The 288,358-nt window shown below is 42.8% G+C and overlaps 10 protein-coding genes and 1 pseudogene across 19 annotated transcripts; 6 read left to right on the forward strand and 5 right to left on the reverse strand.

The window, feature by feature from the left end:
- Positions 1 to 1,240: 1,240 nt before the first annotated feature.
- Positions 1,241 to 6,570, reverse strand: CCIN (calicin). 2 transcript variants are annotated; one of them, XM_025359484.1, is made up of 2 exons: positions 6,488 to 6,570; positions 1,241 to 3,136 (listed from the first exon to the last, which is right to left on the reverse strand). In XM_025359484.1, the coding sequence occupies exon 2, from the start codon at positions 3,073 to 3,075 to the stop codon at positions 1,309 to 1,311; it is 1,767 nt and encodes a 588-aa protein (XP_025215269.1). In that variant the 5' UTR covers positions 3,076 to 3,136; positions 6,488 to 6,570; the 3' UTR covers positions 1,241 to 1,308. The 2 variants fall into 2 exon arrangements, with proteins under 2 accessions (XP_025215269.1, XP_025215268.1); XM_025359483.1 differs by lacking the exon at positions 6,488 to 6,570 and adding an exon at positions 5,730 to 6,337.
- Positions 6,571 to 8,649: 2,079 nt separating this feature from the next.
- Positions 8,650 to 45,460, reverse strand: GLIPR2 (GLI pathogenesis related 2). 9 transcript variants are annotated; one of them, XM_025359114.1, is made up of 7 exons: positions 45,451 to 45,460; positions 43,928 to 43,935; positions 35,789 to 35,843; positions 24,742 to 24,850; positions 23,948 to 24,051; positions 21,630 to 21,707; positions 8,653 to 10,192 (listed from the first exon to the last, which is right to left on the reverse strand). In XM_025359114.1, exons 3-7 carry the CDS (start codon positions 35,799 to 35,801, stop codon positions 10,032 to 10,034), a joined length of 465 nt encoding a protein of 154 aa, XP_025214899.1. In that variant the 5' UTR covers positions 35,802 to 35,843; positions 43,928 to 43,935; positions 45,451 to 45,460; the 3' UTR covers positions 8,653 to 10,031. The 9 variants fall into 9 exon arrangements, 8 of the variants coding, with proteins under 8 accessions (XP_025214896.1, XP_025214902.1, XP_025214899.1 ...); XR_003115915.1 differs by lacking the exons at positions 43,928 to 43,935; positions 45,451 to 45,460 and adding an exon at positions 11,955 to 12,094 and having other exon boundaries at positions 35,789 to 36,038; XM_025359111.1 differs by lacking the exons at positions 43,928 to 43,935; positions 45,451 to 45,460 and having other exon boundaries at positions 8,650 to 10,192; positions 35,703 to 35,795.
- A 2,140-nt stretch (positions 45,461 to 47,600) lies between these two features.
- On the reverse strand, positions 47,601 to 135,357 carry RECK (reversion inducing cysteine rich protein with kazal motifs). The gene is made up of 21 exons (XM_025359110.1): positions 135,184 to 135,357; positions 119,694 to 119,752; positions 113,811 to 113,885; positions 112,557 to 112,593; positions 107,728 to 107,813; positions 105,992 to 106,039; positions 90,618 to 90,651; positions 87,991 to 88,188; positions 83,659 to 83,926; positions 80,266 to 80,445; positions 69,979 to 70,191; positions 68,287 to 68,423; positions 64,959 to 65,099; positions 62,660 to 62,848; positions 60,701 to 60,823; positions 58,488 to 58,659; positions 54,075 to 54,267; positions 52,292 to 52,502; positions 50,535 to 50,608; positions 49,273 to 49,428; positions 47,601 to 48,143 (listed from the first exon to the last, which is right to left on the reverse strand). The coding sequence occupies exons 1-21, from the start codon at positions 135,281 to 135,283 to the stop codon at positions 47,922 to 47,924; spliced, it is 2,916 nt and encodes a 971-aa protein (XP_025214895.1). The 5' UTR covers positions 135,284 to 135,357; the 3' UTR covers positions 47,601 to 47,921.
- A 22,979-nt stretch (positions 135,358 to 158,336) lies between these two features.
- On the reverse strand, positions 158,337 to 159,296 carry LOC112608320 (olfactory receptor 13C7-like). The gene has a single exon (XM_025360141.1). The coding sequence runs from the start codon at positions 159,294 to 159,296 to the stop codon at positions 158,337 to 158,339; it is 960 nt and encodes a 319-aa protein (XP_025215926.1).
- Positions 159,297 to 185,064: 25,768 nt separating this feature from the next.
- LOC112608319 (olfactory receptor 13C7-like) lies at positions 185,065 to 186,020 on the forward strand. Its single transcript, XM_025360138.1, is given in 2 exon segments — positions 185,065 to 185,878; positions 185,881 to 186,020. Coding segments are annotated over 2 exon segments (954 nt in total).
- Positions 186,021 to 204,091: 18,071 nt separating this feature from the next.
- LOC112607707 (olfactory receptor 13C7-like) lies at positions 204,092 to 205,050 on the forward strand. Its single transcript, XM_025358869.1, is given in 2 exon segments — positions 204,092 to 204,494; positions 204,497 to 205,050. Coding segments are annotated over 2 exon segments (957 nt in total).
- An 843-nt stretch (positions 205,051 to 205,893) lies between these two features.
- LOC112607708 lies at positions 205,894 to 214,265 on the reverse strand (annotated as a pseudogene).
- A 12,647-nt stretch (positions 214,266 to 226,912) lies between these two features.
- LOC112608323 (olfactory receptor 13C7) lies at positions 226,913 to 227,872 on the forward strand. The gene has a single exon (XM_025360143.1). The coding sequence runs from the start codon at positions 226,913 to 226,915 to the stop codon at positions 227,870 to 227,872; it is 960 nt and encodes a 319-aa protein (XP_025215928.1).
- Positions 227,873 to 238,363: 10,491 nt separating this feature from the next.
- On the forward strand, positions 238,364 to 239,323 carry LOC112608339 (olfactory receptor 13C7-like). The gene has a single exon (XM_025360176.1). The coding sequence runs from the start codon at positions 238,364 to 238,366 to the stop codon at positions 239,321 to 239,323; it is 960 nt and encodes a 319-aa protein (XP_025215961.1).
- A 25,651-nt stretch (positions 239,324 to 264,974) lies between these two features.
- Positions 264,975 to 266,007, forward strand: LOC112608308 (olfactory receptor 2S2). Its single transcript, XM_025360125.1, has one exon. It carries the CDS (start codon positions 265,023 to 265,025, stop codon positions 265,980 to 265,982), a length of 960 nt encoding a protein of 319 aa, XP_025215910.1. The 5' UTR covers positions 264,975 to 265,022; the 3' UTR covers positions 265,983 to 266,007.
- Positions 266,008 to 278,002: 11,995 nt separating this feature from the next.
- Positions 278,003 to 278,728, forward strand: LOC112608399 (phosphoglycerate mutase 1-like). Its single transcript, XM_025360285.1, has one exon. It carries the CDS (start codon positions 278,003 to 278,005, stop codon positions 278,726 to 278,728), a length of 726 nt encoding a protein of 241 aa, XP_025216070.1.
- The last annotated feature ends 9,630 nt before the right edge of the window (positions 278,729 to 288,358 follow it).

A 288,358-nucleotide genomic window follows, 5' to 3' on the forward strand; every position in this document is an offset into this window, starting at 1 on the left:
ATATGTAATTGGGAAGCCCCAGAAAAGTGATTTTTGTTGGGATCCTAAAGGGCTACACACTAAGAATAAAGGTGGAAATAGACTAAAGCCTAACTTTGAATCATATAATGCCTCAATTGAATTAAAGCAATCCAGGCTTTCTAGTGCCCTTAGTCTAGCTGCTTGCCAAACGCAAAAGTAGATTCTTTTTTTTTTTTTTTTTTGAGACAGAGTTTCACTCTTGTCACCTAGAATGGAGTACAGTGGCGTGATCTTGGCTCACTGCAACCTCTGCCTCCCGTGTTCAAGCGATTTTCCTGCCTCTCAGCCTCCCAAGTAGCTGGGATTACAGGCATGTGCCACCATGCCCAGCTAATTTTGTATTTTTAGTAGAGACGGGGTTTCACCATGTTGGTCAGGCTGGCTGGTCTCAAACTCCTGACCTCGGGTGATCCACCTGCTTCAGCCTCCCAAAATGCTGGGATTACAGGCGTGAGCCACCACCCCTGGCCTTATTACTATTTTTTACATTAGAAACGGGGTCTCACTTTATTGCCTAGACTGGCCTCAAACTCCTGGGCTCAGGTGGTCCTTCTGCCTCAGTCTTCTGAAGTGTTGGGATTACAGGCACGAGCCACTGTGCCCGGCCAGGATATGTTTCTTTCTTCTCACTTTACTGGCCTCTCTTTTAACCCCAGTCCCTCAGACTCATATTCCTGGAGAAAGTTCTCAATGTAGTTGGCTTACTAGAAATAATTGTAAGGAACCTCCAACTTTCCCACAAATGAGACACAAACTACTGTAGCTGCATGGGCAAATACAGTAGCCAAGTAACCTTGCTTCCCCTGTTCCTTCTGCCTTCTTTTCTGAGCCTTGCCCAGATCACCTTTTCCTTCCTGGCCATGAGGTTCCTCTCTTAGACCTGGGACGGGTCCTCACCTGCTTTTGCGGAAGACCTGAGGGAAGCGGGTGCTGGAGGAGCTTGATGCTTCACAGCTCTGAGCAGATGTTTACCTGCTGATCTAGCAGATGCCTGAGAGGTGACCACAGGGGTACAGAATAGGGGACAGACATCGCCTTGGTCGGTGCCTGGGAGGGGCCTCAATTCCACCCACCAGGGGTTCCTTTCCAGCCCCTGTTGGATACCTCCAATGACATAGTGGCCCTGAGTTTCCACCCACTGGGAGCAGCCCTACCCTAGGATCTCCACCTTCAGGGCCAAGCATGGACTGGAACACTAAGAAGGAAACAACAGGCCATCTTCCTCTCTTTCTCTCATTATATTGTGAATAATAATGCATTTACTTATTCTCCCACTTAAAATGTTGTTTAAATCCTTTGAAGAATCTTGCAAGGTAGCTTGGCTAGACAGCAGGCAGGACAGTCCAGTGCCTCTGGTGGGGGAGCCAGGGTCTTCCACTCGCCTGTCTTTTGGTCCAGCAAGAAGGCATTTGGATTGATGGTGTAGTCCTTTGTCTGGACATCGCTGGCAGTGGTGACACCCCCACATACAAACACCTTGCTGTCTCCAATGGAGCATATAGCATGGGACACATCCAAGGGGCAGTTGTTGGGCAAGAGAGGCACTGAGGTGGTCGTCTTGCTGGCCTTCACTTTCTGCAGATTGATTTCCACGCTCTGCCGGTGGCTGTGCACACAGAGGATGTTGTCCTGTTGGAAAGAGAGCAGGGGCCGGTGGTTGAACTCAATGGGGAAGGTGATACATTGGACGACGTCCCCAGTGCTAGTGTCAAAGCAGTCCACCACCCCGACCCGGGAGATATAACCTTTCACCAAGCACCGTCCAGTGACAATGTACAGATGCCGGTCACCTTTGGTGATCACGGCGGTGCCATCCATGGGGATGCTCATCTTTCCTGCCAGGCACCAGACTTCCTTCCGCTCATCATAGCGATAGATGTTGGAGACATACCGCCTTGGGGCAATGCTCCCGCCCACTGAGTACACCGTCCCCCCACAGGTCACCATGGTGTGGAAGACAAGCCCGATGGGCAGGTCGGGCAACTTGGTCCAGGAGTTGTCATCCATGTCATACCGCCAGGCTGTCTTCAGCCCTGAAATCTGCTCAGTGGTGCCACCAGAAATGTAGATGTAGCGACCAGCAGAGGTGGCACTAAGTGCTGCTGCCCGATAGGGCATGTCTGAGAGCTTCATCCACAGGTTCTCCTGGATGATATAGGCAAACACTCCATCATTGAACTGGCCGTGGGCCTTCTGGCCACCGAGGATGACCACTGAATCAAGCAGGGCCCCTTTCCGCTGGTAGACCAGCAGGCTGCATGGCCGCTCCTGCTTGCGGTCCATCAGGACATTCTCAATCAGGGTTGCATGGGATGAGCTGTTCTCCATGCCCACCAGCTTGTTGCTGGCAAACACCAGTGTCTTGTTGGAGACGGCATTGAGATTGATGTAATTGAAGAACTTCTTGAAATACTTCTCCCGCTCCTCCTTCCGGAAGTACACCCAATTGATGAGTGCGCTGAGAGCCTGGTCTTCATTGAGCACGTGAAGGTTTTCATCACGGAGCAGGCGGCCGAAGATAACAGGGGGACAGCGCATGAAGTGCATGGAGCCCTCAGGACTGGCCCAGTAGTGGAAGTTGTCGCGAATGCCTGAGTAAGCTAAGTCTGATACCTCTTTGAGCTCAAACAGCTCGGCCAAGAAGAGGTAGCGCAAGCAGTTGGCACGGCGGATGGACTTAATAAGGAAGTCGTTGCAGTGAACTCGAAGGCGTGGTGTGTTGAAATACTGAGCCCCACGAAGCAGCTCCTCCACGTTTTGCTCGGAGATCACCACCTTGCCGCTATAGAAGTAGTCCAGAAGCTGGTCCACTGTGACCGGGCTCAGATAACTGGAGTCAATGGTGATGAAAAGCTCATCGGTGGTCTTCATGTCATTGCTGGAGATGAGGCTCCTCACCAGCGGGGAGACAGCAGCCAGCACGTTGCGATGTGCAAAGAAGACGTGGTGGTCCACGCTCAGGGCCATGTCCCAGTACTCTTTGCGTTTCCTCTGTCTGTTCAGGTTCTGCAGCACGAAGCTGTTGTAGTTTTTCTCGGTGAATTCCAATTTCATGGTGCTTCTTGTTGGTTGAAACAGATCAGCAGCAGGTACTGGAGAACAGACTTTCTCAGGCCTTTGGGATTCAGATTGATGGTTGTTTGCAGAGCGGTTGACCAGGGAGAAGAGAGGGTGGGTGAGAGGATGATGTCATAGAATGAATGAGGTCATCACAATGCAGGCCTCCCTGAGGCCTGTCTCAGAGGCACTGGGCCTTCCTCCCCTCTGATCTCTCCAACCTGCCAAGACCACATACCTTAGCAGGACCTAAAGCCCTGGGCCCAGAGCTCAGGAGGAACCTCAGGGATGGGCAGCAACTTGCAGCTGGGACTTTCAAACCACAGTTCAAGGCTTCTGGAATGTTAGAGCCAGTCTGGGTGGGACAGTGGGGAGCAGTTTGTGTAGGAGAGATAAGGGGAGGTGGGGAAAGGGAAGAGATATCAGACCTTCTGGAAGAATCCTCCCATTTTGAGGGAAACTGAGACCCAGAGAAGAGACGGCACTTGTCCAAAATCACATAGCCAGTTGGAAGCAGAGCAGGGCTCAGAACTTGAGTAACCTGGCATTTTTCCTACCCTTCCGGAAGCTCCTGACTACCCAGATTTCCCCAATCTCTGACTCTCAAGTCTCCAAGCACTCTTCCTGCCAAGGCTCCTGGGCATCAGAGAAAAGCTCTGTTCTTTGGCCTCTGACCTTGGTGGCCATGGACATCATTCTCCTTCAAAATAGAGAGGTGGAGGCCGCTCCCTGGAGCAGGGACGCAGGAGTTAACCACAAATGGGGGCATGGGAGGGTCTTTAAAGCCCGGATGATTTCAGCTCCATGGCAAACTAGAATATTCCCCCCACATTTCCAGGTGTCCAGTTGGAAATTGTTGGGGGCTTCAGTGGGTCAGCTTTCTCCATCAAGGGAGGACTTGAGCGAGTTGCTCAGACTTTCTAAACCTCAGTTTCCTCCTCTGTGAGATGGAACTAATATTTGATAGTAGTACCCGCTTCAAAGATTATTATGAGTTTATTTCTATTTTTATTTTTTTGAGACAGTGTCTCGCTCTGTCACCCAGGTTGGAGGGCAGTGGTGCGATCTCAGCTTGAAACTGCCTTTGCAAAATTATGACCGAGACAGTGAAAGAGATCGAACTTAACTGACTCCATCTTGCTTCTAACCTCCAAGCTGTCCTTGTTAATTCCTTGGCAAAGGCTGAACTAACTTTGGGAGAAACCTCTATATATAGTTTATAGTTTAAACAAAGACAGCCCTTTCCCAAAGCAGACCTCCTTCTTGCCTGGGGACTAGATTGCCTTTGTAGGACTAACATTAGCCACAAGATTAGAAATTATGGTTTAGGAGTCATGTAGCTGGAGGCTACAAGATTCTAACCTTCCCTAAACTAAGATCAGTGCTTGAGATTCTTTTTTCTTTCTTTCTTTTTTTTTTTCTAGACAGAGTTTTGCTCTTGTTGCCCAGGCTAGAGTGCAATGGTGTGATCTCAGCTTACCACAACCTCCAACTCCCAGGTTCAAGTGTTTCTTTTGCCTCAGCCTCCTGAGTAGCTGAGATTACAGGCATGCACCACCACACCCGGCTAATTTTGTATTTTTAGTAGAGATGGGGTTTCTCCATATTGGTCGTGCTGGTGTCGAACTCCTGACCTCAGGTGATCCACCTGCCTTGGCCTCCCAAAGTGCTGGGATTACAGGCGTGCGCCACCATGCCCGGCCAGTGCTTGAGATATTTTGCAGATCCTGCACTTGATGGATCAGCTGGCACCACTCAGATCGATAAACTGGCTCATCTGATCTTGTGGCCCCTGGACCCAAGAACTGATTCAGCCCAAAAAAACAGCTCCGACTCCCTATGATTTCATCTCTGACCAATCAGCAGCACTCCTGGCTCACTGGCTTCCCCTTACCCACCAAGTTATCCTTAAAAACTCTGCTCCCCCAATGCTCCTGGAGACTGATTTGAGTAATAATAAAACTCCAGGCCAGGCGCGGTGGCTCATGCCTGTAATCCTCTCACTTTGGGAAGCCAAGGCAGGCGGATCACCTGAGGTTAGGGGTTCGAGACCAGCCTGGCCAACATGGTGAAACCCCGCCTCTACTAAAAATACAAAAATTAGCCGGGAGTGGTGGTGCATGCCTGCAATGCCTATAATCCCAGCTACTCAGGAGACTGAGGCAGCAGAATCGCTTGAACCCAGGAGTTGGAGGTTGCAGTGCGCAGAGATCGCACCATTGCACTCCAACCTGTGGGCGACAGAGTGAGACTCCGTCTCAAAAAGAAAAAAAAAACCAAAAAACAAAAAATAAAACCCTCCAGTCTCACGTACAGCCGGCTCTGTGTGAATTATTCTTTCTCTATTGCAATTCTCCTGTCTTTTATTACCCACCCACCCCCCACACCCCCCTGTAGCTGAGATTACAAGCGCCTGTCACCATGCCCAGCTAAGTTTTGTAATTTTAGTAGAGACGGGGTTTCACCATGTTGGCCAAGCTGGTCTCGAACCCCTGACCTCAGGTGATCCGCCCGCCTCGGCCTCTCAAAGTGTTGGGATTATAGGCGTGAACCACCGCGCCCGGCCTATTATTAGAGTTTAAATGAGAAAAGGACTGGAGAGTAATGGGCTCGTCATAAAGCTCAATGAATACTAGCTGCCGTTTTCTTACTCATATTACACCAGTTCGCCCAGCTCCGGCGTTCGTGGCTGCTACCTTCACAAAAACTTGTGGTCGTCGTGGTTCTGGTTTTGCGGTAGCTGGTGAGGCTGTGGCTCCCTCGCGTCTCTTCTGGGCCGGCCGCCCGAGTCCAGTCCAGCCACGCGGTGGCGCTGGAGGGCCGTCCCCGCCCCCGAGCGCACGGCCTCTGCGCCAGGCACCACCCCAACTCCTTTCCAGGATGGAAAAGAGGCGCGGGGCGTCCCCTTTTTCGCTTTGCCTCTACGCGCCACCGTACAGAGGCGGCAGCGCCGTGCAGTCCACCGCGACCCTGGAATTCAAACGGCAGGATCGGGGGCCGCAGCCTGGCAGGATTCATTAAATCTCCCCAGACACACACCTGTCCCCACTTTGCAGATGGGGACGCTGAGCCCCCAACGGAGGCGCGCCCTCCAGAGGCCAGCAGACTGTCTCCGAATCCCAGCAACAGCTAGGGGGATTCCTGATCCCTGCGAGTCCTTTGCGGGGAGAGAGGAGGGTGCCCGCAGACTCGGACAGATTCCTGGCCGGCATGGGGCTCCCGGAGTCCTGTGGGGCGTCTGTGGCACTGCTATTCGTGCAAGGAGGAGATAAGGGCCAGCTGGAGAGCCGCGGGCGGGAGGGAGGCGGCGGCAAAAGAGCCCATTGCCCCACCCGCACCAGTCTTTGGGAAGAGACCCTAGAGAAGGGCCTGGACTTGCATCTCGCCCAGGCATTCAGGAAGGAGTTGCCTCTCTGATCTCCCCCAGTCTGGGTCCAAGCCCCACTCTAGACCCTCGGGCCATTCTCAGCGCCCCTCCCAGGAAATTTCGGTGTCAGCCTTGGGAATCTGAGCCGTTCCAGCTCTTTCCCTCCCTGGCTTAGTCATATTCTCATTCTCATTGTCTGCCTCCCTCGTCCTTTCATTCCAGACTAGCCTTTTCCTTATTATTAGATTTGGTGACTTGAAAATTATTTGAAAATACCCCCACACAATTATTATTATTATTATTATTTTTTGAGATGGTCTGGCTCTGTTCCCCAGGCTGGAGTGTAGTGGCCCGATCTCGGCTCACTGGAACCTCCACCTCCCGAGTTCAAGCAATTTCTTGCCTCAGCCTCCCGAGTAGCTGGGATTACAGGCGCACGCCACCACGCCCGTCTAACTTTTGTATTTTTAGTAGAGATGGAGTTTCACCATCTTGGCCAGGCTGGTCTTGAACTCCTGACCTCGTGATCCACCCACCTTGGCCTCCCAAAGTGCTGGGATTACAGGCGTGAGCCACCATGTCTGGCCAAAAATACCCTTTCAAACGCTCACACCTGGCCAAAAATACCCTTTTAAACTGAATTTGTCCACCTTCCCACCCGAATGGGATAGAGAGGATATGATACATGCACAAGGTGAAGAACTTGTTTTCCCCATTGGAAGAAGACTTCAATTTCAGCCTCCTCCTCTGGAGACCAGTCTCCCTGGGAGAATAATTAAGCTTGTAATGCCTCTTCAGCCCTTACCTTCTGCGAAGCAGCAGCAACTTGGGTGAAGGATGAGGCCTCTTGGTGCTGCGCCAGACACCTTCTGGCTCCCATGGACATGCAGGCTGGCAGACCTCGCCTCCTGGGGCATCTTCACCCAGGAGCAGGGGGTGGGTGGGTCAGACCCTGCTGCTTCATACCTCCTTTGCCCTCTACCCTGCCCTCCCGCCTGCAAGCTTCAGCCTTGGGAGCATTTCAGTGGAGGAGGTGGCCATGCCTGTTTGTTTTTGTTTCGGGTTCCAGAGCACCAAGGCAGGAATGAGCTCTCTCATCAGACACTTCCAGCATTAAGTTGGGTCTGGAGGTGTCATGGGGACCTGAGAGAACTGATAGACCTAACTCCATGTGACAGACCTCGTACAGGTGGGTAAATTGAGTCCCAGGGAGAGGAAGAGGCTTGCACCCAGAGATCTTCTTCCTCTGCCCTCTGGCTACAAAGGAGAGCCGCAGTTTGGTTTGTCCTTGTTCTTTTTGGATTGTGAGGCTTGCCGTCTTCAAGAAATCCTTAAAAGTGAGATTAGTGACCACCTGCTCAGCCAGCTTCAGTGTCTGGCATTTCTTTGGCCCAGGAAAGCTCGCCGGTTCAGCTTTTTCCTTAATCCCGCCAACTGTGGGAACAAACTCCAGCCCACAGAGGCGGGCTGCATTCTGGCTTCCATCACCTGGGGGGGTGTGTGTGTGTATTGGGGTGGGGGGCTGACCCGAGGAGCCACCAAGACGTTCATTGGCTGGCAGCTTGCCAGGTGGGGCCAGAAAAGGATCTCAGCAGGGTCTCTTCACCCACGGTCAGCTTCCTGCCAGGATCCACATTTTCTGTTCAGTGTCTCCCGTTAGGACGAGACGATATGATTCTAATCTTTGGGTACCATCAGCTGGTATATCAGTTTATTTGGAAGCCCTGAAGAAAATGAGGGGCATATTTTAAAGATATACAGATTTGGGCTGGAGCTAGAAAACTCAGGAACATTCAAGAATATTCTCAGCATCTCCTCCTCTTTTGTACCTCCAATAACTGGCTTCTTTGCTTCTATGTATTTCCCATTCATAACTTGGCTTGCAAGTAGCTTGGTTTGCCATGGCCCTAATTTCAACTCATGGCATCCTTATTTTTTTCAGTTCCACTGGTAAATTCTCTCCACAATTCTTAGCTGAAATTCCCAGTCCATGGCCAGCCTGGTGATTGGCTGCCGTTGGATCCAGTGTCCACTCTAGTCTAATCAGTTCTGTGCTGGTGGGTCACATGGCTTAAAACTTGGCCACTTAAGCAACACAGTCCACAGGGAATGGATTGCAGGTATTCTGGGATTAATCAAGAGAGGGATTCAGAGTCATGGATAGTCTCAGCCACCGAGAATCAGGTATAAATCACATTGGAGGAGGATATTACACAAAGAAAAAGATTTTATTGTCTTCCTAGCCAATATCCCCGGCGAAATTAGAGGCATAGCTTGAGACTGGTCACAGTGCAATACAGACCCTCAGGAGCTGCTTTGAGGACTGGCCTGCCCAGATGCCTGCGGTTAAGCCAGCAGCCCCCTCACTCCCGCCCCTGCCATCTTGACAGACGGAGCTACCATGGTTTCAGGGACACTTGGCAGGGCATCTGGGTTGGTCCCTCCCACATGGACCTTGTAAAGTTGCTATTCAGGGGAACCTGGTATCGTTTCAGGCAAAACACAGAACCATATTAGCATTTCTAAGCCCCCTACCCCGGCCATCTCCCTGGAACATTTGGGCTTGTCGCACATTCCAGGAGGGAGCAGCAGCACAGCTGCAGCCACAGCTGCCAGGAACAGGCCTGGGCTCCCGCCCTGTGTTGGGGGAGGGCAGAGGGTGGAGGGCTTCCTCTGGGGGCTCTGAGTAAACTCACCCTCACTCCACCTCTCTGACTTCATCCATCCAAGGCTGCTTGGCCAAGAGCCCAGGCAGGGTGAGGGGCTGTCTCCCAGCCCAGGCCTGGGCTGCCTAGCAGAGGTGGGGGAGGGAGAGCTTCAGGCCTAGCCCAACTCTCCAGAAACCAGGGGTAGCCTGCTGAGCTCTGAAATGCCAGAAGTTTAAGAAAAGAGGGAAGGGGGCAAGAGGTGGTGGTAGTGGTACTTTGCTATTTAAAGGTAGAAGAATGCAAGGAAGTAAAGCTTTTTTTCTCCATTTGTTCTTTGGCGACCCCATTGGAGAATTCCAGAAGGCACGCAGGATGACATCATGTTTTACAACTGAGAAATCTCAGTAATTCTGTAAAATGGAGCCCCTGCCTGCTCCATGTTCCTGATGGAAGCTGCTTTATATTTATGTGCTTAAAGCTGTATTTTATGTCACATTTAAATGAGGGTTTAATAATCTTAATTATCTACCAAAAGTAGATTACGGCGCATGAAGATCACATAAAATGAACTTCACTTCTCAGCATCACAAACATTTGGAATACAGAAAGTCCAGGGATGGATATTAGAAGTAAGAAAAGTACAAAAGAAGTTTGCTTAAAAATAAAAAAAATTTAAAAAACGGATTCCCCCCTCCCCCCAATCCAAATAATCGTGGTCTAGGTAACGATTGGGATAAACGCTTCCTTTGCTCACTCCTGTAGTAAGAATGAGCTCACGCAGAACTGTATGCCCAAGTGTGTGTACCAGAAACACTCACATGCATCACACACACAAGCACATACACCCACAGGGACGGACGCACAGCCGGGTTTTGGTTGTTCTAGGCACTTCATATCCACGTTCTTAAGTCTGCCACCTTCCCATTACATTTAACAAGCTACTTCTTTGGTGGCAGGACGTTTTCTTCGAAGAAGCCCTCGTTGACAACATTCCCTGCTGGGAAGTATCTGGCCACCACAAAGGAGGATCCGTCACTTGCGGACGCCTTCCCCACGCCCATCTTCTTTGTGTTCTTCCATACCATGGCCGTGAAGTGTCCTGCAGGGGAACGGGCAGAGAGAGAGGGACACGGCTGAATTAGCAAAGCCTGAAGAAGGATGTGGCAAGGGATTCCTGAACCCCTGTACCATCTTGCCAGGCTCAGGTTAGCATGGTCTTCACAGACCCCCTGCAGGGAAAGGAGAGACAAAACGCTCTGACTGCCTGACTTCTTTTTTTTTCTTTCCCAAGATGGAGTCTTACTCTGTCGCCCAGGCCACAGTGCAGTGGCGTGATCTTGGCTCACTACAATCGCCACCTCCTGGGTTCGAGTGATTCTCCTGCCTCAGCCTCCCAGGTAGCTGGGACTACAGGTGCATGCCACCACGCCCAGCTAATTTTTTTGTATTTTTAGTAGAGATAAGGATTCACCATGGTCTCGAACTCCTGACCTCAGGTGATTCACCTGCCTCAGTCTCCCAGTGCTGGGATTACAGGCGTGAGCCACCGTGCCTGGCCAGACTGCCTGACTTCTAAAGCAGGTCCTTTCCATCAGCCACACTGACCTTACCCACCTCACCACCTTCCAACAGTCTCCCAGAGATCACGACAAAGCCCAGTGGCCCCAACAATTAGGATGCCACTTTACCTAGTGCCTGTGTCTAACTCTGTCCCCAAGCTGCAATCTCGAAGCTCTCCGGTGATCCCCTTTTGTTTTCATCTTACTGGACACCTGATGAACACTTCCTACTCTTCTCCTTTTCAAGGCACCCCTCCCCCTTTTGGTTTCTAGGATGCCACAGTTTCTTGCCATTCCTCCTGTCTCACTGCCTCCTCTTCCTCCTCCTCGCCCTCACTTATAGATATTGAAGGACCTGCACTTCCCAGGGCTTAATCCTGGGCTTTTTTCTTTTCCCTTTAAGCTCTCTTTAGGGAATTTCGTCTTTCCCTGGCTCCCAAATTTATTTCTCCAGCTCAAATCTCTGCTCTGTGTTCCAGACATAACTAATTACTGGACATTTCCACATGGATGACTCATAGGCATCTCAGATTTAACCTTTCCAAACCTCACTCCCAGTTTTTGTCCCCCTAGATTTATTCCTCTCCCAGTCCTCCCATCTCCATCAGCGGTACCTCTGTGCACACACTGCCACGGGGAGTCTGCATTCCTCCCTCTCCTTCCTTTCCCCCACAACAACCTAGCATTCAGTCTTGAAGAATCCAACTCTAAAATGCATCTCAGGTCCACCCACTCCCAAACCCTTGGTCCCAACTGCAAACTTCTCTCACATGGACCATTGCAATAGCCTCCTGACTGGTTCTATGGCATCCACCTTGGCCCCTCAAATTCATTTTCTTTTTTTTTTTTTTTGAGACGGAGTCTTACTCTGTCACCCAGGCTGGAGTGCAGTGTCATGATCTCAGCTCACTGCAACCTCTGCCTCCTGGGTTTAAGTGATCCTCCCACCTCAGCTTCCTGAGTAGCTGGGACTACAGGTATGCGCCACCACGCCCAGCTATTTTATTTTATTTTTTTTGTATTTTTAGTAGAGACAAGGTTTTACCATATTGTCCAGGCTGGTGTTGAACTCCTGACCTCAGGTGCTCTGCCCACCTCGGCCTCCCAAACTGCTGGGATTACAGGTGTGAGCCTCATTTTCTACTTAGTATTCAGAGTGACCATTTTGAGATATAAATCATATCTGTTTACTTCCCTGCTTAACAGTCCTTCACTCACGCCCCAATCCACCTAGAATGAAAGTGAACCCTTTGGTGCAGTGGCCTCCTCTCCATTCCTTGAACACACCAGGGTGTGTCCCACCACAGAGCCCTTGCACATTTTTTTTCTTCTCTTTTCCTTCTTTCTTCTTCTCTTTTTTCTCTCCCTCCTTCCCTCCTTCCCTTCCTCTTCTCTTTTTCTCTTATCTTCTCTTCTTTCTGACAGGATCTCTGTCACCTAGGCTGGATGGAGTTCAGTGGCGCGATCATAGCTTACTGCAGCTTCTACCTCCAGGGCTCAGGAGACCCTCCCACCTCAGCTTCCTGAGTAGCTGGGACCACAGGCACATGCTGCCACTGCCAGATCATTTTTCAAAAATTATTTGTAAAGCCAGGCACCATGACTCATGCCTGTAATCCCAGCACTTTGGGAGGCCAAGATGGGTGGACCATCTGAGGTTGGGAGTTCGAGACCAGCCTGACCAACACGGAGAAACCCATCTCTACTAAAAATACAAAATTAGCCAGGCGCGGTGGCATGTGCCTGTAATCCCAGCAACTCAGGAAGGCTGAGGCAGGAGAATCACTTGAACCCAGGAGGCCGAGGTTATGGTGAGCCGAGATGGTGCCACTACACTCCAGCCTGGGCAACAAGAGCAAAACTAGGTCTCAAAAAAAAATATATATATATAATATATATATACACACACACACACACACACACACACACATATTATATATATTTGTAGAGACAGGGTTTCCCTATGTTGCCTAGGCCGATCTTGAACTCCTGGGCTCAAGTGATCCTCCTGCCTTGGTTTCCCAAAGTGCTGAGATTACAGGTATGATCCATCACGCCTGGCCAAAACACTCTTCTGATGACCAACAACTTCTTGTCCCTTGGTCTTAGCCTAAATATCACTTGTTCAAAGAAGTCATTTGCAAACACCCTTTTATTTATTTATTTTTGAGACGGAGTCTCACTGTTGCCCAGATTGGAGTGCAGTGGTGTGGTCTCAGCTCACTGCAACCTCTGCCTCCTGCGTTCAAGCAATTCTCCTGCCTCAGCCTCCCAAGTAGCTGGGATTATAGGTGCACACCACCATGCCCGGCTAATTTTTGTATTTTTAGTAGAGACAGGTTTTACCATATTGGTCAGGCTGGTCTTGAACTCCTGACCTCAGGTGATTCACCTGCCTTGGCCCAGCCAAGTTTTGGTATTACAGGTGTGAACCACCATGCCCAGCCTGTAAACACCCTTTAATTTACTGAACATCTCCCTCCCAAGACATTCTTACCACACTGTTTTTTTCCCCTACGTACCATTCTTCCCATTTGTGTGATGCATTTGCTTGATTATTTGTTTACTGTTTGGCTCCTTCACCAGACTATGAGTCCATATGGGCAGAGGCCAAGTTTGTTTTAGTCACCAAAATACACCCAGTACCTTGGCATAACCTGGCACATGGAAAGTGTAAAATAAACGTTTGAAAGAATGAGTGGAATCGATGAATAAAAGTAATATAGAAGATCCATCTCGGACTCCAGTTCTGCCTTCACTGGAAGTACAGCCTTCTATGTTTTGAGCTTTTTGAGATTTCGACACATTGCAGCCTCGTTCAAATCCTTCTGCTCTGAGCCAAACATCTCAGTTCCTTTTCAAGCTGCTTGCTCCAGCTCCAGACACCACCAGGTCTTGCTGAGGCCTATTAGCATCAGTCTCTCATTTCTCAGACTGCCTGTCCTTTCCTCTCTGGTCTTTTCAAGCTACGAATATAGCTTAGCTTCCAAATCTCCTCCCATTTGGGAGTCAAAGAGTTGATGCTGTAATGCATTCCTTGCTCAATGATCATAAATTTTTTTTTTTTTTTGAGACAGAGTCTCACTCTATTGTCTCAGCTGAAGTGCAGTGGCACGATCTCAGCTCACTGCAACTTCTGCCTCCTGTGTTCAAGTGATTCTCGTTACTCAGCCTCCTGAGTAGCTGGGACTACAGGTGAGTACCACCACGCCCAGCTAATTTTTGTATCTTTAGTAGAGATGGGGTTTTGCCATGTTGGCCAGGCTGGTCTCAAACTCCTGATCTCAAGTGATCTGCCTGCCTCAGCCTCCCAAAGTGTTGGGATTACGGGCATGAGCCACCGTGCCTGGCATAAATTCTTATTTGTTGGGGAATAGAGGCAGGGTGTTCATCTCTTCCATCTTTATGGTTTAGCATTTACAGAGATCAATGAGACATTTGTTTTCTGTGTCACAGGATAACATTCATTTGCTAAAGCAACACTGAAGAGATTGCTCTCTCCTAAATATCTGGCTTATGATTGAGCAAGCTATATGAGGGCAGGTGCCACATCTGTTTTACTGATCACCATACACCTAGTGTTTAGCACTGGGCCTGGCACATAGTAGATGCTCAATAAATATTTGATGAAGAAAGGAAGAAACAGAGGGAGGGAAGGAGGAGGAAAATCATGATCAGAGTAGCTAAGATTCCCATAGGGTGGTTAAGAAAGAAAAAGGGCAACCACTTCACACCCAGTAGGATGGTTATTATAAAAAACAGAAACAAAAATAATAGACTATAACAAGTTTTGGCAAGGAAGTGGAGAAACTGGAACTGTTGTGCACTGCTGATGGGAGTGTAAAATGGCACAGCTGCTCTGGAAGACAGTACGGCAGTTCCTCAAAAAATTAAACATAGAATTGCAATGTGACTTAGCGATTCCACTTCTAGGTATATACCCAAAAGTACTGAAAGCAGGGATTCAGATATTTATACACCCATGCTCCCAGCAGAGAGGTTAAATGATTGGCCCAAAGTCACACAGCCCGGCCGGGCGCAGTGGCTCACACCTGTTTTCCCAGCACTGTGGGAGGTTGAGGTGGGTGGATCACTTGAGGTCAGGAGTTCGAGACCACCCTGGCCAACGTGATGAAACCCCATCTCTACTAAAAATAGAAAAATTAGCCAGGTATGGTGGCGCACGCCTGTAATCCTAGCTCCTGGGGAGGCTGAGGCAGGAGAATTGCTTGAACCTGGGAGGCGGAGGTTGCAATGAGCCAAGACTGCGCCATTGCACTCCAGCCTGGGTAACAGAGTGAGACACCATCTCAAAAAAAAAAAAAAAAAAAAACAACCCATAAAGTCACACAGCCCAAGTATCCATCAACAAATGAAAGGATAAGCAAAATGTGGGATATATATATATATATGTATATATGTGTGTATATATATGTATATATGTGTGTGTGTGTATAATAGAATATTATTCAGCTTTAAAAAGGAATTCTGAGGCCGGGCATAGTGGCTCATGCCTGTAATCCTAGCACTTTGGGAAACTAAGGGGGGTGGATCACCTGGGGTCAGGAGTTTGAGACTAGCTGGGTCAATGTGGTAAAACCACGTCTCTACTAAAAATACAAAAATTAGCTGGGTGTGGTGGTGGGTGCTTGTAACCCCAGCTACTTGGGAGGCTGAGGCAGGAGAGTCGCTTGAACCTGGGAAGCGGAGGTTGCAGTGGGCCAAGACTATACCACTACACTCCAGCCTGGGCGACAGAGTGAGGCTCCATCTCAAAATAATAAAAAATAAAAAAATAAAAAGGAGGCTGAGTGTGGTGGATCACGTCTGTAATCCCAGCACTTTGAGAGGCCAAGGTGGGCAGATCAAGAGGTCAGGAGTTTGAGACCAGACTGGCCAACATAGTGAAACCCCATCTCTACCAAAAAAAAAAAAAAAATTAGCTGGGCATGATGGCGGGTGCCTGTAATCCCAGCTACTTGGGAGGCTGAGGCAGGATAATCTCTTTTTTTTTTTTTTTTTTTTTTTTTTTGAGACGGAGTCTTGCTCTGTGCCCCAGGCTGGAGTGCAGTGGCGCGATCTCGGCTCACTGCAAGCTCCGCCCCCCCCCGGGTTCACGCCATTCTCCTGCCTCAGCCTCCCAAGTAGCTGGGACTACAGGCGCCCACCACCTCGCCCGGCTAATTTTCTTGTATTTTTAGTTGAGACGGGGTTTCACCGTGTTAGCCAGGATGGTCTCGATCTCCTGACCTCGTGATCCGCCCGTCTCGGCCTCCCAAAGTGCTGGGATTACAGGCTTGAGCCACCGCGCCCGGCCCAGGATAATCTCTTGAACCCGGGAGGCAGAGGTTGCAGTGAGCCAAGATGAGGCCATTACACTCCAGCCCGGGCAACAGTGTGAGACTCCTTCTCAAATAAAATAAAATAAAAAGGAATTCTGACACGTGCTCTAATATGGGTAAACCTTGAAAACATGATGCTAAGTGAAATAAGCCAGACACAAATGGACAAATACTGTATGGTTCCATTTATATGAGGTAGCTAGAATAGTTAAAACCAAAAGCAGAACAATGGTTGGGGTGGGGTGGGTGGGGATGGTTTCCGGATGAAACTTATTCTCATAAGGAGTGCGCAACCTAGATCCCTTGCATGAGGAATTCATAATAGGGTTTGTGCTCCTATGAGAATCTAATGCCACTGCTGATCTGACAGGAGGCGGAGCTCAAGCAGTAATCTCACTCGCCCACTGCTCACCTCCTGCTGTGCGGCCCAGTTCTTAACAGGCCATGGGCCCATACAGGTCCACCGCCCAGGAGTTGGGGACCCCTGGTCTAAGGGGTACTGAGTTTTAATCTGTGAAGATGAAAATAATTCTAGAGATGGATGGTGGTGATGATTGCGTAACAGTGTAAATGTATTTAATGCCACTGAATCGTACACCTAAAATGGTTAAAATGGTAAATTTTCAGTTATATATGCTTTACCACAATTTCTTTTTTTTTTTCTTTTTGTTTTTTTTAATACATGGCTTCACTCTGTTGCCCAGGCTGGAGTGCAGTGGTGCAATCGTGGTTCACTGCAACCTCAACCTCCTTGGCTCAAGCAATCCTCCTACCTCCTACCTCAGCCGCCTGAGTAACCAGGACCACAGGCACATGCCACTGCACCCAGCTAGTTTTTTAATTTTTTAATTTTTTTTTTTTTTTTTTGAGATGGAGTCTCGCTCTGTCACCCAGGCTGGTCTTGAACTCCCAACCTCAGGTGATCCGCCCACCTCAGCCTCCCAAAGTGCTGGGATTACAGGCATGAGCCACGGTACCCCGCCTAGTTTTTAAATTTTTTTGTAGAGACGGGATCTTGCCATATTGTCCAGGCTGGTCTTGAGCTCCTGGACTGAAGGGATCCTCTTGCCTTGGCCTCCCAAAGTACTGGAGTTACAGGCATAAGTCACCACATCTAGCCTATTTTACTAAAAAATTAAAAAACGAAAGTGGGAGAGAGAGGAAGAGACTGGCGTCTACACTCTTCTAATTCTTTAGGGAAGAGACAAAGTCGGTGCTTCCCATTGCATCCTGTATATGGTAAGGACTGAAATAAATGTTTGTGGATTAAATTCTATTTTTTCCCCTATAGTTAAACTTCTTTTAAAACTTTTTTTTTTTTTTTTGAGACAGAATCTCACTCTGTTGCCCAGGCTGGAGTGCGGTGGCATGATCTCATCTCACTGCAACCTCCACCTCCTGGGTTCAAGTGATTCTCCTGCCTCAGCCTCCTGAGTAGCTGGGATTACAGGTGCACACCACCACACCCAGCTAATTTTTGTATTTTTGGTAGAGATGGGGTTTCGCCATATTGGCCAGGGTGGTCTTGAACTCCTGACCTCAAGTGATCCACCTGCCTTGGCCTCCCAAAGCACTAGGATTACAGGCATGAGCCACCATGCCTGGCCATTTAAAACATTAAAAAATTTAGCTATAATTTATTTGTCTGCATTCACAGAGGACTGAAAGTTACTAAATTGTTTATGAAAATAATCAAATGTAAACACGAATCTAGTTGACATGATACAATTGAAGAATGAAAAGAAAACAAACCCTAAGTACAATTATGCATATTTGCCACTATCTTTAAACTTGTATTAACTGCTGTTTAATAAGCTCTGGTTTCCACCCAGAATAGAGGATAAAGATTGCTTGCCTATTTGCCCTTGGCTCTTCATACATTTGGGTCACAGCTCCAGGCTCTCGGCAGCCTGGTGTCCCTACTTCTACAGGCCATTTCCAAAGGCTCAAGTCCTTTCTTACACTAGCCTGCTCTCACAGGAGACCACATGCTTGGGCCATTGACCCTCCCACTCTCTCTGTCTCCCAGAAAAGGAAGAAGCTGCCATTTATCCACTGGTTGCCAAGAAAATAATTAGACACAAAGTGCACATCAGCAGCACAAGTGCCTGTGGCAGCCTTTTCCAAGCTGATGAGGCTAAGCAATCTTTTTTCTCGCGGGGGTGGTTTCTGTCTGCACAGAGGGAATTAAGCTATGGGTATTCAGAGATGAAGTAAATGACACAACTTCCTTAGCAACCATCAAATACACACTGGTTGCTAACTCTAGTCCACTAACGAAGGTTCCTTTTTGTTTTTCCTAAAGGGATGACATCTTCTTTCCTGCTGTGAATCAAACTTCCTAGAATATATCTTTGAAAAACACACTAAATATGTCACAGTATATCCTCGCAAGGGAATAATGTGCAGAGGTAAGAAAGAATGAACGAGCACTTTTTGTATGATATGGCACACTCTCTGACAAGCATAAAACAGGTCATATACTCTGACACCAGAGTGCAGAAAAGGGAAGAGAACATTTATACACACACGCTGGCGTAAGCACAGGATAACTCCGGAATGATTCACAGGAAACTGGTATCTCTGGTTGTCTCTTGGGAGTGAAAGTGCTAGGGGTCAGGGCTGGAAAGAAAACTTTTCACCTTCGATAGCTCCCAATGTTCATATCATATAAAAATATTATTCATCAGGAGGCTAAGGTGGGAAAATTGCGTGAACCTGGAAGGTGGAGGTTGCAGTGAGCCGAGATTGCGCCACTGCACTCCAGCCTGGGCAATGGAGTGAGACTCTGTCTCAAAGGAAAAAAAAAAAAAAAAAAAAAATATATATATATATATATATATATATATAAAAAATTCATTCAGAATAAGCATACATAATAAAACATAAATAAACATAATATAATTTAAACAGAATATATCAAAGTAATGATAAGATATTATTTCTCTTCACTCAGCACACTGCAGTGACTGACCAGCATCCTTCATCACAAGATGCTGGCCTGGGTGGGGTTGGATTATAGGGTATTTCTTTTTTTTTTTTTTTTTTTTTGGAGACAGTCTCACTCTGTCACCCAGACAGGAGTGCAGTGGTGGGATCTTGGCTCACCACAACCTCCACCTCCAGGATTCAAGCAGTTCTCGTGTCTTAGCATCCCGAGTAGCTGAGATTACAGGCATGCATCACCACACTCGGCTAATTTTTGTATTTTTAGTAGAGATGGGGTTTCACCATGTTGGCCAGGCTGATCTTGAACTCCTGACCTCAAATGATCTGCTTGCCTCGGCCTCCCGAAGTGTAGGGATTACAGGTGTGAACCACTGCACCTGGCCAAAGGGTATTTCAAAGGCTCTTTCACCTACAACAAGGACTCAGGTCAGGGAATCCATGAACAGAGATGCAGCAAGGAGGAGTTGCAGACAGGGTCTGGGGGAGGCTGAGGCAGGATGGGCATGAAGATCTTTAAGGGTCTTGCAAGACCCCAGTATGACACCACCCAAAATCTCATTCCTGTCTTAGGATCAGGCTCTGTCTGCCCCCAGGCACTGCCTGTTGGTACCTGGAACAGCACAAGGGCTGGCTGCTCTGGGATTTTCCTCTTTAGGGATGGGAGGTGTAGGGCAATGAGTGAAATGAGTAGTCAGTGATCATGGAAAGTTGGGCTCTGACTCTTGTGAGAGTCCTGTCTTGGAGTGGGAGTGGTGGAAAAAGCATCATATCAGAGACAGAAGGCATGAGAAAGGCTGCTTCCCTTTTCTAGGCCTCAGTTTCTTCCTCTCCAAAATGGGTAGAATAAAGCCCTACTTTTTTTTTTTTTTTTTTTGAGACAGAGTCTCGTCCTTGTTGCCCAGGCTGGAGTGGGCAATCTCCACTCACGGCAACCTCTGCCTCCCAGGTTCAAGTGATTCTCCTGCCTCAGCCTCCTGAGTAGCTGGGATTACAGACACCTGCCACCACACCTGGCTTTTTTTTTTTTTTTTTTTTTTTTGCATTTTCAGTAGAGACAGGGTTTCACCATGTTGGCCAGGCTAGTCTTGAACTTCTGACCTCAGGTGATCCACCCGCCTTGGCCTCCCAAAGTGTTAGGATTACAGGTGTGAGCCACCGCGCCCGGCCTGTGGAGGCACTTTCTAATTACCACGTGGTGCGCACACACACACACACAGTGCTAGTTAATAACTTGCTCGGACACGTGTCCGATTGCTCAAGAATCTTGCTCATGGGAAAAGCAAACCCAGAAGCTATGAAATAAGACGTCTTCTGGACATCATCTCTATTAAAAGAAGACAAGGTCCTGCCTACACATCCTTAATCAATAGCAGGAACTTGTTACTGGTCCCTCCCCACACTCTTAGATATCCTTGCCCTAGAATCACCTGTTCACACTCAAAGCCCTGCCAGCCCGGCCTGGAGTCCTGCAGGGGTTAATGGAGGGGAGGAATGCCTCAGCAGATGCTTCTGCCTCTGCCCCAGAGTCCCAGGAACAACGCAACACAACATGGTTGCAGAAACCCCCACCCTGAAGGGCAGGCAGCAAACCACAGGAAACGGTGACTGGCGCTGAGAACCTGTCACTTCCTGCTTCTGGAGCACCCCTCTAGAGGGTGGAAGGCCTCAAGGCTCTCCTTGTGGGTGGGACAGATGGGGTAGGAGGAACGAGGTGAGCAGAGTCCCTTTCTCTGTTTTCCTGGTGCCTTCTGGTCAGAGAAACTCCCGCCCCCTTCTAACACCATCCTGGGCCCCAGGCGGCTCTGAGTCGGTTTTGAGGAAAGACAAGGAGACTGGTGAGCCCAGCAAAAGGCAGAGGGAGCCCAGGGCACAGGGCAGCTGCCCAGAGGGACCGTGGGGCACAGAGCGGCTGCCCGGAGCTTTTGTCAGGGGAGGCCTATGGGAAGGGAACATGGACGCACGGAAGGTTCCTCCCTACACTTGAATCACCAGCTCTCAGGATATCCCTTAGAAGCCACCTTCTCCCTCTCCCCTGGGAAGAGGGGACAGGAATTGACTCAAGTCCACACAGCAAAGGGTGCCAGAGCTGAGACTAGATCCAGGTTCTCTGCACCCCAAGCTCCTCAACTGCAAACTAGAGCAGAAAGGGGAAGGGAGAAAGCCAGGGAGACCGCGAGGGTGGGGGAAGGGTGTGGGGTGTGGAGGGAGGAGTGCCAGCAGATTGAGCCTTCTCCTGATGGCCCCAGGGAGCCATGACAATTGAATCAGGAGAGCATCAGGGGCAGAGACAATTTTAGAAGTATTGAGGCTGCTGGAGAGCAGGATGGATGGCAGAAAACAAGACTAGACACAAGGTGACCAGTTCAGGAATGAAGCTCCAAGCAGCTTTGGAAATCCAGTCTCCTATGACACACTCCAGGAATGGGAAGAGCTCTGAGCTGATGGGGCAGGATTCAGCAGCTGGGGGATCACAGAGGGAGCAGAGCACGTAGCAGGGGGAAGCTGGAGATGTAATGGGAAAAGGAGAGCTTTGGTCTGTGGTCAAGGTCAATCCAGAGAAACATGGAAGAGGTTAAACAGGAAGGAAAGGGTTGATTTTTTTAGAGGGCTGGTTCGTCTCTGAAGTCAGACACCCAACCTGCATTGCTGCCCAGGGCCAGGCCCCTGGTGAGACCCTGCCACTCACCAGTCCCCGAGGTGAAGCCAGGCTGCTGGAAGTTATAGTTCTTGATTTCACTGTACCATCTATCAGCCACCTCCTTTCCTGTGTGGAAATGACATTGTTCTAAAACTCAGCCACAAAATCCACCCACTCCCTATTGCCTGCATCTCCTCCCATTAGCCCCAAGCCACCTATCCAGCAATTAGACATCTGAGAAAGCCCCAGTCAGCTGATGCATCCTGGATGCTGCTTTGCAGACTCCTAGGGACTCCCGCCCATGAGCATGGCCAGGCTGAAGAGTGGGCCTTCTGCGGGGCTGGGAAGAGCACTGGCCTGGGGTCAGGGAACCTGCACCTATCCCCCCCAACCCACACACACTGACTTGCTGTGTAATCCTGGGCAAAGCCTTCCCTCTCTGGGTCTCAGTACAATGAAAAGTTTGAAGGCAATATACTGCAAGGGCCTTCTGATGATGCTCCGAGTTTCTAGGAGACTATACTGTTATCTCACCCCATGTGCAGCTCTTGAAACATCCATAGTTGGAAAGACAATCAGGCTGGTAAGCCAAGGATCTCCACTGTGGGCAGGAGGGCCCTCACCTGGGGCATCCACCGTTCCCACAGGTGTTCATATGGGCAGGCGTTTCCCTGGGAGCTGATGCTCTCCCGGCCAGAGCCAGGAGTGGGGACCTCAGAGCAGTCAGTCTCAAATGTGTGCAAGAATCTTGTTTACGGGCAGATTCCGATTCAGTAGGTCTAGGGAGGGACCTAGGATTCTGCATTTCTGCTCCCAGATGCTACTGCTGATCCATGTTCCACACATCACCCTCACCTGGAGAGCCTTTAACAAATACTAATGCCTGGGTCCTTCCTCAGACCAACTGTGTCTGTCTCTGGAGGACAGACTCAGGCATTTTTTGTTGTTGTTGTTTGTTTGTTTGTTTTTTCTGAGACAGAGTTTTGCTCTTGTTGCCCAGGCCAGAGTGCAACGGCACGATCTCAGCTCACAGCAACCTCCGCCTCCCAGGTTCAAGCGATTCTCCTGCCTCAGCCTCCTGAGTAGCTGGGATTACAGGCATGCGCCACCACACCCGGCTAATTTTTGTATTTTTAGTACAGATGGGGTTTCTCCATGTTGGTCATGCTGGTCTCGAACCCCTGACCTCAGGTGATCAACCTGCCTCGGCCTCCCAAAGTGCTGGGATTGCAGGCATGAGCTACTGTGCCTGGCCTGGTATTTTTTTTAAAGTTTCACAAAAGATTCCAATGTGCGGCCAGAGTAGGGAACCACTGGCTCAGAGACCACCTACCCAACCCCCTCTCTGTAGAGACAGGAAACTGGGGGCAGAGGAGGGAGGGACCTGCTTAAGGCTCCCAAGGGAGCCCGTGCAAGGCTGGGATGGACCGTGTCTCCTGAATGCCCACCTTCCTGTCCTATGCCCTTCTCCCGGGGCCCATCAAGGGCCACAGCCTGGGCTTGGGAAGGAGCCTGCAGGCTGAGGGCGCGGCTTCGGAGGGAGGGGTGAGTAGGGGGTTCCCCAGGAGCTCACACACGCCTCCCAGTGGGGGTGCCAAGGACCATGCTGCACAGGAGCCCTGGCTTAGGCTGCCCTAGGGAAACCAAGAGCACTCGGGGGAACTCCCAGGAATGTGAGGCCGGGGAGGGAGTGAGTCATTCTCCCACTGGTGTTTGGAGAAAGCTTCAGAGATCCAGATAGCTCTCCAATATTCTTCCTAAAAAGCCACATCAGGGCTGTCAGGGTCAGAGGGTCAGAAAGCTCAAGAATGTCCGGGCGGCGCGGTGGGATCATTCCAGATTGAGACCTTGCATGGAGACGTTGTCTTTTCCATTATTATTTTTTTTTCCAAAATGGAAAAAGCTCTATTGCTTTTCTTCTATTACAAAAGTAATACACCAGCACTACTGGTAGTGTATCACCAGTACAGTAGGAAAGTAAAATTTCTCGGGAAGAAAATAACATTTCTCGGTAGCTGGGGATGCTCTGGTGCCCACAGAATCAGGCTGAGATTCTGTACAAAAGCGGTCTGTCTCCCCAGCCCCCACTCCTTGGCCGGGGAGCTTCTCCGAAAGTGGGGGCCTGGTCAGTCTGACTCATCTCTGTGTCCCTGGCACCCGGCACAGGCCTGGCACTGAGCCAGCCATCAGAGACCTTGTGGTGAACTGAAGTCAGCCTGGGAGCAGATTCAGAGAGCTCTGGTTTTCCTTTCCTTTCCTAGGCCTGTGGCTACACCGCGAGGGTGCTGGAGCCAGGAGGCATTTGAGGAGGACTTGTCCTTCTTCCAACTCCCACAGAGAGGAGAGAAGCTGACAATGTGACCCACCTGTCTGATCGTAGGATGCCCATGCGAGGTTCTCCCCACACTGGCCGCGGCTGGACTCTGGGCTGTGCTTGAGGATCCTCGTGCTGGCCAGGGCTTCAGAATACCTGCAGAGTCCACAGTGCCTCCTCAGAGCAGGTGCAGTTCAGAGAACCCCCAAAGTATGTGCCCCAAGCTAGTGTGGCTGAGTTTCCTTCCCTGCCCAGGGCTCGCAGAGGAGCTAGAGGAACACCACTCCTGCATGACTGCTGAGCCTCCCAGCAGTCCCATTCCACAGAGGAGCAAGTCAAGGCTCAGAGGAACAAAGGGACCTGCCCAGGAGAGTGACAGAGTGGTTATTCAAGTGTGGTTGTATCTGATCCCAAAACCTGGTCCCCGAAACCATGTGGGGCCCCCCTAACCTTTTTTTTTTTTTTTTTTTTTTTTTGAGATCTTGTCTCACTCTGTCACCCAGGCTGGAGTGCAGTGGCATGATCTTGGTTTACTTGGTTCACTTGGTTCACTGCAACCTCCACCTCCCGGGTTCAAGCGATTCTCCTGCCTCAGCCTCCCGAGTACCTGGGACTACAGGCACCCACCACCACACCTGGCTAATTTTTGTATTTTTAGTAGAGACAGTTTCACCATGTTGGCCAGGCTGGTCTTGAACTCCTGACCTCAGGTGATCCGCCCGCTTTGGCCTCTCAAAGTGCTGAAATTACAGGTGTGAGCCACTGTGCCTGGCCACAGGGCCCCTTTGTGACTGCAACAGTGGCACATGAAGGGCCCAAGTCACCCGGATGTGCTAGGGGACTCACTGTTGAGCCTCCCGGTTGAGCTTCTTGCAGAGCTTCAGTGGGGGGACGCCATGCTTCTGCCGATACTCATTGTGGGCCTTCAGGACCTCATTATGAAACTGTTTGGAAGCTGGAATGATTGCAAAATGGAGAATGGCTCAGTGCAGAGAAAACACTCATCAAAAGTGTAATGGCATGCTGAAAGCAACACCCAGCTCAAACCTCAGGCCATGTGGACGGGCTGCTGCTCCCCTCCAACACCTGGCACCCCAGCCAAGTGGCCCTGCTCCACGCCACTGCTCACCTTACCTGGCATTGTGCTCCATATCTCTGCACATCTAAAGCCCATGGATTATGTGGGGCCTTATGGGCCATGTTAGGGATTTGGGTCTTTATCCAAGGCAATGGGGAAGCCACTGAAAGGGAGCAGGGCAGTGAGCTCCATGTGTTTCTCAGAGACCCTGCTGGCTGCTAAGTGGAGGATGCACAGAAACACAGAGCAGATTTGGGGACCTGGACAGTCAGCAATAGGACTTCGGAAGTAAAATATCTGAAGGAGACCGGGTATCTCAGGCTGGATCTAGGGAGAGCAGAGGGGACTGGAATGGGCCAGAGCTGGGAGTCCAGAAAGAGGCCTCCTGGCTGGGGAGGAAGGCACCTCTGCTGGGTGGGTGAAGCCAAGGAGACAGAGGGACAGACAAAGAGACAAGGGAAGGACAGCCCTGGGGAAGCAGAGTGTGAGGGTGAGTTTTAGGTGCCGACTTGACTGAATTAAGGAATACCTCGAGAATTGGTAAAGCATTATTTTGGGGTGTGTTTGTAGGGGTGTTTCCAGAGGAGACTGGTGTGTGAGTCTGAGTGGGGAAGATCCACTCTCAACGTGGGTGGGTGTCATCCAATCAGACAACCTGGGGACCCACACAGAAACCTACTGCAGCGGCAGAGCCACCGCAGAGTCCCCACTAGGACAGTGCCTAATGGAGCTGCAGAAGTGCAGCCACCCCAAGACCCCAGAACTGTGGAGCTACCAGCATGCAACATGGGCCTGGGAAGGCTGAAAGCATGAGGCTTCGACCTGAGAGAGCTGAAGCCGGACAGCCCTAAGCCTTGGGGGTGGGGCTGCCTGAGGCCCTGGGGCCCAACTCCCACCCAGTGTGCCCAGGAGGCAGGAGATGGAATCAGAGGGGATTATTCTCCAGCCTTAAGATTGAATGTTTTCCCTACTGTGTTGTGGACTTACTTGGGACCAGTTACCTTCTTTCCTATTTCTCCCTTTTGGAATGAGAACGTCTATCCTATGCCTGTCCCACCACTGTATTTTGGAGTAGATAAGTTATTTTGATTTCACAGGCTCACAGCTGGAAGGAATATGTCTCTGGGTGAATTGTGCCTTAAATCTCACCTGTATCTAATTTAGATGAGACTTTGGACTTTGAGTTGGTGCCAGAACAAGTTAAGACTTGGGGCTATTGGGATGGAATGAATATATTTTGTATGTGGGGAGGACATGAGTTTTGGGGAGCCACAGGCAGAATGCTTTGGTTTGAACGTCCCCTCCAAAACTCATGCTAAAATTTAATTGTCAATGTAACAGTGTTGAGGAGTGAGATCTTTAAGAGGTGATTAGAGGGCATTATCACAGGACTGGGCTCCTGGTAAAAGAATGAGTTTGGCCCGGCCTTCTCCCTGTCTTGACTGCTTACTTGCCCTTCTGCTTTTCCACGGGATAATGCAGCATGAGGGCTTCATCAGATGCCAGTGTCATGCTCTTGGACTTCCCAGCCTCCAGAACTGTGAGCCAAATAAATGGTTTTTTAATAAATTACCCAGTGTGTGGTATTCTTTTATAGCAGCAGAAAATGGACTAAGACACAGAATAGGAGAAGAGTGTAGCAAAGAAAGTGGAGGTGGTGGGAGGGTGAGTGGTATGATCAGCAGGCCCAGGGCTGCAGTGGGGAAGAGGTGAAGCCCATGCCCAATTAGGTCATGATCTCAGAAAGGGCAAAGTCAAGGAGGCTGTGGTTAGGGAGAGAATAAGTAGGTGAAGCCAAAAGCAAGCCAGATCAATAGTGAACAGAAGCCATACCAATTTGGATCTGAAATGATCCCCATCCATCCATCCATCCACCATCCTCCATCCATCCATCCAATATCTTCCATTCATCTGTCCATCCACCATTCATCCAACATCCTCCATCCATCCACCCATCCACCTAATATCTTCCATACATCTATCCATGCAACATTGTCATCCATCTAACATTACCCATCCATCCAGCATCATTCATCCATACATCTACCATTCATCCAAGGCCCATTCATCTATCCTCCATTTACCTGTTCATCTGCTCTCTGAGTGCTTCCCCTATGCCATGTCCCATATCGTTTGCTAAGGGTCCAGAGACAAGTCAGTCACATGTTGCTCTCAAAGAGCTCACATATGGAAGGCAGGCAGCCTTGTAAACAGACACTAGCCATGTGATAGGTGTCAAGATGCAGGTAAGCATAGATGCAAAAGGAACTTGGAGATTAACCTAACATGGGATCAGGAAGGAGGCAACTCCCAATATGAGGCCCCAGAAATGTCTGAACAGGGGCCAGCCAGCCAGGCTATGATGAAGACACCGAGCACCTTACTCAGGAATCTGAGAGTTCCCTTCTGTGGAAATGGGGGTGAGTTGGATGGGTTCTGAGTGAGGGCCACAGAAGGCCCTTCTGCTGAACTGGTCCCATCAGGCCACAGCCTGTCCCTCAAAGACTGGCTGTGGGTAGTGGCAGGAAGGGTGTGAACCATAAAGGAAGTGCCACGCTCTTCCTCTACCCCAGGTCACCTTCACCAGTGCCTTTCTCCTACTCTGCTGCCTTTCACCCAAGGCTGAGGAGATGATGCAACAGGGAGTCCTCGTCCCTTTTCTCATAGCCAGATCTCCCATGTCTCCTGGGCCCTCAAGTCAAATCCCATGGAATTTCTGAGGGGACGTAAAGGAAAGAAGACCCAGGGCTTGCCTTCAGGGGGTTTGGGGGCTGCAGACCCAGGAGCTACAGACCCAGGAGGGGAAGGTAACCGCAGGTCACACCTGCATGGTGGAGCTGTCCACGGGCCTTCTGAGAAAGAGGAAGTAGACTGTTAGATAAAGAGTACGTGGACCAAGCTCTAGAACTTGGGCTCATTAAGGCTGTCCAGTGAGGTCCAGTCACAGTAATGTGGGCAGGGCAGGGATATGGGGGCTCTGAACCCCGGGATTGTGAGGTTTTGGTTACCAGGCAGAGGTGGGGAGACCTGGAGGTGGAAACTGATCATGGGGACAGGCGTTAAGGCAGAGGGCGGAGCTACAACCTGAAGTATCAGGACTTCCTGGCCAACAGGCGGACCAAGCCCTTGTCAATAGGAAAAACAAAGATTTCAGGTCTACGGTGGAGAGGAGAAAAGCCAGAGGTGTTGTTTAACGTGTATAGAGTTTCAGTTTGGCAATATGAAAAAGCTGTGGAGCTCTGGTGCATAGCAATGTAAATATACTTAACTCTACAGAACTGCACACTTAAAAATGGTTAAGATGATACATTTTATATTATGCATTTTTACCATGATAAAAAGATTTCAGGGTTAGCATGTTAATGTGGTATTTGGGATAAGGAGTCAGAGAGGCTTTTAAAGAATATCTCACAGGGAAATGCCAGGGGCGATGGCAACTCATGGGACCCCGATGGGGGTCTCATTGACCAGTTTAAGAAGAGTTAGCTGGGTAGCATGGCCTCCGGGAACCCAAGGGTTCTTGGGCCATGGGCTGCTTCCCCGGCCTGGTCCCTGCTTTGTGCAAGAGACAGTGGTGATTTGAGGTGTGTTGAGGCTGGAAAGGGGGTTTAATGAGGAATTGGTACAAGGATGGGGAATGTTCAGCCTGGAGAGGATCAGCCTCTGGAGGACACACTGGAGGCCCCTGATGAATTCTGGGGCCCTGAGGGAAAGCTGGGGCCAGTGGGTAGAAAGGCAGGATGACAGATTTCAGCTCAGTCTAAGAAAGATCTTTCCTAGTTAAAGCTTCTGACGACCTAAAGGAGCTACCTCACAAGGTAGTGAGCTCTCTGCCACTGAAGGAATTCAAGCAGGTGAGCCCCTCTTGGAGGGTCTCAGGCCCTGAGTCAGAGGACCTTCAAGTGCCTTCCAATCCTGAGATCCTATAACATCCCGCTGGGGTAGGAGTGAGAGGAGACAAGATGAACAATTGACCCAAGACGTGCAGGAGTTTCCCAAACAAGCTTCTCTCAGGAGACACTGATCAGAACGAGTGCGTGTGCAGGCAAGGGCCCATATGGGTGACACCGCCAAGGTGACGGGGGTCCCCAACCGAGTGGCAGGGTTGTCCAGGCCCATCCTAAAGTCCCTTCTAGCTCCCATGTCCCAGACAGGCCACGGTGGGTCTCGTGGGACACCACGGGAGATGCATGAGGCTGAGTGGCACGTGCAGTGGTGACCACAGATGCGTCAGGGAAAGGAGGGCTCCCTGGAGGAGGTGTTCCTGGCTCAGGAAGCATGAATGGAGGAGGCAAACAGCAGAGAAAGAGCCAGGGTGAAGGGACCACGTGTATCCTGGGGCTCTGAAGAGGAGGGGGAGACAGGGGAGTGGGTGGCTCGCTAAGGGGAAGCCAGTTGAAAGGCAGCCTGAGTGCTGGGGTCAGTTTGCACTGGATCCCATAGTGCTGGAGGCCCTTAAGTTTCCTTGGCAGAGAGGGACATATAAGGCTGCTAAAAACTAGGTCACTGCACTCCCAGAATGTGGGAAGTAAAAAGAAACAAAAGTGAAAGTTCCTGTGTCCAAGCAAAGCTCAGTGCCCAGAAGCTGCAGCTAGGCACTGTGTCCGCCAGTGCCAGGCCCCTGAGCCAGGGTTCTCTGGAAGCGGCCAGGAGGCCTTTCTGGTAATCAGTGGCGGGGAGCCCTCTCTCACCACTCCTGGCAACCACACCTTGGGCAGCCCCAGGAGTCCCCTCCCACCGAGGCAACCAGTCCTAGCCCAGGTGGCTCCTCTGAGAGGGCTGCTGCCCCAGGGAGGCAAAGTTATCAGTGGCAGCCACACCTAGCAAGAAGCACACCCCACCCCCACTGAGAAAAACCCAAGAATACAGATAAACATAAGGAGAAAAAAGTTAGAGAAAAGCTGTCCACCTCCCAGTTAGGCAGGGAGAGCCCTCCCAGCCACCCTACGATGGGGGATGGGCAGGGATGACGTCCTCATTGTGTAGGAGGGTAAACTGAGGCTGGAAAGTCCACACGGCCTCAGAGTGCCAACCCTGAGGTTGGAGGAAGTTGCAGGCCCACCCATCCCAGGCCTGCTTTCTCCCACTCTCTGGGCATGTGCTGGGCCTACGCATGATCTTATTTCTCGCTATCTTCTGTGGGAGCTGCCATGGCCTTACCCATGTTTTTTTCTTTCTAATTAGGAAACTGAGGCTTGAGAAGGGAAGTTACCTGCCCAAATTGCCACAACTAGTCCAGATCCTATGCAAAGCCCTGTCCTAAGCCCCCATCCCTCCTCAGGGTCACGGGAGACAAAGGGAATGACGGAAAGAGACAGGGGGTGACTGAGGTGGCCTGGGAGGGGGATCAGACTCGAGGACAGCTGAGGAAAGCAGTAGAAGAAAATAGACAGGGGTGGCAGCTGCCTTCAGATCTCTGAATTGAGCAAAGGAGAGGAAGGAAGAGAAGAGAGGAACGAAGACTTCTCAAGAGCCTCCTCTGTGCCAAGCCCTTTTCCAGCACACCTGGCTGAGGGGCCTGGGGGAAACCAGGGACTGTGGAGTGCAGGTTACCAGGGTGCCAGACTTGGGGCTTAAAAGAAAGGTCAGAGCTGCTAAAAGGAGGCAGGAGCTGCCTGGGCCCGGCTCCCCAGGGCTGAGGGAAGGGGCTGGGCTGTCTCTGCTGGGGTGGAGGGTATAGATGTCCTAGGTGGGACTGCACTGGGTTCTGGAAGGTCCTTCTGGAGGCCAAGCCTCTACTGCTGGAGGCTCTGTAAAGATTCTGAGGACAAAACAAAAAGCCATGCGTGGTGACTCACGCCTGTGGTCCCAGACTGAGATGGGAGGATCCCTTGAGCCCAGGAGATCAAGGCTGCAGTAAGCCATGATCACACAACTGCACTCCAGCCGGGGTGACAGAGCAAGACCTTGTCTCAAAAGGAAAAAAAAAGATTCTGAGGAGGTGTACGCCCCTCCTCTACCATTTAAACTTTTGGTTGAGACAGGCTCTTCCCTCAGCATCTTACTCCTCTCCCGAGGCCTCCCTGAGCCCAGTCTGACTCACTCCTGGGCCCTCTCCAGGCTCCTCATGAAAGAGCCGGTGACTGTCAGGGCCCAGGGCAGGAACTGTGAACAGGCCCCTCCGCCCCCTTGGCAAAACGCTGGAAAGAAACCTGGTTCCACCTTGGGGGCAAAGCTGGTTTTGCTTGTTTATCAGGAAGAAAGAATAAAAAGTTGGCAGTTTAAGGAAAAAATAAAGAACGGATTTCAGCTGGGTAACTCCTGCTCTTTAAGCCGGTTCTGGGAATTTCAACAGCCAAATCCCCGCTCTGCCTGGTATTGGCCATGCGATCTTGGACACGCTGCTTCAACACTCTGTGCCTCCTTTCCCCATACATAAAATGGGAGCAGCAGTATTTAACCCTCACTACAGCCTAGTGTAGTGCAGTGGACAGTGTAGTGAGGGTGAAATGAGTTCATCCATGTTAATGCTTTCGAACTGTTCTGGAATATAATGAACAGTTATTAAATGCCAACTGTAATTATTATTATTACCATTGGACAGGGACAGAAAGCTTTTGGGCTTCGGCTTTGGAAGAAACTGTTCCTGCTCCTTCCGGGTCAGGTCCCCTCCTGTCCTGCCTTTACATTGACGTTTGATGGCCTTTTTCAGTCCCTCTGAGCTTGGCTATTTGCTAAGTGAATGAGTGAGTGAACAAATGAATAAGGTTCGCACTTCAGCACAGTGAAGGCGGGACAGGATTCCTCTCTTCATTACAGATGAGGAAACTGGGCTCTTTGGATGGTGGGGGACATGCAGATTGTCCAAGGCCACACAGAGTCCATATTAGAGCTGGGTGTAAGAATACCCCTCCCTTTACCCCCTCCCCCGCTCCAAATCTCCCACACTTTCCACTTTACATATTGCTTCCTCTTTCCCAAATGGCAAGAATGATGTCTGTGAGGAGTTGCTCAATTGCTTACGGGAACAAGGCATCCCCTCCCCCCAAGCATTAGCCTCCCCTAGGCGGTCCCTCTCCATAGAAAGTGGTTGTAATTGAAGGGGAGGCAGCCGTTGTCCAGCCCTGCCTGCCTACTGTCACTCAGGCACATCCCTGCCCCTCTGGGCCCCAGGTTCCCCAGCTGTGTGTGAAGGAAGGATGACATCTGTGGTTTTCATAATGTCTTCAAAGCAGGGAAACACTTCCTTGGAAGGAAATCTTCAATAAAAGCAACAGATGAAAATGAAACTGCTGGGGTTGGCCTGGTCCACACAGCCTCTCCCTGTAGAGGCCTGAGGGTCTTACTCAGTAGAAAACTCCTGGGCTCGTTGGTCCCTAAAGGCCTGTCTGCTCTGATTTCCTCTGGTGCTAGGTGGATGGAGGGACACTAATATTCTTAGAGATGATGGAGGCTGCGCGGAAGTCCCCACCGGGCTAGAGTTCAGGCTGGCAGGGAGCAGGGTGTCAGGGCAAGTGGTCAGTGTGGGAGGGAGGACAGGACACAGTAGGGGAGTCAGAGAGCTGAGTTCAAATTCATTGGTTTGCTTACTGGTCAGTGTGTGAGCTTGGGCAAGGTACTGAACCTCTGTAAATCTATAGAATGAGGTGATAATAACTGCCTGGCAGTGCTGTCACAAATATGGTAACATAGAAAATACTGAGCTCTTTGCCTGGGATGCAGTTGAAGATTAATCATTGGTGTCACCAGTATTAGGGACAGGAGGCTTCTACTGAGCCCATGGTCATTGCCTTTCTCTTCCCCACCACACTTGCTGCACACCAAGTCCCAGCAGAGAAACCAGGGCTGGGAGCAGGACCCGGGAGTCTTCGAGCACTGGGTCAAGCGTCTTCTGGAATTTCAGCTGTGCCAGCTGTGTGATGATTTGCAATAATGCCCGTTATGCCAGGCAGCTCTGGGGTGTATCTGAGGTTAAAGATGAAAAAGAGACTGGCTTCTGGGCAGTGAGGAGGAAACTGAGGCCCAGAAGGGGCAGGGACGGATTCCTTATGATGGTCTTTACAGAAGCACACGGAGCCCCTGTGAGTGCCACCTGCCCTGTGGACACAGACAGCAGCCCTGGGCTGATGGCCTGGAACTTCAAGGTTGGGCTTGCATTGAAGGCCCATTGGGCACTGGGTCACCCAGAAAAGTCATTTTCTTTTAGGGACCCTAGGAGAGCCAGATATTAATACTATTCTGGGGGCTCTCGGTTTTCCAGTTGGGGTGGGGGAGATAAATTCAATGCACCTGACTGTGAGGGAGAAAGGTCTGGGTCAGAATTCTGCAAGGTCCCTGGTGTATGTGTGTGTATTAGAGGTGGAGGTGGCCTCTGACTCAACCAGTTCTAACCTGCTTTCTGCCATTGGCCCCCTCCTTCCTGAGTAAAAAGTAATCTTCCTCTGAAACCTGCCCAACCCTGCATCTCCAGGCATAGAAGCCATCACCCCGTCATGCAGGCCTCTGAGCCTTCCCTCTGCTTCACAGTAAGTTGTCATCAAGTCTGCCCAAGGCCACCATCTCACAAATCCATCCCATCCTCCTCTCCAGCCTCCATCCTGCCCTGGATGCCTCTGTCATCTCCTGTCTGTGTGACTGCAGCAGTCTCCCTCATTCTCCCTCCACCGTCTCTCCATCCACCCGATCCACCCTACACCCTGGCAAAGCTCTAGTCCCGCTGCTTTCAGATCAGTGCCTTTCCATGGCACCCCAGGTTCTGTAAGATGAAGTCTAAATTCCCAAGACTCTCTGGGATTTGACCACCTCCTCCAGGAACCCTCACCGGCTCCCATGCGGTGCAGTCTCCTCACCTTGAGCTCCCACCGCCCTTCACCAGCACCTATCTTGTGGTTTGGATCATTTCCCACTTCATACTCAAGCCAGATAGTGCTTGTCTATCCCCTACATAGCTTTATGTATTCCTTTCACAATCCAAGTGGATGCACGCCCCAGCACTGGGTCCACAGCTTGATACAGAGCTGCTAGACAGTGCAAAGGAAGGATGGAGGAAGGGACGGACAGATAGAAGAATAGGCACACAGCTGAATATGAGCAGTTCTGGAAAACCATGCCTTACATAAGACACTGGAAACAACTGATTAAGATGTAGCCTAGGCTGGGCACGCCTGTAATTCCAGCACTTTGGGAGGCCGAGGTAGGCAGATCCATGAGGTCAGGAGTTCGAGGCCAGCCTGACCAACAGGGTGAAACCCCGTCTCTACTAAAAATACAAAAGTTAGCTGGGCGTGGTGGTAGGCACCTGTAGTCCGAAGCTACTCAGGAGGCTGAGGCAGGAGAATCGCTTGAACCCAGGAGGCGGAGGTTGCAGTGAGCTGAGATCGCACCATTGCACTCCAGCCTGGGCAACAGAACGAGACTGTCTCAGAAAGAAAAAAAAAAAAGTAGCTTAAGGGAATTTGTGGATTTTCTCCTAAATCTACAGAGAAAGGAGTTGATTTCCCAAGTAGATATCTCGAAAGACTTGCTCTCGTCTGCCATACTTTTGCCTCATCACCACCTGTCATCCTGTTAACTAAATGGCAACCCATTATATCACCTTTCCATACCGTGAAGAACCCCAGGGCTCATACGGCCACCCTCACTGTACAGACGGGGAGGACCAGAGGGAAGGAGGCTTGCTCAGAATCACACAGCCAGTGATTGACTGGGCCAGGACTGAAAGCCAGACCTGCCTCTACAGCCTAGGAAGGCTGGTTAGGACCAAGGCCAGGGAAAGCCACTTGCTCCCAGCGCTGGCATCTCCTGAGTCCAGATCTTGGAGGACAGATCCTAGAAGGGACCTAGCATTACTCATCTGAGGTGGACAATCCGGATGAAGCAGGACTTCTGAATCCCGTTCAACAGCTATTCCCTAAGAGCCTCCTGAGGCAGGAGCAATGCTGAGATAAACACGGCCCCTGGCAGCCAGGGGTGAGGACCCGGCGGCGGGAAGCAGGTCTGTGGCTCAACTCTTGTCCCCGGCACACTGCAGGAAGGGCTGCAGCGAGGAAAACACCAGGTTGGGCGCTCCCTCCCGGGGGAGGGGGAATCACGGATGGACTCCAGCCCAGCAGCTGAGCCTAGTGGGGTGGGGGGGCTTTTCAGGCTGAGAGTGGGGGTGGTGAACGCCCGGCAAGGAAACCCAGGGAAAGGTACCTGTGCACCAGCCTCTGGACAGCTCTAGTGTAGGGCGTAGGTAAGGGGTGGGGACCCACTCCCAGGGGCCTGAAGGCAGGACTGGAGTGTGTCCTTTCACTGAGGACAATGGTGAGGAAGGTGTTAGGGAGCGACAGGAGGAGAGCTGCGCTGTAGAAAGTTCATCCAGCCAGCCACAGTAGAGAGGATGAGGTGCCCCAGGTGAAAGGGAGCCAGACCGAGTCTAGCACACGGGGAGCCAGGTACTGCGCGGGTGCTCAGGAGAGGAGGAACAACAAACAGATGAGGGGGATGCTCAGGGTTGTCCTCGGGACAGCCGAGCGGGGCAAAATGCTTTGCAGCGAGAGCGGTTGTCACACTTTGGTGACTTTTCCAACTCTAACTCTGGCCTCCTGAAACAAAGCAGAAGCCACGCCTTGGCGGGCTGCGGCGCGCAGCCCCTCAGGGTCGGGAAGCCCTTCTTGGCGCGATCCCCGGTTCTCCGGCGGGGGCCTCCTCGGGCTCCCCTTCCCCCCTGGGTTCCCCGGAAACCGCGCCGGGGCGCTCCGCCCGCGCGCCCTCCACCCGCACCCCGGGCTCCCGCACTCCCCAGGACCTGGCTTGCGGCGGGCGAGGGAGACGGCGAGGTCCGGGAGCGCTGGGCTCCGAACCATTCCGCAGCGGGCGCGCCCGCAGGCTCACCTGACTTGCCCATGGCCGGCTCCGCGCGCTCCTCGCTCCCCGCGGCTGCGCTGCACTGCGCTCCCCCGGCCCAGCGCCGCCCCGGAGCCCAGAACCGGGCTGATGCTGCGGCCCCTCCTCCGGCGCCGCCCGGCCCCCGCCTTATAAGGAGCGACAGCTGAGGGCGGAGGCGCCCGGGGCCATCCCGCCGGCCGCCCGGAGAGCTCGCCCCGGGGAAGCAGCGCCGCGACTGTCCAGGGCTCCCCGGATGCGGCCGCAGGGCCCAAGCCTCCTGGATCCCACTTGGAGTTGTCCCCTCCCGAGGCGCGTGGGGAAGCCCGCGCCTGCTGGGCTCCGGGTGGCTGCTCTGCGCCGACGCGCGGCGAGGGCAGAGGGGCTCACGGTCGCGGCACGAGGGGCGTTCCGGCCGGCGCCACCAGGGGGCGGCCTCTCCCTGCCGCGGCCTGACCCGACACACGCAGCCCCGGGGTGTGCCCCCATCTCGGGTGTGCCCCCATCTCCGGTGACCCCGGGCTCCGGAGGGCAGCTGGTCCGGGGAGGGCGACGCTCCTCTCCCAGGACACGCCCTCTACTGCCAGTCGGGGTGGAAGCGCAGCCGCCTCTGACCTGTCCACTTGCCCCTCATTGCCTCCCAGACCAAGCCAGTTCCCCACCCCTGCAGTCTGGCCCTAGACCTGTCTCCCCAGCGCCCCCACCTTTTCCCCATACTCCAGTCAAACTAGATTTCTTGTCATCCCCCAAACATGTTCTGGGATTTCCCACGTCCCTGCCTTTCCTCAGGCCGTCCCTCCGCCAGGAGTGCTGGCCCTGGAGCCACCATTCCAGTGCTGCCCATCCCTCAAGGTCGGCCGGTCTTTCCAACTGCCAGGTGCCCTGACCATGGGGGCAGCACACACCAGGTATTGGGGAGACATGGTCCCACCCATGGCCCCTGCCCCGTGGGAGAAGAGCACTTACTTGACCGCACAGCCCAAGTCACCTGTACCAGACTTCCGGCAGACGCTCCTTTCTGGGGAAGGGGCTCAATACATTCCAAATGAAGGAAGCGAATTTTTTTTTTTTTTTTTTTTTTTTTTTTTGAGACAGAGTCTCGCTCTGTCGCCCAGGCTGGAGTGCAGTGGCCGGATCTCAGCTCACTGCAAGCTCCGCCTCCCGGGTTCACGCCATTCTCCTGCCTCAGCCTCCCGAGTAGCTGGGACTACAGGCGCCCGCCACCTCGCCCGGCTAGTTTTTTCTATTTCTTAGTAGAGACGGGGTTTCACCGTGTTAGCCAGGATGGTCTCGATCTCCCGACCTCGTGATCCGCCCGTCTCGGCCTCCCAAAGTGCTGGGATTACAGGCTTGAGCCACCGCGCCCGGCCATGAAGGAAGCGAATTTTAAGGCTTTTCAATCAACGGGCACTGAAGTGAACTGGCCCACTGATGATAAGGCTAGAATTTGTAATACCAACGGCTTCCGAATGCCCCACAGGGTAATGGCTGGGCACTGTGCTCTCTATTCCTTTCCCCATGTTAGGCAAATACATCTACTGTATTTTAGTACAGTCATGAGTAATGACATTTCAGTCAATGCCAGACCACATATACCATGCTAGTCCCAAGAGAGTATGATACCATATTTTTACTATGTTTCTATGTTTAGATCTGTTTATATACGCAAATTTTTACCTTTGTGTTACAATCGCCTACAGTATTCAGTACAGTGACATACTGTGTATGTTTGTAGCCCAGGAGCAACAGGCTACACTATATAGCCTTGGCGCACAGTAAGCTACAGCATTTAGGTTTGTGTGAGTACACTCTGATGTTAGCACAACGAAATCACCCAATGACACATTGCTTTTTTCTTTTTGTTTTTTTTTTTTTAAATGGAGTCCTGCTCTGTTGCCCAGACTGGAGTACAGTGGTGTGATCTGGGCTCACTGCAACCTCCACCTCCTGGGTTCAAGTGATTCTCCTGCCTCAGTCTCCTGAGTAGCTGGGATTACAGGTGCTTGCCACCATGCCCAACTAATTTTTGTATTTTTAGTAGAGTTGGGGTTTCACTATGTTGGCCAGGCTGGTCTTGAACTCCTGACCTCAAGTGATCCACCCACCTTGGCCTCCCAAAGTGCTGAGATTACAGGCATGAGTCACTGTGCCTGGCCTGCTCCGCTATTAATCAGATGTTTGACCTTGAAGAAGTCATTCAATTTTCTGAAGCCTCCGTTACATCAACTGTAAATGTTGTTAATATTAATAATACTATTTGCCTCACAGACAGGTTGTGAGAATTCCGTGAGATACTTCATTTAAAGCACATGGTACTATACTTACGTGACAAATCCTTAGACAGTCTTGAGGAAGTGGTCCAGGAAAATTCTTGGGCGTTCTTGGTCATTTGTCACAAGATAATTCTTTCAGTGGAAGCTGTCAATAAGAGTGTGATACACAAGGCTCAAGCTGTTTCAATCCCATGAGATAACAGATGTGAGATGTAACAGAGCATGGGCTATTTGCTAGATTTTACGTGTTGCTGATTTGTAATATTATAGTCCTGTTAATGTATAGAGCAAATTAACCTCTCAGTGCTCCAAATGGGAAAGAAAAGCTAGTTAGTTGTTATCTCTAGCAATCTTGGATAAACAGGATGAAGATAGGTGGAAAGAAGAGAAGCAGTGACTAGGTCATGTCCATGGAGCTAAGCTGCAGGTGAGCCTCTGATTCTCTGATTGTACCCCCTTCTTTTTTTTTTTTTTTTTTGCTTCAGGTGAGCCTCTGATTCTCTGATTGTACCCTCTTCTTCTTCTTCTTCTTTTTTTTTTTTTTTTTTTTTCCTGAGACAGAGCCTTACTCTGTCCGCCCAGGCTGGAGTGCAGTGGGGTCATCTCAGCTCACTGCAACCTCTGCGCCTTGAGTTCAAGCGATTCTCCTGCCTCAGCCTCCTGAGTAAGCTAGGACTACAGGCATGGGCTACCACACCCGGCTTAATATGGTATTTTTAGTAGAGACAGGCTTTTGCCATGTTGGCTAGGCTGGTCTTGAACTCCTGACTTCAAGTGATCTGCCCGCCTCGGCCTCTCAAAGTGTTGGGATTACAGGCGTGAGCAATTGCACCCGGCCTTGTACCCCTTTCCTAAGAGGGGAATATCTGACTCTGCCCAGAGGGTTGAAACCTGTAAGGAAATAAGATTCGCTATCAAAGGACTGAGAAAAAGGTATAGACAGTAAACTTCTTATAATTTAATACTTCCTTGACTTGAAAATAAAGGGATTTTAATGAAAAACTCCTTCTTATTGGCCAGGCAGGATGGCTCATGCCTGTAATCCCAGTGCCATAGGAGTCCAAGGTGGGAGGATTGCTTGGGGCCAGGAGTTCAAGACCAGCCTGGACAACATGGCAAGACCTTTATCTCTACAAGAAATTAAAAATAAATAGCTGGGTGTGGTGCACACACCTGTAGTCCCTGCTACTCAGGAGGATGAAGTGGGAGGATGGCTTGAGCCCAGGAGCTCAAGCCTGCAGTGAATTCTGATCATGCTACTGCACTCCAGGCTCGGTAATGGAGTGAGACCCCGTCTCTAAAAAAAAAAGAAAATTTAAAAAGTCTCTCTCTCTCTCTCTCTTTTTTTTTTTTTTTAATTTGAGATGGAGTCTTGCTTTGTCACCCAGGCTGGAGTGCGGTGGCATGATTTTGGCTCATTGCAACCTCTGCCTCCCTGGTTCAAGCTATTCTCCTGTCTCAGCCTCCTGAGTAGCTGGGATTACAGGTGCTCGCCACCATCCCGGGCTAATTTTTGTATTTTTCGTAGAGACAGAGTTTCACCATATTGGTCAAGCTGGTCTCAAATTCCTGATCTCAGGTGATCTACCTGCCTTGGCCTCCCAAAGTGCTGGGATTACAGGTGTGAGCCACTGCGCCCAGTCAAAAAGTCTTTTCTTATTGACATCTTTTTCTTAGAATTCTGAATCTTATATGCATTGACTTACAAAAATAGTCTATTACCTAATTTGGAGTCTGGAGGGAGAAGATTCTCCCCTGATGTCTGATTTTAAAAATTTCCCTAAAATGGCCTGAAACATGAGAGATGGTTAATCTTTTTTTAATTATTTATTTGTTTATTTATTTATTTTTGAGATGGAGTCTTTCTCTGTCTCCCAGGCTGGAGTGCAGTGGCATGGTCTCAACTCACTGCAACCTCTGCCTCCCAGGTTCAAGAGATTCTCCTGCCTCAGTCTCTCGAGTAGCTGGGATTATAGACCTTTCAGGCATGTGCTATCATGCTTGGCTAATTTTTGTATTTTTAGTAGAGACAGGGTTTCACCATGTTGGCCAGCCTGGTCTCAAACTCCTGACCTCAGGTAATACGCCTGCCTCGGCCTCCCAAAGTGCTGGGATGACAGGTGTGAGCCACTGCGCCCAGCCAGTTAGTAAATCTTAAATATTATTATGTTACTTATTTAAAAAGAGAAAAGTAAAGCACTGAACTAAAGGAGCTAGACAACAAAAAATAAATGAAAGGAGAGAAACATAAAGAAATATTGAATGAATGCTGAAGTGTTTAGGGGTAAAATGTATTGATGTTTGCAACTTACTTTGAAATCCATAAAAAATTAAATGGATTCAACTTACTTTGAAACACAGAAAAAGTAAGATGGATGGACAGAAGAATAAATGGATAAATAGAAGCAAATACAGGAAAATGTTTCTATAATAAGATTGCTATAAGATGTTTAAAATTGACTAAAGCAGTTAATGTAGATAAAAACAAAAAATTATATAGTAGAAAACAGATAAAGAGCATGATTGAGAACTATAACCTAGAGCTGGAAGCCATATCAAATAGATATATCACTACAAAATCAAATAAATAAAAAAGTCTAAAAGAAAACTCAAATGTACCACATTAGTAATAAAAAGGGGATGTAATCTTTTTTTTAGAAGTGTTCAGAAAAAAACATATAAACAACTGTTCACTAATAATTTTCCTTAATTGGGCAATTTTCTAACAAAATACAAATTATTAATATTTAAGAAGAGGAACCACCCTGGCTGATATGGTGAAACCCCGCCTCTACTAAAAATGCAAAAAATAGCTGGGCATGGTGGCATGCACCTGTAAGTCCCAGCTACTCGGCAGGCTGAGTCAGAAGAATCGCTTGAACCCAGGAGGCGGAGATTGCAGTGAGCCGAGATCGCGCCATTGTACCCAGCCTGGGCAACAAGAGTAAAACTCTGTCTCAAAAACAAAACAAAACAAAACCAAAAAAAAAAAAAGAAAAAGCCCAAAAACAAAAATACAAAAAATTAGGCGGGCCTGGGGGCACACACCTGTAGTCCCAGCTATTCAGGATGCTGAGGCAGGAGAATCACTTGAACCCGGAAGGCAGAAGGTTGCAGTGAGCCGAGATCACACCACTGCACTCCAGCCTGGGTGGCAGAGAGAGACAACGTCTCAAAAATAAATAAATAAATAACATAATAAAATAAAATAAAATAAAATAAAAACTAGCTGGGCATAGTGACATGTGCTGATAGTCCCAGCTATTTGGAAGGCTGAAGCAGGAGGATTGCTTAAGCCGGGAGTTGGAGGTTGCAGTAAGCCCAGATTGCACCACTGCACTCCAGCCAGGATGACAGAGTGAGACTGTCTCAGGGGGAAGGAAAAAAAAAGAAATATATTCACAATATTAATAACTCAAAGAAAAAATATACTGTAAATGGATACTGGAATATATTTGATACAATTGAGTATTTATTACTGAGTTTTAAAAAAACTCTTATTTTCCCATAGCAGAATAAAGAGAAGTCCCTTGAAACTAACAGTAAAACATGGTATGCTGAAAGCATATGTCATGCTTCACAATAAAACAATGAAGACATCCCCATTCAAGTCCAGAACACACCAAGGTTTCTTGCAGTCCCCGCTGCTGTTCAATGTTGTTCTGGGAGTTCTAGCCAAAAGTAGAGCAACAAGAAGAAATAAGAGGTATCTTATTTCTTTGAAAAAGAAAAAGCAAAGTTTTCATTATGACTTCTCCCTGGAAAAACCTCAGAAAATCCAATAAATATAAATTAATATAAATTTTTAAATGACAGCCAGGGGGGTCCAAAAAATTTTAAAAATCAATTGCTTTATTACATAGTATCAATAACCAGTTGGAATATGTCATGGGGGAAACATTTACAATAGCAACCACAACAGCAGGTTTCAAAGTCATCCAGTACGGGCTTATTTCACAAACACATGACCAAATCCACTTTATCATGAGGACTCTCTGCTCTGCTCACACATGGCCATACTGGGTCATTGTAGGAAGAACATGAGCACTCGCGATGACGACGCGTGCCTGCTTTGGGGCAGCTTCCTGATGATGAAGAAGGTGAGCCGGATCCAGGCGTCCACCTTCCCCCTACTCCCCCTCCTTTTGGGGTCAGAGCCCAGCCCTCCACTTCAGAGCCAGCAAATCCCAGGCAGAAGGAAGTTTCTACAATAGCCTGCACTAGTGCACTGCAGTTCTGCTCTAGGCTGTTGGCTAGAAGAGTGCCAGCAAGAAGGGGGACAAGAAGGGGCAGGGGGCCTGGACTGCTTTCTTGGGTTGCACAGGGCTGAGGAATTCTTAGGCAGCTGGGTGGAGGCACTGGCAAATGTGGGCTTGATAAAGGGCTGTGAGAGGAAGACGGAGAGGAATTGAGGCTGAGCAAGGTCAGGAAGGAGCCTTCAGCAGAACATGGTCCAAAGGGTTAAGCCGAGAGCCCTTTCTCCAACATGGGTGATGCAACCTGCTGAGTGCTCTCCTTGGTGTCACCCTGGCCTGTTGTGCTGAGTATCTTCTTTTTGCTCCACTTCCTTCCTTATTTCCACTCTCTGCCCTGATCTCTGCCCCAGAAGGCTGACCTGTATGACTACCAGCACAGGCTCCCTGGTCCTTGGGTTTTCACTTGGGTTCCCAGTGGGAGTTGTGGGAGGAGACCCGAGGGAGAGAAGCAATGGCTTCTCCATTAGGCTTAGGGGTTAGAGGTGCTAAAAGCTCCACTTTGAGGCCCGGCGTGTTGTGCTATGCCGTGTGGTTTCCCTACATCCTGCCCACACCTTTATAAATAGCCCCTTTATTAAACTTTCCTCCAATTAATCCTAATTTGGGTGGACCATTCATTTTCCTGCTGGGACCCTGACCAACATAAATGGTTAGTCTTCTCCTTCTCCTTCTCTTTTTTTTTTTTCAAATGAGACACGGTCTTACTCAGTTGCCCAGGCTGGAGTACAGCGGCATGACCTTGGCTACTGCAGCCTCGACCAGGCTCAAGTGATTCTCCCACCTCCGCCTCCCAAGTAGCTGGGACCACAGGCACATGCCACCATGCCTTTGTATTTTTTGTAGAGATGGGGTTTCGCCATGTTGCTTAGGCTTGTCTTGAACCCCTGAGCTCAAGTGATCTGCCTGCCTCAGCCTCCCAAAGTGCTGGGATTACAGGCATGAGCCATCACGCCCGGCCTAAGTGGTTACACTTCTGTTTGGCAAAGCAACTGCTTGCATCTGCAGTGGAGTTCAATGGGAGATTGGTCTGGAGAAGATAGGGAGGTGGTCCTTAGGAAAAGACCCAACCCCTGATTACCTGGCAGGTTCTGGCCAAGACAGGGCTTTCACCTATGAACCTTTAGGCAAGGAAGTACCGCCCAGTAGACAACATCCCAAATATGAAACCCTTTCCCTGAATTTCTCCGCACAGGGCGGTGAGGTAACCACCTCCTCCCCATTGCAGACAGCGGAGGGACATTGCCCTGATTACATAGAGAGATAGATACGTACAGGGAAGGCCCTAGAAGGATTCCGCACTCATTTGTAGAGGCAGGGAGAGGAAGGTGTGGGATTTTTTTTTCCTTTTATATTTCCAAGTACTTGGGGGAGCGTGCGCATGTAACTTTTACAAGGAAAAAACAATAGAGTGAACTTCATTTTGGAATAATGGAAGAGTGGGTGGAGCCAGGGGACAGAGTGTTAGCGTGCTTCCCCCTGTGAGGCTTCCTTCCCTACCCTCTCCACCATCAGCCTAATGCCCTGAGGCTGGGCTCTGGAATGAAACTCAGCCTTAGACTTGGCATTCGCTGTCTGTGTGAGGCATTTTGCTTTGGGCCGGGAGACATGGTGAAAAGCACTCCTTAAACTGTTCTAGAAAGTGAGCTGGTGAGCTGTGTCAGTTACTTTTATGATTCCTGGTGCTCCTTGGACCTGTTTGCTCAGACCCACCCAAGCTCGCCTGGCCTTGGGCCTGTTTCACTCTGCTCACCTTCTGGTGTCTACCTTCATGGCAACTTCCTGCACGGCCAGTTCCATTTCTGAGAAGTACAAATCCTGCCCGGCTGCCTTGTGCCAGGGAAAGCCCAGACCTGGCCTCTGGCCGTGGCTTCACCTTGACTCCCTGTGTGACCACAGCTTAGCCCCTGTGCTCTCAGTTTCCCTCTGTGTGCGCTGTGGAAATCTGCCCTCCAGCCCCAAGATTGCTGGACTGCCGAAAGGACTGGCTCATTCCTGGGAATGACCCCTCTGCCTTCACTTTCCCTCAGCTGGCAAAGTGTACAACGCAAGCCTCTTCCGCAGCTGGGAGGCAGGGAAGGAAAGGCCCCTGCAGCAGGGCCTCCTGTCCCTCTGAGAATAAGAGTACTCTCTGTGGGAGTGTGTGGGCCTGACTCCCATCAGCCCAGGGCTGAAAGAGAAGCACTGAATCAAATGAAGTAAAGTGCAGTTTCTTCAGTGACGATCAGTGTTGCTGGTGGGTTTAACTTTCTTCCCACAGTGGAGCTGAAAGAGACCCTGGCTGAACTCTAAGGGTGGGGACCAGGCCTAGGGGAACCCTGGCCCCCAGCCTGGCTCAGTTATTGTTTCCTCAGGAGAGTTCAGGATGCTCACAGGACGGAGGGAAGCACTGCCTAATAACAAGATCAGGGGATGGTCTTGAAGGTCTTGTGGCACTGAAGTTTGGGGCACACAATCCTTTGCAGGCTAGAGCTATCCGGGCTGGTCAGTGTAGCTGGAAGGGCAAGGGCAGAGCCTTAGGATGCCACTGTGGCCTGGCATTCAAGCTGGGCACGTCGGATCTGCCTTATACCTCCCCACACCACGCCCCTCGCACGTCAGCCCTGCTGTTCTACCCCTGGAACGGACCTGGACTCTGTCGTTTCTGCACCTTTGCTCAAGCTGTACCTCCTACTTAGAATGCCTTTCTCAAAGCCATCTGGCAAAGCCTCCTGATTTCTTCCAGGCCTGGTGCAAACCAACCCTCTTTTTGAGGGCTTGCGTCTTCCCCCTTGTTAGACGCTCTCTCCCCCAGCTCATACCTCCCACGGCAGGTTGCCTGTACAATTTAATCACCTTCTCCAACCTGTCCTGTAAACACCTTGCATTTTTTCTTGAGATGGGTTCTTGCTATGTTGACCAGGCTGGGAACATCTACTTCTCTAATAAAAAATCTTGTCAGTCCTGGCTGTTGTCCTATCCTGAAGAGAAAAGACCTCTATGGTAGACTGTATTATTCAAAATACTTACCGTCCCTCCCCCAACACACACAAAACACCATGGGAAGACTGTACGTCCCCACCCTTTGAGCTCTGGAGTGGCCATGTGACTTGCTTTGGCCAGTAAAACATAGGAAGAAATGACAGCATCACTTCTAAGCAGAGACTTCAGGGCCAGCTTGTGGTCCTCTATGTCTCTTTTCTCCCCTTTGTGAGGACACCGGAATGGGTCTGGAGTGAAGATAGCATCAGGCGTGGCAGCTGACCCACAATGGACATCTGAAGGGAACAAAATAGAAGCCTCTGTTGTAAACCACTGAAGTTTTGGGGACTTAGCCTAAGCCGATTGGTACCATTTCTCTGGTCCCATCAGCAGCTCTCCACCTCCATGTTCCCATGGTCTCCCTGCCCCAAGTGTACCCTGGAACATCAGGACCAGCATGGTGGGGAGAACTGCCTAGTATGCTCCTGGGTCTTGGAAGGCCTGAAGCTCTCTCTGTCCTGAAAGCTGAAACCTGGGGTCTTTGTATTTGACTTTGTGTCACTGCCTGCCCTCTGGTCTGACCAACTGTGTCCTAACTGGCCTGCTCTCCCAGGGCCCTTGGCTTGGGATAATAGCACTCTATTACTTTTTTTTTTTTTTTTGAGACGGGGTCTCACTCTGTCTCAGGTATGAGACAAGTTGGTGTGCAGTGGTGCGATCTCGGCTCACTGCAACCTCCACCTCCCAGATTCAAGCGATTCTCCAGCCTCAGCCTCCCGAGTACATGGGACCACAGACATGTGCCACCACACCCGGCTAATTTCCATGACTTCTCATCCCAGAACAAAGGACACAGCTCACCTAAGAGTGATCAGTGGTTTCATTTTTGAATGTTGACATTGCTTAGAAGCATGCATGATCATATAAAAATTATTTTTATTAAAATAGAAAAGCTTTCCAGTATATTGCATTAAAGACATTTATACAGAAAAAAGGCAATTGCAACAGACATGCTACATCAGCACTGACATATTCTGAAAGCTTTAAGTGCCCATTTTTCAGCAACATTTGGGTATAATACGCATATCCCTATGCATTGCAGAGGGTACATATAATACTGAAAAAATACTTCATGTAAAATCTAAGTTCATGTGCATACACACAAGAAGTATTATATCAAATAGCTTATTTCAAACTGTGAAACACATTCAAAGTATTCAATTTCTTAGACAACATGCAGACATTTTAATACTCAGCTTGACACTTTTAAATATATAAACCACAATTCTTTATACTTCTATATCAAAAAAGAAAGACAGAACACTTATCTACATTGTGCATATCACAAAAAGCAAATGTGTTTTCACGAACGGAAAGTACTGGGTTAACATACATGATTGTCATTTTACAAATATGGCTATTCACCTTCTTCATAATAAAATAGAAATATAATGTATTATTTACATGAACTACTCATTATTTCACTTTTTGGCAATTATATAAGTAGCAGCAATTGGTTTAAAGATTGATGTTTAAAAACTCTACATTTAACTCGGATGAATACCGATCAATATATATCTGGTTAATATAAAAATTGCATAATGCAAGATGCTTTGATACAATGTCACTTCTCCCTTTCACAAAAGTTATAGACACAAATCTGTGACCAGTGAGCCTGTCGCTTACAACACATAATTATATGAGTGTCATTTAATCAGCTTGCTTTTGCATAAGACAGTAGTTGGGGTTCTGAATTAAATTTCTGTAATTTCATGCAAATTTGCCTGATAATTTACATAATAATTTCAAAGATGCTTTATTTATATTTCATATTCTCTAATGGCAGTGGCTCTTCACTGGGACCCCTAGCTTCTAGACAGAGTAGGTCATTATCTGTAAACAAAACAAACGTAATGGGAACCTTAATACTTCAAAAATAACTCTGAAATGAGGTTTGTGAACCTGATAGTAAAGTGAGTCATCTTTGTAAAAAGTGGTCATCTCGGCCGGGCGTGGTGGCTCAAGCCTGTAATCCCAGCACTTTGGGAGGCCGAGACGGGCGGATCACGAGGTGAGGAGATCGAGACCATCCTGGCTAACAAGGTGAAACCCCGTCTCTACTAAAAAATACAAAAAACTAGCCGGGCGAGGTGGCGGGCGCCTGTGGTCCCAGCTACTCGGGAGGCTGAGGCAGGAGAATGGCGTGAACCCGGGAGGCGGAGCTTGCAGTGAGCTGAGATCCGGCCACCGCACTCCAGCCTGGGCGACAGAGCCAGACTCAGTCTCAAAAAAAAAAAAAAAAAAAAAAAAAAAAAAAAAAAAAAAAAAAAAAAGTGGTCATCTCATTTTCCAGAGATAAATTTGCTTTTGAGTTGGGGGCCCCATCTGATGAGGAAATGGAAATCATGCGGCAGTGGCCTACCAGGAAGACACGTTCTCTTTTCACTAGTATTTGGAACAACACATTTTAACATTTGTAAAAACAAAACAAAAATCCTACTGATATTGGCGAATTAAAAAAAAAATACTGTGTGGTGAATAGAGGTGACATGTGCCTTTCCTTGGCCACTATTCAACTACAAACCAGCAGTCCTGAATGTCTTTCTCAAGGCAGGAGAGTGAGGTGGAGGAACATTCTGCACCTTCCGTGGGCAGTCAGTTATACGTCCAGAGCAAGTGCAAGGCAAGGCCCAGGCTGAGGGGAAGGAGGAAGGAGTGGTAAGAAGGCCTGGCCCTGATGCCAGCTGATGGCACACTGCTGGAGACCTGTACCTGGGAAATGATAAGGGCAGAGAGAGGGACATGGGACGCCAAAGTCGGACTGTCAGAGTTGATAAGGGACTCAATCTTCTCTGCTTCTTTATTGCAGGCTTCGATCTGTGAGGAGAAATAAGGTTCTTTTAATATAAAACCACAGAACATTTTCAACGTCAAGCCAGACAAATTCCACATATATCCTGAAAGTAGCGTGGCCTCAGATGGCATTTACTTTCTCTTTGTCCTTCTGTTCTTATCCTAAGTAACATTTATTATAGTTTTAGTTTATTACATAAATGTAGCAGCATTAATGGAAATCAAACCAGAAAAGAAATAATTGGCCGTGTGTGGTGGCTCATGCCTGTAATCTTAGCACTTTGGGAGGCCAAGGTGGGAGGATAGGTTGAGCCTAGGAGTTCGAGACCAGCCTGGGCAATGTAGCAAGACCCCATCTCAAAGAAAAGAAGAAAAAAGAAAAGAGAAAGACAAGAAATAACCCACAATGCCACTGCCCTAATCAATCAACTGTTTTCATTTTTCCACACCTGTTACTCACACCTCTTACCCACATTTAGACTTTATCCTTACATGGTTAATTAGGGTCACAGGGAATACAATTTTAATGTCCATTGAAACATGAAAAGGAAAACAATTGGACTAGATGAGTTTCTAGTGATTCACAGACTGCTTGCATTCATTCCCTTCCCTTGAGCCCTCACTGCCTTTGATGTTGAAACTTGGGTCTATGTGAGTGGGGTTCTACATGTCTCTAGACTGATGAAGAAACAATGGAGCCCACAAGACCAACTCTGATGGGATCTTCCTCCACAGTGGGCACACAGCTCTCAGGAGACTGGAGTCTATTCTGGCTTTATCACTGCATGACTTGCGCCAGTTACTTCCCTGGCTTGGGCCTCAGCTGCCTCGTCTGTACAACGGGTAGATTAGAGACAGTGATTTCTTGAACCCCGTCCAGCTGTGCACACTCCCAGTCGCAGTATCTTAATCCCTCTCCTACCCTGGTGCCTCTGCATCCCACTGTCAAATGTGCACCAGGTCTCAGCCACTGGCAAAGTGCTCAGTCCTTTAGAGATTGCCTTGTTTTTCTCCCTCCTGCCCCGTTGAACTTCCCAAATGCCTCCACTCCCTCACCCATGATCCTTCCTCGGTCCTAGTTTGTAACCACCCCCTCCTAGGTGCACCAAACTTGAAAGTGACAAGATGGCTTCACAACGTGTGCTGAACCCACCTGCAGAGCTTTTGGATAGTGATCGACAGGAACGATCAGGATCACAATTTCTGATTCAATGCTGAAGTATCCAAACACATCACACTGTGGGACAGACACGTGCATGCGGATTTTCTGAAGTATTTCCAGAACTGTTATTGGCTTTTTATTTGTTACCTGGAAAGAGAAAACATGCTATTACCTGAAAAAAAGAAGAATTCCTATGACTGCCTAAGCTCCCTTGCTTTGGGCTGCCAGCTGAGGAGGCTCTTTTGACCACACAGCCCTCAGCGGAAGGCCCAACCGCAGCTTCGCTAGGCCAAATTCTGACTCTCTAGTCCACCACAATGGGGTTTTGCTTGACCGAGAAGCTCTGTAGTGAAGATAAATACTCTCACCAGAAACACTTTTTTAAAAAGTGACTGTTCTGAGGTAGAGGTCACAGGGTTTTTAAAAATACAGGTGTAATCAAAATGGGGATAAATCTCTAGGTTGTGGCAAGTGTTGGGTGCAACATTTCTGGAGCCCTGTGATGGTGCAGAAAAGAGAAAGGGCAGAACTATGCAGGGAATGGGCATGGCTCCAGAAGGTCCCCTCAGGAGTCACGGGGACTGGTGTGAGGGGAGGCGACCTCAAAACCACGTGGGCACCCACCAGTCTCTGGCTACCTGGCTCTGCCTGCAGCCCCACCTATGCTTACTGTGCCAGCAGGGACCTTTTCTGAGAAAGGCTCAGGTTGACTGTGATGTGCACAGCCAGGGTGTAGAGGGGAGGAACATGGGCTTGGGAGTCAGCCAGCCTGGGTGCAAACCCTCGTCCTACTGATTAAGGGCTATATGGCCCTGGGAAAGTTGCTTTTCTGAAGATTAGTTTCTTTTTTTTTTTTTTTTTTTGAGACGGAGTCTCGCTCTGCCGCCTAGGCTGGAGTGCAATGGCCGGATCTCAGCTCACTGCAAGCTCCGCCTCCCGGGTTCACGCCATTCTCCTGCCTCAGCCTCCCAAGTAGCTGGGACTACAGGCACCCGCCAACACGCCCGGCTAGTTTTTTGTATTTTTTAGTAGAGACGGGGTTTCACCGTGTAAGCCAGGATGGTCTCGATCTCCTGACCTCGTGATCCACCCGTCTCGGTCTCCCAAAGTGCTGGGATTACAGGCTTGAGCCACCGCGCCCGGCCAAGATTAGCTTCTTTATCTATGAATGAGGACAACACATTCTACTCTCTAGGATTACTGAGAGGCTTAGCAGTAAGATTTCAATAGCATCTGCGTATAAAGCAATTTACCTTGGCAATAGTATCCAGTTTTTCTTTGTCAAATAAAACTCTTAACATCCCAGCACATAATGGGCAACAAGCACCTGTATAACAGAAACCATTTTATGTGTGTTCAGAATTAGAAACAAATAGAATTGAAAATCCTTAGTGAAATGTCCAGCCCTTCATTTTGGGGAGGAGAGTTACAGTGTCCTTCCCAAAGACTGTACCTTTATATAAGTTCCTTGACCAACCTGGGGTCCTCTCATCTCTACATTTACCAAAATCCTTCCTCTACCCCTGCTTTTCATCCTTCACCACTCCTCGGAGTAAGAAGGTTGTGGCGCGGATAGCACAGAGAGAGCTGGCTTTTCAAGAGACCTGGGGACTGATCCTGCTCTACCTCAAAACTCACTATGTGATTCTGGGCAAATGCTTCTGCCGGGCCTTGCTTCCCTGTCTGCAAAACAAGGGAGTTGGTGTTTCAGGGGTTCCATGAGTGTTTGATTCAAATTTTGTTTTTTTTTTTTTGAGACAGAGTCTTGCTCTGTCGCCCAGGCTGGAGTGCAGTGGTGCAATCTCGGCTCACTGCAAGCTCCGCCTCCTGGGTTCAAGGCATTCTCCTGCCTCAGCCTCTGGAGTAGCTGGGACTACAGGCGCCCGCCACCACACCCGGCTAATTTTTTTGCATTTTTAGTAGAGACGGGGTTTCACCACGTTAGCCAGGATGGTTTGAATCTCCTGACCTCGTGATCCGCCAGCCTCAGCCTCCCAAAGTGCTGGGATTACAGGCGTGAGCCACCATGCCCAGCCGATTCAAATTCAATTTTAAAAATTATTTTAAACTGTTAAAACCCATAACAGTATATGGCATAATCAAATATAATATTATGCCATATTTTAACACAACAGAGATTTAACCAATCCATTAGCAGCCTCTCTACCCTGGGTCCCTCCAATTCCCCTTCATTTCGTGTCATCGTACTTGCTGCCATCTGGTTTAGTGCGGATTTGCATGGCAACTTGTGTTTGGTCTGTCACCTCCCTCAGAACATGGTCTCCAGGAGGAAAAGGGCTTTTTCTTACTGCTGTGTCTCCAGTGCTTAGAGGAGCATCTGGCACATAGTGAAAGCTAAGTAAACATTTGATGAATTAACGGATGGAGGAATGAAGCTGTTAGACTCCAGATTAACCTGTTCTGTGCAGACTTGGAATAAAGTCTCTTCTGCTACTTCTGTTTGACTGAAGAGTGTGAGATTGTAAGGTAAGCTGTTTTAAAAAACGTACTGCTAAAAGCAGTCTGTACGAAACGAAACTTTTCTGATTATATGCAACTAAAACAATTAAATTAGATGCTAAGGCCAATCTAAGACAACAACTGTCTTCTATTTCTCTCACTGTCAAAAGTTTGTGTTCATCAAAACTACTTTATTCATTAATTAGTAATTCATTATAATTAATAAGTAAACTATGCATTTAATAACCCTAATTTTCATAATTGAATACTGCTTTATCTGTTTATATATTGGTGTTTGGTATAAGATTTAGCTTGAGGCAAGGCTGCTGTATTGTTTTAAAATAGCAGGACACCAGATGATATCTAAGGCAAGCCCTAGTTTTTTAAGGTCAACCCAAAGTAGTGAGTATGATCAGCATAAGAATCTCGTCAAGACTTTCTGAAAAACATAAATGAACTAGTCAGCTCTCTTCTCAATGACTCACTCTCTGGAGGCGGATAAGCAAATCTTCCCAGTCCTCCCCTGTCTACCCCGATACTACCAGCCTACCCGGTGGGATGATGGGCTTGCATCCAGCTGCCGAGAGCGAAGGACACTTGACAGAAGCACACTCAGCAACGGAGCTGTGCTCTGAGAGGACCCCGACGGCCTGGCAGTCCCCATGGTAATCGACCGCCACGCGATCCGAGTAGGCAGCACATACGCTGCTGTAGGTCTCACCATTGTGCCCACAAACGGGCTCGGTTGCTCTGCAAAAGGGCTGGGGCAAACAAATCACATTTAGCCTGGAAATGTCTATGGTGTACCTTTCCCAACCAAGAGTACACAGCATGCTTCCCTATTTTCAGGAAGGAAAAAAGACACAGGTATAAATTATGTGGACCTCTTAAGCTCCTGAGGTGGGCTAAATGCTGGGGCGGGGGCAGTGGGGTGGGGAGCAATATGGGTGTCTCCAGATAAACTCAAAGATTACTTTTCTCAGCCTCTCTGGGATCTGGGTGCTCATGTGAAATGATAAGAGATAAAAATCTTCTTTCCTGCCACCTCTCTCTGCTGTACCCAGACTTCTATTAGTATCCCAGAAGTGCCTCTTTGAAGACAACCAGATCAATCTTCATGCAAATGCAGAGGTCTTATCATTTCATGCTGGGTATGGGATAAGGAGAGGGAGGAGTAGAGGGAGCAGTGGGATAGACAGACTCTGGAGCCAACAGGTAGGTCAGGAATAGATCAGAGAAAAATCACAGCCAGGAGGAGGGAACAAGTAGGAGGAGAAGACTGAGAATTCAGGGTAGACGGGATCAATGCAAACGGCACAGAGGCTCTGAGAGAAAACAAGCATGTTTCAGGGAGACATTATGATGGAATTTTTCTAACCATGAAGACCAGAGAACGTGAAGCAATCATCTCAAGTGTTAGTTGGTTGTGGGCAGGAGATGCTGGGCCCAAAGCAGGGCCCCAGAGAGAGGGGCAAGCATAAAATCAGTGGTACATGTGAGAAACCTCAAAAGGAATTGTCCTTTTTTTTTTCTTTTTTTTTTTAGACGGAGTCTTGCTCTGTTGCCCAGGCTGGAGTGCAATGGCATGATCTCGGCTCACTGCAACCTCTGCCTCCCGGGTTCAAGCAATTCTCCTGCCTCAGCCTCCTGAGTAGCTGGGATTACAGGCGTGTGCCATCATGCCCAGATAATTTTTGTATTTTTAGTAGAGATGGCATTTCACCATGTTGGTCAAGCTGGTCTTGAACTCCTGACCTTGTGATCCGCCTGCCTCAGCCTCCCAAAGTGCTGGGATTACAGGCGTGAGCCACCGCGCCCGGCCCAGTTTTTTTCCTTAAAACATGAATGCAGATTCCACAAACCTAAAAGACTGAGAGATAAGCTGATGTAAAAAGACATTAAGTCTTAGAGAAAATTTTTCAGTACCTTGGGAGGTGGGACCAATGTGGGAAGAGTGGGAAAACTTTTCTTGGTTTTTGACTCACATTCTTCCTGCTTTGTTTCTTAGTGAGGGCCCAGAGAACTATGAGAAGAATGATGCTGACCATGCCAGGGGTGTGAAACTTTTAAGTTCTTTTCCTAGGAGTGGGCTGCAAGAAGCCATTCTCTGTTCTTGATTGTACACCAGTTGTGCAAAGGTACACACACTAGCAAGATAGCTTCTGGAGTTAGGAGAAGGAGCCAGTCTTCCTTTTTAGTGGAGGACTGGGTGCTATAGATTTGACAAGATTCACAGAAGACTCTCAGCTGGTCTTACTGTTGATTCATCTGTCAAAGATCATAAACCAATTTTATCCCTAGTGTACTTTGTTTTGTCAGCCAAAGCACTGTACCTGGCAGGGGCCTTTGTAAGAGAGGCTTTTTCCTCTTTGGTATAAAGTGCAGAGATTGTTGTGCTCCATGTGGTCTGTGTCACAAACAGGATCTTGGATCTGGTCACACGCGAGCTGTCTTGGTACACACTCATATTGGCTACATCCAAATTTATCAAAAGTCGTCAGGCAGACCTGTGGTTTGGGTATGCACCTGAAAAAGATGAATGCTGCACCATGAACCAATGTAGGGAGGGACTGTGGTGGGGCTAGCAAAGCACTAGATGAGGCATAGGAGGCTGAAGAGAGAGCAAGACATGAATTGGGGCAGTCCTATCTCCAAAAAGCACATGTAAGTGGGAGAGTCGAGCCTGTATATAAAGCAGGCTAAAAGGTAAAAAAGATGTGCACGAAGCTCGTGGGGATGAGTCATTCTCGTCTGGGGAGCCTGAAGAAAGCATGGGGAGGAGGCAGTGTTCTAGCTGGAGCCTGGGGGGTGAAGGGGGCAGCACGGGCTTGCCAGGCTGAGACAGCAGCCATGAACACAGGTGTGATGCTCAAGGAATGTGGTGCTAGAGAAATGGCAGGTGACCCAGAAGGCAGGGGCCAAGGAGGCACAGACAGACCTATAGCAGAAGGGCCATGATATGAGGCCAACAGACAGGCTAGAGCCTGAGGCTGGAGGCCTTGCATTCAATAACAAATGAAACACTTCCAGGGACTTAACTTCCCGCTTGGCTAATATGAGTCAATCTTAAGAAAAGACCTCACTCTATGTCCTAAAATAATTCAAGTTTTTGTGCCTACAAGACTGAGGAGCTGATACTGGCTGGTTGCAAATGACTGAGAGAATGCCACCATGAAGCTGGTCTTTCCTAGTAAGATGAGGACCTTGCTTCATTCTCATTTCCTGAGCTCCTTCAGAGGGGCTAGGGATGGTGACTCTTTTCTTCTTTAGGCTTTTTTCTGCTTTCCTAATTTTTATAAAGGGTTTACATAACTTTCTACAAGAAGATAAGACCCATGAAAATGTTTAGCTTTCACTGGGTATTTTAAGTACTGAGATATATAAATATTAGTTTATAAAATAAAAGAGGAAGCATACAATAGCTAGTGTTATTTTAATTTCAAAGGAAATGATTTATACTCTTTTTAGGGCTAACCTCCTGCACCAAAATCACTACCACCACCACTATGCATGAAATGGTTTGAAATTACAATGCACTTAGTCATGGTTTTATGGAAATTTAAAATATTTGAAGAAAAATAATGGAAAATAATATTTAGAACTTCATTACCTATTAATATGCAAGGGATGAGAAACAGGACTATCAGGAGAAATTTGGTAATTTTGAGAGAAAAAGCTTGATCAATTTGAGTATATGGAAATAAGAGGATCATAAAAAAAGGTTGAGAATCTGGAGGCAAATAAAAGTAAACGTGAGCAGTACAGAGACTTGATCTGTTTCACTTGTTGCTATGTCCTAATATTTAGAAAAATGCCTGGAACATCAGTAGATACTTGATGGATGAATACAATTCTTTCTTTTTTTAACTATTATTATTATTATTATTTGAGACAGAGTCTTGCTCTGTCACCCGGGCTGGAGGGCAGTGGCATGATCTCAGCTCACTGCAACCTCTGCCTCCCGGGTTCAAGTGATTCTCCTGCCTCAGCCTCCTGAGTAGCCAGAATTACAGGTGTGTGCCACCATGTCTGGCTAATTTTTGTATTTTTAGTAGAGATGGTGCTTCACCATGTTGGCCAGGCTGGTCTTGAACTTCTGGCCTCTGGTCTTGAACTTCTGGCCTCAAGTGATCCACCCACCTCTGCCTCCCAAAGTGCTGGGATTACAGGCGTGAGCCACTGTGCCCAGCCACAAGTAATTATTTTTTGAACAGATAATACGAGGCCATGGTGAAACTTAAAAAGTACAAAATGGTACACAGTGAAAAATAGGCCTCCCTTCTACTCTTGTGTCCCAGACACCTAGTTCCCCTTCCTAGAGGAACCACTATTACCAATTTCTTTCTTTTAGTGTTTTTTTTTTTTTTTTAAATGGAGTCTTGCTCTGTCACCCAGGCTGGAGTACAGTGGCATCATCTTGGCTTACTGCAGCCGCTGTCTCCTGGGTTCAAGCGATTCTACTGCCTCAGCCTCCCGAGTAGCTGGGACTACAGCGGGGAGCCACCATGTCCAGCTAATTTTTGGTAGACACAGGGTTTCACCACATTGCCCGGGCTGGTCTCGAACTCCTGAGCTCAAGCGATCTGCCTGCCTCGGCTTCCCAAAGTGCTGGGATTTCAGGTGTGAGCTATCACTTTCTTATTTATCCTTACAGATATATCTCATGTAAGGATAAGCATTTATATGTGCTGATCCAAAGGGTATGTGCATTTAAAACTGCAAATTTGGCCAAACTACCCTCCACAGAGGATGTAGCAATCCTCCTCCAGCTCCCTCTTGTATGAAAACAGCTATTTCCCTATATTATGTTACTAAACTTTAGCTTTGCCAGTCTGACAGATGAAAAGTGGTATACAATTGTAGTTTTAATTTAATTTACATTTCTCTTAATATGAGGAGGGTTAAGCATTGTGGCAGATTGGCTAGATATTTATCAGATTCACTTCACTTTCTTCCTGGGTATGTATCTAAATTATATCTCCCAGTCTCCCTGGAATTCATTATGGCCAACAGACTGAGTTCTAGACAATGGAATGTGGCTGGAAGTAGTGATGAATGTTACTTTTAGATGTGGCCTATTAAAGCTTCTTAAGAGCAATCCCCACTATCCCCCTTCTCTTATCTGCTGCCCAAATGCAGAAGACCCAGAAGAGGACTGTGAGGCTGTAGGAGAAGACAGAGTCACTATATGGAAGGATCCCATGTCTCTGAATGACCACACGGAAAGCCACCTGCTGAATAAACAAATGGGCTCTATGTAATTATCTACTCTGTGAAATTATTGGTATTTTGGAATTTGTATACAGTTGCTAGAATTACTTACCCTAACAAATAAAAGTACCTTTTCAAATGTTTAAGAACCATTTGGATTTCTTTTTTTTATGTTTATGTCCTTGGTCCATTTTTCTATTAGGTTATTGATCTCTGTCCATTTTGATATTAGGTTGATCTTTCTCAAATTGATTTGCTGGGGCTCTTTATATTACAAGGACATCAGCGCTTTCTCTGCGATATTCCTTCCAGTGTGTCATTTGTCTGTTACCATGCAGAAAATTTTGAGGTTCATGTAACTAATTTTTCAATCTTGTATATATTCAGGAAGGCCTTCCCACTTTGACATTTATTTTTATTGTTTTATTATAAAAGCAGGACAACCTTATTCAGAAAGGCTAGCCAATGGAGAAAACAATGAACAAATATTAAAACAATCCTCAATTCTACCTCCCAACACAACCTGTATTATTCTTTCAGCTTATTTCCTATGCGTTGCATCCTATCTTCTTTCCATATAAACTTTCTTGGATTAGTTTCATTGTATAAACTTTGGCAGATGGATGACTAATTCTTTGCCATTTCTTTTAACACATGAGAAAATCTCCCCCTCCCTCCATATTACACCAGGGTTTTCAGGATGGAAAAGCAGCAATTGCTTAGGAAAGCACTGTGGCATTGGAATGTGTACTGTTCAGGTCATTCAGGTAAGCCAGTAAACACTCTGCTTCCAGAAGGCTGTAACCTAAGGGTCAGCAAGACTCCTGCCCTGGTGGCTGCCACATGCAGAAATCCATCATTAAGGCTGAGGCAACTGTCTTCTGAGCTCAAGTGAGGAAACAGTAGAGAAAGGAGCTCAAAACAAATACTTTCAAATAGTAGTGAAGTTGCATTTCCAGAGATTTCTCATGTCCAACTTCTAAAACGGATGCATATAACTAGAAGAAAATTTCCCTTGACTATCAGGTGACAGCTACTAATAAAAATACACCCTTTCCTCTCATCTCTTCTGCTACCTCTCCTTATGTTACATTTTCTGTTTCAGTCTTACAGAACTGCTTTAGTGCCCAACAGACACCATGCTATGGAGATAACATGGAGATAACAATGTTATGGAGATAACATTTCCAGCAGCCACGACTCTTGTTAGTCTGCCTTCACCACCACCACCTTTTCTCTACTGCAAACCTTGCCTGCAATCTCTTACTCATCTTTCTAGATTCAGCTAGGTATCACAATCTCTAGAGGCTCCCCCAGAGCCTTGCCCAGGCTGCATTAACTGCCCTACTTCTGGGCTCCCAAGAGCAGCACCTCATCAAGCAGCTTTACATGGCTCTCTTTCCCTCCAGACTCCAAACTCTTCAGGGCAGAGACGATTTCTTAATTTACCTTTGGGTTTTCACTGTCTGGTATATGGTAGATGCTTTGTAAGTACTAGCCTTCAGTTGAATAAAATAAGAAGCCATTTGACTTACCTTTGGTTTTTTTGGCAGGGATTAGGATTACATGGATCCTTTGACATGCATGATCCAAACTCAAACTGATGGTCTTGGAGGCCCACACAGCGAGCAATGCAGGCACTGGGGTAAGTGCGCCCATTCTGCCCACATACGGGGACAAACTGATCTGCACAGTTACAGGGCAGACCTGAGGAGAGGAAACAGCCTCAAAAATATGTATGTGTATATTTCCCCTCCCCTTATATATGTTCCCCTCCCCTTGTATTTCCTTGTTAAGGCAAATCATGAGCAATCATGTGAAGGTCTCATGTTAAAATAGAATTGTAAATTAAGTCAGGAAAAACCTCTCGTATCTCTGACAGTGTTTTTAAAGGCAGCAATGCTCTGAATAGCTTGTCTGCAAGATGGCTTTCCTTTGTCCTTTTTATTGCCAGCTAGTTGAGGGCTTCTAGACCTTGATCCCAGATAGAGACCCCTATTAACAAGGCTAGAGGTAGGGAAAGTAAAGCCTGTTTCTCCCGATTTGGCATATAAAATCTAGAATTTAGATGTTTGAAGTCTGGTGTGGGTATTTCTTGAATGTTAAAGGCTCATACCAAGCATAAGAAAGAGTGGGCTGGGCACAGCGGCTCACACCTGTAATCCCAGCACTTTGGGAGGCTGAGGTGGGTGGATCACCTGAGGTCGGGAGTTTGAGACCAGCCTGACCAACATGGAGAAATGCTGTCTCTACTAAAAATACGAAATTAGAAGGGTGTGGTGGTGCATGCCTGTAATTCTAGCTACTTGGGAGGCTGAGGCAGGAGAATCACTTGAACTAAGGAGGCGGAGGCTGCAGTGAGCCGAGATCACGCCATTGCACTCCAGCCTGGGCAACAAGAGGAAAGTTCCTTCTCAGAAAAAAAAAAAAAGAAAGAGTGAAGGTTGTACATTCCTTCCACTCTCATGTCCAAGATGGTAACTTAGAAAATTATTGTAATTTTAAGACTTACAAATTGTTATGAACATCTTTCTCTGAGTCACATTTGGAGTGGGACACTGGGTCCCAAGAAATGTGGCACAGTTATGGGTCAGTAAAATTTCCTTAGTCTGTTAGATCAACAGTCATTGACTTAATTTATCCCAGGACACCATGGGCCACACACTATAGGAAACAGGGGTCTTGCTAGTTGTAAAGCTCAACTTCTAAAAACATTTAGACATTAACAAAAAAATAAAAAAAGTCTTCCTTGTAAATCCTTTGCTTATTCTTTATCCCCATATCCCTCTATGGTTTCTCTAAGCAGAATGAATAGTCCTCGCTTGAGCAGGGCAAAGGTTAATAATCAAGGATGATGATAATAAAGCAGTGAAGGCTGGGGTAGAGTTCGTCCTACCTCTACTTCCTTACCAGTCTGCCATTCACTTCTTATTTCTGATCCCCTTTTTATTTCCAATGGGCTGGAAGTACAAGGTTGGTAAATCCTTACTCTCCTCTCCTCCACTTCTCCTCCACCCAGCCCCTACCCCTCTCCGCATGTAATACTAATTCTGGGGAAAGAAGAATCAAGTTGCCACTGCAGCAGCATGAAATGGGGGCAAGGGCAACTACCTAGTAACTTTTAACCCACAACCAAAGGTATTTTAGATCTACGAAAAAGCAGATATCAAGATAAACCAGCAGACTGTGCTGTTGCTATTGGCAACAATAGCTTCACAAGAGGAAAGCATCCCATCTCACTAGCCTTTTCACTTACTTATGTTGGTGTAAGAATAATAAAAGCAGCAAAGCATAGGAAAGTCAAGAAAGTAATATTCTGGGATATTATTGTTTGTGGGAGTCTAGAGGAAGAAGTAAGCTAAGGTAGGCTGAGGAAGAAGGTGCTGAGAAACAAACTGAGAACATGCATGGACATTTTAGATCATAGCGGTAGGGGTAAATGGGGTATTTTATCAGGTAGAAAAGTTCAGTTTAATTAAACCCATTCCAATCACTGGCTCTGTTCTTTTTGACTCATGAAATTCCAGAACATTAGTGCTAAGGGCCCTAAGACACCATTTAGTATAATACCTTCAATTCATAGAGGAAGAAACTAAGATCCAGGGAGGAAAAGCATCTTGCCCTTAGATTCTGTATTGATTTTATTGTGTACACTTGCAGTTAAGACTGGAGAAGCTGCCCTTGAAGGGAAAAATGTGTGCAAAGAAATGATGGCCCCTGAGGACAGACTCTGGGCGATCACAGTCACCTGTGAAGGTACGACGGTCATCTTCTGAACTGTGCTCACTGAGGCAAAGACGGGTAGAACACACCAAATTGCCAGCAAAACAAGAACAGACATTGCAGTCAATACTAAAGGATGTTCCATGACCTGACAGAAAGAGAAAGAAAATGTTGATCTATATCACGCATGGAGAAATAGAGCACATACTACAATTTTAATAGTTCAACAAGTTTTAAAATGGAAATTCCTTTTTTTTTTTTTTTTTTGAGACAGGGTCTCATTCTATAGCCCAGGCTGGAGTGCACTGGTGTGATCCCAGCTCACTGCAACCTCTGCTTCCCAGACTCAGGTGATCCTCCCACCTCAGCTTCCCAAGTAGCTGGGACTATAGGTGTACACCACCACATCTGGATATTTTTCGTATTTTTTGTAGAGACAGGGTTTCACTATGTTGTCCAGGCTGGTCTTGAACGCCTAGGTTCATGCCATCTGCCTGCCCTGGCCTACCAAAGTTCTGGGATAACAAGCCTGAGCCACTGTGCCCAGTCAAACATTCTTGAAAGATGACTTCTGAATGTACCAACTAGAGTAAAATCTGTGGTATTTATATTTTCATACTTGCCTCCTAGTGTATTTCTCCAAGCCCCTGAAGTGCTGATCTTACCAGGCTGCTCCCTATCCTCTAAGAATGTTTCTGGCTGCCCCTTCTGCTTTGAAAGCTTGTATCTTCAGGGCCAGACCTGATGCCATCTTTGGATCAAAGACTCTCCTGATGCCCTAGCAGGAATGCCCAGCTCCCAGAAGGGCACTTAGTCTGCAACTTTTTTTGGCTCAAACTCTCTCATCTTAACACGTAAAGCATGATCTCATCCCTCATCCCGGTTTCAGCTCCATAAGGCACTAGTATGCTCTTTTGTACGGAATAGGTATTTAGTCAGTGAAATGTTACAGAAGGAATGAATCTGTCCTGATATTTTCTGTTATACAAAGTACCTACCTTTACAGTTTAGTCGAGCAGAATATGGATTAAGAGATAAATACCTGACTTGGTCTAAGGCAGAAATTTGAGAGCTAATTTTAGCCAAGAGCACTCTTCTTTTTAATCAAATCTCACACAGAAGAGTAAACCAAATAGCATATAAAAGCTGAACTACTATGGTTGAAGGGGTAGGGGATGGAAGTAGAAATGGGGTAGCAGAGTGAGCTTGTGGGGAGGGAACAGATCCTCAAAAGTGGTGTTTTCTCACAATTGTTTGAAATCATATATTGACACGAACAGCTGTTGGGGCTACAAGCAAAAGATGGTTAAGGAAGCAGTGGAGTCTAAGATTTTTAGGGAAGGTGGTCAAAGTACTTTTTAATGTACTTTTTTCCCAAAAGGAAAGGGGGGTCAAAGTACTTTTTAATGTACTTTTTCCCCAAACTCGTAACAGTGTAGTGCCTGTACCCGCTTGCTTTCCATGATGTCAAAATCTGAGTTTCACTTCTGGTGAAGTGAGGGTGGGGTGGGGTATGCCTGAGGAAAGGGTTGGGGGAAGATTACCTGTGTCCTTTCCTGTGAAGGGTAAGGGATCTGGAGTCAACTAGACCTGGAGCAGAATCCAGCTTTGGTCATTTACTAGCTGGGTGACCTCTTTAAGCATCAGTTTCCTCATCTATGCAGTAAGGGTAATACAGGTATTATTGCCTATATCAGTGTAACTTGGAGGATTTAATGAGATAATATAAGGCAAGACTTAGCTTTGTGTTTAGCACATGATTAGAATTCAATAAATATTAATTATTATTAGCCATTAGCCCCTTCTTGAAAAGACTTCTAAAGACTTCCTTAGAAGTCCTAGTGCTCTGTATAGTTTGAAAAATACTGCCCTGGAGTATCTGATATGCAGACCTTACTCTTTGGTCAGAATCTATCCAATATTCTTCCTACAAAGTAAAAATAACTAATCTCATATTAAAAACAAAACAGAGCTTAAGACTCACTTTTTCTTTTTCCTCCAACAATACAAGACTTCTGGAGGTCTATACAGTGCATTTCCATACAGTTTTCTAAGAGTCCACTTTGTCCACATGAACAGATTTTATAACAACCAACTTCCCCTGCAGATGATGGCACCTGGATTAGTGTCCCTTGACGGACAATGAAATCAGAAGCTTCTCCCAGTTTGCAACCTGTACAAACAAAAATTAGCTGAGAGAGATGGTACTGTTTTATGACATTGTTTTATAACATTAGATATACACTTGACAAAAGTCTTATAGGTACTAAATCACTATTAAAGATTATGTAATAGAACTTTCATCAAATTAAGGAATTGCTTTGGTTCATTGTCCAAAAGCATACCTCTCAAATGAAAATTCCATATTCTGGAGGATGGTGGTGATTACAGATCTGTACCCCAAAGTTACCTATCATTCAGAATAAAAGTGCTGTAAGATATGTAACTTTTTACTTTTAGGGGCTAGTAAAAAATATTTTAAAATCACAGATATTTAAAAAAATGGAATAGGGAAACTAACAGTATATATATATATATATATATATATATATATATATTTTTTTTTTTTTTTGTTTTGAGATGGAGTCTTGCTCTGTTGCCCAGGCTGGAGTGCAGTGGCACGATCTTGGCTCAGTGCAACTTCTGCCTCTCGGGTTCAAGTGATTCTTCTGCCTCAGCCTCCCGAGCAGCTGGGAATACAGGCGTGCGCCACCACACCCGGCTAATTTTTGTACCCGAATAATTTTTGTATTTGTAGTAGAGACAGGGTTACACCATACTGGCCAGCCTGGTCTCAAACTCCTGACCTCATGATCCTCCTACCTCAGCCTCCCAAAGTGCTGGGATTACAGGCGTAAGCCACCGCACCTGGCCAGTATTTTTACAATAATATTGTTCAGAAGAACTTTTAGTGATGGAAAATAAGTACACCTTAAATTCAAGGAAAAACTGAATATTTGGGTGGGCTTATGGAAAGCCCATTTTCTATCTTATTATATGATGGGTTTTCTGAGTTTAATGAAACAAGAGGATTCACAGTGCCCCGCCCCTGAATTGAATTCTCTATTTAAATAATATGAAATACAGATGTCACCATTTTAAGTAACTATATCTTATTTTCTTGCCAAAGAAAATACTGATCAACTTATAATGTAAGGGTAAATGGACAGAAAATACTATCTTGAAATTTAAAACCGTCCAACATTTCCAATTTTGACAAGATTTATTACGACTCTATAGCCGATATATTACAGTATTACATATATATTATAGATAATACTTTGAGACATCATGCTTATTTCTTCTTTTGCTTTATTTTACGTTAAAAATATTTTAAGGCCGGGTGCGGTGGCTCATGCCTGTAATCCCAGCACTTTGGGATGCTGAGGTGGGTAGATCACCCGAGGTCAGGAGTTCGAAACCAGCATTATCTCTACTAAAAATGCAAAAATTAGCTGGACATGGTGGTGGGTGCCTGTAATCCCAGCTACTTGGGAGGCTGAGGCAGGAGAATTGCTTCAGTTCAGGAGGCGGAGGTTGCAGTGAGCCGAGATAGCGCCATTACACTCTAGCCTGGGTAACAAGAGTGAAACTCTGTCTCAAAAAAAAAAAAAAAAAACTTTAAAAAAAATCTTGATTCTAACATGATAAAGAAACATTCTCAATTGGGAAATAGATAAAAAGAAGCAAAATGTTGCAAGAACTATATTCTAAAGGGATTGACAGAAAGATAAAGACTATCAAAATTCCATGGGATAAAAATCCTTCAGCCTTAAAGTTATAAACATTTCAACATAACATTAATCTTTATGGAGATAGCTATACATTCTATTGAATATGCTATTCCTCTATATACTAAAACAAAGAAAAGAAAAACATGAACAACGTAGAGTATATTTTTTCAAACATTACCACATAGAAGAGAAAGTACAAAAAGCTGGTCTGAGCTTCTTTTCTTTCATAGTCTAGAACCCTGCAACTCATTATAAGAGTGAAGTTTTAGACTGTTATTATTAGTTTACAATTTAAATAACAACTGAAAATTACAAGTGTCTTTTTCTGCTTACATCAATAATGTTTAATGAGAAAATCTCAAACATTATAGAAAAACATAATATAGAACATGAAGTCCCTTATAATCTCCCAAATGCCCAGGAGCATATCACTCCAAAGATAACCCCTATATTACAGAAGGAGCAGGATTGAAAAAAAGAAAGATAGCTCCTATAAAAAAACATTAGCAGCATCTATCCATCTTCTTCTCACACCCACCTACCTCTTACCTTGAACACAAGAGTATGGAAGACAGGGATCTCCAGATGGACATCCTTTTCGGTTTACTTCACAGAGCTCATTGGCAGGGCAAGGATTTGGGTTACAGGGATGAGTTACTTCTTCTACAATGTTACCTAAAGTACTTGGCCCTGAAAAAACCAAAACAGATTAGTTTAACCAACCTAAAAGAGTAAGAGAGAATTGTAAATTATCTGAATTAATTATGGCTGGAATAAATGAAGAGCTCATGAGCATAAAGGCCTGATTCTACCAGGCTATTAAAACACCAAGATTCGGCTGGGCACGGTGGCTCATGCCTGTAATCCCAGCACTTTGGGAGGCCGAGATGGGCGTATCACAAGGTCAGGAGATTGAGACCATCCTGGCTAACATGGTGAAACCCCATCTCTACTAAAAATACAAAAAATTAGCCGGGCGTGGTGGCAAGCGCCTGTAATCCTAGTTACTCTGGAGGCTGAGGTGGGAGAATCGCTGGAACCCGGGAGGCGGAGGCTGCAGTGAGCCGAGATGGCACTACTGCACTCCAGCCTGGGAAACAGAGTGAGACTGCACCTCAAAAAAAAAACAAAAAAAACCAAAACCAAAACAAAACAAAAAACACCGAGATTCTTTCATTTGTGAAATGATAAATTTAGCATAAACATACGTTCATTCATTTTTTTTTTATTTATTAGGATCTACAATATTCCAGGCAGGGTTCTAGGTGCTGGAGATACAGTGATGAACAAAATAGACAAGTCTCTAACACAGAGTTTACATCTAGTAGAGAAATAGACAATAAATATACTATGTATGAGCCAGGCACAGTGGCTCACGCCTGTAATCCCAGCACTTTGGGGGCTGAGGCGGGCAGATAACCAGAGGCCAGGAGTTTGAGACCAGCCTGGCCAACATGGTGAAACCCCGTCTCTACTAAAATATAAAAATTAGCTGGGCATGGTAGCGGGTGCCTGTAATCCTAGCTACTCAGGAGGCTGAGGCAGGAGAATTGCTTGAACCCGAGAGGCAGACGTTGCAGTGGGCCGAGATCACATCACTGCACTCCGCTTGGGAGCAGAATGGGACTCTCTTAAAAAAAAATCCAAAAAAACAGAACAAAACAAAAAACCCAAATTCAGCTGGGCGTGGTGGCATGTGCCAGCTAGTTGGGAGGCTAAGGGAGGAGAATGGCCTCAACCCAGGAAGCAGAGTCTGCAATGAGCTGAGATTGCTCTAATGCACAACAGCCTGGGCAACAGAGTCAGACTCCATCTCAAAAAAAAAAATATATATATACACACACACACACATATATGCTATGTATGTATATGTGTATATATAAACAAATAATTAAATCAGAAAATTATAAGTAATAAGTAGTGTCAGGCGATAGAAAGTGATAGGTATATTTTGGATAGGGTAGTCAAATAAGGTGTCTAAGAGGGATAATTTAGCATGTTTTATCATAAATGAGAATTTATTATGGTAATGTGTATGGACTCCAAACCATGATTATATTTAACTTCAGAAATCATGGCCAAGGAAGAGTCTCACTTGATATAAATTATGTATATTTAAACAGATATTTAATTTTCCTCCCATTGATATAGTTTCCTTCTACACAAATATTTTCCTGCTGTAATAGAATCTAGAATTATAAATATAATAAGTGTTGCTTACTTGATTTTAGGCCAGACTCATACTCTATGACTAACAGAGGTATAAGGCCCCTTGGAGTTCATCTCATTTTGCCTAATTATTTCATAAATAGGGAAGCTGAGGCTCAAAGAAGTGATCTGCTCAAAGTCACAAAGGTCTAAATTCCACTGTAAGGTTCTCTTTTTTGCTATATTGGTCACAAAGTTTAAGGGACACACTTTGTTGGTCTTGAGAAAATATGGCAAATACTACCAGCTACAAATCTAGCACATACTTTTCTCTCCCCAATTACTAAAAGATCTCCAATTTTACTTAGGGCGGCAATGGGCCCACAGCTAAAAAAATAATCTTTCTCAGTTTTCCTTACAAGTAGGGGTAGACAGTGTGACTAGGGAGAAGTTGTTTGCTCTCTCCCTTTCTTTTTACCATCTGGAACTAGAATATGGTGGCCAGAACTCCAGTAGCCATGTTGTGATGACGAAGTACATGAAGTAATCTTGATGATGGAAGCTAAATGCTAAGGATGGTGGAGAAGGATAAAAGGAGCTGGGATTCCTGATGATGAAGCCCTAGACTATTTGTTTCTGGGCTTCCTTTTACTTCTATTTGTTCTGCTTTTTGTTAATCCTATCTAACACAGGAAAACAAAGCAAGTAGGAGCTGACTTCACTGTCTGCCTCTGCAGCCAGCTCATGGCACAGATGCCCCCTGGTGGCAGCCTGAACACCTCCCTTATCTTAACTACTGAGTGTGTAGGAGTTCTACTTGTCATCCCCTGGTTTCCACCATGTATTTGTCTCACTGCCAAGAAGCTGAGCTCCAGCTCCCGGATCCCTCAATGAGATAGCAACACTCTCTTCTAGCTCTTGGCAGGAGTACTTGGCAGAGAAAAACTGAAGCAGTGAGATAAGTTCTATTTTTACGTATTAAGCTAAACTATCTTTTTTTTTTTTTTTCTCTAGACGGAGTCTTGCTCTGTCGCCCAGGCTGGAGTGCAGTGGTGCGATCTCTGCTCATTGCAAGCTCTGCCTCCTGGGTTCACGACATTCTCCTGCCTCAGCCTCCCGAGTAGCTGGGACTACAGGTGCCCACCACCATGCCCGGCTAATTTTTTTTGCATTTTCAGTAGAGACGGCGTTTCACCGTGTTAGCCAGGATGGTCTCGATCTTCTGACCTCGTGATCCGCCCGCCTCGGCCTCCCAAAGTGCTGGGATTACAGGCTTAAGCCACCGTGCCTGGCCTAGACTATCATTTTTTATACCCTGTTGGGTGAGTAAGTCCAAGCCAATTCCTGGCTCTCATCCACTGATACTCTGATAACAAAAAGCTGATAGTCTCTGGGGGGAAATTCCACTTTCTAGTCATTATTATGGTGAGAAGTCAGCATGATATGGAGGTGGTTATCTGAGAATGCTGGCCCTCTGAGCTTAGAATTCCTGACTGACAACAGTTCATACTTCCTTAGACTGATAGAATCACTTCTGCTTATATGTTTTAAGACAACAATTCTTTCCTGGGCCAAAAAGGCCAAGCAAACAAGAGTCTGTGATTGAGATGGTATCACTGAACCCCATGTCCTCAACAGATAAATGCTCATCCAAAATAAATAGTAAAACAAATAGTTGGAAGAGAGAAGTATTTGAAATCTAAAAACACACATACAAAAAAGTACTTACTGAGGTATGTATCCAAAGGTATACAATTCTTCAGATCATCTGTAGGTGACAGAAGCTCACAAATACTTTCAGCTGTGTGGTCTTCAGGGAATTTGTTCTGATCTCCACATTTTTTAAGAATCTCCACACAATCTGATCTTGAAAGAAAATGCACAAAAATTTAGAGCTTGAGGAACCTCCTCATGTTGTCTAGTCAGCATCACTTTTTTCTGAAGCTTTCCAGAAAGTGAGTTGTCATAACTTAACATGTTTCATAATTGGTTAAGTATGGCAAAAGAGAACAGGAGTCACAGTAGAGCTCAGGTTGAATAATAAATTCAAAGCATCCCTGACTTTCTGTTGTCTGAGACCAAAGCCCTTACTCAAATTGTATACTTCTTTGTACTGTTACTACAAGCAATGTGGCTTTTCAATATCTTTGAAAGGAAATTAAACGAAGCTAGTCTGATTTACTCCCTGCAAAAATCATATATCCTCACTTCTAGGCCCTTATGCTTGCTTGTTTGCTTGCTTGCCTCTTTTCTCCTTCCTTTCCTTATCTAAGTCTCTTTTTAGTTATCAACATTAGCATCTGGCCTATAACAACTGGAAAGTCCACTTACTTTAAAATGTTCTTAGTCTTCAATAGGGATTTGACTCCTATAAGTTTTCTGTGCTAAGAGTCTACATATTGCCCTCTTGTTGCCTCTTGCTTGTCATTTAATTGTTATACCTCAGTATTTCCCCATCAGGTTATCCCCAAGCCAAGTCAGAGAATAGACTGGACTCTGTTTAAGGTTGAAATTGTTGAGGTACCCAGCAGCACTGAGGCACATACCAATAGCTGAGGGACTGGATATTAACTTGGTTTTGGAAAACTTTTGGAAAAAAAGATGTGTGAGGAACCATGGGCAGATTACTATGTGTTAAATGCTTTTGGTTTCACCCACTATAGCAGCTCCCATCTTTACTTGATCCTAGATTTCCTAAGCAAAATAAGCTCCTTAAGAAGAGCAAAGTTGGCTGGGCGCAGTGGCTCACGCCTGTAATCCCAGCACTTAGGGAGGCCGAGGCGGGTGGATCACGAGGTCAAGAGATTGAGACCATCCTGGCCAGCATGGTAAAACCCCATCTCTACTAAGAATACAAACATTAGCTGGGCGTGTAAGACCCAGCTACTTGGGAGGCTGAGGCAGGAGAATTGCTTGAACCTGGGAGGTGGGGGTTGCAGTGAGCTGAGATCATGCCACTGCACTCCAGCCTAGAGACAGAGTAAGACTCCATCTCAAAAAAAAAAAAAAAAAAAAAGAGCAAAGTCTAACAGAATATAAGACAAGTACACAAATTAACATATAAAAATAGAATTGTGCATCAGAGACATTTAATAAATGTTTCATGAACCAAGTTCCATAAGAGAAGTACAAATAAAGGTCTATAGGAATCTGTAGTAAGGATAAATTATTTTCAGCTGGAGAAATCTGGGAAGATTCTACGGGAATGTCTGGTATTTCAGAGGAGACAAGGACAGCCAGCAGGTGGTGATGAGGGGAGCAGTATTTCAACTAGAGGAGGAAAAAGTAGGAAAGCATTTGACTTATGGGGGTGACAGGCAAAGGAAGTGGTGAGAGAGAAAATTCTATGGAGAGGCTCTGGCGAGAGATCATGGAGGGTCTGAACTAAAGCTGGAGAATCATTAGGATGAAAGAAACTTACTTGCAAATAATACTTCCCCGGGATTTACTATGACAAGGTTTAATCTGCAGTGAACAAGCTATTGCTTTCCACATCTCTGGCTGGCACTTTTTAATATCGAGAACAGGTATATTGATAAATGGCATCTTGATGCTTCCTTTCTCCCACAACTTCATGTCATTCATGGCTCCTTGGTCTGACTGTGCATTACAACTCCTGAAAAGTTCCGTTGGCCTAAAGAGAAAAAAGTCCAGAAAGAATCAAGAGGCAATTATTTTCTAGAGAGAAGCAATGAGTAAAATCCTACTCATTTAAGCATCATAAAAATCTGGTGTTTTTAAGAAAGCACATACAACCCATGAAGGGATATCAGCTTCGACCATATGAAGATTCAGTGTAGATACTAGCATTAAACTCTGATTGCATGTTTTCTTTTTAACAGATTCTTGTGAGGCAGTTTAAAACTTCACAATGCTCCAAAGAGGACTATTATCCCCAGACTGTCCCATTTCATTTCATAAAATAAATATTATAAGGCCAACTTTTTAAAATGGTGACATAATTTACAAAAACTAAATGCACTGATTTTATGGGTACAGCTTGATGTGCTTTGACAAATGTGTACATCCATAAGCACGTCTAAATGAATTAAGGAACATATCCAACATTTCAGCCAGTTCCCTTGTGCCACTGTTGACTTAATGCCTCCCTGCTGACTGTAACTTAGAGGCCAAAACTATTCATACTTATATCACCATACATTAATTTTGCCTATTCTAGGCTGGGTACAGTGGCTCACACCTGCAATCCTAGCACTTTGCGAGGCCAAGGCAGGAAGATAGGTTGAGCTCAGGAGTTTGAGATCAGTCTGGGCCACACAGCAAGATTTCATCTCTACTTAAAAAAAAAAAAAAATTAGCTGGTGTGATGGCATGCCTCTAGTTCCAGCTACTCAGGAGGCTGAGGCAGGAGAGCCCAGGAATTCGAGGCCAGCCTGGGCAATATGGCAATACCCCATCTTGAAAAGAATTTAAGCAAATTTTAAAGTAGTTATCAAGTTATTTAAAATTATAACAAACCCATTACATGTTAATATAAGTATTATTTTTATGAAAAATAACTCTTTTCCAAAGTAAACATTAGTGAGAAGAATAGGACTGTTTTACAGCTTTGCAAATCTCTGTAATGTCTGGCTTAATAGAACTCAGGTGGATTTTCATACCTGCTTCTGCATTCAATCTGTTGCTGTATCACATGTTGTATAGCCACTGGAAATTTGTTTGTTGTTGTTGTTGTTTTTGAGACAGGTTCTCACTTTGTCACCCAGGCTGGAGTGCAGTGGCATGATCACAGCTCACTGCAGCCTTGACCTCCTGGGCTTAGATGATCCTCCCACCTCAGTCTCCCAAGTAGCTGGGACTACAGGCACCCACCACCACACCTGGTTAATTTTTGTATTTTCTTTATTGCCATGTTGCCCAGGCTGGTCTCAAACTCCTGGGCCCAAGCGATCTGCTCACCTTGGCCTCTCAGAGTGCTGGGATTATAGGTGTGAGCCACCGTGCCTGGCCTAGAACATTTTTATCACTCTATAAAGTACCCTTGTGCCCCCCTCTAGTCAATCCCTGATTCCAGCAGAGGAAAGGATATTCTGATCTTTATTACCATAGATTACATTTGCCTATTCTTCGATCTCATGTGTCAAGAATGTATTTTGTGTTGGGCTTTTTTTCTCAACATAAGATTCATCCATTGCTATCCCATTGTTTGGATGCACCACAATGTTATATTCTTTCATTCTCCTGATAGATGTTTTGGGTCCTCTCCCCCATTTTTTGGGCTACTATGAATAAGGGTACCAGACAGGTCTTTATTTGGACATATGTTTTCATGTCTCTGGGGTAAATGCTTCAGGATAAAATAGTTAGGTCATAGATCTAACTTTTGAAGAAACTGAACAAAAGCTCCAAAGTCCTTAAACTATCTTCTACTCCCAGTAGTAACATACTATAAGAATTCCCCTTGCTTCAATATGCTTCATATGCTTACCAGTCTTTTAATTTCAGGCATTCTTGTGAGGGTGAGGAGGCATTGAATTGCTATTTTAATTTGCATTTTGCCATGACTAATAATAATGAACCCTTTAATGTACTAGATGGCTATTTCCTTTAAACTTTTTTTAATGGACAAAAATTATATATTTATTGTGTGCAACATAATATATATAAATATGACACATGTGGAATGGCTAAATTAAGCTAATTAAAATATGCATTACCTCACATACTTATCTCTTTTTTTGTGGTGAGAATATTTAACATCTACTGTCTTGGCACCTTTCAAGTATACAACTCACTGCTAACTATAGTTACCATGTTGTATAATAGATCTCTTGAACTTACTCCTTTTGTCTAAATAAAATTTTGTGTCCTTTGACTAACATTTTCCCAATCCTCTCCCCTCCCTCTTCTCTCTTCCCTCTCCTCTTCCTGCACCACCCGCTCCAGCCACCCTCTGGTAACCACTATTGTATTCTCTGCTTCCATGAGTTCGATTTTTTTAGATTCCACATATAAGTGAGATCGTGCAGTATTTGTCTTTCTGCATCTGGCTTATTTTATTTAATGTCCTCCAGGTTCATTCATATTGTTGCAAAAGACAGGATTTCCTTTTTTATAAAGGCTGAATAGGATTCCACACTGTATATATACCACATATTCTTTATCCATTCATTCATTGATGAATACAGGTTTATTTCATATCTTGGCTATTGTAAATAATGTTGCAGTGAATGTGGGAGTGAAATATCTATTCAATAGGCTGATTTCCTTTCCTTTAGATATGTACCTAGTAGTGGAATTGCTGGATCATATGGTACCTTCTATCTTTAATTTTTTGAGGACCCTCCATACCATTTCCCACAATGGCTGTACTAACTCACATTTCCATCAACAGTGTCCAAGACTTCTCTTTTCTCCATATCCTTGCTAACAACTGTTATCTTCCATCTTTTTGATAATAGCCATTTTAACACGTGTGAAGGGATAGCTCATTGTGGTTTTAATTTGTATTTCCCTGATAATTAGTGATGTTGAACATCTTTTCATATACTTGATTAAATGGCCATTTTGATGTTCTTCTTTGGTAAAGGGTCTGTGAAAGTTTTTTGCACAATTTTCTCTTCTTTTTTTTTTTTTTTTTTTTTTTTTTGAGATGGAGTCTTGCTCTGTCACCCAGGCTGGAGTGCAGTGGCACGATCTTGGCTCACTGCAACTTTCATCTCCTGGGTTCAAGCGATTCTCCTGTCTCAGCCTCCCATGCAGCTGGGACTACTGTTGCCTGCCACCACGCCAAGCTATTTTTTAAAAATATTTTTAGTAGAGACGGGGTTTTACCATGTTGGCCAGGCTGGCCTTGAACTCCTGACCTCAAGTGATCCACCTGCCTCAGCCTCCCAGAGTTGGGATTACAGGCGTGAGCCACCGCGCTTGGCCTTTTTTGCACAATTTTAAAATTGAGTTGTTTTACTTTTTATATGAGGTTGTAGGAGTTACTTATATATTCTGGATACAAGTTCTTTGACAAATATGTGTGTGTGTGTGTATGCACACACCTGTGCATGATATGTTGAACATTCCCTCTCAAGTCTATGACTTGCCCCTTCAAGTTTTAAATGTTGTCTTTTGGCAAACAAAAGATTTTACTGTTGAAGTCTAATTCATTTTTTTCTTTTAAAATTGTATATTTTGTGTCCTGTCTACAAAACGTTTGCCCGCACCAAGTTTGTGAAGATGTTCTTCTATGAGCTTTATATTTTTAGTTTTTATGTTTAGTTCTATGATCTATCTGGAAGCAATTTTTGTGTAGGGTGTGAAACACACATTGAGCTTCTTTTTTTCCCCCCTCCATAAAGATATTCAATTATTCTAGTATTATTTGTTGAAAAGATGTTTCTATTTTTTTATTTTATGTTATTTTTTCTTTTTTTGAGACGGAGATTTTGCTCTGTTGCCCAGGCTGGAGTGCAGTGGCACAATCTCGACTCACTGCAACCTCCATCTCCTGGATGCAAGCGATTCTCCTGCCTCAGCCTCCCGAGTAGCTGGGATTACAGGCACCCGACACCACACCCGGCTAGTTTTTGTATTTTTAGTAGAGATGAGGTTTCACCATGTTGGCCAGGCTGGTCTTGAACTCTTGACCTCAGGTGATCCACCCACCTCTGCTTCCCAAAGTGCCATTACAGGTGTGAGCCACCATACCCAGCCTTCTTTTTTTTTTTTTTGAGACAGGGTCTCACTCCGTCACCCAGGTTGGAGTGCAGTGGCATGACCTTGGCTCACTGCAACCTCCACCTCCCAGGCTGAAGCCATCCTCCCACCTCAGCCTCCTAAGCATCTGGGACTACAGGTGCGCACCACCACACCTGGCTAATTTTCTTTTTTTTAAGACAGAGTTTAGTTCTTGTTGCCCAGACTGGAGTGCAATGATTGATTTCAGCTCACTGCAACCTCTGCCTCCCAGGTTCAAGCGATTCTCCTGCCTCAGCCTCCCAAGTAGCTGGGATTACAGGGGCCTGCCACCATGCCTAGCTAATTTTTTTTTTTTTTTTTTGTATTTTTAGTAAAGACGGGGTTTCACCATGTTGGCCAGGCTGGTCTCGAACTCCTGACCTCAGGTGATCCACCTGCCTCGGCCTCCCAAAGTGCTAGGATTACAGGCGTGAGCCACTGTGCCCAGCCAATATTTTGTATTTTTGATTGAGATGGTGTTTAACCTTGTTGCCCAGGCTGGTCTCGAACTCCTGAGTTCAGGCATTCCAACTGCCTCAGCTTCCCAAACTGCTGGGATTATAGGTGTGAACCACCATGCCTGGTTGAAAAGATGTTTATTTTTGTATTGAATTGCCTTGCTGCTCTTGTTGAAAATTAGTTTACTATACTTGAATTGAATTTCCTAATCTTTTATTGAGGATTTTGGCATCTCTGAGTGACACAAGACTATAGTTATCTTGTTTTTAATGTCCATGTCAGTTTTGGTATCAAGGTAATGCTAGCCTCATAAGAGGAGTTGGGATATGTTATCTGTTTCCTGAAAAATTATTGCGTAATTTTTTCCTTATGTGTTTGGTAAGCATTACCAGTAACGCCAGAAGTTTTCTTTGTGTGAAGATTTATAATTACAAATTTAATTTCTCTAACAGTTATAAGAATAGTCCTAATTTGTATTTCTTCTTGTGTTAGTTTTGGTTTTTAAGGAATGCATCCATTTCATCTAAATTGTAGGATTTACTAGCATAAAGTTGTTCATAGTATTCCTTTTTTGAGAGGGTCTCACTCTGTTGCCTAGGCTGAAGTGTGATGGTGTGATCTTGGCTTACTGCAACCTCCACCTCCCGGGTTCAAGCATTTCCTTTGTGATTTCTTCTTTGTAGCACAGATTATTTAGAAGCGTATGTTTAATTACCAAATATTTGGGAAGATTTCAATATAGTTTATTTTTATTGATTTCCAATTTGATTCTGTTGTGTTCAGAAAATACACTTTTTATGATTTTCATCTTCTGACAGTGGTTGAGACTTGCTTTTTAACCCAGCATATGTTGTTCAAATCCTCTATATCCTCACTGATTTTTTTCCATTTGTTCTATTAGTGAGGGAGAGGTGTTAACATTTCTGAATATGATTGAATATTTCTCTCTCTTTAGGGTTTACTTCTGTTTTTAAGTATTTTGAGTATATGTACCTATCTGACATTCGGTGCATATATATTTATGTTAATTGTATCTTCATGATAAATTGAACTTTTATCATTATAAGGTGATACTCTTTATCTCCAATAATATTCTTTGTCTTTCCAACAACCTCTGCCTTTCAACTGATGTTTTTAGTTTTCATTTACATTTATGTAATTATTGATACAGTTGGGTTTAAGTCTCTATCATTTTGCTGTGGTTTTCAATTTGTCTCCTTTTTCTTTCTGTCTTCTTTTGGATGGATCAAGTATTATTTTAGTGTTCCATTTCGTATTTCCTATTAGCTTCTAAGCTATACCTCTTTGTGTTGTGTTTTAAATTAGTGGTTGCTCTACGCATAATATATGTCCATTATTTATTGTAGTTTTCCTTGAATTAATACTACATAATGTCACAAATAATGTAAGAAACTTATAACGGTATAATTATTTACCTCTCTCATCCTTTTTGCTACTGTCATATATCATATATTTTACTTCTATGTATAAATTCCACAATACAATGTTATTATTTTTGCTTTAACCAATTACTTTTGAAAAATAAAATATAAAAGAAAAAAAGAAAAAGAAAATAAAGAAAAAATATTTTTCATGTTTACCAGCATTTACCAATCCCAGTGCCCTATAGGTCTGAGTTTTCTTTTTTTTTTTTTTTTTTTTTTTTTTTGAGACGGAGTCTCGCTCTGCCGCCCAGGCTGGAGTGCAGTGGCCGGATCTCTGCTCACTGCAAGCTCCGCCTCCCGGGTTCACGCCATTCTCCTGCCTCAGCCTTCCGAGTAGCTGGGACTACAGGCGCCCGCCACCGCGCCCGGCTAGTTTTTTTTTTGTATTTTTTAGTAGAGACGGGGTTTCACCATGTTAGCCAGGATGGTCTCGATCTCCTGACCTCGTGATCCGCCCGTCTCGGCCTCCCAAAGTGCTGGGATTACAGGCTTGAGCCACCGCGCCCGGCAGGTCTGAGTTTTCATGTGGTATTTTCCTTCAGACTGAAGAATTTCTTGTAGTGAGGGGCTGCTGGCAGAAAATTCTGAGGTTTTTTTTTTTTTGGTTTGTTTTTTGGTAATATCTAGAAATACCTTTATTTTTGAAGAATATTTTCACTAAATGTAAGATTTTTTTTTTTTCCTGAGTACTTTAAGGATACTATTTGGGATACTACTTGATGGTCTTTGGTTCTCCATTGTTTCTGAAAGGAAGTCACTTGTCATTTTTATTGTTATTCCACCATATGTAAAGTGTCTTTTTTTCTCCCTTTGGTTGCTTTATCTATTTCTCTTTGCCTCTGGTTTTCAACAGTTTGACTATGATGTGCTAGGTGTGTCTCTCTTTGTATTTATCTGGCTTGGGGTTTACTAACGTTTCCCAAAAAGTGGGTTAATGTATTTGATCATATTTGGAAAACTTTCAGCCAAGGTTTAATCAAATATTTTTCTGCTCCTTTCTTTCCTTTCCTTCTGGGTTACTACCAGAGATGTTATATCACTTATTCTCTCTGTGCTTTGGTTTAGATAATTTCTATTGAGCGATCTCTGAGGTCACTGACCTTTTTCTTCTGCTGTGTCTATTTTCCATTCCCTACAATAAATTTATTTTAGATATTGCATTTCTCAGTTTCAGAGTTTCCATGTGGTTTTTTTTTAGCACTTCCATATCTCACCTATATCTATCTTTACCTGTAGATCTTTCAACATATCATAATTAGATTCTTATCTGCTAATTCCAATAGTTGGGTCACCAATGGGTATGATTGTTTTTTCTCTTAACTATGGGTCATATTTCCTATTTTTCTCATTTCTAGTAATTTTTGATTGTATAATGGACATTATGCATGATACTTTGTGGGATTTAGGATTTTGTTACCTTCTTTGGAGGAATGCTGTTTTCACACCAGCAGGCAGTTAAATTACTGACAAATACCTCCTTCTGGAGGCAGTTTCAGGTTTTGTTAAGGTTTTTCAGCTTTACCTTTAGCTCTTGGATGTTGTATGTACTCCCAAGGTTTGGCCCTTATGGGGTTTACTAGGCCCTTCTAACTTGGCATGATCTGAATTCTAAATTGTCTGCCCAGCAAATGCTAACTGCTATAATCTATGTTCACCTTCCCCTGGGTTCCTTGTAGTCTCATCCTGCAAAAGTGCCATTTAGGAGTCAGCCAAGGACTTAAAGGGAGTCTGTTCATGGATTTTGGGACATTTCTTTTTGTGGTTCCCTCCCTTGTGCGATTTTTTCCCTTCAATATCTAGCCTCTCTGGCAGGACCAAACTCTGGTATCTCACTCCTTAGGCCAAGACTGCTGCTTTCTGCTTGAACTCTACTTCCCATGAAAGGAAACTGTAAGTGCCTATGAGGAAGAAGAGGACAAATGTGGCTTTTGCTCAGTGTGGTTCTATCTTTCAAGAGATGTTGGCCGCTCGTGGTGGCTCACGCCTGTAATCCTAGCACTTTGGGAGGCCAAGGTGGGCAGATCGCTTGAGGTCAGGGGTTCGAAACCAGCCTGGCCAACATGGTGAAGCCCCATCTCTACTAAAAATACAAAAAAAAAAAAAAATTTAGCTGGGCATGGTGGCAGGTGCATGTAATCCCAGGTACTTGGGAGGCTGAGGCAAGGGAATTAATTACTTGAACCCAGAGGTAGAGGTTGCAGTGAGCCAAGATCACGCCACTGGGTGATCATGCTTGGGTGACAGAGTGAGACTCTGTCTCAAAAAAAAAAAAAAAAAAAAAGAAAGAAAGATGTAGACCCTCCTGTTTTTGATCAGTCTCCAATACCTTCAAAACAACTGTTCTTTTATATTTCATAATTGGTATTGGTAGGGCTGCTATTCTCATACAAGCTACTCCACCATTACTAGAAACCAGACCAGAACTATGTGCCAAAGTTTAACTATCAAACATTTCAGATGTACTCAATCTCTAAATCAGGTATTTACTGGCAAATACTCTATCACCAGTTTTAAAGCTATCAAAAGATAAGATGTGTGTTAGCTTGAAGTAAACACCATCTGACAAAAATATCTAGAACTTCCTTCTGGCCCAACTGAATGACTCTATTCCCTTTTGCCCTCTTTATTTCTGGGTTGTAACTTATAAAACCAGCCACCTCTTCTTTAGTAACTCTCTCTCTCATTTCTATATGGAGTTCTCTCATTTTGTGCTTCCGGTGCCCTTTTCTGTTTTCTTCGGTTTCTTCAACCATTAACTGTTGATATGCTCCAAGGTTCAGTTCTTGCCCCCTTATTTTTCTAATGATACTTGATACCCCAGGAAAACATCTATTTGAATTGCTTTTGCAAAGAAATATTTTTGTATGAAACAGGGGACTCACAGAGAAGGAACCTCAACCATTCTCAAGGTCCTTTAAAGTAAATTGTTTAAAAGTGAACATTTGGATGACCAAATCGTTCACAATAATTTATTCTACAATGAATTACTTCCACTGGTGGTACAGTAGAAGGGAGAGGGGACTGACGGCAGAAGAGATTCTTTGAATTCCAGAAGCTTGAGGTATCTCTAGATTGGAAGGGACTTTGTAATAGTGTTTCCTTTCCCAGAGGTGACTTACCAGATGGAATATTGCATTTAAAGATAAAATCATGAACAGACATTTCTCAAAAGAAGACATTCATACAGCCAACAAACACATGAAAAAATGCTCATCATCACTGGCCATCAGAGAAATGCAAATCAAAACCACAATGAGATACCATCTCACACCAGTTAGAATGGTGATCATTAAAAAGTCAGGAAACAACAGGTGCTGGAGAGGATGTGGAGAAATAGGAACACTTTTACACTGTTGGTGGGATTGTAAACTAGTTCAACCATTATGGAAAACAGTATGGCGATTCCTCAAGGATCTAGAACTAGATGTACCATATGACCCAGCCATCCCATTACTGGGTATATACCCAAAGGATTATAAATTATGCTGCTATAAAGACACATGCACACGTATGTTTATTGCAGCACTATTCACAATAGCAAAGACTTGGAATCAACCCAAATGTCCATCAGTGACAGATTGGATTAAGAAAATGTGGCACATATACACCATGGAATACTATGCAGCCATAAAAAAGGATGAGTTTGCATCCTTTGTAGGGACATGGATGCAGCTGGAATCCATCATTCTTAGCAAACTATCACAAGAACAGAAAACCAAACACCGCATGTTCTCACTCATAGGTGGGAACTGAACAATGAGATCACTTGGACTCAGGAAGGGGAACATCACACACCGGGGCCTATCATGGGGAGGGGGGAGGGGGGAGGGATTGCATTGGGAGTTATACCTGATGTAAATGATGAGTTGATGGGTGCAGCACACCAACAAGGCACAAGTATACATATGTAACAAACCTGCACGGTATGCACATGTACCCTACAACTTACAGTATAATAATAATAAATAAATTAAAAAAAAAAAAAGATAAAATCATAAAGAAATATGACTTTCTTTTAACCCAACAGGAACAAAATCAGAATAAAGTGGTATTTCACTTATTTATAATTAGTGATAAAATATTTCTATTCCATGTATAATAATTTGTCCTACCTGTTGTTAAAATTAGTACAGTAAGTAAGGTTTCTACAGCCCAACTGGCAAGGTTCCCGGACATCTGCTAAACAGGTCAACATGGACACTTCCACTGGATTATATTCACAAAAGCGATCAAACTCTTGCCAACTCTGTGTATTTCCCCAGCTCATGCTGTAAAGTTTAGTGCAGAGTTCCCTGAAACAAGAGCACAAATGCAGAAGCAGACATGAGCCAACCAAGTAAATATCTGATTTGCATAAAACTAAAACTCTATGAACTATATACTTTGGAATATATGTGAGAAAAAAATTAAAAAAACCAAATGACTATTTCCTAGAAACTAGAGCCAGAAAAAGTGATTGCTTTCCATGGAAAACAGGCTTCTTTTATCGTCTACCTTTTCTCTTTTTGTTAAGGTTGCTAGAAATCTCAGTGCCAAATTTAATGTTCAATTACAGTATTTGTGCATCCTTAATTGCTGGCACAATTATTTCCCCCTATATCTTTCTGATTTCTTTTTTACTTTTACTTAAAGCACATGGTTTTGCCTCCACAAAGATATATTCCCTTATATTTATGTTCAGTCACAGAAGGTAAAACTAGGACATGGTCCTCTGATTTCTTTTAAGAAGCATGATAGACTTAGGGTACATTAGTTTCTTCTTGAAAAACTATACAAAAGCCATTTATATTCCCTAAAATATTCCAAAGCCTCTATATACTATTGTAATTAATACACGATATTCTTATTTTTAGTACTCAATGATTACAAAGCAACTTAAGTATGTGTATACAGCTAAAACATTTGTACCATTTCTAAAGTGCTCTCACACATGATATTCATTCATTTTATTTATGAAATACATGTTTACAATATAATTTTCATATTATTGAAATATATAAAACTGTAAGTAAAAATTCATTCACCTTATATTTTATTTGACTGTCATATTTACCCCTATGATGAAGATATCTTTACTTTTACATTTGTTCATTCACCTCACCAATGTTTATTGAGCGTCTATCTTGTGTGAGGGCCTGTTCAAAGCACTGGAAATACAACAGTGAATAAAACAGACAAGGTCCCTGCTATCAGGGAGGCTTACACATTATGGGAATAAGGAAGCTGCAATCAAGTTACATCAGGTACCTTGATTTGGAAACTTTCCTTTTTCTAGTCCTTAACTTGCTTTCTTTCTTTTTTGTTTTGTTTATGGAGACAGAGTCTCACTCTGTCACCCAGTCTGGAGTGCAGTGGCGTGATCTCGGCTGACTGCAGCCTCTGCCTCCTGGGTTCAAGTAACTCTAGTGCCTCAGCCTCCCAAGTAGCTGGGATTATAGGCATCTGTCACCACACCTGGCTAATTTGTGTGTGTGTGTGTGTGTGTGTGTGTGTGTGTATTTTTAGTAGAGATGGGGTTTTGCCATGTTGACCAGGCTGGTCTGGAACTCTTGACCTCAGGTGATCCACCTGCCTCACCCTGGAATTACAGGCATGAGTCACTGCATCTGGCTAGTCCTTAACTTTCTATAGGTTAGGTATCCCTCATCTGAAATGCTTGGGACCCAAATTTTGGATTTTTTTTTTTTACTTTAGAATACTTGTATATACCTAATGAGATATTTTGGGGCTATGACCCAAGTCTAAACATGACATTAATTTATGTTCATATATACCTTATACACATAGCCTGAAGGTAATTTTATACAATATTTTAAATAATTTTGCACATGATATAAAGTTTTGACTGCATTTTGACTGCGACCCATCACATGAGGTCAGGTGTGGAATTTTCCACTTGTGGTGTCATGTCAGCACTCAAAAAGTTTCAGATTTTGGAGCATTTTGGTTTTCAGATTTTTGGATTAAGGGTGGTCAATCTGCATTTGCCTTGGACAGGTTATTTAACATCTCATTGTTAGTTTCTTAAGTGTAAAAGAAAAATTACATAAATTTCTCCAATTATCTCCTAAGGTTTTATGAAGATGAAATCTGATGAAAATGAAAGCCTTCAGCAAACCATAAAACCCTGTATCAAGTTTAGAGAGAGGGAAAAGCCTTCCTTACTGAAGCTCTTTTGGGACAACACAGCCATTCTAATCTCTAGTGACTCTATGTAGGTATAAACTTTTTTGTGGGCATTCAAAGAAATACTCAGCATCCCTCCCATAAATATATTTATTAACTTCTATAAGCAACCCAATTTCCTTAATTACAAGCCTAATTTAATTTCCCTTTAAGCCTTTTTGTTAATTTTCTTTGGATATTTTTCAGGTTTTTCATGTCTTTATTTATTTGAAGTCAGAGTCTCGCTCTTTTTCCTGTCTTTAATTAATTAATTAATTAATTTTGAGATGGAGTCTCACTGCGTCGCCCAGGCTGGAGTGCAGTGGCACAATCTCAGCTCACTGCAACCTCTGCCTCCCAGGTTCAAGTGATTCTCCTGCCTCAGCCTCTCAAGCAGCTGGAATTACAGACATGTGCCACCACGTCCGCTAATTTTTGTATATTTTTTAGTAGAGACAGGGTTTCACCATATTGGCCAGGCTGGTCTCAAACTCCTGACCTCAGGTGATCCCCTGCCTCGGTCTCCTGAAGTGTTGGGATTACAGGCACGAGCCACTGCGCCTGACCTTCATGTCTTTAAAAAAATTTGCCAAAGTTTGATTGACAGTTACTAAAGTTTGATGAGCTATTCCAGGCAAAATTTTTTGCTAAAAGTCCATCCAATTTAGAAACCACAGGAAAGATTGTTTTACTCCTGGTATTTTATATTCATTTCAGGATATCCTAGTAACATGGGGTCCCTTTTTACCCCAAATATCTCTAATAAAGCACATTTCTATTATACCTGTGTTCGACCATGATCTTAGTTATCTCCATTTGTTTTTGTCTCTAGACTGCAATTCCTACATCCTATATTTGTATTGTTAATTTTTCATCCCTAAGTGTATCACCCAGATGAATGCCAATATGCTACCACCTAACTCTGGTTATAAGTGTTAACCCAGGTTATCCACCAATATAATAAAAAGTTCGAAGTTTCATAATTTAATAAAGAGAATGTCCCTTAGATGTCAGATCAAAACATCTTCTAAACTGTAAGTTTACTTAATGATCTCTATAAGGATAGAATTCATCTACTGCATCATCCTAAATATTTATTACCCTGACAATGCTAATCCTCCACACCCCAAAATGCTGTGCTAAAAGCACTCAATATACAGAACAATGTTTTGTATATGGTACACAATGCTCAATACACATTTCTTGGATGAAAGAATATTTTATATTTTCTAAATGCTAAGCCTATACCATGTAAGAATATAACACGTTTGCTAGGCTTAAAATCATTAATTAAAATGCCATTTTCTACTGATTTTAGTAAAGGAAAATGAAATACTAACCTACATGTTGAAGTGTTTGCTTTAGAACAACAATGCAATTTAGCCCCATCAAGGCCCGTAGAGGGAGGAGGGTGTACAGTGACTCCAGGGTGAACAGATTGTGAGCTTTCAAGAAAACACTGCCAAAGAGGATCTTGAGGCAAGGGCTGGGTCTTACAACCCTCGATGAGACCATCAACAATCTCCATTTCCGTTTTCTTGGACATCAGAATTCTCTTGCAGGCATTTTGGCAAGCGTGGTCTTCAGCTCTATCACAGCAATATAAACCTACATTTTCAGAATATAAGTGGCTTAATTAGCTGTTTGTTTTTATTATACTTTAAGTTCTGGGATACATGTGCAGAACGTGCAGATTTGTTACATAGGTATACAGGTGCCATGGTGGTTTGCTGAACCCATCAACCCGTCATCTACGTTAGGTATTTCTCCTAATGCTATCCCTCCCCTAGCCCCCCACTCCCTGACAGGCCCTGGTGTGTGATGTTCCCCTTCCTGTGTCCATGTGGTCTCATAGTTCAACTCCCACTTATGAGTGAGAACATGCAGTATTTGGTTTTCTGTTCTTGTGTTAGTTTGCTGAGAATGATAGTTTCCAGCTTCATCCATGTCCCTGCAAAGGACATGAACTCATCCTTTTTTTAATGGCTGCATAGTATTCCATGATGCATATGTGCCACATTTTCTTTATTCAGTCTATCACTGATGGGCATTTGGGTTGGTTCTAAGTCTTTGCTACTGTGAATAGTGCTGCAACAAAGATAAATGTGCGTTTTTTTTTTTTTTTGGTCATGCTCTGCTTAGCACAGAACATGGCAGTATAGTGGAAGCCATTACTACTACTCTTAGTTACATGTCAGTATTTGCAGAATACAGGCCCTACCAAATTCTCTCTCTATTACTTTGCAGTGTAGCAAAAAGGTAAGGAGCTAAAGGTGGACAAGGTATCTATTACCAGAATTCACCACTGTCCCCAGTCATGGGATCTTTAGCACCATCCTTACAAAAATGAAAGGCTATCCTACACCTAAGAAGTTCTCACAGGAGAGGTATTTGACATTCTTAGAAAAGGTATTGTAGATCAAGCTGGAATTATTTCCTGCTAGAAACAATTACCTAAAAGGGATTATGTTCTTGACATGAGAGAAATGATTAATTTTTATAGCAGCAAACACAAACACCATATTGAGAGGTGAAGCCAGCTGGGCTTCTGGGTTGGGTAGGGACTTGGAGAACTTTTCTGTCTAGCCAAAGGTTTATAAACGCACCAATCAGCGCTCTGTAAAATGGACCAAGCAGCAGGACCTGGCAGGGCCAAATAAGGAAATAAAAGCTGGCCACCTGAGCCAGCAGCAGCAACCTGCTTGGGTCCCCTTCTATGGTGTGGAATCTTTGTTCTTTCGCTCTTCACAATAAATCTTGCTGCTGCTCATTCTTTGGGTCCGCACTACCTTTATGAGCTGTAACACTCACTGTGAAGGTCTGCAGCTTCACTCCTGAAGTCAGTGAGACCACGAACCCACTGGGAGGAACAAGCAACTCTAGACGCCACCTTTCAGAGCTGTAACGCTCACTGCAAAGGTCTGTGGCTTCACTCTTGAAGTCAGCGAGACCAAGAAGCCACCGGAAGGAACCAATTCCGGACACAATATTTCATCACATTCCAGGGCCACATAAAGCTTTTATGTATCTTATGCTAATTAATCTACGTTGTAATGTAAATAATACAGTAGCGAACTCTGACAAGGTATCAGTTTGGCTCTGCCTTTAATTTTCTCAAAGAATCGGAAATGAAAAAACACTTTCAACCATACTACAGAATTCAGAAGGGCTTCTTTGAAGTAGTTTTCTTTGACTTTGGAAGAAATCTGTGCATATCTGTTTGGCGCCTTCTTTTCCAGATTCCTCTGTATTGGCAAAGACGGAGATGGTTGTTCTACCCTTAAAACCTCTTTCGGCTTTTTTATTGAGCTGCCATCTCCTTAGCTCCAGCAGTACCTCTGTATAGACTGAATGTCAGAGAGCACAGATCTGCCTTTAAAACAAATGAAGGTTATTGGGGCAATGCTTCATCCTCTGATTTTGACCACACGGCTACACCACAGCATGTCAAAAGCCATTAGAGTTCTGATTTAGATGGTGGCCAAGCAAGGCACACAGTACTGCTTTTAAGTTACAAAAAACAAGTCTTTCTTTCTTTTCGTCTTTTTTTTTTCCCACCCCCTGAGGCAGGGTCTTGCTTTGTTGCTCTGGCTGGAGTGCAGTGATGCGATGATGGCTCACTGCAACCTTGAACTCCTGGGCTCAAGCAATCCTACAGCTTCAGCCTCCTGAGGAGCTGGGTGTGCCACCATACCCAGCTAATTATTACTATTTTTTTTGTAGAGCTGGATTCTCTCTTTGTTACCTAGGCTGGTCTCAAACTCTTGGCCTCAAGTGATTCTCCTGCCTCAGCATCACAAAGCACTGAGATTACAGACGTAAGCCACAGAGTCTCTTTCAATATCCCAGTGTAAATCAAAACATTGACATCTTATACATCAGCCTTTGGTCAGTTTGGTCAATCAGTTTTTATAAATCTGATCACCTCTAGGTGAAGAAAACGGATTCCAGGATGTACAAAGCTGAGACTCTGAAGAGCCATATCAGGTGCAGTGTCATCAGGAGGCCCTGATTTTTAAAAGATATCAGGCTGTCTTCCCATTTTTATGACTTTTTAATTACAAAAGTAATAATTGCTCATTGGCAAAAATTCAAACACTATGGAAAATATATAAAGTGAAACAATTAGGTATAAACTAAAAATGTATCACACTATATTTTTAGTTCTGTGATTTACTTTTTTTTGCTTAATACATCTTGGACTTCACTATTTTTTAGAGACAGAGTCTTGCTCTGTCACCCAGGCTGGAGTGCAGTGGCACAGTAATAATTCACCGCAGCCTTGACCTTCTGGGCTCAAGCCATCTTCCTGCCTCTACCTCTCAAGTAGCTAGGACTACAGCTATGTGCCACTATGCCCAGTTAATTTTTTAATTTTTTTGAGACATAGGGTCTCACTATGTTACCCAGGCTACTCTTGAACGCTTGGCCTCAGGCAATCCTCCCATTTAGGCCTCCCACAGTGCTGAGGTTACAGGTGTGAGCCACTATGCTGGCCAACTCGGGCCAGCCTCCCTCCCTCCCTCCCTTCCTCCCTTCCTTCCTGACGGAGTCTCACTCTGTTGCCCAGGCTGGAGTGCTGTGGTGCAATCTTGGCTCAATGCAACCTCCACCTCCAAGGTTCAATCAATTCTCCTGCCTCAGCCTCCTGAGTAGCTGGGATTACAGGCACGTGCCACCACACCTGGCTGATTTTTGTATTTTTAGTAGAGACAGGGTTTCACCACATTGGTCAGGTTGTGCTCGAACTCCTGACCTCAGGTGATCTGCCCACCTCAGCCTCCCAAAGTGCTGGGATTACAGGCGTGAGCCACCGTGCCTGGCCTTTTTGTTTTGTTTTGTTTTAGAAGGGTCTCTCTCTGTTATCCAGACTGGAGTGCGGTGGCGGGATCTTGGCTCACTGCAACCTCAGCCTCGCAGATTCATGCGATTCTGCAGCCTCAGCCTCCCAAGTAGCTGGGATCACAAGTGTGTGAACCTGGCTAATTTTTGCATTTTCTGTAGAGACAGAGTTTCACCATGTTGCCCAGGCTGGTCTCAAACTCCTGAGCTCAAAACGATCTGCCTGTCTTGGCCTCCCAAAGTGTTGGGATTACAGGTGTGAGCCACCACACTTAGCCTGGGACTTCTTTCTATGTAAGAAGTCCTTTTTTCGTTGGATGCCAAGTTTTTATTATTCTATAGGTATGCCATAATTTATTTAATCAATTTTAATCAATACTGTATTGATGGATATTTGGGTTGTTTGTAATTTTTCTCTATTATACCAGCATTGTAGTGAACATCATTTATATGCATATATATATATTTTTGCAAATTTGCATAAGTTTTCTTGTGAGATAAATTGTGAGAAGTGGAACTGCTAGATCAAAAGCTTATGATAATTTGAAATACTCATGGTCATTACCTAACTTCTCTCCAAAAAACCCGTATCAGTGAACTCTCCCACCCTCAGAATTGAGAATTCCTGTTTCCTCATACCCTCTACGGTCTCATCTTTCTTGGCCCCTTTTGGCTGTGACGATATTCTTCAATCTGCCAAATCTAAATACCAAAGGAAGTCTGATATTTCTCAAATGACCCAGACTGCAGATATCTACAAGAACATATCACTTCTTTGTACACTCTTTTACCAAAGATTGAAATGAGAAGAATATGTCCCTTTTACTTACTATCTGTTGGGTTCCTCATTGGATAAGATTGAGTATAATTGTTCACACAATGTATTAACTGTGGACTAATAGAGGCACAATAATTTTCCACTGCTTTGATCTGAGATGGACCAGGAGAAGAGTCTGTTCGAAAAATGGCTTGACAGTATTCTCGGCAGTTTGTGTGATGACCTGCATAACTGCAACAAACCGAGCCCACTATGGAGAAAAAAAGAGAAGGCACTGAAATGAAAACAGCTTTTTCTTAACGTTAAATCATCCTCATAATGATGGAACAATATGTCTTTCTAAATTTGAGAAATAAAACCATGCCACAGAAGATGAACACTTAAAATTGGCACTTCTGTATGTTTAATCATGGGGACATTCAAGTGCTCACTAGTATAAGAAAGTCATTATTTATCAACTTACAGTCTGTAGTCCAGTGGTTCTCTACAGGAACAGTACCACACCCCTCAAGGAGTTGGACTACGACTGGCATTTAGTACATGGGGGTTAGGGCTGCTAAATGTCTTGTAACGCATAGGATAGTCTCAAACAACAAACACCGTCTCTCAAAATGCCAAGAGTGCCCATGTTGAAAACCGGTGAAGCAGTGTCTTTCATGTTAGATTTGTAGAGGTTTATAAACACAAAGCAAAGCAAAACCAAACCAAACCAAAATAAAACAAAACCCCAAATCCCTCACATTTATAAAACAGGGCCAGTAAAAACTAAGTGATGAAAGGATCATTTAATAAATCTGACAGTTATATAACTGTATATCTTGAAACAAAATCCCAAAAGTTCTATACAGTTTGAACATCTATCTGTAAGAGTATGCCTAAATTGAGATAGACTTCATCTCACAATTGATATGACCTGCTTCAACACTGAAAAGAAAACTCATTTGAAATAAATATTACTCTGGATTTATGTATTAAAAAAATTAATGGGCTGCCATTGAAGGTATTTTGGGAGACCTAGATGAGTACCTGGGGGTGCAGATGTGGGATCTGTAATGGACAAGAACAAGAACCCCTCACAGGAATCTAAGGGAGTCTGTGGGAGGCTGAAGGGAGAGGTAGAGGTATGGCAGGAAGAGGTTAAGAGAAAGCAGGGGGGTCGGGTGCTATGGCTCACACCTATAATCCCAGTACTTTGGAAGTCCAGGAGTTTGAGGCCAGCCTGGGCAAAATGTTGAAACCCCATCTATACTAAAAATACAAAAATTAGCTGGGCGTGGTGGCATGTGCTTGTGGTCCCAACTACTAGGGAGGTTAAGGTGGAAGGATGGTTTGAGCCCAGGAGGCGGAGGTTGCAGTCAGCCAAGATCTCGCCACCACACTCTAGCCTCAGTAACACAGCCAAACCTTTTCTCAAAAAGAAAAAAGGAGAGACAGAGAGAGAGAGAGAAAGCAGGGAGGAAATTCTTGATAATTATTAGGGATAGATGTGGAGGAACCAGAATCAGGTTTCCGGTGAATTCCAAAGACCAATGAGGAGGGAGTTCAGGTGACTTCCAGAAATAATGATAATGATAATAATAAAGTCATAATAGAAGAAACTGAACTAGGTCTGAACTGATGTACGACAAGCCTCAGTTTCCCAGACCAGGAAACTATTCCATACCTACTGTACCACCTCTTTTAAACTTGCAACTACTACCAAACTTATTGTGTTTATTGCCAAAGAGTTCATTTTCTTCACAAAGAACACCTTTTTTTTTTTTTTTTTTTTTTTTTTTGAGACAGAGTCTCGCTCTGCCGCCCAGGCTGGAGTGCAGTGGTGTGATCTTGGCTTACTGTAACCTCTGCCTCCTGGGTTCAAGCGATTTCTTCTGCCTCAGCCTCTCTAGTAGCTGGGATTACAGGCACATGCCACTACACCCAGCTAATTTTTATATTTTCAGTAGAGATGGGTTTTCACCATATTGGCCAGGCTGGTCTCGAACTCCTGACCTCAAGGGATCCACCCATCTCTGCCTCCCAAAGTGCTGGGGTTATAGGCGTGAGCCACAGCGCCTGGCCAAAGAACAATGATTAATGGTCACATTTATCACTATAAACCTCAGTGAGGATACACTGGGGGTGGTGGTGGGGAATAGTGAGGATATGTAAGAATAGACATACAGGAACAGGACAAGATGCCTATCTTCTGATTCTTCCAATTGGCTGGCTTTTTCACCAGTGTGGGAGGACATAAGATTATATGCCTGAGACCACCTGGAAAATCTTGAACTAAGCCCCAGTCAGAAAGGACAGAAGATAAAGTACAGACAGCAAATGTTTCTTATTATCCTTCAATATACTTCCCTGCTGAGCTAAAGAACTCTTTGTTCCTTACATGTGTTTTCCCATCTCTAACTGCGCTCACTATTCCCTTCACCTGTAAGCCCTTCCTCCAATCTCCATTTCCTCCATTCTCTGCTGTTCACATCTTACCCATCCTTCACGGCCTGGATCAGCTACCAACTCCATGAAGCCACCTCTAAGTACCCCTGCAAAATATGATCCCTTCTCTCTGAACTCATGAATGACCTAAATACACCATGGGAAACAGTCTATCGGAATCTTGCTGTGCACATTGCTTCAGATGGCTAATTATATCTTTGGACTGCTTGTACAACCATTGACAAATATACTTACTTTCATTTCTGCTAATGCAACTGAAAAGAGCATTCTGTAAATTAAAGAAAAACAAATAAACAGAAATTAACAACCAGACAGAATTTGTAATTTAATTCCACTTTATGGTTACATGGAAATCATGATATTAAAACTATTTATTCTCTAAATCCAAGACTGAAAACACAGAAGTTATGAAATGATAACCTGGTAAAAAGGGAAACCATCTTCCAACATATATCAGGATCAAGATGACTACTCGGAGCCATAAGCTGACCAGTTACAGCAAACCAAGTTTGTATAAAGCTGTGTGTGTGTGGGGTTGGAGGCGCTACAAAGTATTAATCTTAATTATTCCTTGCAGGATATTAAAAACTTTCCAGAAAATAATCTAATAAATGACATCTAGGGAAATATATATTTCATGTAACCACTGCATTTTAGATTTGAAAGGACTTTAGACATTATCTCTACTTGTTCTCAAACATGGCTGTACACCGGAATCATCTGCGTTTCCTAGACCTTACCCTAGACTACAGATTCAGAATCTAGGGGTGAGGCACAGAAATCCAAATTTTAAACAAGACTTCAAACATGGTTTTTTTATAGCCATCCTGGGACCAGAGTTTGGGAATCTATCATTTTGCAGATGAAGAAACTGTTTCCTCAGCAGGGAAAAGAGACCCGCCTCAGGTAACAGAAAAAGTGAAAAGCAGAGTTTGAGACTATAATTAGTGTCTCTAGAGTGCGTATTGTTCAGAAGACACACCCAGTATTAAAGTCAACGTAAAGAAAATAAAATCCAAAACAAGACAAAAATGAAAAACTTATACAAAGCCATTTGGATATTTAGGGCTTGTCAGCTATGATTAATATCAATCACAATGGGAAGATAATGACTTCCTAAAAGAAATAATATGGGCATAAATTACAGGCAGAATAAAATCAAGCACACCCTTATTGTTGAAACAAGATGATTTTGGCTTTTTTTTTTTGTATTTTGTATTTTTTAGTAGAGACGGGGTTTCACCGTGTTAGCCAGGATGGTCTCGATCTCCTGACCTCGTGATCCGTCCGTCTCGGCCTCCCGATTTTGGCTTTTAATTGCAGCCAGATTGCAAGCCGTCTAGGTGATAGGGATTTGTTAAAGGATCAGCTACTGGCATTTAAAACCTAGCTTCAAAGATCCCTCTATGTAGCTTTGTTAAGCTGTATTCATTCATTGTCTCTGCTAAATAATACTCCATTGTAGGAATATGCCACACTTGATTTAACAATTTAAGGCAAAACAAAATAAAACAGAAAACCCTGGGCCTCATAGATAAGGGTTCGTGAATTCACCCAATATGAATTCTTTCTGCTGGAGACTCCATCAAGCAATATAACAGGAGTGAAAAAGTAAATATTCTTAGAGTTCATTAACAATGATCTTGTTTATATCTCTCTTCATTCATGTTTCCTTGTTTTAGTGTGACTTTTCAGTTATCCATTATCAATAACTCTCTATTTAAATGGATTCACCAGACTCAGGAACACTTATAAAATGATCTAAATCAATATTAAAAAGTAGTCAGCTACCAGGCGGCCGAGGTGGCTCACACCTGTAATCCCAGCACTTTGGGAGGCCGAGGTGGGTGGGTCACCTGAGGTTGGGAGTTTGAGACCAGCCTGACAAACATGGAGAAACCCTGTCTTTACTGAAAATACAAAATTATCTGGGTGTGGTGGTACATGCCTGTAATCCCAGCTACTTGGGAGGCTGAGGCAGGAGAATCGCTTGAACCCGGGAGGCGGAGGTTGCGGTGAGCCAAAATTGGGCCAATGCACTCCAGCCTGGGCAACAACAGCGAAACTCTGTCTCAAAAAATAAAATAAAATAAAATAAAAAAATAAAATAAAAATAAAAAAATTAAAAAAAAATTAAAAATAAAAAATAAAATAAAAAAATTAAAAAAAGGTAGTCAGTCATCAACTTTCTATCCCTCTTTGACTGGATGAATACAACTCTCATTGCTCTTTTCTTTCTAATAAGATGTTTGTTCCCTTTGGTTTGGCTTTTTTTGAGCTGGTACCTGAATAAATATGTTTGATATCTTGGCGGCTGTTTTGGGTTGCATGGCCTGATTTTCTAGTATTTGACATTTTTCTAGTTATTTTTAAAGTTTCCACAGAAGTGGTTTTCAACCAGGGGTGATTTTGCTTCCCATGGTACATTTGGCAGTGCCTGGAGACATTTTTGGTTGTCACAACTGAGGGGTGGGGAGTGCCAGGAGGCCAGGGACACTGCTAAGCATCCTACACTGCACAGGACAGTCTCCCTCCCCCAAAACATTATCCAGACCAAAATGCCAATGGTGCCAAGACTGATAAACTCTGCTCTAGAGACTTACACGTTTGTTCAACCTGGATGTTTAAAAAACTGACCTTACAAATAAATGTCACTCAGCCTATGGATCACTTAGCTTCAGGGAGAGATACTACTAAAGGAGGCAAATCCTGCGAAATGTCAGAAATCATCTAGTACAACTTCCTTATTTAACAGAAGCCAGAGACCAAGGCCTAGAAAGGGGAAATACTTACAGACAATAGCTTTTACTTACAAACAGGGGCTGGCAAACTATAGCACACAAGCCAAATCTTGCCTGCCACCTGTTTTTGGAAATAAAGTTTTTATTGGAACACAGACATGCCCATTCATTTACATACTTTTAAAATTGTAATTTTTAATTTACATACTTTTTTAAATTAAAAAATTTTTAAGACACAGGATTTTGCTATGTTGCCCAGGTTGGCCTCCACCCTGCTGCCTCCCAAGTACCTGGGACTAAGGGTGCATGCCAAGCTCATTTACATATTTTATATGGCTACCTCACACGTTAAGTACACTTCTATGGCAAAGTTGCATAGACAGAGAGTGAATGATCTCCAAGCCTAAAATATTTGCTATCTGACCCTTTACAGAAAAAGTCTCCCAACACCTGAAGAGAAAGGAAAACAGCACAGTTGCTTCCCTTGATGTCACATCCAGAGTTCAGAGATGTTCTTCAAGCATCTCTTATTTCTCTTGATGTTCATTAATAGACCTTTCATGCCTAAGTTTACCTGAATTTGTTGAACTAAAAATCTTGTATATTTTCAGATGGCAGCATCATGTGAAAACTACCATTAACTACTAACATTTTAGTGTTAATACCATCTTACCTCTTCACCTATTTTAAGGTTTAAAAGAATGTTCCTTCATTCCAGTTATCCAGCAATTGATGAATAAATTATTACACCTATGATTTAATAGACTGATCGTATCTCCCTCTTTGCTGAATGACTCCTAAATTTACTATATGTAACTCTACCTTTTTACCACTTTAACTACTGCTGATTAGTCTGACAGGGCTTAGGACATACACATAATGAGTTATAGGATTAACTTAATAGTTTCTTCATTTCTTAAGTCAGCCTGTCTTGAAGTCTTAGCTAGTCAATTTTTAAGTCTTTCAAAAGTCTGCCATCTGACTTTTTAAAGGTAACTTTCTGACTTTTGGAGGTAACTGAGGGTTCATATTCACTACTATGGAGTCTCTTTTCACCTGCTTACTAATGCCACACCCAATGTGCCCCCATATAACAGATCCCTCCCCTACTCATGTTACTCAAGAATAGGTCAAAACTATAGCGGTGTGGAGGTGAGGATCTATCATAACCTCAAAGACGCAAAGAACATGCCAGCATACTGGAGTTGACAGGGTCTCAAGAGAACTTCAAATCCAAAAGCTGTCACTATCTAGTCAGAGAGCCAGATATGCACAGCAAGCAAAGGGCAGAGCCAGAACTGGAACCCAGACTGCCCTGCCAGTGCTCTTCCATGACACTGCACCGAGAATAGTCTGGATTATTTTTCTCAATGCAGCCAATGCAAGGTTGAATGTTTGTTCACAGAGTAATCTATTTAACCAGTCCCCTATTTTTAAAGTCAGTACCTTAAATTGTAACCAAAAAAGGTCACCATTTTCTTGAGGTTAATATTATTTTCCTTAAAAATATTTTGATCCTAAAAAAAAAACTTGTTCCTAAAATCTTTCCTGTGGTAGCTGCTCTCAATAACTAGTTCCCTGCCCTACTCTATTAAATTCCTGAATATTTGACAATTAGTACTCCCAAGCTGGTAGATGTCAGCTCCAATATATTACTACATGGGGGTGTGTCAGGATGGATTCAGGAAGAGGGAATTCCAGGTAGAACAAGCCCTTTGATCCAGTGTTGGGAGCATATGAACTGTGGGCAACCTGGCAGAAAAACAGAGTAAATCAAAGTTGAGGGAGCCCTATGTGATCCTTCATGCCATACTGGTTTTCCTTTTGGTGGGGAAGAGCCTTTGGGTGCGCCTGGGTGGTAGACTCTGCTGGTCCAACCTCTAGCCCAGAAGTTCGCTTTGCAATTTATTTTCTGCCTCTTCAGTGACCCTTTTCTACTGATTTTAAAAATAGGAAACTGGTTAAATAGATTAATCTATGAACAAACATTCAACCTTGCTTTGGCTGCATTCAGAAGAGAGAATTCCAAATAGTCCATTACCATACAGTGAGACAAGACTATTGTCACAATGCAGTGTCATGGAAGAGCACTGGTAGGGCAGTCTGGGTTCTAGCCTTGGCTCTGCCCTTTGGTGCTATGTATATTTGGCTGTCCAGTTGGATTTGGCTTTTGGATTTGAAAAAAATGGTTCATTCCTCCATTTGTCCACTTGTTTCAATCCTTTCTCTGTCCACTGCCCTTTTACTACTGGCTACTCCAGCTGTCTCTCATTTTCATCAATGATAAGGATGATGACAACAAAACACTCATCATATGAATCTTGTAAAAAAAATTGCAGATTTGAATTTTGGATGATTTAGTTACTTTTGGACAAAGACCAAACAGAGAACATTTTATTAACTGTTATGTTAATGTTTTATATGCCCAGTACTTTCTACTTAACTAGGTTACTAGTTAAAAGTAAAGGGGCTACTTTGTTTCTAAGGCCTCAATAAATAGAAATCTGTTTCCTTTTCACAGATGGGTTTAAATTTCTTCCAGTTTAAAGTTTTGCATTTCATACAAGAAATCCAGCTCATGAAATGCTAAGTAGGAGAGGTTAAATATAACTGATCTTTAAAAACATAAGTGTTTTTAAGCCTCTACAAGGTGTGTTTTCCTTGTGGATACCATGACTGGCAAAAAGTATAGGAGACTAGAATATGTAAAGGAGTTTAATGTCATGACTTGGATATATCACTAAACAAGTGATTCTTAAATTTCTTCAGCCTTCCAAATGATGTGTCATTTCAATAGATATGCAAATAACAATGAACACCCAAAACAGAAATGAGCTTTATAGGTCTAGACTGCTCAGAAAAATTTGCTCATTATCACCACAGGGCACCCAACCAGCTGGAAGCAAATTCACTGGCAAGTAACATCTGCAGAGAAACACAAGGTCTAGAAGAGAGCCTAGCACAGAGTATGTGCTTGTGGTGAACTAACTGCAGTAATGGCCCCAATTTTTCACGTTTCCTTTTATCTATTTCTTGTACACTAACTCTGGCCTTAGCCATGTGACTTCCCTTGCTTTGGCCTAGTGGAAACTAGCAAGCTTGAAGCAAGCAGTTGCCCGAACTACACTTGCATGTTTCCACTTTCTCTCTTGGACTCCTGCCACCACCACGGGAACATGCCTGAGCTAGTCTGCTAGAGGGAGGGGAAAACATGGAGATCTGAGCTGACTTAGCCAAGGGCATCCTAAAGCAGGCAGCCCCAGGCTGACCTGCCATCTGATTGCAGACGGATGAGTGCGCCCAGCTGGAATCAGCTAAGCCTGGCCAGAGCAGAACTGCCTAGTAAGCCCTTAGATTTGTGAGAAATAATAAATTGTTACTGTTTTAAGCCATGGAGTTTTGGGATGGCTTACTATACAACATTATTGGGATAATAGATAGTACTCAGAATGACAACATTCTCCACAGTACAGTAGAGAATGAGCACTTTCTCCACGCATTCCAAGAGTATAAAACATTCACACAGGGTTTCCACATAAAGCTGATACACTGTGTTACAAAGAACCTTGAATAATTCTGTTCTCCAGAGTGGGAAAAAGTCTATAAAAATTTTCTATCTGTAAAAGTAGTGACTGCAGCACTTTGTTACAGGCAACAGCTTTCTGCTCATCATTTAAGTCTTACCTGCTCTGCGAAGACTTCCCCATTTCCCTAGGCAGGGTTTTTTTTTCCCTCCAGGCTTCAATATATCTTGTACAGACTTCTAGCAATGTACTTGTCTCACTGTATTGTAATGGACTATTTGGATTTCTCTCTTCCCATGTACTAACTATCAGCTTCTTGCAGACTAAATCCTTTCATTTTTGTACCCTGAGAACAATGCCTGATACATATTAAATATATTGGTTCAGTGTGTATCAGTTCAATGAATGTTAAGTGAATGAATGACAGAGACAAAGATAATTATATGAACTCTGTCCCAGGAACTCAGGGGTTAGTATTAAAAAGAGACATGTAAATATAGTTATGCTATAGAGCGACAAATGCTATAATAAAGCATGCAAAGGGCTTAGAAGTAGTGATCGGTTTTGTGTGTGGAGAGAAGAATGGGCAGGAAAGGCTTTAAAGCGGTGCCATTTAAACCAGGATTTAAGGCAAAGGTTACTCTAGTTCAATAGAGGTAGTGATGTTCTGGGACCAGCTTTTTTTTTGTGGGGGGTAGTTGTGGAGAAAAATCTGTATCTGTAGTATTTGCTGATGTTCACGGTGCAAATACCTCCACCCACGGCTGATTTTAAGTTACAAGCTAGCTTGCAAAATCCCTGAATATTTAACAAGCAGTACTCCCTAGCAGGTAGGGAGCTGGTATTGCCAGCTCCAATATACTACACTTTTTGTTCCAAGATTCAGAAGAAGGAATTCCAGGTAGAACAAACAATTCGTACAACTACAACTATCAAATAAAACAACAGGGTCAATCTGGGAATCTATAAGCAGCATGCTGCTTAAGTGTAACAGAGAGAAGAATCAGGAGCTAGACTGAGAAAAGCTTGGGATACTGGGCTGAGGAGCATGCACTGTGTTCTACAGGGAAGCAACTGAAGGGTTTAAAGAAGGTAGTGACATGGATCAAATTTGGTCTTTAAAGAGATGAATCTAGAAGTGGATATAGTAGATAAGAGGAGAAATTAAGACACAGGAAAACTAGTTTGGCAGCTATTATAGGCATCCAGAAAAGTGGCAGAAAAACCTGAGCTAAGGCAATACCTGAGGATCTGGAAGGGAGACTGATTTAAGGTATATTTAGAAGGCAACTCTTTAGGCTTGAGAGACAGTAATTGGTAGGAGGTGATGAGAAAGAGGAAACAGTAGATAATACCTCTTAGGCATTTAAGTTGATGTGCTTGGAAGGATCGTATTGGTACAACCAAACAAGAAATGCAAGAAAAATCATAAGTTTTATTTTGGTATATGTGTGTCTGTGTGTGTGTGTGTCTGTGTGTGTGTGTGTGTTGCTGCTTAGGGATGGAAGGGAGGGAAGTGAAGGCAGAAAAGGTGGAGGAAGTAATAATCAATTTGGTTGATTTGAAATCAATCAATTTTGGTTTGATTGTTGTTCCAAGGGAACATCAAAAGTACATGTATCCAATAGTGTTCAGGAGCTCAGAAAAACGAGTTAGCAATGAAAATTCTGAAGTTGTCAGCATATAGGAACAATTAAATCTATGGGAGATGAGACTCCCATAGGGGAAAACCTTGGCCACTTAAGATGAGACCGGGTCACAATCTAATCTGATTTGATCAAATTTCCCTTTTGGAATGATCTCACTCAGGTGACTTCTGAAAAGAATGAACTGGAAAAGGAAATACACTAGCAGCAAGGAGACTAAATAGGAGTTACTCCCCTCCCCAAACTACAAAACAAATATGACAAACCAAAACAACATACAAAGTTTTATACTATCTTAAGCCAGTACTGCAGGACCTAATAGGTTTCGCTCTTTTTGGAGCTCATCAGCTGCAGGTAACGGCTTAAATCTACTCTGATACAGTATACCTGTATAGCATTTTACCATTTATAAAGCCTCTCATTCACAGTCTTCTATTTACTATATCCTGGCAATCTTTGAAGTTGCCTCAGCATAAACTAAAAGATGCTTTACTTTTAGGTCCTGAGGGCTTTGCTGGGGCAAAGTACCACACGATTCCTTTTGTTAAAATCCCTAAAAGCTGACTGGGCAAGGAACAAAACTGTCCATAGCCTAGGCTGTCGTCTGCCACAACCAGATGGTCTCCTCTATTCTTAGAACCACTGCAGCACAGATCCAATCATACTGAAGCTTAGGAGGCTTCTAGCTGTCCAGAGAATCCTGTTGGTCCTGACATCCCTGCTCCTCTTATCTCTAATTTGGGCTGTTTTTTCATCCCTTTTCCTTTATGCTTCTGGTAGTAAATCTAGAATCAAAGTTAATTTGAAAGAAAAAGAAACAAAATAAAATTAATAGATACACAGAAATCTTTAAGCAGAACATTTTACTGTGACATTTCCTGAGGAAACAGCATACAGTCTGGGTAGGCATACATAAATATACACCAAACACTGGCATCCAGGGGCAGAACAAAGTGTATAGTAAACTACCATTTGTGGTAAAGGAGGGTAGAGGATGACTATACATATATATATTTACTTTTATATGCAGAAAATATCTCTGGTAACTTTAGGAACTGGATGGCTGTGGGAAAGATAGTTCATTATATACCATTTTGAATTTTGAACAATGTGAACATCCCCAAAATAAAATTTAACACATACCTGCACCATTCTATACATTTAGCTGTGTACTGATAGGTGGGGCTAACAGAAGACAGAATCCTCAGAGTCTTAATTTTAGCATTCTCACAGAATCAGAGCCCCACGGCAGAACAATATTTTAGCTGTATTGGCAACTGTTTAGTTTAAAACTTAACTGCCTTAAGATTGAAAAAAAAGTTAGTCCTCACAAAAATACCCGCTACTAACTTTCCTTCATAGTTTCTCACCTTCCTTAATGAAATAACATCAAAAAAGTGTATTGAAGAAAGCTAGCAAAGAAAAGAGAGACATGAAAATGACATTTCTGAAAATACAAAGAAAAGCCTAGAGAAGAATCTGAGAAAGAAGGAAGAAACAAGTAAAAAATATAAAAAGTATGATGGCATATTTGTAGCACTGTACTTCAGCGGCTCACACAGCAAATGGAAAGCATTTATATTTATGGCCATCATGTTAAGAGAATGGCAGGCAAGGTCTGCCATTAAAGGTATAAAATGGATTTACAAACCTCAAACTAAAATTTATCTCATCAGTTTATAGCCATTGCCAGTCTCTGGGAATTTATCAGCCTCATATTACCTTAATGAAGCTTATTCTGACATTCAAGGAAGAAAATAACCATCAACAACCAAAAGAATTTTTAAATCATAATTTTGGTAGCTAGAAGAAAATGTTCACAGCCAACATGTGAACGAAGACTATGCAAAAAGAATCTACACTGTATTTCACACCCCCTGAAAAACACGAATTCGTTTTTACTTTAGTTCTAATCAGCCAGTGTGCACAAGTATGGCTATTCCTATGGTTTACAGCCAGCATCTGTTCTGACTACTGGTGCCTATGTAACTACAGTTGCTGAATACTTTGAATATCATCTCTGGTTCTATCTTCACAACACATTCACGAACCCCATGTGGCCTAACCAATACTTTTAGGTGGGTTAAAGGACAAAGCCTGTGAAAATGCAGAGAACCTAGAACTGAGCATGTCCACAATACTTGAACAAGCCCATAAAGGAGTTATCAAGCTAATGGTTGATTTGGGTAGCTCCTACAGGCCAGGGTTTGGTGACCCCACAATCAAAACAAATGTGATTCTCAAAAGAAGTACTCTTAAGTAGCGAACGATGTATTATTTCTTAGGTATTCATCAGAATAAGAGAGCTATGGAGTTGGAAGAGAGATCATCAAATCTCCTATCTGTTGCAAAAATCCCCTTCATATGATGAATCCAGGTAAGTCTTTACTTGAACATTTCCAGTGAGAGGAAGTTCTCTGTTTCTGGAATATCTCATTCCATTTTGATCAATTTCAGATCAGTATCTGGCTCCTTCTTTTCTAGTTCCCTAAAGAAACTCAGCTCTCTACTTTTTTCAAAAGAATAGATTATTTTAGATTCTATTAGATTCTAAAAGATTCTATTCTCTTTCAAAACCCAGCTTTCTATTCTTTTTATACTTTCTCTTCTATGGAGCTCTCACTCACTCCAAGGTTCAAGGGTTACTTCAAGGTTGACTGTGGGCATGATAATTCTCCTCATCTTTAGTCTGGATTCCTAATCACCTCTGAGATATGGGTCTTTACATTAAAAGACCCTAACACACCATATGCTTCAATTTCTTCAAATTCCTTTCACAACATAAATGCTACTGCTGCTATGTTTTCTTTCTTTAAAATCCAGTGATACATTACTATTGTTTTAAAAATCTGTGTCCTAATTTACCCACTTTCTATTTTCACATTCTCTTTTGCATCTCAAATAATTTTCTGTCTGAAGTAGATATTTCAGAACTTCCTTTACAGAGAACTTCTAGAAAGGGTCCACTAATGGCAATTCTAGAATAGAATTGAAATAGCTTAATTTTGCCTCTTTCTTGAAATATATTTTTGCTGGATATAGAATGCTAGATTGATAGTTACTTTCTTTCGGAACCATTTAGGAATCATTCTACTGTCTTCTGGCTTCCTCTGTTGCTACTGGGCAATCAGTCGCTGGTCTTCTTTGAAGACAATGCCTTTTTTTCTGACTACTTTTAAAATCTTTGGCTATGATGTCTGTCTATAATATGTGGATTTTTTTTCCTTTTGATTCTGCTGGGTATTTGTAGGGCTTCTTTAAACCCTGCTCCTGCCCATCCTATTTATTTTTCTCCTAGTACTCCAATTAGAGAGGATTTTCTCACTCTATCCTTCCTGTGTCCTAAACTATTTTTCAGCCTCATGTCCCTCTTTCTTTTCCATATAATTTCTTTAGCTCTATCTTCCAATTTACTAACTTTCTTTGCTGTACCTAAACTATTACAACACCCATCCATTGTGTTTGTATTTCAATTATACTGTTCTGGAAATTCTCTTTGATTCTTTTTCAAGTATGCTTGCTCTTCTTCTTCTTTTTTTTTTTTTTGCAACCTCCACCTCCCAGGTTCAAGTGATTCTCCTGCTTCAGCCTCCCGAGTACCTGGAATTACAGGTGTGCACCACCACACCTGGCTAATTTTTGCATTTTTAGTAGAGACAGGGTTTCATTATGTTAGCCAAGCTGGTCTCAAACGCCTAACGTCAGGTGATCCACCCGCCTTAGCCTCTCAAAGTGCTGGGATTACACGTGTGAGCTACCGTACCCTGCCTGCTCTTCATATTTGTAAACCTATTTTATTTCTTAAACATATTATTTTAGTCTGCATCTGATAATTTCTATATCTGAAGTATCTTTAGGTCTGATTCTGTTCACCATTGTTCCTGTTGGCTTTTATTTGACGAATCATGTTTTCTGGTGAGTTCTGTGACTTTTTTATTGTGAACTGCTTATTTTCCTTAGGACTTTATCTGTGGAAATCCCAAGAGGTCTGAAATACAAGATCAGTTCCTCCAGAGAGAATCTGTGTTACCTTTTCTCAAGCATCTAAGGGCCACTACCATTTCAGAACCACTTGAAATAAAATTCTCAGCTTGAGGTTTTATAAACACTCACTTGATATAAATTTGGGCTGCAAACTCATGTGAAGACCAGCTTAGAGTTATGAATTTTCAATGGAGGTAAGATTAATGTTGGAGAGAAACAGTTTTCCTTGCAGACCCCCCTGGAAAGGGAGATGAGCATATTTCCTGGTCACCCTAATACTAAGTGTATAGTCCCTTTGGAATCCCAAATTTATTGGTGGGAAGGGGAGGGGATTTCAATCAGATTTTCCACCTTCAATCAGAACCCAGGATTTGTCTCCTGACTTCTGAGCCTCATGAAGCTACAAAGCTATAAAAATTGATTCAGCAAATGCCCTCAAAGCTAATGCCTTCTTTACTGCTCTTACTTCTCTGGATTCCTGCCTTCATTTAGTTTTTGGCTTGAGCATTCCGTATTTTCTTTCCAGCAAATTCATCTAGCATTTTAAGTTATTTTCACCTGGAGGATTGGTCCAGGTACCAAGTCTGCCCTATTGCCAGAAAGAGAAGTTTTAACTAGTACCTTTAAGTATAGAAGAATAGTAAATGAATGCCAGGAAACTAAGCTTAAAAGATTAGATTATGTCCCTGAATATTATCTATATTCAATTCATCATAACAAATCTTGCTGATGGATCCTGCCTTTGAATCTCTGATTTATTCTTGAATATTTGACTCTATTACTATTATCCTAGTCTGGGATTTATTGTCTCTTTTTAGCTAAGCTAGAGGGGTTTGTGGGATCTAAAACCTAGCCTGCACAGGATTATGAGTTTAAGTTTTCTAAAATATTGGCTTTGTTATTTGTTATATATTGGTCTCCTTTTAAGAACCTTCATCATCACCCTCTCATTAATAATGAGTTGAGCCTCAAAATGCCATCTTTTCAGGATTTGGTCCCACTTTACCTGTCCGAGCACAGATTTGCAGACCAAAATAGGTCTGTCTTCTCTTTTCCTCCCGCATAAGCCATGTGCATTTCTGACAACATACCTTTGATCCACAGTCTTAGGTCTTTAGGTCTTTTTTTTTTTTGAAACGGAGTCTCGCTCTGTCTCCCAGGCTGGAGTGCAGTGGCACGAACTCGGCTCATTGCAAGCTTTGCCTCCCGGGTTCAGGCCATTCTCCTGCCTCCATCTCTGGAGTAGCTGGGACTACAGGCACCTGCCACCAAGCCCGGCTAAATTTTTTATATTTTTTACTAGAGACGGGGTTTCACTGTGTTAGCCAGGATGGTCTCAATCTCCTGACCTCATGATCCGCCCGCCTTAGCCTCCCAAAGTGCTGGGATTACAGGCGTGAGCCACCACGCCCGGCCAGGTCTTTAGGTCTTTACTCAAATTATACCAATCCTTTCAGGCCTCTCTCATTTGTAACTTTTTTCCTGATAACTCCAAACATTCTTGCTCTGCTTTCTTATTTCCCAGAGCCCTTGTGTGTGCAGTATATATTTTAATTAGCCTGACTCAATTAGATATAATTCTTTACTATTTGGAGTTATGCTAAAAGTTGCTTAATCAGAATTCTAAACTAAGTCTGATTCCAGTTAATGCTCTAATATATAAAACTCTTGGTATTCCACAGGTACTTGTTAATTTGCATAAGAAAAACATAGACTATAAAATCAGATGTAACAATGCTTTACATTAAACTGGTTTATCTTAGATTAGCTAGAACAAGACAAAATCTTAAATGGCATTAAAATTTTAAAGCTTTATTTAAGTAAATTTCTTAGCAAATCCCCTCAAAAGGAACTCTAAAACAGCTTACCAAAAAAAAAGAAAAACATTAGCTCCTACAAATGTAATTACTCATTCTCTGAAACTCAAATCAAACTATACATAAAACCACTCTCTGGGGTAAATGCTACCCTTAAAATTGCAAGCCTATGGAAATGGCTTATACATCTACAAGTTCATCTCAGGGACCATTCCAGTGTTAAGGAAAAGATATTAAAAGCCTAGTTTATAAATTATTCTGATGTTGATAAACAACCAGTCCAGTTAAAATAGGCTATATTACACCAAATTTACCCAATTCACTTTGTAACAAATAGCTTTTATGTCTAGACTAGACTTCAACAATCATGACAGTGACTGTTATATGAGGTTTATAATGCAGAACCCTTTCTGCATTAAAGTACTCTTATCTCTATTTTCGTTTCTAAATAACGTGTAAGAAATCAAATTGAGTCTTATATTGAAGAATTTGTGGGATCAACTCTTAATATAAAAACAAAAGAACCCTTCTGCCATACAGATTTTTGGAAAATGGTTGCTTAATTCTAGGCCAAATTAGGGAAGATAGAGAAAAGTAAACTATTCTTAGTATTTCTATCATAGGACAGTTTGTCTCTCTTACCTTTCCTGTCTCGTCCTTCATCAACACATACTGGCAGACTTCCTAGGGCAATGCAGAAATCCAGACAAGAGAAGGAAGCACACTAAAATAATGGAGGACAGGCTATGGAAGATGGACAGTGTCAGACATCATGTAGGAGAAAAGAAGGAATTATCACAGTTAGCCACTTTGTTCAAGAGAAACTAAAACTGGTTATTTCAAAGATAGAGAGATAAGAAAATAAAGATCATTTACTTCTCTGTAGCAGGGCTCCTTTCAATAAGAACAGAGGAAAGCTATAATTTGGAAATTTGTCTTCAGATGAATAGATATAACTTAGCAAACAGTACAAAGGGACAAAAGATAAATAAGACTGTCCAGTTTAAAAATAAGAGAGACAGGCTTTGAGAAAATAAAAAACAAAAACAAAAACAAAAAAAAAACTATAACCTAGTAGTTAAGAGAGTTATTCTATCTTCTTCAAGAAAACACAGCAATAGGAATCCCAATGTTTGTATATAAAAATGGTGCATGAGATATATGCACTTAAGTATCCTTAATTACACAGCCTTACACTATGAAAAACAGTAATATTGTCACATTTAAGAACAGAGTTCTAGAAAATGAACAAAGTAGCCCCAATGAGGAGGTTTTTTCATATCAGGGACAATCTTCTGCACATATTTGTATGGTGTAAAATACTTCCGCTATACCCCTGCCTTAATATCTACCCCATCTAGATACCAGTGTTAGAAATCCCACCATTGAGAGGAGAGTCCTTCAGATTTAATATAGCTTTTGTAACTTAGTATTTTTTTCCCCAAATGCAAGATTCTAGGAAGTCTGAGCTATTCACACTAGCCCTGTGATTTTCTTTCATTACTTTTCTTTATGATTAGAGGTAGTTTATAGAAATGAATACCACCTGGATGGGTTAAGAGATAGGAGATGGGACAAAAGAGAACATGAAACCTGAGAAAAACTATTTCACAAGCTTGGATACAACTAGTTGCTTTGTTATAAAAATATTATAGGTTAAATCCTTTGTATGTAAGATTTAGGCATTTCTTTAAAATTAATACTTCATTTCAACAAAAATCAACTAAAACCAAAACATTTCCAAAAACAGTAAATGACATTTTTGTCAATGCTAAATTTTCTGTAAGGTAAAAGGGAAGTTGTATAAAAATAAATTCATTTAAAAAATTTAAGTAATTTTGTTAATTCTGATAACATCTGAATAGGCTATCTACATTTGTTAAATAAAATGCATACCTCATATTCTTTTCTGCAAACTTTGGAAATATCATTCTTTGAAGATGCCTAAAAACCAACAAATTTCTCCATTAATTTATTATACATGCTATTCAGCACAGGACAAAAAGAACACAAATTAGCATATGTTAATTACTGATATAGTATCCTTTATTTCATCAAGGAAAACCTTTGTTTGAATATTTTAAAGTCCCTAAAATACAATAAACAAATTTCATGCAATTTCTTAAAATGAACATCATCCCTAGGGCTACTCAATATTCTAGAGCTTTGCTCTAACTTTTATGGCTTTAATCTCACATAATAACATAGTCCTTTTGTTATTTCAGAAACTAGATGTCTTTGAAGGAAATTGTAAATCAGGACTTTTTTTTTTTTTTTAGCTGAATTCCACTCTGTAGCAAATTTTCTTGTGAAGTTCTGCCAGGGCACCTACATTTTGCTTTTTCTTTAACTCTTCACATTCTAAACTTTCAATCTGAACTCGCTGAGTATATGATGGAGGGGGCAACTAAATAGGGAAGAGGTACTATGCCAGGCATTTAACAAGTTATTTTTGTGTAAGTCTCTTAACAAGTTTATAAAGAAGATACTAACCCCTCTACAGATGAGGAAACTGGTGCTTAGAGAAGTAGGAAGTTATTTACCATATTTAAGTATATACTTTCTATATAAAAGAAGCCAAAAAAAAAAATTCTGCTGAGGGGTGGTTGTTTTTCCACATGAGTCAGTCTCTATTCCAGAGCTGTGGGCTCTGGTTCCTTGCTCCATTCTTCCTGTTCTATCACCTAGGCCCGTGCAATTTAGAATAGGCCAGCTGATGAGGACAGGGAGAGCAAGAAGAATGGGCGAGCAACCGTTTTACAACTCACTAAACCCATCATTCTTCAAATCCTCTGCAACTCAGCTTCACCTCAATGCCTGGAGGACAGCAGCAGACAGCTAGGTCATGTGCTGCCCAGACTGTTGGTCAGGCTATAGGATAGTCATCTCTGTGAAAGTGAAGGTGATACCATATCTCATATACTCTTGTCCAGAGATAAGACCCTAGAAGAAGAAAATAAGAGAAGGCTTTCCAACTGTGGTTTCAGTTCTATCTAATCATTCCTAGTTTCCCAATTAAGTTTATTCCTGCCACTTGCAGTAGAGGAAACAGGAGGCTAGTATTTCCTCTCTGAGAAACCACTACTAAAATATGCGAAGTGAGGACAAACTCAGGCACGTAAGCTGAATTGGGGCAGAACTATATCAAATCAAAAATAAGTAATAACTCATTGTAGGAGTCACATTCATCTTAGGAGCAGAGAAGGGATATAAGAACACACTTAGGGTAAAGCCATCATGAAACAGAGAAAAGAAGATGAAAAAATAAGCCAACTGTGTCAAATGTTCTCATTCAAGCATACCCTAAATTTACCCAGCCATTTAGAGTCACTCAGATTGACTCAGCATGATTGCAGGCAAAGTATGGAAGACTTAAAAATCATATAATATTGTTTTTTGCACGGCAGAGACAAGGAAAGATAAGAAAGAATAAAAGAAGGATGAGGCCACATGCAGCAGTCATAAATAAAACAGCAAGTCTAAAAGGAAATGGTCTATACAACAAATGCTAAATTTGCAGTTTTTGTGGGTTACCTCTGCAAAGCTAGGAGGTGGGCAAGGCCCAAGACATATGCACAGCTAAAACCAAACTGCACTCCATGATGCTTGAGAGCCTCACTGCCCAGTGTTACCTGCTTGCATGCCTGTCGACACTCCAAGGCAATAGCCAGTTCACAGCAGCCTAAGCCAACCCAGCCATCAGACTTCTTAAACACACCTTAAAAACAAAATGTTTAAATGTTTTGGTCATAAGTAGCAATAAAAACAAATAGCATGCCAGATGTTTCACGGCTACTACTAAAAGTCAAAGCAGGTATCCATAAGAAAACTGGTTCAGACAGCAGGGCCTCAAAATTATTAAGGACCTCCCTTTACCCTTACTTCTACTATCAGTCTCTTTCAAAGTCCCTCACAGCATAATTATCAGGTCCTTTGTTTTTTCTCTTTTCCCTCCCACCCTAAATGCTCTTTAAGTCATTCTCACTCTTGGGTAGGTAACATCTTTACCAGAGGACATACAAGGGAAGAAAAGCAAGGAAGAGGGCTTTCTTACTATTAGACTGTTGATAAGAGGCAAAGGTTTTATTTTTTATTTTTTTTATTTTTTTTATTTTTTATTTATTTTTTTTTTGAGACGGAGTCTTGCTCTGTCGCCCAGGCTGGAGTGCAGTGGCCGGATCTCAGCTCACTGCAAGCTCCGCCTCCCGGGTTCACGCCATTCTCCTGCCTCAGCCTCCCGAGTAGCTGGGACTACAGGCGTCCGCCACATCGCCCGGCTAAGAGGCAAAGGTTTTAATTTAACTTAAGCAAACTAACAAGAAAGGGCACAAGTATTACTGTATTCAAAACAGTAAATACCTAGAATAGCATAAAATTCATGATCCTGTTTAAAAACTGATACTTAGTAAATGGGGCAATTTTTGTGAGTCAGGTATATCCGGCTTTGATGGGCACATTTAATCATGGGGCAAAATGACTATGTATTATTCTGGTTCAATTTATGTTCAGCAGTGACTCTTCCAACCAAATTATTGTGAAACTAAAAGATGATAAAATCATAAAAAGTGTTCTAATTTTTTTTGAGACAGAGTCTCGCTCTGTCGCCCAGGCTGGAGTGCAGTGGCACGACCTTGGCTCACTGTAACCTCCGCCTCCCAGGTTCAAGCAATTCTTCTGCTTCAGCCTCCCGAGTAGCTGGGACTACAGGCGTCTGCCACCATGCCCAGCTAATTTTTGTATTTTTAGTAGAGATGGGGTTTCACCACGTTGACCAGGCTGGTCTTGAACTCCTGACCTCAGATAATGTGCTTGCCTTGACCTCCCAAACTGCTAGGATTACAGGTGTAAGCGACCATGCCCGGGCTTCTAATTTGCTTTTGCAATCATAAATGTCAATGAATTATTCCTAAGGTAAAAGTAGGAGATACGGCCGGGCTCAGTGGCTCCTGCCTGCAATCCCAGCACTTTGGGAGGCCAAAGCGGGCAGATCACTTGAGGTCAGGAGATCAAGACCAGCCTGGCCAACATGGTGAAACCCTATCTCTACTAAAAATTCAAAAATTAGGGGGGCACAGTAGTGCATTCTTGTAGTCCAAACTACTCGGGAGGTTGAGGTGGGAGAACTGCTTGAACCCAGGAGGTGGAGGCTGCAGCGAGCCGAGATTGCACCACTGCACTCCAGCCTGGGCAACACCAAGACTGTCTCAAAAAAACAAAAAACCAAAACAACAACAACAAAAGGCTGGGTGTGGTGGCTCACACCTGTAATCCCAGCACTTTGGGAAGCTGAGGTGGGTGGACCACTTGAGGTCAGGAGTTCGAGATCAGCCTGACCAACATAGTGAAACCTCGTCTCCACTAAAAATACAAAATTAGCCAGACGTGGTGGTGCATGCCTGTAATCACAGCTACTTGGGAGGCTGAGGCAGGAGAAGTGCTTGAACCCGGGAGGCAGAGGTTGCAGTGAGCTGAGATTGTACCACTGTACTCCAGCCTGGGCAACAAGAGCAAACCTCCATCTCAAAAAAAAAAAAAACAGTAGGAGATACAAGAAATAATTATGAAAAGAGAAAAGTCTTATACTTGTAGGAATGCTGCAAATTCCTCCTTATTTCTTTTAAAATTGCCTTATGCTGCTTCTATGTAATACATAAATTTGGGAATCTATATCTGAAGTAAGTTAGATTATTATTTATATTTGAAAAAAAATGTCAGGGATTCAAGGCAATAAGTAACATAGTTCTGCAAATGAAACTAAGACTTCACAAAACAAATAGAAGCATTCTGCTAAAAAGTAAAACAAAGCAAATAAATGGTTCACAGATAGACAAAGCTCTCAAAATATAATCAACTACCCCAATTATAAAAATTGACTAAAAATACTGCATATTATAAACTTATCTCTATGTGTCTTAAAGGTACAAATGGTAACAAATTCACATCTAGCCTCATTGCCTAGTATAGTTTCTTTTAAATCTTTGCTGCTTGCTATTCAGGTTCCTCACACGTTGGAAAGAATTTTAAATGGAATCAACGTAGGTCATAAACTCTGTGACGTGTTATATCATAATGAAGTATGCTGCTGTATCCAGGTATCCAGTGGCCTCTTAGAAAATATTAACTTGGCCGGGCGCGGTGGCTCAAGCCTGTAATCCCAGCACTTTGGGAGGCCGAGACGGGCGAATCACGAGGTCAGGAGATCGAGACCATCCTGGCTAACAGGGTGAAGCCCCATCTCTACTAAAAAATACAAAAAAATAGCTGGGCGAGGTGGCGGGCGCCTGTACTCCCAGCTACTTGGGAGGCTGAGGCAGGAGAATGGCGTGAACCCGGGAGGCAGAGCTTGCAGTGAGCCGAGATCGCGCCACTGCACTCCAGCCTGCGCGACAGAGCGAGACTCCGGCTCAAAAAAAAAAAAAAGAAAATATTAACTTATTCAACAAGCATTTATATTTACTGAGCTCTTACTATGTACAAGGTACTCTGTTAGGTGTTATGTGGGCTACGAAATTATGAAATAAATAAAATATATGATTTATTCTATTAGGGAGATTACAATTTGTTAGCTAGTGTGTGTGTGTGTGTGTGTGTGTGTGTGTGTGTGTGTGTGTAGGATGCTGGGTACAGGGATAACTAGGAGACAGGCAAGGAGGTGGGCAATTTCAGGAAGGCAACCTGTTTGAAATACCAACTTTAAACAGTGTGATAGCCTCTAGAATTCAGAGATACATAAGGTATACTTTTTTTTTTTTTCAAGAATTTGGCTCTGGCCGGGCGCGGTGGCTCAAGCCTGTAATCCCAGCACTTTGGGAGGCCGAGACGGGCGGATCACGAGGTCAGCAGATCGAGACCATCCTGGGGTGAAACCCTGTCTCTACTAAGAAATACAAAAAACTAGCCGGGCGACGTGGCGGGCGCCTGTAGTCCCAGCTACTCGGGAGGCTGAGGCAGGAGAATGGCGTAAACCCGGGAGGCGGAGCTTGCAGTGAGCTGAGATCCGGCCACTGCACTCCAGCCTGGGCGACAGAGCGAGACTCCGTCTCAAAAAAAAAAAAAAAAAAAAAAAAAAAAAAAAAAAAGAATTTGGCTCTATCCAGGGCTAGAAAATGGGCTGTAATCCTGGGAGATCATGAGTGCCAGGCTAGAGAGTTTGGGCTTTATTCTGATGGAAGTGAATATCCCCTGAGAAATTATTTTTGAAGAGGATAGGAAAGAAAGATATAATGTGTTGAAACATCAGTTATAAGGTTATTATAATATTCTATCCCAAGAGTGTAAAAATAAAGACTTGAACTAGAAATAGAACAAGTGTAATTTTGCAAGGGGAGAGTCAATGGAACTAGAAAGAACAAGGAGTAAAATATAACTTGAGGGTTTCCAGTCTAGTATCATTCACAACAGGTGCAGTTATAAGTTTGAGCTTGGATTTGTGCTTCAGATGGCACCTGGATGCAGAGATCCAGGTAGAGATATCTACAAAGATATCTAGAAGTTACAAACAATGATTTAGATTTGAGAGTTACCTTCTCAGAGCTGATTAGTTAACAGTTCTGGGAAGGAATGAGATTACTAAGGTGAATGTGAAGACAGAAGGGAAGAAGACCACACACAGAAATAACCATAGTCCTTATGGCTCCATCTGCAAAAAAAAAAAAAGGTAAAGCAGAATAGATTCTGATGCCAAAGTAGAGTCATAAGGAGGTAGTAACCAATAATATCAAGTGTTTCAAGAAAGTCAAAGAGAGTAGTACTGAGAAAGAGCCCTAAGATCTAGGAACCAAGAGATCCTGGTAATCTTTCAAAGACTAGTTTCAGTAGAATGGCAGAAGTGGAGACAGGAGAACAAAGTTAAGGATTGAGTGAATGAGAATAAATTAAATATTTGAAAATTTGGGCTGGACATGGTGGGTCATGCCTGTAATCTCAGCATTCTGGGAGGCCAAGGCAGGATGATCACTTGAGGCCAGGAGTTCAAGACCAGCCTGGGCAACACAGTAAGAAAAAAAAAAAAAATTAGGTGTTGAAGGGAAGGAGAGGATAGAAACTCCAGAGTATAAATTAGGTTCCAGGACAATGACACCAATTTTATACTCACACAGTAAGTTTTCAAAATTAAGTGCTAAATTTACACTTCTTTTTTTTTTTTTTTTTTTGAGACAGAGTCTCGCTCTGTCACCCAGGCTGGGGGGTGCAGTGGCCGGATCTCAGCTCACTGCAAGCTCTGCCTCCAGGGTTTACGCCATTCTCCTGCCTCAGCCTCCCGAGTAGCTGGGACTATAGGCGCCCGCCACCTCGCCCGGCTAGTTTCTTGTATTTTTTAGTAGAGACGGGGTTTCACCGTGTTAGCCAGGATGGTCTCAATCTCCTGACCTCGTGATTCGCCCGTCTCGGCCTCCCAAAGTGCTGGGATTACAGGCTTGAGCCACTGCGCCCGGCCTAAATTTACACTTCTATTGCTTACCTGGCAAAGATGAATTCATACAACTCCAAATTTCAACCTAAAAGTGTAACCAACAAAAGGCTTTTATGTAGATAACCAGTTCCTAAATATGACAATTAATTTCTACAGAAATTATGTACAGCCAATTTGATTATGGCTATGTCTATATAGTCAAAGTTCTAGAACTATATGTACATCAATCAGCTATTCGGGGGGAACAAAGGTGAGATACAGAAATATTCCTTGTTCTTTTCCCATCTGAGAGCATTAAGGATGAGTCTAGTTACTCAGGATACTTATTAGAATCACTGTTTCCAAGCATATAGACAAAACTGAAGACTAAAGGGAATGTGTCAATCAGAACTATTTAATCATCAACTTATTTTCCCTTTCACATAATACAAGCCACCATATCTAAGGAAGCTCTTGCAAACAAGCTCACACTTTCTTGGTCTGGCATATGAGCATCCCAAACACTGAGGATAGCCCAAGTATTAGAGACATTTTAAGTTACCTGATTCAGACAGGTAAGCAATATATCTATAGTATGTCAGAAAATTGAAAGATAGTAAGTCATATATTTTCCCTTACCCCAAATTCAACTTTCCAAAATCAAAATAAATATTTAGTTATTATAGTTTTCATAAAATTAGTCAAACTATAATAATAAATAAAATTCTAAATTCCAGATTTTTTTTTTTTTTTTTTTTTTTGAGATGGAGTCTTACTCTGCCGCCCAGGCTGGAGTGCAGTGATGCTGAAATGACGCTATCTTGGCTCACTGCAACCTCCGCCTCCTGGGTTCAAGCAATTCTCCTGCCTCAGCCTCCGGAGTAGCTGGGACTACAGGCGTGTGCCACCATGTCTGGCTTATTTTTGTATTTTTAGTAGAGACGGAGTTTAACCATGCTGGCCAGGCTGGTCTCGATCTCCTGACTTCAGGTGATCCACCCGCCTCAGCCTCCCAAAGCGCTGGGATTACAGGCGTGAGCCACTGCGCCCGACCCCAGATAAAATACTATAATGAAATTTAAAGACAGGAACACGTTTATATTTAAGATTGTTTTTAGATCTATATCATAGGATAATAAAAGATGAAAAACAATATTCTATCTAGCAATTTACATGAAGATTTTTTTTGAAGTACTTAAGTTAAACCTAACATTTTGACCACAAATTCCAATCACATTAAAAAATTTGCTAACTCTGAAAGTAATTCATTGGATAGTTTCATTTAGACAGAAGCTTCTACAGTTAAGTTACAATAAGACTTACCATTGTCTCTGGGCAATAATCTGGGGCTCGCTGCAACAGATGTTTTAGTCGGGATTCACTTTTTGAGGAGAAAATCTATTTGACAAAAAAAAAAAAAAAAAAGGTTTTGTGGCATTTTTCTATAAGAAATAAGAAGAAGTAAAACTTATTATCCTCTAGATTTATTAGTTGTCTAAAATATTTTCCAACTTCCTTTTTATTTATTTTATTTATTTTTTTAAGACAGAGTCCCATTCTATTGCCCAGGCTGGGGTGCAGTGGTGTGATCTCAGCTCACTGAAACCTCCACTTCACAGGCTGAAGCGATTCTCCAGCCTCAGCCTCCCAAGTAGCTGGGACCTCGGGCATGAGCCACCAACGCCTGGCTAATTTCTGTATTTTTTTGTAGAGACAGGGTTTCACCATGTTGCCTGGGCTGGTCTCGAACTCCTGAGCTCAAAGCAATCTGCCTGCCTCAGCCTCCCAAAGTGCTGGGACCATACGCATGAGCCACCATGCCCGGCTCCTTTTATAAGTGGAAAACCTTTAGAATGATCTAAGTTAGGTAACATTTCTTAAAAAGTGTTGATTTGTTTCGCAAATAAGCAAGAAAAGTCCAAATACAGCAAGTCGAGACCCTTTTCTATTGACCAAAAAAAGTGGAGAAACCCAGGCTACCAACTTGTTTAGAGGCTGGGGGTTAGAGAGTGAGACAAGGAAGTAAAAAAAGATAAGTTTATTCTAAACTGTTCTGTAAATTGCTTTTAGTCAACTGATAATAATGAAAAACAGACTGTCATCAAACCCGTGATACTGGTGAAGATAAACTTTGTAAACAGCATTATGGCACATAAGTTCTCCATAAAATGCTGTAAGATAGAAACAAAATTTTTTTTTTTTTAATTGATGCTGATGAGCTGACAAAGGTTCACTCACCAAGCTAAATGGCTCACTTCCAAACAGGATGTTATGCAATTACAATATGGTGTTTCAGTAAACAATAAATCATTAACCATATCAGACAGACCTTCATGATTACCTGCAAATAGCTGAGACGGTAAAATCCATGAATGCTATGGACAATGAAAAAGGATTTATCTCCAGTTAGCTTATTTATTAGCCATTTTCCTCCAAAACTACCAACTACATTTAAGAAGTGAAAAGAGATAGAATATCACTATTTTGCAACCCCTAGTGAATTAATGCATTTAGACACTTATCACAAAGACTGTTAGCATCACAAAAAGAGACATTTTGGGGGGAAGACTTAAACAAAACTAAGCCTCTGGATCTGTCTCCTAAGGTAGCTGTTAGCCACATGTGGGTATTTAAACTTAAATCACGTAAAATTAAATAAAATTAAAAATTAAAGTTCCTCAGTATCTTTAAGCACATTTCAAGTGTTCACCTGGCACATGTGGCTAGTGGCTACCATATAGGTCTAGAATATTTTCATCATTGTAGAAAGAGCCATTGGATAGCTCTGCTCTAAATCTAACTGTGGAAACACAGAGGAAAGAGGAAAACGTTAAATGACACCGGGGGATGTGAGTAGCAAAGTTTGGACTATGGGAAACTCTATAGGACAAATGACCAAATTAATTCATCAAATACATTGCAAGGAGAAACCTACAGATCAAAAGATATTTAAAAAACATATAACCAACTTCAATATATATATCTCACTTGAATTCTGATCCAAACTAAAAAAACTTTATAAAATAATTAAGAAATCTGAATAACTAGATTTTTGAATATTACCTTTTCAAAGAAGTAAAAACAGTATTGTGGTTATCTCTTTTTTAAATGACTTATCATTTGTAGCTCCAAACGGAAAATTTATGTATCAAATAATATGACAATTGAGATTTTGCTGCTACATAAATTTGCCTCAATATAGTGGGGAAAGTAAAAAGAGAGAATTAAATGAAACACAACTGGTCATGACTTAATAATGTTGAAGCTGAATATGGGGGTTTATTACACTTTTCTCTCTACCTTTGTATATACTTAAAGTTTTCTATTATAAAAAGATAAAAGGAAGAGTGAAAGAAAAGAAAAATCGATTGAAAAAGACAAAAATGAAAGATAAAGAATGAAAAAGAGAAAGAGGAAGAAAAAATGAAAGATGTGACATTGGTAGCAGACTAGGAAAAAGCACAGGGAAGGCTACGCTCTCTCACTCGTACCTTCTTTCTGCAATTCCATCTCCCCTCAACAACAACAACAACAACAACAACAAAACGCAAAAAAACTACAAGCACTTGAAACAGGTTAGAACAATGAAAAGAATATGGAACTGAGAGTTGGAAATATACTCTGAATACTGTTGGGCAAACTACTTGGCCTCACAGAAGGTAGTTATATCCTGGTGGCTAAGGGTATGGCTTTGTAATCAGACACATTTGAGTCTGAGTCCCTGTTCCTTAAGTTATTGGCTAGGGCCTTGGTAAGTTATTTAAGTCTTCTATATTTCAATTTCTTTACTTATAATATACAAATAATGACAATACCTCTTTCAAGGGCTGGGTGTAAGAATTAAATGAAATAATGCATGTAAACAAATATAGTAAAGGGCATGACACTTAGGGAAAAGTATAAAATAAAATTTAGGTCACAGTTTCTGGTTTCCTGAATAGCTAATAAGTAAAATTTAAAAGTTAGATAATTTATTGGTTCCCTTCTGTCTCTAAAATTATGATTCTATAAAGTCAAATGAATTAAACTGATAAACATATACTTATTAGGAATACATTTAGCTTAAAGAAACCAACACGTACTATGTAAACTTTCAGATAATAAGGTAGACTTGAATATAGTCACTTTTCTTGCTAAACAACTAGTAATCACACTTAAAAAGAAAGATGAATCCTTATTCAGAATACATACTAGAATACATACTATAATTATACAAATCATCTCCGAGCAAAAAATTTAATAACCAAACTTGTATGCCACTCAAGGCAGAAGTTATCAGATCCTAGGGTTTACAATCTTGAATTTTGAGAAGTTTTTTACCCATACTTATCTCCTTTCTCATGATGTCATAACTCATTTTTCCTTTGTCTTCAAACAAGTAAAAATGTTTCATCTTGAAACAAATCATTACTTCCTGCACTTACTGACTTTAACAGCTTTTTCCTTTCATTGTATCCATTTCTTCACCAATCAACTCAAAAATATTAACTAATCAGTTTGCATGAGCAGGGACATGAGTACAACATAGGCAAATAAGACACGACCCTATATTCAAGGAATTCATAATATATACAGGTAAGACATATGCAAAAACTGAATATATTTTTGTAAGTCTGAAAAATTACATAACTATAAATATTTTTATTAAAAAATTTTTAATGATTACAGTGTGACTTTTAGCTCCGCTGCTCCAGTTGATCTAGAAATATTTATTGAGAGTTTTGAGTGTTAGATACTATTCTAACTGTTCTAGGCACCAAGTAATTCATCATAAACAAAGCAAACAAAAATCCCTGTTGCAGGGAGATGTTTTTAGAATCTCCACTAACTGGCTTTTTAAAAAACAAACAAACAAACAAACAAAAACTAAGGGTCTTTTCTCAGATCTCAAACTCCTTGACTTTTCTTTGGCATCTGACACTTGTTGACAGTTTCACTGTAAACCATCACATGTATTTTGCTGAATATTATAAGCCACCAGCCCTGACTTCTTATCTAAATTCAAATTCCAAAAGTTTTAATTCCAAATCCCTATCTTCACATAGTGGTTTTCATGATAATTCAACAGATCACCTTCTCCTCAAACCAAATCTTTTCCCTAACCTCCTAGAGTCATTAAGAATGCTGTTCACTCAGTTCAAAATCAAAATGTCATGAAGACTCCATCCTGTCTGCATTCCCTACTGGTTGAAGAAATAATGATTCCTCACTCACAGTATTTCCTTCTCTTTGAAGTGAGCTCTATGAGTTTTAACAGCCCTGGTCTCTCTCCACACCCCTGATAACACTTCTCCCATGATCAGGATGGTCGACTCAGCTGACCACTGAATTTGGTAGAAGAAAGTAAACATATGTAACACAGCCCTTACCTCTCCTCTCTGGGAGTAAGTATAATTCTGTCACTTAATGTGTGCCTAGAGATAAAAGTCACATTCGACATCTGTGTAACTAGTAATAAAAGTAGTATTTTTGGATCTATCTCCCTTATTTCTCAATTAGTTACGAACTTGGTTGGGGAAGAATGTTCTTTATTAGGGTGATTATAGTATTCAATTAATTTGCTAAGTTATAGAATTTCTAATATTCCAGATTTTAAGAAATTAGACCTTGCCTGCTGCTGGTGCCTCATTACAAGATACCTCCTAAAAATCATTCACCCTATAGAACATCAGTAGAAAAAGCAAGAAACAAAGTGAAAAGTCAGGTAAGCCATGTTTCCCAAAGTAGCAGAGCTACTTTAAAAGGTTCCTTATGATATCATCAAGGGGCCATTTTTGCTTTAAAAAGCTATTCTTCTGGCAGTAAATGTGCAGCAAACTTAATTTGCAACAGTGATTTGACATGTCACTGAATTCTCTAGTAGCCATTTAGATGAACTGAATCAGTGTCATGTCTTATAAGCAGACCATATCTTGCAAAATCTTTCTACGTCTACATTATTATTGTTTATGAGAAGTTATAGTCCCAGTTAAGTAGTTCTCTCAGTTTTAAAAATAACAAGATCCAGGTTATTACTTGAAGACTCCTCTAAAAGATGATTGAGACTATTATTTCTAGAGTGCTAAGGCTAGACATACATGACCAAGACTGAAAGAAAGGTAGGACTTTATGAACGTGTAGTGCTTCAGTGGAACTTTCATAAACACGTTGAACCAGAAAAACTGAAACCTACAGACAACTTTTAAGAATAGTACAATGAATACCCACATGGTCTTCATCAAGATGCACCCATCCTTAACACTTTGCAACATTTGCTTTAATTCTCTCTATATATACACAAATTATTATTACACAGTATTATTTTGAAGGACTATGTTAGAATTTGTTATAGACATTATGTTCATTCATTTCTAAATCCTAGCATGTATCTCCTAAGAACAAGGACACCATCATACCCAACCACAATATAATCACCAAATTCAGAACCACAGTATTGGTATAATACTATTATTTAATATCCAATCTATATTCATATTTTACCAATTTATCCTGATAATGTCCTTTATAGCAATTTTCTTTCATTCCAGGATCCAATCCAGGATCGCATATTGCATTTTGTTGTCACATCTCTTTAGTTTCCTTTAATCTGTAACAGCTTCTTAGCCTTTATTTTTTTTAGCATTTTATTTTATTTTATTTTGCATTTTCTTTTTATTATGCTTTAAGTTCTAGGGTACATGTGCACAATGTGTAGGTTTGTTACATATGTATACATGTGTCATGTTGGTGTGCTGCACCCATTAACTAGTCATTCTTTGTTTTTATAACACTGACATTTTTAAAGAGTACACATTGATGTTTTGAGGAATATTCCTCAAACTGGGTTTGCCCAATTATTTCTTCATAATTCAAATTACACATTTTTGGCAGGAATTCTATAATATTTTCCTTCTCAGTGTATCATGCCAGGAGACAGTTACTTTGCCCCATTATTGGTGATGTGAACCCTGGACAATTAGTTAAGGTACTATCCAACAGACTTCTCCAAAAACAATTATACTTAATAAATAGCTGTATAACTAGTAGCCTCTATAATTTTATTTATTTATTTTTATTTTTTTAGAGACAGGAGTCTTGCTATGTTGTCCTGGCTGGTCCTGAACCCGTGGCCTTAAGCAATCTTCCCACCCTGGTCTCCCAAAGTGCTGGGATTACAGGCATGAACCACTGTGTCTGGTTGCCTCTGTAATTATTATGCAATCTTACCTGTTCACATACGTCACGGCACATTTGGTTATCCTTTGAATGATTACAACACAATGCACCTAGGGAGAAAAAAATAAACATCAAATGTTCCACTGTTAAACAAGATGACTAAGCTAATTCAGATGGTTACACAAACCATTTATTCAGTAGATTATTATTATCATTACTCATTTTAACTCAACAAACCTTTACTGAGCACCTATTACAAGTAGTAAAGGACAGTGTTAGGTTTGAGGACATGGTCCCTGTCCTCAAGAAGCTTGCAGTCTAACAGGGGAGACTGTCATGTAATAATAATAGCTACTATTTAGTGTGTGCTTTCTATGTCCCAGAATTTGAATAAGTTTGTTGTATGCATTTTCTTTCTTTTTTTTTTTTTGAGATGGAGTCTCGCTCTGTTGCCCAGGCTGGAGTGCAGTAGCACGATCTTGGCTCACTGCAAGCTCCGCCTCCCGGATTCACGCCATTCTCCTGCCTCAGCCTTCCAAGTAGCTGGGACTACAGGCACCCACCACCACGCCCGGCTGATTTTTTGTATTTTTAGTAGAGATACGGTTTGACCGTGTTAGCCAGGATGGTCTCGATCTCCTGACCTCGTGATCCACCCGCCTCAGCCTCCCAAAGTGCTGGAATCACACGCGTAGGCTACCGCGCTACCGCGCCCAGCCATTTTTTCTTATCTAATCCTTACAATTACCATATGGACTAGAGCTATTATTAAACCAATAATAAAAAGTCAACTGATAAAAAGATAGTGAATTTTGTTTTGAGCATGTGAATCTGAGGTTCCTATAGAATATCCTGGTGGAAATTCCAGTAAAGTCAGAAATTCAGGCCTGGAGTTCAGGTAAAGCCAAGCCTAAAGATCCAAATTTGGAACTCATCAACATAAAGGAGTATATGGAAATGAATGCTATTGTCTAGGGAGAGTTTCTAGTGAGAAGAGAATATAGCACCAGATTCTAAAGAAGAGCAACATCTGAGATATGGCAAGATAGGAAAGAGACTGAGATGGAAGAGTCAGAAAGGTAGGTTAACCATGAGAGTGGCATCAGAGGAGAAGGAGTAGTGTCATGCACCACAAGAGTCAAGTTAGACTGAAGAATGAAAAAAGGAAATGGGTTTACTAATTAGCTTTACAGGCACTTTCTATGGAACTGGTAGAAGTGAATGATATTAAGGTGTAAACCACAGGTGAGGAAGTACAGACATCAAAAATAGAGTCATAAGAAGTCTAGCGGCGACTGGAAGGAAAAAGAGTAGTAATTATACAAAGATGCAAGGTTACAAGTTTTCCCCCTTTTTCAGAGTGGAAAAGACTTTACCTTCTTTACAGACAGAAAAGAGCAGTAGAGAGCTAATGTTCCTCTGACAGAACAAGTCTCAAGAGGACTCCAAAGGGGATAAAACCAAGTGTATATGAGAAGGCACTATCCCTGGAAAGAAACAGGGAATATTTCTTCTTCGAAGATATTTATTAACTTAAAAAATTTTATGAGCAACTTAAGTACTAGGCATTGATCATTCATTGAAAAAAAACATAAGTCTCTGGCCTCTTGAAGATTACATTAAAGAGCAGATATTAAACTATATATGTATCCACACACACACACACATATATGGAAACAGAGAGAGAGAATATGAATGTGAAATGGTGGTAAATGTTATGGTAATAATAAAGCAGGTTAAAGAGTAAGGAGGATGTGTGTGTGGGAGTGAGTGGGTATTTTATACGGCAGGCTAGGAAGGCTTCACTGAAAAGATGTCACTCAAGCAGATACCTTAAAGTAAGGGAACAAGCCACAATGAATTTTCCAAAAGGTGGAAACAGCAAGTGCAAAGTTTCTGGTGTGTTCAAAGAAGAGCAAAGAGTGTGGCTAGAAAAGAATGACTGAAAGGTAGAGTAGGACATAATGCAATGAGAGAGGGGGACCAGATCATACAGGTCTCTATAGGCCATCGTTAAGAACTTTGGCTTTTACTCTGAGAAGGATGGAAAACCACTAACGGGTTCTGAGCAGTATGTCATAATCAGAATAACATTTTAAAAAGACCACTCTGGTTCCTGTGTTAAAAATATAATACATAGGACTAAGGGAGGAAACACTAATAAGCTATTGCTGTAGTCTTGATAAGAGACTGTAGTGTCTTCAACGAGGGTGGAAGCAGTGGAGATGGTATTAAGTAGTCCGAATCTGGATATATTATGACTATAAAGCTGACAGGATATGCTAATGGATTGGAAGTGAAACATGGAAGAAAAAGAATTAAGAACGACTCTAAGGTTTTTGGTCCAAGAAAGTGGGAAAACACAAATATCTAGAAATACCATTAACTGAAATGGAAAAGACTAAGGGAGGAGATCTCAGAGAGACAGAGAGATGATTAGAAATTCAGTTTTAGATATAATTTTGAGATGCCTATTATATATCTAAAAGAATATACTGAGTAGGGAGTTGAATATATGAGTTCGGGAAGACTCCAAACTGGAGATGGGAATTTGGGAGTCACACTATGTAGATGATATTTAAAGCCATGATGGCATCTGGGAGCGATGGGATCTGAGAACTGAGCACTGCATTCCATCCTTCAGAGACAGGTGACAGCGATCAATGTATGTGAAGATAATTAAGAGAAAGAATGGTATCCAAAAAGCCAAATAAATGTTTCAAGAAGATGTTAACCATGTTAGATACTGCTATCAAGTAAAGAGGATTTCAAACTGATCACAGTATTTGGCAATGTGAAAGATATTGATGATGACCTTAAATAAGTGTCATCAATGAGAAATAAAGGGCAAAAGCCTGACTGAAGTGAGTTCAAGAGAGAATTCAAGAAAAGAAAATACAGACAATTCTTTTGACGAATTCTACTTTTGAGCAGTTGTAGAACATTGTATAATCAATAATCTGACTGGCCTTTCTCCCTGGTTCCTGGGAGGGAGACTCTAAATCATCGGAATTTCCTGAGTAATAGGAGTGCCTTTGTCATGCTAATAAGGTGACCCACGGTCTCACCTATCAAGCTTGCCCAAACGGTGGCCCATGTAGCCCAGGCCCAGCTTTGAATGTGGTTCAACACAAATTGGTAAACTTTCTTAAAACTTTTTTTTTTTTTTTGCAGCTCATTAGCTATCATTAGTGTTAGTGTGTTTTATGTGTGGCATAAGACAATTCTTCCAATGTGGCTCAGGGAAGCCAAAAGATTAGACACCCCTGACCTAAATAGTTTCAGGATGGCTGGCAACACTAGAAAGAACAGCCATATGTTTAAAGAGCTGGTGGGGCTTTTAGCCACATGGTATCAATCTGACCTCCCAACTTCCAGGGATTGAAGGGGGACTGCAGATTGATCTCAACCATATGACCAATAATTCAATCAAGTATGCCTATGTAATGAAACCCCAATCAAAACTCTGGACATAGAAGCTCAGTGGAGCTTTTCTGGTTGAACACATTGATGTACTGGGAGGATGATGCATCTGATTCCACAAGAGGACACAGAAGCTCTGCATTCCCTCCTAGATCTTACCCTATGATGCTCTTTATTTGGCTGGTCCTCCTGAATCGTACCCTTTATATTAAAACCATTATATAAAGTATAGTGCTTCCCAGGGTTCTGCGAGTTGGTCTAGCAAATTATTGAACCTGAGGGGGTCATGGGAACCCTGGATTTATAGCCAGTTGGTCAAAAGTGTGGGTGGCCTGGGGACCCTTGAACTGAAACTAGTGTCTGGAGTAAGGGCAATCTTGTTGGGGACCATGTCCTTTAACTTGAGGGGTAGATGCTGATTCTGGGTGGCAGAACTGAATTATATTATATTATATCCAGTTGGAAGTAAAACAGAATATAGAGAAACGAGGTGGTTCCTAGAAGGGTATGTGGATTTTAAAAAGAGGCATTGTGTTTAGGAATAGGGATACAATAGTGAACAAAAGTTATGCTCTCTAACTTCACCCAGGTTACCATTTGGTAGTAGGACAAAATCTAGACAAGAGTAAAGAATTCAAGGACACTGATAAATTAACAGGGAAATTGACAGCATCTCATTTTCTCAGTGAAATAGTGATTAGATCTGAAAATAAATAGGGCTGAGATAAGGTTGGGGGCTTGGGTTGAAATTATAGAGATCTGAAACAGTCACTTTGGAAAATAGAGAAAGGAAACAACTATAAATATGTTTCTCAAACCTGTGTTCAAAACAACACTGCTTCATCAACTTAGAGAAAGAAATGTCAAATTAGAGAAAAGGAAAAAGGTTGCCAAGCAGCATTATGGCTCCAGAGGAATTCATAAATTGGCTATAGCGATAATCATCAGAGGCATGTAACTATTGTAGAGCGCAGAAGACTGAAAAGAGGATAGAGTTGGAATGGTCAGCAGCTGTCTAGAATTGGCAAGTCAAAAGACACAGGAGGGAAAAATACTACATTTCAGGCAGGTAGATCTGGTACAATGGTTTAAAACACCTGTTTTTACATTTATATATATTTAACCTGTGTGTCTGTGGTGTGTATGCAACATAATCCTCTCTTCAAATGAAATCTATACAACTTCAGTACACATATTAGATAAAAGTAATTGGTATTGAGGAGAAATGAATGAATAAATGAATAAAAGAAGTCCTCTTCAGATCTTACCAACCAGGTTTCTAAGTTTGAAATTGGAAATCATTTTTCCATAAAACAATGACAGGGTCTAGGATGTTACTGCCGTATTACTATAGTTTAGTTTCATAAAAGACTGTTGTGGGGCTGGCTTTTTTTTTTTTTTTTTTGAGACTGGCTTTCTAACACTATTTCTATGTCAAAACGTGTCTTGAAGTTCTAAACATTTGGTTTACAAAATTCTGAACAACACATAAAAATTTCACTACATTTCAGAAGGAAAAAAATGTAACTTGATTGCAGTAAGTCTATAGTTACTTTCTATGAAGGGCTAACACAAGGGAGGACCGAAGCACTCATGAGGGTTTGTTTTCTTTTCTTTTCTTTTTTTTTTTGAGAGTCTCGTGCTGTCACCCAGGCTGGAGTGGTGCCATCTTGGCTTACTACAACCTCCACCTTCAAGTGATTCTTGTGCCTCAGCCTCCCAAGTATTAATCGCTGGGATTACAGGAGTGCACCACCGTGCCTGGCTAACTGTTGTATTTTTAGTAGAGATGGGGTTTTGCCATGTTGTCTGGGCTGGTCTTGAACTTCCGGCCTCAAGTGATCCGCCCGCCTTGGCCTCCCAAAGTGCTGGGATTACAGGCATGAGCCGCCACACCTGGCCGAAGCTTTCTTATAGCAACTCCTCTGCAATGCCACACCAAACTACATCCATCTCCTAAGACTCTGCTATGTCCCTACCCTCATTAGATTGGGAGGATAGTCAGGAAAAAAGGCTCTCCTGAGTGATATTGATGCGCTCTTTCGAAGAGCTCTAGAAGTTCGCACTTTCTACCACTAGCCTCTAACACAAAGGTCATATGAGGGCAGAAAATCCTGCTGGTGGTAAGCAAAGATAATTCAGGATAACATATGGTCCCAATAAACAGAAAAAGGCTCAGCAAAAAGTAAACAATCAGGCAGAGAGGAGTCTGATTTGGGCCTAGGGATTTTTGAAAAACAGTTTCTCAGAGCAAAGGTCTATTTAGAACAGAAACACAAAATGTGTTATAATTAAAACGCAACTAGCAGTTTTTTTTATAGCAGAGGTTTTACTAAAATATAACTATAAAAGCCTTTTTTCCTATTTAATGGTGACGGTCAAATTTATAGGGGAGTATCCCTCAAAGTTAAATTTTTAAAACAATTTTTTTTTCATTTAAAAAAGCTCAAAAATTTGGAAAACAAGAAGAAAAAGAAAAATTATATTTCCACTGTCCTGCCAAAACATTTGTTGACATTTTGGCATATATTCCTTCTAGTCTTTCCAAAAGACTTTTTGATACTTCTGACAAAATGCGATGAAAGGGGGCAGCCTAAAGTCTTCTGGTAGTAACTCCTCTCCCTCTCCCAACCAAACGTTCTTCTATAACAGCGTATGTCTTTCCTTGAGAGGATTGCCACTCTCCATGAAGAGGACAGGGGACCTCTGCTCCATCACATTTTCTACACTCTTTTCTTACCTTTAGCCATTATTGTATCAGCACACATTTTTCTTCCTTTGAAATAGTAAAAGCTTATTAGAATATTTAACACTGCATATTTTTCAAGAAATAAATGTCTACAAATAGGCATCCATTCATATGATTTTGTTATGAACGGGAGAAGAATTCAAATGCAATTAATGTGGCAATTAAGGGTCTATCTTTTTCAGAGCAACTAAAAGCGATTAATTGGGTCATTCAACATTACAGTACAAAAAAACAAAACAAAACAAAACTCTGCCAGGCCTAATGCTTTCTATAAGAGAAGATAATGAATTCTAGATATACTCTGGGTTTATAATTTGATCCTAATATATTCTTCAAGAATAATAGTTTAAAACTCTGCTTATTCTCGTAAAATAGAATTGAACAGATAAAGATGGAACAGTTCAAAATAAAATGTGACACTGCTGTGATGAAAATAAAAAACACAGTGTTATCCTCATTAAAGACATCAGTATGAGTGTCGTATCTTGCATTCTTATTCCAAGAGTCTGTAATTATAAAATTAATAAAAATTAAAAATTGATTACTAAAGGCATTTTTTGGGCTTAAAAAGGTATTAGTGTAGCCTGAAAATAAGCAAGCAGAATTATCCAATAATTAGAAATATCAAGTTTCAGCTGCTGGTTTTGGCCATGTGTATACTAAAGACAGGCAAGTAAGCAGGAAGCACATGCTCCAGCCACATGCAGAAAAACGCAGCTTCTAAAGCCAACTAGCTTTAAAAAAACAAATATACACCCTAATCCAAAACTAAGAAACATCCATAGAATTATAAGATTTTTGAAGTTAAAAGGGATTTTGCCACAGATGTCTCACAAAAGCTATAATTCAGTTGGCTAATGAAAAGCCATTCATGTTTCCTTAAAAAAAAAAAAAAAAAAAGATTCCCTCTAATTAATGTCTTCCTAAAGAACAACTAAAACAGTGTGTATGTGTATAAATATATATATACACACACATATACATACATAGATGTGTGTGCGTGCACATGCATTGTGTATTACACACTTCAGGAGAAAAAACTAAATCTGAGTTGATACTGGAAAAAGGTCATTCTGAATTTTAAAAATTAATTTAAAAATCTGTTTTTTAATGTAAAATCTTATTTTTAATCAAATATTTATTTTCAAAACAACTTGGAAAATGACAATCACTTAAAAAACATTTAAATGAGAACTGCAACTTTAACTTATAAATACATTCATGCAATTGTCACATTTAACCCTTTAAAAATATACATGTGGGTATATCTGCATGTCAGATATACTGCATGACAGATAAAGTATACAGTCAGCCAAGGAAGAGCCAAATAGTGAGAGGATTACCCACATACCCACCACCTCGATTCAACATTGCTAACTTCTTGTCATACTGCCGTATCTATCTGTATGTATGGATGGAAAAATACATATTTTGTTTTTTTCCCGAATCATTTGCAAGTTACAGATATCCTTCTCCACTGCTTGCCTCATATTGCACTGCTGCATCAGCCAATTATATTAAGTCAATTGTAGTACCAATATGACTGCCAGATTACTTTTTTTAACCGACCTTTCATGACATCACTCTTCTAATCAAGGGCCTACAATGGCTTCCTGCTATTCCAATTCTAAAATTTCAAAGTCTTTCTCTAGCCTTCCCTTCCCTAAACTTCTATTACTTTTAGCAAAGAAAATCTACACTTACCTAGAACACAGTCCTCTGACTGGAATGCTTGATGCCCACTTCCTGCTGACTCCAAACATATTGCAAGGCTTAACTACCATCTTAATTCTTAGTAAGCCTTTCTTCTCCAACAACTCTAGGCCTTGTTGATGTTTTTTGTTATTTAAGATCCTACTATTCTAGTGAGAGTCGGAAACTTTAACACTTAACTCTTCTCTAATCATTTCATGTGGGTTCTCTTGGTATCCCCAGATTGACTGTAAGCTTCTTGGTACAATTAGCACAGTGCTCAGCTCAAAAATTAGATTCATTGATTAATAAGGAATAATGGAAGTCCCAGCCAGAGCAAATAGACAAGAGAAAGAAATCAAGGGCATCCAAATTGGTAAAGAGGAAGTCAAGCTGTTGCTGTTTGCTGACTATATGTTCGTATACCTAGAAAACCCTAAAGACTCATCCAAAAAGCTCCTAGATCTGATAAATGAATTCAATAGTTTCAGGATACAAAATCAAGGTATAAAATCAGTAGCACTGCTATACACCAACAGTGACCACTCTGAGAATCAAATCAAGAACTCAACCTCTTTTATAATAGCTACAAAAAATAAAACAAAATACTTAGGAATATACCTAACCAAGGAGGTGAAAGACTTCTACAAGGAAAACTACAAGGCCGGGCGCGGTGGCTCAAGCCTGTAATCCCAGCACTTTGGGAGGCCGAGACGGGTGGATCACGAGGTCAGGAGATCGAGACCATCCTGGCTAACCCGGTGAAACCCCGTCTCTACTAAAAAAGAGGCAGGAGAATGGCGTAAACCCGGGAGGCGGAGCTTGCAGTGAGCTGAGATCCGGCCACTGCACTCCAGCCTGGGCGACAGAGCCAGACTCCGTCTCAAAAAAAAAAAAGGAAAACTACAAAACACTGCTGAAAGAAATCACAGACAACACAAACAAATGGAAACATATCCCATGCTCATGGATGGGTAGAATCAATATTCTCAAAATGACCATACTGCCACAAGCAATAGACAAATTCAATGCAATTCCCATCAAAATACCATCATCATTCTTCACAGAACTAGAAAAAACAATTCTAGTTCCTAAAATTTCAATTTCAATCCTAAAATTCATATGGAAGCTTCAAATTATACTATAAGGCTGTAGTCACCAAAACAGTATGGTACTGGTATAAAAATAGGCACACAGGAACAGAATAGAGAACCCAGAAATAAAGCCAAATACTTACAGCCAACTGATCTTTGATAAAACAAACAAAAACGTAAAGTGGGGAAAGGGTATCCTACTCAACAAATAGTGCTGGGATAATTGGCAAACTCTATATAGAAGAATGAAACTGGATTCTCGTCTCTCACCTCATACAAAAATCAACTCAAGATTGATCAAAGACTTAATTCTAAGACATGAAACCATAAAAATTCTAGAAGATAACATCGGCAAAACCCATCTAGACATTGAATTAGGTAAAGACTTTATGACCGAGAACCCTAAAGCAAAAGCAACAAAATCAAAGATAAATACATGGGACTTAATTAAACTAAAAAGCTTCTGCACAGCAAAAGAAATAATCAGCAGAAAAAACAGACAACCCACAAAGTGGGAGAAAATCTTTGCAAACTATGCATCTGACAAAGGACTAACATCCAGAATCTACAAGGAACTCAGACAAATCAGCAAGAAAAAAAAATCCATTAAAAAGTGGGCTAAGGACATGAATAGGCAGTCTCAAAAGAAGATATACAAATGGCCAACAAACATATGAAAAAATGCTCAACATCACTAATTACCAAGGAAATGCAAATCAAAACCTTACTCCTGCAAGAATGGTCATAATTAAAAAATTAAAAAATAACAGATGTTGGAGTGGATGTGGTGAAACGGGAACACTTTTACATGGCTGGTAGGAATGTAAACCAGTACAACCACTATGGAAAACAGTAGGGAGATTCCTTAAAGAACTAAAAATAGATCTACCATTTGACCCAGCAATCCCACTACTAGCTATTTATCCAGAGGAAAAGAAGTCATATGAAAAAGACACTTGCACATTCATGCTTATAGCAGCACAATTAGCAACTGCAAAAATATGGAACCAGCCCAAATGCCCACAGATCAACAAGTGGATAAAGAAAATGTGGTACATGTGTGTAGCAGCACAATTAGCAACTGCAAAAATATGGAATCAGCCCAAATGCCCACTGGATAAAGAAAATGTAGTTTATGTGTGTACACACACACACACACACACACACACGCACACACACAGAGACACACACCATGGAATACTACTCAGCCATAAAAATGAATGAAATAATGGCATTTGCAGCAACCTGTATGGAGTTGGAGACCATTATTCTAAGTGAAGTAACCCACGAATGAAAAACCAAACATTGTATGTTCTTACTTATAAATGGCAGCTAAGCTATGAGGACACAAAGGCATAAGAACAATAAAATGGACTTTGGGGATTCGGTGGCGGCAGGGAAAGAGTGAGTGGGGGGTGAGGGATAAGACTACACACTGGGTACATTTTAGTGATGGGTGCACCAAAATCTCAGAAATCACCACTAAAGAACTTATTCATGTAACCAAACAACACCTGTTCCCCCAAAACCTATTTTAAAAAAGTAGTAATATCCTATAGTTATACAATGTCTTTTTAACAGGAAAAAAGTACAAAAAATTTTCTCTCACTATATTAATACTACTTCAGTACCATATTTCATATGGTAACTCACCTATAATTTAGAAAACATCATATGATTTTTAAATCAAAAGATAAATTGGACTAAATCATACACTCAGGTAAGAGGCAGGCAGCCAGTTGGTGGTGGGCTCTGCAGCTACAAGGTCAAGAAGAAGAGCTGGGGCTGGGAAGCTGACATTTTATGAGAGTGTGGAAACCATGTGCAAAAAAAAAAAAAAAAAAAAAAGGAAGCTGATTGAGGGAGAGAGGAAACTGGAAGAGATGCACAGAGAGAAGCCATGTGAGATACAGACTGTCTCTAACAAAACACACAGGAAGTCTAATTTCCTCTCAGTCTTGGTTCCTGTCAACTTTCTAGTTCCTGTAGCAGTCCCTGAGGTAGAGATGTGCTGAATTTCCTACCCTTGGCTTTCCATGTGATTTCCTGTTAAATGCTATATAACCAGCTTCCTAACCCTGACTTATTTGGGGTTTTGTTCCTTAGAGTCAAAAGAGCCGTAACCTAGAGATTCATCATTATGAAACAACTAAAGCAAATGACTCTTCTGAAGTCCTCTTCCCAGACGCTAACAGTCAGTACTCTTAGATAATTCTCTTCCCCACTCTGCGGCAGGGCTCCCATCTCTAAACAAAGGATCTAAAAGTGTAGCTCTCAATTATCTCATGGTCAGAACACATCTCTTAATACTCCACTTACAGTATTGTTCGAGTTATCTATGTGCTTTACAGCATCCATCATACTATGTGCTATATACCTGATGAAACCACATGCCTTTTCCTCAAATATATTCTTCAGATTTAGGATATAAATAGGTATGTACTAATATAACCACAGATTAGCAATGTAGATATTATACATTTTGGGGTGATATTTCCTGTCTGAATTTCCCACTAAACTTAAGCCCTTATTTTTGCTTACCACTTTATAGCTCTTCCTATCACAGTGTCTGTCAGTATTAATAACTTAATAAATATTTGCTGAATGGATTACTCACAGGTATGGAACTTGGCTTAATAAGCAATGGACCTAGTGTAATTATTACTAATATTCACCCTAAACGTACAAAATAGAACTTTTTATTCTCTCCTTTCCTTACCTTCAGACCCTCCTCCAAAATGCTTTTCCTCCATCTTCCCTACTTCAGTAAATGGCATCAACTTTTATTAAATTACGACAAAGAAAACCTATGAGTAATCCTTAATTCCTTCTTCCCTCACTTCCCACATCCAATCCATCAGCAATATATTTTAAATATCCCCTCTCCTATCTCCACACCACTCTACTCTTGAGTCAACCCTTAACTCCTGCTTGAACTAGTGCAATGGCCTTCCAGACATCCTGCTTATACTCGTACTCACTACGATAATTTTTTCTCATTCAGCAGCAAGAGTGACCTAAAATAGAAATAAAATCATACCAGTTTTACTTAAAACTCTATTGGTTTCTATCTGTGCACAGAATAAAATCCATAATCCTTATGCGGTTTTTTGCAAGGCTCCGCACCATCTAGCCCTAGCACACTCTGTTGGTCACTATATTCCAATCATATAACCTTCTGTTCCTTATGCCTTAAGGCTTCTGCACTTCCTGGACCTCACCCCTGTCTTTCATAAGAATATCCACCACCTTCTCAGCCTTCAGATCTCAGTTCTAAACTTCACCTTCTCAAAGAGGCAGCTCTTACAAACTCTTTTGAAGTTCTTTTACATAAAGAACTACTCCCACTCCACTCACACAATTCTCTGTTAGCCATTTGGGTTTAGTTCCTTCATAGCATCCTTATCATACCTAGAAATCATTTTGTTATATATTTATCTATTTATGGTCTATCACCTCTCTCCTAGAATGTAAGCTCCTTGGAGCAGCAGCTCTGCACCTGGAACAGTGCCTGACACATAATAAGTACTCATATAGTAGTCTTTGGATAAACAAACCCCATAGTATCTCTTTTGTTCTTTTAAAGACCACATTTATAATATGTAAAAATAAACTCCTTGACCTCTTCCCCCTTTCTTCTGTAAGTGGCACACGGTGAAAAGTATGATTAATGAAAGATTGCTTAAATTTATGGATGCCAGACAGAAACTTTTAGCTGCATACCAGAATAAACTGTCATGTCTGGTCTATCACCAATTCTTCTCTTTCTACAGTGTGGGCCAAGATACTTCTTTGGTAGGAGAATTTATTTCTTACTACTTTGCTCCAGATAGGCGTTTGCTTTTTCTAACTTAAAATTCATTACATTCTTCTTCTGGATTCTAGGCTTGCTATTACACAATTCCTTAAATGTCAACTTACTGAAACCTGGCCCTTAAGGTTATATCCTTCCCTCTTTTGTACTATTACAAAGCAACTTACACAAAAATAGAGCCATTATCAGGTGCCATGACACACAATGCTGATACTGCAGGATAGGGTCCCTTCTCTTCCTCCAAAGAGAAAATCATTTCACTTTCACACTTTCCATCCCCCAGGAGCAGGAATAATCAAGGTAGATAAGATTTGCAAAGCTGTATAGTAGAGAGGGTCAATAACCTGCAAAGCCTTATACCACGGGAGCCAGAAGTACCCAGTCTTGGATGTGGTTAAGGAGAGGGGTAGGAAGACTGAGCAGGAATACAAGCAAAGCCTTCACTGAAATAAAATTTTATATTCTGTTCTTAATTCTGTTTAGGATTGAAAAGCATTTTCTATGCTTTCTACAATTCACAGTGGAAACCTTTGTCCATTATATTACTCAATGTCCTTTATGTAAGGAACCAGGCAATATATGCTTCCTAGAATTTAGTATAAGGAACATGTCTCACTTGTAGATCAAACTTGGAATCTTTTTTTTCTTTTTATCAAACAATGCAAACTATATGTTGTCATGAACTTACTTAGAAGGGCCTTTAGAAATCAACTAACCCACTGTTTTCTGAAGTGTGCTTTAGGTGTTATGAAGAAAAAAAGAATTTTATGAGCAAACAAGTTTCTTTCTGTAACAACTTTATTGAGATACAATTTGTATACCATGAAATTAACCCTTTTAATGTGTACAATTCAGTTGTTTTTAGTATATTCACAGAGTTGTGTAGCTATCACCACTATCTAATTTTAGAACATTTTCATTACTCCCAAAAGAAACTTCATACTCATTAGCAATTACTGCCATTCCCCTGGCAAAAAAAGTTTCTTGTTTTGTTTGTTTGTTTGTTTTACCATAGGAATCCTTGGACCCTTTATTGTGAATCTAATGTGTTTTGTGAATTTATAAGACAGGGTACCATGTGCAGTATTTCCCAAACATACTTAATAGCTAACATTTCAGTGCTTACTATGCCAAATGCTGGACATGTATTAACTCGATTAATTCTCATAATAAAATCTGTGAGGTACCATTTATAATAAATGTGGCTATTTGAGCACAAAGAGATTAAAGCTAAGTAATTTGCTCAATGTTCTTAACCACTCCACTGTACTACCTCCTGCAGAACTGGCTGGTTGTGGGAGGAGAATGGACAACTAGTATTTCATAATTTTGTAAGTGTTTCAGTTCAATCTCTTTTAATTTAACAGAGAGAAAAATGGGGCCCAGAAAAGTAATCTGATTTAGCCAAGAATACACAGCATTTTCTCTTTTTTTCTTTGGGATAGTTTACAGCTAAATTTGAAGCCCAGTTATAGTTAACACCCTTGCTGGAACTGACTTTGTTTTTATTTTTTTTGTTTTTTTTGTTTTTTTTTTGTTTTTTTGAGACAGGGTCTCACTCCCGAGGCTGGAGGGCAGTGGCATATCACAGCAGCCTCAACTTCCCGGGGCTCAAGCAATCCTCCCATCTCAGCCTCGCGGGTAGCTGGAACGACAGGCATAGACCACCACGCCCGGCTAATTTTTGTATTTTTAGTAGAAACGGAACGGGGTTTCACTATTTTAAGCAGGCTGGTCTCGAACTCCTGGGCTCAAGGGATCCGCCCGCCTCCACCTCCCAAAGTGCTGGGATTACAGGCGTGAGCCACCGCGCCCGGCTGACTTTGCTTTTTTTTTTTTTTTTTTTCTTTTCAGGTGTCTCTCCCTGTAAGCAATGCACTTCACCACTTTTGCATGTACACCTCCTAGCCATCTTTTAATGTCTAGTACAGCTAGGGGGAATCACTCCATTTTTCACTCATCCTAGGTGGATGTCCTCTCTCTCCCTCTGTGCACTCATACATGGCCCTTCATTTCCTCCAGACATTTCTGCCTTGAATTCGAGTTACTTCAAGCTCCTGCTGCACCCCACCTCCTACCCAGAGAGCTTTTGGAGGGAAGGAGACGGGGTACACTCAAAAGGCCAGCAAGTGGAAAGCAATCAATAGGCACCCAACAGTTTCCTATCCATCCTTGGTTTAATTCTTGTAGAGCAAGAATTCCTCTCCTCAAGTCTGCCAGCCCCCGGGGGGGCAGGGTTTACTGATTTTTAATGTCTCCTGCCCGAGTCCAGTCCTGTCTGAGAGACAGGACACCGACCAGGCGGGCCGTGGAGACCGTCAGTGCTCACCGCCAGCAAGGTCGTTCTGAACCAAGTGCGGGTCAAGCAACAAGTAACAATAACTAACTGGGGCCGCGGTAGGGCGGCTGCGTATCCAAAATCCCATCCAAACCTCGCGACGATCCTGGGAAGGGGCGTCGCACCCTTTTCTGACAAGCACCAGAGGCAAGCGAAGGGGTCAGTGCCGAATAGGGGGCCCGTGTCGGTGGGTGACAGACCAAGGCCTCGAACCCTGGTCACAGCTCAGAAGATCTTGGGGCGGAGAGAGTTCCTCACTCGCCCCGCCTCGGCACCCGCCTCTGGAGCGCTGAGACCTCAGGTCCCGGGGTCACCGGACGTAGGCCGGGTCTGGGGGTCGCGCGCACCCCCGCCCCCTGCCCCGCGCCATCTTGGAGCGCTGAGGCGGCCGCTCCCGACAGCTTCGAACCGTTGCTCCGGAGGTTACTCACCCGCACTGCCCGGGGCCAGGCCCCCTGCCACCTCTGCGACCCCCGCCACGGTCAGCAGAAGGAGCAGCGCGCCTCGCAGAGAGACCCGGACGGTCGCCATGTCCGGGCCGGGCGGGTCCAGAGCCGCGGGATGCTCGGACCCAGCTTGGCCGCAGCCGCCGCCGCCGCCGCCGCTCGCGCGAGGCCCCGCCCCCGGCGCCCCGGTCCTTTGGTGATTGGCTGCGACGCGCTCAAGCCCCGCCCCCGTCTCACAATGTTTCCAAAACCTCCTGGGGGCGGGAACGTGCCCCTTACCCGGGCTCTTTGTTATGGCCCAGCTGTGTGTCGGCTTTTACCCGGAGTCCACCAGCCCACGTTCTCCCAGAGGGAAGTCAGAGGATGTCAGAGCTGGGAGAGTCCTTAGAAAGCCTCTGCCAGCTCCTGAGGTTTGGGGCCACTGAGGCTGAGAGAGGAGACTGACCTTACTCAAGATCACACTGCAAGTTCACTTGAGAACGAGGACTTAGTCCAAGGCCGAACCGAAGGGGCTTCTCTCCTTCACATACCCTCAGTAATACTCGCAATATTCTTTCTGCCGAGACGCTGCCTCGCACCCAAAGAAGGCGTGTCACCCGGGATCCTTCGGCCTCCTGCAGACTCGGCCCCCTGACAAGGGTTCACCACTAAAGCTCTTTGGCACATATAGCCTCAATGTGTCTTTGATGTACTTTAAAAATTATGTATTTATTTATTTAGACAAGAGGCGCTCTGTCGCCCAGGCTGGGGTGCAGTGGCGCGATCTCAGCTCACTGCAACCTCCACCTCCCAGGCTTAAGCGATCCTCCCACCTCAGCCTCCTGAATAGCTGGCACCACAGGCGCAGGCCACCAAGCCTGGCTAATTTTTATATTCTTTTGCAGAAAAGGGGTTTCACCATATTTCTCAAGCTGATCTCGAACTCCTCGCCTTAAGCAACCCCCCCCCCCGCCTCCTCCTCCCAAAGTACTGGGATTGCAGGCGTGAGCTACTGCGCCTGGCCTTCATGTTACTTTTAAGCACCTATTCCTGCTAGGAAAAGAGGATAGGAGAACGCTTCTATATCTAGATGTGGAGAGCCTTGAGTATCCGGCTGAGAAGTATAGACTTTGTCCAAGAGACAAATTGGAAGTGGGTCCCACCCCACCCATCAGCCCAGCAGCTACTGTGAAGAATGTATAAGACGACCCACTGGCTAGCAAAGCTAATTCATTGTCTCTCTCTTTTTTTCTCTGTGTATTCCTGAATTAAACCCTTTTTCCTCCTTTTTTGAAAAAGCATAACCACAGTTTTAAATTCTCATGAACACACCTGGGGCTAAATTACTTAAAACACTTTTAAAAATTCCTTAATAGTATTAAATATCCAGTCATTGTTTATATTTTTCTTATTGTCTCATGATTTCTTTTTATAATTTTTCAAGTTCTAAACAAAATCCATATATTAAAGTTGGGTTTTATGTCTTTGGGCTCTTACATTTATTCTCTCTTGAGTTTACAAAAGGAAAACATGAATATGTTAAAATATCTCTAAAACATCTGCTCTGATGACTCTCTTGCTTCCGCGTATAAGGTAAACTGAGGCACAATAAAATTTTAAAGTTTATTTCAGCACACGGTGATTCATGAATTGAGAAGTTGCAAACCAGAAGTGGTTCTGGGGCTCAGCTCTGTTGAAGAAGCAGATTTTTACAGAGTGAATGGGAAAGTAATAAAAAGAAAATATTTGATTGGTTACAGTTATAAAGTTGCCTTATTTGGTCTATCCCATTAAAAAGCCTCTAGTTATACAAGTTTGTGGACTACTTCTGATTGGTTGAGCTTGTTCTGTTTTTCTTTAATATATGCATTTACAAGATATAGCTCAGATTAACTCAAGTAAGTTTAAGGTCACTTATGAGGACTAAATTGACTATCTGCTCAGGAATTCTGCAGACTTGGTCTTCATTTTAATTTATTTTAACAAGTCCCTTCTGAGAGTAATAGTACCACTATTGACACAGTCACTGGGCCAAAGAGTCATGATGCTATCATTATTAACAGTTGCGGCTGGGCACAGTTGCTCATGCCTGTAATTCTAGCACTTGGGAGGCCGAGGTGGGAGGATAACTTGAGCCCAGGAGTTTGAGACCAGACCAGGCAACATTGTCAGACCCCCATCTCAATTAAAAGAAAAAAAAAATAAGTAAATAGTTACATTGAAATGTAGAATCGCATGTAGGCTCTAGCAGTTGGGGTAAGTTCTTCAAGTTGTCTAATCCTGATGGCAATCATCTGATGTGTGGCTGCTGGAAAGCATTAAAACTCTTGAGAGGTGCTGGGCACGGTGGCTCACGCCTGTAATCCCAGCACTTTGGAAGGCCAAGGCGGGTGGATCATGAGGTCAGGAGTTCAAGACTAGCCTGGCCAATGTGGTGAAACCCCATCTCTACTAAAAATACAAAAATTAGCCAGGTGTAGTGGCTCACACCTATAATCCCAGCTACTCAGGAGGCTGAGGCAGGAGAATCACTTGAACCTGAGAGGCGGAGGTTGCAGTGAGCCGAGATCGTGCCATTGCACTGCAGCCTGGGTGACAGAGCGAGACTCCATCACAAAAAAAAAAAACAAAAAAAAGTAGACTTTATTTTTTAGAGCAGTTTTAAGTTGACAGCAAAACTGAGTGGAAAGTACAGAGGGTAGACAGTCCCTGCCCCCACATATGTATAACCTCCTCCCACTGTCAGCATCCTGCACCAGAATGGTACATTTATTACAACTGATGAGCCCACATTGACACATCATCAACCAAAGTCCATAGTTTACATTAGGATTCACCCTTGGTGTTGTACATTCTGTGGGTTTCGACAAAGGTATAAAAACATGTATCTACTCTTATTCTTTTTTACTTTTTAAGATGTAGCTATTGGAAAACTTAAAATTACATATGTGAGCCCAAAGTGAACCACAAATGTAATTTTGTTTTTCCTGAGACAGGGTGTCCTTCTGTTGCCCAGGATGGAGAGCAGTGGCACAACCACGGGGCACTGCAGCCTCAAACTCCTGGGCTTCAGTGATCCTCCCACCTCAGCTGCCTGAATAGCTGGAACTACACGTGTATGCCATCATGCTCAGCTAATTATTTTATTTTATTTTTTGTAGAGATGTGGTCTTGCTATGTTTGCCAGTCCTGTCAAACTCCTGGACTCAAGCAATCCTCGAACCTGTGCCGCTCAAGCTGTTGGGACTACAGGCATGAGCCACCATGCCCAGCCCAAATATGCAATTTTAGGCACTGTAAGAGTAATTATCTTTCATTCTAAAAAAAGGTTAATGCTTAGAGATGAGTAAGACATTTAAAAAATGTTACTTACCAATGATTTTGTTTTGAGCCAAAAAACCATGGTTCTCAAGGTCTTGCACCTTTTCTCGTCTTTTTATATCTCTGACTTCATTTCCTACTTTTCTGCCTTGTCCAGCCATCACCTCCAGCCAATCTTGCTCAGGGCCTTTCCCTAACTGCTCCATGTAACGCCTGCCTCAGGACCCCTGTGCTTGGAGTTCTTCCTGCTTGGAATTAATTTCTCCCAGATAGTTTTATACTCTCCCTTTTCTTTTTTAGGTCTTAACTCAAGTGGCCTTCCTTAATTGCCTTTCTTAAAAATCACAACTCAACCCCACCTCTGAACTTCTTCTCCCCTTTCACACTTTACATTTTGAAAAGCCATGATTACCTTCTAATATATTAATAGGTTCTAATATACAATATTATAAAATATACTACTTACTTTCCCAAAGTGTTGCTCGTTTATTATTTGTTTCCCTACTTCATGAGGGCAGAGATTTTTGTCTGAGACTATGGACTATGCTTATTTCTTTTATACACACACACACACACACACACACACACACACACACACACTTTTTTTTATGAGATAGGGTCTTGCTGTGTCACCCAGGCTGGAGTGCAATGGCATGATCATGGTTCACTGAAGCCTCAACCTCCCAGGTTTAAGTGATCCTCTTGCCTCAGCCTCTTGAGTAGCTGGGACAACAGGCGTGTGCCACCATGCCCGGCAATTTTTTTTAATTTTTTGTAGAGACAAGGTCTCACTATGTTACCCAGGCTGGTCTCGAACTCCTGGGCTCAAGAGATCTTCCAGCCTCAGCTTCCCAAAGTGCTGGGAGTGTAGCTGTGAGCCACCGTTCCTGGCCAACTATCCTCATTTCTTAATTGCTTCCTGCAGCAGAGCCTGAATCTGTTTCAGAAAGAGAAACTTCTTAAATTAAGAATATGGCAGATTTTTAAGTAATTTTAATTAAATAGGAGTATTGTTTTTTAGAACTTGTGCATAGTAAATTTCTAAAGCCAATCTTTAATGGAAATACTTTTTCTAACTTTGCTTAGCCTGAACATATTTGATCATAATGAATTGACCTAGCTTAATAAGGAAGAGGTCCATTTTGAGTTAGTTAACTAAGACTTTAAGGCATCTGATTCCATATATGTACAATAGGAAAATTTCATGAAATATTAATGTATTTTCTGTTCCCAGTAATTCCTTCATTAGAACTAAAACATGAGGGCAAGGCATTCATATCTTCAGAGATGATCGTTAGAGTAGAAAAATAGTCAAAGAGGACAATTCCTAGCTCTTGGTTTTAAAAAACATACACTTAAAATTTCAGGCAGACAATGGCTTTAAAGAGAAAAAGCCCTTGAAATATCAGAACCTGGTCTATTTTATAGCTGAGAGCTTAAAATATTTGTATGAAGAACAGACACGGAAGAATACTATGATTAGTCAGACATAGTCCCTCCTACCCCCTCAGTCCCCAGCAATTTGATTCCCTCTGATGTGGGAGAAGGAGAGCCACTGGAGGAGAAGAAGGGGTCTCTGGTCTCCTTCTTCTGATGCAGTGGGGTGGGACATAGAACCCCCAGAAAGTCTTAAGACTATGAGATAAGAGGGGATCTGATTCTCCTTACCATGTGGAGCTCAGGAAATGACAGACCTCATAAAATTCCTCTGCATTTAATACGATGTGGGTATAGAGTAGAAATCGCTGCAAATGTGTCCTGTTTCATGCTCCACACAGAAGAGCAGCCAAATGTTTTCTGTGCCCCTCAAGAAATGTAAGGTAGGAGACAGCTGAGAGCCTGAAGCGACCTCAAGATTGGGATGAGGAGGCTGCATCTGTTATTTGAATCGTCTGTATAAATGGATACCAGATGAGAATGCAGATGTCAACAGGCATTGATGATAATGACTGAGGACCAGATGTCCTGTCTTCTTCTCCAGTCCCAGTTGCTGGCTTTGGCTCTATATAGACCTCTCAAAGCTGGGGAGGGGTTTGTGAGAGGCCTTGACTAAACTGAGATCCCACTGAACTTACTGAGATTTAGTTTTAGTCATTCGGCAGGAAGGGGATGTGCAGAGTCAACTAACTGTCCATTGAAGATTTGATCACCCCTTCTAGAAGTGGTTACTTGAAAGCAACTACCAACCAGAGACATTTTCCATTGTCCAATTGCTAGTGTGTCATGTTCACTGTTAATTTAATAACTGGGAGTAAGGCCTTGGAGAACGAAGGGTCCCTGTGCCTTGGAGCAGAATTGGCATATCTAACATCCTCATTGATCCCTACAGTAAGATCTAAGAGGAGGAAGAAAAGCCCTAGGCATCCAACACCCACATGTTATGAAATTCACCATTGAGACCCCAGCTTATGATGCTGGTACAATATCCTGCCAGCTTCCAATAAGCCCTCTAAAGACATGAGCCTGTGAATATAAAATACGTGCCCCCCCCACCCCCCGCCATTCTTTACTCTCTTTGGCTGTTTATTTTAGCAATTTTTGAACTTAAAACTATTATTTGTTATTTTTTTAACTATAGAATCATTTTTTCCCAACAAAATCTTAGAGTTCTGCTGTATAAACCAGAAAAAAGTTGTGTTATATTGCTATGCTTATTTTATAAGTTCAAATTTATAGCAATTATTTAGTTCAAAGACAGTGAATGACAGTTCAAAGACAATGAATCAGAATTCAAAGACAATGAGTAAGATTTTGATAAATATAAAAACTTGAATTCTGGAATTATGGATGACTGTTGCAGTCACACAAGTTTCAGTTTCCAATTTATTTATGCATTTTCTTTTTGGTTGCCTGCTATAGAGAAAATCCTGATTCATAGAGATGAGTACCTTGCAAATGGTCAGTTTTTGAAATAACCTACCTTGCAATCCCACACAACTCTTTATTTAAATTAAGATGGTATCTTGAAAATGAAGCACTGATAAATTTCTGTTTAAATATTGGTTCATGAAAACTTATGTCCACATAAAAACTTGCACACAGATGTTTATAGCAGCTTTAGTCCTAATTGCCAAAATTTAGAAGCCACCAAGATGTCCTTCAGCAGGTGAATGGAGGAAAAAAAGACAACAACTTTGGTGCATGCAGACTGTGGGATATTATTCAGTGCTAAAAAGCTATTAAGTCATGAAAAGACATGAAGGAACTTTAAATGCATATTACTATGTGAAAGAAGCCAGTCTGAAAAGCCTCCATACTTTATGATTCCAACTATATGACATTCTGGAAAAAGTAAAACAGTGAAGATGGTAAAATGATTAGTGGTTGCCAGGGGTTGGGGGAAGGGAAGGATGAAAGACAGAACACAGAGGATTTTTAGGGCAGTGAAACTAATCTGCATGATACTGTAATGGTAGATATATGTCATTATACACTTGTCAAAACCCATAGAATGTATAACACCAAACCCATAGAATGTATAACACCGAGAGTAAACCCTAATGCAAATGAGGGATTTGGGGTGATGATGTGTTGATATAGGTTAACCAATGGAAACAAATGTACTACTGTGTTGCAGAAGGTTGATAGTGGGGGAGGTTGTGCATATGTGAGGACAGAGGATATGTGGGAACTCCCTGTACTTTCCACTCAGTGTGAACCCGAGTGTGCTAAAAAAGTTTATTAATTTAAAAAATGCTAGATGTTAAAAATCTGAAAAACCTGATTCACTAATAAGATATGATAGCTGCTCGAATTCCTTATCACACATTTAAAAGAATCAAAGATGTAGCAACCAAAACTCACTTTTAATCTTGATGCTATTTATAAGGTAGTAGAGACCAAAATGTGTGGTTAATCCTGATACTATTTATAATGCGTATTATTTTTGTGTGACGTGTTCACTTGCTATTGTGCAATTGGCCATGATGCCATAAAAAGAACATGCACCAAGCAGATGATTCATAGCCTTGCCCAACACTTAATTGAGAACAGCACATATTTGTACTTCTTTGCATAATTTTACGTGAGCTCTGTGCATAGGCTTGGATTAAAGAAAGATCATTTCACGTCTGAATCTGTTCTGGTAATAAACAGAAAAAAGAGAAAAGATAAGTGCAGAGCCACACTTTTTTCGAATCAAGGACTTTTAAAGAAGATTGCACAGAGATGGCAGGAAAATAATTATTCCAACTTCTAATCAAAAGTGACTCAATTCAACAGAACAAATGTTAATGTGGTAGTAGCCTCTAGTATCTCAAAAATTGAAAAATAGAACACATTTGTGTATGTCCATTGTCTTGCATATTAAATGTTATTTAGAATATCTGTATTTTTAAAGAAACTCAAATTAACTACTTGTGGGATGTGACAAACCTCCACTGGGGAAAAGTTAGATTTTTGTTTAATCAGGTTGTATTATTCCAGAGTTTTGTATAATGTATGTTTGAACATATCTATTTTAATTCTGATACCCTTTTTCTCTCCCAGAATAATGAATCACACTCTGTTCCACAGCTGGTTTAAATATGTCATTGTGTTCTTTTTTAGCTTTTTGTAATCATAACAGCATTTGTTGTTTAATCCAGCTGAAGTTTATGGAAGTGTATAGTGTGATGTACGGATCAAAGGCGACCTTCATGCAATTGAATGTTGTTGCTGTTCCACTATTTATTAAAACATGATTCCTTCTTTAAGCTATTAATTTTGGTCTGATGTATATGTATTAAATTCTTACAGTTTGGATTCATTTTCTGGTATCATGAATATGAATGATTTTGCAAAACAAAAATCCAATGGTGTATAGTTCAATAATTGTTACCTCGTACATAACTTCAAATCTGGTAGGAAGAATCTGACATTGTGATCTTCAGAAGGTCCTTGTATTGTTCCATTATTCTTCACTAGCAATTTATGGTGTTCAGTAGAGTCTTTTGGATCATTTAAAACACCAAATAACTGTGCTTATAAGGCCAGATTTCCTATAAGCCCTACTTCAAACATAGTGGAATTTGAATCTTTGGGGACAGAGCCCAGCAATATGTATATTAAAGACATTCGTTTTTGTTTTTATGTTTTTGTTTTTTTTTTGAGTCAGAGTCTTCCTGTGTCACCCAGGCTGGAGTGCAGTGGTGTGATCTCTGCTCACTACAACTTCTGCCTCTCTTGTTCAAGCGATTTTTCTGCTTTAGCCTCCTGAATAGCTGGGATTACAGGCATATGCCACCACACTCGGCTAAGTTTTTATATATATATATACACACACACACACACACACACACACACACACATACACACACACACACACACACACACACACACATATATATATATATATATATTTTTTTAGTAGAGATGGGTTTCACCATGTTGGGCAGGCTGGTCTTGAACTCCTTACCTTAAGTGATCTGCCCACCTCGGCCTCCCAAAGTACTGGGATTACAGGTGTGAGCCACCAAGTCCAGCCATATTAAAGAAGCTTTTTGTTTGTTACAATTTGAGAGCTTCTACTTTAGGAATAAAGGTCACTTTTATTGTAATTCTTTCCCCAAATCCCTGGCCAATCCCCCTGCTTTCCTTTATACTCTTATACTAGTCTTGATTGGGTGCAGTGGCTCACACCTGCAATCCCAATACTTTGGAAGGTCCAGGCGGGAGGATTGCTTGAGGCCAGGAGTTTGAGACCAGCCTGGGCAATATAGCAAGACCCCTAACTCTACCAAATATATATATATGTGTGTGTGTGTGTGTGTGTGTGTGTGTGTATGTGTGTGTATGCGTATATATGCCTAACTTTACCAAATCTATCTATCTGTCTCTGTCTGTCTGTCTGTCTGTCTGTCTATCTATCTATCTATACCAGGCATAGTGGTATGTGTGCCTGTGGTCTTAGCTGAGGGAGGCTGAGGCCAGAGGATAGCTTGAGCCTCAGGAGTTCAAGGTTGCAGTGAGCTGCGATGGTACCACTGTGCTCCATCCAGGCTGGGCAACACAACAAGATTCTGTCTCTAAAAAAAAAATAAATAAAAACAAAAAGAAAACAGTCTTATGCTTTTATTCTTGACTCGATCTGTCATGTCTGGAATTATGATTATTCTCAATTATTTGATATTTGTAATTATTATTAATACAATAGTATTCCTTGTTTTGTTTTGGTTTTTTTTTTTTGGTTCTTGGTTTGTGTTGTTGCGTATTGAACACAGGAACATATATGTAGGTATGTGGGAATACAATAGATTTTGGGGAACTTATTTCTATTTTCTAACTTTTCTGAACTCATATTACTGCTAATAGTTTTCTGGTTAATTTTTAGAAATACTGTAATGGGTTTTCTGCAAAAACTGACCTATATTTCTTTCTCCACTATATTTATGTCTCTTATTTTGCACTTGACCACATTTTTATATCTATTTGCACTTGGCTACATTTTAGAACTATTTGAAATGAGAATTAGGGTGGGGACAGTGTATAAGCTAAAGAAAATTACTAGTTCAGTCAGCTAAAAAATTACACATAACAATTCAGATAAGAATGAGAACTGAAGAAAGAAGTTGCTTCTTTTTTAAAAAATTGACTGTACTGAGGTATAATTTGCACACAATAAAATGTACCCATTCTAGGCCAGGTGCAGTGGCTCATGCCTGTAATCCCAGCACTTTGGGAGGCCGAGGCAGGAGGATCATGACATCAGGAGATCAAGACCATCCTGGCTAACATGGTGAAACCCCGTCTCTACTAAAAAATACAAAAATTAGCTGGGTGTGCTGGCGGGCGCCTATAGTCCCAGCTACTCGGGAGGCTGAGGCAGGAGAATGGTGTGAACCCAGGAGGTGGAGTTTGCAGTGAGCAGAGATCGTGCCATCGCACTCCAGCCTGGGCGACAGTGAGACGTTGTCTCAAATAATAATAATAATAAAAGTACCCATTCTAAGACTCAGTTCTATGGGTCTTAAGAAATGTATGCACTTGTGTGACTACCATCACAAAATCAAGATATAAAATATTCCCACCACTCCCCAAAGCTTCTTCATACCCTTGCAATCAACCCCACCACCTCCCGAGGCTCCAGGCAACAACTGGTATGATTTTTGTCACCATATATTAGCTATGACGTTTTTAGAATTCCAGTCATACACCATGGACTCTTCTGTGTCTGGCCTCTTTCACTTAGTGCAACGTTTTTGAGATAATCCCATGTCTTAGCAATTTTTGGGTATTTTGTTCCTTTTTATTGCTGGGTAGTATTCCATTGTATGGATGTACCTCAATTTGTTTATCTTTTGACTTATTGATGGATATTTGAGTTATTTTCAATGTGGGGCTATTATGAATAAAGATTCTATGAGGATTTGTATACACATCTTTGTGTGGATGTATTTTTATTTCTTTTGTGTAAACACTCATGTCTCAAGATGTACTCAAGGCATCTTAACTTATGTAGATGACCGAGTGGAGATACATGGAGGCCAATGCCTTTGAAAGAAGATTTTTATTACTTACATTTCCCAAGAGGAGAGGTCACACCATACCATGCTGGGGCCATATGGGGAAGCACCAAGGTTTTTTCAGGAGGCAGAAGCAAGAGTGAGGGGAAAGCCTAGGCCAGAGACTCTATTAGAGTTTCCATGGGAAAGACAGGGCAGGTGTGGGTAGACAGCATAGGACTGAAAAATATGTGGGCTCTGGGCTATGAGGGTGGTCTCTGGTTGTCCAATACATGGCCCTGGGTGGTTTAGGGCAGGGAAATATTGGTTGGTATGTGAATTAGATAAGGAGGTGATTCAGAGTATAGGCTCTGGATCTCAGAGGAAATGTAAACAACTTTGGTTGTTAGTTTGGCCCTGAAATTAACGGATGTCAAATAGACAAATACAGAATCTAAGAAAACACGGAACAACTCAAGACTTGAACTACTGTCTCAAGGAAGTGTATATTTACTTCATAAGAAACCAGTAGCTGTTTTCCAAAGGATTGTACCTTATTACATTCTCATCAGCAATGTATGAGAGTTCTAGCAGCTACATATCCTCCATAACACTTGGTGTTGTCAGTCTTTAAAATTTTAGACATTAAATGAGTGTATGGTGAAATCTCATTGTGGTTTTAATTTGATTTTCCATAGTGACAAATGATGTTGAACAATTTTCATGTGCTTCTTGGACATTTATAAATCTTTTGTGAAACTCTTTTGTGAAGCATCTGTTCAAATCTTTCCCTCATTTTGGGGGACTGTCATATTATTGCATTGTAAAAGTTCTTTACATATTATGGATACAAGTCCTTTACCAGATATATGCATTGCAGCTATTGTCTGTCAATCTGTTGCTTACCTATTCATTTTCTTAATGGTAGTGTCTGAAGAGCAAAAGTTTTAAACTTTGGTGAAGTCCACTTTGGCACTTATTTCCTTTAGGGTTCATGCTTTTTTGCATCTTAAGAAACTTTTGCCTATTCTGAGGTCACAAAGATTTTCTCCTATGTTTTCTTCTAGACTTTCTATAGTTCTAGCTTAAGCATTTAGGTCTATGATTGATTTCAAGTGAAGTTTTGTGAATGGTGTGAAGTAAAGGTCAAGGTTCATTTTTTCCCCATATGACTCTCCAGTTGCTCCAGAAACATCAACGCCCAACTGGCTTGGGCCTGCCTTGACTCTGCTGATACAATGGACCCCTGAAGATGTGCCTAATATTCCCATTTGTTCTAAATCTTTCCATTCAATGACCTTGACCCATTAAATGGAAAGATTTAGTGATGGGGTCACTCCATCACTCACCATGGTGATCCTGCTGACAACATGATCAGATAATATATCCAACCACCCCTGTATCCTTCTAACGGGGACAGGAATTCTGGACCCCTTTCATGTGCCATCGGGGCTGAGAGTGTCTTGGAGTTGGTGGTCTGTTGCAGGCCCGGTCCTTCTGGGCTTGTAGCATCCATAACATGTTGGTCATTCTGGAGAAGTAGAGAACCATAAATATTCATGGATTTGCCCTTAACAAATATGGACTTTCTATCAGAGGTTTTTTTTTTAAATTATTTTTTATTTTTATTTATTTATTTATTTTTGAGACGGAGTCTCGCTCTGTTGTCCAGGCTGGAGTGCAGTGGCACGATCTTGGCTTACTGCAAGCTCTGCCTCCTGGGCTCACGCCATTCTCCTGCTTCAGCCTCCCAAGTAGCTGGGACTACAAGTGCCCGCCACCACGCCTGGCTAATTTTTTGTGGTTTTTAGTAGAGATGGGGTTTCACCATGTTAGCCAGGATGGTCTCAATCTCCTGAGATCATGATCCTCCCACCTCGGCCTCCCAAAGTGTTGGGATTACAGGCATGAGCCACCATGCCCGGCCTCTGTCAGAGGTTTTATTGTCTCAACATCACCCACAACCTCTGGCTTGGGCACCAGCCCAGGATGGAGAAGGTGTTAAATTCCTCCCTATCCACTCAATAGAATCTTACTCTAGTTCTATCTTTTCTGATTATCCTCTTCAATCTGACCAGCCTTTTAGCTAAGAAAGCACTCCATTTCCCCCTAAGGACATTGGAAACCTTGATTATTATATCCTGAATTCTCTCCCCTATACCTTTTAGTAAAGATAAAGGTAAACCCGAACTGCTGATAACCCCAAATTTTGCTCTTCATCTATAAAAGAGAAATTCTGGATTTTTAAAAACTCTCTTTTCTCTCAGAAAGCCTAATTTTTTTGAGACGAGGTCTCACTCTATTTCCCCAGCTGGAGTGCCTTGGTGCAATCAAGGTGCACTCTGTGCAGCCTTGAACTTCTGGCTCAAGTGGTCCTCCTGCCCCAGCCTTCCAAGTAGCTGGGACTACAGGCGTGCGCCATCATACCCAGCTAGTTTTAAAATTTTTTGTAGAGATGGGGTCTCGTCATGTTGCCCAGGCTGGCCTGAAACTCTTGGCCTCAAGCGATCCTGCTGCCTTGGCCTGCCAAAGTGCTGGGATTACAGGTGTGAGCCACCATGCCTGGCCAGAAAGCCTAATTTTTAAGATTATTGTCTAACTTGACACTCTATGAGAAAAACAAATGTTTCATTCTAGGGAGTCTTTGTTCATTCCCATGAATTAATGAAACTATTGATTGAATAGGGAGAGCAACTGGACAACTTGATTTTGGGAATATAAAACCACACTGCTCAAGGGTGTCTCTTCTGGCAGCATGAATAATTAGATTCTCTGAGTATTCTCATCTTGCTGAGTGTGGAACATAAATGAACATGCTGAATAAAATCTAAAAACATTTTTTTAAAAGGTATTGATGAGCTTTCCAGAAACTAAGGGATACTCAAAGGCCAAAAACTAAGTGAAATCTGCACCCCCCCGAGACTTAAAAGCATTGACATTTTAGGCTTTTGCTATGAGGGAATTTGCCAGGCTGGTGAACACCTCACAGGCTTGCTGATGCCCAAGGGCTTGGCCCACAGGAGGAGACTTGCGCGAGGAAGTCTTCCTAGCCTGCGTCTTCCTTCAACCCCTCTGCCCTGGTCCCAAATCTTCTAGGGCCTTGCTCCTCAAAGCGTGGCCTGCAGAGTTCAGCAGCATAGACATTACCTGGAAATCTGTTAGAGATGTAGAATCTCAGACCCTACCTCAGACTCACCGAATCCTTATCCACATTTTCAGATGAGTCATGAAAACATTCAAGTTTGAGAAGCACCCATCTCAGGAGCTTGCAGAAATTTCAATTGTCAGCTTCAGCAGTGTCCACCAGGTGGCAGGTTTGCAATAGGCACAGGTAGCTAGAACTGCAACCGGCCACCCGAGTCTCTAAGTGGCACTAGAAGTTAGGAACAATTGCTCATGAACTGTGGAGGAATGAATGGAGGAGTGACCCCAGAGGAGACCCCTAATCAAAGAGTGGCGGGTGGGGGGGGGCGGTGTGAGCCACAAGTTCCTCCTGTCTGGGCAGTCCCCAGTTGTATTGTCTAGTGAGAGGCATAGGCTATACCCTCTCATTTTACAGACAAAGAAATCAAGGCCCAGAGAGGGAAGGAGACTTAGCCAAGTGCTCAGCAGCGGGAAGTAGTATCAGGGTTGGACTTGGAAGGTAGGTGTCAGGCTGCCTGGCCTGGGCTGAGAGCACTCTATGGTCTAAGCTGACCTGAGCAGCTGCCTCTCCACTCCCTCCCCTCAGATGCTCTTTGAACAGCTATCTAGTTTTCTCTGGAAGTGCTAGAAGCTGCTGTTATAATAATTCAATTTGGATGGCCAGTGGTATTTCCACATGATATAGTTTGGATATTTGTCCTCGCTCAAATCTCATGCTGCATTGTAATCCCCAGTGCTGGAGCTGGGGACTGGTGGGAGATGTTTGGATCATGGGCAGATTCCTCATGGCTTGGTGCTATCTTCGTGATAGTGAGTTCTCCCAAGATTCAGTTGTTGTAAAGTGTGGCACCTCCTGCCTGCTCTGTCTCTCCCTTTGTCTTTCTCTCTCTCTCACTCACTCCTGCTTTGACCATGTGAAGTGCCTGCTCCCACTTCACCTTCTGCCATGAGTAAAACTCCCTGAGGCCTCCCCAGAAGCTGAGCAGATGCTGGAGCCATGCTTGTATAGTCGCAGAACCATGAGCCAGTTAAACCTCTTTTCTTTATAAATTACCCAGTCTCAGGTATTTCTTTATAGTAGTACAAGAATGGCCTAATACACCACAATACTCAAGGTCCTGTGGCTAGAATCACTGCCTAGGAAGGTCAACTTTGAAAGGACCTCAAAGCCATGAAGCCTAAAACTAGCTTCCAGCAAGGGAGAGAGACAGCTGAGGCCACAGAGGGGCTCCAACAGCCAGCCCACTGCCCCCACACTGCCATGTCTTGCCATTAGCTCATTTGGGTTTTTTGTTTGCTTCTTCATTGCTTTGTTTCTTTGGTTCCAATTAGGCCTACTCTCATGTCATAAAGGATTTGTAGTAACCCAAAAATGTATTCAAGGCCAAAAAATTAAAAATAGATAGGTGAGGAAATGGGGCAATGGGAAACTAAAAGTACAGATGTAGAGGCACTTTCCCTCCAGGTCCTTTGATAGAAGCTTCCATTACCTGTGACACAACAGGGAAACTCAGTTTACTTGTTCGTCCTAGTCCCATGGTTCACGGCCTGGACCTTGGGAAAGTCCCTTCTTTCCTCGGAGTTATCATTTCTCCATGAGCACAGTGAGGCGCTTAGAGATCATATGTTCTGGCCACCTGGGATCTTGACAGTCACTCACTCGGTTAGGGGTTTCTGAAATACCAGGTTCCTCACAGCAGCCTTCAGGCCCTTGTTCCTCAGGCTGTAGATGATGGTGTTCAGCATGGGGGTGGCCACTCCATAGGAGAGGGAGATGAGTTTGTCTGCAAAATCCTGCTTGTCTGCCCCCAGTGGGTCCTTCGATTTGGGTTTCCCATACGTGAAGAGGGCGGTCCTGTAGAAGACAACCACAACTGTGAGGTGGGCAGAGCAGGTGGAGAAGGCCTTTTGCCTGATCACGTTGATAGAGATGTCAGCACAGGCCAACTTCAGGACAGCCAGGACCTCACAGGTCAAGTGGTTGATGATATTGTCCCCATAGAAGGGCAGGCAACTGACCACGTTTAGTCTCTTCCCTTCCCTCAGGGCAGATGGGCCAAGAACTCGTCTGCTATGGTGATATCAGCCAGGAGTCAGTCCCAGGTACCTTGTAACTCTAGTGCCAAGACCTTAAACTTTTACTGACCTTTAAGTAAATTTCACTTCACCAGCGAGCCTCTATGACTGGATAGCAAGGGGCCTCCTGCACGTTCTGGCCAAGTTGAAGTTCATTTCTCTCTGAACCTCCCTCCTCCCCATTTCCCATCAGCTCTCACGAAAGACACTGACTTGCTTCTGAGGCTGGTCCTGAGGTTTCCCTTGCTTTTTTCAGGGAATTAAAAAATCTCTGTTTGGGACTTCTAGGTGCTCACATGTGATTTATCCTGGGTTATCATAAGCTTGTTGACAATCCAGGGGTTTTGCAGTTGGCTTTATTTTACCCTGTGCCTGAAAACCATACAAACTCTCTAGAACTCCATCTCCTCCGAGCTCTGCTTTGTGACCTGACCCCTTCCCAGGTTGTTACAGGAGCACTTCCTGCCAGGTGCTCTAAGACTCTCCTGTACTTGCACGAGCACACAGTGTCTGTGCCATGGCCATTTGACTCAAGTCAACAGATGGCTACTGAGCACACCTTCTGTGCCAGGCATGATTCTCAGCACTGGGGACTCAGAGATGAAAATCAAAGTTTCTACTTTAAAGAGCTCAATATTTAGGAGAAGACAGACATGCCAAGAAATCAGTGCAAGGGCTATAACAGCAACAACAGCAGCTGTAGAAGCAGTGGTAGGAGCTATTATCAATTGAATATGTTTTGTACTAGGAGGTCAGATGCGGTGATTCACCTTTGTAATCCCAGCACTTTGGGAGGCTGAGGCAGGCGGATTGCTTGAGCTCAGGAGTTCAAAACCGGCTTGAGTAACACAATGAGACTCCATCTCTACAATTTTTTTTTTTTTTAAGAAATTAGCTGGGTTTGGGGGCATGCACCTGTAGTCCCAGCTATAATCAAGCAGCTTAGCAGTTAAGCCTCAAAAGGCATTTTAAAACTCTTTTTACTTTCCCCTTTCTTCCTCCTCCCACCCCCAGTCTCAAGATACAACTTTGAGACAGACTGCATATGTATTACCTTTCATCTTGAAATACAGCCTCGGAACGGGCTGTGAACCTCCACTCCCTTTCTTTTCCCACTCTGTGCTCCCATGCCTTATGCACATTTATTTACCTAGATGCTTGTTAAGCACACACCACACTCACTTATCTGGTCATATGCTTCCTTTGATGCTGCAGGGTCAGATCCTGATAGGGACCAGACACCTCCAGAATTCTCTCTCCAACAAAAGGTTACCTCAGGGTTGGAACCCACTCTCAGCTGAAGAGTGACCACAAGATTGACTGTGATTAATTTATAACCTGGTAGGATCCACGATGGCACCAGCCCCTTCACCAAATGGAACAATAATTCAAGATGAGCCATCGGAGTGTCAAGGAACCTGGTACCTCCTAGCCCCCCTTGCCTCTTCCACATTCCAAAATGTTTTCTTTAAAAACCCCTGCATTCCCTCCACAAATTGAAGAGTGGAATTTGCTGTCTACTTTTCCCCTTGCTGGCATAGATAATAAAGGAATATTACTCTTCCTTATCATAACTCATTATTATTTTGACTTCTTTCTACAAGCAGTGAGCAACCAGATCCTTTTGCTAGTGCCACAGCTACTCAGGAGGCTGAGGTGGGAGGATTGCTTGAGCCCAGGAGGTTGAGGATGCAGTGAACCAAGATCATACTGTTGCACTCCAGAATGGGTGAGAGAGCAAGACCTTGTCTCAAAAAAATAAAAAAAAAAAGAAAGATTATATACTAGGCACCTTATCTACTGTCATTCTCATAACATCCTCAGAAGGAAGGAGCTATCATTCCTGTTCTCAGATGAAGAGAGAAAGCACAATAAAATCCAAAACATGTGGCTAAAGAATGGGGGCAGATGTTCTCAATCCACTGGTAGGCTTTTAAGTTGGATCTGAGTCCCAGCCATATAACTGCCCTGTTTTCCTCTCTGCTTTTAAATGTAAAGGTCAGACTAAAAGACTGAATGAATATCCATCTACCTCTGACATCTTCCATACACAGGTCAGGATCTGTAGGGACTCTGTCTAAGCCCCATGTCTCTAAGGTCAGATTCCTCTCTGACCCAGGGCTGGATGTCTTGATTTCCCTTGAGGAACTCCTCTTCTGTCTTAGGGAGAAAGCCATTTGGTTTATTCCACAAATGGAATCATGGTTCAAACCTTCATTCTCTTGTAAGAATAAAGATAAGGAATGCTTCTATTTTGGGATCACTTAAGCCTAATTAATTTGATTTGGAAGTATTCATGTTTGGAGTGTTTGCCAGTGTTTTTCTTTCAGTGGTCATGCAAAATAGTCATAGAAACAGCCATGGGATGGATGCTGTCTGCTTAATTGGGGTTCCCTAAAACACACCACCATACAGGCCAGTCTTCAATTCTGGCTTTTGTTTGCTCATTGACAATGGTAGGTCCAAGCTTAGAAGGGGCCTTAGGGACTAATCAGGCCAACTCCTATGCAGAGCATACAGGCCCTACTACTTCTTGATCATGGTCCTCCAGGCTCAGCTGGAATACAAATGCCCTTCGACTTACAATGGCGCAATGTAGTGATAAACCATCATAAATGGAAAATATTGTAAGTTGAAAATGCATTGAATACCCTTAACTTGCTGAGTGTCATGGCTTAGCCTCGCCTATCCTAAATGTGCTCAAAACACTTACAGCAGTCTACAGTTGGGCAAAATCATCTAGGACAAAGTCAATTTTATAAGACAGTGTTGAATATCTCATGTAATTTATTGACTACTATACTGAAGGTGAAAAGAAATGGTTGTATGAGTACTCGAAGTACAGTTTCTACTGAATGCATATCATTTTTGTGCCATTGTAAAGTTGAAAAATTGTCAGCCAGCTTTCTTCCAGCACCCTGTGCTGAGAAGAGCTCTATGTACATAGGATACATTTGTTTATAATTTATGTGTACTTGGGTAATCCTAACCATTAATTTTTCCAGAAGTAAGTACCTTGGGGATGAGGAGAGCCATCAAACCTCCATTTTTCTTTCTGGGGTCTGGCTTTGTCACCCAGGCTGGAATGCAGTGGCACAATCAGCTCACCAAAGCTTTGAACTTCTGGGCTCAAGTGATCCCTTTGCCTCAGTCCCGAGTATTTTGGACTACGTATGCACCATTACACCTGGCTAACTTTAAAAAATGTTTTTGTAGAGATGGAGTAGGGGGTCTCACTCTGTTGCCCACGCTGGTCTCATACTCTTGGCCTGAAGAGATCTTTCTGCCTCACCCTCCCAAAGTGCTAGGATTACAGGCATGAGCCACCATGCCCAGCCAAGAACTCCATCTTTATTTTTCTTTTTTGAGACAGAGTCTCCACTGTCACGTGGGCTGGAGTGCAATGGTGTGATCTCGGCTGACTGCAACCTCCGCCTCCTGGGTTCAAGCGATTCTCCTGCCTCAGCCTTCTGAGTAGCTGGGATTACGGGTGCCTGCCACCACATCCAACTAATTTTTTGTATTTTTAGTAGAGATAGCATTTCACTATGTTGGCCAGGCGGGTCTCGAACTCCCAACCTCAGGTGATCCGCCCACCTTGGCCTCCTAAAGTGCTGGGATTACAAGTATGAACCACGGCGCCCAGACTTCAGAACTCCATTTTTCTACTGACACCTCCTCTGGTTCCTGTCCTCACCCATGCCAATTGCTTCCAATTATATTCAGTTGCTCAAATGGTCAGTTGCTCCATTTATATCATCATTGGCTGCCTTTATTCCCTTCTGTCTTCAGACATTCCCAGGCATTTCAGACCTATAATGATGCATAAAAGGTGCCCACTCACTTTTGTACAAATAACATTGGTGTTATTTCCTTCTGAATATGCCTGGCACTAGAATTTACGTTATCTGGTGTCAGAGTCACAGAAATGCCTCATGTCTTGTGAAATAAGGCTTCTCTATCTTTTGTGCCTAAATTCATATTGAACCTATGCTATTTCTAAGGAGATGAGAGTGCGTGTATGCCAGGAATCACAATTTTTTCAAATTGCTCCTTGAAAGGGACTTCTTTAAAAGTCATCAGGCCATCACGGCCCCCACAGAGGAATACGCTGCTGCTCTGCTGGCCAGTGCTTTAGGGAGAGTGTCTGGCAACCAAGAGATCCTTCAGGTTGGGATGGCTCCTGGAAACATCAAACTGCCTTGGCAGAGTGTAGAGGAAGGAGCCAAAAGGCTCAAAGAATTTGGTATGCTAAATGGACTTTTAAATTAGACCTACCAGATGGCTATGTTCCCTAGGAAGGCTAGGGGACACTCTCTTCACTAAGTTAATAAGAAAATGCACTAGTGAGGTACATTATCAAGAAGTTCGGCAGTGTTTATCCTCTGTCAGCTGAGGCTGACTGTAGGAGGTGCTGTTTTGGAAGTGGGGTCTCCTATTTAATGGAGATGATAATTTTCTAGAATAGTAGATGCCTAATGGCAGCACTTAACTATTAGGGGCAAGAAGATTAATTACTGTAATAGACAGCAAGGTCAGAATAGCAACCAGAGGACCAGACCCACAGGAATGTATGGTGATGAGTATGAAACTGTGATGTTCCTAGGAGCAAGACAGGTAGGCAATTTAAAACGTTGTAAATGTATGTAATTAAAAAAAAATCAAGCATGGATGAGCAGAAGCCTGACAACAGCTTCCCTGTTGAAAAATTATGATTATTCACTCAATTCCAGACCTAAATTAATTCTCAGATCCAAAATACCTCAATTGAAGGAGAGGCTGGTCTCTGAGGAGGAATCCTGCAATGCCCTTGCATGTATATAGTAGTGATTTTCTCTATATTTCCCTTCAGGGACTTGTGACTATTTCCCTGAGTAGCTATACACTGGGGAAAATGGAATACCCCAATATTTTGAGGGCTGTTTGTTATGAATCTTAACTGACACTAATACCAAGGAACCCAAAGGAGCATCACAGATCCCTTTTACTGTAGGAGTATATGGAAATCAGATGATAAATGGGGTCTAGACCCAAGTTTGTTTCCTGATAGGACAAATGGATTTTTATGGAACTAACCACTGGTAGTCATTCTCCAGGTTTCCAAACGTGTAACTGGCACAGACATACATAATAGCTGTTCTCACATTTGCAGTAGGGGTGAGTCCTGCCTAGAGTGGGATCTGCGACATCCACTTCTCCCCTGCCTCTGGAAGGAATCTCTCCTCCTTCCTGTTTTCATGTCTGCTCTTTCTTCTTCCCCTTCTGGACACCTAAATGTGTCTCTTTAATGGGCTTAGGCTTTTTAAAAAGTGAAGGGAACTAGTGAATTCCAGCTGTATTAATTATCTAGGCCACCCTCTCTATGTCCTCATTACACTCCCACCAGTAAAAACGCATTTAGGGCAAAGACTTGAGTCTTACTTCACATGGGGATGAGGAAGAAAAAAAGAGAAAAGAAAAGGAGAAAACAACCTAGTATGTACTGGCATGGCTAAAGGACCGAAGTTTGGTAATAACTGACAGCTATGGTCTGAATGGTTCCCCTAAATTCATATGTTGAAACTTAATTATCGATATAATAGTATTAAAAGGTACAACCCCATGAATGGGATTAGTAACCTTATAAAAAGGCTGGAGGGAACCAGCTAGCCCCGTTTTTGCTTTTTCATCCCTTCTGCCATGTGAGGACATAGTGTTCAAGGTATCATCTTGGAAGCAGAGACTGGACTGTCACCAGACATCAAACATGCTGGTGCCTTGATCTTGGACCTCCCAGCCTCTAGAACTGTGAGAAATAAATTTGTACTATTTATACATTACCTAGTCTCAGGTATATTGTTAAAACAGCAAAAATGGATGAAGACGCTGACATTTACAATATAAAGTGGACTGAAAATAGTCACTATAATACATTAAGTTTCACTCCTATCTCAGTCTGTTTCTTGAGTGTAGGAGGAAGTCATGGACTTAGAGCTCTTTGGGCTGCAAAGAACACATAGCCAATCTCACTGGTGTGTGATGACTGTTATTGCTGGCCTGTTATTAGTTGTAGGATTGAGAATTATTTTTGCATTTGCTTCCTCACAGTCTTTTTGGTGTTTCAGAACAATGTGGGCATACTCATGGAATGTGTGCTATGTGTAACTGCTATGTGTCATGTTGGTTGCATGGACAAAAGTTTGGAAGCTGCTGGCACCCAGTCATACAGTACTTAGTTACTGCTGCAGTCAGGTGGCAAGTTTGCCTCTGAATTCCCCTGTGGTGACAATAAATAGATGAATGTTGTGAATGACAAGATTCTTAGTGTCCATGAGATCAAAACAAAGCAGCTGCTCAGGTCTCACTATTTCTAGTGCTAAGATGTGAAAAGAATTCCTGCCGTAGTACTAATACTCACCATTACATGTTGGGGCAGATGACATTTTCCAATTTATCCCTACATGAGAAAGAGCAAAGGTCTCTGGGGTGACACCAAATCAGAGTAAAGTAAGTAGCAGTTTTACATAGGACAAAACAGCCTTGTATTAGTCCATTCGTGCAATGATATAAAGAAATACCTGAAACTGGGTAATTTACAAAGAAAAGAGTTCTAATTGGCTTGTGATTCCAGAGGCTGTACAAGAAGCATGGCTGGGGAGGCTTCAGGAAACTTACAATCACGGCAGAAGGTAAAGGGGAAACAATCATATCCTACATGGATGGAGTAGGAGGAAGAGGGTGAAGCAGGAGGTGCTACACAGTTTTAAACATCTAGATCTCATGGGAACTGACTCACTATCATGAGAACAGCAAGGGGGAAATCTGCTCCCATGATCCAATCACCTCTTACCAGGCCCCTCCTCCAACACTGGGGATTACCATTTGACAGGAGATTTGGGCAGGGACACAGAGCCACACCATATCCTGTATCCTCCAAGATCCCAAATTTTTGTTTGTTTGTCTCTTTTGACCACCTCTATAACTCTTATGGATATTCATCAAATTCTGTATCAAAGAATTTAAGATTTAGTCAGTAAAATATAGCTACACTATGACACAGTATAATTCTGTGTAAAGCCAACAAACTAACCAGCAGCCTCAGAAATTTTATGGCTCTTTCCACTGACAGTCTAAGGTCCTCCCTGGTTACTATTTCCCCAAGAGAACAATGAGGAATTTGGAGGTTGTGCATTCTGGCAGTCTGGGAATCTGTGACAGTCACTCTGTTAGGTGTTTTTGAGCCATGAGGTTCCTCACAGCAGCCTTCACATCCTTGTTCCTCAGGCTGTAGATGATGGGGTTGAGCATGGGGGTCACCACCCCATAGAAGAGGGAGATGAGTTTGTCTGCAAGGTCCTGTTTGTCTGCCCCCAGTGGGTCCTTAGACTTGGGCTTCCCATACATGAAAAGGATGGTCCCGTAGAAGACAATCACGACAGAAAGATGGGCAGAGCAGGTGGAGAAGGCCTTTCTCCTCCCCTCAGCTGAGGGGATCCTCAGGATGGTGGCAATGATGAAGACGTACGAGACAAAAATAAACAGGACTGGGAGTGCAAGGAAGATCATGTTGGCCACAACCATGCTGATCACGTTGATGGAGATGTCAGCACAGGCCAACTTTAGAACTGCCAGGATCTCACAGGTGAAGTGATTGATGACATTGTCCCCACAGAAGGGCAGTCTCATTGCTAGGGATGTCTGTACTACAGAGTTGGTGATACCAGCTTTCCAGGAGCCGACAGCCATGGGCACATAAGCAGCCTTGCTCATGACCACAGGGTACCTAAGTGGGTTGCAGATGGCCACGTAGCGATCAAACGCCATCAAGCTCAAGAGAACACACTCTGTGGCTCCCATGGCAAAGGAGAGGAACATCTGCACTACACAGGCTGAGAAGGAGATGGTTTTCCTGGGGGTCAGGAAGCTGTCAAGGATAAGGGGGACTGAGGAGGTTGTATAGCAGATGTCCAGGAAGGACAGGTTCCTGAGGAAGAAGTACATGGGTGTGTCCAGGCGGGAGTCAAGGATAGTCACCAGGATGAGGACCCCATTGTCCAACAGGATCACCAGGTACATCAGCAAGATAAGCACGAAGAATGTCTTCTCCAGCTTTGGGTGGGCAGAGAGGCCCAGAAGAATGAACCCCAACATAGGGGAGGTCTCATTGGACCTGTTCATGGTGCATCTGCTCTGTCACCTGGAGGAACTCAGAGGTCAACCTCAGCATTCTCTTACTCTGAAAGTACCTGGAAGGCCAGGCACAAATCCTTGCCCTGCTGAACAACTGGAGAATAACGCTGATGATTTGTTCATCTCTATGGGGTTCTAGGAACAGTATAGTACAGGTCAATATTTAACTTCTGCTTCCAGTAAGAACAAACAGGCTAATTTGGACTAACTGTCTTGCAGATGACAATTAGACAAACTGGAAAAAATATATAAAACATTGGAGAAGTAATAAGACAATGAGGAACATAGGGTTTTGATTCTGAGGAAAAGCAAGGGAACATAGGGTTTTGATTTCTGAGGAAAACCTAGAGATGTAAGTCTAGCACTTGTGGCTGTGATTCAACTCCAGCATTTGCAGCTTCTGGAGAGAGCCATGGAGAGACTGGGAAACATTACTGACAGCCTCATGGAGATGGAGAATAGGTTTTGTTGTGAAAGACTCACCTTGAAAGGCCCCTCACTAAATGTTCTCCCTTTGGGATGGACTGTTAAAGGGCAGCACCATAAGAATAAGGGCAAATCAGAAGGAAACAGACATTTACCAATGCTGTAGTTCAGTTTCATATCTTCTCAAGCTCTGAAATTGAATTGAGGTGATACCAGAGTTTTGGTGCTCCCAGATGCCTCACAGAAGCAAACATAGATCCACTTTGGAGGAAGACAATATCACCCCAGTCTCTAAATCATTTCTACAAATAATTTTGCAAACACAACATCTGGCACACACTAAAAAAGAATAAGGCACACAAGGAGACAAGAAAATAAATCAAAACTAACAGAAAAAAAGTGACAATAGAAAATAAAGTGTCTCCTGGGGCATGTAGCAGCCAAGAGGATAGCTCTAGTGACACTTGCCAAGAGAATAAGCCCAGGCCACCTTGACACCTCTGGTGCCAAGGTCTCAACATTTGGTTGATCCTTTTATGCATCTGTGGCAGCAAGTAGTCCCCTATGCCCCATGGCCAAGTTGAATGAGAGTTCTGACTGAACCTCCCCTGTTCTTTTCATTCTCCATTGCCTGCGGCCAAGGCATTAACTTGTTCCTGAGACTCTTCACAGAACGTTGGGTCCTGCTCTGCTAGCTTTTTTTTTTTTTTTTTTTTTTTTTTAAATGGAAAGGTTAAATCACTCTTGATAAAAGATTCTCGGATTTTCCAAACTTTGGCCAGGCACCTGAACCTTCTTCTAGGTCCATCTGTGTACTTGCTTATAAAATTCAGTTTCAGCAAAAAGCCCTGCTAAGTCAGTTCAGCAAGAACCCCCCTCCTCAATATCTGATCATCCTCAATATTTGATGAGGTTCCTCATCCTCCACCATCCCCAGGTAATGTCTGATTACCGTGTCCTCTCTTCAGCAAGAATTCTGTTAGGTACATTTAGCCAGAATCCCCTTTACCCCCGATGTTTCTTCTTAGTAATTTTCCATCCACTGACCTCCAGCCCCCTCCTTGGCTAAAAATTCCCATTTGTGCCTGCTGTATTTGAAGTTGAGCCCAATTTCTCTCCCTTACTGAAAATTCCCATGGCAGTGGTCTCTATACCTTTTGAGATAGTCCTTAATAAAGTTGGATTTGTCATGCTTTAACAAGTGTTGATGAATCATTGTTTCCTCAACACTCCTCAGACTTCAAAGTGCTCCTCAAACTACTCGAACTATGATTTGTTCTGGACCAGTAAAAAACTTGTAGGCAACTGAGCAATATGGTTTTATTAGCATTGTATCTAAAATACTTACAAACCTCCCAGATATCCATCTCTCCAAGAACACTCAGTAATCCAGCCCCCTCCTCTGCTGTTGCAGGGATGCTTCCTGCCTAATGAGTTCTGAGATACTCCTATGTTGGTGGTTAGCACATTACAGCTGTGACCAAGTCAGTGCCCTAATAATTCAGGTCAGGTTAACATTTATCTATTGAGCATCTACTTTGGGCCAGGCATAATTCTAGGTGCTGATAAAAAAGAAAAAAAGAGCTCAAATTCTAGTGGGGAAATAGTCATGCAAACAAATACTTTCATCATCATCATTATCATCATCATCATCATCACTATCATCATCATCATCATCAACCATAACAATTACTTGAATGCTAAGGATAACAGGTCTTAGGGTCTATTTAGTAATTGCTCCCTTTCTAATGCAGAAAGCCCCTTTCACATTCCTGATAGTCCTAAAACCTAGATTTGACTATCTGAATAATGTGAGGTTCTTTATCTTCTGGTAAAGCTCACTTCATTTTGAAGTAGTTACTCTGTGATATTGAGCTGAAATCTGCCTCCATGCAACTTCTACCTGACCTTGTCTTCTGGAGCCCCTAAAGGCAGTTAATCTCTCTTCCACAAAACTGCCTAAATATAGAGAAATAGCATGGCTTCAGCACGAAGATAAATAAGAATCAATCTCCCTTTCTCTCTTAAGGTCTTAAAAAAGTAGATATATCTCCTAGAGGCAAAAGAATCATCCAGGAGCTCACTACAAAGGCTGACACTGAGAATGGTCCCTAAGCTTGAGGATGACTGAGGTGTCCGAGACACACTGCAACTGCGACGTGTATGCTGGGCAGTGCATCTGTCCCCAGCTGAGTTTCTCACTGTAGGTTGATCAGCCAACACTCAAGAACTTGCATCAGATCATGTGAAGAAAATATTCCCTCTACGTCATCATTATCAGATCCAGAAACATGCTTATTATTATTGCCAGACTTTGTATCTAACTATGAAGTGAGAAAGAGCCCAACAGTTTTTATCAAGAAAGGACAACCAATCGTGAGAAGAAGACTACTAGCTGTATGGTCCCTGGCAAGCGCCTATTTCCTCAGCATGATGACAGGGTGAGGCCAGATGAGCTCAGACATTCTTGCAGGTTGAGGAGGTCTATTTGATTTTGTGAGAATAATATCATACCAATGAAATGGCTTCACATCAGCCATCCTCAAGCCCCCATTCCATTACAATCAAGTCTGATGATAGAAATGTAACCAAGCTGTTGATTAATGGGTGAAAATATATGGTTGGATCAAAGGAATAAGACCTAGTGTTCAATAGATCAGGAGGGTGACTATAGTTTACAATAAGCTACTATACCTTTCAAGATAGCTAGAAGAGAATAATTCAAATATTTCTAGCATAAAGACAAATGTTTAAAGTGATGGATGTCCCAACTACACTGACTTGATCCTTGCAAATTATATGAATGTATTAAATTATCACATGTACCTTAAAACCATGTATATCTATTATATATCAATAAGAAACTGTTTTTTAAAAAATAAATGTAGCCAATGCTAATGAAAATTGTGGAATTCCTTTCACCAAAACTTGCCCTTACCTTTATAAAAAAACATCGTGAGCAAGAAGGATCAATTTTCCAACGGTTGGAAAGAGGCTATGTGTCAGAAACAGAAACACTGGGTCTGAACGCCAGGGTGAGGGCCCAGGGTGAGGGCCCGGGGTGAGGGCCCGGGGTGAGGGCTCAGGACATGCGACAGGTGAAGGGTTCTTTCTGCTTCTCCTGCCTCATGTGCTTGGGGCACAATCTCCAAAGGACTGGCCATCACCCTTAGAAGATAATTTAAATTGCAATTTATTCTTTGGGACCACCGTAGTCCCTGAAGTCATTTAAAGTTTGGAAAGTGAGTTGTACTCAGTTTAGAAACTTTTTATCCTTCTGGGATAACATCCCCAAGAACCAATTATGTTGGCAGCACTGGAGGAAGTCAGCTGTCTGCTTCTTCTCCCCCTCCTTCTCTCCCTTCCTGTTTCTCTTCCTTCCTTGTCTCCTTTCTTTCTTTCTGAACATCATAATCCCATTAACAGGGTCCAACAACCTGTGGGTCAGTGATTCCGGGATTCATTCAAACCCCAAGTGCTTTCTCCTGTGCTGCAGCCAAGCCCCGTCACCCTCAGTCTATGCTTACGCAGTGGTTTGGGGCATCTGGGTGAAAGACCTATACTCTCCCTCTAAATGTTCATCTCATTGGATTAAACACCTTGAAGCAACCTGCTGTGTTCTGCCTCAATTCTTAGTGGGCACCCAAGTCACTGTCCTTTCAGCTTTTTGTCATCTGTGCATGTGCTCCCAGCCCTCATACGAGTCATGGACAGAATGTAACCCAGGACAGGGTTGAGTCTAGAGAATGGGCACATTCCTTTATTCAGCAAACAATTATTGAGCGTATGCTCCTTAAAAGGCAGAAATGTGTAGAGTAACCCAGGGTACCTGCCTTCTGGGAGTGCACCCTCTAGCGGCAAGAGAGAGGCACATGAAAAAAATACAGTTGACCCTCGAACAGCGCAGGAATTAGGGCGCCGATCCCCATTGCAGTTGAAAATCCATGTGTAACTGTTAACTCCTCCAAAACAACTACTAATAGCCTATTGTTAGACTGAACCCCTAACCGATAACATAAACAGTCGATAAACACATATTTTGTATGTTAAATGTATTTTTATAGTGTATTCTTATAATAAAGTAAGCTAGAGAAAAGAAAATATTAAGAAAATCATACTGGGTGCAGTGGCTCATGCCTGTAATCCAGAACTTTGGGAAGCCGAGGTGGGCGGATCGCCTGAGTTCGGGAGTTGGAGACTAGCCTGGACAACAAAGTGAGACCCTGCCTCTATGAAAAATACAAAAATTATCCGGGTGTGGTGGCACGTGCCTGTGTCCCAGCTACTTTAGAGGCTGCGGACGGAGGATGGCTTAAGCCTGGGTGGCAGAGGTTGCAGTGAAACAAGATGATGCCACTGCACTCCAGCCTGGATGACAGAGCCAGACCCTGCCTGTCTCTCTCTCTCTCTCTCTCTCTCTCTCTCTCTCTCTCACACACACACACACACACACACACACACAAATCACAAGAAAGACAAAACATGTTTACTGTTGGTTAAGTGGAGTGGGTCATCATAAAGGTGTTCATCCTCCTTGTCTTCACATTGAATAGGCTGAGGAGAAGGAGAAGGAGGAGGGGTTGGTCTTGCTGTCTGAGGGTGGCAGAGGAGGAAGAGGTGGAGGAGGTAAAAGGGAGGCAGGACAGGCAGGCACACTCAGTGTAACTTTATAGAAATACATGGTAATTTCTGTCTGATGTTTTAGCTTTTTCATTTCTCTAAAAATGTTTCTATCAGTACCAATTCTTCTACCATTTGCTTTAGTTTTAGTCTTATCAGAGAAGGGCCCATATCACAGAATAAGTCAACAGCAGCCTTGAATACTCAGAGCCCTTCTGCCCGATTGTCTAATGCCAATTCATTTCCTGGCACTGCTTCTTCTATGTCTTCTTCCTCATTGTCTGGCACTGGTTCTGAAGCACTCATGCCCGTCAAGTCATCTTCTGTTAATTTCTCCAATGTGGTGTCTATTAGATCTTGAATTTCTCCAAGATCCATATATTAAAACCTATCACTCCTGGCCTTTCTTCTGCCATCATCACAATCTCTTTCATGATATCCTTGATTGGCTCTGTGAAGTCATGCACATCTGGACACAGTTTTTTCCAGCATGAAATAATTGTTTTGGACTTTATGGCCTTCACAGCTTTTTCTGAAATAACAATGACATCTTCCATGGTGTAATCTTTTGCCTTTATGATGTTCTCTCTATTGGGATTCTCTTCCACAGTGTTGACAATCCTTTTCATAGAGCACCATGTGTAATGAGTCTTACAGGTCCTTATGACCCCCGGAGCTAGAGGCCGAAGTAGAGATGTGGGGGCGGGGGGGGGACGAGTAGACACTTCATTGCCTTCAGTGTTGAACTCATGGGATTCTGGGTGGCCGGAGGCATCGTCCAGTATCAAAAGAAATTTAAAAGGCAGACACTTAGTGGCAAGGAACTTCATGACTTCGGGGACAAAATAGAAACAGAACCAATCCAGAAGAAGGGTCTTCATTGTCCAGGCTTTCTTGTTGTGTTTATCTCTTCCCTTCAAGGATTAGGGGCTAGCAACTTTATAGATAAGGGCAGCCCTGACCATAAACCTGACTGCATTTATACAAGGCAGTGGAGTTAGCTTATTCCTTCCTGACTTAAATCCTGGTGTTCACTTCTCTTTCTGACTAATAGATGTAACATTTTTTTTCCACCTCAATGATTTTCTTTTCTTTCTTTTAGAGACAGGGTCTTGCTCTGTTACCCAGGCTGCAGTGCAGTGGTGCGATCCTCATTGATTTTCCTAATGGCGTCTGGGAACTCGTCGGCTGCCTATTGGTCTGCAGAAGCTGCTTTTACTATTATCTTGATATATTTTTTAAAAGCCAAATCTCTTTCTAAAATTAGCAAACAGCCAGGCACGGTGGTTCACACCTGTAATTCCAGCGCTTTGGGAGGCTGATTTGGGAGGATTGCTTGAGCCCAGGAGTTTGATACCAGCCTGGGCATTTAGTGAGACCTCGTCTCTACAAAAAAATTTTAAAAAATCAGCTGAGTGTGGTGGTGCCTGCTTGTAGTCCCAGCTACTAGGGAGGCTAAGGTGGGAGGATCCTTTGAGCCCAGGAATTCAAGGTGGTGGCGAGCTATGATCACGCCACTGCACTCCAACCTGGGCAACAAAGTGAGATTCTTTAAATAAATAAATAAATAAAATTAGCAAACCATCTTTTTTTGGCATTAAATTCTCCAGCTTTAGATCCTTCACCTTCTATTTGCCTTAAGTTGTTATATAATGATTTCATTTTTTCTTGAACATACTACATTCTATAGATATGCCTTTTGTATAGCAATCCTGCATCCACTTAAAAGCTGCATTTTCGGTATGAGATAAAAAGATATTTTGCAAAAAGTGTAGGGTTTTGGCTCTTGGCATAGCTGGAGCAACAGCTTCATGAATTTCCCTTTCTTTCTTTCTCTTTCTCTTCCTTCCTTCCCTTCCTTTCCCTTCTCCTTCCTTCCTTCTTTTTCCTTCCTTCCTTCCTTTCTTCTTCTTCTTTTTTTTTTTCCCAGTGGTTCTTATACTGCATTCACTTATTTTGAAATGGCAGGCAGCCACAGATGCAGACCTCAATGTATGGCACATATCAAGCAATTCAACTTTTTTTTTTGGGAAGGTCATAACATTTTTCTACTTCTCGGGAGCACTTCCAGCATCACTAGTGACACCTTGTATGAGTCCCATGGTGTTATTCAAGGTTTACCGTACTGTTACAGGAAGAGGGCCCCAATTCAAACCCTAAGAGAGAGTTCTTGGATCTTGCACAAGAAAGAATTCAGGGTGGGTCCATAAAGTGAAAGCAAGTTTATTAAGAAAGTAGAGAAATAAAAGAATGGCTACTCCACAGACAGAACAGCCCCAAGGGCTGCTGGTTGCCTATTTTTATTGTTATTTCTTGACAATATGCTAAACAAGGGGTGGATTATTCATGCTCCCCTTTTTAGACCATATAGGATAACTTCCTGACGTTGCCATGGCATTCGTAAACTGTCACGGCGCTGGTGAGAGTGTAACAGTCAGGATGCCCAGAGATCACTCTCATTGCCATCTTGGTTTTGGTGGGTTTTGGCTGGCTTCAGCTTCTTTACTGTAACCTGTTTTATCAGCAAGGTTTTTATGACCTGTATCTTGTGCCAACCTCCTATCTCATCCTGTGACTTAGAATGTCTTAACCTTCTAGGAATGCAGCCCAGTGGGTCTCAGCCTCATTTTACCCAGCCCCTACTCAAGATGGAGTTGCTCTGATTCACACGCCTCTAACAGTACCACACTATATGTGATAAAAAGTATCCAAGAGCTGCCAGAGATCACTTTTTACTGGGACACTCAATTTACTGGAGAGAAGAACTGCTCTCCTGGAGATGATTAGCATCACACAGCATTTTAAGCAGACATTTGAAATACCTAAGCTCACTGCAACAGCAGCAGGAGGTGGCTATAAAATTATTACAGTTGCATAGTGTATACGATAGTGAATTTTATGCAGTTGTGGTTTGATACTGCATCTTTACATTTGTTTATATTTCTCTCAACTGTGAATGGTGCCACGTATGATCTGTGTTTGTTTGCATAAGTTTTGATAAATTTTAAGTTTTTATAATAGATTTGTGTATATTTTATGGCAATAGATGATAAAATAGATGAGCATGTACATGTGCTTTATGCATTCATGACATACCTAACTTTTTCTTAATTTTTTTTGATATTTCTAGGCTACACAGTTTGTCTGTGAGTGTTTTCAAGTTGTCGCAAATCTCCAAAAAATTTTTCCAATATACTTTTGGAAAAAAATCTGCTTCTAAGTGGACCCACACAGTTTAAACCTGTGTTGTTTGAGAGTCAACTGTAGTTACCGAGCCAGGAAGGCAGCACGGGAGCAGGTGAATTTCCAGGCTGCGGTGAAAGCCCAGAGGGAGGCAGGGGTTAACCTTCCCAGAAAAGTGATCTCAAGGCCTGCAGTGTGCTAGAGCACTGGCCCATCAACTAGCACATCTCCTCCCAGTTCCCATTCGGTAACTTCATGGGTAGCTGTAGTGAGAGTATTTACACCACAGAAATCAGGAAGTGCTACAGATCAGGGCTTTTTTGACTTGCAGAGTTAGTTGTTAAACTTCACTAGCACATCTTGGGAATGGATGAATGATACTTTGCCTGATAAAGGGAAGTGAGGAAGCATCCCAGGCAGAAAGGGCTGTGTAAACAAAGGTACAGAAATGAGAAAGAGCCAGGAGTAGGGACAGACCAGCAGTGCAGTGTTGCTGGCTCATAAAGGGGGCAGGTGCTGCTGATGGAGAGGAAGGCAGGCGCCAGACCTGGGGGTGGTCTCTTTGGGCATCCTAAGAAGTTATAAGAGAACTTTCTCCCAGGGGAGAAGAAGGCACTGAGGGGTTTTAACTAAAGGCCCAATGAAATACCATTGGCATTTTAGATTGATCATTTTGGGCACAGTGTTGGGGGAATATTGGGAGCAGAAGGATAGGAACTAAAGAGATGGTTCTTGAAGGCAGGGGAAGATGAGGATATGAACTGGAGAGTTACAGAGGGATGGCTAAGGCAGGAATATTCAAGACATGTTTAATAGATGAAAATATTTGAGTTTGGTTGTATATAGCAGGCAGGGGAGGGGAGAGTCAATATTATTAGCTCAAATGATGGAAAAATGAGGGTAGTACCACCAACATAGAGAATATCGGCCAAATTGCTGGTTTTAGAAGAGAAGATAAATTCAGCTTGAGGCGTGATATGTTTGAGGGGCCTGTGGAACATCCAGGTAGGGATGGAGATGTCCGAGCTGGAGATAAAGGTTTGTCACTCATCAGCTTACACATCATGTGAGGAGAGTGGCTGGAGCCCTGGAGATGTTGGAAATGCTTGGCTGTCTCTCAGTGTGACTCCAACGGCATCGCTACCGGAAATTGTTGGAGGCCTCCTGAAATGCAGATTCATATCTGTAGGATTTTCTTGACCTCTGGGCCACTAGGGCCCCAGCTGCTCTGTTACAAGAACCCTCTGAGGCAGCAGATCCTGGGGATATAAAGGAGGTTCCTTGCTGACAAGGGAGACACACTCCAGAGATCAGGGACCCAGAGGATATCAGCAGAGGTGTGGGCAGTCAAGGGTCAAGGGTTAGGGGTTGGAGGCAAAGAAGGAGTGAAAGAGCAGCAAAGTAACAGGCAGTTACTCCAATCACTTATAAAAAATATCCTTCCTTCACTTGTGGTACCCTACCTTGTTTTAACCTGAACTGACTCTCCCTTAGCTAAGAGAGCCAGACAGACTCCATCTTGGCTCCTTCACTCGCAGCCCCCTACCCACTCCCCTTCCTCAAGGATTTGTGCAAGCTGACTCCCAGCACATCCAAGAATGCAATTAACTGATAAGATACCGTGGCAAGCTATATCCGCAGTTCCCAGGAATTCGCCCAGTTAGTAGCACCCAGAGCCCCTGCGTTTGTGTCCGTGTTTGTGTCCGGTTGATAACGCCCAAAGCCCCGCGCCTATCACCTTGTGATAGATTTAACGCCTCTGCACCTGGAACTGTTTGCTTTCCTGTAACCATTTATCCTTTTAACTTTTTGCCTGCTTTACTTCTGTAAGATTGTTTTAACTAGACTCCCCCGCTCCCCTTTCTAAACCAAAGTATAAAAGAAAATCTAGCCCCTTCTTCAGGGCCGAGAGAATTTTGAGTGCTAGCCATCTCTCAGTCACCAGCTAATAAAGGACTCCTGAATTCGTCTCAGAGTGTGGCGTTTCTCTGTAACTCACTCGGTTACAACATTTGGAGGCCCCAGCAAGATTTCGCCACCGGGTGAGTGCCGGACTCACTCTGGGATCCCCCGGACAGATGGTGGGCTTATAGGGGAGGCACCACCTGAGACGTTCCAGGGCCCTGTAGGCCACTGTCTTCTGGAGGGGAACAGATCAACAGCCGGTGTGTGCCCACCAAAATCAACTCCTGAGTCCTCCGTCTCTGGTCCCAGGAAGGTAAGTCAGATCTGACTCTGTTTCTCTAGGAGGGCAGCGGCCCTGATGAGGGCACCCCTCTGACTCTGTCCATATTCCAGGACGCTAGAGGACAGAGTCCTGGTTTCTGGTTTCTGTCTGATTCTGTTTCTCTGGGAGGGAAGCAGCCTGGAACCAGGGCATCCCATATTCCAGGACGCTGGAGGACAGAGTCCTGGTTTCTGTCAGGCCTCTCTGTAAGACTAGTCACTCTTTCTCTATCTCTTCTTCTCTCATTCAGTTCTCCTGGAGACCTCTGTTTTAGAGTGGGAATAAGAAAATTGTAATAAACTCTGTGTGAATGAGTGTGTGAATGTGGAGTTCAAGGGCTTGCAGTCGAATTTCCAGTTTGTAGCTCTACGACGAAAGTTACGGAGTTCGAGTGGGCCCTCACCTGTGGTTCTGTGGCGACCTCATAAGGCTTAAGGCAGCATCGGGCATAGCTCAGTCCGAGCCGGGGGTTTATACCGGCCTGCCAATGCCAAAAGGAGCCTAAGTGCCCTCTGGGGAAGTGGCCAGGTGGGCATCTGACTGATCCCGTCACAGGACTCCCTCCCCTTGTCTGTCTATAAAAATTGTCATAATTGTTTATATACCCCAGTGTCTCTTGTCCTGTCTGGTGTCTGTCTAAGTTTCATATGTCAGGTCGTCAATATTGCCCAAGACGACTGGGCAAGGACTTCTTCAAAGTCCTGAGTGCAGATTTTCTAACACAGGAGGTCAAATTTCTCGTCAGTCGTTTGGGCTGGCCTTCCCAGTCCTGCCTTTTCTGTCAGAAACAAATCATGTGTTGTTATGGGGAGGGGTGTGGGAAACATTCGTCCATGTGAGATTTCTGGCACCACAAAGGTTGCTGGCATTTGGATTGTCATACCCCACGCCCCAACAACGGGTCCACCTTCTCCGTAGACCAGTGGTGGATCCAAAATAGCCGCCCCGCTGACCTCCTTGCTCACCTTTTCTGTCATCCCGTAATTTTTCCCGTGCCCTTGGATAAGGCACTGTGCAGAGAAACCTACGCCCGTGCTGCTTTACTCCATCTGGACTCTTATTCTATTCCTCTGTGGCTACTCTCCTACCTTAGGAATGATCCGAGTGGCCTCTTTCCTCTTCATCCCCATCCCTTACCCTGCACATCTCGTTTTCCTGTGTCGCAGCAGGCCCAGCACGTCCAGGACTTGGTTTTGTCCTCTCTTCTCAAACCCTTACAAGAAATGGCCAAGTTTGAACTTTTTGCCTTCGAGTCGTGGAGGCACCAACAATATTTGGGCTGTAAGTTAAAAAGGAGGGGGAAATCACATAAGTCCCACTGGCCTCGGATACGCCTCTTGTCCTCTCCCTAGATCTCAAAGCTTGAGGAGACAGGCCGTATGTGGCAAGAAGCATTGGCTATAGTCGTCTTCCTACTCCTTCTAGTTATACTATTTCTGTTCTTCCGATACACAGCCCCCCGAGGCTGTGAATTTCTCTGTCCGTGCTGGGTTTAACAATTCAGCTCAAACCTTGTTAATTGTCTCCAGAATGGGAAATTCTTCTTCCCAGCCCTGTAAAGATTGGAGCCCTCTCCAATGTATGTTACAGAATTTCTCTCTGGGCTTCTCAGATGATTATGGAGTCCGCCTTAAAAAAGGCAAACTCCGGACACTCTGTGAATTAGAATGGCCAAAGTTTGGAACCGGGTGGCCCCCAGAAGGGTCACTAAACCTCACAGCTGTTCAGGTTGTGTGGTGGGTTGTTGCTGGAACTCCTGGTCACCCCAATCAGTTTCCCTATGTTGATCAATGGCTGAGCTTGGTCTGGAGCCCTCCCTCTTGGCTCCGCTCATGTGCCGTTCATGATCCCACCTCCAAGGTCCTTTTAATCCAGACCACCCTTTTGTCCCGATCCTCAGCTCCCTCAGCTCCTCCTGTATTGCCTCCCTCCGAAGAAGAGGAAAGTTTTTCTCACACAGTTCTGCCACCTTGTAACCCTCCTGCTCCCTCAGAATCTTCCCTAGTCTCCTCGACTATATTCCCTGTGGGCTCTCCGCCTATAGCCTCCCGATTGTGGCAGTGGCAGGAGGAGGTAGCCCCCCTTCTCCCGCTAACAGAGGCACAAATCCCTCCAGGTGATGGGCGCTCAGCCCCATTCTTGGTTTATGTCCCCTTCCCTACTTCTGACTTGTACATCTGGAAGGCTCATAATCCCCCTTCTCTGAAAAGCCCCAGGTTCTGACCTCACTGATGGAGTCCATGCTCCGGACTCACCGGCCCACCTGCGATGATTGTCAGCAACTCCTTTTAACCCTCTTCACCTCTGAAGAGAGGGATCGTATCTGAAGAGAAGCCAGAAAGTATTTCCTTACATCAGCTGGTAGACCGGAGGGGAGAAGCCCAAAACCTCCTTGAGGAGGTTTTTTCCCTCCACCTGGCCTAATTGGGATCCTAACTCCTCTGGTGGGAGGAGGGCTTTGGATGATTTTCACCGGTATCTCCTTGCAGGAATCAAGGGAGCTGCTCGAAAACCCATGAATCTGTCTAAGACAACTCAAGTTGTCCAGGGGCCCGATGAGTCGCCTGAAGTGTTTTTAGAACACCTCTAGGCCTATCGAACTGACATCCCTTTTGATCCGGCAGCTCCCGAGAATAGCTGTGCTATTAATTTGGTGTTTGTGGCTCAGGCACCTCCTGATATTAAAAGAAAATTACAAAAGCTGGAGGCATTTGCTGGAATGAACATTAGCCAGCTTTTAGAAGTAGCCCAGAAAGTTTTTGACAATAGAGAGTTTGAAAAGCAAAAACAAGTAGCTCAGGCAGCTGAAAGGGCTGCTGACAAAGCATCCGAAAGGCAAGCGAAAATCTTAGTGGCGGCCATCCAGGAAGCCAGAAAGGAAGGGCCCCCATTACAAAGCACTAGCCAGGGGACCCCGGATCCACACCAGAAAGGCCAGAAAAGTGAGCGGGGTTCCCTGCAAAGAAACCAGTGTGCTAATTGTAAGCAGATAGGACACTGGAAGAAGGAATGCCCATTAAAGCCAGAGGAAAAACCAGAAAAAAGAGGTCCTCATCCTCCCCACAGCAGAGGAATCTGATGATTGACAGGGCGGGGGCTCCCTCTCACTTGGACCCTGGGAGCCCACGGTGACCGCCACAGTAGAGGGGCATGGCGACATCCAGTAGCCTACTTGTCTAAGAGGCTAGACTCTGTGGCCTCCGGGTAGCCAAGTTGTCTGCGAACCGTAGTGGCAACAGCAAACTTAATCCAAGAGGCTAATAAACTGACTCTAGGCCAGAATTTAACCCTTACAGCTCCTCATGCTGTAGAGACATTGCTACAAAGTGCTTCTGGCAAATGGATGTCGAACGCTCGCGTCCTGCAGTATCAGAGTTTACTGTTAGATCAACCTCGTTTAACTTTCTCTCCCACAAGGTGTTTAAATCCAGCTACTTTACTCCCTGATCCAGACTTCAGTACACCTGTCCATGACTGCCAGGCACTGCTAGAGACTACGGAAACTGGCCGACCTGATCTCCAAGATGTGCCTTTAAAGGAAATGGACGCCACCGTGTTTCCAGATGGTAGCAGCTTCCTTGAACAAGGAATACGAAAGGCTGGTGCAGCTGTTACCAACAGAGACAGAAATACTGTGGACTCAGGCATTGCCGGCAGATACCTCAGCACAAAAGGCTGAATTGGTTGCTGTCACTCAGGCTCTCCGATGGGGTAAGGACAAACGTATTAACATCTACACTGACAGCAGATATGCTTTTGCTACTGTACATGTACACGGAGCCATCTACCAAGAGCGAGGACTACTCACCTCAGCAGGAAAGAGTATTAAAAACAAAGGAGAAATTCTGGCCCTGCTTGAAGCTGTTTGGCTCCCTCAACAGGTAGCTGTAATTTACTGCAAAGGACATCAAAAAGAAGACATGGCCGTTTCTCGTGCTAACCAAAGAGCAGACTCTGCAGCTCGGGGAGGCAGCTCGGCTTCCAGTCGCGCCTCTGACCCTGCTGCCTGCAGTGTCCTTTCCGCAACCTGACTTACCAGACCACCCAGAATACTCCCCAGAGGAAGAAAAACAAGCTTCAGATCTTCAGGTTAATAAAAATCAGGAAGGCTGGTGAATTCTTCCTGATTCCAGAATCTTCATGCCCCGAGCCCTCGGGGAAACTTCAATCAGTCGTCTGCATTCTACCACCCATTTAGGAGGAGTAAAACTGTCCCAGCTTCTAAGGAGCTGTTTCAAGATCCCCCACCTTCAAGACTTAGCTAACCAAGCAGCTCTCCGGTGCATGGCTTGTGCTCAGGTAAATGCCAAGCAAGGTCCTAAACCCAGCCCAGGTCACCACCTCTGGGGAGGCTTGCCAGGAGAAAGGTGGGACATTGACTTTACAGAGGTAAAAATCACACCAGGCAGGGTATAAATACGTCCTGGTACTAGTAGACACCTTTTCCGGATGGACTGAGGCATTTGCCACCAAAAACGAGACTGCCACCATGGTAGTTAAACTTTTACTCAATGAAATCATCCCTCAACATGGGCTGCCTGCTGCCCATAGGGTCTGATAATGGACCGGCCTTCACCTCATCCACAGCTCAGTCAGTCAATAAGGCACTAAACGTTCAATAGAAACTCCATTGTGCCTAACCACCCCAGAGCTCTGGGCAGGTAAAACACATGAACCGCACCCTAAAAAGTACTCTTACAAAATTAATCCTAGAAACCGGTGAAAACTGGATTAAGCTCCTTCCTCTAGCCCTTCTGAAAGTAAGATGCACCCCTTACCGGGCTGGGTTTTCACCTTTTGAACCATGTATGGGAGGGCTCCGCCTATCTTGCCTAAGCTAAGGGATACCCATTTAGCAGAAATCTCACAAGCTAATTTATTACAGTACCTGCAGTCTCTCCAACAGGTACAAGACATCATCCAGCCACTGATCCGGGGAGCTCATCCCAACCCAGTTCCTGACCAGATGGGGCCGTGCCACTCTTTCCAGCCAGGTGACCTGGTGTATGTTAAAAACTTCCAGAAAGAAGGACTCACTCCTGCCTGAAAAGGACCTCATACTGTCATCCTTACCACACCAACGGCCCTGAAAGTGGACAGCATTCCGACTTGGATTCATCACTCTCGCATCAAAAAGATCAACAGAGCCCAACAAGAAACATGGGTCCCCAGGCCTGGGCCAGGCCCCTTAAAACAGAGCCTACGTCGAGTGAAGCCATCAGATTAATTCTTTTTATTTACCTCTGTTGTTTGTTTCTGCCTATTATGCCCTCTGCTCCATCCTACTCTTTCCTCCTCACTTCTTTCATGACAGGACGTGTGTTTACAAACACTACTTGGAGGGCAGGAACCTCCAAGGAAGTCTCTTTTGCAGTCGATTAATGTGCTTTGTTCCCAGAGCCTTCCTGTGCCCATGAAGAACAATGCAATCTGCCGGTCATGGGAGCGGGGAGCGTCGACCTTGCTGTGGGATTTGGACACTCTGGAAGCCAGATTGGATGTAGAAACTCCAAAGGTGCAGAACAAGAACTTCAGAATGTTGACTTTTACCTCCTGGAAATCACCCTGACTCTAGTTGTGGAGATTCTTACCAGTTTTTCTGCCCTGACTGGACATGTGTAATCTTGGCCACCTACTCTGGGGGATCAACCCGATGTTCTACCCTTTCCACAGCTCGTGCTTCCTGACCTAAACTGTGTATTAAGAGAAATTGTAATCCCCTTACTATAACTATCCATAACCCTAATTTAGCTCAATGGTATTACATCATGTCATGGGGATTAAGGCTTTATATCTCAGGATTTGATGTCAGAACTATGTTCACCATCCAGAAGAAAATCCTGGTCTCATGGAGCCCTCCTAAGCCAATCGGGCCTTTAACTGATTTAGGTGACCCTATGTTCCAAAAACACCCAGACAGGGTCGATTTAACTGTCCTGCTACCATTCCTGGTTCCCAAACCTCAGCTGCAATGACAGCACCTCCAACCCAGCCTGCTGTCCATTCTGGGCGGGGTACATCACCTCCTCAATCTCACCCAGCCTAAACTAGCCCAAGATTGTTGGTTGTGCCTAAAGGCCAAACCCCCATGTTATGTTGGATTAGGAGTAAAAGCCGCACTTAAAATTGGCTCTCTTTCTTGTCGTACACGCACCCATGTCCTCACATTAGGAGACGTGTCCGGAAATGCTTCTTGTTTAATTAGCGCCAGATATAACTTACCTGCTTCTCCCTTTCAGGCTACCTGTAATCAGTCTCTACTTACTTCCTTAAGTGCCTCAGTCTCCTACCAGGCACCTAACAATACCTGGTTAGCCTGCACTTCAGGTCTCACACACTGCATCAGTGGGACTGAACCAGAACCTCTCCTGTGTGTGTTGGTTCATGTGCTCCCCCAGGTCAACGTGTATAGTGGGCCAGAAGGAAAACTTCTCATCGCTCCCCCTGAATTACATTCCAGGTTTCGCCGAGCTGCCCCACTCCTCGTACCCCTTCTGACCAGCTTTAGCATAGCCGGATCACGGCCGCCCTGGTTCAGAGAGAAACTGGGCTAATGTCCCTGTCCCAACAAGTAGATGCTGATTTAAGCAATCTCCGATCAGCCGTAAATATACTACATACCCAAGTAGACCCTCTAGCTGAAGTAGCTCTTCAAAACCGCCAAGGCTTGGATCTGCTGTTTCTCTCCCAAGGAAGGTTATGCGCCGCTCTGGGAGAGAGTTGCTTCCATACTAATCAGTCTGGGGTCATAAAAAATCCTCTCCAAAAAATTCAAAAAAATCTAGATAGACGCCATCAGGAATGGGAAAATAACACCCTTGGTACCAAAACATGTTTAACTGGAATCCGTGGCTAACTATTCTAATCACTGTGTTAGCTAGAGCCCTTCCCCTCCTATTGTTAGGCTTAGTCTTTGGGCCTTGTATATTAAATTGGTTTCTTTTTTTTTTTTTTTTTTTTTGAGACAGAGTCTCTCTCTGTCACCCAGGCTGGAGTGCAGTGGCCAGATCTCAGCTCACTGCAAGCTCCGCCTCCCGGGTTTACGCCATTCTCCTGCCTCAGCGTCCCGAGTAGCTGGGACTACAGGCGCCCACCACCTTGCCTGGCTAGTTTTTTGTATTTTTTAGTAGAGACGGGGTTTCACCGTGTTAGCCAGGATGGTCTCGATCTCCTGACCTCATGATCCGCCGGTCTCGGCCTCCCAAAGTTCTGGGATTACAGACTTGAGCCACCGCGCCCGGCCTAAATTGGTTTCTTAACTTTATAAAGCAATGCAAGCTTCTGTCAAGCTTATGTATCTTAAAACCCAATATAACCCCCTTGTTATAACTGAGGAATCAATGATTTTATTCCCCAAAAACACAAGTGGGGAATGTGGTACCCTACCTTGTTTTAACCTGAATTGACTCTCCCTTAGCTAAGAGAGCCAGACAGACTCCATCTTGGCTCCTTCACTTGCAGCCCCCTACCCACTCCCCTTCCTCAAGGATTTGTGCAAGCTGACTCCCAGCACATCCAAGAATGCAATTAACTGATAAGATACTGTGGCAAGCTATATCCGCAGTTCCCAGGAATTCGCCCAGTTAGTAGCGCCCAGAGCCCCCGTGTTTGTGTCCGTGTTTGTGTCTGGTTGATAACGCCCAAAGCCCCGTGCCTATCACCTTGTCATAGATTTAACGCCTCTGCACCTGGAACTGTTTGCTTTCCTGTAACCATTTATCCTTTTAACTTTTTGCCTGCTTTACTTCTGTAAGATTGTTTTAACTAGACTCCCCCGCTCCCCTTTCTAAACCAAAGTATAAAAGAAAATCTAGCCCCTTCTTCAGGGCCGAGAGAATTTTGAGTGCTAGCCATCTCTCAGCCACCAGCTAATAAAGGACTCCTGAGTTTGTCTCAGAGTGTGGCGTTTCTCTGTAACTCACTCGGTTACAACACACTTAGATTCCTTGAAAGGAATAACTGGAACTCCAATTTTAAGAAAAGTCTGGTTAGATCAGTGCTTCCCAGACGTTAGTATGCCTCAGAATCTTGTGGAGGACTTATTAAAACAGACCAAACACACACACACGCACACACAACACACACACATACACACGCATACACACACACACTACATTGCCGGGCCCCATCCCAGTAGGTCTAAAGTGGGGCCCAATAATCTGCATAACTAACCAGTTCCCAAGTGATGCTGATGCTGATGCTGATGCTGCCTGTCTGTGGGTCACATTTGAGTAGCTCGGGGCCGGATTTCTCACTCACTGTGTGAGGACTCCAGGTTTTGAGATTTGGGGTACTGCTAAAAATGTCTCTTCTTCTTTCTCCTCACTGCCTAGTGAAGTGAAGCCTCAGAGAGATCAGCCATGGCATATTTGAATTTCAATTGGTCAAGACAAAGCTTTGTGTGTCAGAAATCTCCGTATTCCGTGTGTGTGAGTGTTGGTATGTAAATGTGAGTCTGCCAAGGATGAGTGGAGCTGACCAAAGGTGTAGTCTGCACCCCAGCAACCCCAGCACATCCTGCAGAGACATCTGTGTTAATTGTGGCTTCCTCAGGTCAAATGTGGACCGCAGAATTCACACAGTCTTTGACCAGGTCCCTGGTCTAGGAGCTTTGACCCTCCTCAAAGACTTAGACATTCTGTTGGGCATCATGGGAAACAGACTGTCCTCAGTGGAGGAGGAAAAGAACCACCCCCATTTTGAGATGAAACCAGCACAGGAATCAGGTACTATAAGATCAGAGAAGCAGAACTTGTCTGAAGAGGGAAGAGGAAAGAGGAGGGAAGGAGCGGTTGTCTCCAGGCAAGGTGAGGAGGCCAAGCTTTGCCTCCTGGCGGGGAGACCGCTCCTGCAGGCAAGGAGTGAGTATAATTCCTGAAGTCCGAATGCTGGGCTGTCCAGACAAGCTGGTTTGTGGCTTCATTTCAGGAAGCCTCACTTACCTGATATCCCCACATTCTCCTTCTGAGAAATTCTGGACATTGTTTCCATGCTGTGTACCATGAGGCACCCTGGTCACGAGGACCCACCTGACTGAGCCAGGTGGACGCTTGACCCAGGGGTAGTCAACACACAGGTTAGCCAGTGCCACGAGGCGGCCTGTGGACTTACCAAACCCCTCAGAGCTGCCTTTCAGTGAGCGTGAACTCATAACAGGGGGACACAGTCAGCAGTTGGTGTGAGGAGTAAAGAGAAGGAAAGAGAAGGCAGAGTAACATGAGGACAGAAGGCAGTGAGCAGAAGCCTGATCCGTTGTGGCTGAGGCCGCAGCATAAAGAGGAAAGGAAGCAAGGCCAAGGTGGCTGAGTCTCCAAAATGGCAAAGCCCCTGAGATGGGGACACAAAGCCTTGCCACAGAGGGGCCAACAGGAGCCACTTGGATCCTGATTGACATTCCAGGTCCCATTCAACTGTGTCAAGGCCCGACTGTACTGCTGTTCTTCCATGAACCCCATAGTATCCCCCAACTCTTAAGGAAATGTGGGTGCAATGGAAGGGAGCTGCCTGGCACATAGAGGGCAGAGGTCAAAGATGGTAGACATCATGAATGCTAGGTGCTCTAGCCCAGTGTGGGAGGTCACACAGTTGCTCACAATCCAAGTATCCTTCTACTGCTGGGATCTGTTTTTGCTCACAACACTTCTGACATGGAGTGTGTGGGGTTTTCCCAACAACAATTAATTCTCCAACACTCCAGAACCCAGTTGGGTATCCTATAATTTAATTCTGATGCTAACTACCTAGAATTAGCACAGACCCCACAGGTTAAGGGCTCAGTTCCACAAGACTCCCCAACTTCCAATGCCCATCACAAGTCCAGGCCACCCATACTTTTGACCAACCAGCTATGAAGTTAGAGGTGTTCCCACAACCCCTCCCTTGGGTTCAATAATTTACTGAAAAGGCTAAAAAAACTTGGGAAAACACTTTACTTTCATTTACCTGTTTATTATTATATATACTGTTATTATATTACAATTCAGAAACAGCCAAATGGAGGAGCTGCAAAGGGCAAGGAGTAGGGGAGGGGCGCGGAGCTTCCAGAGCCTCTCTGGGGTGCCACTCTCCCAGTGTTCACCAACCTGGAAGCTCCCTGTACCCCTTTAGTTTTGGGCTTTTTATAGTAGTTCCATTATGTAGGCACGATTGATTCAATCACTGACCATTGGTGATTGAACACAATCTCCAGCCCTCTCTCTCCCCTCCCTGAAGATTAGGGGTGAGGCTGAATGTTCCATACCTTCAATCACATGATTGATTCCTCTAGTAACCAACCCCTATCCTGAGCTATCTAGGCACCCACCAAGAGTCACTTCATTTGCATAAACTCAAGTATGATTGAAAGCGGCTTATGATGAGTAGTGAAAGATGCTCCCCTCACTCCTAGGAATAAGGAAATTCCAAGGGTTTTAGGAGCTCTGTGCTGGGAACCGAGAATGAAGACCAAATATGTTCTATTGTATCACAATATCACACCCTCATACTTACGTCAGAGTTGTTGGGAGCCTTAGATAAGACAAGATTCGGAAAAGAGTTATTAATTAATGGCAACTCTTATTAATATTAATCCCTCACCATTATCTCAAATACAATAAATCCAATTGACTGTAAACTCCTCAACAGAAACTGTTTCTTAGTCATATCTTTATTCCTAGTAACCAGCCTAGAGCTAGGCATGATAGATGTACAGGAACTGTACAGTGAAACGTCAGAAACAACCCCCTAGTCCCCCGACCCTGGCCCCGACAGGCTCCCCTCCTTACTCCATCACTGACTTTCTCCTAGCTTAAGATTTGGTGTGTAAGGGAGGAAAAATATCTTTTCCTTCTACCCATCTTATTAGGTTCATTGGCTGGGGACCCTGTAAGAAAAGACAGATGAAGAAGAGAAAAGCAAACAAATGTATTCAATATAAGTTTTTCATGACACAGGAGCCTCCATAAGGAAATGTGGACCTGAAGAAAGTTAAATCTGAGTAATTTTTTTATTAGTGGGTTTGAATGGAAAGTAGTGAAGGATGTTAGGGCAGAAGAATGAGCTAAATGTAGCAAATGGAGGGAAATAGCCAGGCCTGTTGTTCAGATTGCTCTTGGCCTCCCTGTCTTTGGAGATAGGGATGGTTCCTTTGCTCTGGGTAGAGGGAGGGTGCCTCTCACATGAGGGTCTTATGACCTGCATCAGGGGAAGGTCAGAAAATCCTTCCTAGGTTTTATAACTTGCCTCAGGGGAGGAAAACAGGGAAAGGTCAGAGAGACCTCCCTGCACATACTGTTTCCCAAATTCCTTCAGCTTAAAATGTTCAATATGCCGGCCGAGCGCGGTGGCTCATGCCTGTAATCCTAGCACTTTGGGAGGCCAAGGCGGGCGGATCACAAGGTCAGGAGATCAAGACCATCCTGGCTAACATGGTGAAACCCTATCTCTACTAAAAATACAAAAAATGAGCCGGGCGAGGTGGTGAGCGCCTATAGTCCCAGCTATTTGGGAGGCTGAGGCAGGAGAATGGCGTGAACCCCAGAGGCGGAGCTTGTAGTGAGCCGAGATTGTACCACTGCCCTCCAGCCTGGACGACAGAGTAAGACTCCGTCTCAAAAACAAAAACAAAAACAAAAACAAACAACAACAACAACAACAAACACCAAGGTGCTATATTTTCAGGGAGCATGCCCTGAATCCATCAGGTATCTTGGCCATTGTTGATTCTTCTCCCTCCTGTGTCTCCCACCTGAGATCTCTCTCTAAATCCTACAATTTCTTCCTTTTTCTTTTCTTTCTTCTTTCTTTCTTTTCCTTCCTTCCTTTCTTCTTTTTCCTTTCCTTTCCTTCCTTCCTTCCTTCCTTCCTTCCTTTCTTTCTTTTTCTTTCTTTCCTGTCTCTCTCCCTTCCTTCCTTCCCTCCTTCCTTCCTTCCTTCCTTCCTTCCTTCCTTCCTTCCTTCCTTCCTTTCCCTCTCTCTATCTCTCTCTCTGTCTCTCTCTCTCTCTCGACTTGACAGAGTCTCACTCTTTTGCCCAGGCTGGAGGGTAGTGGCGTGATCTTGGCTCACTGCAACCTCTGCCTCCTGGGTTCAAGCAATTCTTCTGCCTCAGCCTCCCAAATAGCTGGGATTACAGGCGCGTGCCACCATGCCCAGCTAATTTTTGTATTTTTAGTAGAGACAGGGTTTCACCATATTGGCCAGGCTGGTCTTGAACTCCTGACCTTGTGATCTGCCTGCCTCGGCCTCCCAAAGTGCTGGGATTATTACCAGCATGAGCCATTGCGCCTGGCCAATTCCTTCCTTCTAAATGTCTCCCAGTGCCACTCTCTTCTTCATTCCTGTTATTTTCATCCTGGGCTAGTTCTGTACACTCCTCCAGTACCCAGCCTCCAGGGTGGCTTTGTGGCATTCTTAGTCCCGCCTTAGACTACAGACAGTTCCATTCTTCCTGGTATTCTCTGAAGACAAGCACCCATTTCTGGTCATTGTGTCCTCCCCATCCAACCACTCTTTGGTGCCTGGCACATGTGACATGTTTGTAGCATAGAGAGATTCAGAGTGAGGGGCAAGCCAGTAGCAGTGAGACAGAGAGAGAGGAGAGAGAGCTGTGTTACTGGGTGAAGGGGAGGAGATACCTGAGTGGCTGGGGAATCTATGTGACCCGAAGTTTCTGGGAATATCTGGATCACTGAGGCACAGCTCTTCTTGCCTTCTAGGCTCTTTGAGGGTCAGTGACAGTTACCTTGAACTAACTGCTGTGATCAAAGCCCAGGAGAATGCTGAGTACCTGGCACCAGCAAATGTTTTGAGCTGAGGTTTCCTGATAGAGGAGAATTTCGGGTAGATTTCCACAGTGTTGCCTAATTGGGTCTGTCGGGTGAAGTCTAAACTCTGAGCCTCTTGCCAAACTTTAAATTGCTTCTGGGATAGGACCTGGCCCCAAAGCAACTGGTCCTAAATTCCCAAGACAGTCTCTATGGGACTCTCTGGAGAGAGTGTGGTGTACAGAGAAGAGAGGGAGCTGGGCCTGGTGCCTGGGCATGGCTTCCCAGCCCGCCCTGGGGTGCAGCCCCTCCAGGCTGGGGCTCCTGGCTGAGCCTCCAGTTTGAGAGCCAGCCTGTGTCTCCTTGTCTCACTGAGTCCCAAGGTCAGGCAAAGACTTCTGGGGCTGCAGTTGCACCTTAGAGCCCTCTACACCCAGGGCCATTTCGAGACACCAGGACAAGAGACAGCAGTTAAAGAGTACATGCCCAAGTCGAGAGTGTGCACCTGTGTTGCCAGGGCAGCTCTGAGAGACATGGCCTCTTGGCCTGCTTGGTTTTTGGCAGGGTAGCACTCAGAAGGACAGGTGAAACCAGAGCCAGTGACATGTCCTGACCTCGGTAAACTGGCAACCTCCCCACTCCACCGGCCTGCCTTCCTGCAAACAATAGATGCAGCCCAATAGGATCCCAGACTGGACCCTAAACTGGGTAAGTGCTAGGGGACCTCTATGGCCAGTTCTTCACCAGCTGGGGGAAAGAGGCATGTACAAAGAGGTCTGTGCAAGGGGAGGGCTAGGGGTAGAATTGGGTTTGGGGATGAAGCAGCTAATTCCAAAGCTCTGAAGGCTGCAAGTGTGCCAAGGAAGCAGGCAAGTCTAACAAGAAGAGCCCATAAGGTAGGCTTAGGATTAGTGGAGGAAGGGAAAAGTTAGAAAAAGGCAGATTTCAGGTCCCTGAAGAGTTCTAACAACCTGGGCTTTCTGACAATGACATTACCTTGAGCCCCTTGTTGTCCTAAATGTTTAAGCAGAGGCTGAGAAATCACGTATTGAAGAGAGGATCCTATGGCAGGTGGCTCAGGGATGGGGACTGGATTGGTTTAATATCTGAAGATTCTGTCAAGCCTCAGATTCTGCACTTCCTGATACTGAATGGAGTTTTTCTCTAAAAATAGTTCCCCGTCCCTTAATTCCTAATATCCTGAGATAATCTTTTTTGGACATTGTATCATTACCATTTAGAACAAAGCACCCCCACTCCCCTTCTTCAGAGGCGTGTGCTGCTCACAAACATCTTCCCTGACCTCAGCTTCTCCACTTTTGAACTGAGAAGGGTTGAAACAGATTAGTGATTCCCAAGACCAGTATACATCAGAAGTACATGGGGGAGCTTTTATTTGAAAAGCAAAGCAATGAACAAAAACAGATTGCTAAGACAATCTGCCAAGGTAGGATCCAGAAATCTGTATTTTTAACCAGCACTTGGGTAGCTATGAGGCAGTTGGCTTTTTGTCATTTTGGGCACCCTGTGTCAGGACCTGATGACATCTGGTGTTCCAGATCTCTTTGGAGATGAAATTGTGGTGATAATCCACAGTGCAGATTTTTGTATTCTAGAAGGTGGAGTAGGTTTGTGTGTGAGCATATCTGCAGATCTTCCAAATGGCATTAATGGGATGGCGTTTCTCATTGAACTTGATGTGGGTGTGATTCAAGGCTTCACCCAACCCAGGCTGGGGGTGTGAATTATGAGTGGGTTCCCACAATCAGGCAAGGCAATATGCCACCAGTCTAGTCCTGGAACAGCAAAGAGGCAGACATGGTTACTGGAGGAAACACATGATTCCTTCTCCCCAGACCAGAATTCTGAAGCCTTTGGTGGGGACTCCATGTTATAGGTTCCAGAAACTCCGTTTTGTCAGATTTTGTAGATCTGGTCAAGATCAGATGAATTGATTTATGCTAACTAAACTCACAAAAGATGGAACTGCAAAAAGATACTGAGTAACAAATAAAACTGTTAAGGAAATAAGAAGTTTTATGTTTTGAAGCCAGCACTTTCTCTCCCTGTAAGACTGTCTGTATGAGAAGTTAAATTATAATAGAAACTTGCTGGGTGAGGAGGAGCCAGACACAGAGGAATGGGTCATGTGACCTCAAGGGCCAGGGTCACCAAGCCATGACAGCCTGAGGTCTCCAATTATATGGCAGAGGCAGAGTTGCTCAGAAGCCCCTGATTTCCTACAAAGTGCTACAGACAGCACATGCAGTCGTGTGATATTGCTTTTGGTATATTAATATCATTTTAGGCAGAAATGTCCTTCATTTTTTTCATTCAAAGTTTTATTAGATTTCCAAGGTCTATTCTTCCAAGGCCTGCTATACAGCCTGGCTTTTAGATAACTTGGTTTTTATAGTTGAATCTAACAGGATAAGTTTATTTATAATTTTAGAGACATCATACTATAATTCCCATGTATTGACTCAAGCAAGCCGTCAAAAAATAAACATGTATTTTCTGCCTTCATTATTCCTAGGGATGAAAGAGAGAGTTCGAAATGGAGGTATCCAACCAGTCTTCTGTGACAGAATTTGTCTTGCTTGGCCTCTCTGCCCATCCAAAACTAGAGAAAACGTTGTCTGTGCTTATCCTGCTGACGTATCTGGTGATCCTGCTGGGCAACGGGGTCCTCATTCTGGTGACTGTGTCCGACTCCTGCCTGCACACACCCATGTACTTCTTCCTCGGGAACCTCTCCTTCCTGGACATCTGCTACACAACCTCTTCAGTCCCTCTGGACATGGATGGTTTTCTCACTCCCAGGAAAACCATCTCCTTCTCAGGCTGTGCAGTGCAGATGTTCCTCTCCTTTGCCATGGGAGCCACAGAGTGTGTGCTCCTGGGCATGATGGCGTTTGATCGCTACGTGGCCATCTGCAACCCCCTTAGGTACCCAGTAGTCATGAGCAAGGCTGCCTATGTGCCCATGGCTGCCAGCTCCTGGGTGGCTGGTGGAGCCAACTCCTTGGTGCAGATCTCTCTTGCAGTACAGTTACCCTTCTGTGGGGACAATGTCATCAACCATTTCATCTGTGAGATCCTGGCAGTTTTAAAGTTGGCTTGTGCTGACATCTCCATCAATGTGATCAGCATGGGGGTGGCCAACGTGATCTTCCTGGGGGTCCCAGTGCTCTTCATCTTTGTCTCCTACATCTTCATACTCACCACTATTTTAAAGATTCCCTCAGCTGAGGGGAGGAAAAAGGCTTTCTCCACCTGCTCTGCCCACGTTACTGTGGTGATTATCTTCTATGGAACCATCCTCTCAATGTATGGGAAGCCCAAATCCAAGGATCCCCTAGGGGCAGACAAACAGACCTTTCAGACAAACTCATCTCCCTCTTCTATGGACTTTTGACTCCCATGCTGAACCCCATCATTTACAGTCTGAGGAACAAGGATGTTAAGACTGCTGTGAGAAGCCTGGTGGCTCAGAAATGCTTGACTCAGTGATGAGTTATATCCCACGATCCATGCACTCTGATGGCTCTCACTTGAGAATCTCAATTCCAAGTAAAGCTAAGTGAGGGGCAAGCTCAGTTTAGAGCCATGCTACTCACATTGTGGTCCATGGATCAGCAGTATCAGCATCACCTGGAAGCTTATTAGACATACGGAGTCTTGGGCCCCATTGCAGAACTCCTGAATTGAAATCTGCATTTTAACAAGTTCCCCCAGGTGATTTGTACGGATGTTAAACTTTGAGAGGTATTGGTTAAGAGGCTGTGGTGGATGCTGTGGTGTGCTGCCCGGATTCCTGTTCACTCCACCTAGCACTGAAGCACTCATGACCCCTGTGAGTACTGACGGTCAACAGCATTCAATGGAGTCTCTCTGCAGGGTTGCCTTTGACTAAAGAGAACTACCTCACCCAAAGTCACATGCCCTTCTCAAGGTCAACTCATACACAATGATGTCAATGTCAGTATAAAGACCCAGTCCTCCTTGCCTCAATGGGGTTATCTCTAAAGGGTCATCCCAGCTGGAGAGCTTTCCCATGGTAGTTCCAGCTCTCCCTCTGCCTAGCCCTGCTTCTTCTATCTGCTCACATCCTGTACAGGTGTCAATCTTTTAAAATTTTTATTTATTTTAATTTTTATGAGTACATGGTAAGTGTAGATATTTATGGGGTACATGTGATATTTTGATACAGGTATACAATGCATAATAATCACATCAGGGTAAATGGGGCACCCATCACCTCAAGCATTTATCTTTTCTTTGTGTTACAAACAATCCAATTATACTCTTCTAGTTATTTTTAAATGTATAATAAATTATTGTTGACTGTAGTCACCTTGTTGTGCTATCACATACTAGACCTAGTATCACATACTAGATCTTATTACTATATTTGTGTACCCATTAGCCATCCCCACTTCTCCTCTCTACCAACCTTCCCAGCCTCTGGTAACCAGTGTTCTACTCTCTATCTCCATGAGTTCAATCATTTTGATTTTTTGCTCCCACAAATCAGTGAGAACATGCAAAGTTTGTCTCTCTGTCTCTGGCTTATTTCACTTTCATAATGACCTCCGGTTCCATCTATGTTGTTGCAAATGGTAGGATCTCATTTTTTTGATGATGAGTAGTACTCCATTTACTCCATTGTACATATGTGCTACATTTTCTTTATCCATTTGTCTGCTGATGGACATTTAGGTTGTGTCCAAATCTCAGCTATTGTGAATAATGCTGCAGTAATCATGGGAGTGCAGATATCTCAAATATGCTGATTTCCTTTCTTTTGGGTATATACCTAGCACTGGGATTGCTGGATCATATGGTAGCTTTATTTTTAGTTGTTTTGAGGAACCTCCAAACTTCTCCATAATAGTTGTATTAACTTAATTTCCACCAACAGTGTACCAGGGTTCCCTTTTCTCCACATCCCCACCAGCATTTGTTATTGACTGCCTTTTGAATAAAAGCCATTTTAACTGGAGTGAGGTTATATCTTATTGTAGTTTTTATTTGCAGTTCTCTGATGATCAGTGATGTTGAACACCGTTTCATACACCTGTTTACCATTTGTATGTATTCTTTTGAGAAATGTCTAGTCAGATCTCTTGCCCATTTTTTCAGTCAGATTATAAAGCTTCTTTCCTATAGAGTTGTTTAAGCTCCTCACATATTCTGGTAATCAGTCCCTTGTCAGACAGGTAGTTTGCAAATATTTTCTTCCATTCTTTGGGTTGTCTCCTCACTTTGTTGATTGTTTGTTTTGCTGAGCAGAAGCTTTTTAACTAGATGCGATCCATTTGTCCATTTTTGCTTTGATCCTGTGCTTGTGGGGTATTACTCAAGAAATCGTTACCCAGTCCAATGTCCTAGAGAGTTTTTGCAATGTTTTCATTGAGTAGTTTCATAGCTTGAGGTCTTTGATTTAAGTCTTTCATTTTGATTTGATTTTTGCATAGGGTGAGAGATAGGGGTCTAGTTTCCTTCTGTATATGGATATTCTGTTTTCTAAGCACAGAGGTTTTGATCTTAAAAGCACTTCTCAGTAAATGTTCTGCATGAAAATCTCCCGATCAGCACCAGCTTCCAGGGAACCCAACCAATGACAGACAACAGTCAATCTCAGCACAGGTATGTGAACAGTGTGTGTATACACGCCCTTCTCAGGTGTTTTCTGTACTTCCAAGGACAGTAACTTGTTGAATTCTTTTTGTTTAAAAATACCAGTTGTTCCCTAAAATGTATTTCATAAATTAAATTCCTCTAATTTTCATTTATATACATAAACTTGATTTGTGTTTACTATGTAAGTATTTTTACTCCTGAACAGAGGGTGCAGAGAGTAAGCAGGGCTGTTTTAGCTGCTGGGCAGGAGGGCTCAGTAGCCAGGTCTTTGACATTTTAATCAAGGACAAAGATATTTGAGCTCTGGAAAACATGTTAGTCCTTGACTACAACAAAACAAAACAAAATCTAAAAAAAAAAATTTTAATTAATTATTTACATAAGAGAGAACAAAGCGTTCTCTCTAAAGAAGGGAACATTATGTAATCTTCAATAATGAGTAAACTTTTTTATTCATGCATCATTATTTTAAAACAATCTGTGGATTAGACACTTCTACTTTGCAAGAATTCCTGCATTTTCATAGTTATTGTTGAGAAATCATAGAATTGTAAATTAAATGAGCCACTTATAAGACAAATAATTTTTAGAACAGAAGTAGAAAAATCATCTCAAATAATTACACATAAAGTGGAATACATGTTCATTTTGACATAATGTGGGCTACGACCTCTAAAAGTAAGAGTGCCCAGGCCTGGAACAGCCGTGAGGGGGACGCGATAGTTCCAGATCATATTTGTCTGCAGCACCTGGAGAAGTCATTAGCATACAAGTGCTTAAAAAGACACACAACTGTCTTTCCCCTAGTGTCTTTCAATCTCTCTTGCTCCTACTCTTGTGCTCAGAGACTTGTGGCATGTGTGGCTGGTAGACTTCTACGGAGGGCTTAAGTGAGGGCTCAGATGGGTGAAACTTTTTCCTAAGAGAAAATCCAAAATATGCCAGTCTCTAGCTTAAGGTCTGGGGTAGTCTGTGGGCATGGGGACTCCAAACCAGGGAGCTTCAGAGCTTCTTTTCCTCAGTCTTCAGGGAAATGACAAAAGCATCAGTGGAGATGGCCACGCCCACACATCGTAATGAGAACTCTGCGCATGTCCCCCTGCAGTGACGTGTGCAATGACATCTATAAGGATGCCAAAGATGGTCAAAGAACTCTGATACCAACTTCCTTCTCCTTCTTACCAAGGCACAAGTAGTACCCAGAGTCTTTTTATTAGCAAATCATTCTGTATCGCTACATGGCCATCTGCAACCCCCTTATATACCCCAGGGTCAAAAGTAAGGCTGCCTACTGCCCATGGCTGTTGGCTCCTGGGTGGCTGGCAAAGCCAACTCCTTATTGCAGATCTCACTAGCCATACAATTACCCTTCTGTGGGGACAACATCGACTTCACTTTATTTATTTATTTATTTTGAGATGGAGTTTTGCTCTTGTTGCCCAGGCTGGAGTACAGTGGCACGATCTTGGCTCACTGCAACTTCTGCCTCCTGGGTTCTAGTGATTCTTCTGCCTCAGCCTCCCAAGTAGCCGGGATGACAGGTGCCTGCCACCACGCCCAGCTAACTTTTTGTATTTTTAGCAAAGATGCGGTTTCACCACATTGGCCAGGCTGGTCTCAAACTCCTGACCTCAGGTGATCCACCCACCTCGGCCTCCCAAAGTGCTGGGATTACAGGTGTGAGCCACTATAGCTGGCCTCAATTTCCCTTTAACACCAGTCTTTATTTTATGTTTTATTTTGTTTTTAATTGACATATAATAATTTTACATATTATATTCATATACTGGGGTACAGTGTAATGTTTCAATACATATATACATTATGTAATGATCAAATCAGGATGATTAACGTATCCATCATGTTAAACACTTGTCATTTCTTTGTGGTAATAACATTAAAAAATTATCTTTTCTACACAATATATCCATTAACAAAATTACACCCGTACCCCACAAATTTATACAAAAAACGAACAACCACCCCAAATCCTCCCTTCTGATTATTTTGAAGTATACAGTGCATTATTGTTGGCTATTGTCACTCTACTGTGTAATAGAACACCAGAACTTATTCCTCCTATCTGTAACTTTGTAACCATTCACCAACCACTCCTCATCCCTGGTGACCCCACTCTCCCTAGCCTCTGGTAACCACTGTTCTATTTTCTACTTCTATGAGATCAACTTTTTTAGATTTCACATATGAGTGACATTATGTGGGATTTTTTCTTCTGTGTTTGGCTTATTTCATTTAACATAATATCCTCTAGGTTTATCAATGCTGTCAAAAATGATAGGATTTCATTTTTTAAAGAGCTGAATAGGATTTCATCATGTAAATATATCACATTTTCTTTATTCATTCATCCATTAATGAACACTCAGATTGATTCCATATCTTGGCTATTGTGAATAGTGCTGTGATAAAAGTGGAAATGCTTTTATCGCTTTTAACATACTTATTTCGTTTCCTTTGGCTAAATGGCCAGTAGTGGGGTTGCTGGATCATATGGTAATTCTATTTTTAGTTTCTTGAGGAACCTCCACACTGCTGTCCATCATGACTGGACTACTTTGCATTCCCACTGACAGTATATTAAAGTTCTCTTTTCACCACATCCTCACAAGCATTTGATATTTTTTATCTTTTTGATAATAGCCATCCTAACTGGGGTGAGATGATATCTCATTGTGGTTTTGATTTTCATTTCCCTGATGATTAGTGATGTTGAGCTTTTTTTCATATACCTGTTAGCCATTTGTATGTCTTTCTTGAAGAATATCTATTCAGATATTTTGCCCATTTTTAAATCAGATTATTTGTGTTTTCTGGCTCTGGTGTTGTCTGAGTTTCCTATATATTCTGGATATTAACCCCTTGTCAGATGCTTCATTTGCAAATATACTGATTGCTTTTGATAGAAATTAAGTTTCAACCCAAGGCTCATCACTTGCACCCTCTCCCCTCATCCATCCTAAGAAAAGCTTCACATCCTCAGGCCCTGCTAAGCAGGCACAGCCATATTCCGTATTAACTGATTCTCATATCCCTGGCCCTATTTGAGGTGACTTGAAAGATTCTCTGTCCCTTGTTGTCAAAGATTCCTAACCAAACAGGCCTTAGCAAAATGCTAGTTACCTGCCTTGCCCATGATACCAGAGCTGCTTCTGTCTAAGGCTTGACCATGTTGCTCCCTTACCAACCCCAGAGCTCTCTCTTGTCCTCATTTCCGCTGCTTCAATCTCTATGCTATCCTCTTGTAATAGGGAGGGTAGTGTCAATACCTCTGGCAGAAAGAGTCCCTTCCTAATTGGGATCCAAGCTGCCAATAAATTCCCCATCATCTAAAATTATGGATACCATGACACTTACTATAGGATACCATTTAATGTCCTCTCTGGTCACACTGGCACAGGGCCTGGCCCTGTTTAATTAATTTGGTTAGTTAATTAATTTGATTATTATTTGATGAATAATTTTTTAGTTGTAAGTGGTAAAAACCCAAAGTCAAACCAGCTTAGGCAAAAGGTTGAATTTATTGATTTATGTGACCAAACATTGGGAGGTAAGAGAGGAATAAAGGTATAACAAGGGACTTGAATGCTGCCCAGACATTCTCTATATTCTCTTTTGTGTGTGTGTGAGCAGAAATTATTTATCCAGAATTTTTTTTTTTTTTTTTTTTTTTGAGGCAGAGTCTCACTCTGTCACCCAGGCTGGAGTGCAATGGTGCAGTCTCGGCTCACTGCAACTTTTGCCTCCCAGGTTCAGGCGATTCTTCTGCCTCAGTCTCCTGAGTAGCTGGGATTACAGGCGCGCGCCACCACATCTGGCTAATTTTTAATAGAGATGGGGTTTCGCCATGTTGGCCAGGCTGATCTCGAACTCCTGACCTCATGATCTGCCCACCTCAGCCTCCCAAAGTGCTGGGATTACAGGTGTGAGCCACCGCGCCCGGCCAGATACTTTTAAAAAGACATCACAAGAGTAACCTTTAAATTTTTTTAATTGACAGGTAAATATTGTATGTAATTATGTTGTATAACATTGTATTTTTGTTTTCATTTTTAAAGATAGAGTCTTGCTCTGTCACCCAGGCTGGAGTGCAGTGGGGCAATCATGGTTCACTGCAGCCTTGACCTCCCAGGTTCAAGTGACTCTCCTACCTCAGCCTCCTGAGTAGCTGGAACTACAGACACATGCCACCATGCCCAATTAATTTTTAAAAATTTTTATGTGGAAATGGAGTCTTGCTGTGTTGCCCAGGTTGGCCTCAAACTCCTGGGCTCAAGCAATCCTCCTGTATTGGCCTCCCAAAGAGTCAGGATTATAGACATGAGCCAGTGTGCCCAGCTATAACACTATGTTTTGATATATGTATACATTGTGGAATGGCTAAATCAAGCTATTTAACATGTGCATTACTTCACATACTTATTATTTTTTGTGGTGAGAACCCTGAAAATCTACTCTCTTAGCAACTTTTAAATATGTAATATATTATTATTAATTATAGTCACCATGTTGTACAATAGATCTCTTAAACTTGTTCCTTCTGTATAACTGAAATTTTGTGTCCTTTGACTTATATTTTCCTATTTCCCTCACCCCCTCCAGGCTCTGGTAACTACCACTCTCCTCTCTGTTTCTATAACAGAGTTTGACTTTTTTAGATTCCACATATAAGTGAGATCATGCAGTATTTGTCTTTCTGTGCCTGGCTTATTTCACTTAACATAATGTCCTCCAGTTTCACCCATGTTGTTGCAAATTTAGTATCTCATCTTCTGTTTCTTGCCTCCGTTTTGTTTTCTCATATAGGCATCTTCCACAAGGCTGGCAATATGGTCTCCAACAATTTTGAAGCTCACCTGTTTTGCTTCAGCCCTGTCTACTTTCGAATGGATTTATAGAATTCCAAGTTAATAAATCCCAGAGGAGGTGTGTGATTGACTTGGCTTAGGATAGTTTCCAATCCTGGTCAATTAGAGTTACTGCAGGTTTTGGAGCAGTGGTATCTATTTAGGAAGTTACCTTCCATTTGTATAGTATAGTTTAAATAAGGGAAGGAGCATTTCCTGAAAGAAGTACATATTTCACTGGGCACAGTTGTGCACACCTGTAGTCTCAGCTACTTGGGAGGCTGAGGAAGGAGGATCGCTTGAGCCTTGGGCAACATAACTAGACTCCATCTCTAAAAAATGAGTAAAAATTATTTTTGCCTGGGCACAGTGGCTCACGCCTGTAAACCTAGCACTTTGGGAGGCCCAGGCAGGTGGATCACTTGAGGCCAGGAGTTTGAGACCAGCCTGGCCAATATAGCCAAACCCTGTCTCTACTAAAAAGAAAATACAAAAATTAACCAGGTGAGGTCATGCATGCCTGCACTCCCAACTACTCAGGAGGCTGAAGCATGAGAATTGCTTGAGCCTGGGAAGTGGATGTTGCCGTGAACCAAGATTACACCACTGCACTCCAGCCTGGGTGACAGAGCGAGACTCCATCTCAAAAAAAGAAAAAAAAAATTTTTTTTTAAAGTAAGTACATATTTCAAAAGCAGAAGAGTCCTTAGAGAGGAGAAAATATGTCTCTTACACGTTTTAGACCTAATGTCATTTACCCTGTCTGTATTTATATATATGGTCATTGCAACCATGGTTTCAAATCCCTCCCTGTGTCCAAACCACTGTCATGGAACTCTGCACTGCCCTCCCGTTTGGACTCTGGCTCAGCCAAGAGGCTTGCTTCAGGTCAATGAAATAATGGTGAGTGTGACACAACCAGAACCCATATTGGTGGTTGCTAGGGGCTGGGGGTGAGGAGAAATGGGCAAAAACTTCTTCCGGGTGCAGAGTTTGATTCTGGAGTAATGGAAAGGTCTGAAACTAGATAGAGATGGTAGTCACCCAACATCATCAATGTACAAAATGCCACTGAAGTATTCACTTCCGTGAATTTTATGTTATGTCAATAAAACCTCAATCATTTTTTAAAGAATCTAAAAAACAACCCAATTAAAAATGGGCAAAATATTTGAATAGACATTTCTCCAAAGAAGATATTCAAATGCCCAATAAGCACATGAAAATATGCTCAATAACATTAGTCATAAGGAAAATGCAAATCGAAACCACAGTTAGATGCCACTGATACCACTTCATTCTGATGAGAATGACTATAATACAAAAGATGAACAATAACAAGTATTGGCAAAGGTGTGAAGAGATGGGAACCTTTCTAAACTGCTGGTGGGAATGTAAAATGATGCAGCCACTTTGGAAGACAGTTTGGCAGTTTCTCAAAAAGTTAAACATAGTTAACCATATGATCCAGCAATTTCATTCATATATACATATACACACACATATACATCCAAGACAATTAAAAACACATAGTCACACAAAAACTTGCACACAAATGCTCATAGCAGCACTATACATAAAAGCCAAAAATGTAAACAGCTCAAATGTCCATTGACTTGTGAATGGATAAACAAAATGTGTGTGGTACAATGGAATACTATTCAGTAATGGAAAGAAATTAAGTACTGATACATGCATGGAGGAACTTTGAAAATGTTATGCTAAGTGAAAGGAGACATACACAAAGCACCATATATTGTATGATTCTGTTTGTATGAAATGTCTAGAATGGGCAAATCCATTGACAGTAGATTAGTGGCTACTGAGGACTGAAAGGAGGGGGAGTAAAAGAGAACAGTTGCTAGCTGGTACAGTGTTTGAAATTTGTTCAGATATTTTAAAATCCTGGAATTAGATTGTGGTGATGGTTGCATAACCTTGTGAATATACTAGAACCACCAATTGTCTGTTTATTTTTATTTTTTATTTTTTAGTGATACAGTCTTGCTCTGTCACCCAGGCTGGAGTGCAGTGGGACAATCATAGCTTACATATCATAGCCTCAAATCCCTGGGCTCAAGCAATCCTCTAACTTCAGCTAGATTACAGGTATGCACCACTAAGCCCAACTAATTGATTTTTGTTTTTTGCTTTGTAGAGATGGGGTCTCGCTCTATTTCCCAGCTTGGTCTTGAACTCCCTGGCCCAGCTGATCCTCCCGCCTCAGCCTCTCAAAACACTGGGATTACAAGTGTGTGCCACCATGCCCAGCCACTAACTGTATATTTTAAGAGTTAATTTTATGGTATTGAATTACATCTCACTTTTTTTTCAGTTCAAAACATTACAATGAGCTTGTTTTTAAGGTTTATTGAAGTATAATTCACATACGCATACACCCTTGGAATGTAAAAGAAACCCACCTTTTTAAGGTATACAATTCAATGAGTTTTGATACATACTACAGTCATGTAACCATCACTGAAATCAAAAAATAAAATATTTCCTTTATCCTAAATGTTCCTACATGCCCTTTTGCAGTCAGTTCCCTCTCTACCTCTAGCTCCTGGAAACCACTGATCTGAATTCCACTCCTATAGTTTTCTCTTTTCCAGAATGCCACATAATGAGTCATTCAGTATGTAGGTTTTTCTAAGTATCTTACAATGGACTTGGTTTTAATGGGACTTACCTTGACTACCATCCAGACCCAGCAGTCAAACAACAGGGTTACTTCTCTCTAGAATCCAAGGTTGTATACAAATAACAATCAAATCTAAGCACTTACTTTACAGAAGGCAATATATCATAGCAGTTAAAATCACAGTATGTAGAATTAGACCAACCTGGGTATATTAGTCTGTTTTCACACTGCTAATAAAGACATATATGACTGGGTAATTTATACAGGAAAAAGGTTTAATGGACTTATAGTTCCACATGGCTGGACAATCATGGCGGAAGGCCTCAAAATCATGGTGGAAGGCCTCACAATCATGGCAGAAGGCCTCACGATCATGACAGAAGGTCTCACAATTATGGTGGAAGGCAAGGAGGAGCAAGTCACGTCTTACATGTATGGCAGCAGGCAAAGAGAGAGCTTGTGCTGGTAAACTCCCCCTTATAAAATAATCAGATCAGCTGGGTATGGTGGCTCATGCCTGTAATCCCAGCACTTGGGGAGGCCGAGGTGGGCAGATTACCTGAGGTCAGGAGTTCAAGACCAGCCTGGCCAACTTGATGAAACCCCATCTCTACTAAAAATATGAAAATTAGTTGGGCATGGTGGCACGCATCTGTAATCCCAGCTACTCGGGAGGCTGAGGCAGAAGAATTGCTTGAACCCGGGAGACGGAGGTTACAGTGAGCTGAGATTGTGCCACTGCACTCCAACCTGGGCAACAGAGCAAGACTCCTGTCAAAAAAAAAAAAATCATCAGATCTCATGAGACTTATTCACTGTCATGAGAACAGCATGAGAAAGATCTGCCCCCATGATTCAGTTTTCTCCCACTGGGTCCTTTCCACAACATGTGCAAATTCAAGATGAGATTTGGGTGGGGACACAGCCAAACCATATCACTGGGTTTGAATCACAGTTCTAAAATTTCCTGTTGTGATAAACTTCAAAAGTTTACTTAAACTCTCTAAGCCTTTTCCTGATTTCTACAATGTGAATAAAAATACCTATTTCATTGGGTTCTTGAGAAGATTCAATTAAAAAGAGAGAATGAATGTCCACACAATGCTCAGAACATGATAGGCAACTAACAAATAATATCTATCATTACTTTATTACTATTATGATTATTACTGATTGGCAGAAGGCATATGACCTGTAAGAACACTTAATTCCTTATTTTCACACAGTTGTCATGCCTTAGAGACTTCCCTAACTATCCCTCCAGCTTCAACTCGCCTGAGTACATGATTTTTGTTCTAGTCTTGTATATCTCATAGCTTCTAGGTTATTTCTATTTCACTAGAGACCTTGGGAAAGTTTATTAGTCTCTCTAAGTTTTAGATTCCACATCTAAAACAAGGGATTGATAATATTACTTACCACATAAGGTTGTTGTGAGGTTTGAAAGAGGAAATGTACTTTACCTAGTGCTTGCTACTTAAGTAGAAGAGAAGCCCTCTTACCTGCTGTAGTCAGGGCCAACATTTGGATAGTTAATTTAATTAGTTTTTTCAAAGTTGATGAAGAGGGGGCAGTATTATCTATGTTTACATCCAGTCTTAAACCAATAGTTCTTAAAATGTGATCTAGGGACTCTGGAGAGTCCCTGACACACTTTGATGGTTCCATGAGGTCACAGCTATTTTTCTAATAATACTAAGATTTTATCTGCCTTTTTCACTGTCATTCTCCCACAAGAGTACAGTGGAGTTTCCCAGAAGCTACATGACAAGTGACAATGAAGCAGATTGACTGCAGAAGCAGATGTGAGAATCCAACTGTCTTCTCTTAAACCAGACATTAAAGAGACTGCAAAAAGTGTAAAACAATGCCACTCTTCTCACTAAATGTTTTGGAAAATATAGTTATTTTAAAAATATTTAAATGTTTTAATTTATATTAACATTTAATGTGTTTATTATTGTTAATTTGAAACATAATAACAAATAATTTATCAGTTTTAATTTCTAACATGGTAAATATTGACCGATATAATCCACATAAATAAAAGTTCTTTGGAATGCTCAATAATTTCTAAGAAAGTAAAGGGGGGGTCTTTTGGTTTCTGGTCTGGCATGTCAGGAGCTTGAAAGTTGTCATTCCATTCTAATAACAAGTGAAAAGCTGAATCAACTGAAAAATCAACAACTCTTCTTAGATCTGTCAGGCAGACACAGAGAATTACAATTTACTGGAGCAGAGACCCACAGGCAAAACCTCCATTGGACAGTACCAGGGTGGGAAAACATGAACTGCAACTAACAAATTGCTGGAGGCTCAGTGTGGACAAGTCTCAGAGTTCAAAAGCCCTTGTGGGGGAGGGGTGGGGTGCTCCCCATACTTTATAGTAACCATTTTGAAATACAACAAAGCATTTTTTTTTTTTTTTGAGACAGTGTCGCTCTGTTGCCCAGGCTGTAGTGCAGTGGCACTATCTCTGCTCACTTCAACCTCTGCCCCTGCCTACTGGGCTCAAGTGATTCTCCTGCCTCAGCCTCCTGAGTAGCTGGGACTACAGGCATGTGCTACCACATCCAGCTAATATTTTGTATTTTGAGATGGGGTTTCACCATGTTGGTCAGGCTTGTTAAATACAGTAAAGTTCCTCTTCAAAGACACAGTATGTACAACTTTCTTGTTCTTTGTTCTGCAAGTAATCTTTCCTGCCTTTGCCGTGCTCAGACATGTCCACGCATGCCTTAGCTTTAGTCAGTCTATAACTCACGTCCCCTTCTTTATTTGGGAATGTGTTAGCTTCCTAGTTCCCCCAAAAGTGACCTCCTCCTTTCCTTTGTTCCTCCATTGCGCATTTACCTATTTAGGAAAAGTTTAAGATCTTGGCCAGTTGGGATCAGTTTAGCATGTGTGGTCCAGTTCCAGCCAATGGAAGCAGGACACAGAAGTAGGGACAGTGTCAGGAATAAATACCCCTGCTTTCCTTTGTTCCTTGTGCTCTTGCAGCAACCAAGAGCATGAGCAGCACCCTTCAGCAGAAGTAAATTTGCCTTGTTGAGAAATCCTTTGTTTGAGTGCTCATTTTCTTTGTGACTCCAAGCAATTGTTTGCAACAGGCTGATCACGAACTCCTGACCTCAAGTGATCCACCTGTCTCAGCCTCCCAAAGTGCTGGGATTACAGGTGTGAGCCACCATGCCTGGCCCAGGGCATTCTTTTACCAAGGTCTAACCTACTGGGGTTTTATCAGAGCCTAACTGACCCAGCATAAGAGAAATGCCTAACTCTAGCAAGCTCCAGACCTTCTGTCCCATCTAAAGGGGAGAAAAAAACTAAGAGGCACTTGTACTGATCACATTCCAGTGACACAGGCTTCCTAAAAGACTGAGACCCAATCATGGGGTTATAGAACACTTCCCACCACCCATCTCTCCCCACCGTACCCTCTACCGCCACATTACTAAAGGCCCATTTACTGCGGGTCCTTTTACCCACTACCTCATGTCTGGCTTTCAACAAAAACTCACAAGGCATATTATAAGGCAAAAAACATAGTTTGATGACAGAACAAACATCAGAACCAGACTCAGATATGGCAGAGATGTTGGAATTATCAGACTAGAAATTTAAATAACTATTATTAATATGCTAATGATTCTCATGGAAAAAGCAGACAACATGCAAAAACCGATGGGTAATCTAAGCAGAGAGATGGAAATTCTGAGAGAGAATAAAAAAGGAATGCTAGGTATCAAAACCGCTGTAACCGAAATGCAGAATGCCTTTGATGGGCACATTAATAGACCACATATGGCTGAACAAAGAATGTCTGAGCTTGAGAATCTGCAATAGTAACTCTCAAAACTGAAAGGCAAAGAGAAAAAAGACTGTGGGAAAAAAACCCAGAAAGAATATCCCAGAAGTGTGAGACAAATACAAAAACTGTAACACGCAAAAGAAGAATAGAGAAAGGGACAAGAGAAATATCTGAAAAAAAGGAGTCTTGAGATTAAGAAAAAGTTTGAGAATCACTACTTTAAACATTTTCGAGAAAACATACAACTGTATTTATTTTCCAATCTTCTGACACAGAGAGAGGATATTTTCTTGTGTGTGAGTCCACTAATTGGACTCTTAAATAAATCACACCCATGGCACATTGTCTACAATTTTCAATTTAAATTTCTTAAAGCAGAGTAAGAATTTGAAGATTTTTGCAGAAGAATTGTGGTGCAGGATCTGTCTAGATTTTAACAATTTTCTCCCTGACATCTAATATGACAGCAATTTATTTTACTATGAATCTATCCAAAGCATTCAACTTAATTTTCATAAAGACAACACTTTCCACTCTCTTTTTAGGTCAGTTTGTGTAATTTAAATTAACTTAATACAACTACAAGATTAACAATTGGCTTGAGTAGGCTGGGAAATAATCATAACTACCCTTAGTGTAACTCCCAGCTACAGGGAGCAGGCATTTTGGGCAGCCAGGAACCTGACATGGGTGCTGGTCCCCACATTTTGCAGTGGGAATGGAGAGTATAAGTTAATCTCGGTAGCCAGGTAAAGGGAGATTGATTAAAAGCATTTTGCAAAACGTGGAAACCACTATTAATATTAGTGCCCGACTATTAACTCAAACCCTCCTTGCCCACTAATCCATAATCCTCAATTATAAGAAAGACTTCTTATTTTCATCCTTATCTTCAGTAACCATCACAGTGGGGATAACTTGGGGAATATTTTGATACCAAGTCTAAACAACCCTTCAGTCCCCAGTCCCCTATGCTAGTTTAAATATCCTCTCCTTTGTATCTCCTCTGTTTTTTTATTGTTGTTTTTGTTTTGTTTTGTCTTATTTCATTTTCTTTCTCTTTCTTGGTTTTAAAACCCTGCCCTTTGCTCAACCTTTCTCTTTATCCCTGATCTGTCCCTAAGCCCTGCAATGTCTTCTGCTGACAGGTCTCTTACACTGGACCCCCCCTCATGCCCTTTTCCCTGACTTTCTTCCTCTGACTCTTCCCTGCCCCCAGGCTCTCATATAAGTTAAGGGCACTTGGCAATTATCTCACAGAATGTAGCTGTCACCAGGAACTTTCTGGAGGCCAGAGGCCCTATCCTTGTCATTTCGCTCTCTTTCTAGCATCTGGTGCTGGCCCATGGCACATGTCCCTTGCTTCCTGATTTCAAGGGCAGGGGCCAGGGCTGGTCAGCTCTGGATGTGTGCTGAGGGGCTGCAGGGGAGGCCATGCTCAGGGCACATGTAGATGACCAGTGTGTCTGTCTCAGCAGAGGCAAAGTTTTTCCCTCTTGTTTTGACAGTTAGGGTTGCAAAGGCAAGTGGCACAGCCTCCTCAGACAGACATAACATTGTGGCCAAAGCATGGTCAGAACTTAGTTATTGCCTCTACTTGCAGGAATGCCAACAAGGACAGGATAAAAACTTTTTAATCCAAGGAACATTTCTTTTTTTTTTTTTTGAGACGGAGTCTCGCTCTGTCGCCCAGGCTGGAGTGCAGTGGCGTGATCTCGGCTCACTGCAAGCTCCGCCTCCCGGGTTCAGGAATCCAAGGAACATTTCTTCGCAGCGAGAGTTAAGATTTACATAGAGCTGTCCGCAACTTGTATAATTGGGTCTGTGGGACGCACACCCTAAACTCCTGTGAGGCCCTTCACCAAACTTTAAATTGCTTCTGGGATTAAAACTGGCTCCCAAACAACCAAGGCTCTAAACTGCTCCATGGCTCCCTGATAGAATCTCTGGAGAGCAGGCCTGGGTGAAGGCACAGGGTGCCCGCCCTGAGCATGCAGGCAGGGCATGACTGCAGAATCAGCGGGAAGCAGCTCCTCGAGCTGTCCTTCCTCTTGGCATCTCACCAGGCATGGAGGTGAGGAAAGTTAGCAGGAAAGTTAGCAGCTAGAGCCCCTTCAGCTATGGCCAACCCCACATTCCCTTTACCTTGCTGTGAAATTTGAAGAAATTGTTTAGTTCTAAGACAGCTAAATAGAATTTGCTATATGCTTCCAGGCACAGCCCCAACCGATGGGGCTAGCTGGAGATGGTCAATGTGGGCAATTGGAACAATCACTTCTCAAGCCTGGAGACCTTCCAGCATCATCCCCTGCTATGAGACCTTTTGTCCAGGTAAGTGCCTGTCTCCATCATGGACTTATCTCCACACTGGATGTAGACTGGGTTCTCTCTGTGGCTAAACCTTCTTCAGGTAGGTGAGCAGAAGAGCAAAGGTTGTGAGTGGGAACTTGGCCATAGCTTCCATAGGGTCTTTTATAAGGGAAAGGGAGCAGGCATGTTCTGGGAGTCTAGGCCTGTGTGGGGATGGGGCAGAGTAGGGAGAAGAATGGGGAATAACAATAGAAGGAAGCTTCCGCCCAGTGTAAGGAAAACCTTTCTAGCAATGGAGGCCATACGACAAAGGAATGGGAGGTATGAGCTCTACCTACCTTAAGGTGTTCCAAACAAAAATTGGAAAATTGTGTTGCATGGAAGGTATTCGTGCAATGGAGGGAAGCGAGACAAGACCAGTTACTTTACAATATCTCCGGCAAGTCTAAGATTTTCCAGTCAGCAGTGCTAGTAACTCTAAAGACGGATCTCTTTTCCCCACATATTCCTGATGTTCACAGTCAATCTCCTCTGATAACTGCACGAGGATGGCTTCAAACTGGGCCCAGTTTCTCCCACCAGATCTTTCCCAGCCAGCAACAGTGTGATATTACAGATGGAATGTGTGGCTCCCAGGGACACCATCCACCCCCACCCAAGCCCTGACATGAGGCAGAGATCTTGGAGAAAGGTGTGATACCTCTACTCTTCATGAATATCCTAGGGAGAGAGAGGATAATCAAGACTTCATAGTCGATTCTTTAGTACTTGGTAGTTCTACTCTGGCACAAATGGACCAGCAAGGATCTAATCAGAGTGGTAAGGGAAGGAGCCTTGGGGAGAAGGTGAGGAGCCACCTGGCCCTGTCCTTGCTGCCTGTGCTCCTTTCTGAGCCTCAGCTTCCTCATCTTAACATGAGAAGTCAAGGCTTGAGGTTTTCTTTCTTTTTTTTTTTTTTCTTTTTGAGACAGTCTCGCTCTGTCACCCAGGCTGGAGTGCAGTGGCACGATCTTGGCTCACTGCAAGCTCCGCCTCCTGGGTTCACGTGATTCTCCTGCCTCAGCCACTCCAGTAGCTGGGACCACACGCGCCCGCCACCATGTCTGGCTAATTTTTTTGTATTTTTAGTAGAAATGGGGTTTCACCGTATTAGCCAGGATGGTCTCGATCTCCTGACCTCATGATCTGCCCACCTCGGCCTCCCAAAGTGCTGGGATTACAAGCATGAGCCACTGCGCCCGGCCAAGGCTTGAGGTTTTCTCTAGTGTGCTGGATCTATAGGTCTGCGGTGCCATTTTCAGCCTCCTTTGAGCGATCCCTCTGTAAGCCTGGGTGGAATTGTCTGCTCTTCCGTGGAGAAACCGTTACTGTGACATTGCAGTGGTTTAATGGTCAGCTTGGATATAGAAGGCCCTGAGTTACGAGCTGTGACATAAAACTGCTTCCAAAGCACAGAATCTACCCACAAACTCACACTGGGAGGCATGAGGGACACTTGTCCTTGGATTCTATTCCTGCTCCTTCATGGGTCTGGAGCAGACTGGGAAACAGCAGTACTGGGAACAAAGGCTGGTTAGAGGGGATATGGAAGTGCTTCTGTTAGTGTCTCCAAGCTCTCTTGCTCAGAAACTCCTCATTGACAGGGCAGCCAAGGGAGATCCCCAACCAAACTCACGAGAAATGAACTAGAAACCAGGAATCAAGTAACAAATGTAAATGCTGGATAGACCCTAGTTTTCCCGATCTCTGCTCATCACATACTCCCTGGGAAGGACTGTATTTGGAGCTGAATTATCATCAGAGAATTAGAGCCAGGGGAGTGGGTGGGGTGATGTCAGTGGCCAGCATCACTGAGTGTGACAGCCTGAAGCCCCCAAGGACACTGCAGGGACAATTCAGGGACAAGCAGGGCTGGCCAGAGGAGCCCACTTCTCTGGTCAGTGTTGGAACCATGCAGCATGCCCTCAAAGGTCCTCTTTTTTGGAGCTTATGCAGATCCTTCCTTGCATATCCATTCCTTCAAGTGTGTTAATACCACTGATCTGATGAAAATTCTTTCATTTATCGTGGTTTGATTAGATTTCCAGGGTCTGCTTCTCTTACTTTTGATCTGACATGTCCTGACTTTTAAGGTAACTTCAGTAGGCAGTGAATTTTATCTGTTAGCTGCTGATATTACAGTTTGGCATCTCAAAGGGTAAATTTGATTATATGTTCTAGAAGCGTCTCATTATAAATACCACATACTTATCTTTATAAACATGTTTGCTGTTCTCAGTTTCCCTAAATGGGGAAGAGAGAATTTAAAATGGAACTGGCCAACCAATCCATTGTGGCAGAATTTGTCTTGCTCGGCCTGTCAGATCAGCCAAGGCTGGAGAAAACATTCTTTGTGCTCATCCTGCTGATGTACCTGGTGATCCTGCTGGGCAACGGGGTCCTCATCCTGGTGACTGTGTCCGACTCCCACCTACACACACCTATGTACTTCTTCCTCGGGAACCTCTCCTTCCTGGACATCTGCTACACAACCTCTTCCATTCCTCTGGTCCTGGACGGTTTCCTGACTCTCAGGAAAACCATCTCCTTCTCAGGCTGTGCAGTGCAGATGTTCCTCTCCTTTGCCATGGGAGCCACAGAGTGTGTGCTCCTGGGCATGATGGCGTTTGATCGCTACGTGGCCATCTGCAACCCCCTTAGGTACCCAGTAGTCATAGCAAGGCTGCCTATGTGCCCATGGCTGCCAGCTCCTGGGTGGCTGGTGGAGCCAACTCCTTGGTGCAGATCTCTCTTGCAGTACAGTTACCCTTCTGTGGGGATAACATCGTTAATCATTTCACCTGTGAGATCCTGGCAGTTCTGAAGTTGGCCTGTGCTGACATCTCCATCAATGTGATCAGCATGGGGGTGGCCAACATGATCTTCCTGGGGGTCCCAGTGCTCTTCATCTTTGTCTCCTACATCTTCATACTCACCACCATCCTGAGGATCCCCTCAGCTGAGGGACGGCGAAAGGCCTTCTCCACGTGCTCTGCACATCTTACTGTAGTGGTGATTTTCTATGGGACTATTCTTTTCATGTATGCAAAGCCCAAGTCTAAGGACCCCCTGGGGGCAGACAAACAGGATGTTTCAGACAAGCTCATCTCCCTCTTTTATGGAGTGTTGATCCCCATGCTCAACCCCATCATCTACAGCCTGAGGAACAAGGACGTGAAGGCTGCCGTGAGGAGCCTGGTAAGTCAGAAATGCTTCACCCAGCGATAGTGAGAGGAAGCAGTGTGTCTTTTGGTTCTGTTTACACAAGGGGTCTACTCAGTAAGCACAGACTTGCTTAATGGTCCCACACAACAGTTTCCAAACTGATGTTCACTGAGATGGGGCTTTCTTCGTGATGGAAGATGGAACACTAACTCTTTAGAATGTGCTAAATTACCTAGAACCGAGAATAAGTGACTATTAAATTTTCTTTGTATTTTTATTCTGAAAAAATAAGCAATAAAAATTAGAACTTTGTAAAACAAACACTTATTTCTTTGTTCATGTGCAGACCAGTTTCAATTTGTATGTGACAATTACGTTGTTTTCTGTTGTACTGTGTAATGGGGAGCATGACAGTGAGGAAAAGTCACTTTTTTTTTTGAGAAAACCATTTTTATTATCATCACCACCCAGGTTATCTGTGCTAAGTTATGTGCCGAATGGCCAGATCTTCAAAAGAACAGCTACATAACATTTCTTTCATGTTTCAAGAGATGAAAATAACTGTACAAGATTAAGTACAAAAGTACACAAGACAGTAGACATGAAAAAGATCCATGTGTGAGATTTTTATCCCACCTACAGCTTTTATGTATTGAAAAGTAGAATTCATGATCTAAAAAATATTGTCCTTCTATAGTCCTGTCAAGTTTAGTGTAAGTGGGTTTAACCTGATTACAACACTAACACCAGTGTCACTTATCTGATATTTATAAAAATTCATATTTTTCAATAAATGAAAGTCAGTGTAACACCCATGCAAGCTAGAATGCTAGCTGTTTGGTGAACAAGGACCTGATATCAGAACAAGAAGTATATAAAGTCCCAAACTTTAAAGTATGATCTTTTTCAAACTGCATCCATTCCTCACATTGAAGATGTGAAACCCAAACCCATTCCTCTTTGTGTGTGGATTTGTGATCTTGCCTTTTCATACGGAGCATCTAAACTTCTAAATACTTCTTCCTATTGCTTCAGAGTTTTGTAACTTTCTTCATCAACTGAGCTACATCGAGCTTCATCTTCACTCTTAATACCCATCAATTTCCTAAATTTGACATTTTGGTCCTTGTTTCCAAAATTCAATTTTTCACGTATTTCAGCAGATTAAGATTTGTCCTCTTCTTTCTTGCCCTGCCAAAGCATTTTCCTTTTTTTCTCTTGTTCAGCAAATTTCAATGGATTCACATGGAAATTCTGCTGGGTTATAGTAGCTAGGTACAGCTATTCCTGTCTCTGCCAAAGCTTTAGCTTGCAGGGCTGCCATTTGAGCTGTCATGGCTATCTGAGGTATTACTTGCATTCCTGATGCCAACAGGGCAGCAACATTGAGAACAGAACCCCCAGTAGCTGCAGCTGCTGCAGTCATTTCTTGTTGTTTTTGTTTTTCAACCATTTTCTTGTATCGCTGTTCTTATAATTTCTTTGCCCTTTCCAACCTCCTAGCTAAAGCTTCTTGTGTATCTATTGCTGTGTTTCTGCCTCTGAAGGGAAGTGGACTCGGAGTCCAGCTTTAACTTCTGCTAAATCTTCTCGGTTTTTCAATTCTCTTTTTTCTATCTCGACTCCCACTGTTTGTCCTACTCCTGCTTCTAGTCCTATGCCTGTGTCTCGATCTTGAGCAGGAATGAGACCTGATCTGCCCTTTTCTTTCCCTGCTTCTGGATCTTGATTTCTTCCCCTCTCTGCTTCTAGGTTGAGACTTCTTCCACTCCCCACTCCTGGATCGGGACTTCTGCTCCAGCCTGCTTCTACTACGATGGCGTCTTTCACGAGACCTAGATCTTGAGTGACTTCTGCCTCTTGATGACTCATTTTTTGCATTTGTGCTTGTCCTCACTATTTTCAGATTAATTTAGTTGCTCTCTTTCTTTATCAGAGGAATGTTCTTTGTCATTATGTTCCTCAGATTTGTGTTTCTTAGAGGATTTTTCTTTGGATTCATGTCTTCTTGCCTCTTTGCTTCTGTTCCAGCTCCTGTGTTTTCTTCCTTTATTACTTGACTTTCATTTTCTTTCTCTTGACCTTGATCATGATCTTGAATAATAATGTTTTGAGGCTCCAGGAGGAACAGATACATCTGACTACTCTTTTTTCTTATCTCTATCTGGTGATGTCCTTTGTGGGGTTAGTCCATCTCATTCTGTATCACTAGCTGCCACAGTTCCGAGTCCTGGCCGCTAGGGCCGCACCTCCACTTGCTGCTTTCAACAGTTGGAAAAGTCACTTCTTAATTGGCATCCAAATTGAAAACCAATCTGCTATTTTAGAAAATTGCCAATATCAAGATGCATCCTGAATGACATCATTTAACCCCTCTTTGACTATAGGAGCTCAGAGTGTTGTCTGTCTAATTATTTCCTGCTTAATATCCTAGAGAAAATTTTGGGTAACTCTTTTTCCTCTTAATATACATAGAGCATGTCTATTTTCTACCCAAAGTCACTGAAGAGTTTGCTGCAACACCACCAAACTAGATAATACAGCCCAAGAAGAGAATCGTTAGCAGTCTTCCTCTAAATAAATCATTACTACAATATGAAGTTTATATTCACAGTCCATTTCATTTCTTTATGATTTTAGATTGGACGCTGGCAATAATTGCTCAAGCCTACTAATAATTACCCTTCTGGCTAAGAGCATAGACTTTGCAACCAGACTAACATGGAGTACCTCTGCTTGCACACTTCAGACCTGTTTAGAAAGAACTATTTAATCTTGTGGACCCTTAGTTTCCTCATTTGTAAGATGGAAATAATTAAACCAACTCCATAGAGGTGTTGTGAATATCAGTATGTGTATATGTTAAAAATGCATAGCGGGACAGGGCGCCCAAGATGGCCGAATAGGAACAGCTCCAGCCTCCAGCTCTCAGTGTGAGCGACACAGAATATGGGTGATTTCTACATTTTCAACTGAGGTACTGGGTTCATCTCACTGGGGTGTGTCGGACAGTGAGTGCTGGTCAGTGGGTGCAGCCTGACCAGTGAGACCTGAAGCAGGGCAAGACATCGCCTCACCTGGGAAGTGCAAGGGGGAAGGGAATTCCTTTTCCTAGCTAAAGGAAACTGAGACACACAACACCTGGAAAATCAGGTAACTCCCACCCTAATACTGCGCTTTACCAAGGGTCATAGCAAATGGCACACCAGGAGATTATATCCCACACCTGGCCCAGAGGGTCCCACGCCCACGGAGCCTCCCTCATTGCTAGCACAGCAGTCTGAGATCTAACTGCAAGGTGGCAGCGAGTCTGGGGGAGGGGAGCCCGCCATTGCTGAGGCTTAAGTAGGTAAACAAAGCCTCCAGGAAGCTCGAATTGGGTGGAGCCCACTGCAGCTCAAGGAGGCCTGCCTGCCTCTGTAGACTTCACCTCTGGGGACAGGGCATAGTTAAACAAAAAGCAGCAGAAACCTCTGCAGATGTAAATATCCCTGTCCGACAGCTTTGAAGAGAGCAGTGGTTCTCCCAGCATGGAGGTTGAGATCTGAGAACGGACAGACTGCCTGCTCAAGTGGGTCCCTGACCCCTGAGTAGCCTAACTGGGAGACATCCCCTACTAGGTGCAGACCGACACCTCACACCTCACATGGCTGGGTACACCTCTGAGACGAAGCTTCCAGAGCAAGAATCAGACAGCAACATTCGCTGTTCAGCAATATTCTATCTTCTGCAGCCTCTGCTGCTGATACCCAGGCAAACAGCGTCTGGAGTGGACCTCAAGAAAACTCCAACAGACCTGCAGCTGAGGGTCCTGACTGTTAGAAGGAAAACTAACAAACAGAAAGGACACCCACACCAAAACCCCATCAGTACATCACCATCATAAAAGACCAAAGGCAGATAAAACCACAAAGATGGGGAAAAAGCAGTGCAGAAAAGCTGGAAATTCAAAAAATCAGAGTGCATCTCCCCCTCCAAAGGAATGCAGCTCTTCGCCAGCAATGGAACAAAGCTGGATGGAGAATGACTTTGACGAGTTAAGAGAAGAAGTCTTCAGTCGATCAAACCTCTCAGAGCTAACGGAGGAACTACATACCCAGTGCCAAGAAACTAAAAGCCTTGAAAAAAGAATGGATGAATGGATAACTAGAATAATCAATGCAGAGAAGACCATAAACGAACTGACAGAGATGAAAACCATGACACAAGAACTACGTGACAAATGCACAAGCTTCAGTAACCAACTTGATCAACTGGAAGAAAGAGTATCAGCGATTGAAGATCAAATGAATGAAATGAAGCAAGAAGAGAAGTGTAGAGAAAAAAGAGTAAAAAGAAATGAACAAAGCCTCCAAGAAATATAAGATTATGTGAAAAGACCAAATCTACATCTGATTGGTGTGCCTGAAAGTGACAGGGAAAATGGAACCAAGTTGGAAAACACTCTGCAGGATATCATCCAGGAGAACTTCCCCAACCTAGTAAGGCAGGTGAACATTCAAATCCAGGAAATACAGAGAATGCCACAAAGATACTCCTTGAGAAGAGCAACTCCAAGACAAATAATTGTCAGATTCACCAAAGTTGAAATGAAGGAAAAAATGTTAAGGGCAGCCAGACAGAAAAGTTGGGTTACCCACAAAGAGAAACCCATCCGACTAATAGCAGATCTCTTGGCAGAAACTCTACAAGCCAGAAAAGAGTTGGGGCCAATATTCAACATTCTTAAAGAAAAGAATTTTCAACCCAGAATTTCATATCCAGCCAAACTAAGTTTCATAAGTGAAGGATAAATAAAATCTTTTACAGACAAGCAAATGCTTAGAGATTTTGTCACCACCAGGCCTGCCCTACAAGAGATCTTGAAGGAAGCACTAAACATGGAAAGGAACAACCAGTACCAGTCATTGCAAAAACATGCCAAAATGTAAAGTCCATCGATGCTAGGAAGAAATTGCATCAACTAACAAGCAAAATAACCAGCTAATATCATAATTACAGGATTAAGTTCACACATAACAATATTAACCTTAAATGTAAATGGACTAAATTGTCCAATTAAAAGACACAGACTGGCAAATTGGATAAAGAGTCAAGACCCATCAGTTTGCTGTATTCAGGAGATCCATCTCACGTGCAGAGACACACATAGGCTCAAAATAAAGGGATGGAGGAAGATCTACCAAGCAAATGGAAAACAAAAAAAGCAGGGGTTGCAATCCTAGTCTCTGATAAAATAGACTTTAAACCATCAAAGATCAAAAGAGACAAAGAAGGCCATTATATAATGGTAAAGGGATCAATTAATCAGGAAGAGCTAGCTATCCTAAATATATGCACCCAATACAGGAGCATCCAGATTCATAAAGCAAGTCCTTAGAGACTTACAAAGAGACTTAGACTCCCATACAATAATAATGGGAGACTTTAACACCCCACTGTCAACATTAGAGAGATTAATGAGACAGAAAGTTAACAAGGATATCCAGGAATTGAACTGAACTCTGCACCAAGTGGACCTAATAGACATCTACAGAACTCTCCCCTCCAAATCAACAGAATATACATTCTTCTCAGCACCACATCGCACTTATTCCAAAATTGACCACGTAGTTGGAAGTAAAGCACTCCTCAGCAAATGAAAAAGAACAGAAATTATAACAAACTGTCTCTCAGAGCACAGTGCAATCCAAACTAGAACTCAGGACTAAGAAACTCAATCAAAACTGCTCAACTACATGGAAACTGAACAACCTGCTCCTGAATGACTACTGGGTACATAATGAAATGAAGGCAGAAATAAAGATGCTCTTTGAAACCAATGAGAACAAAGATACAACATACCAGAATCTGTGGGATACATTTAAAGCAGTGTGTAGAGGGAAATTTATAGCACTAAATGCCCACGAGAGAAAGCAGGAAAGATCTAAAATTGACACCCTAACATCACAATTAAAAGAACTAGAGAAGCAAGAGCAAACACATTCAAAAGCTAGCAGAAGGCAAGAAATAACTAAGATCAGAGCAGAACTGAAGGAGATAGAGACACAAAAAGCCCTCCAAAAAATCAATGAATCCAGGAGCTGGTTTTTTGAAAAGATCAACAAAATTGATAGACCACTAGCAAGACTAATAAAGAAGAAAAGAGAAGAATCAAATAGACACAATAAAAAATGATAAAGGGGATATCACCACTGACCCCACAGAAATACAAACTACCATCAGAGAATACTATAAACACCTCTATGCAAATAAACTAAAAAATCTAGAAGAAATGGATAATTTCCTGGACACTTACACTCTCCAAAGACTAAACCAGGAAGAAGTTAAATCCCTGAATAGACCAATAGCAGGCTCTGAAATTGAGGCAATAATTAATAGCCTACCAACCAAAAAAAGTCCAGGACCAGACGGGTTCACAGCTGAATTCCACCAGAGGTACAAGGAGGAGCTGGTACCATTCCTTCTGAAACTATTCCAATCAGTAGAAAAAGAGGGAATCCTCCCTAACTCATTTCATGAGGCCAACATCATCCTGATACCAAAGCCTGGCAGAGACACAACAAAAAAAGAGAATTTAAGACCAATATCCCTTATGAACATCGATGCAAAACTCCTCAATAAAATACTGGCAACCGAATCCAGCAGCACATCAAAAAGCTTATCCACCATGATCAAGTGGGCTTCATCCCTGGGATGCAAGGCTGGTTCAACATACGCAAATCAATAAACGTAATCCAACATATAAACAGAACCAAAGACAAAAACCACATGATTATCTCAATAGATACAGAAAAGGCCTTTGACAAAATTCAACAGCCCTTCATGCTAAAAACTCTCAATAAATTCGGTATTGATGGAACATATCTCAAAATAATAAGAGCTATTATGACAAACCCACAGCCAATATCATACTGAATGGGCAAAAACTGGAAACATTCCCTTTGAAAACTGGCACAAGACAGGGGTGCCCTCTCTCACCACTCCTATTCAACATAGTGTTGGAAGTTCTGGCTAGGGCAATCAGGCAAGAGAAAGAAATAAAGGGTATTCAGTTAGGAAAAGAAGAAGTCAAATTGTCCCTGTTTGCAGATGACATGATTGTATATTTAGAAAACCCCATCGTCTCAGCCCCAAGTCTCCTTAAGCTGAGAAGCAACTTCAGCAAAGTCTCAGGATACAAAATAAACGTGCAAAAATCACAAGCATTCTTATACACCAGTAACAGACAAACAGAGAGCCAAATCATGAATGAACTCCCATTCACAATAGCTTCAAAGAGAATAAAATACCTAGGAATTCAACTTACAAGGGATGTAAAGGACCTCTTCAAGGAGAACTACAGACCACTGCTCAGTGAAATAAAAGAGGACACAAACAAATGAAAGAACATACCATGCTCATGGATAGGAATAATCAATATCGTGAAAATGGCCATACTGCCCAAGGTAATTTATAGATTCAATGTCATCCCCATTAAGCTACCAATGACTTTCTTCACAGAATTGGAAAAAACTGCTTTAAAGTTCATATGGAACCAAAAAAGAGCCTGCATTGCCAAGACAATCCTAAGCCAAAAGAACAAAGCTGGAGGCATCATGCTACCTGACTTCAAACTATACTACAAGTCTACAGTAACCAAAACAGCATGGTACTGGTATCAAAACAGGGATATAGACCAATGGAACAGAACAGAGCCCTCAGAAATAACACCACACATTTACAGCCATCTGATCTTTGACAAACCTGACAAAAACAAGAAATGGGGAAAGGATTCCCTATTTAATAAATGGTGCTGGGAAAATTGGCTAGCCATAAGTAGAAAGCTGAAACTGGATCCTTTCCTTACTCCTTATATGAAAATTAATTCAAGATGGATTACAAACTTAAATGTTAGACCTAAAACCATAAAAACCCTAGAAGAAAACCTAGGTAATACCATTCAGGACATAGGCATGGGCAAGGACTTCATGTCTAAAACACCAAAAGCAACGGCAACAAAAGCCACAATTGACAAATGGGATCTAATTAAACTAAAGAGCTTCTGCACAACAAAAGAAACTACCATCAGAGTAAACAGGCAACCTACAGAATGGGAGAAAATTTTTGCAATCTACTCATCTGACAAAGGGCTAATATCCAGAACCTACAAAGAACTCAAACAAATTTGCAAGAAAAAAACAAACAATCCCATCAAAAAGTGGGCAAAGGATATGAACAGACACTTCTCAAAAGAAGATATTCATACAGCCAACAGACACATGAAAAAATGCTCATCATCACTTGCCATCAGAGAAATGCAAATCAAAACCACAATGAGATACAATCTCACACCAGTTAGAATGCAATCATTAAAAAGGTCACGAAACAACAGGTGCTGGAGAGGATGTGGAGAAATAGGAACACTTTTACACTGTTGGTGGGACTGTAAACTAGTTCAACCATTGTGGAAGACAGTGTGGCAATTCCTCAAGGATCTAGAACTAGAAATACCATTTGACCCAGCCATCCCATTACTGGGTATATACCCAAAGGATTATAAATCATGCTGCTATAAAGACACATGCACACGTATGTTTATTGCAGCACTATTCACAATAGCAAAGACTTGGAATCAACCCAAATGTCCATGAGTGACAGACTGGATTAAGAAAATGTGGCACATATACACCATGGAATACTATGCAGCCATAAAAAAGGATGAGTTCGTGTCCTTGGATGCAGCTGGAAACCATCATTCTCAGCAAACCACCGCAAGACGGAAAACCAAACACTGCATGTTCTCACTCATAGGTGGGAATGGAACAATGAGATCACTTGGACACAGGAAGGGGAACATCACATACCAGGGCCTATTGTGAAGAGAGGGGAGGAGGGAGGGATAGCATTAGGAGATATACCTAATGTAAATGACGAGTTAATGGGTGCAGCACACCAACATGACACATGTATACATACGTAACAAACTTGCATGTTGTGCACATGTACCCTAGAACTTAAAGTATAATAATAAAAAAAATGCACAGTGACTATCAAAAAGTAACCTCCCAATTAATACATTAACATTTTTATTATTAATGAAATATGTTAAACAACTCCCCAAAGGAAGCCTCATGACACTTGAAGACAGACTATAACACCACACTTAACTGAGTTAGTTCAGATTTATCACTGTAGCACATTCGGGGTGGCTTTCCAGTTTATGACCTAACCATCCGATTTCTCCGAACATTTTCTCCAGCCATCCTTCTTCCCCATCCACAGAGCGAGTCACTCATGTTTGCTCTGAGTGACACTGACTCTCCCTAGAGCAATCAGATTCTTTCTGCCAGGTTTCGAGAATGGTCATTAGTACCAGGGAGTGAGTCATTGGATCCATAGCATGCAAACTTGGGAGCTGTGAGGTAATCATGTTTGACTATGTGGACTGGAGAGGTCAAGAGTAACCATGTCCGCAAAGAGAAAAGAGTAGCCAAAGAGAGAGAGAGGAGCAAAGTTGAGAGATGGTTAAGAGTATGGACTTTGCAGCCAGACTAACATGGAGTGCCTCTGCCTGTGTAACTTCAGGCCTGTTTTAAAAAAAACTGTTTAATCTTGTGGACCCTTAGTTTAGAGAATCCTTATGTGTTCCTATTTTTTCATTTCCATTTTTCCTAAAACCTGGCTACATTCACATTCCTGAACTTTTGTTTCTAATGGACAACCCTTTATAGTAGATTCTGGTTTTTGCTAATCTAAATTAAGTTGCTTTCCTAGGAGGGGGAGCAACAAAAGTCACAACTAATATAATTACTATCTACTAGCTTACGTAAAATATATATTCCTTTTCATAAGCCTCATGCACACAGTACCACGTTATCATGCCTGGCACAAGTCTTGGAGAAATCAGTTCTGAAACAATTATTCTGGACTCAACATGTAGTGCTTCTTGTAATCAAAGACTCCCTTCCTGCTACTGGGACTTTGCCATTTGTGGTTTCTATCACCTGTAAATCTGGAACATGTCCAGGGATTGATGTTATTCAAGAGGTCTAGTGTTCAAGTCCCTGCCCTCCCAACATAATGTTACAGGATCATTGAGGTGTTGCTTCACCAGGCAGCAACCTCTGTGGCCAGTGTTGCCTTTGCCCAAGTTTTGCTCAGGCCCACCGAGCCCACTTGGCCAGGCAGGCTGCACTCAGCTTACACTACCTGCCTGGATCCCCTGCCTGCCAGTGAGCCAAGTGGTGAGGGGTGAGCAAGCCAAGCGTAGGTATGGCCTCTGCGTACATCCAGGCACGCTGACTGTGGCAGGGCAGACAGCTAGCTCCAGGTGCCAGCATGGGTGCCAGCTCCCTGCAAGTCTGCAGCTGGACCAGGCATACTGCAAGCAGCTTCCATGGCTGGCATTGGGGAACATGGTGGTGCCTGGAAGCTTGAAGATGCCAGGAACCACAGAACCCTAAAAAGGGTGTCACAGCCCTGGCTTGGGGAGCTCCTAAGTCTGGGTTCCCTGAAGGGCTGCAGCTCTTCTCTCCTTCTTGTCATTTGCAATGTGGCAAGCAAGGGGCATGTTTCAGCCCCTCCATTTGGTGGGTCTTGAGTTCTTGTCCTGCACCCTGGAAGAATGAGCTACATGGACAAGTGAAAGGTGAGCAAGGTGAAGAGGGGCTTTATTGAGTGATATAACAGCTCAGAGGAGACTCACAGTGGATAGCTCCTCTCCACAGTGAGAGTGTCCTGACAAGTGTTCATCCTTCAGCAGAGAGGAGACCCTGGAGTGGGTAGCTCCTCTCCATAGCCAGTTGTCCCAACATTTGCTCAGCTCTCAGCAGAGAGGAGACCCTGGAGTGGGTAGCTCCTCTCCACAGCTGGTCATCCCAACTTCTTCTCAGCTCTCAGAAGAGATGAGGCCCTGGAGTGGGTAACTCCTATCCACAGACAGGTCCTCCCATAGTCTCCTTGAGTCTGGCTGAGTCCTGGGTTTTTCTGGGCTTCAGAGGGGAGGAAGTGCATGCTGATTGGTCCATGGCTGGCTATGGCTGGGCCCAGAAAAAGCTCCCATTCTGGTCTGTCAACCTGGCTCCCCAGTTTCAGGTTGTCCCTAACTTGAAGATGGGGCTTCACTGGGGACCTACCCTTTCTGCCCAGGAACATCTCTGGCTCCTGCCATTACCCAGGCTGTTTGTGCTGAGGGACGCCTGCAGGCAAGCCCTGAGCTGCCCTCAGTGCTCCCACCTCAGCCTCCATCCTATGCTCATTGGTGCCTCAAGTCCAGAGAGGTGGCAGGAAGCTGGCATGTTGGTGCTGCCCCAAGTGTGTGCACACCCAGATGGGTCACAACAGCACCCTGGCTCAGCCTCAACTCTGCTGCAAGACTGGAGTGGGCACCAGCAGAGGAGAGAGGCCAGGTAGTGGGAGCACACACCTCTAAGCCAGTGGGGGGCAGATGCCTGGGTCCACAGAAAAATAGGTGTAACTGTGAGCTCACAGTCCTTCAATATACTGCACCATCCAGAAGCAACTGGCCCAAGAGAGTGACATAATGGCCGTTTGATAGCACAGCTAAGCCACCAGCTTAGAAATAATGCCAGGTAAGAAGGGGGCACCTTCCTCCAGAATGCAGTATGTACTCTAAATCAGTGATCATTTTATGGTGCTGTGCCCCAAATAAGTAAAATACAGGGTGGTGGCAAGAGTCACTCTGATTACCATCACTTCCAGGGACCTATTTGGGAAATGTGTGCTTCCCATCCCTGCAGCTCTATCTAGGCTTTGCAGGTCTAAGGGTCCTATTTCAGTTCCCAGAGAACTGACTATATTGGGGGACACAGAAAGAATCCAAATAAACATTTTTAGCATTTTATTGAGGTATATCTTATATACCCAAAAATTCATCCCTTGTACAAATCAATGATTTTTAATAAATGTATACAGTTATGCAATCATTACCACCAAATTATTTTAGAATATTTACATCACTTCCCCCATGCCCAATTGCAGTCAATCCCCACCAGAAGGCCTGGACAACTACCAACTTACTTATTTCTAGAAAGATTTGCTCTTTTGCAAACTTTGTTCCCACTTATTTGTGGGAGCTAAAAGTTAAAACAATTGAACTCATGGAGATAGAGAACAGAATGATGGTTACTAGAGGCTGGGAAGGGTAGCCTTGGGGACCAGCCTCAACACCACTCATAGGGTACCCAAAGTCCGGTGGTGACGAAGGAATGAGAAGAGACAGGTTAAGATTGCATAGAGAGTGGGGGCCAGGGGGCCAATTGCAAAATGGAGGCTGCAAAAGGCTCAGAGTCCTGGTCTCCACACTTTATTAAGTATAATCACTTAGATTTAAGAAGCAGACGTTCAGAGCAAAACGGTGAAAGGAAGGCAGTACGTCATACGCGTAATCTATAGCAACAGCGGTTTAAATGAATCTCCTTTGTGCTTAAACAGCATGTCTTTAACTTATTGGAGAGTAGCTGGTGGGAGCGGGCTTAACTAGGAGCCTGCACATCTGTCCACATTCCAATGCTTCAAAGGAGTATCTTTCTTTTTGAACACAGCGTTTACAGATAAGAGAGCAGGTCTTGCTCTGAGTATGGGAACATAATGGCAATAAGAAGGCTTTCCTCCCCAGAGGCCTGTTGTGGCTTTTCACAACTTACTGTCCCATATTTTTATGACCAGTTTATTTAGACCCAAATAAATAAGGCACCCCATAAGCCTTTTTCCCAACAGGGAGTGGGTAGCGGGGTTGGGGGGAAGTAGGAATAGTTAATGGATACAAAAAATAGTTAGAAAGAATGAATAAGATCCAATATTTGATAGCACAACAGGGTGATTGTAGTCAATAATAATTTAATTGTACATTTAAAAATAACTAAAAGGGTATAATGGGATTGTTTGTAATATAAAGGATAAATGCTTGAGGTGATGGATACCCCATTTACCCTGATGTGATCATTACACATTGTGTGCCTGTATGAAAATATCCTATGGGATATTTTGGTATATATTATGGTATATATCCATAAATATATACACCTACTGAGTACCCACAAAAATTATAAAATAAATAATTTTTTTGGAAAGGTTTGGTCTTTCTAGAGATTTCAAATAAATGGAATCCTATGCTATCTTTTCATCTGGTTTCTTTCGCTTGGTATATGTTTTTGAGTCTCATCCAGTGGTAACATGTATCAGTAGCTTGCACTTTTTTTATTGTGAAACAATATTTATTTCATTGTATGGATATACCACTTTGTGCACATTGTGTTTATCTATTCACCCACTAATAGACATTTATATTGTTCCTAGTTTGGGGTTATTATGGATAATGCTGCTATAAACATGCATGTACACAGTTTTGTATGGAGTTGGTGGGTCATATAGTAAGAATGTGTTTAACGCTAAGAAACTGCCAAACTGGTTTCCAAAGTGGCTGTATCATTTTTAATTCCCACAAGCATGTATGATAGTTTCTCCACATCCTCCCCAACCCTTGTATTATTAGTCTTTTAAATATAGCTCTTCTAGTGGATGCATAGTAGTATCTCATTGTAGTTTTAACTTGCATTTTTATGATGGCTATTTATATTGATCATCTTTACATGCTCTTATTAACCATTCATATATGTTTTATGGTGACAATATTTTAATTGGGTTGTCTTTTTGTTATTGAATTGCTTATAAGAATTCTTTATGTATGATGGATACAAGCCCTTTATCATATATACAGTTTGCAAATACTTTCCCACAGTCCCTTTTTTTTTTAAATTTTCTTACAGTGTCATTTGAGGAACAAAATTTAAAATTTTATTGTCAAATTTGTCAATTTTTCCTTTGATGAATTTTGCTTTTGGTGTCTTATCTAAGAAATCTTTATCTAAGCCAGAGTCACAAAGATTCTGTCCTATGTTTTTTCCTAGAAGTTGTATGGCTTTAGATTTTACATTTAGGTTTGTGTTCCTTTTTGACTTTTTTTTTTTTTTTTTTTTTTTTTGAGACGGAGTCTCGCTCTGTGGCCCAGGCTGGAGCGCAGTGGCGCGATCTCTACTCACTGCAAGCTCCGCCTCCCGGGTTCACGCCATTCTCCTGCCTCAGCCTCCCAAGTAGCTGGGACTACAGGCGCCCGCCACCTTGCCCAGCTAATTTTTTGTATTTTTAGTAGAGACGGGGTTTCACAGTGTTAGCCAGGATGGTCTCGATCTCTTGAAGTTGTGATCTGCCTGCCTCGGCCTCCCAAAGTGCTTGGATTACAGGCGTGAGCCACCGCGCCCTGCCCACTTTTTTTTTTTGTATGGTATGAGGTAAGGTTCTCATTTTCTTTACACATAAATACCCAATTGATTTTAGCATATTTATAATAAAGTAAAGATAAAATATTTAGGAGTAAATTAAGTACGTACAAGTCCTCTACATTGAAAAGTACATATATTTAGACCTAAATAAATAAGAGATATATCATGTTCATTGATTGAAAGACTCTATAGGGACACATCATAGTGATACTGCTGAACCCTCCCCTTTTAATCTATAGATTCAATGTAATGTTAATCATAATCCCAGTAGGCTTTTTTTTTGCAGAAAATAAAAATCTGATTCTAAAATTTACACAGAAATGTAAAAGAAATACAAAACAGTCTTAGAAAAGAAAAACAAAGTTGTACCTAACTTCAAGACTTAATATAAAGCTATAAGAATCAAGCCTGTATGATACTCGCAAAATAATGCAAACAGATCAAAGGAATGGAATAGATAAATAGATCTACATTTATACGGTCATTTGATTTTTTGACAAAGGTACTAAAGCAATTCAATGGGGGAAAAGAAGTTCTTTTCAATAAATGACACTAAGACACCTAGATAACCACATTGGAAAAGATAAATTTTAATTGCATAAACAAAAATTAATTTACTATAGATTGTAGACCTAAATAAAAGCTAAAACTATGAAGCTTTTATAATAAAACACAGAAAAATATCTTTGTGACTGGGGGTAGGCAAAAGTTTCTTAGGGAGGATTTAGAAAATAATAACTAAAAAAGAAGGAAATTGATAGAGTTGCTCAAAATTTAAAATCATCTGTTTAGCTCTCTCGCTGTGCCCCCCTCTCCTCATCATAAGAGGACACAGCAAAAGGCAGCTGTCCATAGCCTGGAAGATAGTGCCCACCAGGACCCGAACTGGCTGGCAGCTTGGACTTCCTAGCCTTCAGAACTGTGAAAAATAAATCTCTGCTTTTTAAAAATCTGCTTAGCAGAAAACACTATTAAGAAAATGAATATGCAAGCCATGGACTGGAAGAATATTCACAACATAATACCTGACAAAAGACTTGAATCCAAAATATATAATGAACTGCTACAACTCAATATTGAAAAAAATAAATAATAATAAATAATTTGAACAGATAATTCACAAAGAAGATAGATGAATGGTCAATGGGCATATGAAATAAAAGCATTCAATATCATTAGTTATCAAGAAAATACAAATTAAAACCACAATGAGAAACCACTACACATCAACCAGGGTGACTAAAATGAAAAAGACTGACGATATCAAATGTTGACAAGGATATAGTGCAACTAGAGCTCTCACACATCATTGGCCATAGTGTAAAATGATACAAACATTTGGCAAAAAATCTGTCAGCTTCTTATAAAACTAAGCAAAACCTACGGCATGACCCAGCAATCAAATTCTCAGATTATTTAGCCAAGAAAAATGGAAATATACGTCTACAAAAAGACTTGTATGAGACTATTCATAATAGCTTTATTTATGTCAGCCAAAACTGAAAACAGCCCAGACGTTCATTAATAAGGAAAATGGATAAACAAACAGGATGTTCATACAATGGAATACTACTTAGTAATGAAAAGGAATTGTAGTGAATTCTTATAATTTTATGTTGCCTCAGCACCTGTTTTGAATATATATTTATCTTTTTCATACCAGAAACAGGGCTTAGCTCCTTAAAACACAGTTTCCAATTCTCTGCCTCCTCCCAGTTCTTTAATGTGGTCAATCCAGATATCTTCTTTATACAAATGCCTGCTAGTGACCACCTTCCTATGGGATAACTAGATATAGTCTACTTGACTTGCCCTACTGCCCCCCACACCCTGCATGTACTACATAGAAATGCCACAGTGATCACATCTCAGTCACAGTGTGACTCCGTAGAACTTATACTTGCTTTCTCTAAACCCATCAATTAGAACTCTGCCTGGGAAAACTGCATGGGAATAACCTGGATACCAACACATCCCTCGCTTGGTCTCTCTTGCTTTCCACCCACTGGTTCAGTGTGCATGTCCCGGATGGCTGTCTCTCTTCCTGTTCACCTTGTGAGGCTTGCTGCCATCTCCTCTTTAGATCTGTAAGTAATACACTGCTTCTATTATTTCATGTGTTTTGCTGAGTTGTCTCCTCTGTGTCTCACCTTACCCAACACACCCAAATCTAATTTCTTTCTAGGTCAAGACTCTCCTAAAGAATGGCTATCTTGGGAGGAACAAACTGGACATGGGTGAGACAAAACCCATAAAAATCTGCCAGTATAAACAAGTTTCCTGTGAGAGGGACACTTGGTCACAGGTTGGACACTTAGGCTTTAGGCCATTGGCCAGGATAAAGAAGTATCCCATGAAAGGTGCACTGTAAACATTCATGACTAAATCCCTAGAGCTAGGGCTATAGTTTATACCCTCACTCCTAAGAGAGACTTCAAGACCCAGCTGGAGGAAAATACAACAGGGATATTCTGCTAAATCATGTAACAACATGGATGAATCTTAAAAACATTCTGAATCAAGACTCGCATGAAAGAATATGAATGATTCTATTAATATGATGTTTCTGAAAAGGTAGACATATATGAAGGTGAAAATATTATAACAATGGGGATGCTCTGGGCAGAGTGGTATTGGGGATTAACTGGGAAGGCACATGAGAAAACTCTTTGTGGTGATAGAAATATTCTGCGGCTGGATTGGGTTTGGATTACGTGGGTCTGTATATTTGTCTAAACTCATTGTATGATGCACTTAAGAATTGTGCATTTCACTGTAAGTAAATTTTATCCAAAATGTGAGTATCTATATGTCTATCTAAATGCAAAAACTTATAATAACTGCCATTGGCAAGCCATACATTTGTCTAGTAAAATTTCTAGCAGTCTCAATACAAAATACAAAAGGACTTTTTTTTTTGCTTGTTGCCTGTTCTTATATACGGTTACCTTGCTCCTAAATAGTAAACAGCTCCTCTCTCCAGTAGGTCACCTGAGGGTCCAAGATTCTTTGTGCCTCTTGGACTCGTGGCAGAGATTGTTTTTCCAGGATGGCATTCAGTCATGATTTTATCATATATTTATTGTTACTATTTATATGTGCCACTGTCTGAATTGCTTTGAGAATTGATTAGCAATCATGACAGACAGTCTAAACTAGTACACAAGGGTAAAGAATATTTCCCAAAGCGTGTTTGGTCATTGGGATGTGCTTGAGTGGTGATGTGGCAGAACTTGGAGGACTCTTCATACTCCCTAGTGTACACCAGGCAGATGTCAAACACTGAATTCAGGAGGGAAGTCAATGAACCTGCTGCCCTGAAGGAAATGTTTCAGAGTTGGTAGAGTGTTCTAAGATTTCTGAGGCCAAATACAAAAGTAAAGATATAAAACTTCTTTGTGTAAAAGATAAGCAAAACTCCAGCTGATCTGTCAATATCTGACATATCTGTCCTAATTGGAACAAGCTTTTTACCAACTGAGGAAGCTTGCAGAGAACAATGATTTCTATAACTGTGGCTCCTAAGTGGAGAGAGAGAACACAAGGATGTTTCTCAAAGCTCCATTATTCTGCAGGGATCATCTAAGACATTAGAATTTACTGTGGACCCAAGGAGTATGATTCTAGAGACTCCCATGAGTAGTCACAGAATGAAAAAATGAAGTAAGGAAGAAGCTAACCATGACAACAAAGTGTTTTCAGTTCAAGAATGAGATACGGAGTAAGTCCGGGAAACTGAGCTCACTAGTCATCATTTTGATTCCTGCTCTTTGCCACTATGATCATAAGTCTAACTCTACTATGGAGAAATGAGGAACATAGTTGAAAGAACTATTGACAAATAATGTCACCACTGAGTTTCCATCCAGAATGAAAATAATGAATGCAGGTGAGTTCTGGAACATCAATTGGACAAACCAAGGGGGATTCAAACATCAAGATTCAAGTTCATGATTCACCAGGAAGCTTATTAGCATTTCATCTTGGAAATGGATACCACCAGATCCTTGAGGCTGAAGAGAAAAAGAGTTACAAAACCACCTATATGTGCATACACACATTAAGCATATAGATGTGTGAATAGAGCTATGCATATGGACACACCCAGAGAAAATGAATTATACAAGTTAATTTCCAGAGTTCAGAATAAAACCGGACATCCCAGGGAAGGAAGCTTTTAAAGTTTAGAGGAGAGAGAGTTCTGTGGGCAGAAATTGCCGTGGGAAATTTCCTGGAGAAGATGATTCTTTGCCAATGTAAGCCAAAGGGATCTCTGACACATTGACAGAAACAGTGTTCGTAGCAGGCAGTAGAAGGAGTAATGTGCCTAGTTCAGGGCCGTATCGTCCATGTAGCTGCACATATCTACAGTGATTTATTGTCCTTTTGTCTCTGAAGGGCTGATACACAAAAGAGGAAGTGATTATGTCCCATGTAGCCAAAGGCTAAGTTAACACCCAGGATAGAGGTGCAGGGAGATAAGCAGACTTTGACCCAGGATGAGAAAAAACTTGCTGAACACTGATGTCCTCTGGCAATAGGAAAGACTTTTGAGGAAGTAGAGGGCTCCCTTTCACTGAATCACTGTTTTCTAGATATTTTGCCTCTTTCTTTTTTTTTTTTTTTTTTTTTTTTTGAGACGGAGTCTCGCTCTGTCACCCAGGCTGGAGTGCGGTGGCCGGATCTCAGCTCACTGCAAGCTCCGCCTCCCGGGTTTACACCATTCTCCTGCCTCAGCCTCCCGAGTAGCTGGGACTACAGGCGCTCGCCACCTCGCCCGGCTAGTTTTTTGTACTTTTTAGTAGAGACGGGGTTTCACCGTGTTCGCCAGGATGGTCTCGATCTCCTGACCTCGTGATCCGCCCGTCTCGGCCTCCCAAAGTGCTGGGATTACAGGCTTGAGCCACCGCGCCCGGCCTATTTTGCCTCTTTCTTTCCTTGGCTTCTTCCTCATAATTCATAACCATCCTCTACATAATAGTTATTTATTATTGTGTAACAAACAACTTCAAAACTAAATGGCTTAAAATAACACACGTGTTGTCTCACAATTTCTGTGGGTCAAGATATGATTATAGATTAACTGGATCCTTTGCTTCAGGGTCTTTCACAAGGCTATAACTAAGGTTTTGACTAGGGGTGGGATCTCATTTGAAGGTTCAACTGGGGAAAAGTTTACTTCCAAGCTCACTTAAGTAGTTGGCAAGATTCAGTGCTTTGAGAGTTGTTGGGCTGAGGTCCTGAGTAAGTTGGCCAGAGACCGCTCTTGGTTCCTTGCCACATTTGTCTCTCCAATCTGGAAGTTGGTTTCACTAAAGCCAGCAAGTGAGTGTATTCTTTTGAAAATCAAGTTACTCCAGAGGAGAGGACGACACAAAGCCATGAATACTAGGAGACGAGAATCACTAAAGCCAAATTATATGCTGCTTGTCCTACTCCACATTCCACCAACATAGAATGTCTTCCCTGGACTCTATGCTATCCCTCCTGTTCCATGAAGCTGTTCAAACAAATGCTTTGTTGAGGTTGTAGAAGAAAAAAGCAAGCCCAAGAGCCGTGCCAAGGTCTGTCTCCAAGATGGTCTTCTCCTTCCTCCCATCCCTTGCCTGTCTCTTCATGTGTAAATTCTCCCCCATTGTTCAAGGACTTTCCAGAGACTGAATCCCCAGTGAAGTCTCCCCAGGGCTTTATATAGAAGTTGCCCCAAAATGTCCACAGCCATGCCCCTGAGCACTTGATTTGGAATCATTGTGCCCACACCTGCCGGTCCCATAGTGCATGAACAGAGGGCATTCCTAAATAACATTTAGCTCTCCAGTTTCTTTTCAAGAATTTTTAGCATTTCAAAGTTTGCAGAAATTCAAAAAGGACATGAAAATGCTTTTTCTAACATCCCTCAATAGTCTAAGTGTGGAAAGTTCCAACAGGAAGAAAGGAAGGAGGAAAATAAGTCTTCCTGGAGTGCTTTTGGCATAATTGGATCTTGGGGACATTGTCTCAGAAGTATAAAAAGTTCCCTGACTTTGTACAATTCTACTTTCAAACTTTTAATCACTTCAGGGAGCAGAATTGTCCCAATCGCAGCACTGATTTCAAATTGCCTTTTTCATGTTCTGGTTATTCATTTGGAAATTTTGCTTAAAACATAAAACCAAGACTGAGTAGGAAGAACTAGCTTTCACTCTTTTCTTCAAATCAGAGGTGGCCATCTCAACCTGAGTCTTTCAAGCTAGTGCTGCTATTTCTGGCCCACACACTATTCCTAAGCCATGGGCACATTTTCTTAGTAGGCTCCTGACAAAGGTAAGTGAGGGTTCTTATAAGAGTAATACTTAACCTTTTTATTAGCACAGTAACATTTCTAACTTCTGACTTGATATTTCAAAGGGGTTGGGACTTGAGAAGGGAAGGAATGAAGCAATTTCAGCGCTATCACAAAGATTGAGGCCCATGCAAAACTCTTTCTTCATGGGACAGAAAATCTAGATGGCAAGGAGCCTATGAAACTTTTCAGTCTTAGGTCATGGACTTGCCTAACTTTAGAGACTCCCCCAGAAATAAGATGGTCCTATGGTTTCAGAGCTTCTTCTGTTGACTTCACAAACTCAGGCAATTCCAGAAGGAGGTGAAACCACCATCACATGAATGAGAGAAACTCAGAAGGCTGCTGGCTTGGTTTAGAATAAAGAATGTTCTGACACTTCAGAGCTCTGTAAACAGGAAGCAGGCTGTTTGGGAATGTAGTGAGCTCTTCATCACTAGAAAAGATCAAGCTGAAAACCCATGCATCAGTGTTCTGCAGAAGAAGATCTAGAATTGGACAGAGGGTGGGACTAGATTTATTTGGGGGGCATAATCAGTGTCAGGGTCTACATCTGGTTGACATATTTAGGTTCAAGAACTCTTGATTCCTGTGTAGACACTCACCCCGACTGCCTTAGTTACCAAAGAAAACTAGAGTTCCAGAAATTGTGAGCCACTATGCATTTCTGGGGCCAGCCTTCTATTTATCTTCATGAAATATCAGAGTCAAATATTAGAGACATATTGAAATTTCCAGAGCATGAAGTTACCTTGGAACCATCTCCCCTTTCCCTTGCATCTCTCCATGTCCAGTCTCCTCTTTTCCTGAAAGACCCAGCTAGGGCTGGGGTTTCCCATGAGAAAGATCTCAGGCAATAACCGGAGTTTGTTTTACATAAAAATTGTCTAATGAGAAGAAATAGTTATAAGGTGAGGATTCAGAAGTAATCAAGTCACTAGTATTTGGCACAAAGTTGGGGGACCATAGAGCAAACTTTAAGTCACTTTTCCGATCAAAGTTTAATGAGGTAAATTGCCTTGTAGGATATAGCCCCCCTAAATGAATGTGTTATGTGTTTTTGTCACTGATCACATGTGTTACATTATCAGAGTCATCATTTTAAACCTTGTGCATTTGGTGCCCTGTGTCCCCCAAATAATTTTTTATTTTGTTGTCTCTTTTTTCTTGGAAATAAATAAATATTGTAGACTTTCAAAACTATTTTCTAATCTCTTAACCAGACTGGAACCCCAGTCCAGATGCACTGTTCCTATGCAAGGCAAGGAATGTTGAGTTTGGACCTCTAAGTATTTCCTTCAGTTGACAGAGGAGATACACCATGGTAAGTGCCAACCAGACAGCCTCTGTGATAGAGTTTGTTCTCCTGGGCTTCTCTGCCTATCCAAACCTGGAGAAAACATTCTTTGTGCTCATCCTGCTGATGTACGTGGCAATCCTACTAGGCAATGGGGTTCTCATCCTGGTGACTGTGTCCAACTCCCACCTGCACACACCCATGTACTTCTTCCTGGGGAACCTCTCCTTCCTAGACATCTGCTATACAACGTCCTCAGTCCCCCTCATCCTTGACAGCTTCTTGACCCCCAGGAAAACCATCTGCTTCTCAGCCTGTGCAGTGCAGATGTTCCTCTCCTTTGCCATGGGAGCCACAGAGTGTGTCCTCCTGAGCTTGATGGCATTTGATCGCTACGTGGCCATCTGCAACCCCCTTAGGTACCCTGTGGTCATGAGCAAGGCTGCCTACGTGCCCATGGCTGCCGGCTCCTGGGTAGCTGGAAGCACTGCTTCCATGGTGCAGACATCCCTTGCAATGAGGCTGCCCTTCTGTGGAGACAACATCATCAACCACTTCACCTGTGAGATTCTGGCTGTCCTGAAGTTGGCCTGTGCTGATATCTCTGTCAATGTGATCAGTATGGGAGTGACCAATGTGATCTTCCTGGGAGTCCCGGTTCTGTTCATCTCTTTCTCCTATGTCTTCATCATTGCCACCATCCTGAGGATCCCCTCAGCTGAGGGGAAGAAAAAGGCCTTCTCTACCTGCTCTGCCCACCTCACTGTCGTGATCGTCTTCTACGGGACCATCCTCTTCATGTATGGGAAGCCCAAGTCTAAGGACCCACTGGGGGAAGACAAGGAAGACCTTGCTGACAAACTCATTTCCCTTTTCTATGGGGTAGTGACCCCCATGCTCAACCCCATCATCTACAGCCTGAGGAACAAGGATGTGAAGGCTGCTGTGAGGAACCTGGTGTTTCAGAAACGCTTTGCCTTTTGATGTTTTGGGGGAACAGATGTCCCTGTAACTCTTTGCCTCTTGGCTGCTTTTACCCACAAATCTCAGAAGAGAATGTTCCCTAAAGAAGATACATGTGAAGAATGACTACCAGAAAATTGAAGTACTTATGTAATAGAGCACTTCAGCTGTGATTGGACCCAATTAAAATGTTGAAACCTAGAACCCAGGGGAAGTGTGGCTTGAGGGGATGGAAGCAGAATGCTGCTGAATATACAAGGAATGATTTTTCTGTTTCTCCATTGTTCAAGTCTGAATTCACCTTTGTGTGCAGATGGTTCCTCTGTTTTGGGAAAAACACCCTAGGGTACCTCTGTGTTACAAAAATGTAAAGCCAAGATTCTACTCTTGAAAGGAGGCACTGAAGACACCGTGGGACAGAACTTCATGACCCTGCCCACCTCCCTAGCACAGTGTTTCCCAAACTGTGTCTTGCCTTGGAGCACATAGAAAATAATGGGATGTGTAGGCACCCTGGGGTGAGTGGATGAATCTTTTCATGGCTGAAGGCAATTCACCTGGGGGCTTAGGTCACCACAGGTTCTGCTTAGTAATCCCAGGAGGACTCCAAGCTTTGTACATCTGTAGCCTGTGGCACATTCGCTGAAATGTTCTGCCTGAAGCAGAATGTGTCTTCCCTTAGCCCCTGCTGAGAGGACAGTCATGCTCTCTCCTTTGGCTACAGATAATTGGCGAGTTGACCCAAACTGGGCAAATCATATTTTCTCTCCAGGGAATTTGCAATTTGGACATAGAGACAGCTCATAGTTGGCACAAAGCTCTTGAACTGTTAGACCATGTAAAGAGGGCACGAATGTGGCCCTGTGTCTAGCAAAGAAGAGAAAGCTGGTCTGCAGAGAGAGATGATAAAGCAAATGCACAAAGAGGACCAGACCTACATGAAACAGAAATAAAGGCTGCAATATTTAGGCTAGGTATTGGAGAAGGTTTTTCTTTTATTTTATGGGAAAATTTAATCCTGTAGAAAGAAGAACAGGTATTCATCTTCCAGATCCAAAGATGATCTGCTCATGGCTGGTGTGTGTGTGTGTGTGTGTGTGTGTGTGTGTGTGTGTGTGCGCAATTTTTAATTTTTAAAATTTTCCTGGGTACACAGTAGCTATATATATTTATGGAGTATATGGGATATTTTTATACAGGCATGCAATGTATAATAATCACATCAGAGTAAATGGGGTATCCATCACTTCAAGCATTTATCCTTTGTGTTACAAACAATCCAATTATACTCTTTTAATTATTTTTAAATGTACAATTAAATTATTTTTGCCAATAGTCACCCTGTTGTGCTATCAAATACTAGTTCTTATTTATTCTATTTTTTGTACCCATAAGCCATCTCCACTTCCCCTCTACCCTCTCATCACCATTCCCAGCCTCTGATAACCATCATTCTACTCTCCATCTCCATGGGTTCAATTGTTCTTTTAGCTCCCACAAATAAGTGAGAATATGCAGTTTTTCTTTCTGTGCTGCTTATGGCCAATCTTGTTCTTCTGATAGCCCTGTGGATTATTTCTCCCTCTCCTCAATTATTCTAAAGCAAATCCCAGATGGTAATAACATTCCATCTTGAAATATTTTGGTATTTATATCCATAAAAGATTAGTACTCTTGTAAAACTATAAAGTACCATTTAATATTTAACATATAAATCACCTAAAACTCAATAATTCCTTGATATCATCAATTATCCAGCATTTATATTTCCAGAAATGCCTTATAAGTTATTTATTTCAATTTTTAAATTGAACCAGGATCCAAATAACAACATACATTGTGATTTGTCTCTGATATGGTTTGGCTGTGTCCCCACCCAAATCTCACCTTGAACTGTAGTTCACATAATCTCCACGTGTTGTGGGATGTCATGGGAGGGACCTGGTGTGAGGTAATTTAATCATGGAGGTGGTTACTCTCCTGCTGTTCTCATGATAGTGAATGAGTTCTCATGAGATCTGATTGTTTTATAAGGGCCTTTTCCCCCTTTTGCTTGGCACTTCTCCTTATTGCTGCCATGTGAAGAAGAACATGTTTGCTTCCCCTTCTGCCATGATTGTAAGTTTCCTGAAGTCTCCCCAGCCATGCTGAACTGTGAGTCAATTAAACCTCTTTCCTTTATAAATCACCCAGTCTCAGGTATGTCTTTATTAGCAGTGTGAGAATGGACCAGTACAGTCTCTTTCAATCTTCATTTCCCCCTCCCTTTTTCTATATTTCCCTCTATCTCTGTTCCTACCACCAGCACCCTGCTTTTAGGCTAGATTTTTTTTGGAAGGAATAGTTTCTCATTATAGGAAACTATAAAGTTTACCACAGTCTGATTTTGCTGATTGCAGTTCTGTGGTGTCTGTCTTTGTGTTTCCCATATATTGGTGATTAGATCTAGTTACTTAAGTTTTTTTTCTTTTTTTTTTTTTTGGTGGAGTTATGAGCTCATGGCTCCTGAGACCTTTTGCATGACACTAGTATCTTTGATGACTTCCTGCTATCAGTATGTCAAGATATTACAAGCTCAATATTCACACTTCCTTCCCAGACCTGAAACAACTATTTTGTCTAAGGAGCTCCTTTTTTCCTTTAATGGGGAATGGTATTTAGAAGTCATAATCTGAGTGCTAGGGTTACTATTAAGTTTCTCATGGTTTCTAAATGTTTCAGTGGAAAGAGCTATGAAAAATATATATATAATAATTGAATTATATGTATGCATGATATATAAATATATATTTAGATTTAGATCAAATACATAAATCATACATACATACAATTCAAATTAAGAGCTATAGATTTTTTACCTAGCTTCATTGATTTTATACCTATATCGCCTTCTTCTATATACTGTCTCCTCATTCCAGAAATGTTTGGAGATGCCTTGAAGTTATACACACATAATGATGTCAGGAGTTAACATTGAGCACAGCTTCTGTAAAGGGCAGAATTCAATCAAGCTGTCCAGTGGTGTGTGTCTGGGAGTACTGGGGCTGATCATAACAGTTGAGATGATGATGTGGGCTGTGGGCCCTTTTCTCTCGCTTGTTCCTGAGCTTCCTGCAGGAGATCTGAGTCTGGGAGTGAGGCACTGGGTGGCAGTGGGCTAGGAAAGAGTTGCAAGATAAATTCAAGCCTGGAAAGAAAGATTCCAGACTGGAACCTCAGGGCATCTTGCAGCTTGGGAATGACTTTCCTAAATCGTGATGAGGGCGGTCACAGGGCCCTGCTCACCAGGAGACTTTGGCAAAGAAGGGCACATGATGCAGTCAAGAAGGAAGCTGGCAGATCACCTCTAAATGGGGTCCAAAGTCCTGAATTCTGCATGCCTGCTCTGCTCGAAATAGACGTTTCCAATATGTAAGAGCCACTTAGAAAAAAGAAGTTTGTTAAATATTTGGAAGGATGGAGTCACAGTCAAAAACTACATATCTGGGGTCCATGGTCTCCAAGATTTTAATATCATGCTTCCTTACAATTTAAACTGTATTTGTTTATTGATTTATAAAGTATATAGGTATTCTACTGTACCAATATGTTATGAACATTTACAACGTTTACAAAAATAGAAGTTCAAAAAGATAGGACAAATATAAAGTAATTTTTTTTAAAAAAAAACAGCAAACATTGGACAAAATCAGAGGAAAATGAGAGTAGGCCACACAGTCATTCATTCATTTATTCAGCATCAATGTATTGAGAGTCAGTTGTGAGTGAGGCCCTATTTTTATACTAAGGAGACATCTGTGAATAATACAGAAAAAACTTACCTCTGTAAAACTTATATTCTAACAGGAGAGAAATAAGCAATAAACAATTATGAAAATAAATAGGATGTTAGAAATTTTATGGACTCAAGACTGCATAAAGGATAACTGAACACATGCATCTAATTTCATTCCTCCTAAAACCCATAAAAACTATAGTCTTTCTTTCTTTCCAATAAAATCCACAAGGTTAGGAGAAGAAGTAAGACATCAACAGTGAGAACACTGTGAAAGTTAGGAATTGTGCTAATTGCCATAGCAGATCTGACAGAGCCAAATCCCAAGCCAGAAACTTGGAAAGGTAAGTCTCTTACTCCATTTTCTGCTGCTTTAATGGAATATCTGAGACTGGGTAATTTATAAATAATAGACATTTATTTGGCTCACAGTTCTGGAGGCTGTGAAGTCCAAGAGCATGACACTGGCATCTAGTGAAGGCCTTCATGTTGCATCATCCCACGGCAGAAGGTGAAAGAACAAGCAAGTACATGAAACAAGGAGAGAAAGGAGGCCAAACTCCTGCAGTAACTCACTCCTGCAATAATGGCATTAATCCATTCATGAAGGCTGAGCCCTCTTGGCTTAATCACCTCTTAAAGGTCCCATCTCTCAGCCCTGTTACCATGGCAATTAAATTTCACCATGAGTTTTTGAGGGGGCATTCAAACCATAATAATTGGCAACAACTAGATTTGTAGCACAGAGAAACTCACTGCACCAAGTACCTCTAGGACCGGGGTGAAGGAAGCACTGCTAAAAAAGGAAGACTAGGTGACAAATATGTAAGAAACAGAGTCCCTACACCCCTTCATTCATTCCATGACATTAGTCAACTATCTCTTGCCCACCCCAACAAAAGTTTTATTCTCTGTAGAGGGTAAAATCATGGCTCTCTGGACTGTCAGAAAACAGCCACAGTTGAGAGCATGGGTACTTTATTCTTTCATGGAGTAAAAAAAAAAATTAGCATAAAAGATCAAGAATCAAAATGGCTTCTGATTGCACCAGAATTACCTTCAAATTCAGAAGGAAGATGATTTCCAGTAAGTTCCTAGAATTCCACACACTACTGTGATGATTAATTTCATGTGTCAACTTGACTGGATCATGGGGTGCCCAGACATTTGGTCAAATATTATTCTGGATATGTCTGTGAGGGAGCACCTGGATGAGATTAACATTTAAATGCATAGATTGAGTAAAGCAGATTGTCCTCCCTAATGTACTAAGCCTCATTAAATCAGTGAAAGGCTTGAATAGAACAAAAAGGATGAGTAAGAGGGAACTTTTCCTGTCTTTGAGCTGGGACATTAGTGTTTTCATCAGCTCTCCTGGCCAACCAGCCTGCTGACTACAAATCTTGGGACTTGTCAACCTCCATAATCAGATAAGCCAGTTCCTTACAACAAACACACACACACACACACACACACACACACACACTCTCTCTATTAATACGATTCCTCTCGAGAACCCTGGTTAAGACACCTACCAAATTATTGGTCAGGAGGTTATATAAAAATATGTTCAGACACATAAGATCTCAAAAATGTGTATACAATACACTTTTTCTCAAGAAGTTATTCAAGGCTTGGTGAGTGGCTCGTGCTTGTAATCCCAGCACTTTGGGAGGCTGAGGTGGGTGCATCTTCTGAGGTCAGGAGTTCAGAACCAGCCTGGCGCCCATGGCAAAATCCCGTCTCTACTAAAAATACAAAACTTAGCCGGGTGTGGTGGCATGCATCTGTAATCCCAGCTACTCAGAAGGCTGAGGCAGGAGAATCACTTGAACCAGGGAGGCAGAGGTTGCAGTGAGCCAAGATTGTGCCACTGCACTCCAGCCTGGGTGACAGAATGAGATTCCATTTCAAAAAAGAAAAAGAAAAAGAAGTTATTCAAGAAAGTGCTCTATCAAAATAAGAGATTAAACCAAGAAATAGAAAGAAATTGACAAAGGAAACAGAAGTTCCAACCCATAAGAGAGGTGTAAGGAGTCCCCGGGACAGTAAAAGGAGATCCTGGCATGACAGTTGTACACCCTGCAGAGAATGCATCCAGCCCAGAGGGCAGCCCTACGACTCCAGAGACAGGCATGTCAAAGGCTCTCATTCATAGACCCCTGCTGCCTATGGTGATTAACTTGAGGACAGAATGCCCCAGACAGCCTGGCCCACATTCTTTCCTGCACTGGCCTTATCTTGGCCATGCATGTATAAAATGCCCTCTTCTCTCTCTGTGTCTCGCTGACTGGGTTAGCGGAGGACACTCATTCCACTCCAGAGAGTATTCTGCTTTGATCTATTCCCAAGAGTGGGAAGAGGGCCATACTCAGAGCTTAGAAGCAGGAAACATAAAACAATCCACTCTCTCTGATGGTATTTCTGCCAGATGTCTGGTACCTGGCCACACTACAGCACTGTCTGACTTACGCAGAAGGGACTATTGAAACTGACAGCTTAGATTCTCAGGTGAGTCTTCCCCAAAATAGTGGCAATATTTTTTTTTTTCAATCAAAAAGCTAGATTTGTCAGCCAGAATGACTATTATTAAAAAGTCAAAAAATAACAGATGTTAGTGAGGATGTGAAAAAAGGGAAATATTTATATTTGTTGGTGGGAAGGCAAGTCAGTACAACCTCAATGGAAAACAGTATCGAGACTTCTCAAAGAACTAAAAATAGAACTACTGTTCAATCTACTTTTTTACACAATGATTTTTTTTTTTTTTTTTTGAGACAGAGTTTCGCTTTTATTGCCCAGGCTGTAGTGCAATGGTGCAATCTCAACTCACCACAACCTCTGCCTCCTGGGTTCAAGTGATTCTCCTGCCTTAGTCTCCCGAGTAGCTGGGATTACAGGCATGCACCACCACACTCAGCTAATTTTTGTGTTTTTAGTAGAGATGGGGTTTCGCCATTACATAATTAATTATTTTCCTTTATGTAGATAATTAATTCTTTTCCTTTATGTATCTTTTCCTTTATGTAGATACATAAAGGAAAATAATTAATTATGTAAAAAAAGATACCCACATTGGTATATTTATTGCAGCATTATTCACAACAGCAAAGATGGAATCAATCTAAGCATCTATAGACAAATGATTGGATAAAGAAAATGTCATCTATATACAAAATGGAGTACTCTTTAGACATAGAAAAGAAGGAAACCATGTGTTTTGCACAACATGGATGGAACTGGCCATGTTGGATGGCCAGTCTTTTAAGTTATGCAGCCCGGAAACAGAAAGTCAAATACCAGTGTGTCCACATGGACATGAAGTGTGGAATAATTGACACTGAAGACTTGGAAGTGTGGGATGGTGACGGGGGCTGAGGGAGGAGAAATTACTTAACTGGCATAATGTACATTATTTTGGGTGATGGTTGCACTAAAAACCCAGACTTCACCATATCTCAGTATATCTGTGTAACAAAACTTCACTCGTACCCCTTAAATGTATTGTTTTAAAAGCTAGGTTTGTAATTGTTACTCCATTTTTCAAAATGGAACAATCCATTGTACACTAGTACATTGTAGAAGGTCAAACTGTGAAGGAAATGAAGGGAATACATATTAGCTTTCTCTTGCTGCATAACAAACCACCCCACTATCAGCAGCGTGAAACACCTCATTAGGAGCTCACAGTTCCGGAAGTGAGAAGGTTGGGTGAGTTAGGCTGCGCTCTGAGAAAATGTCAGCTTTCAAGCTCATTGCTATTGGTGGCAAAATTCAATTCCTTGTGTTTTTTAGACTATGGTCCCGGTTTCCTTACTGGCCGTCGCCAGGGGTCACGCTTAGCTCCTTGTGGCAGCTCTCTGGTTCTTGTTCGCAGCTCCCTCCATCTCACAATCAAGAAACAGTATGTGGAATCCTTCCCACACTTTGAATCTGGCTTCTCCTTCTGCTACTAACCAGAGAAAATTATTTTTAAAGGGCTCACTTGATTAGGTCAGACCTCGCTGGACAATCTTCTAATCTTAAAGACAACTGATTTGGAACTTTAGTTACATTGACAAAATCCCTTCACAGCAGTACCTAGGTTAGTATTTGATCACTGCACGAAGGGCATTGTGTGATCATGTGGGGATCATTAAGATTCTGCCTACCACAAAATGATTTCCATAGAAGTCAAAATAATGGTCACTTCTGGAAGGGAGGGAATAAGGAAATATAATTGGATAAGAAAATAAGCTTCTGAGGTTCTGGAACATCCTAATTTTAACCTGAGTGGAGGAGGGGGACATGGTAGTATATTTTCTTATTTTTTCTTGAATGGTTTACATATGCTTTTTACTCTCTTTTGTATGTATATCTCACAAAAAGAAAAAAATTCAATGCAAGACAAAATGGCTTATGACTATGAATGTGGCATGTACTTGATTCTAGGATTTTTAGAGCTGGAGTATAAGGCAGGCATGTTCATTTGTGAAAGAGGTGGTCAGGATTGCCCAGGCATTTTTGCTAAACTGGGCAGGCTCTTCTTGCACACCAAGAACATCTGTGGAATGAGAGCTCATCACATGTGCCACCTACCATCTCCGGTATTAGAATTAAATGGGAAAGGGAAAACTGGAATGTGATTAAGAAACTATAGTGTATCAGAAAACAGTGATCCACATTGAAGATGCTTCTGGTTGCTGCCTGGGCAGTCACAGCTCTCAGTTTTGGATCTCAGAAGTGGAGGTTACTAGATCCCAGTGGTAAATCAGCAATGCTCTCACAAATGCACAGATATAGTATACTCATGCACACACACACACACACACACAGGAAAAGACTGAGCTGTACGCAACAGGACACCACTTCTGTGATCAACTGCTTTTTTTCAAGTCCACAGCTGCCTTGCCTCTGAAACTCTCTGGTAGAAGCCATGACCAGATTCACTTATGACCCTTTAAAGGTCTGGTCTGGGTAGGAACTGCCTAACAGAACCTATTTGGTGGGATGCAGACAAGAGATCTTCTAGGTCACTGGCTTTCATCCAAACCTGAGATCCTAAACCCTTTGAATTTGTAAATGGCCAAGGGGACTAACCCACAAGGATTTGTCCTGTGTGGTTTCACATTCCCCCAGATCTATCATGGACTCTGGTGACAGTTCTCATGGACTGGGGGTTCTTGTTAATTTGGGGAGGGCTAGGGTGATCGTTTCTCTCTAATACTTTCCAATAGCCCAGCAAAATGGGTAGGAAGAGAGGGAAAAGAGAAGAAAGTATTTCTGGAGAAACTTCAGAGTAATTGGATCACAGGGACATAATCCCAGATGTATAAGAAGTTTCTTGACTTGGTAACTTGAATTTCCAAACTTTAAATGACTTCAGGGACTAGAATAATCCCAATAGCAGGATGGGATTTAAGTGGCTTTGTATGAGCAATGAATGGTTTCTGTGGATTTTACCAAAACACAGAACAAAGACAAGAAAACGTTCACCCATTTCAGGCACTAACTCATCTGGCTGCTGCTTTCTGACCAGATTGGCTATGTCTGGCTTCTGGACTACTCTCAGAGCCCAGAGAAGTAAATTTGAGTCAACACATTTGTTGAAAAGGTAAGTGAGCACTTTTAAAACAATATAGAAACTCTTGTGGGCCCAGCTCCATCCCCGGTGGCATACCTGGTGACTAAGTGGCACAGGGGGAATTTTGAAGGGAATAGAAAAGGATGTCTCCATGGTGCAACAGTCCAAGAATGAGAAATCCATGAGACCATTTAGTCCCTGGGATGGAATATCTCTGATAATAATCTATTCCAAAGTGAGCGTCGGGAAATGAAGTTCCAGAGAAGAAAAAGAACTTCACGATTCCCGTGCATTGATTGGTTGGCAAATGCCAGTCCTGTTAATACGTGCTCCAGAAGAGTCTGGCAAGTGAGTGAGTGAATGGACAAATAGCCCAGGGCTCCGTAGATCTCGGAAGCGATCTAGAAAAGAGGAGGCAGAGAGCATCTTAAAGTGCTCACAGGCCGGGTGCCGTGGTTCACGCCTGTAATCCCAGCACTTTGGAGGCCAGGGTGGCAGGATTGCTTGAGTCCAGGAATTTAAGCCCAGCCTGGGCAACAAAGTGACACCTCGTCTTGACAAAAAATTAAAAATTAGCCAGGTGTGGTGGCACAGGCGTGTGGTCCCAGCTACCTGGGAGATTGAGGCAGGAGGATCGCTTGAGCCTGGAGGTTGTGGCTGCAATGAGCTGTATTTGCCCTACTGCACTCCAGCCTAGGTAATGGAGTGAGACTCTGTCTCAAATAATAATAATAATTTTAAAAAGTGCTCACAGAGCAGAATGGTCAGGGATTGGGGATGAGGCGTACCAGTTTTTTCTACCAGTCCTAGGTCTCAAGGGGAAAAAACATACAAATTGAATATAACATTTCTTGCCAAAATTGAGCAAAGTGAACCATCCACACCTGTAACTTGAAGTAAATGTGTGATGCCTGTCTTAAATATGATGAGGAAAATTAAATCTAATCAGGTGACATTTGAAACCTCTCTATGGGGTGGCCAAATACCACCAAGTAGATTTTGATCAAATTTCCTGCATTTTATTTAAAGCAATATAGAAAACCCTTTGAATTGTCAGAGATGTTCTCCAATTGCTCAGCAAGTCTGGGCTTCCTCACTGGCTGTCTGGGCACTTTAGGCATCAGAGAATCATGGAGCTGGCCCTCTGAGCTTGTGCAAGTGACATAGAGACACCATGGTCAGTTCCAATCAGACCTCCCCTGTGATGGCGTTTGTTCTCCTGGGCCTCTCTGCCCATCCAAAGTTGGAGAAGACATTCTTCATGCTCATCCTGCTGATGTACCTGGTGATCCTGCTGGGCAATGGGGTCCTCATCCTGGTGACCATCCTTGACTCCCGCCTGGACACACCCATGTACTTCTTCCTGGGGAACCTTTCCTTCCTGGACATCTGCTATACAACCTCCTCAGTCCCACTCACCCTTAATAGCTTCCTGACTCCCAGGAAAACCATCTGCTTCTCAGCCTATGCAGTGCAGATGTTCCTCTCCTTTGCCATGGGAGCCACAGAGTGTGTTCTTCTGAGCGTGATGGCGTTTGATCGCTACATGGCCATCTGCAACCCCCTTAGGTACTCTGAAGTCATGAGCAAAGCTACTTATGTGCCCATGGCTGCCAGCTCCTGGGTAGCTGGAAGCCTCACTGCCATGGTGCAGACATCCCTTGCAATGAGGCTGCCCTTCTGTGGAGACAACATCATCAACCACTTCACCTGTGAGATTCTGGCTGTCCTGAAGTTGGCCTGTGCTGATATCTCTGTCAATGTGATCAGTATGGGAGTGGCCAATGTGATCTTCCTGGGAGTCCCGGTTCTGTTCATCTCTTCCTCCTATGTCTTCATCATCGCCACCATCCTGAGGATCCCCTCAGCTGAGGGGAGGAGAAAGGCCTTCTCTACCTGCTCTGCCCACCTCACTGTCGTGATCGTCTTCTATGGGACCATCCTCTTCATGTATGGGAAGCCCAAGTCTAAGGACCTGCTGGGAGCAGACAAACAGGACCTTGCAGACAAACTCATTTCCCTTTTCTGTGGGGTGGTGACCCCCATGCTCAACCCCATCATCTACAGCCTGAGGAACAAGGACGTGAAGGGTGCTGTGAGAAGCCTGGTATTTCAGAAATGCTTCCCACAGTGATGGTGGAGGGGTCCTGATGGCTCTGTGCTTTCTGATTGCTCCCACCTGAGAGTCTCAGAGGACAAGGTGAAAGACCAAGTAGATCAAAGGTTACATAGGTAATCTCATTACACAGAATCTCATTACATAGAAGGGCTCTGTAGGAACAGGAAACATTTAATGCATCTCCACCAAAGTATGTTCTTGTTTGTCTAACCTTGTAGTTCTCATTCTCCGTGATAGATACTGAACGAATTGATGTCAAGCAAAAGTAACTCTTCACATTTTTATTGTTGGATGAATGAAAAGCTCTAGTCTGTAGGTCGTTGATTCAATTGCTCCATGACTTCTTTCTTTGAACATATTTGGCTGCTGCTTTCTGACCAGATTGGCTATTTTTGGCTTCTGGACTACTCCCAGATCCCAGAGAAGTAATTTGAATCAACACATTTGTTGAAAAGATAAGCGAGCACTTTTAAAAGAATATAGAAACTCTTGTGGGTCCTTACTTTTATGTTATCTTTCAAGCTCTTCCTACTCCATATTAAATAATAGTTTTATTTTTCTCTTCATTGTTTTTTTTTCTCCTTGTCATATAAATTCTTTAAACTGTTTGCTGAATTTTTCTGTCTCTGTATCTTCATAAATTAACCTGTAGCTTTGTCTCTCTCTCATCCTCACTCAGAGTCCTCACCAGAAAATCATTCATGGTCTTGGAGAAGAGAGGGGAGTAAGGAAGGTGTGGCAAAACTGATGCAAGGGTCAAGGGCACAGGCCTCTTTTCTTTTTCCTTTTGGAAGATATCGTTCATCCCTGGGCTCTGTCCTAGATACCAGTGGCCTCTCATGAGCCATCAGAGTAATGCAAAAACCGAAAAAAGTCCAGGAGGATCAAATAAATTGTATTAACCACCTGACTTGGCTTAACCAAGCATGCAGCCAAGTGGCAGCCATCACTTGTTTTTCACTGAAGAATCCCTGAAGCCACATAGTAGTCAGAGGAAGATAGAAACAATGCCCACCAGGGGCATCTAAGAGTCACCCACATGATTGTGAGGAATTCCAAGTCGGCTCCAAATAGTGATCAGTCTAGAAGTCCAGTTAAAAGGATCAGCAGAACAGAAAATTTCTGACATAAACTTTTAACCCCATAGAAACAAACTGACAATTAAAATAAAGATCCTAGCACTTTGGGATGCCAAGGCGGGCAGATCATCTGAGGTCAGGAGTTCGAGACCAGCCTGGTCAACATGGTGAAATCCCTATCTCTACTAAAAATACAAAAATTAGCCGGGCGTGGTGGCGCATGCCTGTGATCTCAGCTACCTGGGAGGCTGAGACAGGAGACTCGCTGGAACCCGGGAGGCAGAGGCTGCAGTGAGCTGAAATCGTGCCATTGCACTCCAGCCTGGGCGGCAGAGCGAGACTCCAACTCAAAAACATAAGAAAATAAACAGCCTTGGCTGGGCGCGTTGGCTCACGCCTGTAATCCTAGCACTTTGGGAGGCCGAGGTGGGCAGATCACGAGGTCAGGAGATCAAGACCATCCTGGCTAACACGGTGAAACCTCCTCTCTACTAAAAATACAAAAAATGAGCCAGGCGTGGTGGCGGGCACCTGTGGTCTCAGCTACTCGGGAGGCTGAGGCAGGACAATAGTGTGAACCGGGGGGGGAACGGAGCTTGCAGTGAGCCAAGATCGCCCTGCTGCACTCCAGCCTGGGCGACAGTGTGAGACTCCGTTTCAAAAAAATTAAAAAATAATAAATAAATAAATAAATAAATAAATAAATAAACAGCCTTTGCTGAAAATCAGTTAACGTGGGGAGATGGTGAAAATGTTAAAGAAAATTTTCAGTAGTTTTATCAATGGAATTAAAGAGGCTTTTGAATCAATAAAACAAGAGTTGTCTATAAAAAAAAGAGGCTAGGAGAAAAGATATCTGAGCAATAAAACATTTTCTTGGAAAAAAAAGTTCACAATTGTTGAACAAATACAATTCAATAGATAGTATTTAAGACAAATCTTAAAAGGAATTTTTAAATTAAAAATAACTTTTTGGCCGGCCCGGTGGCTCACGCCTGTGATCCCAGCACTTCGGGAGGCCGAGGCGGGCGGATCACGAGGTCAAGAGATCCAGACCATCCTGGCTAACACAGTGAAACCCCATCTCTGCTAAAAATACAAAAACTTAGCCGGGTGTGGTGGTGGGCGCCTGTAGTCCCAACTACTCAGGAGGCTGAGGCAGGAGAATGGCGTGAACCCGGGAGGCGGAGTTTGCAGTGAGCCGAGATCGCGCCATTGTACTCCAGCCTGGGCAACACAGCGAGATTCCATCTCAAAAAAAAAATAAAAATAAAAAAAATAACTTTTAAAAAAACTTTTAAGTTCAGGGGTACGTGTGCAGGATGTGCAAGTTTGTTACATAGGCTGCTTTCCTAGACTTAAAGGGGAAAAAAAGACAAGGAGGTTTAAATTGTTTGAGAAAAAATTAGAGGCATGGAAGATAGACCAGAGGAACCCATTATGAAATTCATAAGAAGAAAACAGAGCAGATGAAAACAAATAATGTTTAAAACCAAAAAAGAAACATTTCCTCAAACAGAAGTTTTAGGTCAAAGATACTTGCACATGCATGATTACAGTAGCACAATTCGCAATTGCAAAATTGTGGAACCAACTCAAATGCCCATCAATCAACAAGTGGATAAAGAAACTGTGATATATATACAATGGAATACTACTCAGCCATAAAAAGGAATGATTTAACGACATTCACAGCTACCTCGATGAGATTGGAGACTATTATTCTAAGTGAAGTAACTTAGGAATAGAAAACCAAACATCGTATGTTGTCACTGATATGTGGGAACTAAGCTATGAGGATGCAGAGGTATAAGAATGATACGATGGACTTTGGGGACTTGGGGGGAAGGGTGGGAGTGGGGCGAGGGATAAAAGACTACTAATAGGGTGCAGTGTCTACTGCTCTGGTGATGGGTGCACCAAAATCTCACAAATCACTAAAGAACTTACTCATGTAACCAAACACTACCGGTACCCCAATAAACTATGGAAAAATTAAAGAAAAAAAGAGAAGTTTTAGGTCTTTTGTTCATAAACGGTTCACCACCAGGTAAGAACTGTGGCAAAATAGATACCTTATCTAGATCCAAGGATATGTTTTGATTTCCATATGTAGCAGGATATTTCTAGACTTTTCCATAGAAGAAAACAGATTACCTAACAAGGAGTAAGGATCTGACTGCCACTGGCCTTCTGCTCTGCAGTCCTGTATGTAGAAGTCAGTGGAACAATGTTCACAGAGCTCTGAGGGAAATGGGTTAAGGGTCAGAAGTTCTACACAAAGACGACCATTGCACAGGCATGAAGGTTAAAAAGACATTTGCCATTATGTGAAAACGAAGAAAGTACACACCTCTCTAATTTTGTTTTGAACAAGAAATTTGATTTAAGAAATTCTCTCAACAAAGAGTTAAAAATAAATGACTGCAAGAATGAGGGAGACACAGTGTATACAATGCAGTGAAAAATAATGAACCGCAAAGACCCATAAAGTCTAATTAATTCTTGATGCTGAATTGCTGATTCCATTACCCATGGAAAGTTGAAAAAATGGTCAAAAACATGACCCCAAACTTTCAAAGAATGGATGATTTCTGTGTTATCTGTGGTTTTCATAGGATAAAATAATATGGAGACCTTGCCAAATCATTTTCTGCATAACAGCTCCTTGAGGACAGTAATTACATCTGTCCTATTTATTTTTCTACTCTTCATAGCAATTACAGTGCTGGGTACACACTAAATACTCAGTAGGTATTTGCTGAGTATGGAATGAGTATTCTGACACCAAAATTTAACAAAGACAATGCAAAAAATTGATATAAATGAAAACAATTTTAATGTCTATTAGCTGATGAAAGCCAATGTGTATTAAACAAATAACATACATTACCCACCGGCGTATTCTTAGGAATAGCAACATGGCACAACATTAGAAGAAGTCTTATTTTTAATGTTTTTATAATGGAGAAGTTCAAACCTCTATATGAAAATTAGAAAGAATAGATCATTAACTTCAGGTATTTTTATCCAGATTCAGTAATCACCTCGTGGTATATCTTGTTCAGCCATGCACCTCCTCACTTCTCCTCACTTGCTTGAATTATGTTGAAGCAAATCCCAGATCACGATAGCATTTCATTTTTTTCTTTTGTTTCCGAGATGGAGTCTCACCCTGTTGCCCAGACTGGAGGGCAATGGCGTGATCTCCACTCACTGCAACCTCCATCTCCCAGGTTCAAACGATTCTCCTGTCTCAGCATCCCAAGTAGCTGGGATTACAGGCGCACACCACTATGCCAAGCTCATTTTTGTATTTTTAGTGGAGACAAGGTTTCAACATGTTGGCCACACTGGTCTCAAACTCCTGACCTCGTGATTCGCCCGACTCAGCCTCCCAAAGTGTTGCGATTACAGGCGTGAGCCACCACACCCAGCAGCATTTCATTTTTAAATAGTTTAGTGTGTATCTATAATAAATGGTAGACACTCTCTTTTTCTCTTTTTTTCAAGATAAGGTCTCACTCAGTCACCCAGGCTGAAGCTTAGTGGCATGATCACAGCTAACTGCAGCCTCAAATTCCTTGGGCTCAGGTGATCCTCCCACTTCAGCCTCCCAAGTGGCTGGGACTACAGGTGTGCACTACCACACCCAGCAAATTTTAAAGTTTTTTTATAGAGACCAGATTTTGCTGTGGTGCCCAGGCTGGTCTCAAACTCCAGGACTTGAATGATCTACCCACCTCAGCCTCCCACAGTGCTAGGATTACAGGCATGGTCTTTTAAGCAAATTAAATTACCAGCATCACACTTTTTAAATATTATGTTAATATCATACCACCAACTCTTCACTCACTATTCACATTTATCCAAATGCCCTTTTTTTTTTTTTTTTTTTTTTGAGACAGAGTTTCACTCTGGGCAATAGCCCAGGTTAAAGTGTAATGACGTGATCTCAGCTCACTGCAACCTCCACCTCCTGGTTCAAGCGATTCTCCTGCCTCAGTCTCCCAAGTGGCTGGGATTACAGGCATGCTTTTTTTGTATTTTTAGTAGAGGCAGGATTTCACCATGTTGGCCAGTCTGGTCTCGAACTTTGGACCTCAGGTGATCCACCCGCCATGCCCTCCCAAAGTGCTGGGATTACAGGCGAGAGAGCCTCTGTGCCTGGCCCCAAATGTCTTTTAAATATATTTCTTTTTCAATTTGTTTAACTTAAGATCTTTAAAAGGTCCATTATACTTAGTGGATAAATCTCTTTTAATCTATTTTTCCCTTTATTGCCTTTGTTTCCTTACTGTGTGTGTCTGTGTAAGAAACTGAGTTGTTTGTGCTGGGGAATTCCCCATGGCCTGCATTTTAGTGATTGCTTTCCTGTGATATGTGTCTCCTTTTCCTGCATACCAGAGGTTAGATGGAGAAACTTAACAGTTTTTTGTTTTGTTTTGAGACAGAGTCTCACTCTGTGACCCAGGCTGGAGTGCAATGCCACAATCTCAGCTCACCGCAACCTCCACCTGCTGGGTTCAAGTGGTTCTCCTGCCTCAGCCCCCCACGTAGCTGGGATTACAGGTGTGCACCACCACACCTACTAATTTTTGTGTTTTTAGTAGAGATGGGGTTTCACCATGTTGGCTAGGCTGGTCTCAAACTCCTGGTCTCAAGGGATCCACCCTCCTTCCTCTCAAAGTGCTGGGATTACATGTGTGAGCCACCACACCTGGCCAAATGTTTTCTTTTAGCTGTAGTTAATGACTCATGATTCCTAAGTCCTTTTCACATGCCCCTAATAGTCTTTGATGGCTTCCTTGCTTTCTGGGATAAGAAGATGATTCAGGTTCAACTTTTCTGTTTCCTGTGCCAGCCTGGGAATCAGCGATTTCTCCAAGAGCTCTGGTTCTTTTATTGGAAAATGATGTTTAGATACCATAATCTGAGTGCTAAAGGTGTTCCTTGCTACTGAATTTGTCATCATTTCTAATCCCTTTTTATGGAAAATGTTAGAAAATACAGTTTTGTTCTTTTTTTTTTAAGGTAAACTATGACAATTTCACACTGATACTTCCACCTTATATTCAGGTCTATAGTTTCCAGGTAACCTCAGTAAATATACATTTGTAGCTTCTCAATATATCAAAAATCTTGATACTCAGTGACACTAACATAATTGATCATTTGATTTACTCCACAAATATATACACAAAATAATTTTGGAATAACAATACTAATACTACCTTCATCAATAGGAATACTAAAAAAAAAAAAGAAAAAGCTTAAGATTCTAAAGAACTTTTCTTATTCTTGTTTTTTATTTTTTGTTTTGTTTTATATTCCTTTTCTCCTTAGGGTAATTCCTGCTAGATATGTACAAATTATTGATTTTTAAAGTTAGTTGGGATAATTCCTCTCTTATAGTTAGGTTTATGTATTTCATTTTGCTTTTGAATTTTGCTTTTTTCCATCTTCTAATTATAAAAATGCATGGCTCTAAAGTCAAATCTAGTCGAGTGCGGAAGCTCATGCCAGTAATCCCAGCACTTTGGGAGGCTAGGTGGAAAGATCACTTGAGCCCAGAAGTTCAAAATCAGCCTGGGAAATATAGTGAGACTTTATCAGCATAAAAATTTAAAACTTAAGAAAAAATTCCTCAAGCATGGTGGCACATGCCTGTAGTCCCAGCTACTTGGGAGGCTGAGGTGGTAGGATTGCTTGAGTCCAGGAAGTGGAGGTTGCAGTGAGCCAAGATTGTACCACTGCACTCCAGCTTGGGCAACAGAGTAAAATCCTGTTTCCAAAAAATAAAGAAAGAAAGAAAATAAAGAAAGAAAAAGAAAAAATAATTTTAAAAAATCAAAGTCAAATCTACAAGAGAAGGTATATTTAATGAAATCTAACATTTATCCTTGTCCCCTTCGTCCCGTTACCTTCCTCACTTACAGATAACCATTTCTCAAATTTAGTGGTTTATCTTTCCATTTAAAAAATATAATATATGGATATATTCATATTCTCCCACCTAAAAGATAGCACACAATACACACTTTCTCCACATTGCCTTCTTCACTCAATGGTAATTCCTAATGATTACTCCATAGTTGTACATAGAGATGGAGAAATCACATTTGAGTAAGTTTGGGGAATGTAATTACTACAATATATTATTCACCAACTCACTTTCTCTGCCCCAGCCCTTTTCACTTCAGTAGATTTGCTCCAGACTTCTAACATTAATAAATTGTGAATAGGTCCAAGATTTTATGAGAGGCAATATCAGAATAATTACGTTAGAAGTTAAGTTTGGATGCTGAGCCTGGCTCTTCCTCAAATGCCCTGCATTGTCCAGGGCAAGACCCTTCCTCCCTGACTCACAGTCTCCACAGTTGTACAGTGATCTCAGATTATTCTCAGCTCTTAAATTATCTGATTCTCATACAATATCAATATTCTCTTCAACCATGGGAGAATCACCAAGCAGCAAGGGGTGGGGCTAAAGGAAATTGAGCCAAGTAATGTCTCGCTGTAAAACTGCAGCACAGACCACGCCTTCCTCCTCAACAGTCTGTGGAGCACTCTTATTTGCACACTGCACACTTTCCAGCAAGTCTGAGGTGTATCTTTGCCGACACTATGGCCACCACGGTGCTTACTTGGGCACAGACAAAACTGGCTTCTTGATGGTCTCATTATATTTGAAACAGGCAAAAGATGTCACTTCTGTCATCCAAAGTACTCACCCTCAGGGCCTCTGGAGGGAAACCTAGAGTCTTTAGCTGAACCTTTAAGATCTTCCAAAATCTTCATAGACCACTAAATTCCTTCTTACATCCTGTCCTCTAATTATACTACCCCAGACCTTATTATCTACATCAATGACCAACCATACATTTTGAAACACCTTGCCTTTGAGCTGTTTTGAGTTTAGAATGCCCTCTCCTTCTCCATTTATCACCAGTGAAAATGCTACTATTTGGAGATCAGCTTAAATATCACTTTTTCTGAGAAGACTTCCTTGACTCTAAGTGAGGGCTAATGACTCCTTCCTTTGCCTGCCTATAATATGTTGCTTCTAATGCAAAGTTAGCACTGACCTTACTCAGCCTTATTTGCATTATGGACATACCAGTCTCCTTCTCTAAACTATGAGCTCCTTAAAGACAGGCTACATGTCTGGTATACATCTATGTAATCGCCCCAATTGCCCACCATAGAGCTTGGCACACAGTAAGAGCTCAACAAATGCTTATTAAAATGAAAGAAATGTATCTCAGAAATCCCAGTTCTTGCTATATAAGCAAGAGACATAAGGGTAAATTTCTACCAAAAAACACATACAAGAATGTTTATAACAGCTTTACTAATAGCCAGAAAATGGAAATAGCACAAAAGTCTATCAACAGTAGAATGAATACATAAATTCTATTATACTTATTTAATGGGATGCTGCACTACAATTAAAAAAAACAAGCTACTGATTTCTGCAGCAAAACTTGCAGTACATATGAAAACGTGATACATCAACAACGTGAATGTATCTCACGTTATGATGTATAAAAAGATACACACAAAGGATTATATACTGTATAATTCCATTCATATAAAACTTTTAAAAAGCAAAACTAATAGATGTTAACATTTATCAGAATAGTGTTTTCCTCTAGGAGAGAGGGAAGAGAGGGGAATGTAATTGAGGAGGGAAGTAAGAGGGGTTTCTAAGGTACTAGAACATTCTAATTTTTGACCTGGGTAAGGGGTGCATGGTGTGTATTTTCATATTTTTCCTTGAATGGTATGCATATGCTTTTTTTTTTTTTTGGACAGTCTTGCTCTGCTGCCAGGTTGGAGTGCGGTGGTGCGATCTTGGCTCACTGTAACCTTCGCCTCCCGAGTTCAAGCGATTCTCCTGCTTCAGCCTCCTGAGTAGTTGGGATCACACGCATGCGCCACCACACCCAGCTAATTTTGTATTTTTACAAAACACAAACCATTCTGTTGGCCAGGATGGTCTCTATCTCTTGACCTTGTGATTCCGCCCGCCTCAGCCTCCCAAAGTGCTGGGATTACAGGCGTGAGCCATCGTGCCTGGCCTGCATATGCTTTTTATACTCTTGTATATATAATATATCTTACAAAAAGAAAAAATTCAATGCAAGGCATAATGGCTTATGACCATGAATGTGGCATGTATTTGATTCTAGGACTTTTAGAGCTGGTGTACAAGGCAGGTGTATTCATTTGTGGAAGAGGTGGAAAGGATTGCCCAACTCTTATTTCTTGCTGACACTGGGCAGGCTCCTCTTGTACACCAAGGACATCTGTGGAATGAGAGCTCATCACAACACCACCAGTATTAGAATTAAATGGGAAAGGGAAAACTGAAATGTAATTAAGAAACTATAGTGTATCAGAAAACAGTGATCCACATTGAAGATGCTTCTGGCTGCTGCCTGAGCAGTCACAGCTTTCAGCTTTGGATCTTAGAAGTGGAGGTTACCAGATCCCAGTGGTAAACCAGCAATACTCTCATGAATGCACAGATAGAGGATACTCACGCACACACACACAGGAGAAGACTCAGCTGTGCACAACAGGATGCCACTTCTGTGATTGACTGCTCTTTTTGAAGTCCACAGCTGCTGTGCCTCTGAAACTCTCTGGTAGGAGCCATGACCAGGTTTATTTATGACCCTTTAAAAGGCTGGCCTGGGTAACAGCTGCCTAATAGAACCTATTTGGTGGGATACAGACAAGAGATCATCTAGGTTGCTGGCTTTCATCCAACCCTAGGATCCTGAATTTGGAAATGGTCAAAGGGACTGAGCTACAAGGATTTTTCCTGTGTGGTGGGTTTCACAGTCTCCCAGATCTATCATGGACTCTAGTGAGAGTTCTCATTGACGGGGGTTCATGTTAATTTGGGCAAGGCCAGGATGATCCTTTCTCTCTAATGTTTTCCAACAGTACCACAGAATTGGTAGGAAGAGAGGGAGGGAGGGAAGAAACTATTTCTGGAGAGACTTCAGAATAATTGGATCATGGGGACATGATCCCAGATGTATAAGAAGTTTCTTAACTTTGTGACTTGAATTTATAAGCTTTAAATCACTTCAGAGACTAGAAAAGACCCCATTACAGAGTGGAATTTAAATTGCTTCGTATATGCAATGTGTGGTCCTTTGTGGCTTTTGCCCAAACACAGAACAAAGACAAGAAATGTAACTCTCACCCATTTCAGGTGCTAACCCATCTGACTGTTGCTTTCAGACAAGATTGGATATTTATAGCCCCTTATCAACATGTTTTATGATAAAAACAAAGGGGGCAACTTTTTAAAGATTTGTAACTCTTTTTTGCTCACAATTCGAACTCTTCTTGACTCAGCCCCATCCCTGGCCTCAGATACAGTGGCACACAAGGAAGGACAAGAAAAAAAAACACTTCTCAGTGTTGCAAAAGGAAGTCCAAGAGAGAAATGTATGAGAACATTTAGTCCCTGGGATGGAATATTCTGTAAAATAATCTATCCCAAAGTGAGCAATGTGGAAATTGGGGCCCAGAGAGGAAAAGGGACTTAATGATTTCCATGCATTGAGTGATCGGCAAATGCCAGTTTCCCCAGTGCCTAAGTCTGCTATCTTCCTATTAACTTATAATCCTTGAGTGAAGCTGAACCATCATCACATTCACAAGGGCAAACCTAGAGATTTCCCTGCCTGTGTCAATATGAGGAAACACTTTCTGGCAGTCAGAACTGTGCAAAGAGAAAAGATGAACCTGGGCAGGCAATGAGATGCCTTCCCAGAAAGAGATCAAACAGATAATAGGAAGGCAAGTGGTGACAAGCTGGGATGTAGTCAGAGAGTCAGAATAAATGACAGGAGGTGCCTTCCCTGCAGATAAGACATGAGAAACAACTAGAAATAAATGAAAAGACATAAAGACAGATAAGTTCTCCTGGGAAAGAGCCAGCTCCAGGAACAGGTGACCAACATACTGGATTTACCCAGGATGAGAGGTGAGAAAAAACATTGCTCCAGGCACACAGAGGGCCAGACTCTCCCAAGTTGAGCTTTGCTGTCTTCTCAGGTGAGGCTACACACTATTATTACTCAGGCAGACCAACTCCAAACTGACAAGAATGGCACCTGTGGTTCCAGGAGATGACGGCAGCTTCCCATTCTTGTTTCCTCCCATATAGCCCTTCCTGTCCTTCAAGTCATTCCCTGAAAAGACTTCCTGATCCTGTTCACCACCCAAGTCACTGTATATAATCTTTTGGGTCACCCATCTCCCTCCCCAAGCACCTAGGAGCCTCCCACACTCTGGCCAGGTTGAAGCCATCTCAGTCCCTTACAAACACTGTCATGGCTCCACACATCGAGTGCTTCAGAAGAGTTGGCTGGTGAATAGACAAATGCTTAAATACCGCTGGGTTCTGTCTATATTGTGAGAGAGAACTGAGGAAGAAGAATAGTTCAGTATCTAAAAGTAACTGGAGCTAGTTGCAGTGGCTCATGCCTGTAATCCCAGCACTTTGGAAGGCCAAGGCAGGAGGATTGCTTGAGGTCAGGAGTTTGAGACCAGCCTGGGCAACATAGTGAGACCTCACCTCTACAAAAAAAAAAAAAAATTAGGCAGGCACAGTGGCATGTGCCTATAGTCCCAGATACTCTGAAAGCTGAGGTGGGAGGATCACTTGAGCCCAGGAGGTCAAGGTTGCAGTGAGCTATGGTCTCACCACTCTACTCCATTCTGGGTGACAGAGTGAGACCCTGTCTATAAAAAATGAATGAATAAGTAAATAAATAAATAAATAAGAAAAAAATAAAATCTCCTATTGAATGATAAAAGACAATTGATAGATGCTATTACTTAGAATTATCTGAAAATGATTTTTAAAGGAGTATAATAGAAATTCCTCAACAAACAATTACAAACATGTTTGGGACAAAAGAAAAAAAGAGAAAGTCCCAGCAAATAAATAGAAGATATAAAGAAAAAAGCAAATGGACATTTTAGAATTGAAAAAAATGCAACAACTTATTTGTAAAACTTAATAGATAGGCTCAACAACAGAATGGAGGGAAAGGATTAAAGAACCAGCGAACTTGAAGACAAAACTTTGGAAATTACCCCAATCCCAACAACACTGAAAAAATCCACTGATAAAAAAATGAAAGGAGCCATGAGACCTGTAGGATTATAACAAAAGATCTAATACATGTGTCATCATAATATGGAAAGGAGATGAGAAAAGTGGAGCTAAAACAGTATTTGAAAAAATAATGGCTGAAAATTTACCAAATTTTTCAAAATACATAAACCTCCCAGTCCAAACTCCAAATTGGATAAACCCAAAAAATCCACATCAAGATACATCACAGTCAAACTTCTGAAAACTAAAAGACAAAGAAAAAATATTGAAGCAGTGGAAGAGAAAGAACACTTCATCCACAGGGAAAAAACAATTTGAAGAACAATGAATTTCTCACAAGAAACGAAACAGGCTCAAAAGGAGTGGTGCAACATTTTTCAAGTACCGAAAATAAAGAACTGTCAACCCATAATTCTATGTCTAGTGATGTAAGAATTCAGTCCTTCAGGAATGAAAATGTAATGAAGACATTCTGTGATGAGGGAAAAGTAAGAGAATTTGTAATCAGCAACTCTACCCTAAACTAATGGCTAAACAAGTTCTCTAATAGAAAAAAATTATAAAATAAAGTAACCTGAAGCACCAGGAAGAAAGAACAATGGAAAGAATAAAATATGAGTAAATGAAAATGAAATCAGTAAAGTAGCAGGATACAAAAATTAATACCCCAAAATCAGTAGTGTTTCTATAACACCAGTAACAAACTAGCTGAAAAAGAAATCAAGAATGCAATTTTATTTACAATAGTCATACCAAAAATACCTAGAAATAAATTTAACTGAGGATGTAAAAGACCTCTACAAGGAAAATTATAAAATTACCACACTTACTCAACATTGTACTGAAAGTCCTAGCCAGAACAAGCAGGTAAGAGAAAGAAATAAAGGACATTCAAGTTAGACAGGAGGAAGTAAAATTATTCTTGTTTATAGAAGAAGACATGACCTTATACAGAGAGAAACCTAAAGACTCCACCAGAAAAAAACCCACTTAGAACCAAAAAATGAAATCAGTAAAGTAGCAGGATACAAAAATTAACACACAAAAATCAGTAGTGTTTATATACACCAATAACAACTAGCTGAAAAAGAAATCAAGAATGCAATTTTATTTACAATAGTCACACCAAAAATACCTAGAAAAAAAATTTAACTGAGGATGTAAAAGACCTCTACAAGGAAAATTATAAAATTCTGATGAAAGAAATTAAAGTGGGTCCAAAACAATAAAAAGACCTCCCATGTTGATGGATTGGAAGAATTCATACTGTTAAAATGAATGATCATACTACCAAAAACAAACTACAGCTTCAATGAAATTCCTATCAAAATATCAATGACATTCTTCACAGAAATTTTTAAAAGTCCTAAAATTCTTATGGAGCTACAAAAGGCCCTGAATAGCCAAAGTAATCCTGAGCAAAAAAACAAAGTTGGAGATATCACACTATGTGACCTCCTACTGCAGCTATTGTGGCCAAAACAGCATGGCACTGGCGTAAGAAAAAATATATAGAACAATGAAACCAGCTGGGTGGGGTGGCTCACACCTGTAATCCCAGCACTTTGGGAGGCCAAGGCGGGAGGATCACCTGAGGTCAGGAGTTTGAGACCAGACTGGCCAATATGGTAAAAACCTGTCTCTACTAAAAATACGATAATTAGCCAGTTATGGTGGTGGGTGCCTGTAATCCCAGCTTCTCAGGAGGCTGGGGCAGGAGAATTGCTTGAACCCAGGAGGCGGAGGTTGCAGTGAGCTGAGATCACTCCATTGCACTCCAGGCTGGGTGACACAGTGAGACTCTATCTCAAAAAAAAAAAAAAAAAGGCGGGGGGGGGCCAGGTGTGGTGGCTCACACCTGTAATCCCAGCACTTTGGGAGGCCGAGGTGGGTGGATCACGAGGTCATGAGATCGAGACCATCCTGGCCAACATGGTTAAACCCCATCTCTACTAAAAATACAAAAATTAGCTGAGCGTGGTGGTGCATGCCTGTAGTCATAGCTACTTGGGAGGCTGAGGCAGGAGAATTGCTTGAACCCGGGAGGCGCAGGTTGCAGTGAGTCAAGATTGCACCACTGCACTACAGCCTGGTGACAGAGCAAGACTCTGTCTAAAAAAACCAAACAAACAAACAAAAAAAAAAAAACAGTGAAACAGAATACAGAACTCAGAAATAAATTCACATATTTATGGCCAACTGATTTTTGACAGAGGTGCCAAAAACATTCATTGGGGAAAGGACGGTCTCTTCAAAAAATGGTGTTGGTAAAACTGGATACCTATATGCAGAACAATGAAACTAAGATACCCTTATCTCATCATATACAAAAATAAACTAAAGATGAATTAAAGACCCAAAGTTATGAAACTACTGGAAGAAAACATAGGGAAAACACTTTAGGACACTGGTCTGGGCAAATATTTTAATGAAGAATGCAGAGACAACAAAACCAAATGCACAGGCAACAAAACCAAAAATAAACAAAGAGGATTATATTACACTAAAAAGCTACTGCACTGCACAGGAAATGATCAACAGAGTGAAGAGACAATCTGCAGAATGGGAGAACATATTTATCTGACAAGGGATTAATATCCAGAATATACAAATAACTCAGTGGCCAAAAACAACAACAACAAAAACACAGTTGGCCCTTGAACAGCAGTTTGAACTGTACAGGTTCACTTATACATAATCTTTCTTCTACCTCTGCCACCTCTGAGACAGCAGGACAAACCCTCCCTTCTCTACTTCCGCCTCCGCCTACTCAACATGAAGACAATAAGGATGAAAACCTTTATGATGATCCACTTCTACTTAATGAATAGCAAATATATTTTCTCTTCCTCATGATTTTCTTAATAGCATTTTCTTTTTCTAACTTACTTTATTGTAAGAATAGAGTATATAATACATATAACATACAAAATATGTGTTAATTGAATGCTTATGACATTGGTAAAGCTTCCAGTCAAGAGTAGCCTATTAAGTTTTTGAGGAGTCAAAAGGTGTACATGGATTTTCAATTGTGCTGGGGGTTGAAGTCCCTAACCCTCACATTGTTCAAAGGTCAACTATAATATGATTTAAAAATTGACAGATGATCTGAATAGACATTTCTCAAAAGAAGACATGCAAATGACCAATGGGTATATGAAAAAATGCTCAATATCAGTAATCATCAGGGAAATGCAAATTGAAATTGCAATGAGACATCATCTCACCCTGGTTAGAATGACTATTATCAAAAGAGAAAAATAACAAATGTTAGCAAGGATGCAGAAAAAAGAGAATGCACACATTGTTGTTGAAAATATAAATTACTGCAACTATTATGGAAAAGAGTATGGAGGTTCCTCAAAAAACTAAAAATAGAATTACCACATGATTCAGCAATCCCACTACTGGTTATATATCCAAAGGAAAAGAAATCAGCATGTTGAGGAGATATCTGCACGCCCATGTTTACTGCAGCACTATTGACAATAGCAAAGATATAGAATCAACCTAAGTGTCCATCAAGAGATGAATGGATGAAAAAAATGTGGTTTATATACAAAATAGAATACTATTTGTCCATAAAAAAGAATAAAACCTGTTATTTGCAGCAACGTGGATGAGCCTGGAGGACATGTTAAGTGAAATAAGCCAGGCACAGAAAGATAGATATGACATGTTTTCACTAATATGTAGAAGTGAAATAAGTTGATCTCATAGAAGTAGAGAATAGAGTAGTGATGACTAGAGGCTGGGAAGTGGGGGTTGGGGAGGAGGGAGAATTCGGCTAACGCATGCAAAATTATAGCTAGAGAAAAGGAATAAGTTCTAGTGTTCTTTAGCCCTGTAGGGTAACTATAGTTAATAATAATTTATGCTATATTTTCAAATAACCAGAAGAGGGGTATTTTGAATGTTTCCAACAGAAAGAAATGCTCAATGTTCAAGCTGATGGATATGCTAAAAAAAAAAAACCTTGATTTTATCATTGTACATTGCATACAGATATTGAAATGTCACCTTGTACTCCAGGTGACAAATAAAAATTAACCCACAATGGATCACAGACTTAAATTTAAAGTGTAAAACTATAACTCTCCTAGCAAAAAATATAGGAGTGAAATCTTTGAAACATATAGCATGGTGGAGAGTTCTAGGCATAACAACAAAAAAGCAAAATTCATAAAAAAAGATAAATTTGGATGTCACCAAAACAACTTTTAAAATCTGACAGTATAAAACAACAATAATAATAATTCAATTAGAAAATGGGCAAAATACATGAAGAGACATCTTGTCCAAACAGGATATACAGTGGCAAATAGCAACGAAAAGATGTTCAACATCACAAACCTTTATGGAAATGCAAATTAAGACCATAAAGTATCACTTCACACCTATTGGAACAGGTAGAATAAAACATGTTCACAGCACTGAAGTTGGCAAGGATTCAGAGAAACTAGATCTCTCACACATTATTGGTGGGAGGTGTATATGACACACCTACTCTGGAAAACAGGCAGTTCCTAAAAATCTAAACGTATGCTTACCATATAACTCAGCAATTACACTAAACTAAATAACGCTCTGGCATTTATCCCAGGAAATCAACATTTATGTCCACACACACACAAAAAGCTACTATACAATTGTTCACAGTAGCTTTATTTGCAATAGCCAAAAATTGGGACAACCAAAATGTCCTAAAATGGGTGAATGAATAAACAAACTTTGGTACATCCATGCCACAGAATATTACTCAGCAATAAACAGAAATTAACTACTGATACATTCAGCAACATGAATAGACCTCACAGCATTACACTGAGTGAGAGAAAGTCAGTATCAAAAGATTACATACTGTATGATTCCATTTCTATAACATTCTCAAATGACCAAAGTTTGGGGATGGAAAACAAATTAGTGGCTGCCAGGGGTTATAGATGGTGTGGGAGGGAGTAGGGATGACTAAAAAGGGATAGCATAGGGGAGACCTTTGTGGTGACAGAATAATACCGTGTCTTGATTGCACTGGTGGTCGTATGAATCCACACATGCAATAAAATGAAATAGAACTATACACATACACATTGCACCAATGTTAATTTCCTGGTATGCTATTGCATATTGAATATTGTGTATTTAGGTAAGGTGTAACAAGCAGATGAAACTAGCAGAAGGATGCAAGAGACATCTTTGTACTATCTTTGCCACTTTCTATGGATCTATAATTATTTCAAAGTTTAGAGGTTTTTAAAACAGGTAACAATAATTCAATGCCTTTTCATAATAAACATTCTTGCCCAACGAGGAACAAAAGGGGAACATTCTTTTGAATGTTATCTATGAAAACCTCTGGCAAATATCATACTAAATGGTGAAAATAGTGAAAGTATTCTCTCTGAGATGGGAATGAGGTAAGGATGTTTGCTATTGCCACTTTTCATTCGGCGTTGAACTGGAGGAACCAGCTTGTGCAGCAAAGCAAGAAAAAGAGACAAGAAGTCTAAACTTTATGAAGCAAGAAAAACTGTCATTATTCACAGATGATATTACTGTGACCTATGAGAAAATTTAAAATAATTTACAGATATATTATAAGAATTGAAAAGAGTTTATGAGAATATATTGTGAGGACAGATTTTTAAAAATGAAAATAAATTTTAAAAGAAATAGAAAATAAAAATTTCATTTTTTTAAAAATAGAAAAGAGAGTTTAGCCAGGTCACTAGACCCTAAATTAATAGTAAAAAGAAATCTACTGCATTTCTACATTCCAGCAAGAGATAATGACATTTTTTAAAAAGATACCAAGAAATATACACTAACTAAGGGTAAGCCTGGCAAACTGCTCCAAGATCTTTAGGCATGAAAGTATAAATTATAAAAAATTTTGAATAAATATTAAAATAAAACAAGAACTAATTTATCAATCACAGGTGAGAAAACTCAATGTTATAAAGATGTTAGTTCTCTTCAGCTTCATCTATAGAGTAAATGCTATCCCAATTTTATTTATTTATTTATTTATTTATTTATTTATTTATTTTAAGACAGAGTCTCACTCTGTTGCCCAGGCTGGAGTATAGTGGCGCAATCTCAGCTCACTGCAGCCTCCACCTCCTGGGTTCAAGCGATTCTCCTGACTCAGCCACCCGAGTAGCTGGCATTACAGGCACACGCCACCATGCCTGGCTAATTTTTATATTTCTAGTAGACGGGGTTTCACCATGTTGGCCAGGCTTGTCTCGAACCCCTAACATCAAGTGATCCACCCGCCATGGCCTCCCAAACTGTTGGGATTACAGGTGTGAGCCACCACCCTCAGCTCTATCCCAATTTTTAAATCATAGAAAGAAATATTGTAGAATTTAATAAGCTGGTTGTATAGTTTATGTAGAAGAACAAAAGGACTAACAACAGCTATGACATATTTGAAGAAGTATTGGGTGGAGATGAAAGGATGTACCCTACGAGAAATGAACACATACTATAAAGCAATCAATGAGGGCAGTGTAGTGATGACACAGGAATAGACAAGTAAACCAATTGAAACAATTAGAAACGCCACACACAGATCCATTCCTATTAGGAGACCTGATGCATGGCAGAGATGGTATTGCAGATCAGTGGAGAAAGGATGGGTTGTAAATTCAATTAGGAAAATCAGGAATATGTATTTATACCAGGAGAAATGTACAACCCAATTATTCATCAAAGTAGAATGTATACATAAGCTGTGCTGCATTCATTTAATGGATTTTAACAATATAAATTAACAAAGTTAGCTACGTTCATAAACAGACGAATCTCACAAACATAACAATATTGAGTGAAGAAACAAGTCAAAAACAATACCTACGACTGATACCATTTATTCAGAGTTTAGAAAGAGGCAAGCCTAAATTATACTGTTTAAGGATGCATACATAGATGACAAAATTTAATAAAAGCAAGGAAATGGTTATAACTAAAACCAGGAGTGTAGTTATCTCTGGAAGGAGGGAAAGAGGACTAGGATCAGAAAGGGATACCCAGGGAGCCTCAAAGGTACTGGCAATGTTCTGTCTCTTAAATTAGGTGGTAATTGCTAATATTCTCTAGATTAAAAATATGTTTTATATACTCATATTAATGTGTATATGTGTGCTATATTTCACATTTTAAATTATTACAAATACCAAAAGTTTCAAGTACCAAGTTTTAGATACTATAATGCCATATAATTTCCCACCTATCAGATTGGCTAAGACCAAAAAGCCCCAAAGGCCAACACACTATGTTGGCAGAGTGTGCAAAGGGAGCAACGTGTGAATTTGACAATCTCTATCAAAATTACAACTGAGCATAAAACAGATATATTTTCACCACATGTGCTAAATTATGACTATGCGATGGTATTTGTTGTAGCATTGATTGTAATAGCCCAAGGCTGGAAAATCAATGACCATCAGTGGCTGGGTGCAGTGGCTCAGCCTGTAATACCAGCACTTTGGGAGGCCAAGGCAGGTGGATCACTTGAGGTCAGGGGTTCAAGACCAGCCTGGCCAACATGGTGAAACTCCATCTCTACTAAAAAATACAAAAAATTAGCCGTGCATGGTGGCACATTCCTGTAATCCCAGCTACTTGGGAGGCTGAGGTGGGAGAATCACTGGAACCCAGGAGGCAGCAGTTGCAGTGAGCCAAGATTGCACAACTGCACTCCAGCCTCGGTGACAGAGTGAGACTCTGTCAAAAAAAAATAAAATAAAATTAGCTGGCGTGGTGGTGCACATTGGTAATCTTGTAGACTGAGGCACGAGAAACGCTTGAATCCAGGAGGCAGAGGTTGCTGTGAGCCAAGATCTGTACTCCAGCCTGGGTGACAGACCAAGACTCCGTCTAAAACAACAAAAAAAAGGCCACCAGTAGCCAACTGGCTAATTAAAGGATGGCACACCCATCCTTTAACATATACAATGGAGTATATGTAGCCATTTAAAAGAATGGGGCAGCAATTTTTTTTTTCCAGGAAAACTCTCCAATGTATATTTTTAAATGAGAGAAGGAAGATAGTAAAACAAAGTATATTTCTGCTTAGTTTGTCTCAAAAATATTTATTAGTATAGAATATCTCTGGGGAAAAAAAATCACAAGAAATTGCTAATATTGCTTGCCACAAGACAGAATGACTGGGTAATTGGAGAGTGAGGCTTAATTTTTAATATTTCCACTTCTGTATCTTAATTTTGTTCCAAGTTAAGTAATACCTACTAATAATGATGACAGTCGTGGTGATGATGATGATGACTACAAGTGATGAAAAAGAAAATCAGGTGTATCCAGACTGAAATCCCAGCTCTGCCACTCAGGAGTGATCATTGGTAAATTGCTTAACTTTTTGAAGGCTGTCCCTCAAATGAAAACATCGGGGGATAATACGAATCTTCTGGGCCGACTGAAAGTAGGCGCTTAACACACATGCGTCACATGCATACCATATATGTACGGTGTTTGTCGTGTGCCCGGCACATGGTGACACTCCACAGATGGAGCTTGCGCTGCTGCTGCTGCGGTTGGAAGGCATCTGTCTTGTCAACCATTCTGGATCTCTAGGACTTCAACTTGGGGACAAGGTGCTCTTCCCTGAAGCGAGCACCGTCTTTGCTCCTCTGACACCTGAGGGAAAGCTCAGGGGGGAGTCAGCATTTTTGAGGTCTCCTCTCCATGTACAGTAGTCTGGGCCCCTGTCACCACCTCTAATTGGGATGGGGTGTGGTCCCTGGAGCTCCCAGGTATGCATCGACCTGTGTCCTGTGCACATGTGGCACTCCAAACTTTAAATTACTTGTGGGATTAGCAGGGCCCTGGAGTAACTAAGGTGTCAGGGGCCCCTTGGAGTCCACGCTGCGGCTTGAGAATTCCTTCGGCTGCTGGGGAAAACCAACCTTGGGGATTTCTGGGCCTCAGGCCAGGATGCCAGATCCTCTTCATGAAGAGTCTGGAGCTGGGACACCAGCACAGCTGAAAGGAATGAAGTGTGAGAAACACCACCAGAGGCTAAAGTCCCCACACGATTTAGGAGGAAAAAGAAGAAAGAGGGTCTCCCAGGTAAGGCAGGGGCGTGTCGGGGGTCTTTCTCTGGCACAGTGTCTGGCCGGAGGCTCACGGAGGAACTGAGAATTGCGTGTGGGATCAGAAGACTCAGAAGCGGCCATCGCACAGGAAGCAGATGGGGAGAGCTGGGCTGGGGCGGTGGCAGTGATGGGGCCTTGCCTCTTGCAGGACGTTTCCCTCAGATGCGCTTTCCTCCTCGCCCGCCTCTGCTCCCAGAAACCTCCCAGCTGCCACTGGTCCTAAACAGCTGCTTCTGGCGCAGAGACGAGCTGCTGGGCTCCCAGTGCCCTCCAGGGACCCCTTGAACCAAGTCCCCTCCCTGTCCTTGCTGCTCTGTCCCCACACAAGCCGCAAGGGAGGCTGGCAGGGCTTCCATCCCACTCCACAGGTGAGGAAGGGAGGCTCAGAGGAAAAGCAGACTCCCTCAGGGTCAGGGGGCGAGAGGCAGGTGGGCCGGCACCAGCCCTGTCTCTAAGCCCACTCTGCGGCTAGCGTTTTCCGTTTTTCTCACCCTCCTCTGAGAAATGTTGAGATTTTTTCTGAATACAAAACAACTCGTACCATGGTATTCAGAGAAAATTTGGGAAGTACTGAAGAGACACCGAGGAATGCCCTGCCCCTGTGGATTTTGCTATCTTTTCTTTCTAGTACTTTTTTTTTTTTTTTTTTTTTTAGATGGAGTCTCTCTCTGTCACCCAGGCTGGAGTGCAGTGGCGCGATCTTGGCTCACTGCGACCTCCGCCTCCCGGGTTCAAATGATTCTCTCACTTCAGCCTCCCAAGTAGCTGGGAATACAGGCACGCGCCACCATGCCCTGCTAACTTTTTTTTGTATTTTTAGTAGAGACAGGGTTTCACCATGTTAACCAGGCTGGTCTTGAAATCCAGACATCAAGTGATCCGCCTGCCTCGGCCTCCCAAAGTGCTGGGATTACAAGCGTGAACCACTGCGCCCGGCCTCCAGTCACTTTCTATCCACATAACTGTTTGCCTAATTGAGATCATAATAGTGTGTGCAAGTTTGACCTTGCCCTTTTAATTTATCATTATGCTATAGTAATATTAGCATGGAGAAAATTACCAATAGGACTATAAGGTCTGTCTAATATTCCATTATGTGAAAAGCATGATTTACTTAAGCATTTATTGGTGGAGAGCTGTATTGTTCCCTATTTTCATTCACAAATACTGCTGTGATAAGTACCTTTATTGAGAGATCTTGGCCTCCAAGCTCACTGATTCTTTAAAACATTTCCTTGAGGGAGAATGGCTGAGGTGAGGAGTAGGCAGGCTTTCTGAATTTTTCCTTTTTCTAGGCAAATTCTCCTCCAGAAAGGCTGCCTGACAGTGCATGGGGCTCTTTCTACAGCACCACGTTGCTTCCTGCTTCTTATCTGCCTGCTGGCTCCAGAACAGGTAGAGACAAGCCCATGAGCCAAGCCAGGTCCCTGGGACAAACTGAGGCTCCATGCCTGCAGGAAGCGGCCACCAAGCCCAAAGCTTCCCCTCTTCCGCTTGCTCTCCTGGCTGTCTCCCACCTCCCCGCTTCTCTCCCTCCTCTTATGGGGCTGCAGGTACCAGACCTCTTTGTTTGCTTTCATTCTGAATCCCTTCCAAAACCTGGCATAGCTCGACTAACTGTTGAATGTTTCTTGATGGACAACCAGGAATTCAGATCTCCCCTTCACACAGACACACACAGACACATACAGACACATGCACACACACACACACACACACACACCTCGCATTCATCAGTGTGGGCAGCCACCTTCACCAAGGACTGCTCCCGGCTTGCAGAGGTCGGTGCTGGAGAGTCCATGACAACCCTCAGAGCTGGGATGCCCTGGGAAGCAATTATTCAGCCTTCTCATGGAGCACATGGGGAAACTGAGGCCAAGGGAGGAGAAGAGACTTGCTCCAGCTTGAGAGAATATCCATCACCCAGGTAGGGGTAGTTCTACTAGCTCTGATCTCAGAGTGCAGAGTCTTCCCAGCTCTACAGTTCATTTCAATTAAACAAGTGTACTCAGCAACTTTTCATGAAAGACAGAGGCTTCCACGGAGGCAGCTCTCAAGGAGGCCAAATCCCACGCATCATTCATGCCCACAGGATGTTATTCATGGATAGAAACTTCTGTGTGCATAGATTTATCTTGTGGGAATGGGCAGTGTGGCTTCCCTAACAGAAATCATTTTCCTTGGCCTCTGCAACCACAGCATCTGCTTGAATCTGGTTTGTGGCACTGAATGTAATGTTTGCTTTTCTTCATTTTCTGGAGTGGGTGACAGGTGCACTAGGAGGAACAGGAGATAAGCTGGGGTGGAAGTTCAGGGTGGGGCACTCAGAGGGTGTTGGCTTGCACTGAGCAACGAGGAACACCCTCCTGTGCTGTGTGAAGGAATGGCAAGAGGGGAATTGGATTGCACAGGAAATACCTTGAGACCCATGGTTGTGTAATGGGGAAAGCTTCTCCTGGGTTAGACCAATGGTTCCCTCCTGGGTACAATTTTGCACTGCCCCCCCCTCCCCCCCAACACCGTCTTTCCCCTGGAAGCACGTGGCAGCATCTGGAAACATTTTGGTTGTTACAACTCAGGGTAGAAGATGTTATTGGCAACTGATCAGTGGAGGCCAGAGACTCTGCTAAACATCCTACAATGCACAGGACAGCCCTCACACCAAAGGATCATCCAGCACAAAATGTCAATCGTAAAGAGTTTGAGAAACCCTGAGTTCCGTTTAGGATGGGAGCTGCACTGCCTGACAACACATCTGACATAAACCCTCCCCATGACTGAAGAGAGTGTTGGACAGACAGTGAGACTGGCCAGAGAATACACAGAGCTGACTGAGATCATAACAGTGTACAAGTTTGACTTTGTCCTTTTAATTTATCATTATGCTATAGTAATATTAGCACAGAGAAAATTATAAATAGGACTATCAAGTCTGTCTGATATTGGAGGGACAGAATCTTTTGCAAAGCTGTGCACCAAAAGAGAAAAGCAGCTGTTTCATGAAAGAAATCAGGACTAGGGCTTGGGATCCAACTCCAGCTCTGCCATTCAACCCCAAGGAGCAAATTTATCTTCTGAGCTCCAGTTACTTGACCTGTAAAACCTGAACGATAATATCTTCTCCATGAGCTGTTTCAAGGAATATGGCACAAGGTAGATTCTCACTAATGTTAATATTAACCACTCATCTTCCATCATCCACCCACTCTTATACACACTCATAGAGCCACTGTCATTAAGAAGGAGCTATCAAAATATTATATATGAGTACTTTGAATTTAGAGTCAGGGAAATTGCAAGTAAGAGACTAGATATCCTCTACACAAAGGCATATAGGTCTTCCTAAAAGCCAACTGCTTGCATAGAACTCAAGAATGGAGTCAGAGAGGCAGAAGATAACACAAGAATAAAATGCAAACATAAAAGGACAAAGAAAAACGTTCTTAGTCATTCACGGTTAGGAATTTCACAAGCATCCTAATGAGATGGGATCAGAAGTTAATGCCATATACTCTACTATCAATAACTGTAGTTAGAGTGTGGTTGTTAATATTGCATTAACTAATTGGTAAGCTGCACAGTGTTGTGAGTTCAGTCACTCCAACAAATCCATTTGTTGGCTTCATAAATTTCCCAGCTATAGGACCTCCCCATGTATAGAAATAAATCTATATTTCAAATAGGCAGATCTATTCTGTCAATGCTCAAGCCTGTGTCACTAGACTGAAGAAGTAATCCTCTTTATGGTTGAGTATTAACTAGGCTGGTTTCTGTGTGAATGCAGTTGAACAATTTTGCACAATTTCCTCCCACGTGTAATCAAAGTTCAAAGAAACTTAATCACTTTCTAGGTCCAAGAATTGCATCTTCTTGGGAATTTTCCTCTCTGAGAATCTAAGAAAGCCCAGATCAAATGAAATTGTTGTGGATTTACATTAAAGAGAAATAATTCATAGCATTTCCTAGTACTTAATCATAATGCAGAGGAAAAACCCACCTTGGGCCAGGGATATGCTCTGCTGGGTTCAAGTCTTGTCTCTGTCACCAACTTGCTCAGAAGATTTGGACAGGTCACTTCTCCTCCCTAGGCCTCTGTTACCTTTGTGGACACCGAGAGGGTGCAGCAATATCAGAAAAATCCCTCAGGCACAACTGGACATTTGAGGCCCTCACCCACTACCTGTTCAGCTCTGACCTTCTGTCTTCTAAGATACCCCCAATTGTCTCTTTTCATCATTTTTCTCTTGCACAGGTATGTTCTTCTATTATGCAGTGGAACTTGACCACATATCAGATGCCTAGGACTCTTTCCAAAAAGCCTGATGTGCTGCTCAGTACTTTGCTGATGGCAGAGGGGATATCACATGGAAAAAGCCAATGAGACCTCCCCTGTGATGGGGTTCACTCTCCTGGGGCTCTCTGCCCACCCAGAGCTGGAAAAGACATTCTTCGTGCTCATCCTGCTAATGTACCTGGTGATCCTGCTGGGCAACGGGGTCCTCATCCTGGTGACCATCCTTGACTCCCGCCTGCACACACCCATGTACTTCTTCCTGGGGAACCTTTCCTTCCTGGACATCTGCTTCACTACCTCCTCAGTCCCACTGGTCCTGGACAGCTTTTTGACTCCCCAGAAAACCATCTCCTTCTCAGCCTGTGCTGTGCAGATGGCACTCTCCTTTGCCATGGCAGGAACAGAGTGCTTGCTCCTGAGTGTGATGGCGTTTGATCGCTATGTGGCCATCTGCAACCCCCTTAGGTACCCTGTGATCATGAGCAAGGCTGCCTATGTGCCCATGGCTGCCAGCTCCTGGGCTATTGGTGGTGCTGCTTCCGTGGTACACACATCCTTGGCAATTCAGCTGCCCTTCTGTGGGAACAACATCATCAACCACTTCACCTGTGAGATTCTGGCTGTTCTCAAGTTGGCCTGTGCTGACATTTCCATCAATGTGATCAGCATGGAGGTGACAAATGTGATCTTCCTGGGAGTCCCGGTTCTGTTCATCTCTTTCTCCTATGTCTTCATCATCGCCACCATCCTGAGGATCCCCTCAGCTGAGGGGAGGAGAAAGGCCTTCTCCACCTGCTCTGCCCACCTCACTGTGGTGATTGTCTTCTACGGGACCTTATTCTTCATGTATGGGAAGCCCAAGTCTAAGGACTCCATGGGAGCAGACAAAGAGGATCTTTCAGACAAACTCATCCCTCTTTTCTATGGGGTGGTGACTCCCATGCTCAACCCCATCATCTACAGCCTAAGGAACAAGGACGTGAAGACCGCTGTGAGGAGCCTGCTGAGACCAAAAGGCTTCACTCAGTGATGGTGGAGGGGTCCTCTGTGATTGTCACCCACATGGAAGTAAGGAATCACAATCACATCAGCTGCCATTCAAAAGCCAAGTCATGTGGCATATAATGGTCTCTCACCCTAAGTCCATTTGCAGGAAATGTTAAACTTTTCAGATGATATCTCCTGAGTTTAGTCCTGTGTCTGACAGCTTCAGCAGACACCAGACTCAATAAATAATCAACTGTGATGAAGGCACTCTGAACACATGGTAAAACCACACAAGAAAGCAGCCACGAAAGCATGATGCATGGCCCTTAGAGTGTCTCAGCTCTAGATTTAGAACAGGGACGTGAGAAGGTTCTCACAGCAACTTACCAGCCCTACTGGATTCATCAGGGAAATCAGAGGAATAAGGAAGGAGTGGAAATTTTCATTGAGGCTTTAGTTTAATGCACTCAGTTTGCCTGAATGGCTAAGAAAAGATAAGTTCTTCACTTAGAGAGCTTCTGGTTGTGAATAATCTATTTTAATGACTGGATATATTTTTAGCTATGAGAAAATTTAGGCTATTTTTTCTTGATGCACTGCAGATCATTAAACACCGCCTAGTAAATCAAATAAACTTCAAGGAGTAATGAGTTCAAATTTGACATTCTTACAGAATTTCACAACAGGAAAGCTTGTATTCTGATAGATGCCAAGTCATGTTCTACAAAAAAGATGATGATAAATAGATAGATATAGATAGAAGTAGACAGATGGTGGCTATACATGTTTTGAAGACTTTGGGTCTAATTTTTTTTTTTTTTTTTTTTGAGACAGAGTCTTGCTGTGTCGCCCAGACTAGAGTACAGTGGTGCAATCTCGGCTCGCTGCAACCTCTGCCTCCCAGGTTCAAGCAAGTCTCGTCCCTCAGCTTCCTGAGTAGCTGGGACAAAGGCATACACCACCATGCCTGGCTAATTCTTGTATTTTTAGTAGAGACAGGGTTTCACCATTTTAGCCAGGCTGGTCTCAAACTGCTGGCCTCAAGTGATCCATCCGACTCAGCCTCCCAAAGTGCTGGGATTACAAGTGTGAGCCACAGTGTCCTAGTCTATGGGGCTAAATTTTCATAGGTTTCTTTGTTCTAAGACTTCTCAGAGCTTTTATTATGCAAAGGTCCACTGTGAATGTTCAACAGGGTATAAAGTTGTAGCATTTCCTGAGCCTCCAAAATTCAGCACAATAAAAATTGGGAAGCCTTTTTTTTTTTTTTTTTTTTGAGACAGAGTGTTGCTCTGTCACCCAGGCTGGAGTGCAATGGTATGATCTCGGCTCACTGCAACCTCCGCCTCCCAGGTTCAAGCGATTCTCCCACCTCAGCCTCCCGAGTAGCTGGGATTACAGGCACCCGCCATCATTCCCGGCTAATTTCTGTATTTTTGTAGAGGTGGGGTTTCACCATGTTGGCCAGGCTGGTCTTGAACTCCTGACCAAGTCCAAGGTGAACTCCTGACCAGGCAGAGGTGATCCGCCCACCTCAGCCTCCCAAAGTGCTGGGATTACAGGCGTGAGCCACCGCACCCGGCCAGCATTTTTTTTTACTTAAGGGTTTGGACAAATTCCTTAACCTCTTTTGCCTGTCTATTCATAGACACAGAAGACAGACAAGAGGTTCAGAAATTGCTGTGGATGAAAAGCAGCAGTTTTATGGCAAGTTATATCAAAGTCTGAGAATATCGAAAGACTTATTTAAAAGGAAACTTTAGAAAGTGAATCCGATTTTAAGAATAGTTCTTGGAATATTTTTGCTTCAAGTGATATATTTAAGTTTTCTTATACTTGTTAAAAATGAATTGGATCACTCGAGCTCAGGAGTTCGAGACCAACCTGCGCAACGTAGTGAGACCTTATCTCTATTTTAAAAAAAAACATTGAATTGCATAAGATAAGGATGTATATTTTGCTAATAAAATTTCACTGTATTGTGTTAGTCTAAGGTTCTGATTTCTACTTGCCCTGGAAGAGAAACAATCTTGCTACTGCAGATACACAGAGTGACATCTAGTGGCCACACAAGCCAACTTCAGACATTTACAAGCCGGGCGGTGTTTTTAGAAGCAGCTGTACAGGTCTCTTTCTTCATCCCTAACTGCATAGTTCATAGTTCCTCTCCAATATCCCTGACCCCACTCATCCAGCATCTGCTTGGATACCTCCAGTGATAGAGAATTAACACTTCCAGGTTCTAGCTGTTTCATTCTGCCCTACTAGCAAATTATTCCTTGAATTGTGCTAACATTAACATCTGTCTCTGATAGCATCTTCCAGTCCTAATTCAGCTTCGTGCCTTTACATGAAATACACCTTATCTCTTCTTTCTTCTGATATATAAAGATTGATCTCCTGGTTCCTGGGTCTTTTTCCCTCAAGCATAAACAGCCCCCATACTTCCACCTGTGCCAAAATCACCCAGTTTACCCAACTGACAGGTACTAAATTGTGTCTGCAGTATCATCTGTTTAATTCCAGTGTGATATTTCTGAAAATACCTTGGGAATAATAATGATGGTGCTAAGCTAACTCTGTTTCCCCCGGGCAGTGGAGATCTGTCTGGCAGAGAGAGATGCTTGAACAAGTCTGTCTTCTTGGGAGGCTGTCCTCTATTCACTTTCTCTTCCTTGAGGAATGGCAGTCATATGCACTTATATTACAGATTACATTATTATAGTGTAACTGTTGAGTCAGAAATTACATCGCTTCCTCTAGGAACAGTGGCACCTTTCACTCCCACTCTCTTTTGGGTGTCAAGGGGAGACAAAACTATTATATGATTATACTTAATCATACAGACAAATGTATTATTTTTAAAATCACAGTTCTGGGTTAGTGGGTGCTTTAGGCTTTTGTTCTAGTGACCAAATCCTCTATGAAATCTTTAAGTTAAAACTCCAAATATAAAGTATATCTACTTTGGCTGAAATGGAGGTGAGGGCAGAATAGATGTGGGGGGCAGGGAAGGGAGTTGGGCTCCCTCTGCTCAGCCCAGCCTTCATCCCCATCCCCAGGGTCCCCAGTCCACAGGCACCACCAAACACTAATCTGATCCAAACCACTGGTGCCAAGAAAAGTAGACATTTTGTAAGGATATTTTGTTCCACTCCCAGAAAGAAATGTGAAAATTTTGGGGGGAAATTTATATTCTAAGAAAAAATAGATTACCCAATTAACCATTAAAAAGATAGACAACTTAAAATACCAATTACCTAAGAAGTTGAGAACTTGTCAGTTACCACCTTAAGATGTTCTGGGCCACCTGTTTCCACAGATGAGTGGTAATAAACATTCAAGGAACAAAAGATGTTTAATACTGTTTAAACAATTTCAGAGAATAAAGTGAGAAAGATATCTTCCAAATTGCTTTAACCAAGCCAGCATAACATTGATACCATATCATTAAAAACATAACAAGGAGGTACAGGAAAGGAAAATATCACCTTTTCCTTTCCTATCTCACCTATATACACATGTGTGTATGTATGTAGATGCATGCATACATATAAAATAGAATTCAGCAGCACATAGAAAGAATACTAAACCATAGCCTAATGGACTTATTTTTTTAAAATAAAGCTAGAATAATTTAGGGATATTTATTGGTATAATTCACTACGTTTATAGGTTAAAAGGGGAAAAATGATCATCTCAATAGATCCTCAAAATTATTTGAAAAAGTTGAAAATCAATTTCTTAGTTTTAAATTCCTTCTAATAAAATAGGAATGGATGTGTTCTTTAATAAAATTAAATTTATGTCTCTAATGAAAAGTATGTGTCGTGCCTAATGATGAACTGAATCAAATCTGCTACACTTTAACACTTTTCTGGATATGCCAACCATTGAATCAGAGAGTAGAGATAAATAAATAAAAGGTGAAACTAGAAGAAAGGTAAGGAACAATATTATTATTGTTACCTGATACACTCATAATTTTATACCTGGACAAAACAGTAAAATCAATCAAAAGGTAATTTTGCAAAACAGAAGGAGAATTCAAGACGGAAGCTGCATGCAAAATGAATATGCAAAACTCCAGGTTCTAGAGGGGAAAGGGGGTGAAAGAGGGAGAGGAGAGAGAGGGGAACAGAAAAAAGACAGAGGAAGAGAGAGAGAGAGAAGGAGAAAGAGAGGGGAGGAGATTTGGGGGAAGAAAAAGGAGAAGAGAGAGGGAGAGACAAGGAAAGAAGAGAGGGCGAGGGAGAGAGAAGGAGAGAGACAGAGAAACCGGTTGCCTTGGACTCTTGAGTCTTCGGCAGCAGTCATCACCTTCCTCCCTACCAGCTAAACAGGGCCTTTTCTCATCTTCTAGCTTGAGGCAAAATCTGCCTTTTTCTCCACAGTGACGTCATAAGAAAAGATCGCAGTCACAAAACTTGTCCCCTTTCCAGCAATAAGAACCTGCATATTTCTTTAGGGGGAAAGATATGGAAGAATTTTTATAGAGACTACGCAGCAAGATTTTGAAATAGAGATTTCAAGTGGTTTATCATAGACGATATCTAGAACACAATCCTATAGGGATTTCATGGATCATTATCAATTCTCTCTCCGTCACTAATCAGATTAAACTGTGCTGTTGAGAGAAGGGGCATATGGGTTATGCCATACATTTAGACAAAAGAAAATAAACAGGCACAAATTTATACTATTCCAAGTAATTCAATTAGAATGGGAAGAAATGGAAAAGAAACGAAACAGGAGCTCAAGGTTGGTTGATAACACTGATTGCTCTTGGTATAACTGAGATGGAGCAGGGACTCCTCCTAGGGACTTGAGGGCACCAAAGCATAGAAATAAAGTAAAATCTTGAGTTCCTTTGAAGGAAATTCCAGGGACCTAGCTAGCCTTAAGAAGTGAATGAGCAACTCGATAAGCTAGAAGGTAATAGTAGCTTAAAACAATAGCCAAGGAAGTTAGAGTCAGGAGAACGTAGAGATAACATCTTAACATATGTCCCTGAGTTGTTTTTTTGAAACCCAGATTCTTACCAAAGGAATCCTGTGGCACACAGACCTCTGATAAGGTGGAACTGAGGACTGAACTCTACTGGCTGTCCTTTGTTCTAGATTTCTTCCTGAGAGGCCTGGAAGAGGTCAGACCCATGAGCCAGGGCTAACATTCTTTTCTGTTGATAACAAATTTTTAGGCAAAGCCTCACTTCCTTAACCAAGTCAGAAAATCTGCAAATCGGCAGAACGCAGTGGCTCATGCCTGTAATCCCAGCACTTTGGGAGGCCAAGGCTGCAGGCAGAATCACCTCTGAGGTCAGGAGATAGAGACCAGCCTGGCTAACATGACAAAGCCCCGTCTCTACTAAAAATACAAAAATTAGCTGGGCATGTTGGCACATGCCTATAATCCCAGTCACTCAGGAGGCTGAGACAGGAGAATCGCTTGAACTCGGGAGATGGAGGTTGCAGTGAGCAGAGATTGCACCACTGCACTCCAGCCTGGGTGACAGAGGGAGACTCTGTCTCAAAAAAAACACAAACAAAAAAGAAAATCTTCTAATCCTCCTATGACCTGTGGGCCCCTCCTAATCACCCCCTAACACACATACACAAGCTTTGAGATGTCCTGCCTTTTTAGGTTAAACCAATATATTGATTTATGACTTACCTGTAACCTGTGCCTCCTCACCTTTATTTTTTATTTTTTTATTTTTTTGAGATGTAGTTTCAGTCTTTTTGCCCAGGCTGGAGTATAGTGGCGCGATCTTGGCTCACGGCAACCTCCGCCTCCTGGGTTCAGGCGATTCTCCTGCCTCAGCTTCCCTAGTAGCTGGGATTACAGGTGCATGCCACCACACCTGGCTAATTTTTGTATTTTTAGTAGAAACAGGGTTTCACCATGTTGGCCAGGCTGGTTTTGAACTCCTGAGCTCAAGTGATCCGCCCACCTTGGCCTCCCAAAGTGCTGGGATTACAGGTGTGAGTCAACGTACTTGGGTGGAAAAGTTTTATTATTACAGTTTGGATGGTGCACATTTGAAAATGATCAATTTCCCTGCTTTCTTAAACAGAGCTTATTTGTTATAATGTTACATTGTGAGTGAGTCACAGTCAGCATTTATGATTACTGTAAGGTAATTGTGCAGGATAAAAGTGGCATCTCCCAAGGGACATACTCGGGGTTCAAAAGAGGCTACCTGGAATTGGCACCACCGGGGGTCAGGATGGCTAAGATGAACCCGTCTCAGTTCAGATGGTGGCTCTAGTTATACCAGCCCAGAACAGGATGGAGGAGAGGCTCCTCAGTGCCATCCTGCTGAAAAACAGAGTCCAAGAGTTAGCTCCCCTTCTCTGGGACAAGATAGTGTTTTGTCCTAAATAATAATAATAATTGCTTTGGAGAGATGTGCTTGCTCACAGATAACTTGAACAGTTATGACTCTTGCTGGTGGAATTGGGATCTATTCCTCACACTTCAGAGTTGACAGACTTGGGCAGAGGGGAGTCTCCATTAACTTTTGGGCAAAGCCTGAGCTCTGGAGTTTTCCACTGAGAGGCGGAAAGGATAGAGTTCCCAAAGTAAGGGATGTGTGGCTTCTGGGCATGTGACCTGCAGAGGAGCTGTTAGGAGCAGAAAGGGTGTGAGGAGGAGATAGAAAGAGGTCAGGAGAGAGGGAGCCTCCAAATGTCTCAGCCTGGAGTTTCCTCTCCTTAGCTGCTAAGACCAGGGTTCTCGTCCTTCCGCTGCTGTGCTCTGAGACACCCACCTGGCCCTTCCGTAATTCAGCTGGTCTAGGGAGACTGGGAAGCTTGAGACAGGAAGGTATTTGCCTCCTGATTGCCACAGGCTGAAATGGAATTCAGCATCAACCACCTTCTCTCCCCTCCTCCACTCACATTTTTAAAATATCTGTGGCAGTGCCACCCCTGAGCACTAGTGGCCATGGACAGGTGACATTCCAGGCCTATAAGACTAAGTGGCTTGTTCTTGATGGTTCTCAACCTCCCTGCTCTACACATTCACCCTATGACCTAGTAAAGATCACTTCTCAGGGCTGCAAGGGAGGGACTCACCTCCACACCCACACTAGAGTACTATCTGTTTTCCGTTTCTGGTTTCCTCCCTCATTGTCAAGCTGTCAGCAGTACATTCCAACCTGTTTTTATTAAAAAGGAATGGGGACACTTATGTGGTTATTTTAGCCAAGATGCATATTCTAAATCTAATCATGAGGAGACATTGCACAAACCCCAATTTTATAAAACACCTGGCCTGTATTCCTCAAAAATGTCAGTATTATGAAAGACAAAGTATGGCTGAGGAACTGTTCCAGATTAAAGGAATCAAAGAGATGTGATGAAAACATGCAACATATCATCCTGGGCTGGATACTGTACTGGAAAGTGTTGCTATAACTATATTGACTATAACTGTGGCAACCAATGTGAACTGTAGATAAAATAATCGTATTGTAATGATGCTGAATTTCCCGAGTTTGATCATTGTAGTGGAGTACAGTGAGAGAATATACTTGTTTTTATGGAATACACATGAGATACACAACCTACCTTGAAATCGTTCAGAAAAACTATGTATACACACACAGAGAATAATAAAGCAAAGCAAATGTAGTAAAATGCTAACAAGTTGATAGACTGCATATGGGTTTTTTATACGATTATTGCAACTTTTCTTTAAGTTTGGAATTCTTTCAAAGAAAATGAATGTCAAAAAGAAAGTGAAGAAGAACTCCAAAAAAATCGTGGAAGGACTATTTAAATATCAGCAATTCAAATAAACATGAAAAAGTTCAACATCACTAACAACCAAAGTGGTGCAAAATGGTACTATTAAAAATCAAATCCTATTAACCTACTGCAGAAAAGGATAATATAATATCCATTTTTGGTCATGGATCAGTGACACAGGAGCCCTTGTCCTTGCTAGTAAGTGGACACTGTTTTTGAAAAACCATTTCAGACTTTAAAATGCTCTTATCAGGCCAAGTATGGTGGCTCATACCTGTAATCCCAATGCTTTATAAGGAGGTCAAGGTGGGAGGATCATTTGAAGCCAGGAGTTGGAGACCAGCCTGGGCAATATAGCAAGATGCCATCTCTTTAAAAAAAAAATTTTTTTTTTAGGGCCGGGTGCAGTGGCTCATGCCTGTAATCCCAGCACTTTGGGAGGCAGAGGCAGGCAGTTCACTGGAGCCCAGGAGTTTAAGACAGCGTGGGCAACATGGCAAAACCCTGTCTCTACAAGAAAAAAGAAAAGAAAAAAAATTAGCCAGATGTGATGGCAAGCACCTTTAGTTCCAGATACTCAAGGGCCTGAAGTGGGAGGATCACTTGAACCCAGGAGTTTGAGGCTGCAGTGAGCCATGATGATGTCACTGCATTCCAGCCTGGGTGACAGAGTGAGACTCTGTCTCATGAACAAATAAATAAAATGTTATTTTTCTTTTTCTTTTTGAGACAGGGTCTGGCTCTGTTGCCCAGGCTGGAGTCCATTGGTATGATAATGGCTCACAGCAGCTTGGACCTCCTGTGCTCAAGCAATCCTCCCACCTCAGCCTCTGCAGTAGCTGTAACTACAGGCGCACACCACCACGCCTGGCTAATAAAGTGCTCTTATACTTAGACCTCATAATGGAATTCTTAAAAATTTACCCTAAAGAAAAAAAAATCAGAGATGGAGATAGAGATTTTATGGCCAGGCGCGGTGGCTCAGCCCTGTGATCCCAGCACTTTGGAAGGCTGAGGCGGGCAGATCACAAGGTCAGGAGATCAAGACCATCCTGGCTAACACGGTGAAACCCCGTCTCTACTAAAACATACAAAAAAATAGCTGGGCGTGGTGGCAGGTGCCTGTAGTCCCAGCTACTCAGGAGGCTGGGGCAGGAGAATGGCTCTGCCTCTACCCGGAGGCGGAGCTTGCAGTGAGCCGAGATCACACCACGGCACTCCAGCCTGGGCGACAGAGCGAGACTCCGTCTCAAAAAGAAAAAAAGAATAATCTCTATGATGTAACTTACCATGGAGAAAAACAGCATCATCTAAATGTCCCAAAATAGCATAATGGTTAAATAGATGATAGTATACCTATACATGAAAAAAGCCAGTTTTTCATACAGACCCTTACCAAGAAGAAAATATAATAAGGAAAAAAGTGTTCCTCTATATTAGCAATAAAATGGAGGGAAAATGCCTTAGAATAAAGTTAAGAGTCCACAGTATGTACATAAATAAGAACTTAATACTCTATTGTGATAACTCGAAGAAATATTTTAACAAATTGAAAGATATAACCTGGATAAGAAATCTCAAGGCCAGGCATTGTGGCTCATGCCTGTAATCCCAGCACTTTGGGAGGCTGAGGTGGGCAGATCACTTGAGGCCGGGAGTTTGAGACCAGCCTGGACAAGACGATGAAACCCTGTCTCTACTAAAATTACAAAAATTAGCCGGATGTGGTGGCACGTGCTTGTAATCCCAGCTACTTGGGAGGCTGAGGCAGGAGAATTGCTTGAACCTGGAAGGCAGAAGTTCCAGTGAGCTGAGATCGCCATCTGGGTGACAGAGCAAGACTCTGTCTCCAGAAAGACAAAAAAAAAAAGAAGAAAGCAAGAAAAGAAATCTCAAAAATGTAAACTTTTCAAGTCCTCTAAATTAATAGATAAATTCAATGCAACCTCAATCACTAACAAGCTAATTCTAATTCACATAAACAATTATATATAAATTAATTAATATAGAAAACTTGTTTTGGAAAATTATCAGGAGGGGAAAACTAGTCCCACTAGATATCAACATGTACAAAAGGTACAGTGATAAAAAGTTTGTTACTGGTAAAGAATAAATAGATCAATCATTGGTACAGAATAAAGTCTAGAACTAGACCCAAGGACATATGGCCATTTAATTTGTGATAAAGTTAATGCGCTAATCATTAAGCTATTGTCCCCCCCCACTTCTGAAGTATGCCTCTACACTCAATTCGTGACTTGACTGAGACTCAAAATCCATTTCTACTTTGACTCCCTGTAGACCGACCCACAGGGGGCGCAAGAGGGAGCGGGGAGGACCAGACGAGGGAAAAGATTCCTTTTTTCTCTCTCTCTTGGGAAAAGAGGGACGAGCTTCTTGCTCCTTCCGGTTTGCTTCCTGTTCCTGTCTGCTTAGCCCCGCAGTGTTCGTTGGTTGGTCCTCTATTCTGCTTTCTCCACACTCTCAGAACCAGGCTCATTGTTCAGGATCTCAGTTCCAGAATGCCCTTTCTCAAACACCAAAATGAATTCCAAAGAGACCAAAGATTAAAATATTTAAAAATATATTACAGATTCTAGACCAGAGGGGTAAGGAGGAGTCTGGGAAAATGGCAGTTTGTTCTGTGACATCCACGATGCATCCCAACCCAGCTGCAGCCCAGCTGCTCTGTTCTCCTAAGCTAGGGAGCTGCTAAGGCTGAAAGGTGTGGGCAGTGCCAGTGGCTCGGGTGGGGGCATATAAGACAGGAGTGGAACAGGAATTTCTACCTCTGTGCCAGAGGAGATCCTGGAAACAAGCCTCAAAAAGTCTTGGGGCAAGAAAAAGGAGGAATACTGTGGTATCTAGGAGTCAATTTGAACAGGCCATGGGCCACAGAGGGGCAGGTCTGTGACTTCCATGTCAGTGTTGCTGAAAGAGCTGGAGGTCTGGGAGGATTCTCCCTGTCCTCAAGGAGGAGCTGAGTTGTCTCTGTCCCCCAGCAGGGAATGTCCTAGGTGTTAACAGCCCTTGCAACTTGGGGCCTATTAAAGAATTGATAACTGGCCAGTGGCTCACACCCCTATCCCCATGGACAGACTATGGTGTCTGCCTCTCTCTCAGGATAGCCGCTCCCTAAAGACCTCTAGCAGCTGGGAACCCAGCAGCCAGACACAAGAGCAAACAGAACCAGAGAAACATGTCTCCTACTGTAATTGAACTGCTGGAGGAACCAGAACATGCCGAGGGCACTCAAGGAGCTCTAAGTCCAGTACAAAAAAAAAAAAAGGCTCTCTGATAAGACAGCAGGTTGAACACTTGCATATAGTGAGGTTAGCTAAGAAGAGAAGACACTATGTGATGCAGTTCAAGGGGAATGCGAGGGCAGACGAGGACTTTCTTTGGGAAGTAGTCGTGCAGATAAGAAAGGCTTAAAAATGTTCAGAGAAGGAAATGTGGGGATTTGAATCCAACTCTAACTCCAAAGCCCATGCCCTTTTGTCTCTGACAGCACTTTGCTAGGACCTGGTAGGGCCCAGAAACAAGTAAGAATAGAGCTTGCTCGGCTGGTATTTTAGAACAAACAGAGACAGAGCAAGCAGGTGAAGGTCAGTTATCCCATTCTTCTCCCAGAGGGGCTTTCACTGCCCAACACAGCTCAGGTCCTCCTTTCACAAAACAAACTCTCAGGTGGACTCTGGCTGGCAGAGGTATATCTCAGTCCTGTTCTTTAAAAGTCACTAAGTCAATAGCATTTCGGTAATACCTACAGCAACTTCGTGGAAGTACTAAAACTCTTCTCTACCCACACCCCATGTCCCTCAAGTCTGACTGAAAGAAAACAAGAGAGATTTGAGGCCCTGGGGCCCTTGGCAAAAAGCCTATGTGTGGCAGAGGTTTGTCTGCAGCTTCCCTGACTTTCGCCACACCTACTTCATAAAGACTTAACTCACTGTCTCAGAGTAAGACCCTAAGAAGAGAATTTGAGGTGTTGACTCTTTCTGACCCCTGTCATCTCAACTACATACTTATTCACATAATAACAGCTCAGTGACAACTTCTTGCCATTAGGGCTTTGAAAGCTTCTACTACATCCCAGACAAGGACTCCTTTTTCTCCCCCAAGTGTAACAATGTTTTTACCCAATGACATATGCTACAAGAATATTCTGACTTTCTGATTTCAGGCAAAGACACACTCACCAACTTATTACTTGACATAGCAAGTCCCAGTCAGAGAATATCATATGAAACAAATAGGAATTATTTGCAAGAATCCAAAACATAGGCTGCATCCCCAGCCCACCGCCATGGCCACCTACAAGCTAGTATTGATCAGGTGTGGTGACAGCACGTGGAACCTGGAGAATCACTTCAGCAGCTGGTACGATGCCAACCTAATCCCGGTAGGCCATGAGGAGGCAAAGCGCAGTGGGCAGGCTCTGCGAGATGCTAGCTATGAGTTTGACATCTGCTTTCCCTCTAGGGAAGAGGGCGATCAAACCCTCTGGACAGTGCTAGATGCCATTGATCAGATGCGGCTACCAGTATTGAGGACTTGGTGCCTCAAGGAGTGGCATTATGGGGGTCTGACTGGCCTCAATAAAGCAGAAACTGCTGCGAAGCATGGCGAGGCCCAGGTGAAGATCTGGAGGCGCTCCTATGATGTCCCACCACTTCCGATGGAGCCCAACCATCTTTTCTACAGCAACAATAGTAAGAATTGCAGGTGTGCAGACCTCACTGAAGATCAGCTATCCTCCGGTGAGAGTCTGAAGGAAATAGTTCCTCAGATCAAAGAGGGGAAATGGGTACTGACTGCAGCCCATGGCAACAGCCTTTGGGGCATTGTCAAGCATCTGGAGGGTCTCTCTGAAGAGGCTATCATGGAGGTGAACCTGCCGACTGGTATTCGCATTGTCTATGAACTGGAAAAGAACTTGAAGCCCATCAAGCCCATGCAATTCCTGGGGGATGAAGCTACTGTGCATAAAGCCATGGAAGCTGTGGCTGCCCAGGGCAAGGCTAAGAAGTGAAGGCCAGCAGGCATGCTACTGTCCCTGGGAACACCCTCCCTGGCCATCCCTTCCTCTGCCCCCTGCACATGTCACACTGACCACATCTGTAGGCATCTTAAGTTGTAGCTGCAGATGGGGACCAGTGGCTCACATTTTCATTTAGCCATTTGTCTCCTGCACCCACTCCTTTCATACGATCTAGTCAGAATAGCACTTCTAGGGCACAGGGTCTCAGTCCAAGCTGAGGAAAAGCTCCCCTTGTCCAAGAGAGTTGAAAGGTAGTGACTTGGGTTTTTGCCAGTGCTTTGTTTACTAAGGACTTGTGGGGAGGAACCATGCTAAACCATGACCAGTAAGGAGACACAAGAGCGCCTATCTGCCCCCAGAAGCCAGTTCTCTGCTCTTCTGCAGTCAGACCACTGCCTGGGGGCTCTAGTCATTCCAGTGGAAGATGAATGTAACTTGCACGGTGATGTGACAAACAACGTTTCCTCCCTGACCCCAGAGGAGCTGGCTCTAGAAGGTTGGGATCAGTCCTGAATTTAGTTTATGTGTTACATTTACTTTTACCAAAAAAAAAAAAGTATAGTATATGTAAATAATACAAAACAATAACCCTTGTGGTGTTTCTTGTGGTGGTTGAAATAGTCCCACATGTGGTCATCAGAAAATAAGCCATCCCTCACGCCAAGATAGAATAAGCTCTGAGGGGTAGGAGTGCCTCCTGCTGTGTGTTTTAGAATCCTTCACCTGCCTTGTTTCATGGCAGTGAAATGCCTCTTCGTCCTATCCAAGTGTGTCTTTCACTGACTGATTTCTGAATCATGTTCTAGTTGCTTGGCCCTGCCACAAGGGCCCAGTATTCCTTTAAGCATAACTGTACTAAATCCTTTTCCTGCGCATGCCTGTAATTCCAGCTACTGGGGAGGCTGAAGCAGGAGAAACGCGTGAACCCAGGAGGCGGAGGTTGCAGTGAGCCAAGATTGCACCATTGCCCTCCAGCTTAGGCAACAAGAGCGAAACTCCGTCTTCCAAAAATAAAAATAAAAAATAAAGGAGTGATGTGCAATCCAATTTTTTAAAAAAGAATCCCAAACATACTGCCATGCAAGGGGGATGAAGAGATAGGCAGCATCTTCTGTGCTATGTCACTGGGCTGTGCACGTGCACTATTTTTTACATTATTTGAAGCACAAACATACCTAGTTTTTGTTTTGTCCTAAAAGTATTTTTTGGACTATGATATTATTTATGGTGCCCTTTGAGTGCAAGATGATTATGAAGCCTCAAAATGTTGAAAAATTGTTGAAGAAAATAGTACAGAAAGAACACTGCACCTGCCAAAGAATGACCTCTCCAATCCCTTCTCTACCAGCCCACTCACATCTTTCTTCCTCCCTTGAGAGTAAAATGTGCTCCATTATAGTATCTTTCACATATAAATGCCTTTTACCTATGTACTTCGACCTATGTACTTTCTAATTATTGTTTCTTACATAGACTTGCTTTCATTGTTCAGTCAACAGATTTTTCTTTTTTTTTTTTTTTTGAGACGGAGTCTCGCTCTGTCGCCCAGGCTGGAGTGCTGTGGCCGGATCTCAGCTCACTGCAAGTTCCGCTTCCCGGGTTCCCGCCATTCTCCTGCCTCAGCCTCCCGAGTAGCTGGGACTACAGGCGCCCGCCACCTCGCCCGGCTAGTTTTTTGTATTTTTTAGTAGAGACGGGGTTTCACCGTGTTAGCCAGGATGGTCTCGATCTCCTGACCTCGTGATCCGCCCGTCTCGGCCTCCCAAAGTGCTGGGATTACAGGCTTGAGCCACCGCGCCCGGCCAACAGATTTTTCTATATGTGAATATTGAGGATATCATTGGTCAGAATGAAATGCATCATATGTTTCCCATTGAAATAAATGGAAATATTTTTCCATCTAATGATTTATTTTCCCCTGAGCAGCAGGGTTTTTCAGGAAAGAATTGACATCCTTAAGCAAAGGAAAGGTGTCTTATTTTTTTTTGTATATGTGATGCTCCCTACAGAGTAAAAGTGAAGTCACATTGCCCCCATGGAGCTCATGGCTACTATTTCCAGAATCAATTGAAGCAGCTGGAAAACTTAAGTCCCTGGAATGACTAGACATGTCCCTATTCCTTGCTGCAGGCAGGAAGACAGCATTCTCAACATGTTGCATTTGTGATCAGAGGGACCAAGATTTAGCCTCTCACCACTAAGAGGAAGTGACCTAGAGACCCACGGACTATGCCCCATGAAGTCAAGTTAACATAAGGGAAAAGGTGTGCATCAGCAAGGATTAGGCTTAACTGAAAATAATAGAGTCTCACAGAAGCACTGTTTAAACCAGATAGCAGTTTATTTCTCTGTCCTGTGTAAAGACTGAAGCAAAGGCAATCTGGGACTGTGGTAGCAGCTCTATTCCTTCAAGTCCTCAGGGTCTCAAACTCCTTCTAGCTTACTTCTTAATCATCCCTATGATGTGGTCCTTACCTCACAGTCTAAGAAGGCAGCAAGAGCTCCAGCTCTCACACCACATTTCAAGCAGTAGGATAGAAAGAGTGACAATGAGGAAGGGATGCAAAGGCCATATACCAGCTGTCCTTTAAGAAAGGTTGCTAGAAGCTACCATGCTTTAATTTTGCTTGTAACTCATTGGCCTGAACTTATTCATGTGGCCACAGAAGATGCAGTTCACTGCAGAAAATGCTGAAAAATAAAGCCTTCATTCTGGGCGACCATGTTTCTTAGTCAGCTTGGGCTGACTATAGGCTTAAACAACAGACACTTCTCACTGTTCTGGAGGCCTAGGAAGTCCAAGATCAAGGTGCCAGCTGTTTCCATTTCTGGTGAGGGCTCTCTTCCTGGCTTGTAGATTTTGAGCTTCTTGCTGCATGCCTTTCCTGGGTGTGCAGGTGTGGGAGGAGAAAGGGAAAGAATGGTCTTGATCGGATAGAAAGAGCATGATCAGCTCATTCTTTACCCTTGAGTCTCACTCCGGTTCTGATGAAGTGGACAACATACTTGTAATTTGGATAATGGGTACTATTTCCTTATGTGCATCTGAAATAATAAATTATGTATTTATATGTGGACTTGGATTCTTTCACTGTTTCCAGACAACAAGAATGCCTTTCATCTTTTGTGACATGTTCCCAAAAGTTATGACAATAAAATTCTCACTTTTATATCTCTCAGAGAAGATGAGATGTTTTTACAATTGTTTTCACAATTCTCTATCCTAGGAAATGGGCTTTCTAAGATCTCACTGTGTGTTGTTCTGCATCCAACATGCAGCCAGATGACCCACGGCCTTACAAATAAGGCAGTATGCTGGTTTCATCCCCTGTTCTGCAAGCTAAGGATCAACAGCTATGACATACATTTGCACATTCATGTTTCAACTCAGGCCCCAAAGCATCATTGCAGAATTCACACATTATTAATTTCCTAAAACCTAAACACATAACAAATTCCAGTGAGAGAAACAGTGCAGGTACCAGTGGAAAGATACAGGCCGTCGTGACACAGACAGGGATGCATGACCAACACTCTGTAGCTAAAGTAGCCAGAATTCTCAGAAAACCTGCGTACAACTAAGAACTGCTTTCCCTCACAACTCTGTCAGCCCTTTGAGGGACAAACTGCCTCTTTGCAGCTGATCAGTGCACTCAAGGACAAACAGACCATCTGGAGGTTGTATTTTTTTTCAGATAGAGTTTCGCTCTTGTTGCCCGAGCTGGAGTGCAATGGCACGATCTCGGCTCGCTGCAACCTTGACCTCCTGGGTTCAAGAGATTCTCCTGCCTTAGTCTCCCAAGTAGCTGCAATTACAGGCACATGCCACCACGCCTGGCTAATTTTAGTAGAGACAGGGTTTCTCCATGTTGGTCAGGCTGGTCTCGAACTCCTGACTTCAGGTGATCCGCCCACCTGGCCTCCCAAAGTGCTGTGATTACAGGCATGAGCCACTGTGCCCGGCCAGGTTTTGTTTTAATATACTCTGCCTTTACCTTTGTCCAAGGAGATGATCTATGAAACCCTTGTCTTCTCCGTACAGAAGTAAATCTTCAGCTGTACTCTAACTAAATGCCTGAGTTGCTTTCCTCCTCATAATGTTGCTATTGTAATAGCATAAAAAACACTTTGGAACAGAATCGATTTCACCACTAGTAAAACACTGGCATTCCTCCACTTCAGCAACTCTCACAAATAGTCTTCAAAGTGCACATTATGGCTCAACTGAATCTTCTGGTAGAAAATCCCGTTACAAAAGACAGCTGGGCCTGAGGCTTTAATTAACCCCATTTTACCAAACTCACTGGGTAAGGGTGCTACAGGAACTACCAAGTGGTTTTTGCTTGGATCACACAACTATCATCTGCACGAACCACTCTCATATTTTTTTATCACTGTGACAGTTAACCTGAACGATACAACTCCAGCAAAAACCCTGCAACATTGGGCCAGACAGCCACAGGCCCACATAATACACATGGTGGTACAAATCAACACTATCCATTTCAAAATACTGAGGACTGAGAAGAGGTTGACTCATCCCACAGGTGCTGAATGTCTGTAGTTATGGTCCACCAGCCTTACTAAGGGCTCCTATTCTATCTAGATTTACAATCCAGATTTAGTTTTAAAAGTCCCTAACCCTAAAGTACCTCCTTGATCTCTCCCAAATCCTCACCGCTAAGGGAACACAAAGTTCTCACCAAAAGTTTCCAGTGACTTCACCTTCCTGGACTGTAACAGGGATACTTGGGGGGCCAACCTCTGTTTCTCTTGGATGATCACAGGTTTTAATGCCCAAGTGACAGGCCCTGAAAAGTGCTGGGCCCTCCAAAATTCTTCTGTGGGTTGACCACACCTGGGATTTGACCTGTGGGGCAGGCAGACACTATGTTGCAACTGTAGGTGGGAGACAATAGCCCTGGCCCTACGTGCATCTGGGCTGGGGGACCCTGGGGCATGAGCACCGACAGCATCCTGCCCCTGCTTTTTACGGGAGCCGTTGTCACACCTTGCTTGTGTGTTCTGTTTTTAACCATTCTGAACTGAATGAAATTTAAGAAGTTTTTAATAGCCACCATCATCCTTGTTTAAATTAGTTTAAGGAAGTAGCTTTATAGTTTCATAGGATTTTTTTTTTAACTCAGAGGAGGTCATGCATAAAAACATATTTTTTTAAAGACTAACAGGATTTCAGATACATAATGAGAAAGTCACTTTATTTTCTGGCTAAAATTTTCAGACAGTTTAAAGGAAAACTTTCCGTTTTGTGGGTTACATTGGAAACTGAGGCTTGGGAGGTTATCAGGTCGCCAGGGTCTTTTGTTTTGTTTGTTTGTTTGCTTCTACACAGAGATTAGTCATAGGAAGAAACTTAATTTTTTTGGTTTTGTTTTGTTTGAGACAGAGTCCTGCTCTGTCGCCCAGGCTAGAATGCAGTGGTGCAATCTCGGCTCACTGCAAGCTCCGCCTCCCGGGTTCACGCCATTCTCCTGCCTCAGCCTCCGGAGTAGCTGGGACTACAGATGCCCGCCACCATGCCCGGTTAATTTTTTTTTGTATTTTTAGTAGAGACGGGGTTTCACCGTGTTAGTCAGGAGGGTCTCGATCTTCTGGCCTCGTGATCCACCTGCCTTGGCCTCCCAAAGTGGAAACTTAATTTTTTAAACAATTTTTCATCTTCCTAAATTTCGTAGTCTGATTACATTGACATCTGGGGCCAAAGTAGACAGTCCAAGGCATGTAGGCTGCGCTGCTCCCCAAGACTTGGGCGCCTTCTTCTTTCTTCCTGCTCCACCCTCCCCTATAGTGTTGTCCTCATGCAGATGATTAAATCCAGCTCACCACTTCCCTTCAAACTGACCAGCCCAAAGAAAGGGGGACAGGGAAAGAATGGATAGTTTTTCCTGAGGACTTGACTTGGAAGTTGAATGCATTGTTTTTGCAAACATCTCATTACCCAGAAGTTAGTCATGTGGCCGTACCCAGATGCAAAGGATTGCAGGACATATCATGTCTATCTGTGAGATCATGTGCTCAGCTAAAATGTAAAGGATTTTATTCATGAAATGAGGAAGTGAAAAATGGATATTGAAAGATTAGTGGTCTCTGCCACAGTGACATTTGTTTCATGGATGATTGGTGGATCATGGCTAGTGGTTAACTTGGTGATTGGGAGAGCTTAGGGGAAGAGGTATGATCAGTTTTGGGGGAATTGATTACTTTGGAGGATGTCATGGTTTCTAGGGGTTTAATTAGGTTTAGGGCTGTGTGTTAGTCCATTTTTCATTGCCATAAAGGAATATCTGAGACTAGGTAATCTATTTTCGAAAGAGATTTATTTGTGTTGTGGTTCTGCAGGCTGTACAAGCTTGGTACCAGCATCTGCTCAGCTTCTGGTGAGGCCTCAGGAAGTTTCCACTCATGGCAGAAGACAAAGAGGGACAGGCATGTCACATGGCAGGACAGGGAGTGAGAGAGAGGGCATGGAGATGTCAGGCTCTTTAAACCAGCTCTCACGTGAACTGACACAGGGAGAACTCACTCATTGCCATGGGGATGGCACTAAGCCATTCAAAAAGGATATGCCCCCATGACCCAAACACCTCCCACTAGGCCCCACCTCCAACACTGGTGATCACATTTCAACCTGAGATTTGGAAAGGACAAAACATCTAAACCATATCAGGATGATTAGGCTTGAGGAGGGAACGACTGTTGAGTCTGGATTGAAAGTGATTGTATTAATATGTAGTGAGGCTGACTAAATTACATGATTATATTAGAATTTAAATAATATATATAACTCCTGGATTAATATCAAAATACAACAGAAAAGGTTCAGCTATAGTAAATTTGGCGATTTTGAGATACGACTTTTTGCTTTGCCAAATACTAAAACTTCTGTGTAGAAGTTAGTTAAGTATAACAAATTAGTTTTTTTTTTTTTAATAAAAGTGTCTAATTCTCCTCCTTCTCCCTGTGCACTATACTGCAGGGTAAATGTTCATTCCATTTAAGGCCCATTTGGTCTCCTGGAAAGCTGGCCACAAATAGCTTTCAATAGCACCTCTGGGCATACACCAAAGAAGTAAATCTGACTCTCAGTAAAATCTTGTAGCTTGCCAATATTTTCACCAGTTAGGAATTATAGGAATTCAGCCATAGAATTTGAAAATAAATTGAAGTCTCCTTTTAGCCATTTTTTGTTTTTAGTAGAGACTAAGATCCCATTCATTGCCAAACGTTTTCATAGGCATGAATGCTTGTGTTTGATCCAGGAATAATAAATGATTGACTGTTACCCAGCAGCAGGGTGGGGTGGGATTCCTGGCACTTTTTTTTTTTTTTAAGCAAAGGAAAAAACAACTGAGCAGACATTTGCTCTTTCAACAGCATTTTGTGAAAATGTAGATTAAAGAGACTAGCTTTTTAAAATTATTTCCATAATTACAAATGTGACTGTGGAAAGTCAAGGGCAACACTGTTTTAAGTCAATATGAGTTATCTGACCTAGACGTCGCCATTAGGGCTGTCAGCTAACAAGGCATCTTTAGTTTGCTAACTTTTTTATGTTAATGAATTCTGAATTCAAGTGTTTTCTTTTTAAATATAAATATTTGCTTTTGCTAAAGGTGAGTTGAAATTCTTGAGTGTTGAGTATGTACAGAAAAGATCAGTTTCACTGCCAGTAACTGGGAAATCCATGGCTGGAATTTAAAAACAGCCAACATATTATACATCATTACATTTCATTGTACACATTCCTATAATATAGAATACAATTTAAAATTATTTTTGAATGAAATATTGATTCTAGGAATCACAGGAGAAAAGTTTGCCTCATTTAAGAAGTGCTCTAAACTAATAGCTCTCAAACATTTTGCCCTGCAGGTTAGCAAAAATGAAAGGACTAGTCAGACCTGATATTGCTAAGTGTATAAGAAAATAAGTAGAGTTATGCGTTGTTAGGCCGAGATACATTCTGAGAAATGTGTCATTAGACGATTTCATCATTGTGGGAATATCACAGACTGGACTTGCACAAACCTAGCCCAATATACACCTAAGCTATATAGTATGGCCTATGGCTGCTAAGCTAGAAACCTGACCAGCATGTTACTGTACTGGACACTGTAGGCAATTGTCACACAATGGTAAGTATTTGTGTATCTAAACATAGAAAAGGAGCAGTAAAAATATGGAATCATAAACTATGGACCATTGTCATATATGCAGACCACACATCATTGGCCAAAACATACATACTGATCAAAATATCATTGTGCAGTGCATGACTATACACTTAATATTTGGTGCTAATTTAAACTGGGCCAATTTTTAAAATATAATGCTATAATGTTAGATAGATACACAAGAAAAGCAGGCTGAATAAGGAAAACTCAACCATATTCCAAGAAAGAAAACTAAGAGCCTAAAGGCCAAATAGTCCTCAGTTTTACAAGTTGAATCACCATGCATTTAATATATTTTTTAAATTTTTATTATTTATTTATGTATTTGTGTGTGTGTGTGTGTGTGTTTCTTTTCTTTTCTTTTCTTTTCTTTTTTTGAGACAGAGTCTCGCTCTGTCTCCCAAGCTGGAGTGCAATGGCGCAATCTCGGCTCACTGCAACCTCCGCCACCCGGGTTCAAGTGATTCTCCCGCCTCAGCCTCCCAAGTAGCTGGGATTACAAGTACTCGCCATCATGCCTGGCTAATTTTTTGTATTTTTGTAGAGACGGGGTTTCATCATGTTGGCCAGGCTGGTCTCGATTTCCTGACCTTGTGATCCGCCCACCTCAGCTTCCCAAAGTGCTGGGATTACAGGCGTGAGCCACCACGCCCAGCCAAACAATACTTAGTATAAGCATGTCTATATACTTTGTGTCATAGCTATACTTTAAAAAGTATTCATCGTTTATCTGAAATTCAGATTTTACTAAGCATCCTGTGTTTTCTCTGGCAACTCTAATTTAACATAAAACAATAATGATAACAAGATAGGAAAGTTTTATCTTAGATTGGTGGTAAAATTCCTGCCCCGAATCTCCTCTTTCACATTGTCCTTTACCCAGGGTATCATTTTCCAACTTTTGTCCTAGGAATTCCCTGGCTAATCTTGTTACTTTATCCTTATCCTTAGATCCATCTTACAATGTCCTCCAGTATCTCTTATTCATTTTTTTCTTTCTTTTTCAGTCATAAGTCTTTTCATTTTCAAGTTGCTGTTAATAGTTCCAGGTACATTCAGAGACAATTCTCTTACCCATCTCAAAACTAGGCATTACTCAATTTTCCTGGAGAAGAGTAAGAAGAAGCCAAATCCAGAACAGAGAGTACAAGTAATTAACAGGCTTAATCTTTGGAGGGTCTCAACTGCAAAGGAGCAACTGTTTCACTACCTACTCTTGTTGCTTTTACAGGTGAGCAGATAGGCTGGAACAGACAGGCAAGGAAAAGATTGTTGAAAAGATTGTTTCAAGTACATGAAATTTAACTGGAGTCCAATTTGTACAAATTCCATTTATCTTGGTTTCAAACTATCCCTCTCTACCACTCAGCTCTTTGGAAGCTTAAATGGCTAGTTACATTTTTAAAAATACAATCAAATAAAAAAA

This window comes from Theropithecus gelada, chromosome 15 (assembly GCF_003255815.1).
Source record: "Theropithecus gelada isolate Dixy chromosome 15, Tgel_1.0, whole genome shotgun sequence".
Classification (NCBI taxonomy): domain Eukaryota; kingdom Metazoa; phylum Chordata; class Mammalia; order Primates; family Cercopithecidae; genus Theropithecus; species Theropithecus gelada.

Excerpts from the sequence above, each read along its gene's own strand:
- LOC112608399 (XM_025360285.1), top strand. The coding sequence starts at position 278,003 with ATGGCCACCTACAAGCTAGTATTGATCAGGTGTGGTGACAGCACGTGG.
- LOC112608323 (XM_025360143.1), top strand. The coding sequence starts at position 226,913 with ATGGTAAGTGCCAACCAGACAGCCTCTGTGATAGAGTTTGTTCTCCTG.
- LOC112608320 (XM_025360141.1), bottom strand. The coding sequence starts at position 159,296 with ATGAACAGGTCCAATGAGACCTCCCCTATGTTGGGGTTCATTCTTCTG.
- CCIN (XM_025359484.1), bottom strand. The coding sequence starts at position 3,075 with ATGAAATTGGAATTCACCGAGAAAAACTACAACAGCTTCGTGCTGCAG.
- GLIPR2 (XM_025359111.1), bottom strand. The coding sequence starts at position 35,760 with ATGGTTCGGAGCCCAGCGCTCCCGGACCTCGCCGTCTCCCTCGCCCGC. Across the intron at positions 21,708-23,947 it reads GGCATCCTACGATCAGACAG|GAAAGGAGGTGGCTGATAGA; the intron begins GTGGGTCACATT and ends ATTTCCACACAG. Across the intron at positions 10,193-21,629 it reads TGGCTTCACCTCGGGGACTG|GACACTTCACGGCCATGGTA; the intron begins GTGAGTGGCAGG and ends GTTCCCCTGCAG.
- LOC112608339 (XM_025360176.1), top strand. The coding sequence starts at position 238,364 with ATGGTCAGTTCCAATCAGACCTCCCCTGTGATGGCGTTTGTTCTCCTG.
- LOC112608308 (XM_025360125.1), top strand. The coding sequence starts at position 265,023 with ATGGAAAAAGCCAATGAGACCTCCCCTGTGATGGGGTTCACTCTCCTG.
- RECK (XM_025359110.1), bottom strand. The coding sequence starts at position 135,283 with ATGGCGACCGTCCGGGTCTCTCTGCGAGGCGCGCTGCTCCTTCTGCTG. Across the intron at positions 68,424-69,978 it reads CGGGGAAGTATTATTTGCAA|ATCAGATTGTGTGGAGATTC; the intron begins GTAAGTTTCTTT and ends TTTTCTTTCAAG. Across the intron at positions 54,268-58,487 it reads CCCTGCCAAAAAAACCAAAG|GTGCATACCCAAACCACAGG; the intron begins GTAAGTCAAATG and ends CATCTTTTTCAG.